At 43.3% G+C, this 288,358-nt stretch overlaps 6 protein-coding genes across 11 annotated transcripts; 2 read left to right on the top strand and 4 right to left on the bottom strand.

Moving 5' to 3' along the window:
• Positions 1-6,814: 6,814 nt before the first annotated feature.
• svild (supervillin d) lies at positions 6,815-115,665 on the bottom strand. 4 transcript variants are annotated; one of them, XM_029629662.2, is made up of 30 exons: positions 115,248-115,665; positions 82,425-82,964; positions 73,830-73,864; positions 66,631-66,695; positions 64,789-64,910; positions 51,890-51,995; positions 48,415-48,723; positions 47,688-47,935; positions 47,235-47,364; positions 36,262-36,409; positions 35,976-36,059; positions 35,436-35,522; positions 34,806-34,989; positions 29,762-29,934; positions 28,566-28,721; positions 28,083-28,219; positions 24,373-24,520; positions 23,850-23,995; positions 23,599-23,774; positions 22,864-22,993; positions 22,004-22,316; positions 15,447-15,601; positions 15,143-15,248; positions 12,110-12,317; positions 11,760-11,893; positions 9,559-9,714; positions 9,262-9,405; positions 8,864-8,976; positions 8,375-8,530; positions 6,815-7,251 (listed from the first exon to the last, which is right to left on the bottom strand). In XM_029629662.2, exons 2-30 carry the CDS (start codon positions 82,784-82,786, stop codon positions 7,165-7,167), a joined length of 4,518 nt encoding a protein of 1,505 aa, XP_029485522.1. In that variant the 5' UTR covers positions 82,787-82,964; positions 115,248-115,665; the 3' UTR covers positions 6,815-7,164. The 4 variants fall into 4 exon arrangements, with proteins under 4 accessions (XP_029485522.1, XP_029485521.1, XP_064864108.1 ...); XM_029629661.2 differs by having other exon boundaries at positions 51,881-51,995; positions 115,248-115,664; XM_065008036.1 differs by lacking the exon at positions 115,248-115,665 and adding an exon at positions 107,157-107,179 and having other exon boundaries at positions 51,881-51,995.
• Positions 115,666-128,294: 12,629 nt separating this feature from the next.
• Positions 128,295-132,032, top strand: LOC135564021 (sperm axonemal maintenance protein CFAP97D1-like). Its single transcript, XM_065008415.1, has 6 exons — positions 128,295-128,475; positions 128,720-128,790; positions 129,043-129,164; positions 129,730-129,853; positions 131,673-131,741; positions 132,015-132,032. Exons 1-6 carry the CDS (start codon positions 128,295-128,297, stop codon positions 132,030-132,032), a joined length of 585 nt encoding a protein of 194 aa, XP_064864487.1.
• A 55-nt stretch (positions 132,033-132,087) lies between these two features.
• nmt1b (N-myristoyltransferase 1b) lies at positions 132,088-137,620 on the bottom strand. The gene is made up of 12 exons (XM_029629660.2): positions 137,535-137,620; positions 137,162-137,273; positions 136,721-136,865; positions 136,393-136,514; positions 135,990-136,081; positions 135,726-135,842; positions 135,285-135,455; positions 134,992-135,106; positions 134,643-134,813; positions 133,208-133,375; positions 132,830-132,967; positions 132,088-132,528 (listed from the first exon to the last, which is right to left on the bottom strand). Exons 1-12 carry the CDS (start codon positions 137,552-137,554, stop codon positions 132,508-132,510), a joined length of 1,392 nt encoding a protein of 463 aa, XP_029485520.1. The 5' UTR covers positions 137,555-137,620; the 3' UTR covers positions 132,088-132,507.
• A 9,783-nt stretch (positions 137,621-147,403) lies between these two features.
• Positions 147,404-208,006, bottom strand: plcd3b (phospholipase C, delta 3b). 2 transcript variants are annotated; one of them, XM_029629657.2, is made up of 15 exons: positions 207,912-208,006; positions 187,876-188,043; positions 173,281-173,509; positions 170,422-170,551; positions 169,242-169,467; positions 168,579-168,780; positions 168,208-168,352; positions 167,651-167,803; positions 164,624-164,764; positions 164,282-164,435; positions 158,470-158,586; positions 157,312-157,490; positions 156,932-157,067; positions 150,346-150,495; positions 147,404-150,250 (listed from the first exon to the last, which is right to left on the bottom strand). In XM_029629657.2, exons 2-15 carry the CDS (start codon positions 188,012-188,014, stop codon positions 149,976-149,978), a joined length of 2,376 nt encoding a protein of 791 aa, XP_029485517.1. In that variant the 5' UTR covers positions 188,015-188,043; positions 207,912-208,006; the 3' UTR covers positions 147,404-149,975. The 2 variants fall into 2 exon arrangements, with proteins under 2 accessions (XP_029485517.1, XP_029485514.1); XM_029629654.2 differs by lacking the exon at positions 207,912-208,006 and adding an exon at positions 205,410-205,779.
• A 26-nt stretch (positions 208,007-208,032) lies between these two features.
• Positions 208,033-219,919, top strand: acbd4 (acyl-CoA binding domain containing 4). 2 transcript variants are annotated; one of them, XM_029629659.2, is made up of 10 exons: positions 208,033-208,162; positions 208,427-208,547; positions 209,013-209,097; positions 209,915-210,035; positions 210,187-210,447; positions 210,724-210,851; positions 210,992-211,202; positions 211,520-211,740; positions 215,966-216,025; positions 219,152-219,919. In XM_029629659.2, exons 1-10 carry the CDS (start codon positions 208,033-208,035, stop codon positions 219,281-219,283), a joined length of 1,470 nt encoding a protein of 489 aa, XP_029485519.1. In that variant the 3' UTR covers positions 219,284-219,919. The 2 variants fall into 2 exon arrangements, with proteins under 2 accessions (XP_029485519.1, XP_029485518.1); XM_029629658.2 differs by having other exon boundaries at positions 210,694-210,851.
• A 347-nt stretch (positions 219,920-220,266) lies between these two features.
• LOC115106679 (rho GTPase-activating protein 23-like) lies at positions 220,267-286,071 on the bottom strand. Its single transcript, XM_029629650.2, is given in 25 exon segments — positions 220,267-223,169; positions 224,933-224,964; positions 226,085-226,184; positions 227,670-227,714; positions 228,511-228,636; positions 228,914-229,003; positions 229,218-229,291; positions 229,429-229,507; positions 232,383-232,535; positions 232,970-233,076; positions 233,351-233,457; positions 234,089-234,150; positions 234,517-234,831; positions 235,447-235,584; positions 235,743-235,782; positions 235,906-236,014; positions 236,412-236,606; positions 237,579-238,205; positions 238,454-238,949; positions 238,952-239,419; positions 239,991-240,051; positions 240,179-240,350; positions 240,449-240,479; positions 241,523-241,714; positions 285,648-286,071. Coding segments are annotated over 25 exon segments (4,821 nt in total). The 5' UTR covers positions 285,657-286,071; the 3' UTR covers positions 220,267-222,176.
• Between the last annotated feature and the right edge of the window lie 2,287 nt (positions 286,072-288,358).

Genomic DNA, 288,358 nt, shown 5'->3' with positions numbered 1-288,358 from the left:
TCATCTCTGAAGTTGGACAATCGACAAGGGCGAGAGGGTCTCAGGTGATTTTTTTGGAGAGTGAACTGTGTAGCGCGAAATATTTGACACATCTCTTTAGTGAAAAGAGACTAAGTCTCAACAAGCCTGCTAAAAATGAAAGATAAAAAGGAAACAGAGTAAACTTCAGTAGTTACAGTATATACGCTAAAAGTAGGTGTAACGAAGGTGGTTCGTCAACATCACTCATGTGATTAGTAACCTTCCTTGTGAGCCAAGGATCATATTTGCTCTCAGAGCTAACGCCCAGTACACAGGGCTTTAGTGCAGAGGTCGAACATAGTCTTCGAACACAGAACGACCTGCGTTCAATACCCGGTTGGTGTACTAAGCACTGACACTACGTATTGCTTTATCAACAGATACCTTTATCCTAATCAAATTAATTAATCATAAATGAACTATTTCTTATAAAACCTTCATTATCAGTATTATGTCTCTTGTAGCCTACAGCTCCATTACTGGTTTCCTGGACCCGGATTAAACCTTGTGCTGGTCAAAAATCACATTAGATCTCATTTTAACAATGCTATTTATTCCAGGACTAGGCTTGTGGGTCCGGTAAAACCAGCCCATCCCCATCATGTTATTACTCCAAGTTAATTGGAGTCTTATTAACAGCACTGTTTCCCAGCTGGTCTGCAGCAGCGTTGTGTGGCGGCCTGGTCTCGGTCTGTCTGACACCTGTGCCAACAAGCTGCTGCATGGTCCATGTGATTAATACTCCCAGGACAGAGATAATAAATAAATAAACTAACACAGCCCGCTGTTCCAGGAAGCCATCGCTGGCTGAGGCCATCTGCTGTGGAAGGGACTTCACATCTGTGTGTGTGTGTGTGTGTGTGAGGGAGAGAGAGAGGAGGACAAGTGTGTGTGTGTAAACAAATTCAGAAGCAGAGGTTGTGTTTGCATCAGGGACCATGATTATACCCATGATACTACCAGCTAGGTATTGGGTATCTAAAATAGCAGATATTATTACAGCCATTACACTATGTACAGTATGAGTCAGGTAGGACACAGTGAAAATCCATCATGCAATTTTGGACATGGTAATGTGTTACCTTTGAACTCCACTGATGGTAAATGGATAGACCCTAGAAACTATTCTCCTAATAAAAAAATTGCACCCACCTTGGGGGTAGTCGATTCAGCAAGGCCGTGTTGCTTAAGCCTTAGATAATTAACAGCCATATTTGTTAGTATTATCATCATCACCATATGCTTCTGCTCAAAAATGTGTTGATTTAAAATGCAATGCTTGAATTTCTAATGAATCCCCATAACCTGGGGAAAGACTGTACACTTATCTGCTTAATAAGTCAACACTGCCACCTGGTGTTTAAAGAAAACATTACATGTTGAAAATGCATTTTTAGCCTGGAATCCAGAGTTAGCAGTTTGGATTCCAGGCTATCAAAAAAAAAGTAAACTGAAGGTGCCAGATTGTTTGTGCTTTCCCCTTCACCTATATGCCATTGTACAGTATATGAAATGTTGTTATTGAATGTACATTTTAAACTAAACACCTTATCCAACTTGCCTATATCATTGACATCCAACACAGACAAACAAACAGTGTATTCTATATTGTAACATGTTGCGTTGGTTAAAAAGGGCACATTTAGTACTATCCATTTGTGCATACAGTTGTAGCTATGAAGGCAGCTTAATACTGTGCCTAGTGAAAGTCTACACACACCTTGTAGTTTTCACATTCTGCTGCCTTGAAATGAAATCTAAAAAGGAAATATATTTTTGTCCTACTTGTTTATATGTGTATGTGAATAACTCACGTTGGAGAGTTTGGTGAAGTTCAAACATAATCCTTTACTCGGGTATAAACATGTTACAGGTCACAACATCTTAATCAGACACTCATAATGCACCAGTTTATATATCCCAGATAGGTGCCCCACTAGTGCCATCTCTGGGTTGGCATTATGCCCATGATCTACTGGGTTGGCATTATGCCCAACACTACTGATCTACACAACATACTCCACGTTTTCCAAGTGAAAGAAAAATGACAGAAAATGCTCATTCATAAAAACAAAGATGTCTTGATTGTGTGTCTTCACACCTCAGAGTTTAGTCATGGCGGAAGCACCTAACGGCAGCAATTACAGCTGTGCATCATTTTTAATAATGTTCTACCAACTTTGCACAACTCTTAGGGAAACATGCAGTGCCTTCAGAAAGGTCACAACTCCGGACTTTATCCACATTTTGTTTGTGTAACTGACCTACACACAATAATAGGCCATAAGGTCAAAGTGGAATTTTGTTTTTAGATTTTTTTTCTTAATTTAAAAAAAAATGAATTTGTAAAGTTGAAATGTATTGAGTAAGTAGGCAACCCCGTTAAGGCAAGCTTAAATAAATACAGGAGTAAAAATGTGCTTAACAAGTCACAAATTGCATGGACTCACTCTGCGTGCAATAATAGTGGTTAACGTGATTTTTTTTGAATGACTACACCATCTCTGTACCACAAACGCATACAAGATAAATGTAAGGTCCCTCAGTTGAGAAGTGAATATCAAAATACAGATTCAACCAAAGGCAAGGGGGAGGGGGGGTTTCCAATGCCTCGCAAAGATGGAGTTACTTACCAAGGTGATATTGAATATTCCCGAGTGGCTTGGCAAGCCTTGAAAATGGCTGTCTAGCAATGATCGGTCAGCAGGGTAGCCTAGTGGTTAGAGCGTTGGACTAGTAACCGAAAGGTTGCAAGTTCAAATCCCCAAGCTGACAAGGTACAAATCTGTCATTCTGCCCCTGAACAGGCAGTTATTCCACTAGGCCGTCATTGAAAATAAGAATTTGTTCTGGTTAAATAAAGGTTAAAAAAATGAAACAACTTGACAGAGCTTGAAGAATTAAAAAAAAAATATTGTACAATTCAGGTATGCAAAGCTCTTAGAGACTTACAGCTGTAATTGCTGCCAAAGGTGATTCTAACATATATTAACTCAGGGGGTTAATTTTTCTTCCACTTTGACCAGTATTGTGTGGATCTTTGACCAAAAAGGACAATAAAAAAAGTCCAGGGTGAGAATCATTTCTGAAGGCAGTTTTGATGTCTAAATTGCTCAAGCTCAATATTCAAACCTTGCGACAGTCAAGCAGATTTAAGTCAGGACTGAGACTGGACCACTCAGCACCTCTTGGAAAGGTTCAACAGTGTTGGTGCACCACTGACACGCATAGAGTATAAATGCACACACACACACAGCTTAGGTATTCAGAAGACTGAGGCAGGTTTTCCTCTTACTTTTTACCTGGGCTTCGCTCCTTTCATATTGATCTTGACAAATTCCCTCATCTCTGCTAGTGACAAGCATACCCATTACATGATGCTGCCACCCCAATACTTGAAAATAGAGAATTTCACTCGGTGATGTGTTGAATTGGACCCATACCATAAGGTTTTAATTGAAGCAAAACAATGAATCTTTGCCATGTTGTACTGCAGTATTACTTAAAGCTGGAATCCGTAGCTATGAAACTGCCACGTAGGTTTACAATATTACAACGACAAAAGTTACTTCAAACCAAGAACACAATTGCACATCATTGCACCCGCGATAGAACAGAAGAGTATGTACTGCGATTTGTTTTTTACCAAGATGCTGTATACTCCTCGGTTCATAAACAAATCAAAAACGATAAATGGAGCCTGGGGCGACCAGTGGCACTGTTTCACCTACTGTAATGCAGATTCAAGCTTTAACGGCCTCGATTTTTTAAACACAGGGTTCCTTCTTTTCACTTCATCATACATGCCAGTAATGTGGAGTGAATGTAATGTTGTTGATCCATGCACTGTTCTCTCAGCTCAGCCATTGAATTCTGCGGCCATTTTAAAACAATCTTAAACCCCATAGTGATGTCCCTGAGCAGTTTCCATTCTCTCTCACATCACAGTTAGGATTGACAGCCAGAATGTTGCAGTGTCTGGGTCAGTGGCGGTAGGTGCAATTTTGATTAGGGAGGACAATTATTAAAATAAATGTTTTATGAGCATGGCCTTATTTCTATTACAGCATATTGGATGACTGTTATTCATATTCCATTCACCCAGCTTAATGTAACATCGAAAGTTTTAGGCTACATGATATTCAAATCTGCCCTATACCCATCATGAGGATGCTAAAAACCTAGCCTCGATCAGACCAGCAGCATCACAGCGTTTTGGAACACCAGAAGTTTACTGAACAAAACTATCAATGGAACATGTAAAGTGTTAGTATCATGAGCTGAAATAAAAGATCCCAGAAATGTTCCATTAGCACAAAAAGCTTATTTCTCTCAAATTCTGCACACACATTTGTTTACATTCCTGTTAGTGAGCATTTCTCCTTTGTCAAGATAATCCATCCACCTGACAGTTGTGGCATATCAAGAAGCTGATTAAAGAGCATGATCATTACACAGGTGCACCTTGTGCTGGGGACAACAAAAGGCCACTAAAATGTGCAGTTTTGTCACAACACAATGCCACAGATGTGTCCATTTGAGGGAGCATACAGTTGGCATGCTATCTGCAGAAATGTCCACCAGAGCTGTTGCCAGATACTTTTATGTTAATTTCTCTACCATAAGCCACCTGCAACGTTGTTTTAGAGAATTTGGCAGTACTTCCAACCAAGCCTCACAAACGCAGACCATGTATAACCATGCCAGCCTAGGACTTCCACATCCGGCTTCTTCACCTGCGGGATCGTCTGAGACCAGCCACCTGGACAGCTGATACAACCGTGGGTTTGCACAACCGAAAAATGTCTGCACAAACTGTCAGAAACCGTCTCAGGGAAGCTCATCTGGGTGCTCGTGGCCTTCACCAGGGACTTGTCTGACTGCAGTTTGGCATCATAACATACTTCAGTTGTCAAATGCTCAGCTTCAATGGCCACAGCAATGCTGGAGAAGTGTGTCTTCACTGATGAATCCCGGTTTTGTGAACAGAGCGCCCCATGGTGGGGCTATGGTATGGGCAGGCATACTGTAAGCTACTGACAACGAACACGATTGCATTTTATCATCTATGGCAATTAGAATGCATAGAGATACCGTGACGAGATCCTGACAACACTCAATGGTATATTCAGTGGCTTAGAATCATTTCTAAACCTCCCCTGATCTATGCCTGTCCAAAAATGTATCCCAGACATGCTTTTAAAGCTCATTGGGTGTGGCTCGGAGGTTGAATCACTGTTTGACATTCATTATCCAATTGAGGGACCTTACAGAGACAGGGAAAGTTGTTCTTAAATCAGGAAAACCACAACTTTTGCATGGACCTCATTCAACAATGTGTGATTTTGTATGAAGATAATTTCCAAATAAACGTATTTAGATGTGCCACATCAAGGGGTGTGAATAAAAATGGAAAAAAATGGAAAAATTCAAATGAAATTTCTCTTGGAAAATGGGGGAGTATGTTGTGTAGATCAGTGAGAAAAAATACTTATTGAATATTTTGGGGGGATTTCAGTTTCAGGGCGCAAAATGTGAAAACTGTGCAAGGGTTTGTAGGCTTTCACTTGGCACTGTAACTCTTACTCATCCACCACACACTCCAAGAAATTCATAGTGAAGAGGTACAATACAGTCAGAGGTTTGGTCCTAGAGAAGCAGTCACACCATTGGCAAACACATGCAGTCGCTCCAAAGATTTGGGTCCAGTTTCCCGGACAGAGATTAACCGTTGTGCTGGACCAAAAATAATTTGAGATTCTCAATTGAAAGAGGTTTTTAGTACAGAACTGTCCAGGAAACCGGCTCTTAGGGTGTAACTGTATTCATAACACTTAAAACCCCACAAAAAATCTAGCACCCGTTTATTTTTTTTAACCGTTTAGTATTAACCAATTTTTAATTTAATCTTTAATTATTTTACCTTTATTTAACTAACAAATTCTTATTTTCAATGACGGCCTAGGAACAGTGGGTTAACTGCCTGTTCAGGGGCAGAATGACAGATTTGTACCTTGTCAGCTCGGGGATTTGAACTCGCAACCTTCCGGTTACTAGTCCAACGCTCTAACCAATAGGCTACCCTGCCACCCCTTATACGGGTTAGTCTCAATGAGATAAAATCACTTTTGCAAGAGAGACCTGAAAGCTCAAGGGGCGGTTTCCCGGACACAGATTAAGCCTTGTCCTGGACTAAAAATCTATCTCAATGGAGAATCTCCATTAAATGCTTTTTAGTCCAGGATTAGGCTTGATCTGTTGGAGAAACCACCACAAAGAGACTTATTGTTTCAACTGCAGATTGAACAGTTAACAAAGATGCACCCCACTAGTGTTTTGGTAAAAAGCTGAGGGATGGGGCTGAAGAAATGTAACCACTCTCAAATTCATAGACAAAGCTATGGACCATGATATCAAAATGATAGTTTAAAACATGGTTTGAGGCGATAAAGTGTTTGTTGACATTTATGTTGTTTACAAACATTAGGTAAAACAAGCTTATATTTTGGGTTGTAATGGGGTATGACAGTTGAACAAAGCTAATGAGGCATTCGTAAATGATAGTCTTAATGAATCAATGGGTATATATAAAAACATTATGTATGTGGCAACTGCAGATTGCCTCTAACTTAGAATGGCTAATGAGTATTTCTTCTCTAAAAACTGGTGGCAACTTTTAGGTGATGGTTCAGTTTATGAATGACCCTCGAGTGTTTTTGTTGATCACAGCCATTCAACACAACAGACACAAAGACAATCTCCCACTCTTGACAGAATTGACAATGCTAGAGTACACATGTAAGAACAGACATTTATAATACATATTTATAATTCAGGGGCATATATAGTTCACTATAATTAACAATAACCTGGCTGCCAAAAGGTAACACTTGCATATACTGTATATATTTGGCTACAATATATTGCTTTGTAGGAAAGGTCTATAAAATTGGCATTTTTAAAAAGAGGTTACCGTTTTAAAACAGATACAAGTCTGTACATGTGTTTTGTTCTTTCGGTTTACATGAAAAAAACAACATGATTTCCCCCAGAATACAAAACAGTATGAAAAAGGTGCCATATGGACTTTAAAATGTCCTCTTGTTTTTTGGTTTGTTTACAACAACAAAAAAGGAAAACTTTTTAAAAAAGACCCTTGCTTTTCTTCAGGTTCTTCTGTTTCCAGTTTGGCAGGGCGTTGAATTCGGTGCGAGTCATCTCCAAGACCCTCTGTAACAGACATTCATAGGAAAATAGAATAAGTGTGATAGCAGTCATATTCATCACCATTATGTCGCAGCAGTTTATTTTTTCCCTCGGTACCAGACAAAGCACTCCGGTAATATGAATAAATGGGTGTCATTTTCGCTAACAACCCAATTGGGTTCTCTAAACAGCTCTCGAGTCATGGAGTGCACTCAGAATTATGACAAATTATACACAGATGACAATGTGCATGTTCGAGATTGATGTGTGTATGTGGTTAAATGTAAGTTGAAAAACAGTTTCCCTATAGATAATTTATTCATAGATTAAATATCATTTATAATTTGTTTTGTTAAACGGAACAGCCTTAATTAATTGAAGCATGGACTCTACAATGTGTCAAAAGCGGTCCACAGCGATGCTGGCCCATGTTGGCTCAAATGATTCCCAGTTGTGTCAAGTTGGCTGGGTGGTGGACAATTCCCTATACCCATTGGGAAGTGTGAAAAACCCAGCAGCGTTACAGTTCTTGACACAAACCGGTGCACCTGGCACCTACTACCATACCCCATTCAAAGACACTTAAATGTTCAGCCTTGCCCATTCACCCTCTGAATGGCACACAATCCATGTCTCAATTATCTCCAGGCTTATACATCCTTGCTTAACCGGTCTCTTCCCCTGCATCCACACTGATTGAAGTGGATATAACAAGTGACATCAATAAGGGATCATAGCTTTCACCTGGTCAGTCTACGGTATGTCATGGAAAGAGCAGGTGTCCTAAATGTTTTGTATATTCAGTGCAGAGTCTAACCACTCGGCTTACCTCAATCCCGTTCACTCTCAAAATGTATCAATACAACTTTTATGTGTTAAATTAACCAATATTTCAAAACAATAAAACCTTGCTCCAATTGTAAAGCCATATGTACTGTTAATCTAAGTATAAATGATGTCTTTCCTTTTAGATTTTTTGTGTGTTCTTTTACGCCCTGTTGGATGGTTGTACATAGTCTTTTAATGTTGTAAATGTGTCGATGAAAGATTTATTTTAATTTTTTAAATATATCAATACAACTTTTACACTCTGCTAAATAGTTTCAGTTCCACCTAGCCCCCGTCTGGTTCCAGGAAGTCCCTGTACCTGGAAGTCCTGGTCTGAAAGGTAGATCTCCAGGCGGAGGGGGTCCACTCCTTCTGGTAGAGGCTTGGCCGTCAGCTCCTCCACAGAGTATTGGTTCTTACTCAGCCAGTTCAGGGCGTCCTGCACCAGGGTCACCTTGTTGCGTGCCCCCTCCGCCTACACACACACACACAAGATAGTCAGCAACAGCCTATCATACTCAGAATTAAAAGGAAAAACACAACATGCTACATTAGGGGAAGGCACCACCCTAACCCCTCCCCTGTCAAAGTACAACAGTGTTCACAATTTGGGCTGTACAATATGTACTGTACGGCAAACATGGAGGCTTATGACATTTTTGTTGTTGTTAATACAATCTCTTTTCAGGTTACCAGTGTAACATTAATCCACCACCAGATTCCCACCCACCCTCACAATCAACTACATTATTGCTGACTAGAAGGGTATTATTGTATTAGTAGGGGAGTAGGGCAATCAGTCTCTTGCCTGGGTGGTGATGTTGGGATCTCTCTCCCAGTAGGGGAAGATGTTGGTGAAGGTCAGCGGTTCAGAGCCCGCTAGGACCAGGTAGGCCTGAGGGGGGCGGCGAGAGTTCTTCTCTGAAATACGACAGCACAACATTATCAATAGTCAACTCAACTACCGCAACCTTCATATACATACAACATTATCAAAAGTAACCTACAATACTATATCATATTCACTACATCTACTTAAACATATGAATACACAAAACCTTAACAGCACTGTGTCAATATAGCCTCTGCTGAATCTAATACATCTAATAATGATCATAAGATTTAACTGTCTCCTTTTCCTTTCTCTTAGACTTCTGTTTACCTCTCCGTCAACGTCTTCCCTCTCTCTCGTGACCTCTGACTGACCTTTGCAGTACTGCAGCACCGTCTCCATGGCACACTTCTTCTGGTTCTCCCAGCGGATCTTGGCTGAGCCTGTACACTCTCCGTCGTCGGGCTGCCGGCCCTGCCACAGGTACACCTCCATACGGTTATCTAGCATGAAGAGGCCTGGAGGGAGAGAGAGTAAGGGAGGTGGAGGGAGTTAAATGACAGAGAGGTGTAGAAAGGAGAGAGGACGTATGCATGCATGAAATATTGTGGACAGAAACATAATGAGTAAGAAGAGCGCGAGAGATGGAGCTATCCATCTGGGGTCTGTACCTGGCTGTGGCACAGAGTATAGATTCTCCTGGAGGAAGGGCATGGCCATGACGGCCCCAGTCACACGGGCCGGGCTCAGCAGTTCCTCCCCTTCAAATACTCCCGAGCTGGCGCTCAGACAGAACAGTCGCGGGGTGAAGTTGTATTTCCCTGGATCTGGACCAAACACCACCACACAGGTGAAAAACAACCACATCAACACAGGTGACTGAGGTAAGCTGGATGTGAAGCTAGTGCAGGACAATAGCAGCATATAATTATCTGGCAGATGGTAATATCTAAAGTGACATAGTGAATACATATAGTCAGTTTAGCGCGCGTTACGCTAAGGAGCGCGCGTTACGCTAAGGGAGCGCGCGTTACGCTAAGGAGCGCGCGTTACGCTAAGGAGCGCGCGTTACGCTAAGGAGCGCGCGTTACGCTAAGGAGCGCGCGTTACGGTAAGGAGCGCGCGTTACGGTAAGGAGCGCGCGTTACGGTAAGGAGCGCGCGTTACGGTAAGGAGCGCGAGTTACGGTAAGGAGCGCGAGTTACGGTAAGGAGCGCGAGTTACGGTAAGGAGCGCGCGTTACGGTAAGGCGCGCGCGTTACGGTAACGCGCGATTTGAGGAGTCAGTTTGCTATGGTATTGGAGTCTGTGTTTTGGTAAGGAGCCTGTGCAAGTGCATTCGGAAAGTATTCAGAACCACAGACCTTTTCAATATTTTTGTTCCACAGACCTTTTCAAAATTGATTAAATGCATTTTTGTCCTCTTCAATCTCCACACAATAGCCCATAATGACAAAGCAAAACAGGCTTTTAGATTTTTTTGCAAATGTATTCAAAATAAAAAACAGAAATACCTTTACATAAGTATTGAGACCCTTTGCTATGAGACTCAAAATTGAGATCAAGTGCATCCTGTTTCTACAACTTGATTGGAGTCCACCTGTGGTAAAAATCAATTGATTGGACATGATTTGGAAAGGCACACACCTGTCTATATAAGGTCCCACAGTTGACAGTGCATGTCAGAGCAAAGACATGAGGTCAAAGGAATTGTCCGTAGAACTTCGAGACAGGATCTTGTCGAGGCACAGATCTGGGGAAGGGTAACAAAAACGTTCTGCAGCATTGAAGGTCCCTAAGAACACAGTGGCCTCCATCATTCTTAAATGGCCACCTGGCCAAACTGAACAATTGAGGGAGAAGGGCCTTGGTCAGGGAGGTGACCAAGAACACAATGGTCACTGACAGAGCTTCAGAGTTCCACATTGGAGATGGGAGAACCTTCCAGAAGGACAACCATCTCTACCAGACGGATGCCACTCCTCAGTAAAAGGCACATGACAGCCTGCTTGGAGTTTGCCCTCAAGGCACCTGAAGGACAGACCATGAGAAAAATGATTCTCTGGTCTGATGAAACCAAGATTGGACTCTTTGGCCTGAATGCCAAGCATCATGTCTGGAGGAAACCTAGCACCATCCCTACGGTGAATCATGGTGGTGGCAGCATCATGCTGTGGGGATGTTTTTCAGCAGCAGGGACTGGGAGACTAGTCAGGATCGAGGGGAAGATGAACGGATCAAAATACAGAGAGATCCTTGATGAAAACCTGCTCCAGAACGCTCAGTACCTCAGACTGGGGCGAAGTTTCACCTTCCAACAGGACGATGACCCTAAGCACACAGCCAAGACAACGCAGGAGTGGCTTTGGGACAAGTCTCAATGTCCTCGAGAGGCCCAGCCAGAGCCCGGACTTGAACTCGATCGAACATCTCTGATGAGACCTGAAAATAGCTGTGCAGCGACACTCCCCATTCATTGACAGAGCTTGAGAGGATCTGCAGAGAAGAATGGATGAAACTCCCCAAATACAGGTGTGCCAAGCTTATAGCATCATACCCAATAAGACTTGAGGCTGTAATCGCTGCTAAAGGTGCTTCAACAAAGTACTGAGTAAAAGGTCTGAATACTTATGTAAATGTAAAATTTCATTTTTTTATTTTTAAGAAAGAAACCTGTTTTTGCTTTGTCATTATGGGGTATTGTGTGTAGATTGATGTGGATTTTATTTTTTAAATACATTTTAGAATAAGGCTGTAACGGAACTAAATGTGGAAAATGTCAAGGGGTCTGAATGCATTGTATGTTACAGTATAGTCAGAATGCGATATGATAAGGAGTGTGAAAATGTTACTGTAAGAAGTGGTATGGTACCTTGGAGCATGCAGTCGTATGCCTTCCTGTCCTGCTGTCCCAGAGCATTCCTGAACCCAACTGGCTCCGTGCCTTCCTCTACCTCCTCCACCTTCAGACTGCTGTTACTGTTCAGGCCCAGCTCAGAAGGATGCCTGGTAGACACACACACACACACACACACGTTAACAAACACATGAACTTGTATACATAAACTAAACAAACGGCACACCAAACTAGTCAGAGCCTAAACTAGTCAGAGCCTGAAAACAAATGTGATTGCTTTACATTTGGTCAGAGCTGAAAAGTTGCTACGTTAAAATAAAGCAGACTGCAGACGCTCCCATAAACAAACGGTATAGGATACTCACCTCTGCTTGAGCCTTTCCACAGCCTTGGCACCCACCTCCCTGGCGCTGGCGTGGGACTTACATCCGTGCCACAGGTAGAGCTGTCCCTGGTGGGCATCCAGCAGAACCAGGGTGGCACGGGAACGCAGGCTGGCACAGCAACACTCCACCTCCACCAGGGAAGCCTCCACCGTGGCTTCCCCGCGCACACAGTACAGATGCCAGCCGCCTGGACAGGGAGACGCACGGACAAATTCAAGTAGGCGCACAAGAGCTCAGTGGCACAAAACAGACAGACAACGTGTGGTAAACACAAGCACTGTGTTTTAATGCACTCAAGGCATCTGTTCTAGTAGTGCTAAGTGACTAATAAAAAAAGTGATCGCCCAGCTACTAGCTATATCCCTCCTTCAGATTTAGTTTTTAAAGAGCCTTCGAGATGACCTTTGGAGTAATGAAAAGAGTGCTATATATTGAAAAGACAGTATAAATGTAATACATTCCTGACATTTAATCCTTGTACAAATTCCCTGTTTGAGGTCAGTTAGGATCACCACTTTATGTTAAGAATGTGAAATGTGAGAATAATAGTAGAGCGAGTGATTTATTTCAGCTTTCATTTCTTTCATCACATTCCCAGTGGGACAGAAGTTTACATACACTAAACTAGTATTTGGTAGCATTGCCTTTAAATTGTTTAACTTGGGTCAAACATGTCTGGTAGCCTTCCACAAGCTTCCCAGACAGAGCTGGTGTAACGGAGTCAGGTTTATAGGCCTCCTTGCTCGCACACGCCTTTTTAGTTTTGCCCACACATTCTCTATGGGATTGAGGTCAGGGCTTTGTGATGGCCAATCCAATACCTTGACATTGTTGTCCTTAAGCCATTTTGCCACAAGTTTGGAAGTGTGCTTGGGGTTATTGTCCATTTGGAAGACCCAGTTGCGACCAAGTTTCAACTTCCTGACTGATGTCTTGAGATGTTGCTTCAATATATCCACATAAGTTTCCTTTCCTCATGATGCCATCTATTTTGTGAAGTGCACCAGTCTCTCCTGGAGCAAAGCACCCCCACAACATGATGCTGCCACCCCCGTGCGTCACGGTAGGGATGGTGTTCTTCGGCTTGCAAGCCTCCCCTTTTTTCCTCCAAACATAACGATGGTCATTATATCCGCACAGTTCCATTTATGTTTCATCAGACCAGAGGGACATTTCTAAAAAAAAAAAGATCCTTGTCCTCATGTGCAGTTGCAAACCGTAGTCTGGCTTTTTTTATGGCGGGTTTTGGAGCAGTGGCTTCTTCCTTGATGAGTGACCTTTCAGGTTATATGTCGATTTAGGACTCGTTTTACTGTGGATAATAGAAAGGCTTGTACCGGTTTCCTCCAGAAAATTCACAAGGTCCTTTGCTGTTGTTCTGGGATTGATTTGTACTTTTCGCACCGAAGTACATTCATCTCTAGGAGACAGAACATGTCTCCTTCCTGAGCGGTACAATGGCTGCGTGGTCCCATGGTGTTTATACTTGCATACTATTGTTTGCACAGATGAATGTGGTACCTTCAGGTGTTTGGAAATTGCTCCCAACGATGAACCAGACTTCTGGAGGTCTACAATTTTTTTCCAGAGGTCTAGGCCGGTTTCTTTTGATTTTCCCATGATGTCAAGCAAAGCGGCATTGAGGTTAAAGGTAAGCCTTGAAATAAATCCACAGGTACACCTCCAATTGACAGAAATTATGTCAATTAGCATATCAGAAGCCTCTAAAGCCATGACATCATTTTCTGGAATTTTCCAAGCTGTTTAAAGGCACAGTCAACTTAGTGTATGTAAACTTCTGACCCACTGTACATTTATTTGTGTGTTTGTCTGTAAACAATTGTTGGAAAAATCACTTGTGTCAAGCACAAAGTAGATGGTTCTAACCGACTTGCCAAAACTATAATTTGTTAGCAAGAAATTTGTGGAGTGGTGACTGGAAATGATGCTGTTACATTGATGGAAGCCACAAACTATCTGCAATATTAAAGCTGATCTACACAGTAAAAAGATGTCAAATTAAATTGTCCATCACAACAGTCTCCCACTGAGCTTTGTCGATAACAGCAGTTAAATTCAGGGCAGCGTTGTTGTTGAGAGCTGTAGCAACACGTTTGCAGTTGTCCATTCCTATTATCTTAAAAAAAAAACATTTGCGGTAGACTACTGTTCAGGGAAGACCCCATTATGTTACAGACAGTAGCCTGTGGCATGGCCAATCAGAACACATCATCCGGCATGACCAGCCCTGCCATTATGTCAGCCAATCAAGGCTAGCCAGGAAGAATAATGTGTTTCTCTGCGAGAACAACTATGCTTGTAATTAACATTAACATTTACAGATAGCCTATGAGTTTGTTATTAAGGCACATGAAACATTTTGCTATGTGTTACGTAGCCTAGTGGATTATTTCGCTCTTCACTCGCGGGGCAAGGCTACCCCCGACCAAAAGCCCGTGAGTTGTCTGATAAATCAATCGGATTTAGTCCCACTGAATCTTTGTCTGTATTTGGTTAATTAATCTCTGGCTGGGCAAATACGTGGAGGTGAATATTATCTATTTGTTTGCTCATCACTTATCAGAAACATTTAGCGTGCTATAACGTAGCCTAAATCAAGTGTAGCCTATTATGTAGCTATTAGGTAACTCCAAAAGCCCGTGGAGGTTTTGAAATATGAACACGAGACTCACCTTAGCCTACTAGGTGTAGGATCTGCCATAAGAAGTAGGTTGGTAATATAAGTCATATCATAGGGGTCAAATCTTTTGAACTGTTTTGGCTACAAACAAGCTGTCGTAATGGTATAACCATGATGGCAACAAATATGCGCTCGCTTTCTTCTCTCCAAAACAACAGGTGAGTGAAGACTAATCATTACAACAATTATTACCAGGGAAATTTGTTTTCTAGGTGCACTGGTGCTACCAAATGAAAATATGCAGGTCGCACAGCAAAATATTGAAGCATGTATGCGAACGAAATGGTCAGACTTTAGAGCTCTGCATATACCTGTGTTGTTGACGCCATCATCTTCTCTGCTACCCTTTTGGATGACCAGGCCTCCCTGGAAGAGCTGCAGGAAACATGGAGGCTCCTTGCCCTGTGCCACCAACACCTAACCACCAGTAAGAAAGACAGACCCCATTGTAACACAACGGATTCAATCAATCAAGGTCCTGTTGAACAGCAAATACATACATACAATCAAGTGCGCTAGATTAGGGCTGGAGCGAGAGCCTGCAGGAGGGTAACTTTCCTGGGTAATAGTTAGGCATCCCTGCACAAGTGACACTTTTGGGTGCTGTGGACTAACCTGTGCCCCCCTGTGGTTCCCCAGCTCGACGGTCATCAGTGCGGAGGTGCCCTTGCCACTGACGCTGGAGTGACGGCCCTGCCAGAAGAAACAGGCGCTGCGCTCCCGACCTGGACCCCCACTACTCAGCTCCCCCGGCTTCTGCCTCTTACCCACTGGAGGACAAATAATTAAACAAACAAACATACAAGTTACAACATCAATGGTGTAATGTAATATTTGTCGGGTTAAGACGGGTAATATATACTAAGCTATCTGTATGTATTATGCAAAGGCAGCAGCTACTCTTCACGGGGTCCGGAAAAATTAATACATTTTAAATACATTCATTACAGAATTCCCAACACACTAAGTGTGTGTCCTCAGGCCCATACTCCACTACCACATATCTACAACACAAAGTCCATATGTAAGTGTGTGTATAGTGCGTATGTTATCATGTGTGTGTATGCATGTGGCTGTGCCTATGTTTGTCTTAAATCTGATTCTACTGCTTGCATCAGTTACCTGATGTGGAATAGAGTTCGATGTAATCATGGCTCTATGTAGAACTGTGCGCCTCCCATTGTCTGTTATGGACTTGGGGACTGTGAAGAGACCTCTGGTGGCATGTCTTGTGGGGTATGCATGGGTGTCTGAGCTGTGTGCTAGTTGTTTAAACAGACAGCTCAGTGCTTTCAACCTCTCACAAATACAAGTAGTGGTGAAGTCAATCCCTTCTCTACTTTGAGACAGGAGAGATTAACATGCATATTATTAATATGTTTGCTCTCTGTGTTCATCCAAGGGCCAGCCGTGCTGCCCTTTTCTGAGCCAATTGCAATTTTCTTAAGTCCCTCTTTGTGGCACCTGAACACACGACTGAACATTAGTCCAGGTGTGATAAAACTAGAGCCTGTAGGACCTGCCTTGTTGATAGTGCTGTTAACCTGTCTGGGAACGTGGTTCCGCTAGATACATTTCTCAAACATACAAGTAAGTAATAGGCACCATTTTATAGATACAATTCTCATTAATCCAGCCACAGTGTCTGATTTAAAAAAAGATTTACAGCGAATGCGCCACAAATTATTATGTTAGGTCACCACCAAGTCACAGAAAAACCCAGCAATTTTTCAAGCCAAAGAGAGGAGTCACAAAAAGCACAAATCAATATAAAATTAATCACTAACCTTAAATGATCTTCATCAGATGACACTCATAGGACTTCATGTTACACAATACATGTATGTTTGTTCGATAAAGTGAATATTTATATCCAAAAATCTAATTTTACATTGGCGTGTTATGTTCAGTAGTTCCAAAACATGCAGTGATTTTGCAGAGAGCCACATCAATTCACAGAAATACTCATTATAAACGTTGATGAAAATTCAAGTGTTATGCATGGAACTTTAGATAAACTTGTCCTTAATGCAACCGCTGTGTCAGATATAAAAAAAACTTTACGGAAAAAGCATAATCTGAGTACGGCGCTTTTTTAAATTATTTTATGTTTGTTTATATAATTATTATTATAATTTATTTTTGTTACGTTCGTCTGATACTGTCACTTTGTCCTATCGTTGTCTAATATCTTTTCACTTTTGTTTTGAATGTTCTTAAGCTCCTGTGGCGGGATTAGATCAGCGGAAATTTTAGAGCGCCACCTATAGTTTTTGATAAAACTCAAACTTTCATTAAAACACACATGCAAGGTACTGAATTAAAGCTACACTCGTTGTGAATCTAGCCACCAAGTCAGATTTGTAAAATGCTTTTTGGCGAAAGCATGAGAAGCTATTATCTGATAACATGCACCCCCCAGAATACCAGACCTTCACCTAAACAACAGATTTTGCGGTAGCCGGCGCTACCCAAAACGCAGAAATAAAATATAAAACATTCATTACCTTTGACGAGCTTCTTTCTTGGCACTCCTATATATCCCATAAACATCACAATTGGGTCTTTTTCCCCGATTAAATCAGTCATTGTATATGCAAAATGTCATTTTCTGAAGACCGGTCTGAGCCAGGAATACTCCCTTTTACAAGACGCAACGTCACTTTTTAAAATTACAAAAGTTGCCTATAAACTTTTACAAATCACTTCAAACTACTTTTCTAAACCAACTTTAGGTATTAACAAACGTTAATAATCTATAAAATTGATCACGGGGCGATCTGTATTCGATAGCAGCAAGTCTTGAAATCATCGTCCATGTTTTCCATTTCACAACATCCTGGGGCGAGCTCCAAGAAAGGAAGTGCCCTGACGTCATCTAACCAAGGATAAAGCAGGGAAAAAATGCCAGTACTGGCGACATCGTGTGGAAGCTGTAGGAATTGTACTGAATGCCTCGTTTTCTGTCTGTCGCCTTAGACAATACATTGACTGGCAGATGACTTTTTTGGGGGGGGTTTTGGTGAACAGTTTTTCGAGGACTTTTTACTCCTAAACACGTTATGTTATAGCCACAGATACGATTTAACCAGTTTTAGAGACTTCAGAGTGTTTTCTATACACACATACTTATCATATGCATATACTATATTCCTGGCATGAGTAGCAGGACTTTGAAATGTTGTGCGATTTTTTACAAAAAGCTGCGAAAATTCGCAGCCTCCCTAACAGGTTAATTGGAAAATGCAAAAAAAAATAAAAAAAATATATATATATATATAAAAAAAAGAATGCACTCCCCGGAATCCCACAATAAATGTTTGATTTGTTCGATAAAGTTCATCATTTATGTCCATATACCTCCTTTTGTAGGGGGTTTGGTAAACAAAGGATTAAAATTCCAAAAAGTTATATTACTGGTCGTAGAAACATATCAAACTATGTATAGAATCAATCTTTAGGATGTTATCATAAATTTTCAATAATGTTCCAACCAGAGATTTCCATTGTCTGTAGAAAAACAATGGAACGAGAGCTACCTCTCATGTGAATGCTCCTGACTGAGATAGAGGCTGCTGGCAGACCTCTGACTCATTCCCCTCTCATTCAGTCCCCCTTCATAGTAGAAGCCTCAAACAAGTTTCTAAAGATGGTTGGCATCTAGTGGAAGCCTTAGGAAGTGCAACATAACCAATATCCCACTGTAACTTCAATAGGGGCTGAGTTTAAAAACTACAAACCTCAGACTTCCCACTTCCTGTTTGGATTTTGTCTCAGGTTTTTGCCTGCCATATGAGTTCTGTTATACTCACAGACATCATTCAAACAGTTTTAGAAACTTCAGAGTGTTTTCTATCCAATACTACTAATAATATGCATATATTAGCATCTGGGATCGAGTAGGAGGCAGTTTACTCTGGGCACGCTTTTCATCCAAAAGTGAAAATGCTGCCCGCTATCCCAAAGAAGTTAAGAAGGTAGAGAAGTGCTTTATTATGAACAGTTTTCTCCCCATCTTAGCTACTGTTGTATCAATATGTTTTGACCATGAGACAGTTTTACAATCCAGGGTTACTCCAAGCAGTTTAGTCACCTCAACTTGCTCAATTTCCACATTATTTATTACAATACTTAGTTGAGGTTTAGGGTTTAGTGAATGATTTGTCCAAAATATAATGCTTATATTTAGGACAAACATTCCTTTCCACCCATTCTGTAACTATACAACTGTTGCTGTAGTAGCTTTTTTCCCAAAATGTAATTGAATGAATAAGCTTTGGTGCTATCATTCTTTGTCATTTATCTTTGTTTCATTGTGTTGTTTCTTCTTCATTTAATTCAGTTTAGTCACATGATTTCTCAATTTGAGGTAAGTTTGCCAATCAGTTGTGCAGCCAGACTTATTTGCCATTCTTTTTGCCTCACCCCTCTCAACCATACCATTAAAAAAATCCTCGTCAATCCACAGGGATTTAACAGTTTTTAAAGTAATTTAGCTTATTAGTAACTGGCATAAGTAATTTCATAAATGTGTCAAGTGCTATGTCTGTTTACTCCTCATTACACACTCTTTACATGAACAACATAGGAATCACTACAAACCTTATTGTATGACTTCTTATACACTATATTAGGCCCAGCCTTTGACACTTTGGTTTTCCTAGATATGGCTATGATACTGTGATCACTACATCCAATTGATCTGGATACTGCCGTCAAGCACATTTCTGCAGCATTAGTAAAGATGTGATCAATACATGTTGATGATTTCATTCCTGTGCTATTTGTAACTATCCCTGGAAGGTTGACTGATAACCTGGACCAGGTTGCTGGCACTGGTTACAGTTTGAAGCTTTTTCTTGAGTGGGCAGCTTGATGAAAGCCAGTCAATATTCAAATCACCCAAATAATAGACCTCTGTTGATATCACATACATTATCAAGCATTTCACACGTTATCCAGATACTGACTGTTAGCCCTTGGTGGTCTATAGCAGCTTCCCATAAGAACGGGCTTTAGGTGAGGCAGATGAACCTGTAACCATATTAATTCAACAGTATTTAACATGAGATCCTCTATAATCTTTACAGGAATGTGGTTCTGAATATAAACAGCAACACCTCCACCACTGGCATTTCTGTATTTCCTATAAATGTTATAACCCTGCATTGCTACCACTGTAACAAAGGTATTGTCTAAGTGAGTTTGAGATAGAATATGAATGTCATCTGTTACTAGCAAGTTATTATTTTCATGAACCTTGTTTTCTTAAGCTGCATATGTTAATGTGGGCTATTTTGAGCACTTTTCATGGATGTTTGTTTTCATTGGGAAGCTTTGCAGAACTAGACATTCTCATGTTATTTATGTTCGTGCAGGGTGAACTGCACACAGTAGACTTCCTACTAGGGCACAATGCCTCAGTGCTAACAGCATAAATCGGGTTCGATAGACATGATTTCTGCATACAATAGCTGTTGGATCAGCAGAGGCATTCGGGGCAGTTAGAGAGACATCAATTAAGTTACTTACATTATGTCTACCAATGTCCTTGGTATAATATATATTTGTTAAAGCATTATGTTGACTCAGGAACACAATGGTAGGGATTAACTGAGCTGAGCTTGGGTCATTGATTGATAAGTCATTGTCTCAACGCAGCCTTATAATGTTGTGAAAGGGTCCAGGAACCCAAATTATTTGGGTGGATCCCATCCTCTTTATAAAATGTGTTTGGTTTCCAAAAGGTATCAACATTGTCAACAAGTTACACCCATTAAGCTGCAAAAATCACATAGCCAGTTGTGAGGAGAAATAATCCTGTTCAATGCCACAATTCAGAGAGGGAACCGGGCCGGATATGATGGGTATTTTATTAGTGTCAAGCAGAGAGTCAATCAACTCTGAAATCCAGTTTCAACTTTTCAGAGCTGCACTTCGTAATATCATTAAAATACAAATGGACTACGATATAATCAATGTCCATGTCCTGCCGTAGTACATTCGGGTGCAGATTAGTAATGTCATTTACTCATGCTCCGGCATAGGACATAGTTCCTGGTGCAAAAACAGTCACATTTCTTACCATGGAGCTGCCCAAAATCACGGCCGGCGAGAAGGACGCCCACTCCCACAATTCACAAGATGGCGCAGGCCTCTGACAGATGGAGAAGCCCAGCACGATCCAGAGCAAGGGCGGACACTCGCCGACGTCAAAATCGTAGGGGAAGGATAGGAGTAGGCACAGCGGCCGCAGACACAGGTACCCCCAGTGACTAAGATGCAAGGAAGATCAGGCTCCAGGGCCTCTCGCTGGGAGTGTAGGCTGCTTTGCGGCATGCCACTGTCTTCGGCTTCCACGGCTCGTGACACGCGACCATCATTGATTGCCATGCGCCATCTTGCTTCGACTCAGCTATCAGATGGGGGAGGAGAGGTAGGAAAGGGCTCCCCTGGCGAACGAACTCCGAGCAACACCGGCCAGTCGGATATAACGACAAACGACAAGACGGAAATACATCCAACATGCGCAAGCGGTAAACATTCCACTCTGCGTTTCCCCCAGTTTCTTATGTAGGCTGGCTACCTGCGTGATCAAGGAAGCCACCTCGAGCCTATAATCCTTGGAAAGCAAACGATTGCCACATTGGAACTGAGTGATCCAGTTTGTCCTGAAACAAAGTAGTAAATACAGCTCCTACAGCGCTGGTTAATTTCCTTCTCCAGACAAAGAGGGCTCCATTGGAAAACCCATCTGGGACTAACTTCGTTAGCTGAATGGCTGACGTTAGCTATATTCAGCTCATGAGATATTATTGTTCAAGAACCGACGGGTACACATATATGGCAAAAACATCTGTATCTATCACTGTGTATTTAATCCTGGTAAAGCATTGATCAAAACTTTGATGGGATCCAACTAATTGTTTTTGAAATATTCAAGATACAATACCAGTGAGCTGGAGTTTCTCAATAGTCTTTTCCTCCATGCGTCTGGAACTATGAACAACTACAGCGTGCAAAAATATCCCTCTTCTCAACAACCCGCTGTACAACTTCTACCCCCATAGAGATACAATACGTTACATCTAATAGCGTGACTCACCCACAGTGGCCCTTCACCCAGCACCTTTAGTAGATTTTTATGACGTTCGTATGACAACATTACTCACCCACAGTGGTGACCGAGTACTTCCAGCGGATCACGTAGGTGTCTCCTTCGTGCAGCTGGCCCAAGCTCGCCGCCACCAGCTCCTCCTCCTCAAACTCCCGGATATGCCAGGCGTCCACTGCCACTGTGGCGAGCTCCGCCTGGCGTCCGTCCTCCGTTCGGACCATCCCGTAGCCACGCTGAACGTCTACGCCCTCCAGGAGGCTACGTACGGGGCCACCCACACTGTCCAGCAGGGCCTTGGCGTCGCACGGTTTTAAGACGTCGGGCTTGGCCGCCTCAAGGGGCGAGCGGAGGGTAGAGTGCACAGGGCTCTGGAGGGGGAGAAAGAGAGAGGGGGAAATGGGTATGAGAGAGGAGGAAATGGGTGTTCGTTTTTTCTTTCTTCTTTCCACAAAAGGGACCGTATACTGTATGGCTAAGTATGTGATTATGCCTCATAACATGACGACCCAATGTGACAAAAGGGCCTGAAAAGGGCGGATTCTATTAATCTATTATTTTTAATACTGTAATGAGAAAAAAAAGAGAATAAAAGGTAATTGCATCCCCATAATAGAACGCTTTTCATTTGCTACACAGACATTCTTCTCCCTGTCTCCTCATCTGCACTGATCTGAAAAGAACTGACGAGGTGAAAGACAGCCTAACGATGAGCATGCACCATATTGCTTTCACCCGTCTTTCCCAACCCATTGCTTTCTTTCTGGGGTTTTAGGCTCGGTTTCTGTGTAAGCACTATGTGACAACTGCTGATGTAAAGAGGACTTAATAATTATTATGTTTTTGATTTTGATTGAGGACAGTTGTTTAAGCAATTGAGATAAAGCCCATGCCCCCCCCCCCCCCCCCGATCCATACCTTGGCCTCATCCATGGCAGACTCCTCTTTCCTCTCGGCCCAGTCCAGGAACTTCTCTCTGAACAGAGCCGTCTCGTTGTGCTCCGACAGACGGCCGAACAGAGCCCAGCTGGGACGTCCCTCACCCTGCCTACACACAAAACACATACACACAAACATTGAGAAAACGACACCAACAAAAACACTCACAGTGCGGTGCATCTAAAGTAGTGATGGGGGAAGAAAATGGATACAAATACATAACGCAATATTATTTGATGATATTACAACGAAACTTTGACATGTCTCTCTGTAGCAGACAAGAGCAACATGTTTGGAATATCGAATCGCAACACATATAAAATCCTGAATAGCAATAGATATATTGGCACCTAAGTATTGTGATAATATTGTATCATCGTTAGGCCCCTGGCAATTCCCAGCCCTAATCTAAAGTGTCTTCGCCCCATTGACACAGACTTCAACATTTGCAAATACTTATCACTGCTAAACAGATGCTAGACACATGCTGCCATACTCTAGTGTAGACAGTCCTTTGCCTCTGCATATTCGGGGTAGTGGCACTCAGTTCAAATGAGAGCACTGGTCCTTCAAACACTAGCCCTTCAAGCAACTCCAAATGTTTTTGTGGCATGACCCGGCAAAGACCTTTAAAATTTTCCTGTGGTCATCAAAAACTGAGCGATGTGATTGGACAGCGTGTATAAAAGGGCAGGCTAAGAGCTTGCAACTCACTCAGGGACATCAGTATTGGTTGAACAGGCGTCCAGGGGATTGACCCTGCAGCTGCTGTAGTCGTAAGAACCGCTCCACAGCTGCCTCCCTAATTGGACAGCCACCTTTCTGTCACCAAGGGGGACGTCCTTCCCCGTCCACACGTACACCTCACTGCCAAAGTCAAACACTAACACCTAGAGAGAGGGGGAATCAGGAAAGTCAGACACACACACATACAAACGCACACGCACTTTCACATACGGGTATACCTCTTTAGAGTTGAGCAGGGTGACACTGGGGATGGAGGCCCAGGCCTCTTTGTGGGGCACCAGTTTGCCCTCCTGCAGCCCGTAGACCCCATTAGAGTCTAACACACCACTTTCATACAGCTCATCCTCCTCCGGCTCCCCTGCACCTGCACACAAATGGACATGGAAATGGACATAAGTGTGTGTGTGTTGAGAGGGGGAGGTGGTATTTTGGGTGTTGGAAGGTGGTGTGTGTGATGAGGTGTATTAGATATGGTCATCTAATGTGTGTTTGTGTGTGGTCTGTGTTCAAGTGTGCACCTGGGATATGTTTACGACCTGGTCCACCGTGTGTGTGTACAAGAATGTGTTTATGCGAGTACGCACATTTATTTATTGTTGTAAGTGTACACTGTGTGTATGTGTGTGTGTGAGAGAGAGAGAGAGAGACTGCGTGTGTGCACATCTACTGGTGTGTGTGTACAATTTATAAGCACACTGTATGTGTGTGTATATGTGTGCATGCAAACAAGCACGTATGTACCTCTGTAGTCGGTCTTGCCCCCCAGTAGGTCCCAGAACTCCTTAGCCCATTTGTTGTCAGTGTTGATGCCCTCCTCCAGCACAGTCACCTGGGAGGCCTTACAACCAAGGTCCCTCTTAGCCTGCACGAACGATGCCATCTCTGAGGCCTAGGGATACAGGACAGGCCAAAGAACTTAGACCATGGTCGTATTCATTCGGGCAAGTGACATAAAACTTTTTTTCAATTCATTATTTGTATTTCGACGAACTTCCTGACGTGACTGAAACTGATTACTTTCGGATAAACAGAAGTGTCTGGGGGATTAGGATTTCTGGATGAGGAAGGAGAGAGGCTAGTGTGGAGCTGAACAGTAACACATTTCAGAATGAATGTTGACATTGTATCACATGGTGGCCACAGAGCAAATACATACAACTGTTGAAACATTAGACTTCAACTGATCTACTTAACTCTAGAACTGGCAGCCATGTAATACTGAATGCATCCAAATGGAACCTTTGGTTTCTATGTGCCCCGGTGCCTCTTTTGACATTACTTTTAAACTCTAGGCGGTAGCTCTAGGCTAGAACTCATCCAACATTCTCTAGAACCTTGGCATGTGGCAACCAAGCCCCCCCCCCCCCCCCCAAAGTGACATTCTACTCGGAAACAGAGCAGAACTAGCTGTGAAACGACATTACTCTTTAAATATTTATCCTAAAACCTAAAACTTCAGCTGAATTTTGATTCTTGATGGATCACCATTACAATCATGGAAAAGTACTGCCTTCAGAGGAGTGTAGCGCCCTCCGGGCAGTGGAAGGACTGCTATGTGAAGGGGGAAATTCTTTCCCTCAGGAAATGCAGTGTGAGAAGGTGGAGAGCTGCTCCTCTTCCTCCCCATCCTCCTTCGCCCAGGATGGTGTCTCTGTCCTAGTCACCCTCTACGGTTGCCACCAGAAGCAGAACTGGGACCTCCAGGCTCCACCAGGACATACCGCAGTTCCTCCCAACTGAGGAGCAGCAGCAGTGTGGAGAGGGTGAAGTCAACTCCACAGTTGAGCCGCTGGTCTGCCAGGTCAAAGTACACCGGCGACTGAAACAGGCTAGTCCCCGCCGCCACAACTGTGAGGAGCTCTGGTGCCCTACCTTCTCCAGCACCCAGCTGGTAGACGCTACGCTCCCCAGATAGACGTGAACATCAGCTTGGAACCAGAGCGTCAGCAGTCTCAGAGGAAGAGGGCCAGGCACTGAACTGAACAACTGCTTTTATTCTTTAAAAATCGAATTCAGATATTTTTTACACATTCCAATTTTCAAAATAAATATTTTTAAACTATACTATTTTGGGCTGGTCTTCCTTACCATCATATTTAGACAATAAAATGCAGATATATTTAAAAAATAGAATATATTTTTTAAAACAAACAGTTCATAAAGTATAACAGTTCCTTATCATCTGTTCATTTGAGAACATGTTGAGAGGTCAGACAGTGTTAGTGAATGATAGTCCTGTAGAATAGCGGGTTGAGAGTGATGGATGGAAAGGTGGAAGGAATGTAATGGGAGAATGCTCAGCCCATGTCCCTGTGAGTAGATCTGAAAGGATCAGATAACAGTAGACCCGTTCCAGGAGAATGTCGTGTGGAGTACATCCTGTTTGAAGTACACTAGACCAACATAGCTACAGTGGTGTAGCAGGGGTCAAAGCTGAGTGCTGAAAAACCCTGGAAGACAATGAGTGAAATTAGTGCTATGGTGCTCATTTGAATTTCCTAGATTTTTCGGGCTAAGGATCAGTCCAACATGTTCACCTAAAACATTGTTTTTGTGTTTAATTATAGACGGAGGCTGCGGTTCCAAAGGTACCCCCCCCCATTCTGGCCGTCAGGACACCCACGGAGCAAAAAATAAATACTGAATCTTCCCCCAGAGCAAAACAGCTGTATCACGTTCCGCACGTGTGTTTCTTTACCTCAGCTTGACGCACAGTTTTGCCGTCATCCTCCCTTCACATTTCTCACTGTCAATTGTGAATGAAAAGTCATGTTTTACGATGAACCATCAATGCCAATCATCTGATCTCAATCAGTTTAATGGGAATATGCATTTAGATCTTCCTGTGTTACGTACAGTGTTGTTTCGAAGTACAGTGTTTTGAATGATGTACAGTGACTGAATTTTTGAGCAGATGGAGTTAAACTGAAGCATACCTGTGTGTTGTTTCAATCAAAACACATTTTGCCTAGTGGCGCACGCTGTTGAGTTTCCGCCTAGAAGGCCAGTATCCCAGAGTCGCATCTTCACTGTTGACGTTGAAACTGGTGTTTTGCGGGTACTATTTAATGAAGCTGCCAGTTGAGGACCTGTGAGGTGTCTGTTTCTTAAACTAGACACTCTAATGTACTTGTCCTCTTGCTTAATTGTGCACCGGGGCCTCCCACTCCTCTTTCTATTCTGGTTAGAGCCAGTATGCACTGTTCTGTGAAGGGAGTAGTACACAGTGTTGTACAAGATCTTCAGTTTCATGGCAAGTTCTCGCATGGAATAGCCTTCATTTCTCAGAACAAGAATAGAATGAGTTTCAGAAGAAAGTACTTTGTTTCTGACCATTTTGAGCCTGTTATTGAACACACAAATGCTGATGCTCCAGATACTCAACTAGTCTAAAGAAGGCTTTTTGGACAGTTTTATTGCTTCTTAAACAGCACAACAGTGTGCTAACATAATAGCAAAAGGATTTTCCAATGATCAATTAGCCTTTTTAAATGATAAACTTGGATTAGCTTACACAACGTGCCATTGGAACACAGGAGTGCTGGTTGCTGATAATGGGCCTCTTTACGCCTATGTAGATATTCCATTAACAATCTGCCGTTTCCAACTACAATAGTCATTTATAACATTAACAATGTCTACACTATATTTCTGATCAATTTGATGTCATTTTAAATGGACAAAAATGTGGATATTTCGAAGTGACCCCAAACTTTTAAACGTAACTGTACGTTGGGCGATTAGGCCTGGCTCGCAGTCGGCGTTCCAATTCATCCCGAAGTTATTAGATGGGGTTGAGGTTAGAGCTCTGTGCAAGCCAGGCAAGTTCTTCCACATCGATCTCGACAAAACATTTCTGTATGGATCTTGCTTTGTGCATGGGGGCATTGTCATGCTGAAACAGGAAAGGGCCTTCCCCAAACTGTTGCCACAGAGTCCAATGGCAGCAAACTTTACACCACTCCAGCCGACGCTTGGCATTGCACGTGGTGATCTTAGGCTTGTGTGTGACTGCTCAGTTCTTGTGCTGACGTTGTTTCCAGAGGCAGTTTAGAACTCTGTAGTGAGTGTTTCAACCGAGGACAGACTATTTTTTAGCGCTACACACATCAGCACTCGGCGGTCTCGTTGTGTGAGCTTGTGTGGCCTACCACTTCATGGCTGAGCTGTTGTTGCTGCTAGACATTTCCACTTCAGCACTTACAGTTGACTAGGGCAGTTCTAACATGGCAGAAATTTGACCAACTAACTAGTTGGAAAGGTGGCATCTTATGACAGTGCCACGTTGAAAGTCACTGAGCTCTTCAGTAAGGCCATTCTACTGCTAATGTTTGTCTATGGAGATTGCATGGCTGTGTGCTCGATTTTATACACCTGTCAGCAACAGGTGTGGCTGGAATAGCCGAAGCTGATGTCCACATACTTTTGTAAATATAGTGCATGTCTAGTACCTTGGCTTTCTCGATGACGTTGGCAAACTCTCCGCTCCACATGAAGCAGTGTTTGGGGGTGATGAGCAGGAAGCAGTCGCCACTGTTCAGGGAATGGGCAGCGGGCTCCACCAGACGCACCTGCACGTGCCTCCGACCTGCAGACCACACCCAGACAGACCCCCTTTAGAAACCAGACAGTCACTTACTCCAACCAGTCATTCCTATGCTTATGGAAGTTTAGTTAAGGAACAACCCTGACAGAATTTCCGAAAAATATATGCTACTGTGCACTCCCTGGAGATGAAGTGGATGGGTGAAGCAAAGTTTGAAATCTGTGCCACTGTTGTATTGTTCAAGAGTACTGGTAATGAACAAAAAAAATTGTCAAATGTATTTACAATGAAGAATCATTGTAAATAAAGCACTATACAGAGAATATGGTGCAATTTCTGAACAGAAAAAGGGTGTTCCTGACCTCATGACCTTTGCCCTCTGACTGACCTTTGATGCGGATGAGCATGAGCTTGTTGAAGGGCAGCGTGCTGTTGTTGGTCACCACCTCAGTGGACTTGGTGCTGCGCAGGTTGACCTTGCGGAAGTTCTCCTTGCTAGCCAGGCCGGCCAGAGCTGCGTCCGCCAGGTTGGAATGCTTGGCCACTGTGGATGACAAGAGACAAAATGGAGGTTAGTAGGCCATTATTGTACTTGGACAATGTGGACGTGAGCTGAAACGGGGGTGGGTAGCAATCCAAAATGGAGGTTAGCAGCGACTCATCGACACCCCCACCCGCAGCCTCTAATCCTCTGACTCCATGAGGGAACGTGCATTCAGCTATGTCACCCTCACTCTCTGGAAAATAATAAAATAAAATAATGGCAGGGGACTTATAATCAATCATGTCAGCTAAATGAACAAGCCTACAGCCTATGTCATGGGAGCGTAGCCAGATAACATAGGCCAATAGTAGGCAAACTCATTCTGTTCTTCAGATCATGTTTCTCTAGACCGGACTAAAATAAATAATGGATTTATTGTGATGGTGTATATTAAATTATTTTCCTCCTGCATAAGGTAAATGCAGACTGTGATCAAGAACAGTGATCAAGAACAGTGTAGTGACAGAATATAATAAAATAGAATAGCACTTCCTTAGCCACCTGGGGATTCACCTTTTAGAAAACGATCCATTTACAACTTGTTAAGCGGATAATTATCTTTGAAATCTGCGTTGCATGGGCCTCCTGCGTGGTGCAGCGGTCTAATGCACTACATCACAGTGCATGGTTCGATCCCAGGCTGTGACGAATCCGGCCGTGACCTGGAGACCCATGAGGCGGCACGCAATTGGCCCAGCGTCGTCCGGGTTCGGGGATGGTTTGGCCGGCCGGGATGTCCTTATCCCATCGCGCTCTAGCGACTCCTGTGGCGGGCCGAGAACATGCATACTAACGTCGGTCTCCAGTTGTACGGCGTTTCCTCCGACACATTGGTGCGGCTGGCTTCCGGGTTAAGCGAGCCGTGTGCCAAGCAACAAGGTTCTCGATCTTCGCCTCTCCTGAGTTCGTACGGGAGTTGCAGCGATGGGACAAGACTAACTACCGACTGGATATCACAAATTTTGGGGGAAAAAGGGGTTAAAAAGTAAAAAATAAACAAACCACCTTGCATTACAGAACACATTATAGGGATGGCTTACTCCTCTCCACTTGGATCCTCTTGGTTTCCACGGTAGCTATATTGAGTCTCTGTTCCGTGTAGACCTGGCGGATGTCGTTGCGGGCCGCCAGGGCACGGAGGGGGTTGCGTGAGCCCTGGTTATTCCGAGTAGGACGCATAGCACGCTTGTGCTCCGTCACTGCCGACGTCAACCTAGAATCATACGCAGAAGACGGGGAGGTTAGAAGGAGAGATGTACACCTTGAGATCATTTACAAATGCAAAAGGTAATTTAAAAACAAAAACACTTTGTTAAGTGAGAATAGGCATTGGTCTGAAGCCAAAAAATAAAGGAAATTCACATGAACACCACAATGCCGATTCCACCCATGCTCTTCCAAGGTTTTCCAACACACAGCTCTGACCTGCTACAGTAGCTATGTTGGTATAGTACTTCAAACTGTGTGTAGGCAGGTTGCTTAGGATTCAAACCTTCTCAAACAACATAAATCATACTTTTTTGGAGGTGCTTCCACAATAATGTGATTGTACGACATTCAAGGTAAAGTATTGGAATCTTCACCCACCACAGTAAGACGCTATCCCATTACGTTACCTTTTCATGCTTTATAAATTAAATGAAGGCAAACTTTGCTCTTATTCTTACAAGACCATCAGGCTTGATTGAGACGATTTGTCTTGTAGTAATGTGGTGCATGCCTGTATTTTCTTAAGCTTTAAAAAACAACATAATAACATACTTTTTTGTCAGTACGTGCCCAACATAACAGGTGGTGGTGTGTTAGCATGTCTGCATTCATGATTTTTGTAACTGTTAACTTACCTGTGTAATATTGAATTATGCTCACAAGCACTTGTTTCAAAACACGATCCTGTTTTATCAATTGCTGTTCTGACTAATGGCGGGTTCATTACCTCTGTCAAAATAATATGTAGTTGTTTGTACTTATTTCTTTCTGCAATAAATATGGCGACCCAAGAATAATACACATTTGTGAATTTCATTTATTTTTCGGCATCAGACCAATGCCCATTATCACATAAAACATTGTTTTTTTTTTCAATTTAATTTCTATGTTTTTTTTTACACCGGAAGATGATTATGCTAAATTATTATACATTATAAATAAGCAATAAGGCCTGAGGAGGTGTGGTATATGGACAATATACCACAGCTAAGAGATGTTCAACATTCCAACCTTGTCTAGCATCATCTACTCTAAATAATGGCATTATTCCATTGTTTGACTCACTTTTAAATGGGGTACTTTTATTATGAAGGCGAACTGCAAATTCCACTATTGTGGCTAATCCTTACTGTGGCTAGCATCACACAGGTGTGCACGGCAGAGTTGAAAAATATCCAACACATGGTTGTTAGTATGGCCCTGTTGATCAGCACACGTAGATTAAAATGCCAAAAAGACAGGAGGACTATGGAGTCAACAGATCAATATATAAGCGAAAATATTGGTCGGAAACGGTACCAGAATCATACAGGTCCCCTAAACAGAGGACTTCACGGCTAAGAGGTTTAATGAAAGAATAAGAATGGTCGAAATATCTCCTCCAGAAGGTGAACCTGCAATGTTCTAATCCACAGGCAGGAACTCAAACCATTACTTTCCAAATCCTGTTCTTAAAAAGTTGACTTTGACAGACTGTCTGGAAGCATTCATTCCAAAATGATTTTGTTCATACACTCAGTAGTGATTGCACATTTATTTATCTTGCTCGGTGAAAATATAATAGTCTAAAACAGTTGATTTGTTGAAAACAGACTCAATTGATCAAGTAGAAAGCATTTCCTTTTCTTTTGACTGTATGCTGCTGGCTGGCTGTGCTGCAGCCTGATCTCATAGCATTTCGTATGATTATGTACAGTACCAGTCAAAAGCTTGGTAACACCTACTCATTCAAGGGTTTTTCTTTATTTGAGTATTTTCTACATTGTAGAATTATAGTGAAGACATCCAAACTATGAAATGTAGCAAAAATTGGATAAAAGTAGAGACTCAGAGCTACAAAATGGCATATCATACACTACAGTTCAGGAACAATGGGAAAGTAATTTTGCTTTGAAAGTTGATAAACTTGTAAACTCACTTTGAGAAAATGGCCTTTGAATATTTTGCTACTACTATTGGAGAGCCCTTCTTTGTCTACACCCATTCAGCATCATTCACACCCTCTTAAGCTTTAGCCCCACCCATCTCTTTAAGGGTTGATCCGAATGTACTAACAGCAGCAGTCAAGCACCCAAGCTAACTTGCTAGCTACTTCCAGTCATCTACTGTGAGTGAGAGAGAACAGCTCACTGAACATTACTCGCCCTAGCAGAGCTGGTTAGGCTGTTATGTTATCCAGAGTGTGCTGTCAGATGGTCCGTTCCAAATTTAGAGCATCCACCGGACGTTCTGACCGATGAGTTTACTGACACCGGCCATATTCAACAGGTGTTAAGTGTTTGAAAATGAATCAGTTATTCTGCCCTCTCTGGCACACTCAGTGCTCTGAAATCGGAGTAGATGGCCAGACTGAATTTAGGAACGCACCCGAAATGGTTACTTGCATAGTGGAGTCTTTTGATAAGACATGTAGCAACTCATGACGTTATTTCCCTGCATGAATCTGCAGGTAGCTAACCAACCAGATTCAATGTTAGCTAGCTAAAATTAGGCTATAGCTAGCCAAGCATATGGCTCTTTCTGTCAAAATTAGAAACATGTCATATCCGAAAATGTAGCTAGCTAGACTATCTTAACCGCATAAATCATTCATGGTTGGAGGCGTCTCCTGTCGGATGCCATGGTTGTCCGGATGTTTTCTCCATCTCCTTAGCTATCATATACTTGAATTCCACTGATTTCAAAATATGTTAGCATTGTCTATAAATGCTACAAAAAGGTAGCACATTGTTGTTTCTTATGTGCATGTGAGAGCGATAAATTATACATTTTATAAAAACTGTTGCACCTACAAATTTAGTAAATCCCCCATTTAAAAAAAAAAGACCGAAAGTCACTTTATGGACGCTATAGTCTCGTTTTAATCCGACGTCTAGAATTTGAGCTAGGTAGGCGCAATAAATAGTTTTAAAAATCAATTGCTAACAACCCAGTATCTGGTTCTCGGTAACGGCTGGACAATCATGACGTGTTGCGCGGAGCGTGTTGTGTACCTCCAATCAAGTTGATTTACACATTTTCATCAAGATTGGTGTCATATTGGCTTAGATATGATGGTGGGGATTTTTTTATTTAACATTGAGCGTCAATCAATGCCTATCGCCCCCACAATGATCAAGTTAACTGGTACAGTACATCTCATAAAGTACATTGGTATGGAAGATTCTGTAGTCATGCTCGTACTGTAGGAATAAATAAAGAAGAGCAATTTGCCTAAATGAATATGGGGAAAAAAGACAACTAAAAACTACTATCTATACTTTTTTTAAATGTTAAAACAGTGTTTCCAAATCTCACCTCAAGTACCAACTACTCTAGTCGATAAGCAAACTCAACGAATCAAATTGACCAGTGGAATTCCCTGACTTATTCTCCCACTGAGAACTAAACTAAGCAAAAAAGCAAACGTCCTCTCACTGTCAACTGCATTTATTTTAAGCAAACTTAACATGTGTAAATATTTGTATGAACATAACAATATTCAACAACTGAGACATAAACTGAACAAGTTCAACAGACATGTAAACTAACCGAAATTGAAGAATGTGTCCCTGAACAAAGGGGGGGTCAAGATAAAAAGTAACAGTCAATCTGGTGGCCACACCAGATACTAAGTACTGCAGTGCATCTTCTCCTCATGGACTGCAACAGGTTTGCCTCATTCTTGCTGTGAGATGTTACCCCACTCTTCCACAGGATCCAACAGGTCCCAGACGTGCTCAATAGGATCCGGGCTCTTCGCTGGCTTTGGCAGAACACTGACATTCCGGTCTTGCAGGAAATCACGCACAGAACGAGCAGTATGGCTGGTGGCATTGTCATGCTGGAGGGTCATGTCAGGATGAGCCTGCAGGAAGGGTACCACATGAGGGAGGAGGATGTCTTCCCTGTAATGCACGGCGTTGAGATCACCTGCAATGACAACAAGCTCAGTCCGATGATGCTGTGACACACCGCCCCAGACCATGATGAACCCTCCACCTCCAAATCGATCCCGCTCCAGAGTACAGGCCTCGGTGTAACGCTCATTCCTTCGACAATAAACGCAAATCCTACCATCACCCCTGGTGAGACAAAACCTTGACTCGTCAGTGAAGAGCACGTTTTGCCAGTCCTGTCTGGTTCAGCGTCGGTGGGTTTGTGCCCATAGGAGACATTGTTGCCGGTGATGTCTGGTGAGGACCTGCCTTACGACAAGCCTACAAGCCCTCAGTCCAGCCTCTCTCAAACCTATTGCGGATAGTCTGAGCACCGATGGAGGGATTGTGCATTCAGGCAGTTGTTGTTGCCATCCTGTACCTGTCCCGCAGGTTTTGATGTTCAGATGTACCGATCCTGTGCAGGTGTTGTTACACGTGGTCTGCCACTGCGAGGACAATCAGCTGTCCGTCCTGTCTCCCTGTAGCACTGTCTTAGGCGTCTCACAATACGGACATTGCAATTTATTGCCCTGGCCACATATACAGTCCCCATGCCTCCTTGCAGCATGCCTAAGGCACGTTCACGATGATGAGCAGGGACCCTGGGCATCTTTCTTTTGGTGTTTTTTTTTTAATAGTCAGTAGAAAGGCCTCTTTAGTGTCCTAAGTTGTCATAACTGTGACTTAATTGCCTACCGTCTGTAAGCTGTTAGTGTCATAATGACCGTTCCACAGGTGCGCATGTTCATTAATTGTTTATGGTTCATTGAACAAGCATGGGAAACACTGTTTAAACCCTTGACAATGAAGACCTGTTAAGTTACATTTTTATGAATTATCTTTGAAAGACAGGGTTCTGAAAAAGGGATGTTTCCTTTTCTGCTGAGTTTATATTCAACAGGACCGATTCCAATACAGTTTGTAGATTGCTACATTGACACAGACTGAACCGTACTTTGGCGTGTCGGCTTGAAGGTCGCTGAATTCCTCCTCGGTCAATGCAGTAACGACAGCACCTCGGGCGGTGGGCGACACAGGCTTGTAAAAGCGGCCAAACGTCTCCTCATCATCCAGGGTCATGACCTCCTTCTCCGTCTCGGCAGTCACCTCGATGGTGGAAGTCCGGCTGTGCCCCAGCCCTGCCAAGAAACAGAAAGCAGGAAATGAGAACTTTCAGGATTCAACCAGTTTGACTGAACTCTTACTACTGCAGATCAAAAGGCCACCACTGTCTAGTTTTCTACAAAACCCCATGTGTAGGACTACCCATTATCGCACTATAGCCCTGCAAGCCAATGTGTCAGAGAAGTATCAACGTCAAGAAACTCAACAAGCGATTCCAGTTACTTTCTGTAACTCTGAGTGTGAGGAAAATTCAGACAGAAGTCAATTGGAGAGAGAAACGTTCTTATTTATTGGCAATTGCGTGTTGAGTCTGTCGATTTTCAAGCTTTTATGGCACAAAGGGTGTCATGACAAAAAGTGTGCCTATGGAGAAACTTGATAGTGGCTTTATTTTTAAAAGATGTCATAACAAAAAGTGTGGCCACGGTGAAACCTAATAGTGTCAGTGTGTGGGATTTACCTTTACTGTGGAGCTTGTCCAGGAAGGACTCTAGCTTGTCCAGCCTCTTGTCCCCTTCCACCTTGACACCAGTCGGAGTGGAGATTTCTTCTCAGCAAAAGAGATGACGACATATAGGCGGCCATTTTGACAACAGGTCACTTGATGTATGGTTAGTTTCCTGACTTTAGAATTCTAGGAAAATGGCACTTGAATAGCACTTTTTACAAATACATGTCATGGGGCAACTAACTATGGACCTAAACCCCAAATAGCAAGCAGAGGCTTAAATGGATAGTGTAAGATTTTGGCAATTAAGCCCTTAAGCATGCTATGCTTCTAGTCGACTTCCAGTCATTGCGCTAACGCTAGATAGCATAGGCACGAGAAACTAATACGAGTTCATCGGACTCTGGGTAGGTAGAAAAGGGGCTTAATTGCCAAAATGTCACACTATCCCTTTAAGTGCCTCCAAACAATCTGACTGAAAATGTCAAAATGTTTAGACTACTAGTCTGATTATGCAGTCCATTTAATCATCAAAAGGAGAACATAGTATACCTTCATGTGGCTTGACTGGCGTGGCGCTGGACTTCTTAATGTGGGAAATGGGAGACTCCTCTTTACCAGTCTCGGACACAAGACCTGATGGGAAAGAACACTGGGGTCATACTGACGTCAAAGTGGACTTGTGCAATTTATATGAAGTGTGAGTATATACTCTAAATATAGGATTTCCAAGTTGCATTTTCTAAGCCCACTCCACATACAATAGGATTAGCCCATATAAAACAGCATGCGCGTGTGGAACGATAGGTGTGGTAAAAGGGGGGTGTCTGACGCAGACCTCTCTTGGCCATGCGCCCGGCCACGGTGAACTGGGTGGAATCGTTGGCGGCGCCCCGCCCCCTGCTCTTCCATGCCTCCTCCTTCTCCTGTAGGATCTTCATCCTGTCCGCCAGGGACATCTTGGTCTCCACGTCCGCACTGGACTTCTGATGGGGGAAGGGAGAGGAAGGAGAAAGGGATGGAGAGGGGGAGACAGGTTAGAAATAGGCAAATGAGTGAGTAGCACACGGGGATGTGTGAAACCTATTCCTCAGCCTGAAGTGTCCCAACTTGTGTCAGCAAAAAGCTAGCTTTTCGGCGTGGCGCAGACTGGTAAGACGATTCAGGAAGACGGTCACGTGTGCTGGCAAGGCAGGGGTCCTGAGTTCGCGACAGGTACAGGCCAAATCGGGAGGGAGTGGCACTCGCTAAACAAGCAGCGTGACGTCCTTTACAAATGCATGTGTTGACAGGTCGTACATAGAATTTTGGGAGAATATTGGGCTACTTCTACAGCTGAATGTTGGAGACAAAGAGTGTGGAAGAGAGATGCAGAGAGAGCAAGAGAGAGTCAGACACACAGAGAGTGGAACAGAGCACAAACATATTGGAACATTTCCCAAACTACATTGGTCTTCAGGAAACTTATGAGCTACACTACCAACAGAGAACCCCACTTCTCCCCTCGGAAGCAAAACAAATGTATACTCATGAATTTTGCTTCATTGCCATTGCTGTTTCTGCACCTAAATTTCATCATTAAAATGAATTACTGTGGAATTTACCAGGCACAAGTCCCACGAGCTGTTGCACAGTAATTCATGATATTAAATATCCGTGATGCATTTTATGGCCTTGGCTTGATTTCCAATGGCTGAGTACAGTACAATGGTGTGTGTGTGTGTGTGTGTGTGAGCTGTGAGACAAAATAACAAAACCCCTTTCGGGAGACTGCATGGTTTCAAAATGCCAATTGTTATCCACTCATTAGAAAATAACGATGTGATAATATTTAATCTCGCTAATTTACTCTGGTGAAAGTTAAAACGCTAATTGTGAAAATTGTGAAACGTAAAACAGGCTACAAATGATTGAATGAACGTCGAGGGAATGTTGCCTAGCGCCACGCGGAGAATGGAATCAATCACATGTTAAACATACATACAGTAGATCAAAAGGACTCCTCCTAGAACCACCTGGCCTGTCAAAGTCTGCATTAGTTTTTGTTCAGCTGAAAACTAGGAAGCAACTAAGCCTGCTGACTCACTGATACATTCAACAATAGAGTACCAACCTAAACACAGGGACGGCATCCCAGATTAAGCCTAATCCTGGACTAAAAAGCATTTTCAAATGGAGATTTCCCATTTGAGCATGTTGTTTAGTCCAGTACAAGCTAAATGTGTCCAGAAAACTGGAGTAAGGTAGATATGTTCCTGTTCCCAAGAAAGCTAAGGTAACTGAGCTAAACGACTACCGCCCCGTAGCACTCACTTCCGTCATCATGAAGTGCTTTGAGAGACTAGTCAAGGACCATATCACCTCCACCCTACCTGACACCCTAGACCCACTCCAATTTGCTTACCGCCCAAATAGGTCCACAGACGATGCAATCTCAACCACACTGCACACTGCCCTAACCCACCTGGACAAGAGGAATACCTATGTGAGAATGCTGTTCATCGACTACAGCTCGGCATTCAACACCATAGTACCCTCCAAGCTCGTCATCAAGCTCGAGACCCTGGGTCTCGACCCCGCCCTGTGCAACTGGGTACTGGACTTCCTGACGGGCCGCCCCAGGTGGTGAGGGTAGGCAACAACATCTCCTCCCCGCTGATCCTCAACACGGGGCCCCACAAGGGTGCGTTCTGAGCCCTCTCCTGTACTCCTTGTTCACCCACGACTGCGTGGCCACGCACGCCTCCAACTCAATCATCAAGTTTGCGGACGACACAACAGTGGTAGGCTTGATTACCAACAACGACGAGACGGCCTACAGGGAGGAGGTGAGGGCCCTCGGAGTGTGGTGTCAGGAAAATAACCTCACACTCAACGTCAACAAAACTAAGGAGATGATTGTGGACTTCAGGAAACAGCAGAGGGAACACCCCCTATCCACATCGATGGAACAGTAGTGGAGAGGGTAGCAAGTTTTAAGTTCCTCGGCATACACATCACAGACAAACTGAATTGGTCCACTCACACTGACAGCGTCGTGAAGAAGGCGCAGCAGCGCCTCTTCAACCTCAGGAGGCTGAAGAAATTCGGCTTGTCACCAAAAGCACTCACGAACTTCTACAGATGCACAATCGAGAGCATCCTGGCGGGCTGTATCACCGCCTGGTACGGCAACTGCTCCGCCCTCAACCGTAAGGCTCTCCAGAGGGTAGTGAGGTCTGCACAACGCATCACCGGGGCAAACTACCTGCCCTCCAGGACACCTACACCACCCGATGTTACAGGAAGGCCATAAAGATCATCAAGGACATCAACCACCGAACCACTGCCTGTTCACCCCGCTATCATCCAGAAGGCGAGGTCAGTACAGGTGCATCAAAGCTGGGACCGAGAGACTGAAAAACAGCTTCTATCTCAAGGCCATCAGACTGTTAAACAGCCACCACTAACATTGAGTGGCTGCTGCCAACACACTGTCATTGACACTGACCCAACTCCAGCCACTTTAATAATGGGAATTGATGGGAAATGATGTAAATATATCACTAGCCACTTTAAACAATGCTACCTTATATAATGTTACTTACCCTACATTATTCATCTCATATGCATACTGTACTCTACATCATCGACTGCATCCTTATGTAATACATGTATCACTAGCCACTTTAACTATGCCACTTTGTTTACTTTGTCTACATACTCATCTCATATGTATATACTGTACTCGATACCATCTACTGTATGCTGCTCTGTACCATCACTCACTCATATATCCTTATGTACATATTCTTTATCCCCTTACACTGTGTATAAGACAGTAGTTTTAGAATTGTTAGTTAGATTACTTGTTGGTTATCACTGCATTGTCGGAACTAGAAGCACAAGCATTTCGCTACACTCGCATTAACATCTGCTAACCATGTGTATGTGACAAATAAAATTTGATTTGATTTGATTTGATTTATGTAATGTATTTTGTCCCAATCGAGATTATGGAGAAAGTTGATATTATATAGAAATATACCAAGATATATAGACATTGAATTAGTCAAAAGGAACTGAATTACGAGAAATATAAACAGAATGACTAAAACAGTTCAGCTTTAGCTGACAACTAAAATGTCTAAATGGAGACATAAAAGAGAAGGTTTCAAGCCCCAAAGCTCCATATTAAATCACTTCCCCACACTTGACACACCCACACCTGAACATATTTGAAAGTCTTGGGTCAAAACATGGATAGGCATTTTGAAGGAAAGGTTTGGTTGATTCCAAAAACATATTTTTTTTATAAAAGATTGCCATTTCCATTATTACTTTAGAGAAGAAAAATGACCGTCATGGATATTACAGGGCCTTGAAGATTTCTTGATGAAAATCTATCATAACACATTTGTTGTCATTCGGAATGTTTACACAAAAAAAATGTCAGCAGAAGACATAGTACCTTAGGATTGCATAAATAGAGGTAGCCTGAATACTATACAAGGCCAGGCACCACACAGTTACAGATCAAGTTATACACACATACACAGTTGAAGTCGGAAGTTTACATACACCTTAGCCAAATACATTTAAACTCAGTTTTTCACAATTCCTAACATATAATCACAGTAAATATTCCCTGTCTTGAGGTCAGGGCTTTGTGACGGCCATTCCAATACCTTGACTCTGTTGTCCTTAAGCCATTTTGCCACAACTTTGGAAGTATGCTTGGGGTCATTGTCCATTTGGAAGAACCACAAAGTACATTCATAGTTCCAATCCTGATTTGTTGGTCATTACTGAGACGTGGTTAAATAAGAGTGTTTTGAACACTGATGTTAACCTTTCTGCTTATAAAATTTTTCGGCAAGACAGATCTTCCAAAGGTGGTGGAGTGGCAATGTTTACCAAGGAACACCTTCAGTGCTCGGTTGTCTCCACCAAGTCTGTCCTCAAAGAATTTGATTTGCTGGTTTTACACATTAAACTTTCAAATAACTCTTTGTTAACTCTTGCTGGGTGTTATCGGCCACCATCAGCACCGGCCTGTGCCCTAAATGTCCTAAGCGCTCTCCTGGCCCCTTACACTAGGTCTGAATTTGTCCTGCTACGTGAGACCTAAACTGGGGCATGCTTAAACCACCTGACCAAGTCCTAAAGCAATGGGACTCCCTAAATCTGTCGGATTATTACCAATCCCACAAGGTAGGACTCCAAACACCCAGAAAAGGCTACTCTCCTTGATGTTATCCTTACAAATAATCCTGATAGGTATCAGTCTGGTGTTTCTGTAATGACCTTCGTGATCACTGTTTGACAGCTGGTGTTTGTAATGGCAGCTCAGTGAAACGACCTGTCCTGATTTGTCATAGACACTTAAAAAAAAACTTTCATGAGCAAGCCAGCCTTCATGACCTGGCCCCTGTACATTGGTATAGAATCAGCTTAATCCCCTCTGTCAAAGACGATTGGACCTTCTTTTTGATATTTTCAGAGGTATCGTTAACAAATACGCACCCATAAAGAAAATTAGAAATAAAAACAGGTTCATCCCCTGGTTAAACCGTGATCTGGCAGAGTTACTCCACTTCAAGAATTCCATTTGGAAAATCGCTCGGCACAAGCATACTCAGGCTGACTGGCTCTCATTCAGGAAAATTAAAAATAAGTGCACTCAGGCTATCTGGAAGGCCAAAGTTAGTTACTTTAAGGAGCAGTTCTCCCTCTGTGGGTCTAAACCCAAGAATTTCTGGAAAACGGTTAAAGACCTGGAGAATAAACCCTCCTCCTCACAGCTGCCCATGTCCCTTAATGTTGATGATGTGGTTGTTACTGACAAGGAGCACATGGCTGAGCTCTTTAATCACCACTTCATTAAGTCAGGATTCCTATTTAACCTCCATGCCTCCTTGTCTGCCCAACATTTCCTAATCTCCCACCCCTTCTAAAGCGACTATCCCCAATGCTCCTCCCTCTTATTCCCCTTCCCAGCTACAAAGTTTCACACTGAGTCCAAGGTGCTAGAGCTCTTTAAACTTAGATGGCTAATACAGCCTGAAACCAGTGCTGGTGTAGGCCAAGATCATAAAAGCAAATCAGAATGGAGAAATACCCATTGAAATCACATGTGTGTTGCCACCCTAGAAATGGTATAATTCAAAGACTTACTGTCAACATACCTCCAAAAGTTAAACAAATCTTGTGAAATGTTATTTTGGCCATATCGCCCAACCCTACACACACACAACCAAATAATAGTGAAGACATCAAAACTATGAAATAACACGTATGGAATCATGTAGTAACCAAAAAAAAAGTGTTAGACAAAACAAAATATATAATAGATTCTTCAAAGTAGCCACCCTTTGCCTTGATGACAGCTTTGCATACTTGTGGCATTCTCTCAACCAGCACTCCGTCACTCTCCTTTGTTAAATAGCCCTTACACAGCCTGGAGGTGTGTTGGGTCATTGTACTATTGAAAAACCAATGATAGTCGCACTAAGTGCAAACCAGATGGGATGGCGTAATGCTGCAGAATGCTGTGGTAGCCATGCTGGTTAAAGTAGCCACTTGAATTCTAAATACATCACTGAAAGTGTCACCAGCAAAGCACCCCCACACCACCTCCTCCATGCATCACGGTGGGAACCACACATGCGGAGATCATCCATGAATCTATTCTGCATCTCACAAAGACACGATTGGTACCAAAAAATCTCCAATTTGGTCTCATCAGACCAAACAATAGATATCCACCAGTCTAATGTCCATTACTCGTGTTTCCTAGCCCAAGCAAGTCTCTTCTTATAATTGGTGTCATTTAGTAGTGGTTTCTATGCAGCAATTCGACCATGAAGGCCTGATTCACAGTCTCCTCTGAACAGTTGATGTCGAGATGTGTGTTACTTGAGCTCTGTGAAGCATTTATTTGGGCAGCAATTTCTAAGGCTGGTAACTCTAATGAACTTATCCTCTGCAGCAGAAGTGACTATGGGTCTTCCTTTCCTACGGCAGTCCTCATGAGAGCCAGCTTCATCAAATCAAAGTTTATTTATCACGTTCGCCGAATACAACAGGTGTAGACCTTACAGTGAAATGCTTACTTATAGGCTCTAACTAATAGTGCAAAAAAGGTACTAGGTGAACAATAGGCAAGTAAAGAAATAAAAACCGTAAAAAGACAGTGACAAATAACAGTAGCATAGCGCTTGATGGTTTTCGCAACTGCACTTGAAGAAACTTTCAAAGTTCTTGAGATTTTCCAGGTTGACTGACATTCATGTCAACTAGGGCTATCGTCTGTATACCAACCCTACCTTGTCACAACACAACTGATTAGCTCAAACGCATTGAGGAAATAAATTACACAAATTAACTTTTAACAAGGCACACCTGTTAATTGAAATGCATTACCGTTGACTACCTCATGAAGCTGGTTGAGAGAATGCCAAGATTGTGCAAAGCTGTCATCAAGGCAAAGGGTGGCTACTTTGAAGAATCTCAAATATATTTTGATTTGTTTTTTTTGCTTACTACATGATTCCATATGTGTTATTTCATAGTTTTGATGTCTTCACTATTATTCTACAATGTAGAAAGTTATTTTTTAAAATAAAGAAAAAACCCTGGAATGAGTAAGTGTGTCCAAACTTTTGACTGGTACTGTACATACAAGCTTGCGCACACACTAGGTGTACACACACACACGCAAACACAAGCACGTGCCCACACAGACTCCTAGTAACTCACCTGATTACTACTGACTTGTCAGTGTGTACGGTTGACAGAACAGGCAGGGTATCATACAGAGATGAGGAAAGGGTCTTGGGGTGGAAGCAGGGGAGGAAGAGAGCAGAGAAGGGGGTGGGTCATCCTTAATATCCGGCGAGACCACAGCTGGAGTGGGAGGAAATTGGGTTTTGAGACCGTGCAGAGAAGCAACAGGAGTCATTCCCAACCTATGAGGGAATGCCGGAAGAGCGAGGGGAAAAGAGAGAGGGAGGTGAAAAGGTGGACCTATTCAGTGAGAAGAGGGGGATACATAATTAGATGGTGCCCATCCTTCCCATTTGGGGTTAAGGCCTGTAGGCTTTGGTAACACTTTAGTAAGCCTGCAGGTATAATGCTTAATAAACTTGTTATAAGTACGTACGTATGTCTTTATAAAATCGCATAATAAGACTTATAATATTCTAAGTCCCTATGTATCAGCATTTCGTCAGGATCAGTATGAGATAAGAGGCTGTGCATGCTCATGACAAAGTTATAATGCATAATAATGCATAATACCTGTAGGCTTTAAGTAGATGGTTACCCAGGTTCTCCTAACGAATATAGCAGAATCTACAAAACAGATGCATTCTAAGACAGACTCGACCCTTTCCCCTCGCAGACCGAGCATATGGCTCTCGTCTTTCATCTCCACAGACGAGACTGTTTCTGTTATTTTGATTCAGAGGAACAAACATCCAAGCAATCCCAAGTCCGGGCAGGTGGGAGTGTGTTGGGTTGCACACATCGCTGTGGTGAGCTCACTGTTATGGCACTGGAGGCAGCACTGTGAGTACTAAATGTCATTACATGTATTTTTTCCACTCTAAGGATGTTATAGATGGGTTACCTGACGTCGTCACGAAAACGATGCACTCACTTCAAAGGGGCAGAAGCTGTGTGTTATGATTCTAGATGGCCAGCTAGCAACAATGACAAACAAACTGCCATTTGGTGAATAGAAAGTGGGTTGTTTCAATTTGTTTGATCTTGTTCATGATTCCATGTCTATGCTAATATGGCTACAATTTGCTAGCTAGCTAAACTAACGCTGTAACGTTATTTGAGAGACAAGTGCTCAATGTGCAAATATATTTATGTTTTCAATAAAAATTGGAGACAAAATATAGTTGACATGTTATCAACAATCTAAGCCAACCCCATCTGTTTTGCCCCATAGTTGTGCACGCATCTGTTTGGTTGCTAAACAACCAATCCGTCTAACATTATAGCCTAGTCGACAGATGTCAGGCAGACCTCCAGCTACTGGCGAGAGGGGAAACTTGTACAGGTTTACTTCAGGTTGGGGGAGGTGAGAATGAATTTCATAGGCTTTGTGGTCTTTGTGATGTAAAAAAAAAAAAAGGATAAAAGTATTCGCCAGTGTTTCTCCTAGCTAAATTATTTTCCAGGCGGGGCACCGCAAAGCGACCATAAAATGATCCAGGTCCACTTTAAAGTAACATTTCAATGTAACCAATTTAGGTCCAATTATTTCAGGTAGAGGGGATCATAACAAGTCTGGAGTACCCATCTTATCTACACAAAAGTATTCGGGAACACTGAATATTTCAAAGCTCTGGTCAAGTATGACCCCAGCAACAAGTCACATTGGAATTCAAGATGAGAACTAGCATTTTCGCTACAAAAGATTACTCCACTGAATGACAGTAGAACTTTGCATGTCGAGTACACTAACAAGTGACAGACACATACAAATCAGTGTCACTCATACACTCCAAAAAATGTTTTTTTCAATAGCCTTTAAAAAATTAGAAATGAAAAATTAACACCAGAGTGGAAAATGTTGCGCTAGCAGGAAACATCTGTAGCTTGTGAGAGAAGGTGGCGGTGGTGTATGTTCCATGCCCCATTCTCCTGATGACGGCGAAAGAGAAACAACATCTGTTCCGGCTCGGTTCCCACAGCGACTCAGAGGACAGTTCCTGTTTTTCCTAAATGTGTGCCTGGAAAACTAAAGGTGCTACCTCGAGTTTAAAAAAAATTTGCATCTGGAACTATGATTTTCACCATTATATTCACCCAAGATGAGGGACACAACTTGTGTGCTGGTGAAGTATTTCATTGTTTTGAATCAACTTTATTGATTGAATAGATTTCATTTCCCCCTCCTAGCTCTGTTGCACCTCACCCCCACTCAATAGTTTTGTTTTTATTGATTTCAATTGACAGTTTTCATGCATTCAGCGTCAAATTTGGTATCAAAATGATAAATGGATACCAATGGAAGCCAAACTCTTTCAGGCGGGGGGCAATAGCTAAACTATAGTAGGGGAAACACTGGCACCCTCCAGACCTCCACATTCTCATATCAGGGGCACCACCAAACCAGAGCCATAAATACACAACTAGTCAAACTATCCTCCATGTTGGCACCAAATTCTAATTGGCATGCTTACCTCTTACTTGTGGTGTCAACATGGTCCCCATTCACATTCCTAACCTTGGCTCTGGTGGGAGATAGCCTCCTTATAAACTTGTGCTCCCTCTCTCTCTGCAATGCTGACAGCTGCAGCATGATGGGTTCCAGTCCAATTCATAAGTAATGACCTCAGATGGATTAAAGGAAGAAATCCACAGGCATATTTGGAAGCTTTGCATACTTCTTTCCTGGGACGTTTCTGAGCTGTCAGTGAATGCCTCCGATGCACTTTTTAGGTTAACTGTGGATTTATCCACAAATTACAGACATAAATTGAATAAATAGTCCGGTCTCCCTTGGGAAATAGGTCTTCTGACCTCAATGGAACTACATGGTTAAATAAAGTTGACATAAAAATAGTAAAGGGACCGTCTGTATAAAGGAAGATTACATCATTTCTGGAGCCCAATTGAATGTTTCTGGGATTTGTGTTGAGAATGCTTTGGCTCCCGGTGAACACTTGAGATGGGATTTTCAGGCTAAGAGTGTATTTATAGGGAAGATGACAGCTACTCTCAGATGGAAGCTTCACCATAACCAGTAAACCCTTTGAGGTTTGTCTCACGTTGAAGCCTAGAAAGATGTTCCATCCATATGAATAAAGATTACATCATTTCTAGTGTCCTATTGAAATGTTCTGGCGATTTGTGAAGAGTTCCACAAATGCGTGCCAAAAAACGTTATATAAATGAGTAACATGATGATGCATTCAGAGTTGGAAAACAAAAAGGAGAGGGAAAGCACATGATATGTTGAGTGAGGTAGAGACAGAGATAGATTAAGTAAGGGAGTTTGGCGTGAGTGAAAGAGAGAGATGGAAAAAGAGTATGAATGAGAGAGAGGAAGGAGAGACTGAGCATGTGTTTTTGTATATTTTATATGAGCAGGAAATTACACTTTTGTTTGTGTGTGAGAGAGCAAGAGAGTATATGTGTGTAGCACAGAAAATTACAGAGAGAACTTTAATTTCTTATTTCTATTAGTGAGAGACAGGGAGAGGGTCTGTGTGTGTGTGTGTGTGTGTGTGTGTGTGTGTGAGTGAATGTACGTGTAGGACAGAAAAAGAAAAAGACAAATAAAGGGAGAAACAGGAAGTAGACCAGCTCGCAGGAGGAGAGGAGAGCCACAGGAAACACCCTGTACTGCGTGGTATTTTATTTTTTACGAGTGCGTCTTTCTCTGGGAGGCTGCATGGCTAGGCCCTGGATTTGGCCTCATCGCCCAACCACTCCCAAATCTCCCCCCCCTCCCCCTTTTCCTTCCCCTCCCTTCAATAGCCACACTCACCCTTTCCTCAACCTCCCCCCACCCTACTACACTCTCGTTGTCTTCCTCCTCTTCCCCACCCTACTCTTCTTAGCACAACACACAGGAAGGCAAACTGAATCAGCACATTTCCACCACAAAACCCAGGCCGAGTCAGTCTTTACAGACAGGTCACATTTCCTGGGTCGTGATCACTACCAGAGGCCCAGGCTTCAGAGGCCTCCAGTCCTTAACCTTGTCAGACCCAGAGTTTCTCCAACCCTCCAAAGCCTAAATCCAGCCTCATTCCTCACAAACAGCTCCAGTACCCTGTATAGAGTGACTCAGAGGCCCAGACTTACCTTCTTCTTCCAGGCATCTCCAGAGTCCTGGAGCTGGTTGAAACGGTCAGCCAGGGACTTTTGCACCAGATCCTTGGGCTTCTTCAGCTTGGCCTTCCACTCCTCCTCACCACTGCTCAATTCAGCTAGCCTGGGAGAAGGAGAGGAGGGCAGTCAATGTAGGCCTTACTAGCAAAGAAAAATCACATGTAATGTATAGGCTATTTTTTAAACAGAGTAACACACAAAGTGTGAAGGACCACATCTGAATCGCAATATATCTTCTTTATACAATATCATAGAACATGCATCTTACAGTATGTTTATACAAAAGACACTGTAGAGGTAGAAATGCTGTAAATCTCCATGTACGAAGTGCGCAGATCTGTATCAGTCATTTGTTTTATGATAGGTAGGCGATGTCTACAAAACGAAAACGCTTGTGTGCATGCGTTTGAATTTCCCCTGCTGCACCTCTCTTTCAGGGATGACCCCACACTGCTGTCCAGACTGCTATCCACATCCTGATCCTCCCCATCTTCCGTGTCCAACGACGACATCTTCTCCATCTCTTCCTCCCCCAGGCTCTCGTCTGGAGATGGGGTCCGGCTCTGAAGGTCCTCCGCTGAACTACTGCTACCACCACGCCCACTGCCCCTCTGCATCCGGGGGGTACTGAAACTCCCTCCGTCGGGGCTATCGTCCACTATCGTCTCATCTTCCTGAAATAACAATAATTATTGATTGGGCTGATCGCTCGTTAAATCATCAACACATGCTATAAAAAAAAAAAATCACCCCGCACAGCTGATCTCAATTGCAACCATTATCCGCCACCGGATTGCAGCTCTATAAAGCGGATGTCGGGGTCATCTTTTAGTCCTGATTGAAACCAACATTTCTCAAGACGATTTCGCCCTCTGGTGGGTATTATCATCGGAACAATTTGCTCTAGCAATTTGAACCGACTATGGGCAATTTATCTATTATACAGTCATTCAACTGAAAGAAAGTATTTCACATATTCCAGATGCTCATAGTGGGAAACTAGTGTGGACACTATATTGCATAGGGCCAATTTCCCAGGTACAGATTGAGTCCAGTCCTAGACTAAAACACATGTTCAATGGAGATTATATAGAGATGTGTATACATTCAGATCCTCAAACTGTTTCACATACTAAGAAGTGAGAAAACACACCTCATCCTCCTCTTCCTCCACCTCCTCTGTTTTCTCCTCATCGCTCTCGGGGTGGCTCAGGGTTACGCTGGTTTGTCGGACCACCCCGGTGGTGGGGGTGCTTTCAGGGGTTCCTCCCTCACTGTAGTCCGACTCGACACTAGTGGAACGACTCTTTTTGAGGATGCCCTTGATGCCGCTGCGGGTGCCCGAGTCTTGGCGCTGCAGCAAGACAGGCTGGGAGGGTATAGGGGACTTGTCCTCTTCGTCCTTGCTTCCGGGGTATGGTGTTTGGTCGGAGAGGGGTAGGGGGGAACTGGAGGACGAGAGCTGGACGGGGGGAGGGAGGAACAAGGGAATTATTGAATTATGAATCAGAAAACCTAACTGAAATTACAACATCTAGAGTGTACAATAGTTAGCTACATTTTTTTTTACAAAGTGGGATTCAAATAGATTTTTTTGTCAAGGATCTATACAAAATAAAATGTCAAAGCTGAAGAAAAATGTTAACTTCATTTTTATTGAAAATAAAACATTTATATAATCTTGCTTAGATCATTACTCAACCACCTGAGTCAATACATGTTAGAATCACCTTTGGCAGCGATTACAGCTGTCAGTCTTTCTCAGAGCTTTGAACACCTGGATTGTACAATATTTGCCCATTATTCTTTTTTTTTTTTAATTCCTCAAGCTCTGTCAAGTTGGTTGTTGCCATAGATTTTCAATCCAATTTAAGTCCAAACTAACTAGGCCACTCTGGAACATTCAATGTCGTCTTCGTAAGAAACTCCAGCGTATGTTTGGCCTTGTGTTTTAGGTTACTGTCCTGCTGAAAGGTGAATTTATCTTCCAGTGTCACCAGTAGACACAAGGTTTTCCTCTAGGATTTTGCCTGTTCTTAGGTCTATTCCATTTCTTTTTATCCTAAAAATCTTCCTACCCACTTGGCACAGATATCAATTCAATGTCTATTCCACGTTGGTTCAACTTAATTTTGTTGAAATGACATAGAAATAATGTTGATTCAACCAGTTTGTGCCCAGTGGGTAATCCTTGCCGAGGACAAGCATACCCATAACATGATGCATGCAATATGAAGAGTGGTACTCAGTGAAGTGTTGGATTTGCCCCAAACGTAATACTTTGTATTCTGGACAAAAAAAGTCATTTATTTGCCCATTTCTTTTGCAGTATTACTTTAGTGCCTTATTGCAAACAGGATGCATGTTTTAGAATATTAGTATTGTATTCAGGCTTCCTTCTTTTCACTTTGTCATTTAAGTTAGTATTCTGAAGTACTACAATGTTGTTGATCCATCCTCAGTTCTCCTATCACAGCCGTTAAACTGTAACGTTTTAAAATCACTATTGGCCTCATGGCAAAATACCTGAGTGGTTTCCTTCCTTTGTGGCAACTGAGTTAGGAAGTACGCCTGTATCTTTGTAGTGACTGGGTGTATTGATACACCATCCAAAGGGACATCCAATGTCAGTTTTTTGTTACCCGTCTACCAATAGGTGCCCTTCTTTGCTCTCTGCACTTCTTTGAATCTGTGCTTGAAATTCACGGCTCGACCTCTCAGATAATTCTGAGTTTAGTAGAGAGATGGGGTAGTCATTCAAAAACATGTTAAACACTATTATTGCACACAGAGTGAGTCCATGCAACTTATGTGATTTGTTAAGAAAATGTTTACACCTGAACTTAAGGATTGCCATAACAAAGGGGTAGAATACTTGTGACAAGACATTAGCATTAAATGTTTTATTAATTTGTCATACATTTTCCTAAAAACATCTTTCCAATTTGACTTTATGGGGGTATCTTGATTTAATCCATTTTAGAATAAGGCTGTAATGTAACAAAATGTAGAAAAATTAAAGGGGTCTGAATACTTATGGCATCAGGGATCTCTCTGTACTTTGCTCCATTTATCTTTGCCTCGATCCTGACTAGTTTCCTTCAGACTTGACGTTTGTCATTCAGGCCAAAGAGTTCAATCTTTGTTTTATCAGACTTTTTTCTCATGGTCAAAGTCCTTTAGGTGCCTTTTGGCAAACTCCAAGCAGGCTGTCGTGTGCCTTTTTACTGAGGAGTGGCTTCCGTCTGGCCTCTCTACCATGAAGGCCTTATTTGTAGAGTGCTGCATAGATGTTTGTCCTTCTGGAAGGTTCTCCCATCTCCACAGAGGAAATCCAGAGCTCTGTCAGAGTGACCATTGGCTTCTTGGTCACCTCCTTGACCAAGGCCGTTCTCCCCTGATTTCTCAGTTTGGCCGGGCGGCCAGCTCTAGAAAGAGAGTCTTGGTGGTTCCAAACTTATTCCACTTAAGAATGAAGGCCACTGTGTTCTTGGGGACCTTCAATGCTGCAGACATTTTTTTGGTACCGTTCTCCAGATCTGTTCCTCGACACAATCCTGTCTCGGAGCTCTACTGACAATTTCTTCGACCTCATGGCTTGGTTTTTGCTGTGACATGCACTGTCAACTGTGGAACCTTACATAGACAAAATCATGTCCAATCAATTGATTTTACCGCAGGTGGACTCCAATCAAGTTGTAGAAACATCTGAAGGATGATCAATGGAAACAGGACGCACCTGAAGCACAATTCCGTGTCTCAAATCAAAGGGTCTGAATATTTATGTAAATAAGGTATGTTTTTTATATTTTTATAAATTTGCAAAAACTTTTTTCGCTTTGTCAGTATAGGGTAGTGTGTGTAGATTTGTGAGGATAAAAAAAATACATTTTAGAATAAGGCTGTAACTTAACAAAATGTGGAAAAAGTCAAGGGGTCTGAATACTTTCCAAAGGCATCGTATATATATTTATATACACAAAATTAAGTATGGATTTCACATGGCTGGGCAGGGGGGAGCCAGGCCCAGCCAATGAGAATTAGGTTTTTCCCCACAAAAGGGCATTAGACAGAAACACTAATTTAGTATTGCTTTCTTTAGTACTATAGCTACTATTCTTTAATATGAATCACTTAGCTTTGGCAACACTGACCTTGTCCTTTATGCCAATTAAAGCATTTTGAATTCAACAGAGAGCGAGATGGGACGAGGAAAAGGAAGTGAAGAAAGGAGGTGGAGAGAAATAAGGAGAGGGGGAATAGAGGAGAGTAGTCAAAGGTAGTAATGAACAAAAAGGGGAAAGAATTGCAACAACGATAAAGGTTAACTACAGTGTAACGTTTTTCAATACATCTTCAAAACCAGACTCCATTGCTAATAAACTTACCCTGGCCTGTAGCTACCATTCACAAGACCTGTATTTTTAGCATGAACACGCTCAATCCATCTTTGTATCACACAACTCAACCCTGAAATACACACAAACCAATTCTCACGCATACCCCACAGACTGATCAAGAACACTCATCCCAATTTTAACACACATCCTCATGCATACACCCATACACTGCTCTTATAGTAGAACACACTATCACCCAGATCTTTTAAACAGACTCACCCTCTTCACCTCAAACTCAGTGACCGGTTGTGTGTGGGAGCGCTCCCCTTTCGACCTGCGCTTGTCTGTAGCCTCCTGCATCTCTGAGCCTTTAGACTCTTCCTCCTTGGGAGGGCTGCAGAAAAAGACAGAGCGAGAGACAAAGGAAGAGAGCGAGCGAGATAGGGAGGGAGAGAAAGTGTAGGGAGAGAGATAATGATGGACAGAGAAAATACAATTGAGGATGGCATTGATAGACGTTGGCTACCAGGACTTTTATTACTGGCACCAACTATCTCCTTTATTATGACACCTTGGCTGGCTGATTATCATGGGCACTAAATGTACCTTGCCTTCTGATTTGATAGTGGCACTGGCCTCATTCAGGGCTTCTGATAACAGAATCTATGTAAAATATTATCAGTGAGTGAGTGCGTATGTGTCAACAATTCCAACGTATATTCATTAAAATGTGTATTCAATTCAATGAAAAACCTGTTAAAAAATAACTCCTAGCACCATAAATGTGGGCAGAACAGTGTTCTATGTCTATACAGTGCATTCGGGAAAATTATTCAGACCCCTTAACTTTTTCAACATTTTGTTACATTACAGACTTATTCTAAAATTGATTTTAAAAGTTTTTTATTTTTTTTAATGTAATCTACACACAATACCCAAATGACAATGCAATATTTTTTTTTTGAATAAATATCTTCCATAAGTATTCAGACCATTTGCTATGAGACACGAAATTGTGTCCAAGACAGGATTATGTCGAGGCACAGATCTGGGGAAGGGCACCAAAAAAAATGACTAAAGCATTGAAGGTCCCCAAGAACACAGTGGCCTCTATCATTATTAAATGGAAGAAGTTTGGAACAACCAAGACTCTTCCTAGAGCTGGCCGCCAGGCCAAACTAAGCAATCGGGGGAGAAGGGCCTTGGTCAGGAGGTGACCAAGAACCTGATAGTTACTCTAACAGAGCTCCAGAGTTCCTCTGTGGAGATTGTAAAATTTTCCAGAAGGTAGAGCGCCCAGACAGAAGCCACTCCTCAGTAAGAGACACGACAGCCGGCTTGGAGTTTGCCAAAAGGCACCTGAAGACTCTCAGACCATGAGAAACAAGATTCCCTGGTCTGATGAAACCAAGATATAACTGTGAGGTTCTGCATTGGAGATGACCCGATACCAACGGTGTCTGAGCAACCCATCAAGAGCCTGGGTAGATGGTACAACAAAAGCCTCCGGGATAAAGTTCAAGTGCAGCAAGTAAGGCAGGACATCGCCGACGGTCTTGAGAACATCAACAAGACCCTACTGTCTGGGAAGCTCAAGCCTTGATGCCTGAGTAACATCGGCCTCTATGGCAAAGGGGTCCTTGAACTACCTCTTGCAAGTCTAACGGAGGAGTAAAAGTGCTCTAAAGTAAGACTTCACATGACATTGAAGGACTCCAAAGACCAGACCATTAGCAAGGCTGCACCTCCCCTACAAACTGGACAGAAATGGACATCATCCAAGGCTGCGCGGGAAGCAACATCAGCCCTGAGACACCAAGACATTGTGGGGAATATCCAGCATGGAAGAGGAGGCTTTGGCCTGGCAGCAAGCAAACCAACATTCCATAAGGCAACAACATCTGAAAGCAGGAAGCTGGTGGTCGAGGAGGTGCGCAGACAGGAGGAGACTGCAAGAAGTGCAAAGGCTGTCTCTCTTGCTAAACAAGGGCAATGGACACGGTGGGAAGGCCTGGAGAGGAGAAAGATCAACTGGAGGCAAGCAACATCAGCTTCATCATAAGAGCTGTTTATGATGTGCTTCCATCACCAAAAAACCTACATCAATGGTATGGCGAGGATTCAACCTGCCCCCCCTGCCCAGCTCCAGCGACTCTCAGGCATATAATGACAGGTTGCAAGACCAGCCTCTCACAAGGCCGCTACACCTGGAGGCACAATCAGGTCCTCAAGAGCTTGGCTGCAGCACTTGAGACCAAGAGGAGTGCAACCAATTCATTACCTCCAAAAACAAGCAATCCCGTCAAAACAACAACATTCATCCGGGAGGGACAGAAAAGGCCCAAGCATCCTCCTACGAAGCCAGAAACTGGACACCTAGCCATGGCCCGGGACTGGAAGATGCTTGTCGATATTGGCCAGCAACTCATTTTTCCACCTGAGATTGCTTCTACCAACCTTAGGCCAGACATGGTACTCTGGTCCCCTTCCCGAAAGGCTGTGTACATCATAGAGCTCACAGTCCCGTGGGAAAACTCTGTTGAAGAGGCCTACGAGCGTAAGAAACTGCGTTACACAGAGTTGGCAGCAGACACAACTCAGCGTGGCTGGAATACAAAAGTCTGGCCAGTTGAAATGGGATGCAGAGGATTCGTGGCTTCTTCCACCATCAGGTTGCTGAAAGAACTTGGAATCCATGGACAGGCTCTGCGGCAGACCGTCAGAGCAGTTTCTCAATCAGCTGAAAGAGGCAGCCAGTGGATCTGGATCAAACGGAAGGACCCTTGCTGGGCTATAACTTCATGACCCCCCACCTGAGAACCCAATTCAGATCCCTCCAACTTGAGGAGGGCATATGAGGTATGCGGTCAGCTGTAGGGCTGGCTCAGGGAAGAGGACGCCCCTGCCTTGCATAGTCCCATGGGACATCTTAATTGGGCATGGGACACAAGCTAAGGCTTGATCACCCTTTAGCTGGCCACCTTTGATGAGGGTGTTTAGTGATTAAAGGCCGAAACACCCACTGATTCGAAGGCACACTACTGAGGATGTGTCCCAAAATTGACATCTTAACCCAGTCTAATAAATAAACCTCCCATGCCACTGTCAACATCACGGCAAATCTCATGTGTGTGCATTCCATCTATTGGCACAATGGACAGTTTTTAACATCTCGTCCCGTGTTTTATGATTCTTTGGCCTGAATGACAAGTCTGAATGACAAGTCTGAATGACAAGGAAACCTGGCACCATCCCTACAATGAAGCATGGTGCTGGCAGCATCATGCTGTGAGGATGTTTTTTAGAGGCAGGGACTGGGAGACTAGTCAGGATCGAAGGAAATATAATTGAACATCTGATCTGCAGAGAAGAATGGAAGAAACTCTCCAAATACAGGTGTGCCAAGTTTGTTGCATCATACCCAAGAAGACTCAAGGTTGAAGTCGCTGCCAAAGGTGCTTCAAAAAAGTACTGAGTGGTGTGAATACTTATGTAAATGTCATTATTTTTTATAAACTGTCAAAAATGTATAAAAACCTTTTTGTCATTATGGGGTATTGTGTGTAGATTAATGAGGAAACAAACAATTTAAGAAATTGTATAATAAAGCTGTAATGTAACAAAATGTGGGGGAAAAGTCAAGGGGTCTGAATTACTTTAAGAATGCACTGTAACCTGAAAGTAAATGAAACAAGGTTGTGTGTGGAATTTATAAAGGAATGAATATTGACACATTCCTGACAGCTATAATATTAGTGGCTGGTCTCAGAATGAAACTGAAGACAATCAGTAGAACTGGTCAAATTCCAAAAGGGTAGAGGGGAAGGTACGCGTTGACATCACACACACACACAGTGGACATGACCTAGTGGTAGACACCTGCAGCCAGATAACACTGCAGCTGATTATAGAGACACCATGCATGCACCAAGGTTATTATAGTTTGTGTTTTCACATTCTTTTTATTGCTATTAGTTTTAAGATTTTTATTTGTAATTCAGTTTATTTTCAGAACCACTTTACACATGTTGTATTTATTTTAAGTTTTATATTATATTATTTAGTTTCAGTTTCTGTGTTAAGGACTGAATGTAGCTTATGCGTGGGAGGCTAGGAACAATTTACCTGTTGTATAGTTTTTTGGGACGTCACTTCTTGCCAGCGATGAATAAGGTGATGGGTCAGATAATAGGTTAGATTTAAAGATAGACTCAGAACTGGGAAATGTTCTGCTTCCTGGAATTGTGTACATATCCTTGCGACATGGGTGAAACATCGTGGCGGATGAATGGCACGACAATTGGCCTCAGGATCTCATCACGGTATCTCTGTGCATTCAAATTGCCATCAAGAAAATGAAATTGTGTTCGTTGTCCGTAGCTTATGCCTGCCCATACCATAACCTCACCATGGGGCACTCTGTTCACAACGTTGACATCAGCAAACCACTCGCCCACACGACCCCATTCACGTGGTCTGCCATCTGCCCCGTACAGTTGATACTGGGATTCCTCTGTGAAGAGCACACTTCTCCAGCGTGCCCGTGGCCATCAAAGGAGAGCATTTGGCAACTGAAGTCGTTTACGACGCATAGCTACAGTCAGGTCTAGACCCTAGTGAGGACGACGAGCACGGAGATAAGCTTCCCGAGATGGTTTCTGAAAGTTTGTGCAGAAATGGAGTACTTCTCCTGTCCTATCCTATCCGGTGTCCTGTGTGAATTTAAGTATGCTCTCTCTAATTCTCTCTTTCTCTCTCTCTGAGGACCTGAGCCCTAGGACCATGCATCAAGACTACCTGACATGATGACTCCTTGCTGTTCCCAGTCCACCTGGCCGTGCTGCTGCTCCAGTTTCAACTGTTCTGCCTGTGATTATTATTATTTGACCATGCTGGCCATTTATGAACATTTGAACATCTTGGCCATGTTCTGTTATAATCTCCACCCGGCACAGCCAGAAGAGGACTGGCCTCTTTCCTCTCTAGGTTTCGGCCTTTCTAGGGAGTGCTTCTACACCTGCATTGCTTGCTGTTTGGGGTTTTAGGCTGGGTTTCTGTACAACACTTTGAGATATCAGCTGATGTACGAAGGGACTATATAAATAAATTTGATTTGATTTGGGAAATCGCATGAGCATTCAATATTTTGAGGAGCGAGGGGAATGTGACAGAATTTAAAATTATAAATTAAAGACAGTACAGTAAACATTGGCATTGTAGCTACATTGTACATCTACAGTGATTTGACCGGTGGGTGAAAGACTAAATGAGTTGACTATGTCGTGCTTTGTGAGTATATATTTCTCAGTAGATAATTACACAGCACTCGCTGTATTTGTCGGCTGTTGGCATACGCGGTCCAAATTTCAAGCCATGTTTGTAGCTACCGAGGCAAATACAATGAAGCAGAATGACGGCTGCCATTTGGTCAGAATGCAGATGAATTGGAATCGCTTTGGAAATTATATATATATATATATTGGGAATTTATTATTTTTAAGGAATCATGTCTTTTTTGTGTGAAATTTATGTATTTAATTTTATAACTGTAGTTACTTTCGAAAAAAAAGAAAGAAAAAAATGAAACACACCCGAAACTAAACAAATTAGAATCTTGGCCTCCAACACTAACTGAAGTAAAATAAATACCATGGTAAATTGAGCTAGATAAATCAGCCTTTTATAACAGACTGACCAGAAAAATTCAAATTACATGATCTTGAATTGATTCTGAATGGTCAAAAAATATGACTATATAAATCATAAGGGAATAAGGTCAACTACAGCCCAATAAAAATGGTAAAACGGTCAATTTGGCTACATCTACACTTGCAGCCCAATTCTGATTATGGGCAAAAGAGCTGATGTGATTGGAAAAAGCATCAGTATTGGGCTGCCTGAGTAAATGCTACCATAGGGACTAGAAGTCGACCGATTATGATTTTTCAACACCGATGCCGATTATTGGAGGCCCAAAAAAGCCGATACCGATTAATCGGCCGTTTTTTAAAAAATAGTGACAATTACAACAATACTGGATGAACACTTATTGTAACTTAATATAATAAATTGATTTTATTGATGTAGTCTCAAGTACATAATGAAGCGTTCAATTTGGTTTAAATAATGCAAAAACAAAGTGTTGGAGAAGAAAGTAAAAGTGCAATATGTGCTATGTAAGAAAGCTAACGTTTCAGTTCCTTGCTCAGAACATGAGAACATATGAAAGCTGGTGGTTCCTTTTAACATGGGTCTTCAATATTCCCAGGTAAGAAGTTTTAGGCTGTAGTTATTATAGGACTTTTTCCCTCTATACCATTTCTATTTCATTAACCTTTGACTATTGGATGTTCTTATAGGCACTTTAGTATTGCAGTATAGCTTCCGTCCCTCTCCTCGCTCCTCCTTGGGCTCAAACCAGCAACACAACGACAACAGCCACCATAGAAGCAGCGTTACCCATGCAAAGCAAGGGGAACAACTACTAGAAGGCTCAGAGCAAGTGACGTTTGAAACGCTATGACCGCGCGCTAACAAGCTAGCCATTTCACTTCGGTTACACCAGCCTCATCTCGGGAGTTGATAGGCTTGAAGTCATAAACAGGCAATGCTTGACGCACAACGAAGAGCTGCTGGCAAAACGCACGAAAGTGCTGTTTGAATGAATATTTATGCGCCTGCTTCTGCCTACCATCGCTGAGTCAGATACTTAGATACTTGTATGCTCAGTCAGATTATATGCAACGCAGGACACGCTAGATAATATCTAGTAATATCATCAACCATGTGAAGTTAACTAGTGATTATGATTGATTGTTTTTTTATAAGATAAGTTTAATGCTAGCTAGCAACTTACCTTGGCTTACTGCATTCGCGTAACAGGCAGGTTGTGGAGTGCAACGAGAGAGAGGCAGGTCGTTATTGCGCTGGACTAGTTAACTATAAGGTTGCAAGATTGGATCCCCCGAGCTGACAAGGTGAAAATCTGTCATTCTGCCCCTGGACAAGGCAGTTAACCCACCGTTCTTAGGCCGTCATTGAGAAAAAGAATGTGTTCTTCACTGACTTGCCTAGTTAAATAAAGGTATATAAAAATCTAAATAAAATCCAAATCGGCGCCCAAAAAATACCGATTTCCGATTGTTATGAAAACTTGAAATCGTCCCTAATTAATCAGCCATTCCGATTAATAGGTCGACCTCTAATAGGGACCCATGTTGTAGCCCACATGGGTTTGTCCATGTCTGGCCCAAAAGGTTAACCCAACTAGGTCCCAGTTAAGATGTCCATTTAGTCTGGATATGAAATGTTGCACTAGATCAGTAGCCTAAATACTTTGTTTTATTTCCACAGCTACCTATGAACAAACCCGGGTCTAACTTTTAAAAAAGCAGAGGAAACTTCTGATCCGCAGACAAGACTCCGACACGGATGAAGAAGAGTCAGGACCTGACAGTGGTAACACGGTGACAACTTCATTGCTGACATGCACATTTTTGGGATTGTATAAATTGTGAGGAAACCAATGTGCACATTGGTAATTTTATTTAACTATACCTGTATTCAGAGTTCCTGCATTGTATTTGATTTGAGCATGTGCTAAAATAAAAATTTATTTTATAAAGAACTGCTTTTGTCATCTCTTAAGAAAGCTTGCTCGGGCAACAACATCTGCGTCGTGCATGGAGACAGTTTCGTCCCAGGTGGACAGCACAATTGAATTTTTTATTTTTTAAATGGTACAGCCTACTTATTGCCCATACAGGTCACAATACACATCCATTTGGGTAAACACCTGGGACCCATGTAGGTAAGTGTGATAGCCCATTTCTCTAGGTCCCTGTTGGGTTTCCCTAATGGGGCCCATATGGAAATGTTGGCTGCAACATGGGACCAACAGTTTACATGTTTAATTTTTTTTGTTCAGTCTGTGTGTACGTATGTACAGTTGAAGTCGGAAGTTTACATACACTTAGGTTGGAGTCAATGAAACTCGTTTTTCAACCACTCCACAAATGTCTTGTTAACAAACTATAGTTTTGGCAAGTCGGTTAGGACATCTACATTGTGCATGAGACAAGTCATTTTTTTCACAATGGTTTACAGATTATTTCACTGTATCACAATTCCAGTGGGTCAGAAGTTGACATACACTAATTTGACTGTGCCTTTAAACAGCTTGGAAAATTCCAGAAAATGATGTCATAGCTTTAGAAGCTTCTGATAGGCTAATTGACATCATTTGAGTCAATTGGGGGTGTACCTGTGGATGTACTTCAAGGCCTACCTTCAAACTCAGTGCCTCTTTGCTTGACATCATGGGGAAATCAAAAGAACTCAGCCAAGACCTCAGATAAAAAATATTGTAGACCTCCACAAGTCTGGTTCATCCTTGGGAGCAATTTCTGAAGGTACCACGGTCATCTGTACAAACAATAGTATGCAAGAATAAACACCATGTGACCACACAGCCACCCTACCGCTCACAAAGGAGACACGTTCTGTCTTGTAGAGATGAACGTACTGTGATGTGAAAAGTGCAAATCAATCCCAGAACAACAGCAAGTAACCTTGTGAAGATACTGGAGGAAACAGTTACAAAAGTATCTATATCCACAGTAAAACGAGTCCTATATCAACATAACCTGAAAGGCCGCTCAGCAAGGAAGAAGCCACTGCTCCAAAACCACCATAAAAAAGCCTGCACATGGGGACAAAGATGATTTTGATTTTGGAGAAATATCCTCTGGTCTGATGAAACAAAAATAGAACTGTTCAGCCATAATGACCATCGTTATGTTTGGAGGAAAAAGGGAGAAGCTTGCAAGCCGAAGAACACCATCCCAACCCTGAAGCACGGGGGTAGCAGCATCATGTTGTGGGGTGCTTTGCTGCAGGATAGACTGCAGGATAGACTGGTGCACTTCACAAAATAGATGGCCTCATGAGGAAGAAAATGATGCAGATATATTGAACCAACATCTCAAGACATCAGTCAGGGAAGTTAAAGTTTGGTTGCAAATGGGTCTTCCAAATGGACAATAACCCCAAGCATACTTCCAAAGTTGTGGCAAAATGGCTTAGGGACAACAAAGTCAAGGTATTGGAGTGGCCATTACAAAGCCCTGACCTCAATCCTACAGAAAATCTGTGGGCAGAACTGAAAAAGCGTGTGCGAGCAAGGAGGCCTACAAACCTACACCAGCTCTGTCAGGAGGAATGGGCCACAATTCACCCAAATTATTGTGGGAAGCTTGTGGATGGCTACCCGAAACATTTGACCCAAGCTAAACAATTTAAAGGCAATGCTACCAAATACTAATTGAGTGTATGTAAAATTCTGACCCACTGGGAATGTGATGAAAGAAATAAAAGCTGAAATAAATCATTCTCTACTATTATTCTGACATTTCACATTCATAAAATAAAGTGGTGATCCTAACTGACCTAAGACAATGAATTTTAACTTGGATTAAATGCAAAAATGCAAAAACGGAGTTTAAATGCATTTGGCTATGGTGTATGTAAACTTCCGACTTCAACTGTATGTATGTATATATGTATTAGAGGTCGACTGATTAATCGAAATGGCCGATTAATTAGGGCCAAAGTTTTCATAACAATTTTTTAAATAACTTTATTTAACTAGGCAAGTCAGTTAAGAACACATTCTTATTTTCAATGGCGGCCTAGCAACAGTGGGTTAACTGCCTTGTTCAGGGGCAGAACAGATTTTCACCTTGTCAGCTCGGAGGATCCAATCTTGCAACCGTACAGTTAATTAGTCCAACGCTCTAACCACCTGCCTCTCATTGCACTCCACGAGGAGACTGCCTGTTACGCGAATGCAGTAGAAGCCAAGGTAAGTTGCTAGCTAGCATTAAACTTATCTTATAAAAAACAATTAATCATAATCACAAGTTATAACTACACATGGTTGATGATATTACTCGTTTATCTCGCATGTCAATCGTTGGATGACTGTACCTAACCATAAACACCAATGCCTTTCTTAAAATCAATTCACAGAAGTTTATATTTTTAAACCTGCATATTTAGCTAAAAGAAATCCAGGTTAGCAGGCAATATTAACCAGGTGAAATTGTGTCATTGCGTTCATTGTACGCAGAGTCAGGGTATATGCAACAGTTTGGGCAGCCTGAGAAAACTAATTTGCCAGAATTTTACTTAATTATGACATAACATTGAAGGTTGTGCAATGTAACAAGAATATTTAGACTCAAATCAAATCTTATTTGTCACATACACATGGTTAGCAGATGTTAATGCCACCCGTTAGATAAAATACCGAACGGTTCCGTATTTCACTGAAATAACCGTTTTGTTTTCGAAATGATAGTTTCCGGATTCGACCATATTAATGACCAAAGGCTCGTATTTCTGTGTGTTATGTTATAATTAAGTCTATGATTTGATAGAACAGTCTGACTGAGTGGTGGTAGGCAGTAGCAGGCTCGTAAGCATTCATTCTAACAGCACTTTTGTGCGTTTTGCCAGCAGCTCTTTGCAAGCACAGCGCTGTTTATGACTTCAAGCCTATCAGCCTAATGGCGGGTGTGCGCAAATAGCGTTTCAAACGTCACTCGCTCTGAGACAGGGAGTAGTTATTCCCCTTGCTCTGCAAGGGCCGCGGCTTTTATGGAGCGATGTGTAACGCTGCTTCGAGTGTGGTTATTGTCGATGTGTTCCTGGTTCGAGCCCAGGTAGGGGCGAGGAGAGGGACGGAAGCTATACTGTTACACTGGCAATACTAGTTCCTATAAGAACATCCAATAGTCAAAGGTATATGAAATACAAATGGTAGAGAGAGAAATAGTCCTATAAATACCATATTAACTACAACCTAAAACCTCTTACCTTGTTAAAAGGAATGTTAAAAGGAACCACCAGCTTTCATATGTTCTCATGTTCTGAGCAAGGAACTGAAACACTTTGATTTTGCATTATTTAAACCACATTGAACACGTTTCATTACTTATTTGAGGCTAAATAGCTTTTTATTGATGTATTATATTAAGTTAAAATAAGTGTTCATTCAGTATTGTTGTAATTGTCATTATTACAAAAACATTTAAAAAATAAAAAATTGCAGTTTATCGTCCGATTAATCTGTATCGGCCCTTTTGGTCCTCCAATAATCTGTATCTGTTTTGGCGTTGAAAAATCACAATCGGTCGACCTCTAATATGTATACACACACCTCTTTATCTATGGTTCTGAACTATTCTCAAAGACGAACACACACCACCACTACACTAGTGTGTTTTCCTGTATGTGGTGCAGGGCCTACAGCCTCAGAGCTCAATACAATATATTATAAAAGATAACCAACTCCCGCATAACCAAATGCACATACATAAAGTAGATGAGTATGAGCACCCACAGACACACAAAGTGTTTGCATCTATATACATGTTAGGTACCATTATCTGCATCTATATATCTGTTAGGGACCATTATCTGCTACCACTACAATAGTCTGTGAAACTGGCCTGATGAATGCTGAGTTGCACTGATCAAAAAGCCCTTTGAAATGCTATGCAAGTTCGTCTGGAACTCTGGTTATAAAACAGGGTCCGGATGCACCAATTGGGTGTAAAAAAACATGGTCTTAAATGCAAGGTCGGGCGCAGCTACGTCAGAATTTACACCTGTTGCACCAGCTAAGTCCGCCGTAAGCAATGCGCATTCATGAGATTCGGTGCTTCATAATGATGGTTGCTAGGCTGTTACCATCTTTACGTCAGTTCTAAACTTTGCGAGGTATGTCCCATCACTCCGCAAAGCCCACCACTATGCGTGCACGTTTTCTTAACCACAACTGGATGGATCAATCAATAATTATTGTGGGAATAAATACAACTGAATGACAAATATTGGAATAAAGGACACTAATGCCATTGAAGGCATTTGTCATATGGTTGCTTACTGAAACTCCCAAAGCCATCAAACCGTTTTAAAGCAAAAGCCGTGTGGGATAAAACTAATATTTCAGCACCGTTATGATTGGGACATCATTATCACGATGCTTTGAGATAATTGTGGGGACTCAGATTTTTGTTTTCACATAATCTCCATTTGGATATTTGGTTACAATTAGACTGGGACAGTGTTAGCCAAATTGAGTTGAGTGTTAATGGTGATAATAATCTTTAGTCTAGTTTGCTCGTCTAACAGTGTTATCAGAACATTTTGAAAGCCTGTTATGTAGCCTACGATAACCTAGTATAACAGGCGGATTACTTTGCTTTTCACTCGCGTAGTAGCCGAGGCTATATCCCGAATATATCCGAAAAAGGCAAATAAGTGGAGGTGGCAGCTCATCTAGTAGTTTGCTAATATCTAATTAGACACATTTAGCATGCAATAATGTAGCATAAATCAAGTGTATTATTTTGCTAAAAGCACACGGAGGTCGTGAAATATGACCACAAGACTCGCATGCTTTTGAAAATATAGATTGCTATTATTTTCTGTGCATATCATAAAATAACATAGTCCCAATTTAACACCCTACGCCTGCTCCCTACTAGGCGTATGATCTGTCCCAGGCGTAGCTCATAGAAGGGCTTACACCCAGGTGGTGCCACAGGTATCATTTGTAGATCCGGTTTAGGGCACATTTTGTCGGACGTAGAGTTTACTAACCACTTACAATCGGCACCAGGTGCACTAGCCTGGCCGCTATGACAAATACACAGAGACAGACCACAGTAGCCATGCTGATGGGTAGCAGACTGTTGTATCTATGGTAATGAGAGCATGGCTGTACTTGGTGCACTATCCACTTGGGATGTGGGTGACTTGGATTGATGTTAAACTTTGGGAGGAGTGAGGAGTTGAAGTGACCGGTTCAAGTACCTGCCACCCACAAAAAAAATACACAAAGGAAAACACACACACAACACAGAAACGTACACCACCACCGTGTGATACAACTTATCTGACAGGCTGACTGTACTGTGTATTTATCTGTGCTGACTCACTACACTAGCAGACTAGTGACATGTTGCTCCCACGCACCAGGAAACACTTAAATAATAACTGTGTGTGTGCGCTCATGTTTATGTTTTGAGTCCATAATCCAGTGTATAATCATTCAAATTTGTAGACAATCCCATGACCTTATAAATATAATACAATGATATCTCCTCGACGCCGCCTACCTGCCTGCCTCCACCATCTCCTTGCTTGTGATTGGCTGGGTGTGCGCTCGGCTGTTGTTGTTGGCATGGCGACCACTCCCCTCTGTTGTCAGGGGAGACGACTCTTCAGTCTTCTCCAGCCCCTGGTGGAAAAGGGATTTATGAGTATTTCCCACATTAGACAGCGTCCCCGGGGGTTTCAGGGTGAGGTTTCCCATAGATAAAGGTCTAGGATCAGCTTCCCCTCCCCTAATTTGAACCTCAACCATTAGTAAGGGAAAATGCGAATCTGACCCAAATCAGCGTCTAGGGGCAGCTTCACCCTACTCCAACCCTGGGGAGGCGACATTGTGGTTTTACTGTCCCCAAAGTTCCTCTGTCCAGTGTCTGTGTTCTTTTGCCCATCTTTAATCTTTTATTGGCTAGTCTGAGATATGGCTTTTTTCCACAACTCTGCCACACACAGTGGCACCATTCACAAACTCGATGAGGAGGAGAAAAGAGATTGACGAGGAGGGAGGAGAGATGTGTCTCTCGAGAGTAGTGTTTCTCAGCCAGCCAGTGCTGGACTGGAGCCCTCAATATAAATAAACAAAGAGAACACCCAGGGAACAGGACAACAAGTGAGTCCAGACCTACAGCAGAGCAGATGTCGATGAGAACCATACTATCTAAGGTGTACAATGTGTACGTCTCTATCTATTTGGTGCCTGGGTTGTATTAATTAGGCACCAAAGAAATAAAAACAAATGGATGAACAGAGGGGGACAACCCAAAATTGAAAAATGTTACCATGGGACCTTATGAATATGATCCTGAATACATCTCTTTATCTATAGTTCTGAACTATTCTCAAAGATGTACACACCACGTGTGTTTTCCTGTATGTGGTGCAGGGCCTACAGCCTCAGAGCTCAATTCAATGTATTATAAAAGATAACCAACTCCCGCGTAAACAAAACGCACATTCATGGAGTACATGAGTATGAGCACCCACAAACACACACCAAGTGGGTGCATCTCTTTCTTGAAACACTGTCATTTGCTACCATCTGGGTCCACTTGGCCAATCCCTGGCACTCTAAGGCCAATTTTAGAACCACAACAGCACCGCTTCCTTCTTTTAGGCCTACGACTACACAATCCCCTCATGGAAGGCCAACAGCCTGGGAAAAGTCAGTTACTCTGTTACTGTGCTTTTCTGTCATTTGGTTTAAAAATGTGTGCACGTGCACAAAAAAAGGTGGGCAGTACCGGGATATTTTTTTAATATACACTACCGTTCAAAAAAAGTTTGTGGTCACGTAGAAATTTCCTTGATTCTTGAAAGTTTATCATTTTAAAAGGCTAACTGATCATTAGAAAACTCTTTTGCAATTATGTTGGCACAGCTTAAAACTGTTTCTAAGTGACTCCAAACTTTTGAATGGTAGTGTACATATGGCCTTGAGTATGCCTGAGTACACAGGCTTTTTTTTCCTTTCCAAATCTTGGCTAGGTTTGTACTCCAATCTCCAAGGGAGTGGAGGAGCCAAGTCTGACTCCAGGTGCGGGTCAGTCTGCATACTCTACAGGACAACTCAATTATAGAGGATATTTTGGAGTAATCAGCTTTGGGGGATATGGGACTAGGCCAGATGTATGGAGCAAGAAAGAGGAATTGAGATTGAGATTTGAGGATTGTTGGAATGGGGCCTAGGTAATACACACGCAACATAACTGCAAGATACTCATACTTGTGTACTGTAGCCATATTCATAATTGCAGCTGACAAACACCCATACAAGTATGCACAAATACATGGCTGTACACAAAGGCATATGTGCACATAAACACACAGGTACACACACGCACAGAGTATACCTTAATCAAAGACATGTCGGCAGCCATGTTCATCTTGGCTCCGTCATCAGTCTTTCTGTCAGTTACTGTCAAAAAAACACACATTAGCACACGTGTATGTGATTTGATTTAAACATTGGTCAAAAATCACACATAAGCACAAATTCACAGGTTCACATCAGAATGTTTTTCTTTCATTATTGTGGAGGATATGAGCGACCCATCAGTCACCTCAGGTCTTGGATTAAGTCTGTGTGTGTTTTGTTTCTAAAACAGCTGTTGCTGTAACGGTGTTTACAGGGTTGGTTGGTTGGTGTGAGGCCCACTTGCACACAGAAGGACAGCTCATTCACGTGCGCACACATGCAGTCACACACACACACAGAGCGAAAGAGAAAGACAAAGACACCTACTTCCTCCCACCCACAGATACACGCACTAATCCTACCATAGCTGGCCTGAACACTCTGTACTCTGTCTGGGAGGGAAAAGTACTGTACATTCACCACCTGCTCTGTAAAGTGATAAGGGCCTTTCCCAGGAGCAAAAAACGTCAGAAAAGGGCCTGGGAATTCTGAGGATATCCCATCAGTTTCAGTTTTACAGACATGTGCCTCTGAGATGGCAGTCATCCCAATACTTATGGAAATTCGCCTGATGTTGCAAGAATGTTCCCAGAACACATTTGATATGTTCTTCAAAAGGTTCCCAGAATGTTTCATTAGGTTGTGGGAACAGTCTGGTCGGAACATTGCTGGACAAAACAAAATATATGTTCCTAAAACATAAAAACTGTCCAGAGAAATCCTGTTTTTGCTTTGTCATTATGGGGTACTATCTGTAGATGGATTAAATTGATGAGGGGGGAAAAACTATTTTAAAATGAGACCGTAAAGTAACAAAATGTGGAAAAAGTCAAGGGGTCTGAACACTTTCCCGAATGCACGGTACATCCTGTCATATCCCGACAATGTTCCCACAGCCTAAAGAAATGTTTTAGGAACTTTTAAATAATATACATTGCATTCTGAAAGTATTCAGATCCCTTGACTGTTTCCACATTTTGTTAGTTAGGTTACATCTTTATTCTAAAATGTATTAAATTGTTGTTGTTTTTTCAATTTACACACAATACCCCATAATGACAAAGCAAAAACATTTTTGGCAATGTATTAAAAATGTAAAACAGTTATGACATTTACATAAGTATTCAGACCCTTTAACTCAGTATTTTGAAGCACCTTTGGCAGCGATTACAGCCTTGTGTCTTCTTGGGTATGACGCTACAAACTTGGCACACCTGTATTTGGAAAGTTTCTCCCATTCTTCACTGCAGATCCTCTCAAGCTCTGTCAGGTTTGATGGGGAGCATCGCTGCAAAGCTATTTTCAGGTATCTCCAGAGAAGTTCGATAGGGGTCAAGTCCAGGCTCTGTCTGGGCAACTCAAGGACATTCAGAGACTTGTCCTGAAGCCTCTACCTCCTTGTCTTGGCTGTTTTCTAAGGGTTGTTGTCCTGGTGGAAGATGAACCTTCACCCCAGTCTGAGGTCCCGAGTGCTCTGGAGCAGATTTTCATCAAGGATCTCTACTTTGCTCCATTCATCTTTATCTCTATCCTGACTCGTCTCCCAGACCCTGCCGTTGAAAAACATCCCGACTGCATGATACTGCCACCACAGGCTTTAACATAGAGATGGAGGCAAGTTTCCTCCAGATGTGACGCTTGGCATTCAGGCCAAAAAGTTAAATCTTGGTTTCATCAGACCAGAGAATCTTGTTTCTCATGGTCTGAGAGTCCTTTAAGTACCTTTTGGCAAACTCCAAATGGGCTGTCATGTGCCTTTTACTGAGCAGTGGCCTCCATCTGGCCTCTCTACCATAAATGCCTGATTGGTGGAGTGCTGCAGAGCTGGTTGTCCTTCTAGAGAATTCTCCCTTCTCCACAGAAGAACTCTGGAGCTATGTCAGAGTGACCGTCGTGTTCTTTGCTACCTCCCTGACCAAGGCTCTTCTCCCCCGAATGCTCATTTTGGCCGGGCGGCCAGCTCTAGGAAGAGCATTGGTGGTTCCAAACTTTTCATTTAAGAATTATGAAGAAACAGCTCAAAGATATATCAATGGAAACAGGATGCATCTGAGCTCAATTTCAAGTCTCATAGCAAAGGGTTTGAATACTTATGTAAATAAGGCATCAGTCTTTTTTTTTTTATTCTAAAAACCTGTTTTCGATTTTGTCATTATGGGGTATTGTGTGTAGATGAGGAAAGAAATGTATTTAATACATTTTAGAACAAGACTAATGTACCAAAATGTGGAAAAAGTCAAAGGTCTGAATACTTTTCAAATGCACTGTAGAACAATTTATTCTTAATAGTTTTGGGGGTTTTAAATATTGAACTTTTTTTCGGGTAACTTTGGAACTACTCAGAATGCACTATATCGACTGTCATTAAGAGAACCTACTCTGCTACAGAGTTCATATGCTATCTTAATAGCTAGCACGAGCTGGCTAACTTTAGTCACTAGCCATGCTAGCATGTAATTACATTCCAGACCGAGTGTTGGTGGTGGTGAGCTACAATCCACCAATCACAAAGAAATGTGATGTAAACACGCTATCGTATTACCAATCAGCGTGTATTCCCCACACGTGAGGCATCCTGCATGTTCAACAGGCAGGCTCTTTGTGCCTTCTTGCCTCAGGCTCACAAAATGAGAAAAATCCTCCCTACCTGCTTTAATTGTTTAGTACCTCATTTTTTAAATATTTGTTTTGTCAACTTTGCTTCTCTGGTAGCTCTGAATTAGGCTACCAGAGATTTATTTGTATTACTTTTAAAACATTGGCTTAGTGTTAGATGACTGACATTGGACTCTGCTGTTGTGTGATCACATCCACCTGCCTGAAGCTTTCCTCTGATCGCCGACTTGTTGACTGTCTCCCTAGTCTACTGTGCACTCTGCCGCTTCTGGAGTATTGCTCCTGGAATCTACTTTGGATTTCCCCCGCTATATAGATATCGGATTATCTGCCACACTGATTCTTCCTCATCCCTCTGAAGGGCCTCGCTCCCCTGGCTCTCGCTTAGCAACTTCAGCCACTCTTGCCATAGGTTGGGCCCCAAGCATCAATGTGTAAGTCTCTGCTCTCTCTTTGCTTTTGATCTGCTGGTGTCGTTTAAATTGTGCTCTGTGGGTTCCTGCCTGTGCTAGTTTCGAGTTGTTAATCGTGTTGAGCTCTGGCTTGCAACTTATGCTGACCTTGGTGGTTGGCTAGCTAGGCTAGTTAGCTAGCTGGCTATCTTAGATAAACTGCATATAATATTATTAAATAACTGGTTAGATGGCGTTTCAGATTACTTTAATGTGGCTCAATTCCCTATTAAATCTCTAAATTAGCTAGCTACTGTAGGTGTTGATAGCCACTGGCTGACTCATACAGTGCAAATGTAGTAGACTTCGGAATTCAGATCGGTTCTGATCAGCTTTATTTATACAATTTAACAGGGAGGTATAACTTTGAATTGGGACTTTTGATGTGTATACAAATGTAAATCCATATGTTACATGTGGTTACGTTTTTGCTGCCTTCACTTTAATTGAAGCCATAAGGTCAGAACACAGCAGATACAAATGCGGTAATTAGAAATAACCTGATTAATTACCATTTTAAAAGCTTCTATTGTTTAGAATAGAACATTGTAGCATAACAGTTTAAACTGGGGAAATCAATTTCCCCTATGCTGGATGGTGGTGGTATCACCCAACACGCCCTTCCATTTCAGGATTATAGATCGTGCCAATTAGCAGCACACCGGCCACCATGCTGCAGACAGGGAACCAGAAAAAAGCTGCAAAAACTAAAATGGTAAAACATAGAAATAATTGTTAGATTTTAATGTTAGAAATATAAATCTAAGAGAGTGCACTCAACTTAGAATTAATATATGCAACAACTTTTAAAAAAATGTGTCTGATTTTTAAAAATGAAAACCATGCATTGGTCATGAAACGTTTGGTGCAAATGAATGTTAAAGTGCAAAGGAAAGGAATATTTAGCTGTGCGGCTACATGTGGCCGTTACATTGACGTAATCCAAAATCCACCGGAGTCGGCTGTTCAAAACTACTTCTGACACAAGTCAGCAAAGACCCTTTACACACACACACACAAGGAAGTTGAGCTTCACTCTAGTTATGCTCAGTGGGGGTTTTGCGTTTTGACTTCAAGCCAGAAACCATTTTGAGAGTCTGAGTAGAGTGCTGATCTAGGATCAATTTTGCCTTGATCATAATAAATAAGATATACAGACATGGGGAAACTGATCCCAGATCATCACTGCTACTCTAAGATACTGTTTGACTCAAGTCCAAACCTCATCACTTCATCCTAGACCTTTCACAGAGATCAAAATAAACACAAAAGCCTGGAAAAGCCTTGGCAAAATGTCCACCTCTGAAGATTAGCAATTGTTCCGTAAGTGATTCCCATTCATCATGAAACAGCTTGTATCCCTCAGGGAAATACAGGGAGCCAATTGGAAAGCGGGGATGGCTAGAGGGGCCAATGGATCCAGCAGCGCTGATGTGAATATTACCCAGCATCTCTTGGGACGCTCCAGAATTGAACTCTGTGGTTGGAATTCACACATTAATTCAAAATGTCACCTGGTTCTCTTATTTTCAAGGGGTTAGACAACTTTGAAGTAAGTGAAATGTACAGTACCAGTAAACAGCTGAGACACCTACTAATTCAAGGGTTTTTCTTTATTTGTACTATGTTATACATTGTAGAATAATAGTGAAGACAAAACTATGAAATAACACATATGGAATCATGTAGTAACCAAAAAAAAGTGTTAAGCGTTAAACAAATATTTGATTTGAGATTTTTCAAAGTAGCCACCTTTTGCCTTGACAGCTTTGCACACTCTTGGCATTCTCTCAACCACTTCATGAGGTAGTCACCTGGAATGTATTTCAATTACCAGGTGTGCCTTGTTAAAAGTTAATTTAATTGTTTTCTTTCTTAACGCATTTGAGCCAATCAGTTGTGTTGTGACAAGGTAGGGGTGGTATACAGAAGATAGCCCTCTTTGGTAAATGACCAAGTCCATATTATGGAAAGAACATCTCAAATAAGAAAAGAGAAACGCCAGTCCATTACATTCAGACATGAAGGTCAGTCAATCCGGAGAAGTTTCTTCAAGTGCAGTCACAAAAACCATCAAACGCTATGATGAAACTGGCTCTCATGAGGACAGCCACAGGAAAGAAAGCTCTACCTCTAATGAACTTATCCTCTGCAGCAGTCACCAGCCTCAGAAACTGCAGCCCAAATAAATGCTTCAGAGTTCAAGTAACAGACACATCTCAACATCAACTGTTCAGAAGAGATGCATGAATCAGGCCTTCATGGTCGAATTGCTGCAAAGAAACCACTACTAAAAGGACATCAATAAGACGAAGATACTTGCTTGGGCCAAGAAACACGAGCAATGGACATTAAACAGGTGGAAATCTGTCCTTTGGTCTGATGAGTCCAAATTTTAGATTTTTGGTTCCAGCCGCCGTGTCTTTGTGAGACACAGAGTAGGTGAACGGATGATCTCCGCATGTGTGGTTCCCGCTGTGAAGCACAGAGAAGGTATGATGGTGTGGGGGTGCTTTGCTGGTGACACTGTCTGATTTATTTAGAATTCAAGGCACACTTAACCAGCATGGCTACCACAGCATTGTGTAGCGATACGCCAGCCCATCTGGTTTGTGCCTAGTGGGACTATTATTTATTTTTCAACAGGACAATGATCCAAAATACACCTCCAGGCTGTGTAAGGGCTATTTGACCAAGAAGGAGAGTGGTGGAGTGCTGCATCAGATGACCTGGCAGCCAACAAGCAGGCAACAAGTGCTCAGAATATGTGGGAACTCCTTCAATACGGTTTGAAAAGCATTCCAGCTGAAGCTGCTTGAGAGAATGCCAAGTGTGCAAAAATGGCATCAAGGCAAAGGGTGGCTACTTTGAAGAATCTAAAATATATTTTGTTTAACACTTTTGGTTACTAAATGCATGCGTGTTATTTCATAGTTTTGATTTCTTCACTATTATTCTACAATGTAGAAAACAGTAAAAATAAAGAAAAACCCTTGAATGAGTAGGTGTGTCCAGACTTTGGACTGGTACTGTATGTGCTGAGCCAGCATTCTTCGTAGTTCGACCAGCCTTTTCCATTTGAGAGAGTTAAACTCTGCCACACTTGCCAGTGGAACAGTTTCACGGGTGGGGAACTCCATACTATCTATGACGGGACACCGAATCTGATCCCCCCACTCCTCTTCCTCCAATAGAAAACTCCAAAAGCAAAACGGAGGCTTTGCCAACTCTGCATATACACACTAAATTGACGAGCTTACTTTTCTCAGTCTCCTCTCCTTCTGAAACTTTTCGTATCATCAGTTCGATGCCTCCTTTCTCCTCCCTTGTTTTCTTCTGCTTCTTCCTCGGTCTCTTTTGTATTTATTTCACTGCTTTGTTTCACCAATGTTTAACCGAAGTGGGCGGTTGCGAGTCAGGAAGCGAAGAAGTGATCCATGGTCGAACTCCACAATTTTCCCTCTCTCAAGCTCTCCGTGTCGGAACAAGCACTGGGATTGCTGCAGCATTAAAGAGCTTTTTGCCACTTTCCCTTCAGGTCCTGAACATTTCTCCATCTCACACGCAGTCATGCACGCACACTTGATTTATACACAGTAGCACTTAAGTCACCCACAATCTCCCTCTGTTTCTCATTCACACACAAATACAAACAGAATACTCTCTCCTTCTTACACACTCAGTCCCTCTCAAACGCGCGCGCACACACACGGACGCAAGCACAAGCAACGCACACACGGCCTCACCCTGTGCCACCACTTCTGCTTTTGATGCTAAAAATGAACCCCTGAGGTGGGATGGCCAGCTTTCAAACATTGCCTGAACTGAAAAGGCTCTGGGCCGAAATCGCCCCTTTTCATTCTGCTCCGAAGAGCGACATTAGCCCTATCAATGCCCTCTTATCCCGACAGCTATAGCACCTGTGTATCTGTTTAATGTACTGTGCACTCTGTAGCCTCCTTTCTTTAACATTGAAATGTATAGAGAGTACAAAGGAGGTGGAAAGAAAAAAACTTTCTTCCTTGTACAATGGTGCCTTTGAGGCCTGTAAAAGCAGAGTTCTTACCTTCTGGCTCCTCGGCGTCCCCAGCTTCCAAAAGGCTGTTAAAAGAGAGAAAAAGAGCGAGAGAAGAAAAATGTGGTCACACACTGAGATATGTGGCAAGGGGACAAACGATGACATGGTTTCACCTGCTAACACACAGGCATGCCAGGGTTTCCATCAGCCAGTTTTTATTCCCCTTTTTGTGGAATAGTTTCATATCAATAATGTTTTTGTTTCTCAAAATCTAGAAGTTAAAATTCTAATAATGTGAGATAACCAGCCTGAAAATAAAATCGTCAGCGAATGGACTCTCCAAGGTGTTCAGTGGGGATGCTAGTCCATGTTGACTCCAATGTTTCCCACAGTTGTGTCAAGTTGGCTGGATGTCCTTTGGGTGGTGGACCATTCTTGATAAACATGGGAAACTGTGGAGCGTGAAAAACTCAGCAGCGTTGCAGTTATTGACACAAACCAGTGCACCTGGCACCTACAACCATAGCCCTTTCCAAGGCACTTAAATCTCATCTTGCACATTCACTCTCTGGATGGCACACAAGCACAATCCATGTCTCAGAGCTTAAAAATCCTCCTTTAACCAGTCTCCTCCCCTTCATTTACACTTGATTGAAGTGACATCAGTAAGGGATGGTGGCTTTCACCTGGATTCACCTGGTCAGTCTATGTCATGGAAAGAGCAGCATGTGTCCTTAATGTTTTGTACACTCAGTGTATGTAAATGGTGAATAAAACAATGAATGTGCAAGAATTGGCGAGAGAGAGCTGAGCCTAAATCCTTGCCACACACCCCTCCCCTTCTTGTCTCAACATTCTAAATTATACCCAAGACATTATCTTCACACATATTTAAGATGCTTTTCAACTGACAGCCGCAACTCAATAGTCAGCTAGGCCTTCCCAAATAGACAAAGGCCTATGAGCACAGCTATTTATTTTTAAAGAAGCTAATGATCCTCGATTCCTCTGGCTAAGTCATGCATTCTGGTGAAGTATTTTGAATTACTTTACTCATTTCTGTACAGACAGGAGGAATTATTTAACTATGGCACCCAAATAATAAATGTACTTCCCTATTGGACCCATCACTTTTCCATTTCTCTCCTGTTCTATTGGCTTTCATCTCAACTTTCTTGTCCAGATGCCAAAGGGGCAATCCTTGTCATATTAGCAACCCAGGTTTCTAGGTTTCTAACAGAGATGTTCATATCGGTCACATATGGAACCGCTAGCATGTGCACTGTTTAGAATGGTGTTTTCCCGCTAATTGCATTTTGGCAAATGTTTGAAAATGACGTTTTATTTGGCTGCTTCGTTAAATTAGTTGCATGTTCTGTTAAGATGAATTACCACAATCTAAATGTGATTTCAGTCATTCTGAGGACCGTGGGTGGATGCTGGGGCTGTCCCAGGCTAAAAAAAATCTTGGTCGACCAAAAGTTGCCAGAGATCGAGAGAACTAGAAAAAAGGAAAAAAATGGAACCTGACCCAACTAGCCTCCTCCTGTCGGCTTTTGCAGATTCTGCCATTACTCTCCTGAAGTTTCCGAGGAATCTGCAACATTTCTCATGTGGAATGCCAATTTATCTGATCATTTCTACCGATCTGCGTGCCAGTTATGGTTTTCATGTGCAAATTTTCATTTCATTTAAATGTTTAATAAGGTCTTTATATCTCAAAATAATGACTAATAGTTGACTAATTGGGGTCAGCCCTAGTGAACGCCCTAATGGATTATGCACCCAATGCATATGGGTCTGATAAATGGCTGGTAAATTGAAGTCTTACCAGTCACATTGTCTGGCACCATATTTTCCTAATGGAAACCCTGAGGCACGTACAGGTACAGGCACACACACAAAGGATCACATAAGGTCATAAAGAAATTTTGATAACTTTCCCAAAATCACAAGGTTTTTCCAGCAATCCCATGAAGGAATAAGCATGGAAGGTAATCCTCCAACTGGAATTTTGCAAGCCTACATCCACGCGATATCATAAATCTGAGAACTGTTAGAAGGCTACTTACCGTCGCCTCAATTTTCAATTCAACATTAATACACAGATGTTAGAAAGACTGCTCACATTGTGTATCCATGCACACCTACAGCCACATCACTACCCATAATAACAGCGAAGCTGAACCATTTGAAGACAGATGTTCATCTATAAGTAATGGCCTTTAAATATGGATGGAAAGCAGCTGATGTGGGGACGGATGATGATGTAACACAAGGAAGGAGCTGATTTTAACACAAAAAGAGCCTGGAGGGGAAAGCTGGGTAATGGGGAAAAGGGCACAGTGGAATAGAGGGTGATGCTGAGCCACAAAATGGTACACTGCAACAACAACTAGGCTGGTATCTAAGTAAATTGACCACAGCAAGGAAAGCTTTTTTCACTAAAACTAACTGATTTAGCAACTGGTTGCATGCCCTTGCACACAGCTATGCTATATGTTATGCGTCTCTACACTTGAGCTCGGTACAGTGGACTAGTGGCTCTTCCTTGAACCCTACCATTGACTCGCTGTGACGTCGCTGGCGGTCACCGGCTGAGTCCGAAAACGACCGCTAGCCATGCGGCTCCCTTCAGACACCCCCCTTAGCAACCGGAGGGGTCGGCGACGCGCGGTTGACCCCGCCCCTGGCTTGACTGGCGGGTGAAGGGGAGGGGCCACGACATGCAGCATGTCCATGCTAGAGTCCAAACAGAGAAGAACAAGAAGAAAAAGGAGAAGAAAAAAATAAAGAATGACAGATTGAAAGATGAGGGGAAGTAGGAAAAAAATGTGAAGAAAAACAGACAGCCAGAGTGAACCAAAGAAGTCATAAATCAAACACTTATTTCAGTGTTTCCCCAACTCTGGTCCTCAAGTAACCCCAACAGCAGGCAGCAGGTGAGCATGTCCAGGGATACAAACAAAATGTGTGCTGTCGGGGGTACTCAAACACTTGTCTCTAAGGATCACGGAGAGATTGTGATGCTCTCAGCTACCAGACAGACACCATCTTCGATAACCGTCAGAAAGCCTGATTGATAATTGTGTTAGTACAAAAGGGCCTAGTGCATGGCTCTCCAACCCTGTTCCTGGAGAACGTACAAGACAGTAGCTCTCCGGGAACAGGGTTGGAGAGCCCTGGCCTAGAGTGAATGAAAAGGGGAGGGGGGCGTCTTTAGATAACGAAATGGAATGCAAATTGGATAATGTTCAATAATTCATTATTGCCCTGAACATGCATGAAAGGTCAATTTTATTCCGGATGGGTTTTACTAGTGAGGATCCAGCAGTACCCAATGATTTTTGAAAATTAGGCTAATTCGTGACTGAGCATGCTGTGTATTATCTCAGGGGGGTCAATGGACAATACTACTGAGCCCGTTTTCAAAAATATTCTCAAGATTAGTCAAATCAGGCCCTCCCTGTTCATTATAATCTGAAAGGCAAAATTGATTCAGCAAACACAAACCCTGTGAAAATGGGCCCAGATCTTTGAGGTTACTAGATCCTCTTCTTCCACTGCTTCAGGAAGTCCCAAAGAGGTGACCTGCCTGCTACTTTGCAGATAGTTTTGTCTTGTCAACATATTAGGCCTACAGACATAAATAATGACATACTTGGGATGTGCATCTTTCCATTTCAAGACAATTCAATAGGCATCTAGATACATGAGCTCCGATAAGATACATGAGCTCCGATAAGATACAGGAACGATACGTTTTAGTTTGAAAAGATTTGGTGATAACATGTTGCATAAACACATTCATTTTACATTATAAATTCAAATCTGCTGAGCCTCTGAGCTTTCACAAAGAGTTTCAGTGTGTGTGTAATATATATATAAATGATGTACTATGTAGGTACCTGAGCTGAGCCATAAGGGAAACTAGGCATCTACCATCCCACTAACCACTAGATTATGGGGTAAAAATGTATCCTGTTTTCTATCCCCCCACTTTGGTTCTGAAATCGTCATCACCCACTAATCATGTTTAAGCTAGTAATGTACCAATATGTATTGTTAACGAATTAGCTATGACATAGCCAATTAATATTTATAGCACAACTTTGGATTTCACCACATTTCCTTCACAAATTAGTTATCATTTCCAGTGTACCACATTTGTTTTGTCTTTGTATGCCTCTATTTTGTGGAAAAAGTCACTTTTCCTTTATCTGAATAATTATTCTCTATGACCAATTATTTTAAATGGATTCATTGGCAGATCTTATTTTTGCCACAAGGGGCATTGTGCCGATTTCTAGGGTGCTTTTGGCAACAGTGCAGCCTCACAGGCAATATATATGGCAAAAAAAGTATGTATTTGCACGCCTGAAGCTCTTGCAAGAAAATTGGCAGTTCTCAACTGTTAGCAGTCTTTTACTGGCGGTACGAATGTTTGATTGCCATCATTTTGAATGTCATCATACAGTTCGGCCTATTATTACATTTATGTTATATTTAACAAACAAAACATTGAAATAGCGTTATGTAAGGTAAAGTAAAAATCCAAACCTGTCCATGCATCAATAAAGTAAAATACGGTTTACCGCCAAGCCTGGAGGCCAGTGTCTTTGGTTAATCTGGAATTGAATCACTCCCAACTCCACAATTACTGGTGTTTACTACAAGCACGGCATGGGTTTACACAGCACAAAACAACACTTGGCCGAGGAAGAGAGGTTTGACCACCCACCCCACTAGGCTATACCAGACAACAAAAATATTGGTAGACCGAGAGTCATCCGTTCTTTCGACCAATCGATTAGTAAAAAAATGTAAACATGTATTTTTCCTTATATAGACACAACCTGTTTGAATAAAGTCAACTATATGTAGGCTACTGAGCTTGTCTGATGCTTTAAGCACTGCAAATAAAAATGAAGACACAGAAATGACTAAAGAGGGAGCCAAAGATCAATATAGCCTAACCAGTAGAAGAAAAAACCTGTTCCCGATCTCCACCTCCCGCAAACATTGCAGCCCGCAGGTGGAAAATATGCTTATAAAAATAAATATCCTATAAATCAAGGCAAAGAAACTGAAACATTGTATCAACTATTAACTCGTGCTAGCAGACTTGCAACAATGTATAAAAAAATTCAGGGCCCTCAGAGTTTCACACCGCAGTGAGCTCCTGACAGATAGACACAGCTGTAGGCTATTTGCACAAGGGATAAGTAAATCAGGTATTTTTTGACGTCAGAGCATGAGTTTTTCCCCCTTTCATTCCGAGCGGTTATCTAAAGGGAGAGAGATGGAAATATTTTTTCACATAGGCTACACTGAGGAACTATTGTCATTCTCAATAGATGTAAAAAAAAAACACGAAAAAAAACAGATTGTTTTCTTGATATTTGAGGCAAAGAAAAAAGCTCCACAGTGATGGTGAGTTAAGACAATCAGAAATAGTATCAGATCCCCAAATGGGCACATTTATAAGTCTACATTTGCACGCAGGCCAGGTAGACTAGGCCTACTTCTATGTGTAAATCAGGTACGTGGCATTACTCAAGATTGACAGGAGTGCGCCAAACAAAAGACAATTAATAAATTGACAACTGGTAAATGGAATGAATTCAACCAAAACTTTCTCACAACTGTATCCTAGGTTGTGCGCTCCCGCAAACAACATGTCCACTCCTACAATGACAACGGTAAGACTGTAATAATAATATATTGAAGGCATTAACAGAAATGACCATAACCAAACAAGCATTATAGATTAGAAAGTATGGGAATTAAGGGTAGGCTAAATGTACTACTGGTGATACTAGTGTACCATCCCCGCTTCCGGATTAGTCCTCTCAGACAGGCGTGAATAAGACTCATATGAATAAGTCTCGTATGGCATACATTTCTGTTTATATTGCCACTGAAAAAAAAAAAATTGGTCCACCAACAGCCTATCGACCAGTCGACTAAATGTGGTCAGCCCTACCACCTACACAAAAATAAAGCACGGTCCGTCTTTCACCTTCTACTCCAGAACAGAGAAGATAACTAATGGCTTCCTTTAAACCATTCCACTTTTAGACAACCACAGTCAGAGGGTTCAGTGAATGTGTGCAAACCAGCCTGACCCTAACATCTGAGCATACCTGAACAACAACAACATACCTGCCTTACTTAACACCCGCATACAAAAACAACAATGTTACGGTGTCGCACTGGAATATGTTCCGGATTTCTTCCAATGGCATTGAGTACACCACATCAGTCACTGGCTTTAACAACAAGTGCATTGAGGATGTTGTCCCCAAAGTGACTGTACGTACATACCCCAACCAAAAGCCATGGATTACAGGCAACATTAGCACTGAGCTAAATGGTAGATCTGCCGATTTCAAGGAGCGGGACTCTAACCCTCTAAACGAAACATCAAACAGGCAAAGCGTCAACACAGGACTAAGATAGAGTCATAATACACTGGCTCCGACACTCATCTGATGTGTCAGGGAATGCAAACTATTGCAGACTACGAAAAGGGAAGCACAGCCGAGAGCTGCCCAGCTGCCCAATTTGCATACCGCACCAACAGATCCACAGATGATGTAATCTCTATTGCACTACACACTCCCCTTTCACACCTGGACAAAAGGAACACCTATGTGAATTTTTTTTATTGAATACAGCTCAGCATTCAACACCATAGTGCCCTCAAAGCTCATCACTAAGCGACAGTATCCTTGACTTCCTGACGGGCCGCCCCCAGGTGGTAAGGGTAAGTAACAACACATCCACCACGCTGATCCTCAACACGGGTGCCCCTCAGGAGTGCATGCTCAGTCCCCTCCTGTACTCCCTGTTCACACATGTCTGCACGGCAAGGCACGACTCTAACACCATCATCAAGTTTGCCGATGATCACCGACAACGATGAGACAGCCTATAGGGAGGAGGTCAGAGACCTGACCATGTGGGGCAAGGACAACAACCTCTCCTTCAACGTGATCAAGACAAAGGAGATGATCGTAGACTACAGGAAAAGGAGAACCGAGCACGCCCCTATTCTCGTCGACGGGGCTGTAGTGGAGCAGGTTGAGAGCTTCAAGTTCCACATCACCAACAAACTAGCATGGTCCAAGCACACTAAGACACCAGGCGGTGTCAGAGGAAGGCCCTAAAAATTGTCAGACTCCAGCCACTCTAGTCATAGACTGTAATCTGCTACCGCACAGCAAGCAGTACTGGAGCGCCAAGTCTAGGTCCAAGAGGCTTCTCAACAGCTTCTACCTCCAAACCATAAGACTCCTGAACAGCTAATCAAATGGCAACCCAGACTGTTTGCATTGCACCCCCTCTTCTACGCTGCTGCTACTCTCTGTTATTATCTATGCAGTCACTTTAACTCTACCTACATGTACATATTGCCCCCGCACATTAACTCTGTACCGGTACACCCTGTATATAACCCCGCTATTGTTATTTTACTGCTGCTCTTTAATTATGTTATTCTTAGCTCTTACTAATTATTTTTTTGGGGGGAGGGGAGAATTTCTTAACTGCATTGTTGGTTAAGGGCTTGAAAGTAAGCATTTCACTGTAGTATTCGGCACATGTGACAAGTAAAATTTGATTTGATTCAACAGCACGGGCCACAAAGAGACTTGGAGATTAGGTCAGAATGTGCGCTAAGACTTTTAAGCGACCCGCAAGCGCGACAACACCCTCAAGCTTAATATCTCCGCATAACTACACTTTGACTGCATGTGAAGAAACACGTAAAATGCCACAGGTCTTCCGGGAGGGCATTGCAACATAATACAATGAGTGCATGCCTTTCCTAATCAACATGTAGTAAGGAGACGATAAGATCTGACGAGCAGTCAGTCAGACTTATCTAGTTCAATAAGGAGAGGGCTGAAAGCTTTGGCACAAACTACGGTGCGTGTTCTAACTCATTCAAATTCAACCCCGTACTCTCACTCATTCTCTCCTCTTTCAGTCTGTCCATCTCCCCCTCCTCTGCTACACTCATCCCCTCAAGCTGCTTGTCAGGAGCCAACAGGCTTATGCACACTAGGCAGAATATTTGGGATGATTACAGGGAAAAGATCCCAAATGGAGGAAAGGACATGTTTTGCTTCATCCATGTGCAGACATCGAGGACAATGTTGGCAGCGAATGAGTTTTGCTCCCAAATCTCCACTCCCTATGCAGCATTTCCATGTTTTTTTTATTCTCGAAAAGGCTAAAACATTACCATTCCGATGAATAGCTGTAAATTGAACCATAACAAGAAGCTAAGATGTCATAACATGCAGCAAAACATGTCTCAGCAAAAGCATTTGGCATATGTGCCATTTCCCAACTGACGGAATTTGTCCATCTCTGGACATTCCAGAATGGTTCCCTCCAAAAAGGAGTGATATGATAGCAGCATGACTAACCTATCCTGATCTATTATAAGGAGGGGTGTATGGTGATGAACCACTGACATTGGCAGCTTTCCCCTTAGATTAGTCTCCAGACAGGGTGCCCCAAAGGCCCCTATAGCAACGTCCAAACCTCTGGCAGAACAACTGTCAATTGAAACCAGGCGGGTGGAGGCTGCAATAGAGCCAGGAGTGGACAAGGGGAATTGACTGGACTCACCTGTGATTAGAGTTAATCCTCTTGGTGGCAGCAGGCTTTGAGGGGGCAGCTGTATCCAGTTGGGCCTCCTCATCGCCCCCGGTCTCCTGGGAGGACTCGCTGTCAGACTCTTCGCGGTCTTCCATCCTACTCCTGGAGGCCCGGCTAGATAACGTCTGCTCGGACTTGGAGCTTCTGTCCTCCGGCTTCTCTTTCTCAGAAGTCTCACCAGCTTTCCTTTCCCTCCTGGTGTATTTAGAGCTGACTTCCTCAGTGTTTCCGTAACGCTCCGCCAGCTCTCTCCTCCTCTCGGCTTTGTAGCGGGCGATGCGCTCAGCCTTGGTCTCCAAGGCAGAGTTCTGGATGGTGTCTACGGCATCCATTTTGTTGTGCCTCCTTTTAAGTCCTCTCGCTTCACTCAATATCCGGGGGTTTGAGGAGCCTCCTCTCCACTGGACACCAGGAGTCACAAGAGGAGTCACAAGAGTTGTTCAGACGTTGATGGTTTTGCAGTTGGTCTTCCCTCGAAGGATGATGGACCACGTCATTAAAATCATCTCACTGTTGAAACAAATCAAGAAAGACAACGTTTGTATTGCAACAAGCGAAAAGGCTATGTGAGACTTCCAAACACTTAACAAAATCACCAGGACTGGGCCATTAAGATATATACAGTCTCTGCAAGGGTGCAATGGGAACTGGATGTAACTGCCTGGATAAACAAGAGCCCAACCCTGCCTAGCTCAACCCCAGCTAATGAACCCCCGGTGAGAGTGAAGTCAGCCAACTCAGCTCAAAGACAATACAGGCCCCACAGCAGACTGCCGCACCGAGACTCTCACATAACCTCTCAAGGATATTTAATCCCCTCACATAGAGGAAAAGGGAGAGGGAGAGAGAGAGGAGAGAGAATCAGAAAAAGAGTGGGAAAACAGCGGTCCAACAGAAATTCTCAATCTACAGTTTCTCAACATTCAGTTAACTGGAGGCAAATATCCTTGCTTAATCTGGACTTGAATGGCATCCAACGCTACAAATCATTCCATGTTTACTACGGCAAGCACTGCACAGGCTTACAAAAACAGCAAAAGCCACTTGGCTTAAGAGACGTTCCACAATTACGGACGCAAATAAACTCACACCAGTAAAAATCCACACAACCAAGTGAACCATCGGCATGCCCAGAACACTATACACAAAGCACAAAAACACCCCAGGAGCTGGAGAGAAAGTAATGGGTATGTGGAGGTATGTTTATATAAGTGGGGGCAGGGACTGGGGGTTAACGTAACGCTCTGGGATCCCTACAGTAAAGGGGCAAGGGGTAATTTAGCACATCTGGGATTGCACATTCAATAGCGCTTAGTCAGGGGGGTAATAGAGAGAGGGGGAGAGTAGAGAGGCAAGGACTCTACAGGAGAGAAGAAAGAGGGGGAAGAAAGTGTGGGGGTAGGGTTGTGCAAGAGGGGAAGGGGGAGTCAGAAGAAAGTAGTTGGGATGAGAGAGGAGAAGAGAAAGGGAGAGGGGTTGCAGAAGGGAGAAGGTGGTGGATAGAAGGGGGAAAACAGGAGAGGTGGGTGTCAGGCTGTAGAATATTGGAAAATCGATAGTTACATATTGGGATATTATTTTTGACAATATACCGTATTGACAATATCACAATATCATTTTTGCACTAGAACTCCAAAACCAAAACTCTAGTTTTAAATAGGGAGTCTATTTGTTCTCAGAACTTTTATTTCCAAGACTAATAAAAACGTTGTTTTTTGCATGGCTCTCTTGTCCCTCTGCAGCAGACATGCTGTATGTTGAGCAACATGTTGGAACATCGAATCACAATACATATATAGAATAATGAGTATCATGAGAATCGCAACACATATCGTATCATCACCTAGGTACCGTGATAATATCATACTGCGAGGTCCCTGGCAATTCCTTGCACTACTAGAGTAAATTAGCTCAGTCTTGGGAGGACCATTTCTGTAATGGTGACAGGGGTTCATAAATCTCCCAATATACACCAACCACCAGCAGAGCCAAATAGTGGACCAAGAAATTACACACACACCCTTCACTAAAAAAATAAGACTGGGAAATATTACTCAACAAATCTGTGTGTGTGTGTGAGCAAGCATGTGTGTGTCTAACTTCACCTTGACCTCACCCTCCTCCACCTATCAAACTGTTGTTGGAACAATGTGGACCACAATACCTCCACTGGAACAGCTTGAAGACATCAGCCGAACAAACCCATACTGTGAAAATCTGCTGGATGAAAACTAAACTATTAGCTGACCTTGTGTAGGATTTGCTGCCAGGTTCTAGCTACAAAGAGACATTCACTACAACCAGCCATTCAGTGACCTACAGTGCCTTCAGAAAAGTGATTGACACCCCTTTACTTATTCCACATATTGTTGTGTTACGGCCTGAATTCAGAATGAATTATAGATTCTCTCACCAATCTACACACAATACCCCATAATGAAAAAGTGAGAACATGTTTTCACATGACAGAAGACCTGGAGTTTGGAAAAAGGCACGTGAAGGACTCCGAGCATAAGGGAAAAATATGTGGTCTGATGGGACAAAAATGTTACTCTTTGGCCTAAATGCAAAGCACTATACCTGGAGAAAACCAGGCACAGCTCATCTAACGCCATCCCTACTGTGAAGCATGGTGGTGGCAGCATGATGCTATGATGATGCTTTTCAGCAGCAGGAACAAGGAGACTGGTATTGATAGAGGGAACAATGAATGGAACCAAATACAGACAAATCCTTGACGAGAACCTGCTTCAGAGTGCAAACGACCTTCGACCGGGGTGAAGATTTAGGTTCCAACAGGACAATGACCCCAAATATACAGCCAAAGCAACGCTGGAATGGTTTCAAAACAAGAATACGAAAGTCCTTGAGTGGCCCAGCCAAATCTAAGACTTGAATCCCATTGAAAATCTGCGGAAAGACTTAGTGTTCACTACCGCTCCCCATCTAACTTAACAGAGCTTGAGAAACTCTGCAAGGAAGAATGGGAGAACATTCCTAAATACAGATGTGCAAAGCTGATCCACACACACCCAAGACTACTCAAAGCTGTAACCACTGCCAAAGACGCTTCAACAAAGTATTGACTCTGGTGTGAATACTCATTTAAATTTGACATATTTCTATATTTAAAATCTTTAACAAATTTGCTAAAAACATGTTCTCACTGTCATTATGAGGTATTGTGTGTAGATGTGTGGGGGAAAATGCATACATTTTGATTTCATGCTGTAACAAAATGTGAAATTAGTCAAGGGGTATGAATACTTTATGAAGGCACTGTCGCATAATAAAAGCGAAATCAATTTGAAGCAGTGCACCTTCCCCTCCCTGCTCAATGTTTCATTCTAGCCTGTGATGATGTAAGGACAAGCGGAATCCCTGGGGTTATTTGGCTTTATGAGTTTACAAACTTGCTCCAACTTTTGATGGAATATTCAGAAACAAAATAGGGTTTTCTTGATCATAAAGAAAGCTCTACTTCAGAGGTCGCTAACCGGTCGATTACCATACAAAAATACAAACCCTGCCTACCTGGCAGACCGGGAGATTTGTGGCTAAATCGAGTGCGCTTACTGTGCATAGCTCCAATCACCGTGCCATTAGCTTCCATGACCCCAGCCACAGCAAAGTTTGGTACTAGCCTACGCGAGATTGTATAACCATGACCAGAGAGAGATGGTCAAAGAATACGGCAAATATCTGCGGTGTTTATGAGTGAGTTATTATTCAGGACTGTCAACACTGTTTTTAATTCAACACTATTGCAAAACATAAAAACACGCTTCTCCCTACTTCCACTGGCGCTGCAGCTGCAATTAATGAGTAGCCAAGTGTATTGATAGCCCTGTATTTTTATTACCATTATTAGCAGCTCGTCATGTCCATTTTAATATCAAGGAATATTTCACTTTATCTGGTCAAAGGAACCATGTGAATTTGTGCATGAGGCAGATGTGGATGAGGTACAACTCGAATTCAAAGTTCACAGTTGTCTTGAAAGCACCATGAATATCAGATGCAGGTTCCATCAGTCGAGCAAAAATAAAGTATTATTTGAATCAGCTGTGCCTCACAAGCACGACATCAACTTACCCATTTTGTTATCAAAGCTCAAGTTTGGAAATATACTATTGCCTGAGAATAATAATATTGGCAGCCCAGAACAGGCATATAGCCAATATGCTGTGATCATGTATTAGTCCTGCTGCACAAACCTCATTCCTATAGAACTGTTTTTATTAGGTTAATGTTAAAATGTTAAAGTCCTGATTTATTTATGTGTTTATTTATTTTTTAAATCAGAGCGGTAGATCTCCGCTTGCTTTTTGACTGCAAAAGGGATCTTGACTCAGAAAAGGTTGGTGACCACTGCTCTTCTTGGTGCTGGGCCAGTTCGAGCACTGTATTACGGAGTCTCCTTTGTTTGAGCACCAGATAAAAATCAGTTAGCCTGCTAATTCATCTCGCTTCATAACTCACTACCCTGGGATTCTCCCCGACCGGAGTTGAGTAGATGGTCTCTGGGGCATCGAAAACTCATGCCGCCATTGATTTCTAACTCATCCAATATCAATCCCAAACATAGGCTTATAAATCTCCTAATGAAGGCAACATTTCCCTTGAGGTTTCAATGTTGATTTCGGGCCTCTGAATAGGCTGACGTAATTCACAAAGTCATCCCAGAGTCCACTCTGTATTACACTCTCATTACCTATAAAAGGAGTTTTGAATAACACACTAAAGCTTGATCGTGCAGATCGAAAACAAAGAGCCTGCTTTGTTTGGAAGCCGACTTTGTTATTTCAACCGAACAAGGAGAAGAAAAATCAAAGTCGTGAGTCATACTGAAGATATTATCACCCCTATTAGGGAACAGTGAACTCAACCAAAGACATGCAAAACATTTTTTATTTTAATTACCCTATACCTTATGGTAATTCAAAAAATAAGTTGCACCATGGCTGGAGAGCATGTAGGAACATGCAAAGCTAAAAGGCACAGAGAAGCTCTCTCAATAAGCCAGTGTCTGAGAGACACTAGTAATGTCCCTGTAAAATAACAGATGTTAGGCTGATTAAAGAAGAAAAACTCAAAATAGAACAGACCTCATCTATTTCCATGAAGTAGAAGTAATGGCTGCGCAAACCACATATCTTTGTTTTGTGGTTTTGTTGAGTGACAACAGTCAATGTGTCCGAAGAGATAAAACCCCAAAACATGGCGTTTCTATGTATTGCAAAAGAAGATAGTATTCTATTTATTTTTTATTCTAAACAACACCATCATTTAGGCTTGTCCAGATTGGATGTGTAAATATGGCTCTACCATGCCATGTAAACCAAGTACACATCCAGTGTTTGACAGCATGAGTGAGCTCTGACATGTCCTTGCCCCAGGGGAGAGGTTGTGGGCCTTGAGAAAAACCTCTGTCTCAACAATGGCCAAGTGAGTCATATCCTCTTTCATAAAAGCACAATTAAATGGCAGCATTGTATTCATCATAAGCTAGGCAACTCTCCAAAACCCTCGGTCTTGTGGGGTGTCGGGTGATGAGGGGGCACTGGTTTTAAGTGGGTTCAAAAGGGCAGATTTCCCCTCAAATTGAAACTTCAATCCATGATCATCATAATGTTTTCTTTTTTTTCTTTCCCCGAGTTAGCATGCAGCTTTCCCCATCACTCGCAAATCTCAGCAGTTATAAGAGTCCACCGTTTTGACCTTGTGGGAGATCTGTCGACATGCCCTTGAGCAGGGTGTTGATCCTGGTTACTTCTGTATGAGAGTCTGTTAGATGAGTAATGTGATGTAGTTGTTGAGTTGCTTCACTGCAAGTATATTGTACGCTTTAAACATTCAACAAAACATTTATTATTATTATTATTTTTAGAGTCCATCCACTTATGGAGCCCGTATGCCACATGGGGGTAGACACTACTACAGCCCAGTGGATTAAATACCCTTAACTCTGAGGGAAGACACTTTCCCCATGATCTTTTACGATGACATCCCATCCTAAAGTTAATCTACGGTCGCCTTAGCCTTTTGACCTGTAACAAATCCAACAGGTCAGATGATTCACATAGGGAAAAAATATGGAGTTGAGAACTCAATAGCCTGTGCTCTAAATAGGCTTTAAAATCAGAGTCATTGAAAATACAGTTCTTGGTCACATACACATGGTTAGCAGATGTTAATGTGAGTGTAGCAAAATGCTTGTGCTTCTAGTTCCAACAGTGCAGCAATATCTAACAAGTAATCTAACAATTCCCCAACAACTACCTAATACACACAAATCTAAAGGGGTGAATGAGAATATGTACATATAAGTATATGGCCGAGTGATGGCCAAGCGGCATAGGCAAGGTGCAGTAGATGGTATAAAATACAGTATGTACATGTGATATGAGTAATGTAAGATATGTAAACATTATTAAAGTGGCATTAATTAAAGTGGCATTGTTTAATGTGACTAGTGATCCATTTATTAAAGTGTCCAGCGATTGGGTCTCAGTGTAGGCAGCAGCCTCACTGAGTTAGTGATGGCTATTTAACAGACCGATGACCTTGAGATAGAAGCTGTTTTTTAATCTCTCGGTCCCAGCTTTGATGCACCTGTACTGATCTCGCCTTCTGGATGATAGCGGGTTGAACAGGCAGTGGCTCGGCTGGTTGTTGTCCTTGATGATCTTTTTGGCCTTCCTGTGACATCGGGGGCTGTAGGTGTCATGGAGGGCAGGTAGTTTGCCCCCGGTGATGCGTTGTGCAGACCTGCTGTTGCGCCTTCACCACAGTCTGTGTGGGTGGACCATTTCAGTTTTTCTGTGATGTGTACGCAGAGAAACTTAAAACCTCCCACCTTCTCCACTGCTGTCCCTTCGATGTGGATGGGGGGGGTGCTCCCTCTGCTGTTTCCTGAAGTCCACGATCATCTCCATTGTTTTGTTGACGATGAGTGAGAGGTTGTTTTCCTGACACCACACTCCGAGAGCCCTCACCTCCTCCCTGTAGGCGGTCTTGTTGGTTGTTGGTAATCAAACCCACTACTGTTGTGTCGTCTGCAAACTTGATGATTGAGTTGAAAGCGTGCATGGCCACCCAGTCAACGGGGAACAGGGAGTACAGGAGAGGGCTGAGCACACACCCTTGTGGGGCCCCAGTGTGTAGGATCAGCGAAGTAGAGAAGTTGTTTCTGACCTTCACCACCTGGGGGCGGCCCATCAGAAAGTCAAGGACCCAGTTGCATAGGGAGGGGTTGAGACCCAGGGCCTCCAGCTTGATGGGTACTATGGTGTTGAATGCTGAGCCGTTGTCAATGAACAGCATTCTTACATAGGTATTCTTTTTGTCCAGATGGGTTAGGGCAGTGTGCAGTGTGATGGCGATTGCTTCATCTGTGGACCTGTTGGGGCCGAATGAAAACTGAAGTGGGTCTAGGGTGGCGGTGATATGATCCTTGACTAGCCTCTCAAAGCACTTCATGATGACAGAAGTAGTCATTTAGTTCAGTTATCTTTTGCCTTCTTGGGTACAGGAACAATGGTAGCCATCTTGAAGCATGTGGGGACAACAGACTAGGAGTGATAGGGAGTGATTAAATATGTCTGTAAACACACCAGCAAGCTGTACATGCTCTGAGGACGCGGCTAGGGATGCAGTCTGGGCCAGCAGCCTTGCGAGGGTTAACAAGTTTAAATGTTCTACTTTTGTAGTCCGTGATTTCCTGTAGACCCTGCCACATACGTCTCATGTATGAGCCGATGAATTGCGACTCCACCTCATCCCTGTACTGGCATTTCGCTTGTTTGATTGCCTTGCGGAGCGAATAATTACACTGTTTATATACAGCCATATATCCAAACCTCTTTCTATGGTTAAATGCGGTGGATCGCGCTTTCAGTTTTATGCAAAATACCACCATCCATCCACGGTTTCTGATTAGGGTAGGTTTTAAATGGTCACAGTGGGTACGACGTCTACAATGCATTTATTTATACAACGCACTCACAGAGTCAGCGTATAGGTCAATATTGTCCTCGGAGGCTGATCTGAACATATTCCAGTCTGCGTGATCAAAACTTGAACGTACATGAGGTTCAAATAAAGTGCAGTCAATCAGTGGTGTAAAGTACATAAGTAAAAATACTTGAAAGTATTACTTAAGTAGTTTTTTGGGATACCTGTACTTTACTATTTATATTTTTGACAACTGTTACTTTACCACATTCCTTAAAAAAATGTTTCAGTACTTTTTACTCCATACATTTTCCCTGACTCACAAAAGTACTCGATACATTTTGAATACTTAGCAGGACAGGAAAATAATTCACACACTGATCAATAAAACATCCCTGGTCATCCCAACTGCCTCTGATCTGGCGGACTCACCAAACACATGCTTCGTTTGGAAATGATGTCTGAATGTTGGAGCATGCCACTAGCTATCCGTAAATACATTTTAAAAAACAAGAAAATGGTGACGTCTGGTTTGCTTATTATAAGGAATTTGAAATGAATGATACTTTTGATACTTAAGTATATTTGATCAATAACATTTACTTTTGATACTAATACTTTTAGACTTTTACACAAGTAGGATTTTACTGAGTGACTCACTTTCACTTATGTCATTTATATTAAGGTATCTTTACTTTTAGTAGTACGACAATTGGGTACTTTTTCCACCACTGCTGTCAATGCACCCTTCCCTGGTTTGAAAGTTTACAAAGCAGATACAGAGTTCATAGTTCACCGTGTACATTAATAGGTGCAGGTGATAGTGGGACTGTCGACATGAGTGTGTGTGTGTGTGTGTGTGTGTGTGTGTAAGGGGGTGGGGGCAAAAAGGGACAGGATCAGGCTACTTTAGTGACTGGTCTTCGAGGTTAAGGACCATAGCAGTGTGCAACGTTAAGGGGGGTGGGGGTGGTTTGGCCAATGGTGCGGTTTTAGAGGCTATCCTCTTTGCTGGAGACATTTGATTGTTTTAAATCTGGTTTCCTGCAATTCTACACATTTTGCTATGGCTTATGCCTTATTCTTATGCCATCTCAGTGACTCAAACATTTTAACAAAATAGGGACCTCATGCCATGACATGGGGGGGGCAGCTATGATTTAGCAGCGGCGATGATTTAGCAACTATGCTATTCATGATAATCACAGCTGGTTTACCGATTACAACAGCCGAGTGTTGTAAGAAATGTCTCACCAGCTACTCATGCAACAGCACCATTTCATACAACAAGAACCGTAGAAGAGAGGGGGGTCACAACACGACAGGATCCCATTTCCTAGTCCACCTCACAGCTCACTGGTGTCAATATCTAAACGTGTGCAGAACGGGCCATCTTTGGAAAAACATACCACACATGGGACCTTGGAGGTTAGCTGCATTTATGAACAAGTTCATGTGTTCATTCTTTATAGTCTGGGACAAGGCCCAGGCATAAAAACTGCCTCTGGGGCCAAACCACTGACCTGTAGTCCATTAGTCTTCAGATTTTTTAGGAACTCGCATGTCCACACAAGAACATGGGGCAGGAATGCAGCCACCACCCTTGGATCAATTTGGGAGCAAGGGAAAAACTGCTTTGGCTGCATGCATTTCTGACCGTATGCATGTGATAGTCACACTCTTGAAATGAGTTCAAAGGAATATCTCTTCAAAAAGGCACAATTCTGGTTGTACACAAGCTCTTGTCAGTTCATCTATCAAATGATTATCAGTTAGTTGCACTACCCCTTTAAAATCTACCACAGAAACCACAGCTACTGCAAGACATCAGTCTCTAAATGACAGGAATCGCAGCACCAATGTTATGAACACTGGCCCTAAATGCTGATTCACTTTAAGTGTCTGGTAACACCTTTTTAACAAGACACTCAATTACCATGTTAGGCTAATGACCAAGTGCAGTTCATAACAAACACTCAATTGACAATTAATTGGTTTAAAGTGAAGCAAATGCACTAACATGTAAGTAAACACTTTTGTTTAAAACAGATGCAAAGCCCAATGCTTTGGAAAGTCTGGAATATCTGTTGAGTGAAAATGCTTTGCAGTTATAAATCTGAGGAAGAGCTCCTAAGCTTAGTAGTTATAGCCTAATTAGTGTCCAATCATGTCTTTAGCCATATTCATTCCATGTAATTTTAGCAAGCCAAGCCATGACACCCACCACCCACAATCATTTCAGTGGTTAGAAAGATATAAGATTCCTGGCATTCCTGAAACATTTTGTTGAAATGTAATTTGATGTAGGAGAGAGCAGCAGTAACTGCGGCATCTGGTACTTTCGGACTAAATTTATGGTAAATAATGTATGTGGCTGCAATGACAAATTTCTCTGAACCGGGGAAGACTGCATAGTATGAAGAAGCAATACTCCAAACTGCATATTCCTACTACTTGTCAGACAGAGAACTGATACTGTATACTGGTTGATGGGGTGGGATTGGCATAGGGTGTGGGGAGTATGTGGGTGGCTTTTGGCCATGTTATTGGATTACCCATGTCTTACTCATTGGTAGGAAGACGTTTGGTCCAAAACGAATGTTGTATACTATATTTCATGAATAGTATCTGAATCCTATAAATTAGGCAAGGTCAAATTGGGTGCAATCATATTTGGGGACCTTATTCAATTTTTCTTATTCAATTCAGTCTGGTATGAGAACAGTAGCCCTATCTGCAAAAGCAGGGTGTTTGCAGGAAGCTGAGTATCTTGGATATTGATCTGTGACTTAAAATCTTTGGTGTGACTTACTATCATATGGGCATACTAATGTATAGGGGCAGGCCGAGCTGATGACCTCATTTCAAGATGGCTGCTCCATACATTAAGGTTAGCGTTGTGAACCATTAACGAAATAAACAGGGAATATGTCGAAACACACCGAAAGACGGGACTCCACAGATCATGAGAATGTCTTAATTGTCTGCCTGTGAGCTACCGTTATTGATCACCAGCCCCGAGAGTCAACTTGTTTATTTTACACAACGTTTTCAGCAAACATCTTACAAGGTAAGCTTTGATTTGATCTGTATTTGAGCTATAGCTACATGGGGCGGGGGGGGGGGGGGATTACATGAATCCTTACGTTGGTAGGAACACATCTAGCCTATTGCCAATGTTATTTGATGATGTATCATTTAAATGGCAACATCGAAAACCCACTGAGTCTTCGTCGACCTGGCCAAGGCTTTTGACTCTGTCAATCACTGTATTCTTATCGGCAGACTCAACAGCCTTGGTTTCTCAAATGACTGCCTCGCCTGGTTCACCAACTACATCTCAGAAAGAGTTCAGTGTGTCAAATCGGAGGGCCTGTTGTCCAGACCTCTGGCAGTCTCTATGGGGGTACCACAGGGTTCAATTCTCAGGCCTACTCTTTTCTCAATACATATCAACGATGTCGCTCTTGCTGCGGATGATTCCCTGATCCACCTCTATGCAGACGTCACCATTCTGTATACATCTGGCCATTCTTTGGAAACTGTTAACAAACCTCTAAATGAGCTTCAATGCCATATAACACTTCCGTGGCCTCTTAAACACTATTAAACGCTAGGAAAACTAAATGCATGCTTTTCAACCGTTCGCTGCCCGCACCCGCCCGCCCGACTAGCATCACTACTCTGGACAGTTCTGACTTAGAATATGTGGACAACTACAAATATCTAGGTGTCTGGTTAGACTGTAAACTCTCCTTCCAGACTCATATTAAACATCTCCAATCCAAAATCAAATCTAGAATCAGCTTACTATTTCGCAACAAAGCCTCCTTCACTCACGCCGCCAAACATACCCTTGTAAAATTGACTATCCTACAGATCCTACAGGCACGGTCATTTACAAAATAGCCTCCAACACTCTACTCAGAAAATGTGATTGCAGTGTATCACAGTGCCATCCACCGTTTTGTCACCAAAGCCCCATATAGCACCCACCACTGCGACCTGTATGCTCTTGTCGGCTGGCCCTCGCTACATATTAGTCGACAGACCCACTGGCTCCAGGTCATCTACAAGTCTTTGCTAGGTAAAGCGCTTTACAGCTCACGACAACAACACCCACCCGTAGCACACACTCCAGCAGGTATATCTCACTGGTTATCTCCAAAGCCAACACCTCTTTTGGCTGCCTTTCCTTCCAGTTCTCTGCTGCCAATGACTGGAATGAATTGCAAAAATCGAGACTTATATTTCCCTCACTAACTTTAAACATCAGCTTTCAGAGCAGCTAACCGATCGCTGCAGCTGTACATAGCCCATCTGTAAATAGCCCATTCAATCTACCTACCTCATCCCCATATTATTTTTATTTACTTCTTCTGCTCTTTTGCACACCAGTATTTCTACTTACACATCCTCCTCTGCACCTCTATCACTCCAGTGTTAATTTTCTAAATTGTAATTACTTCGCTACTATGGCCTATTTATTTCCTTACATCCTCATGCTTTACGCACTGTAGGCATCCATTACACAGGGGATTGGCTACTATGTCACCTTGACAGGTTTGTAGCCAATGAGATAAGCATTCCAGGGATAAACAGTTGATCTGGGTGGGACAAAACAACACCTAGAACCTTTAATGTGTAATGCAAACTATTGCTACCTGACTCAGAGACGAGATGCACCGAGCAGGCTACATTACATCGTAAACAAATTTCATCGCATAATCATAAAACATGGCTTCTTATTGGGGAGAAAAAGTTAAACTAAGAATATCAAACAGGAAGCTAAAAAGGCAGCAGCTATGAATAAATATACCAACATAGAACCTTTGAATAAAATACTGGTTGGACTCGGATGAGGGGAGCAATTTGGACAATGAGTGTGTTACCTCGGCCGACAAAGATTGCTTTCTAGAAGGATTGGAACCACTTTTAGACCTGTAAGTAAAATTATTTTCATGAATTTACTGTATGTATTTCGTGTTTAACAATTTGTCTGCTTTTTGTGCTTTGGATTTAGTTTACATAGGCCTATGTAACAAGTAATTTCAATGTTACATAATTCCAAAGTAATTATTTTCTGTTTTTCATATCAGTTCACGGTTTGCTGTTCTAAGTTTTATCCTAGTAACTTTGGAGAGGCCACTAAACTCTCATGGCCATTGTTTACTATATTGTGTTAGTGTTTCGATTGGGAGTGTGTGCTTCACACCTACGTGAGTCACTGTAGAGATAGGGTTTAGACTTGGTATTTTTACTTTACAGTAATGTCGTTTTGTAAATTTAGTCAACTGTAATTCCGTGTGTCTTACAGAGGATTTGGATGACGACATTTGGGAGCCACTCCTCCCCAGCAAGTGCCCCCGCCGGTCAAGGTCTTCACCCCCAACTGCCTATGTCAATCATCCCATCGGATGGTTCTACATCCACTTTTGATAGACATCTTGAAAAAGAAAATAGGACAAATGGTGCCACAAGCCCCTAAAAAAAATCAGTTTCCCCACGACCAAGCTAAAGGTCATGACAAAGACAGCGGAGAGGGGGACCATACATTGGATCAGGACTAACAAGCTGCTTTTTGTGAAATGGAAGGACACTAGGGAAGTAACCATGCTCACCATACAGCATAAGGCATTCAACAAACATGTCTCAAGGAGGGTGGAAAAGGAAGAATGTCCCCATTCCTGTGAAGGACTACAATGCCAGCATGGGGGGTGTCGACCTGGTAATAGCCTCCACAAGACCAGGAAGTTTGTGGACAATGCTACAGTAAATGTTTTCATTCTCCACAAGCAGATGGCCAAAGCAATAAGGTTGGCCTTCCGAGAGCAGCTGGTTTTTGGAAATTGTTGAATTGGGGGCTCAAAGCAACCTTGCAACCACTACAACCCCCCCCCCCCCACACTCCACATTCAAGGTGAGTGCAACTATCCAACACACATGCCAAAAGGAACAACTGCAAGCATTGCACAAAACACAGGTTGGGGGTGGGGGAGTTAAATGCCAGATCTTCTGTCCGAAATGCCAGTTCGCTTTCCGTTTCCTGGCAGAGAGGGACTGCTTCAAAAGACTGCACTTCACTGTAGCTTGTGCATGTCGTGATAATCTAATCATCTGCACCTGGGATGTAAAGTGAACACCATTGGTAAATAGTTCTGTTTATTTCTATTTTTTGTGTAAACAAAAAAATAGTATGTAAACAAGTTGGTGTATGATAAGACATTTTATAATTCTGTATGTATATCTGTTGCTTTAATATTGTTTTTGTAAACAGTTCATTTGCATGTGGGACGAATAGATTGGATATGCCTTGGCTAAACGTTCAAGCACTTTGAAGAGGTTGAGAAAACACTTGGATATCCCCTGTATGTCCCCCCGACACCACCACAAGAAATGTCGTTTTATAGTTCAATCATTTTTAGGCACATCCACTGTGCAAAACAATTACCACATTCGGGAAACTTTGGAGAGGTTGAAATGACACTTAAATGTACCCTGGATACTCCATAACACCCATGTTTGAGTGAGACTGATAAAAAATTGTTTTCATACTGAACAAATTGCATTTAGGGATTGCAAATATGTAATAGTACTGGAATTATCAAATTTACAGACATATGCCACTTTGGAGAGGTTTAGGGACACTTGGAAATGTCCCGTAACCACACCTGACACAACTTACTAAAACATCTGCCCATTTCTAGTTGTTAGGTCTATCAATTCCATTTTTCTGATGTCGTTTGCATGTTGTGGAAGCCATCTGATGCGTTTCCAGGTCTGGGCATCAATAATTCACTTATAACTTGTCAATGAAAGATGACTTTCAAAATAAATCCAAAATAGGTATTTTGTGTGTGCTTGGTCTTATGTATTCTGAACTACGCAACTTCTATCTACGTAATATTCTAACAATCGGAGATGGTGGGTGTCGAAAATGTCTTTCTTGTGCCTTTTGAAGTGGAACGACCCCATAGAGACATTCAAGCATCAGCTTCCTTCCCTTTTGCACCCTGGGAAGAGCCAGTTAAACAAATTGCCAGCTCCTGACATTCACATTCTTCCTGAGGGAGGAGGGTGGAAACTTTTGTCCACAGTGAGAAAACCAGGTGCCAGTGTTCAGCTGCTGAAGACAGCAAGCAAACAGGCAAGTCTCCGTTATAAAAGTCTCTCACTCGTGGCAAGTCAAAGCGATTTGCCATCAAGTGCAAGCACCCACGGAGAGGAGAATAAAATGAGTGAGAGAAATAGGGTATGCCACTGAGATATTACAGTATCTTAGGAAAAATATAGCCTTACCTTTTCCTGTAGGCTACACTATGCCTCTAGTTGTAAATAATGTTTTTAAGAAAAGGGTGTTAAGCTAAGACCGGTAGACGCACATCTCCGGACAGCAGCAAAAGTGGGTGAGTTTCCTGTCCCGTTTCTAGCAGTGTGCGATTCCAGACGGGTCATGTGACCAGGCAGCGAGGAGACGAAGCTCAGTATGGGTCATCAGCCCGTAATCCAATAACGCTATCTGACATCTACATGTGCTAAGCAGCAGCTTAGGCCAAAACTATTTAACCAACCACAGGCGAAAAACGCCATAGGGGAGGGGCCATGGTGCCATGCATTTCCACCCCATACCGTAATAGACCGCATACTGGAAAACCAATGTGTTTCCCATTACATTACAAAGCCATAGAGGCTGATGCTCATCGTATGGCAGTTTAAGGGCCCAGAGTGCCATCATCTGCAAAACGAGGGCTTGATTACAATTGCAGATACTTTTAACACTAGTATCCACTCCTCCAAGACGTTATTCTGCTAATAAAGAGCTTTAAAAGGGAACGCTGACAGCTTGGGCGGGTTTTGCATGGCAGGCCCCTTTATTGATGTGACTCATCCCTTCCTTGTGCTTTAGTTGGTGGGAATGGAGAGGGGAAGGGAGGGGGGGGGCTGGGGAAGGGGGTGTTGTGGGGGCAGATTTTCTGTTTTGTGAGGCATGAGTCACTAGGGTGCCAAGAGGCCCTTGTCTGGTGATACTGGGGTGAGGAGGTTGAAAGGGGAGCGCAGGACGGGGTAAAAACAAGGTCTGAGGCAAATCCGTCAAACAGACACACACACACACACTCCTCCCCAGCCAGATCCCTTTAACCCACACAGTCCCACTGACTGTAACCAGCCACCCACTGTCTGCTGTTGACATAACAACCAAGCCTAGTCATGCCCCTCATCTCCATTTTGCCTTTATAACTGTAAAGTTATGTATATTTGAACTGACTGGGTTCTGTTTTATTTACTGATACAGTGAAAGCTTGTAGCTACGCTGAAAAAAGTGGGTTGCTTCCTTTAATTCCTCAGGAGTGCATTTGAGAGACAATGGCTATTGTTTCCCAAATACACACTGTGGTAATGTGGTTTACACACAACACACCCAATGGAAAAGCACTGTTAAATTCTATTCCTCGATTTGTGCTCTGGTTTCTTAGTGATCCCCTTTGTCCCAGTCTTCCGGCTTTCTGTTTGCCTTAAACGTGAAGGAAATGAATTGAAAACACACAAAAAGATGGACCAATATCTGCACAGCAGCACATAGACACTGTGCTGTAGACAAGGGTAGAAAGTACCACACAGAAGTACGCAATACAGTCCATTACGACACACAGACGTCCTGCTGGCCTACAGAGCCTTCAGAAAGTATTCATTACACTTTGTGTTACAACCTGCATTCAAAACGTATTAAATATATATTTTTACTCACCCATCTACACACAATATCCCATAATGACAAAGTGAAGACATGTTTAAAGAATGTTTCCAAATGTATTGAAAATGAAATACAGAAATCTAACTAACAAAAGTATTCACACCACTGAGTCAATACTTTGTAGAAGCACCTTTAGGCGCAATTGCAGCTGTGAGTCTTTCTGGGTAAGTCTCTAAGAGCATCCCAAACCTGGATTGTGCAACATTGTCCCATTATTCTATTCAAAATCCTTCAAGCTCTGTCAAATTGGTTGTTGATCATTGCTCGACAACCATTTTCAGGTCTTTAAGTCAAAACTGTAACTCAGCTAATCAGGACCCCTCGCGGTCTTCTTGGTAACCAACTTGTGTAGATTTGGCCTTGGTTTTAGATTATTGTCCTGCTGAAAAGGTGACATCTCCAAGTGTCTGGTGGAAAGTAGACAACCAGGGTTTCCTCTAGAATTTTGTCTGTTCTTATGGAATTATTTTATTCCGTACAAGCTTCCTTCTTTTCACTCTGTCAATTAAATTAGTATTGTGGAGTGACTACAATGTTGCTGATCCAACCCTCAGTTTTCTCCGATCATAGCAATTCAACTTGTTTTACATCCACCACTGGCCTTACGGTGAAATCCCTGAGGGGTTTCCTCCCTCTCCGGCAACGGCGTTAGGAAGGACACCTGTATTGTTGCAGTGACTGGGTGTATTGATACACCAACCAAAGTGTAATTAGTAACTTCACCATGCTCCAACGGATATTCAACGTCTGCTTTACCAATAGGGGCCCCTACTTTGAGAGAACACGCATTTCAAAACCTCCCTGGTCTTTGTGGTTGAATATGTGTTTGAAATTCACTGCTCAACTGAGGGGCCTTACAGATAATTGTGGAGTACAGAGATGAGGTAGTCATTCAAATCATATTAAAACAGTAGTGCAACTTATGCTACTTGTTACGCAGATTTTTAATCCTGAACTTATTTGCCATAACATATGGGGTTATTTTTTAGTTGTAAAAATGTCTAAAAACATAATTCCACTTTGGCATTATGGGGTATTGGATGAAGGCCAGTGACAAAAACTAAATTTGATACATTTTAAATGAAGGCTGTAACACAACAAAATGTGGAACAAGTCCAGGGTTATGAATACTTTCTGAAGCCACTGTATTATCATCAGAGAGGAAGGGTGGTGTGTGTTTGTGTCCATTATCAGACTGGCAGATCAGGAATTCCCCGTAACCGGCGCTCAGACAAACTCCTACCATGCGTGGCGTGCCCAGCTGGACTGCTCTCAAAGGGCTACTGCAGCCAGAGTAGACACACAGGAAGTCCTTATGAGAGCAATGTAGTATCTTACTACCACACGTCCGCACCCTTCATCAAATAAACACCCTTTGTAAAAAAAAAAAATTGCACTGGGTTACCTTGGCTTGAGTAGCCTTCAATGACTTCTATAAACCCTGGATTGCTGATGCTGTGTACTGGCAAATGACAGACTTTGAAACCACCGGTCAGCCATATTGGCACTCCCCAGAAAGAGCAGTCCTCCATAATAGTGAAAGGAATTCTACAGTGTCTCAATTAGATATTAAAAGGGACAAAATTACATGTATTTAACTAAATTTGTTGTAGTGGAGACAGTAATATTAGAACTTTCAAAAAAGTATACTTTAAAGAAAATATCTTAATAAAATTAAGTTCAGCTCACATATTAAAACAAATATGCTTTAGGGTGTCTAATATAATAAATGTGGCAAAAACAAATGTAGACATTATTAATAAAATGTATTTCTATAGGTTCCAAAATATATGTATATTTTTTACAATGGTGGGGGGGTGCCAAGATGGAGGTGTGGTGGCTTCAAAACAGAGCCCTGTCAGTCATCTACTGTACATATACATCTTTGGTAGCCTTCAACACTAAAATTTACAAACTAACTGACTCCTTACTCCAGTATGTTTTAAAATTGTCAATCTATAAAAATTTAAAATGATATACAATGCACTTCTTTAGCTCAGTGATATTGTTGATAAAACAATTATATAAGCAGTCTCCTGGTAGTGTTTCCCAAGAGCACCCCTGGGGGAAACTGCATTGCATTTTGGAAAAACTGACCGACTAAATTGGAAAGGTGGTTACTCTAGGATATCAACAACAACAAAAAAGAGACAACATTAAACACCGTCTCAGGTTAGATATAGGCGAATGTCACTTATCAGCCTCAGTCTGGCCTACTGTAGAGGACAAAGACATCCAGACAGAGATGGAGAGAGAGGAAAGGAAGGAAGAAAGGAGGCGGATAGTGAGGGAGGGGGGGGGGCACAGCGAGGTGGAATGATTCATCCAGCCTATCCAACTCATGGGGTCTCGGGGCATCCACCAGACACCATCTGGACTGCTGGAATTCTAACGAGGGGTCGCCGTTAGGGGGTCTGCTGTACAGGCAGAGGGGGATGGGTTAGCAAATCCCAGAGATACAGTACATCAGATTTGAACCCTTCTGGACAACACAACAAAATCAGCTAGCCTACTTTGTACTTGATAGCCTACTTTGCAGTGGATGGGTTAGGGCCCAGAGATACAGTCGAACAAACTGAACCTTTATGGGACCAGGACTAACAGTTGACTTTTACAAAAATCAACCACGGCTCAACTACATGCTAAAGGAAGGAATTACCAGATGTGGGATTAACAGTTAATTCCCATTGAAACACAACTAAATCAGATATAGCCTACTTGCTAAATATGAACTGTAGAAACTGGAAACATACGTAGGCTGATGCAGGAGTTTCTCTTGTAATGTGAGATTTCCTGAATGGAAATAAAAGGGTCTATCATTTGCATCGCCACCAGAGCTACGTCAGCGTTTGTGCCCTCTTATGAAAAGTTTGATGATGATCATCGGTTGGCTGGATAATGACCCAAGTATGAATGAGAGGCCAATTAGATGAAGTGGACATTCTGTCCATTCGACTACAATGTTTTTCAAGTGTCATGTATGGACTGCAGTACTTCAACAGAGAACAATCCAGAGACCCAAACAAGGCTTTTACTATGACTCCATATGCAGTCAGACATTAGTCTTAGTGTCGCTTGTTGTATCGGAAATGCTGTCCAGATATATACACTTCAAATCATAGTTGGACTGATTGTCAACATATGTTCAATGTCACTGTGTCATCAATTACTGAATTCACACACTTCATATAGAACTAAATCACAGGCCAAATTAGCTTATCTTCTTTTTGAGAGTGGCCGCTTTACAAACTACTAGCGAGATTTACAAATATGTCTTAGAGGAGATTAGCCTCCTGGCTAACCCAAGCACCCTTCCCCTGGGAGTTCCTATTGCTCATATTGTCACATCCCCTCCACTCACTGTAAATATTTACAGAGTGAAACTGCCTGCCGAGACGGCCATTATGCCCCCACCCCTTGACTGCTGAGGATAAAGGATGGGTCGGGGGATTTGTTTAAAAAAGGTCGCAGTTTGGCCATTTTTTTTTTTAATTGCAGTTGAACAATATACAATGTATTCCTATGTAATATATCAAGGCATTTAAATTAAGCTTTGGGCTCATTTAAGCCCCTCACAATCCAGGAAATTATCAGTTGCATATGATTTCTCAAACATTTTCAAGGTGCCTACTGACTACTGAATATCCAGTGGGCACTTGTTTCTGAACTATCAAGAAATGCAGGCTTAACCAGGGTTATTGATTTTGACTGTTCCTGGACTGTACAGTCAAGTACAAGTGTCGTTCGGAATAAAAAATGATTCTGATCTTCCTGTGGCCCATCCACAACTTTAAATGTATTGCATGTACAATATAGTATGCATTTATAACATGCAGTGTATTCGGAAAGTTCTCAGACCCCTTGACTTTGACATTTTAGTATCATTCTAAAATGGATACAATAATTTTTTCCCCCTCAATCTACACACAATACCCCACAACGACAAAGCAAAAACAGAAAATGTGCTAATTTATAAAAAAATTTTTAAAGGAAATATCACTTTTTCTCCTGAGCGCTCAGGACCTCCGCTCCCCAGTCTAAGGTTTGCCTTCCAACATGACGACGACCATAAGCACACAGCCAAGACATAGCAGGGGGGGCTTTGGGACAAGTCTCAATGTCCTTGAGTGGCCCAGCCAAAGCCTGGACTTGAACCCCATCGGACATCTCTAGAGACCTGAAAAAAGCTGTGCAGCGACGCTCCCCATTCAACCTGACAGAGCTTGAGAGGATCTGCAGAGAATAATGGGAGAAACTCCCCAAATATATGTGTGCCAAGCTAGTAGCATCATACCCAAGAAGAGTCGAGACTGTAATAGCTGCCAAAGGTGCTTCAAAGTACTGAGTAAAGGGTCTGAATACTTACGTAAAATGTCAGTGTTTTTATTTAATACATTTGCAAACATTTCTAAAACCTGTTTTTACTTTGTCATTGTGGGGTATTGTGTGTAGATTGATGGGGGGGGAACAATTTAATCAATTTTAGAATAAGGCTGTATTGTAACAAAATGTGAAAAACATCAACAGGTCTGAATACATTGAACAAAAATATAAACGAAACATGTAAAGCGTTGGTCCATGTTTCATGAGCTGAAATAAAAGATGCCAGAATTGTTTCATATGCACAAAATCTTATGTCTCAAATGTTGTTCACCAATTTGATTGCATCCCTGTTAGTGAACATTTCGCCTTGGCCAATATAATCCATCCACCTGACAGGTGTGGCATATCAAGAAGCTGATTAAACAGCATGATCATTACACAGGTGCACCTTGAGCTGGGGACAAAAGGCCACTAAAATGTGCAGTTGTCAAAACACAACGCCACAGATATCTCAAGTTGAGGGAGTGTGCAATTGTCATGCTGACTGCAGGAATGTCCACCAGTTGTTGCCAGAGAATTGAATGTTCATTTCTCTACCACAAGCCGCCTCCAATGCCATTTTAGAGTATTTGGCAATACGTCCAACCGGCCTCAAACACAGACCATGTATAACCACTCCAGGACCGTCACATTCGGCTTCTTCACCTGCAGGATCGTGACCCAGACAGTTGATGATACGGAGTAGTATATCGGTCTGTAATAAAGCCTGATTGACTGGGCCTGGCTCCTCGGTGGGTGAGCCTAGGTCACAAGTAGAAGGGCCGACATCCTCCCAGGCACACTCACGGCTGCGCCCTTGCCCAGTTATGTGAAATCCATAGATTAGGGCCTAATGAATTTATTCCAATTAACTGTTCCTTACATTAACTTTAACTCCGTAAAATCTTTGAAATTGTTGCATGCTGCACTTATATTTTTGTTCAGTATATAGTTACTAGCTATTCATCCTTGACGTCATACTTGCATTAAGTGCAATACATCACTGCGTCATCTGCATTAATGTAGGTACACTAATAGCCCTTGAGCCTGATGGCAATGGACCAAAGCCAGCCAATGTTTATGTCAGGTGTCATTAGGGTTGCACATTTTGGGGAATATTCAGAGGTGAAAATTTTGTGGAAATGTATTTGAATTACTGGAAATATACACAAATTAATATTAATACCATACAAAATGTAATGTTTTTTGCATTGGTTATTTACAATATCATATGGAGACAGAACAATTGTTACAAATTGAACATGAATAAAATGAGTTGACTCTTCACATGGGATGATTCCACTGAACACCAAAAGAAAGGGAATATTGAATGATCCCCAAGGATCCATCGCATCTCCCAAAAACATTTAACATACATCTGTAAAATGATAGTCTAGGAAGTAAAGCTTTGGTTGTCTTCCTCCCAGGCTTCCATGTCTTCTCCCTTCTCCCTCAATGTCCACCTCTTGAACATCAGACTCTGAGGACTCATCTTCACTGTCACTTTCCAACCTTGTTGAGGATGGCTCACTGTCAGGCTCAAAAAGCCACAAACTTGCCTGGATGGCCACCAATTTTTCAACCCTTGTATTGGTCAGCCTGTTGCGTGCTTTGGTGTGTGTGTGTGTTCCCAAACAAGGACCAGTTGCACTCGGAGGTGGCTGATGTTAGTGGGCTTAGGAGGATGGAGGCAACAGGGGAAAGAGCCTCAGATCCACAAAGTCCCTTCCACCAGGTGGCTGATGAGATAAGTTGGCATGACTGCCATATTGCATCTCCATCCCAAAGCCCTTGCTTGGAAGTGTACTTTGCCAGACTGCCAAGAACCTTGCCTTCATCCAGGTCAAGGTGGCGAGACACAATAGTGATGACACCATAGGCCTTGTTGATCTCTGCACCAGACAGGATGCTCTTGCCAGCATACTTGGGGTCCAACACGTATGCTACAGCATGTATGGGCTTCAGGCAGAAGTTGTCCCACTTTTTTATGCATTTCAGAACTGCAGTTTCCAATCCGTGGAGCAACAGTAAAGTGGGCAGGGCCGTACGGATTTCTCTTACTTCTGCAAGAGTCTGAACATCAGACAGGATGGCATTGTCTCCCTCAATCCGTGCAATGGCTACTGCTATAGGTTTCAGGAATTTCAGGCTGCTTACCACTCTCTCCCAAAATACATCATCCAGGTGGATCCTCTTGATGGGGCTGTCCATATTGGCAGACTGTGATATGGCCATTTCTTGGATAGACTCCTTCCCCTCCAGGAGACTGTCAAACATGATGACGACACCGCCCCAACGGGTGTTACTGGGCAGCTTCAATGTGGTGCTCTTATTCTTCTCACTTTACTTGGTGAGGCAGATTGCAGCTTTAACTTGATGACCGTTCACAAACCGAACCATTTCCTTGGCCCTCTTGTAAAGTGTATCCATTGTTTTCAGTGCCATGTCGGCCTTGAGGAGCAGATTCAATGCATGAGCAGCACAGCCAATGGGTGTGATGTGAGGGTAGGACTCCTCCACTTTAGACCAAGCAGCCTTCATGTTTGCAGCATTGTCTGTCACCAGTGCAAATACCTTCTGTGGTCCAAGGTCATTGATGACTGCCTTCATCTGCAATGTAGAGACCGGTGTGTCTGTTGTCCCTTGTGTCTATGCTCTTGTAGAATACTGGTTGAGGTGTGGAGATGTAGTTAATTATTCCTTTCCCACAAACATTTGACCACCCATCAGAGATGATTGCAATACAGTCGGCTTTCTCTATGATTTGCTAGACCTTCACTTGAACTCTACATCCAACAAATGAGTAGAACAAGGATGTCTGGTTTGGGTGAATGCTGGGCGAAGAACATTCTGAAATCTCTTCCAATGCACATTGCCTGTGAGCAGAGGTTAACCCTGTTGCATACACAGCTCAAGCAAGACATTCGTCAGCATTTCTCTGACGACATTCCTCAATTGAGTCCATGAGCTGTTGCTAGAGATAACAGGCTGACTACACTGCTCGCGTCGCAAAATAATTGTATTGTGCGCGCCAACGAGCGTCTGCATTGCCAAGCGTTAAAATAGAAGTCAGTTCTATTTGTGACGCAGATCACACTGCAAGTCCTGCCTCTCCCATCTCCTCATTGGTTTATAGAAGCAGATACCAACATGCCATCTCCTCATTTGTTATATGTGACTGAAAGACAAACCAAGTCAGTGGCGGTAATGCACCTAATTTTTGAAAGTTGCCAATCACAATATAAAGTCAAGAGAAGAAAAAGCCTGTAAGGAGAAGAGATGACTAGAAACGATTCGGTTGACCGTTATGGTGTAGATTCATTGGTGGGGTAGAGGACATTGTGCATTTCAGGTAAAATAACTCAATGTTTATATCCCAGGACAAATTAGCTAGCAACCGCAAGCTAGCTAAATAGGACAAATTAGCTAGCAAGTGAAAGCCAGCTAGCTAAATTGCCATAAATGTTTAATGCTTTTCGACCTGTCCCCAAATTAATATAATTGGTTCAGAGTTTGTTTTGATATTTTTCGTGATCACGTTTGGTGTGGGGGGACAAAATACATTTATGCACGATGGTGCACGCGCGCAGCCGGTTTGGGTTCGTGTAAGGTGTCTGATTCATCATTTTCACCTGGAATAGAAGTCAGAGGTTGCTTGTTGTGAGCTCTGGGGGAACTTTATGCACTTGGCCAGATGATTCTGCATCTTTGTTGCATTCTTCACATGTTATTTGGCACAGTATTTGCAAATGTACACAGATTTTCCTTCTACATTAGCTGCAGTGAAATGTCTCCAGACATCAGATAGTGGCATTTTCCTGTTAAAGATTAGAAAAATTGTTTAAATTACTATTATTATTTTTTATATTTTTATATTCCACACACAGATAAATAGTTAAGCAGTTAGATTAAACAACTCCTTTGTAAGATAAATGTTTTACAATTAAAGAAGTATGGAAACAGGTGAATTAACACTCATTTAGCAGGCTCAAGCAAGCTAAAACCCACATGGTAGAAAACACCAACTAGCAGAAATTGTTACTAAGTTGTAAATGATTAAAACACACTATGCTGTAGACTACGATTTACTAGTTGACAACAACAACAAAAAATCATGCATGTCATATAAAATATATTCACCCCACCCAATATTGTAATCAAAACTTACCAGAAAGCATGTAGTCATTGTCTCAGACAGTGTAGTAATGTGGGCTCAATAGCATCTCATTAGAGTGCAAGATATTCAGAATCAGCTGTACATGTGATGGAAGTATTCACTGTGCATGCAGAGGGTTGCAATTCCATTACATTGGGGATAATTTAATCAAAATATGCCACAAGACCTAGAATTGCCTTGTGTATGCCACAAAAAAGGTCCACTTATAAGCTAACTTTTTTTAAGCAAAATTCCCCAAATTCCAGGGCATAATTTACCATGGAAATTTTCCAACACTTTGCAAATTGTTCAGACCCCTTTGCAACCATATGTGTCATACAATGTTAATGAAGGATATGAGTGGATGAGGTTAAACAGGTTTAATCTCAGGCAGTTGCACCAAATGAGGTGTTAACTTCATCTAGTGTCCTAACAAAAAACAAAACAAAATTAACATTGTCTGTCAGGGACCGGAATGTTAGCAGTGTCAATAGCAATATGGCTTGAGCAACAAGTCAACCCCATTGCAAAGTGAGAGCTGTCAACATCAAACAAATTCAAATTCCCCTTATCTTAGCGGAGCGCTTCAGGTGTGCCAAACCAAGCTTTATCCAACATAGGGCTCACCAGCCACCCTCATCCACCTCATCCGCTCTCCTCTTCATTCCCCCCTTTGTTGAGTGACAGATACCTGCATACGCAACCCAACACCACCCAGGACCACAGTCACACGTTCAGCTGAGTGATGATGACACTTACCACTTAACTGCCAAACAATGGAGTCAATGTCACCTTGTTTGGAGTCTTCAATACATTTACATGGTCAAAATAAAAGGATGGGTAAAACAGAGAAACAAAGTCAAAGAAAACGAGTGCCGCTCCCTGCTTGGAAATGTTCCACTGTTTTAGCTAGAATGTTCTCTCTGGGGCAAGAAGACCTTGTATGCGCATGTAGTAGGTCATTATGAAAAACAGTTTTTTTTCTCTTTTTTTTACCCAATCACAATGTGGCATATCAAGACAACCATCAACATTCTTCTCCCCTTCTTGCTTAACTCCAGCCGATGGTTGGGTATGATATGGCCGGAAGGCCTGTTGTGACATAGCTAGTACTGTCAGATGTGTCTACTTTATCCATGATAAAAATGAATCTGCCTCAAACACCATTATGTCCACAGTGTAGCTACAAAACTACCAACAGTCAGAGTAAAAATAAGAATTGTAGTAGCAGTGTGATAAAGGCAGTTTAGTAAGAGAACAATTTGCAGATATGTGCAGCACGTCATTGCTCCCCCTCTCGCTCGGCTGTGTGTGATTCTTACTAGCCGTCACTCAAATGCCGAGGGGCTGGATCTCATCGGCTAGAACTCAAATTTCTAGGGTGCTGGCCTATGTGGGGGAGATGTAGGTAAAATGGCACAGCACCTCTTCCATAAAACAGTTGCTTTCAAATTTTGGATTATGTGGCTAATTGAGGTGAGAGTAATTCAGCTCAGATTATGCACGTATGAACTATACACAAATACATCCAGCCCAAAGCAGTGCATGCCTTTAACTACAGTATCATGATGACATTACACACAAGTGCTTGACAGAAATTTACTGCACAAAACCAGCCTAACTCCTGCACACATATTGTGCACAGTACTCTCACACACACACTACACTTACTTGTACCTTGTTTCATACAGTTTGCATGGAGCTGCTATATGGACAGATAATGCCTTGATTGCAAAATAATATTTTGCCAACTAAGCTCATGCCGCACTCAAACATTCACTCCTATGCCAAAATGGCTGCCTTATGTTACATCTTACTACGACAGTATGAAACAACTAGGCCTACAGCACATTCTTGTTCTGTTTTATCTTGCTTCTTTAACTTTGATTTCACAGGTGTGTTTAAGAACACTTCCCTGCTTGCTCGTTCGCAGCCATTGTTTGCAGAGATTTTGTCTCTGCCTTGCTTAAGGAGAACCCAGGCTGTCCAAGACTCAAGTATATGCTCTGTCAACCAAAACACTTAGGGTAGTTTTCTGGGCACACCGCCAAGGCCAATACAGTGGGTGAAACAAGAATAGAGTTAGCTTTTATGACGTTGAGCTCATTCAGTGTATGGGCTCCATTCAACAGTGCGGTACATGAATGACATTCACATTCAATGGAGCTCTCGTCTAGCAGCTGTTTTAGAAGAGTTGGCACTTGACTGTATTGATACAAAAGCAGAATACATGGAATAGTGGCGTGAGAAGTTAAGACCAATTGGCCACATACTAATGATGTGTTATTCAGTTGGAATATTTTGTTGATTGCAGTTGCAGAAACTTTGACAATATTGTGAAATATTACTTACTCAATGCATTGAGTATCTGATAGATTGACTGTTTGGGGTGTAGAAAACACTGAACAAGATCTACACCTTCACAGTAGGGTACCTGATCTAGTCTTACTAGCATGGGAACTAAACAAAGAAGGAAGCCACAAGGACTCGCATATCTCCAGACTATGTAAATATGTAACAACATTAAGCACAGGCGAAATTGCCAAGGGGGATGGGGGGGGGGGGCATGTTAGCATATTAACACTTCAAAAGCAAAATGGCAGAATGTTTAGAATTGCATGAAATGAGTTTTAAAAACATTACACAAGTGTCAGTCTTTATCCATGGTACATATATAGGGACTGGGCATAAGGTAACTAACTATAATATAACTCAGTCTTCATCTTTTGTGTGTTCTTGTTCTAAATGTAAATAAATATGCATGTGTGCATCATAATACAACTCAACTGTGTCTTCATAATATTTGCCTTGAAATACCTCCATTAGTGATTAGTGACTTATCCTTCCACTTATACTGTGTTTTCAAAATATCCCTCCATATAACCCTCAAGAAAAGGCATAAGTCATGTCAAACTGGATGTGTCACTGCAACCTTAAAAGGTCCTAAATGAAGTCACGATTGCCCTTGATTATAAGCAATGTTGTGCTGCTATTTTTATTGACTTTAGCCAAAGCTTTTGATATGGTAGACCGGGTATTCCCAAACTGGGGAAGTGGTACGCAATTAAAAATGTGAAGAACAATTAATTTTTTGTAATTCACATTTTCAAACAGTACATTTATATTTTCCAACGTGGCTATACATTTGGGTGAGGTTTTTTTTCTCGGCTGAGTAGCCTCGGTTTAATTGTATTTTTGGCAGTGAAACATCTAGTGTCCAGTGAAAAAACAACAATGTCAAATACGGATAGCCTAGTCAAATAATTAACATCCAATCACATTAACCATTACACTCTCACGGGAAACCTCCACTCTTGCGAAGACATTTAGAAATGAAACATGACCATTTGAAAAATAAGTCATGGGAGTTTGAGCCAGAATAAAGATGTCTTACTACTCGAAAGTCATGTATAGCAACAGATACCAATAATAAGAAGGGGTTAGAAACATCTTATATAGTGAGCTACCAAGTAGCTAGGACAGGCAAGCCCCATTCTATTGTGGAGGACTTCATTCTTCCTGCTGCCGCAGATAAGGCTGGGACAATGCTGGGGGAGAAGGCCAAAAACTATACAGACAATGACTTCATCAAACAACACTGTTTCACGATGCATCAGTGACATGGCAGGAGATGTTTTGAAACAATTACTGCTTTGCATACAAGCTGGTGAATTATGTGCGTTACAGCTGGATGAGTCAACAGACGTGGCGGGTCTGGCACAAGCTCCTGGTATATGCCCGTTACATTTATGGGGGGATCAATTAAGGAAGACATGTTGTCCTGGTTTGCAGAAGAGGATGAGAGGAGAGTTTTAAAGTACTGGACAGCTTTGTGACATCAAATGGACTTTGATGGTCAAAATGTGTTGGTATCTGTATTGATGGCGCAAAAGCCATGACTGGGAGACATAGTGGAGTGGTAACACGAGTGCAAGCAGTTGCTCCCAACGCCACTTGGGTACACTGCAGCATCCACCGAGAGGCTCTTACTGCCAAGGGAATACCCAACAGCTGGAAAGACGTTTTGGACACTACCGCGAAAAATGGTTAAAGCAAGGCCCCTGAACTCTTGTGTATTTTCTGCATTATGCAATACAGGCAGCGACCATGTAACACTTTTATAACATACCAGCACAGAAGTATTGACACGTTTTAAAAAAAATGGAGACGAGCTTAAAGTTTTACTGACCATAATTTTCAATTGTCTGACCGCTTGCATGATGACGAGTTCCTCACACAATGCTTTTGCTCGCCTGAATTATCTGAATCTAGGATTACAAGGACTCTCCGCAACTATATTCAATGTCCGGGACAAAATTGAGGCTATGATTAAGAAGTTGTAGCTCTTCTCTGTCTGCATTAACAAGGACAACACACAGGTCTTTCCATCATTGTATGATTTGTGTGTGCAAATGAATTCAAGCTTATGGACAATGTCAAATGTGATATGGTGAAGCACCTGAGTGAGCTGGGTGCTCAATTACGCAGGTACTTTCCCGAAACTGACGACACAAACAACTTGATTCTTTATCCATTTCATGCCCTGCCTCCAGTCCACTTACTGATATCTGAACAAGAGAGCCTCATCGAAATTGAAACAAGTGGTTCTGTGAAAATCTAATTTAATCAGAAGCCACTGACAGATTTCTGGATAGAGCGGTGCTCAGAGTTTCTTGCCTTGGCAAATCACGCTGTCAAGACACTGATGCCCTTTGCAACCACGTACCTATGTGAGAGTGGATTCTCGGCACTCACTAGCAAGAAACTAAACACAGGCACAGACTGTGTGTGGAAAATTATTTAAGACAAACCCTCTCCAATACAACCCAACATTCTAGAGTTATGTGCATCCTTTCAAGCACACCCTTCTCATTAACCTGTGGTGAGTTAGTCACAATTTTTGATGAACAAATAAGGTTCTATATGTAAGATGGCTAAATAAAGAGCAAAATGATTTATTATTATTATTGCCCTGGTCCTATAAGAGCTCTTTGTCACTTCCCACGAGCTGAGTTGCGACAAAAACTCACACTCATTCTTATGTTTAAATGTATTGTATAGTGTGTGCGCGGAAGGCTTACAATGATGGCAAAAAACAACATTTGAGAGTGCGCTGACCCTGGTGCTAGAGGGGTTACGCAGCTGGAGGTTGAATGTTTGAAGGGGTACAAGACTATAAAAAGTTTGGGAACCACTGCGGTAGACCATTCCATTAGTGGGCCGGCTAAGTAATGGTGTCTCTGAGGGGTCTTTGGCCTGGTTTGCTAACTACCTCTTTCAAAGAGTGCAGTGTATAAAGTCCGAACATCTGCCATCTCAGCCACTGCCTGTCACCAAGGGAGTACCCCTTGGCTCAAGCTTAAGCAGTAGGAAGTTCTCTCATCCATATGCAGATATGCAGATGATAGTCTTACACTCAGAGCTTGCCCCTCCCCGGATTTTGTGTTAAACGCTCTACAACAAAGCTTTCTTAGTGTCCAACAAGCTTTCTCTGCCCTTAACCTTGTTCTGAACACCTCCAAAACAATGTGGTTTGGTACGAAGAATGCCCCTCTCCCCACCGGTGTGATTACTACCTCTGAGGGTTTAGAGCTTGGGGTAGTGACCTCACAAGTACTTGGGAATATGGCTAGACGGTACACTGTCCTTCTCTCAGCACATATCAAAGCTGCAGGCTAAGGTTAAATCTAGACTTGATTGCCTCTACAACAGCTGCCTAACTAACCATGATTCAGATGACCACCCTACCCATAAGGAGATGTAATTTATAGGTCGGCAGGTAACATCGTACCCAAACCGGTCGAGTGCAAATTGATTTTGTCCCCCCACAACAAACGCGATCACGACACACAGGTTGAAATATCAAAACAAACTCAAAACCAATTATATTAATTAGGGGACAGGTCAAAAAGCATTAAACATTTATGGCAATTTAGCTAGCTAGCTTGCAGTTCTAGCTAATTTGTCCTATTTAGCTAGCTTGCTGTTGCTAGCTAATTTGTCCTGGGATATAAATGTTGAGTTATTTTACCTGAAATGCACAAGGTCCTCTACGCTGCCAATTAATCCACACATAAAACTGTCAACCGAATCATTTCTAGTCATCGCACCTCCTTCCAGGCTTTTTCTTCTTTGGACTTTATATGGCGATTGGCATCTAATAGTATTACCATGATAACGACCGACCTCAGTTCGTCTTTCAATCACCCACGTGGGTATAACCAATGAGGAGATACCCATGTGGGTGTCTGCTTCTATAAACCAATGAGGAGATGGGAGAGGCAGGAGAGGTAACTTCTATTTTAGCACGCGACGCGAGTGGTGTGGTCAGCATGTAAGGGTGCTTTCGGGCGGCTAGATGTTCTCTACCATTCTGCCATCAGATTTGCCACCAATGCTCCTTATAGGACACATCACTGCACTCTATACTACTGTAAACTGGTCATCTCTGTATACCCGTCACAAGAGCCACTGGTTGATGCTTATTTATTGCTCACTACCCCCATCTGAGATACCTCCTGCAGCCCTCATCATCCACATACAACACCCGTTCTGCCAGTAACATTATGTTAAAAGGTCCCCAAAGCACACACATCCCTGAGTCGCTCCTCTTTTCAATTTGCTGCAGCTAGAGACTGGAACGAGCTGAAAAAAACTAAAAACTAAAACCGTACAGTTTTATCCCCATCTCTTCATTCAAAGACTCAGTCATGCACACTCTTACTGAGTTGTGACTGCTTCGTGTGGTGCATTGTTGTCTCTACCTTCTTGCCCTTTGTGCGGTTGTCTGTGCCCAATGTTTGTACCATGTTTTGTGATTGTACCATGTTGCTGTCATGTTGTGTTTTTATGTGTTGCTGCCATGCTGTTGTTGTCTTAGGTCTCTCATCATGATGTGTGTTTGTCCTATATTTTTAATCCCAGCCCCTATCCTCACAGTAGGCCTTCTGCCTTCTGGTAGGTCGTAAATGTAAATAAGAATTTGTTCTTAACTGACTTGCCTAGTTAAGTAAAGGTTAATTAATGTTTTTTCTAAACTGTAGAATTGTAGGAAATTCGTTATAAACTGTATTTTATTTTTTTAATTAGGGGGGAGTACCCCTGGACCCGGTCTACTGTTCATCCCTCCCACCATCTACACCACAATTTTGCCCTTAACATCAAAGTCTGAGTGAGCAGTTGATCTTTGAACGTAACACAAAATACACACACCCACCTATGTATACAGATCAGCTAAGTAGACTCCAGCAGTAGACCTACTTCTCCGACTAAATCTATGCAGACAAGTTGTCTTTCAGGCAATTGAATGACATCTTTCAATATCACAGAACAGTTACTAGAACATAACTGGCAACATTAAGAAACACTCAATTACAGTGCAGTGTTTGTAGTGATGTAATTTGGTGACGTGTGTTTTTGATAGGAAAATGGCAAATGTAATTATAGAAAAATGGTTTACAAACGAAGGAAAATGACTAACTGGCGTGAAATGTGTATATATTCATTCATGAAACGCGCGCGTAACTTCAAAACAGATCAATTGCTACATAATATCTAGCCTACATACCTGTTTTTCAAATGGAGAACAGCCAACGGAAGGATTGGCTATCGTCAACAAACCACATTCCCCTTCTGCTGCAGTTTGTTGAACCAGTTACCAGACGGCCAGGTGGGTTTTCTTTCGATTTTAATTCACGAAAGGATTTAAACTTCCAAGTCCACTGAAACTGTAGCTAGAGCGAATGAAAATGCCGTTTTGTCCAACAGCGGGAGGCAACAGGCTTCAACTGTTGTTAAATAAATCCTACTACGATATATCCTACAGTTAGGATACTGTAGTTAGTGACTTTCCCACGGTAACTTGGAAGTGGCGATGAGAAACTCCAAATACACAACCACATCGGGTGCTAAAAGCCTACCCAGTGCCCTACGATTTTGAAGTGTGGTGTGTATTTTACATTTACTTTCCAATAGCTTCAAAACTTGAAAGCCCGCCCACTCCTGCTGTTCGCGGACAAGACACTACAGCTTCTACTTCTTCTTCTATGGTATATTGGCGATCGCACAATTTTATGTGCATCCTGCCATCTACTGTGCGGGATGGAAACAGGATTCCCAAAAATGGAACAAAATACACACAAAAAAAACTACCAAAGCAATAAATAAATAAACGAACCTGGGAGGGAACCTCCACTACCATATCTTCACTAGCATCACTTGTTTTCTCAATTATTTTAATTGCCTCCGCATAGGAGATCAATTTTTAATTGATCGCTCTAACTTTTGCCACCTCAATGTCCTTCACCCTGACAGGGCACTCCAGGAGCTCAGGATCATGATTCCCACCACAATTGCAATACTGGCGTCCTTCTACGCGCCGTTCTTCAATATACTCTGTCAGTCTACACACACTTGAAACTTGGCTAAATCCTTTACAATTCTTAAACTGCAATGGTTTGGGGACGAAAGCTCTTACAGAATATCTTACATAACCAAGCTTTACATGCGTAGGTATTTGCTCTTTATCAAAAAAACGACAGAACTGACAGACTTTCTTATTTTTCTCCATTCACCCAACGGGTCAGACGCAGGGCACTAACTACACCAGGAATTTTCTTCAGGTATTCAACCTGAACACCTGTCGTCACTCCTGAGATGACTCCTTTGGCGGGTGCTCTACTCCCAAGTTCAAAACACAAAACTTCTGTTGTTCGGATTCTTTTGAAGCTCACTGCAATCTTCCTTTGTTCTTCAGAAATACAATTAATCCTAATAAGACTACTCCTGGTCACTCTGAGAGACTCCACTTTTCCCAGTGCATACTTCACCATTTTCAACACCTCAAACGGGTTTCCCACATATGCATCCTTACTCAACAAACACATCCCAACAATAAGAGATTCATTATCATCCATACACGCATCCTCCACTCCAACGTTAGACCATTTCCTTTTTTTGTTCCAGTTTTTGCTACTACTGTTGTCCATTCAGAACATTCGTCTTCACCAACTTTGCTCGACGCGCTGCTTGATTCGAACTCAGCATCCACTTCTGCCATAGAAATTCTCTATGATGCAACTTCAAGTTGAGTCGGTTGAAAGAGGCCAATTAAGTCAGAATATTGCATCAAAGAGGGCTTGCTAGCCTATCAAGTATGCTTATGTGATTTCGTGTAACATGATGCACCCGTCCTGTCTTTTGTCAACCTTTATACTCTCCCTTTATATTCTGTGGACAGATGAAACTACAGTTGAGTTGTTTGGAAGGAACACACAACACTATGTGTGGAGAGAAAAAGGCACCGCACACCAACATCAAAACCTCGTCCCAACTGTAAAGTATGGTGGAGGGGAGCATCATGGTTTGGAGCTGCTTTGCTGCCTCAGGGCCTGGACAGCTTGCTATCATCAACAGTAAAATTAATTCCCAAGTTTATCAAGACATTTTGCAGGAGAATGTTAGGCTGTGTCCGCTAATTGAAGCTCGACAGAAGTTGGGTGATGCAACAGGACAACGACCCAAAACACAAAAGTAGATCAACAACAAAATGGCTTCAACAGATGAAAATATGCCTTCTGGAGTGGCCCAATCAGAGTCCTGACCTCAACCCGATTGAGATGCTGTGGCATGACTTCAAGAGAGCAGTTCACACCAGACATCCCAAGAATTATCCTGAACTGAAACAGTTTTGTAAAGAAAATGGTCCAAAATTCCTCCTGACCGTTGTGCAGGTCTGATCCGCAACTACAGAACATGTTTGGTTGAGGTTATTGCTGTCAAAGGAGGGTCAACCAGATATTAAATACAAGGGTTCACATACTTTTCCCACCCTGCATTGTGAATGTTTACACAGTGTGTTCAATAAAGACATGAAAACGTATAATTGTTCGTGTGTTATTAGTTTAAGCAGACTGTTTGTCTAATGTTGTCAGGGGTGGAATCAGAGGGGTGCCTGGGGTTGCACTGGACATCCCTGATATCTGATTGGCCACGCCAAAATTGAATTTGCTACTGGCAGTTTGATGCTGATTGACATCTCATTTCACCTCTTGTTGAAATAAGCGTTTATTTTGACATTTTGCAGCACATTTTTTACGTTTTTCTTTCTCTGACGAGGAGGTGTAGTAAGGATCGGACCAAAATGCAGCGTGGTAATTTTGATACATGTTTAATAAAGAAAGAACACGAACAATACAAAACGTACCGCGAAAACCTAAACAGCCTAATCTGGTGCAAACTAACACAGAGACAGGAACAATCACCCACGAAACACTCAAAGAATATGGCTGCCTAAATATGGTTCCCAATCAGAGACAACGATAAACACCTGCCTCTGATTGAGAACCACTTCAGGCAACCATAGACTTTTCTAGATAACCCCACTATACCACAATCCCAATACCTACAAAAAACGCCAAGACAAAACACACCACATGATTAACCCATGTCACACCCTGGCCTGACCAAATTAATAAAGAAAACACAATATACTAAGACCAGGGCGTGACAGAACCCCCCCATAGGGGAGGGTCCGGGTGAGTGTCTGTCCATGGTGGTGGCTCCGGCGCGGGACGTGGACCCCACTCCAACAAAGTCTTAGTCCACCTGCATCGCGTCCTTTGATTGGCGACCCTCGCCGCCGACCTTGGCCTAGTAACCCTCACCAAGGACCCCACTGGACTGAGGGGCAGCTCGGGACTGAGGGGTAGCTCGGGACTGAGGGGAAGCTCGGGACTGAGGGGAAGCTCGGGACTGAGGGGAAGCTCAGCACTGAGGGGAAGCTCAGTACTGAGAGGAAGCTCAGCACTGAGAGGAAGCTCAGGCAGGTAGTTGGATCTGGCAGATCCTGGCTGGCTGGTGGTTCTGGCAGATCCTGGCTGACTGGCGGTTCCGGCAGATCTTGGCTGACTGGTGGATCCTGGCTGAATGGTGGATCCTGGCTGAATGGCGGATCCTGGCTGACTGGCGGATCTGGAAGGTTCTGGCTGACTGGCGGATCCTGGCTGACTGGCGGATCTGGAAGATCCTGGCTGACTGGCGGCTCTGGCTGCTCCATGCAGACTGGCAGCTCTGGCTGCTCCATGCAGACTGGCAGCTCTGGCTGCTCCATGCAGACTGGCAGCTCTGGCTGCTCCATGCAGACTGGCAGCTCTGGCTGCTCCATGCAGACTGGCAGCTCTGGCTGCTCCATGCAGACTGGCAGCTCTGGCTGCTTCATGCAGACTGGCAGCTCTGGGCTGCTCCATGCAGACTGGCAGCTCTGGCAGCGCTGAACAGGCGGGAGACTCCGGCAGCGCAGTAGAGGAGGAAGGCTCTGGCAGCGCTAAACAAGCAGGAGACTCCGGCAGCGCAGAACAGGCGGGAGACTCCGGCAGCGCTGTAAAGGAGGAAGGCTCCGGCAGCGCTGTAGAGGAGGAAGGCTCCGGCAGCGCTGGACAGTCAGGAGACTCCGACAGCGCTGTAGAGGAGGAAGGCTCTGGCAGCGCTGGACAGGCGAGGCGCACTGTAGGCCTGATGCGGGGTGCTGGCACTGGTGGTACTGGGCCGAGGACACGCACAGGAAGCCTGGTGCGGGGAGCTGCCACCGGAGGGCTGGTGTGTGGAGGTGGTACTGGATAGACCGGACCGTGCAGGCGCACTGGAGCTCTTGAGCACCGAGCCTGCCCAACCTTACCTGGCTCGATGCCCACTCTAGCCCGGCCGATACGAGGAGCTGGTATGTACCGCACCGGGCTATGCACCCGCACTGGAGACAACGTGTGCTCCACAGCATAACATGGTGCCTGCCCGGTCTCTCTAGCCCCCCGGTAAGCACAGGAAATTTGCGCAGGTCTCCTACCTGGCGTAGCCATACTCCCTGTGAGCCCCCCCATACATTTTTGGGGCTGACTCTCGGGCTTCCATCCGCGTCGCCGTGCTGCCTCCTCATACCAGCGCCTCTCCGCTTTCGCCGACTCCAGCTCTTCTTTGGGGGCGGCGATATTCTCCAGGCTGTGCCCAGGGTCCTTTTTTCCCGTCCAAAACGCCAAGACAAAACACACCACATAATTAACCCATGTCACACCCTGGCCTGACCAAATTAATAAAGAAAACACGAAATACTAAGACCAGGGCGTGACAACATTTATCAAAATTGAGGATGAGGACTGGAGAACATTAACGTTGGTTGCGAGTTACAGAAGAATAAGAATAAGAAGAACATGCAGAAGAAGGAGAATATTTCCACAGCTCCACAAGCTCTTTTCGCGATTGGCGAAAGCATCATATTTGAAGGAAGTTTTAAGGTTTAGCATCGGTTTAGGTTTCCTGAACAACTTTTACAAAAGTTGAGTCGCTGTGTAAGTTAACGTTAGACCTTTGGCTCTGTTAACAGACAGTTAATCAGATAGCCTAACATTATGTTTACATCTGTGCTAGTAATACACGCATATAATGTGCAGTGTCGTAAGTTAGAGTATACGAATGTTTAGCTAATGTGGGGTAATTGTAGACTACAGCTGTCAGTATTCAGCTATTGGGAATCCATTAATGTTAACTCAGTTAGATACTCGTACTTGAACTAAAAACTAACAATTGTTATTATCAATATGTTAACGTTACTCAAAATATTACCACAATTTGCAGATAGCCTGTTTGCTATCGTAAAGGTGTACGGAATTATAGCTAGCTAAGTTACTTACTGCAGAGTAGGGCTAGCCATCAACTAACGAGTAACTCAGGCTGGTAGTTGATTTTAAGGTACAGTTATGATAATGGGGATTTGTAGGTAATATTGAGATTGGACTAAAATGTGGGTAATTGGATCCTTAGATGTAACCATGTACTGTCTTATTTTTGCATGGGGTCAATTAAGCATGAAAAGAAAGGGAGAGATATCAGACTTCTTTTTGAAGAAGCACAAACGGGCAGATCAGGTGCAAACAGAGCCCAGGCCTTGCATCACCACTGGACCTCAGAGCAGCTCCCTACCGAGGCTAGTCAGAGTCAGTGTGGTCAGACTTCACAAGGACCCAGTCTACCACTACCAGGTCAGAGCATCTACCAGTTAAGAATTGACGTTTAGCTTCAGCTTGTAATAGATGATTTTGTCAGATTAAGACTCACTTTAAAATGTTGGTTGTTGATTCATGTGTGTTCTTGTTTTGATGGCTGTGGCATTTTTTATTGTGATTATGCACTAATGGTTCTTGTGTTATTTTAATGTAGTATATGTATCAAGGGATGACACCGAGACCTCTGGCTCTGAGCGCGACAGTGAGCCAGAGCTGCCAGGAGATGTCATCGAGCCCCTCCCAACTGCATCAAGCACCCAAAAGGACATGTGTAGAGATATGACACATTATTTAACGTGTATTTAAGACATTTCAAGATCCAGAGAAGAGAGTCCTGTACAGACGTGTTTGAAAACATTTCCCAGGACTTTCAACTTTCAACTGCCAACGCTGAGCCCCACCGGGCCTTCACAACTGGACTACCGACGTTATCTACCCGAGGGAGTTATCCGGCTTGCTCCGCTAATCGTTAGCTGTCTTAACGGCTGCTATCTGAATAGACAATCGGACAATTTATTTATTTTTATTTAATTTTCTTTTTTCTTGGGCCTCTATAACTATATCTATCAGGGTTTTTTTGCGAATTGGATTGATCCCCCTACCACACGGAACCCCACTAATCCTACCGACGGAAAGGCACGAGGTGGCTAAAAACAGACCTCCATCCTATGCTAGCTTGCTACCGATGGCCCGGCTAGCTGTCTGAATCGCCGTGACCCTAACCAACCTCACTACTCACTGGACCCTTTTGATCACTCGACTAACCATGCCTCTCCTTAATGTCAATATGCCTTGTCCATTGCTGTTCTGGTTAGTGTTTATTGGCTTATTTCACTGTAGAGCCTCTAGTCCTGCTCACTATACCTTATCCAACCTATTTGTTCCACCACCCACACATGCGATGACATCTCCTGGTTTCAATGATGTTTCTAGAGACAATATCTCTCTCATCATCACTCAAAACCTAGGTTTACCTCCACTGTATTCACATCCTACCATACCATTGACTGTACATTATACCTTGAAGCTATTTTATCGCCCCCAGAAACCTCCTTTTACTCTCTGTTCCAGACGTTCTAGACGACCAATTCTTATTGCTTTTAGCCGTACCCTTATCCTACTCCTCCTCTGTTCCTCTGGCAATGTAGAGGTGAATCCAGGCCCTGCAGTGCCTAGCTCCACTCCTATTCCTCAGGCGCTCTCTTTTGATGACTTCTGTATCCGTAATAGCCTTGGTTTCATGCATGTTAACATTAGAAGCCTCCTCCCTAAGTTTGTTTTATTCACTGCTTTAGCACACTCTGCCAACCCGGATGTTCTAGCTGTGTCTGAATCCTGGCTTAGGAAGACCACCAAAAATTCTGAAATGTTCATCCCAAACTACATTTTCAGACAAGATAGAACTGCCAAAGGGGGTGGTGTTGCAATCTGCTGCAAAGATAGCCTGCAGAGTTCTGTCCTACTATCCAGGTCTGTACCCAAACAATTTGAACTTCTACTTTTAAAAATCCACCTCTCTAAAAACAAGTCTCTCACCGTTGCCGCCTGCTATAGACCACCCTCTGCCTCCAGCTGTGCTCTGGACACCATATGTGAACTGATTGCTCCCCATCTATCTTCAGAGCTCGTGCTGCTAGGCGACCTAAACTGGAACATGCTTAACACCCCAGCCATCCTACCATCTAAGCTTGATGGTAAAACTGACCATCCTACCAATCCTCGACTTCGGCGATGTCATTTACAAAATAGCCTCCAATACCCTACTCAACAAATTGGATGCTGTCTATCACAGTGCAATCCGTTTTGTCACCAAAGCCCCATATACTACCCACCATTGCGACCTGTACGCTCTCGTTGGCTGGCCCTCGCTTCATACTCGTCGCCAAACCACTGGCTCCATGTCATCTACAAGACCCTGCTAGGTAAAGTCCCCCCTTATCTCAGCTCGCTGGTCACCATAGCATCACCCACCTGTAGCACCCGCTCCAGCAGATATATCTCTGGTCACCCCCAAAACCAATTCTTTCTTTGGCCGCCTCTCCATCCAGTTCTCTGCTGCCAATGACTGGAACGAACTACAAAAATCTCTGAAACTGGAAACTGGAATCTCCCTCACTAGCTTTAAGCACCAACTGTCAGAGCAGCTCACAGATTACTGCACCTGTACATAGCCCACCTATAATTTAACCCAAACAACTACCTCTTTCCCTACTGTATTTATTTTATTTATTTATTTATTTTGCTCCTTTGCACCCCATTATTTTTATTTCTACTTTGCACATTCTTCCACTGCAAATCTACCATTCCAGTGTTTTACTTGCTATATTGTATTTACTTTGCCACCATGGCCTTTTTTTGCCTTTACCTCCCTTATCTCACCTCATTTGCTCACATCGTATATAGACTTGTTTATACTGTATTATTGACTGTATGTTTGTTTTACTCCATGTGTAATCCTGTGTTGTTGTATGTGTCGAACTGCTTTGCTTTATCTTGGCCAGGTCGCAATTGTAAATGAGAACTTGTTCTCAACTTGCCTACCTGGTTAAATAAAGGTGAAATCAAATAAAAACAGCTCCTGGTGGGAGGATAATTCATGGCTTGAATATTCTGTAAATCAAGATTCAACTTATTGTTTCGCCTGTAGGCATTTTTCTCTGCCCAATACACCTGAATCTACCTTCACATCACAGTCAGGTTTTGGAAAAAGGTGCTGTTTAAAGATTCTGGGTTTAAGCTCCATTCGAAGGCAGAGCATCATATCAATGCTATATGTATGCTTGGAATCAGCATAAAAGGGCTATTGACAGCAACTCATCAATGTTAGATGTCATAAATGAGGACCAGAAAAAGAAAGTGGGGGAAAACTGTACTTACATTAAAACAATTACAGATGTGCTCCTATTCAATGCCACTCAAAATATAGAGCAGAGAGGTCATCTAGAGTCTGATGACTCTCACAACAAGGGTCATTTCTTAGAAGAAATAGCAAAGCATGACCCTCTCATAGAGAAAAGGATGCATGCATGTGGCAATGCTAAGTACACAAGCCACCAAATCCAGAACAAAGTTCTTGAGGGTTTAGCTGAGATGGTACAAAGGGAAATCATAAGAGAAGTAAAAGAAAATGACGTTTTTAGTGTAATTGCAGATGAAACCAAAGATTTAAAGAAAAAATAACAAATGTCTTTAGTTGTGAGTGTCACGCCCTGACCGTAGAGATCCTTTTATTCTCTATGTTTGTTTGGTCAGGGTGTGAATCGGGTGGGAAAGTCTATGCTTTCTGGTTCTTTGTTTTTGGCCGGGTATGATTCTCAATCAGGGACAGCTGTCTATCGTTGTCTCTGATTGGGAATCATACTTAGGCAGCCTTTTTTCTTCTTCTCATTTGTGGGTTGTTGTCTTTGATAGTGGCATGTATAGCCTTACAGAGCTTCACGGTCATTTGTTGTTTAATGATTTGTTAACAGTTTTGTTGGAGACATTTCAAATAAAAGAATGAACGCTTACCACACTGCACCTTGGTCCGGTCATTTCCTTGACGATGAATGTGACAGTGAGCTACTATTACAACGGGGCCATCCACAAAAGTGTTTTACACTTTCAGTCAGCTGAAAGCTTAGATGCAGTAGGTCTCACAAAAATGAAAATTGATTGCCTTGAAAAACATGGTCTGGGCTACAGAAATAATCTTGTGGGGCAAGGCTATGGCGGTGCATCTGTCATGAGCGGAAAGCATTCTGGTGTGTCTGCACGGATTAAAAACAGAGAAAGATTTGCATTTTATGTGCACATTGTTTGAATTTGGTTCTTGTCGATGCTGTAAAATCAGTGCCTGAGGCAGTTCCCTTTTTTGCTCTCCTGCATAAGCTTCATAACTTTGTATCTGGCTCGTGCGTTCATCTCAAGTGGCTTGGAGTTCAGAAAGAGCTGTATCCACAGCAGCATTCCAGGGAACTACAGAGACTTACAGATGTAAGGTGGGCATGCAGATACATGGAATGCCGTAATCTGAGGGACAGGCTTCCAGCAGTTCTGAGAGTGCTACAGGATATCACACTTAAAAATAGTGGTGATAGATCAGTGGAGGCAAGCGGCTTTCTTTCTCGGATAGATTTACAATTCATAGGACTTTTGGTTACCTTTTGTAATGTGCTTGGTGATGCCAAATGTCTTTCTGCATGCTCCAATCAAGCTCTCTTGACCTAGCAAAGGCTGTGGATCTAGTAGGCGCCCTTACAGACACATTACAAGACTACAGAAGTGAGGGTTACTTTGGAGAACTATGGAAGGAGGTTGAAGAGATTGCAGAGCACTGCAAAATAAGTGTACAAACAGTGTGTAAAAGACAGCCTAAAACAAGCTTAAGATTTCACGACTCATTGATAATGAGCACTATAGGACATTGAAATAGTGACCAAAGTGATGGTGAGTTTCCAAAGAGCTATCTTTTATCAGGTGCTTGACAGTCTCACAGCTGAGCTGCAGAGGCGTTTTTCAAAGAAGAATTGCGAGATAATGGGGGTCCAGTCTCTCAACCCAAAGAGTACAGCATTCTTGAATGGGGAGCCTCTGTTTGCCTTTGCTCAGACCATTGAGTCAGAATTAGAGGACCTCAAACACGAGGTTCATCAAACCAAGCAGCTTTTGTGATAGGAGAGAGAAAAGTGGAAGAGACAGACCGTCTACTCTCCTTGACTTTGTTGTGTTTCTAGAACCTTATATATATATATATATATATTTAAATAAATATCACCTTTATTTAACCAGGTAGGCAAGTTGAGAACAAGTTCTCATTTACAACTGTGACCTGGCCAAGATAGAGCAAAGCAGTGCGAAACAAACAACACAGAGTTACACATGGGATAAACAAACGAACAGTCAATAACACAATAGAAAAGTCTATATACAGTGTGTGCAAATGTAGTAAGATTATGGAGGTAAGTCAATAAATAGGCCACAGTGGCGAAATAATTACAATTTCGCAATCAAACACTGGAGTGATAGATGTGCAGAAGATGAATGTGCAAGTAGAGATACTGGGGTGCAAAGGAGCAAAAAAATATATAACAATATGGTGATGAGGAAAGAGGTCTTCCATGAGCTATTTCGACTTTGTTCAATTTCTGTTGTTACACCAGTCAGCAGAGCTTCTTGCGAGAAAAGCTTCTCAGCTTTAAAACGGATTAAAACCCCCCTTTGGACAACAATGGTTGATGACAGGTTAAGTCACCTCGGAATTCTCAGTGTTGCGTCAAGGAGGGCACGCTCCCTCAACATGGATGAGTTTGTGAAACATTTTGCCAGTTCTCACCAGAACCGCAGAATTGTGCTGTTTTAAATCGCCCTAGGATAATTTGGCACTTAGGCCGTCCCTTTGGTCATGATTAAAACCTGCACTGTGTAATAGCTAGTACACTGACATTCTAAAATGATACATCCAAAGGGTATCAGGTCACACAGATTTAATTTGGTCTTGATTTGGCCAATTCCAAAACCTTCCGTTGCTATTACTTAACATGATATATATGATCATAAATTTGATACTGTAAATTTGTAATATTGATGGGCACCAAAATTATTTATGTTTTTTTAAGTCCATTTCTGCTTGATACCTGGTATGTCAAATTGCAGTGTTTTCTTGTTGTAAATAAACTATGCAATTTATGTAATCTCCTTGGTGCTTGAGCTTTATTTTCTGCTGTTCTGAGGTCGAGACACTGACTATTCATAGTATGTTAAAGAATTCTAGTGAAGTAACCCTTGGACCACACTATCTGCCACATTGATGAACTCCTGGTTAAGTGAATTATCACTTCTACCTCTAATCAGCAATCATAGGATTCATTCATGCTCCTTAGATGCCAGGTTAGGATTACACACACATCTTCTGTCATAGTCTATGGACCCCCTGAAGTAGCCTTGGCCACCCCATGTATAAAACTCTAGTTGCGCCACTGATTGTTGTGACCTAGATGATCAGATCAAATCTTATGACCAATGTATGCAGAAATCCAGGTATTTCCAAAGGATTCACATACTTGTTCTTGCCACTGTAAGTAATGTTGAAGGCAAAACAAAAAATAATCTGTTTTTATTCGAAAACATTTTTTTCAAGAAATTATAAATAGTTTGACAACCTTGTTTGTGAGCTTTTAAATTATATAAAACTCAACTGTTTTTCTTTTCCACTGATGAAGACATGGATGTGTCATGGCATGGTTTGGTTTTTTGAAAAAATATGAGAAAAAATAAGAAACCCGCACACTGCTCTTGATGGGATCTCTGCACTTTAACCCCTGCGGGATGGTTGAGCTAATGTAGGCTAATGCGGTTAGCATGAGGTTGTAAATAAGTAACAAGAACATTTCCCAGGACATTGACATATCTGATATTGGCAGAAAGCTTAAATTCTTGTTAATCTAACTGCACTGTCCAATTTACAGTAGCTATTACAGTGAAAGAATACCATGCTATTGTTTGAGGAGTGTGCACAGTTTTGAATATGAAAAGTTATTTAATAAACAAATTAGGCACATTTGGGCAGTCTTGACAAAATTTTGAACATAAATGCAATGGTTCATTAGATCAGTCTAAAACTTTGCACATACACTGATGTCATCTAGTGGCCAATATCGGAATTGCACATGAGCTGAAATAATACATTACGACCTTTTTCTTGCATTTCAAAGATTATGGTACAAAAAAATACCCCCAAAACGGTTGTTTTTGTCTTTATATTATCTTTTATCAGATCTAATGTGTTCTATTCTCCTACATTCCTTTAACATTTCCACAAACTATAAAGTGTTTCATTTCAAATGGTCCCAAGAAAATGCATATCCTTGCTTCAGGGCCTGAGCTACAGGCAGTTAGAATTGGGTATGTCATTTTAGGCGGAAATTGAAAAAAAGGGGCCACAACTTTAAGAGGTTTAATAAGCTTTACATATCAACCTCAAGGCCTTAGTCAGAGCTGATGGTGTGGTATGCAAAATAGATGAACTTTGAGCACCTCTATCTCCTGAATGTTTTGGCATTCAGGTCCAAAAAGTCACTTTCTGACCACTTCTTCCATGAATCATGAGCAAACATTTATGAAAAAGTGATTGAATTCATATGTATTTGCCCTATAAGGCTGTTCCACGATGTAATTGTATCACATTACCCGTCTGAAAGCGACACCCTATTTCGATGTATGTGCGTGTTTATTTGGGTTGTGCGTAAAGGTATTAGGCTGATGAACATTTGGAGAACAACTCCAAATATTCGTCTACCAGAAGTAAAACAAATTGTACGCAAACCAATGAAGGCAGCCCCTCACGCATTTGTGATTTAGAGGGGTTGGGTTAAATGCGAAAGACACATTTCAGTTGAAGGCATTCAGTTGTACAATTGACTAGGTATCACCTTCTCCCTTTCCAATCGGAATTTCAGCGCAAAAATATGAAGCCTTTGCGCGCGCCTGTGGTCGCAATGTAGTGTGTCATAATAGCGCAAAAGTGGAATGTTTGGTCAACGGGTTCCAAATGAAGATTCTGATACATTTGAATATCAATGTTGATGCTGTTTAAGCTGACGATTGTTTATTTTCGAGTGGACTGGTGCTATCTAAATATCGCAATGAACAGAGCAGATTATTTGGCTTTCCCAGCCATTGTTGGGACCACTGGACAATACAATAACTTGAGAAAAATGTGGGATGGCCAACACTACAAATACCACATGGACAGAATGCAGAAGAGTAAGGCTAATTTGATGAATATGCTAGGACACATCTTCATCACAAATGTGTTTTAACCTCAAATGTGTTTTAAACATAAGCAGTTGAGTGCATTGTGATTTAGGCAGCCAATATCACACCTGTAGTAGTGTCATATAAAAACATTGTTATTTCAAGAAAACCAGTATCCCCATATTTTTCTAAATCTGTCACGTGAATTTATTTTCATTCAATATTGTTACTAACATATGTCAATGTCTTACAGCTAAACAAATGGTTGACAACAAAGCCCCCAGCACATATCTGCATTGTCATCTAAAGATGAAAAAGATTCAGGTAGGGTGGCACTGGTACCTTTAGAACCAGTCTACTATGTTCTATTCTATGTGATTCTATTCTATTGTGTTCAAGGGTCGGTTTCCCCAAAAACATAAAGATCCTCTTTAGCGCTAAGATCATGGTAAGCAATTGACGAACATTGATCTTAAAGCTAAATATCTTTGTTCTTTCGGAAACTCACCCCTATTTGGATAGCCAAATAGGGGTGAGTATAATGATGGTAGAGGAAACACTGAATGTCCCTGTCAGATGGAGCAGGAGCGTCTGATGGAGCTGGAGAGGGACAACCGCTTGCTGGTGTCCAGGATCGCCCGCACCATGGGCACCAAAGGAGGCCTGGACAACTGGAACAAGTACCAGCCCAAACCCAGGTGGGAACACGTCACATTAGGCTACTTATGTCCCCATTATGAATGGGAATCATATCTTTCCGAGCCATATCTATGTATACCAACACCAGGGTTCCACTATTCTTTATTAACTTGAACATAGCCTGAGATTTGCGAATGCAAGAATATTCACTGACGTCATGACATGAATATTGTTGAATGTGATGAAACGAGGGATTTCCATCATGAAAGTTATTCGAATGGATTGCCTTCTTGATAGTGATTGATTAGATACTTAGCTGTGAGTTTGGTTTTCATACGTGGTTGGCATGAGAATGCCCCTTTCTCAAACTGTGTTCTGGGAAACAGTTAATATAAAGTTAAAAGATAGTTAGTAAACTGTAAAGGGTTATAAACTGTATTAGATGTTAGATTTTAAGGTAACACCTATTCAAGACAGTGCATGCTCATGTAAGCTTCCCATTTGTTTCCAGTGTTTTCATACTTAATAAACGTTTAGTACAGGATTATAAACCCTCTTACATGTTGTATTCTATGGTTACAGAGACAATGTAATCTCATGTACGTTTCCCCATTGCGTGTCCAGTGTGAGCGCAGACCTAAGGAACAGGGAGCTGGTGAAGATTTCTCTGGAGAACCAGGCCATTCTAAAGAAGATCAACATGACTAAGTCAGTCTACGACCACAGGACATGGCTGGGCGACTTCAAAGTGTGTGTGTGTGTGTGTGTGTGTGTGTGTGTGTGTGTGTGTGTGTGTGTGTGTGTGTGTGTGTGACAGAGGGAGAGAGAGAGAATGAGATAGAAAGACTGCAGTACAAAATAAATATCTCACAATACTGGTAGTGTTTGTGTGAATGTACACTACCGGTCAAAGGTTTTAGAACACTGACTCATTGAAGAGTTTTTCTTTATTTTTACTGTTTTCTACATTGTAGAATAATAGTGAAGACATCACAACTATGAAATCACACAAATGGAATCATGTAGTAATCAAAAAAGTGTTAAATAAATCCAAATATAAGTTATATTTGAAATTCTTCAAATAGCCACCCTTTGCCTTGATGGCAGCTTTGCACACTCTTGGCATTCTCTCAACCAGCTTCACCTGGAATGCTTTTCCAACAGTCTTGAAGGAGTTCCCACATATGCTGAGCACTTGTTGGCTGCTTTTCCTTCACTCTGCGGTCCGACTCATCCCAAACCATGTCAATTTGGTTGAGGTCAAGTGATTGTGGAGGCCAGGTCATCTGATGTAGCACTCTATCACTCTCCTTCTTTGTAGAATAGCCCTTACACAGCCTGGAGGTGTGTTGGGTCATTGTCCTGTTGAAAAACAAATGATAGTCCCACTAAGCCCAAACCAGATGGCATGGTGTATCACTGCAGAATGCTGTGGTAACCATGCTGGTTAAGTGTGCCTTGAATTCTAAATAAATCACAGACAGTGTCACCAGCAAAGCACCCCCACACCATAACACATCCTCCTCCATGCATTACTGTGGGAAATACACATGCAGAGATCATCCGTTCACCCACAGCGCATCTCACAAAGACACGGCGGTTAGAACCAAAAATCTAAAATTTGGACTCCAGACCAAAGGACACATTTCCACTGGTCTAATGTCCATGTCTCGTGTTTCTTGGCCCAAGCAAATCTCTTCTTATTATTGGTGTCCTTTAGTAGTGGTTGCTTTGCAACAATTCGACCATGAAGGCATGATTCACGCAGTCTCCTCTGAACAGTTGATGTTGAGATGTGTTTGTTACTTTGAACTCTGTGAAGCATTTATTTGGGCTGCAATTTCTGAGGCTGGTAACTCTAATGAACTTATCCTCTGCAGCAGAGGTAACTCTGGGTCTTCCATTCCTGTGGCGGTCCTCAAGAGAGCCAGTTTCATCATAGCGCTTGATGGTTTTTGTGACTGCATTTGAAGAAACTTTCAAAGTTCTTGAAGTTTTCCGTATTTCCGTATGTAGGTTCATGTCTTAAAGTAATGATGGTCTGTCATTTCTCTTTGCTTATTTGAGCTGTTCTTACCATAATATGGACTAGGTCTTTTACCAAAAAGGGCTATCTTCTGTATACCCCCCTACCTTGTCACCACACAACTGATTGGCTGAAACGCATTAAGAAGGAAAGAAATTCCACAAATTAGCTTTTAACAAGGCACACCTGTTAATTGAAATGCATTCCAGGTGACTACCTCATGAAGCTGGTTGAGAGAATGCCAAGAGTGTGCAAAGCTGTCATCAAGGTAAATAGTGACTATTTGAAGAATCTCAAATATAAAATATATTTAGATAAGTCTAACACTTTTTTGGTTACAACACGATTCCATATGTGTTATTTCACAGTTGTGATGTCTTCATTATTATGGTACAATGTAGAAAATAGTAAAAATAAAGAAAAACCCTTGAATGAGTCAGTGTTCTAAAACTTTTGACCTGTAGTGTATGGAGTTGCCAACTTGCCAACACAGCTTAGTCCGAAATGACAATGAAACCCTCATCTCAGTGATCTTTCCTAGGTCACAAGAGGTTATGTGAACAGACTGTTGAAGTACCCTGAACAGCCCATACCGCCAAAGCAGCACAAGGTTAGTAGCACTCTTACTACTTTCCATAGCAGCAAATGGATACCTTAGACGTTCAAGAGAGAGTTGTTTCTCATTGATATCCTGTTTAGCCATGGAATGTTCCATAAGAGCAAGATAGAAACTAACCTGCAAAAGCTGGTTGGAAGGACATTATCACAACCAGCTTTGCCCATTGGGAACGTCTTTGGGATTGTTGCAAATACATGTTTGAAGTCTTAGACATTTCTGTTTCCTAAGTTCTTACATGCTCTTCACCCCCCCCCCCCCCCCCAGATGCTGAACTTGGTCTAGAATCACAACCACAATCAAAATGTAGTCATTTTGCCACATACTTGTAAGACTTCAATACATTTAACTCATGGAAACTTTATTCAGTTTTGTGTCACTTCCATCATTTTGTGTTTATTGTGTGTTTAAGATAACACTGTTTGTCATTGCCTGCTGTATTCATCTGGGTTGGTTAGTATCATGGCCCTCTTATCTGTGCCCGAGCCATCAGTTAAGGCCTCAGAACAAATAGTAGTGCAGGTCAAAGTTCAAACTTAAATAGACGGCTCAGATGTTTTTGCTGGTTGATTGGTCCAGTGTTTCCCCCAGCACTACACAGCTGATTCAAATAACTAACTCATCATCAAGCTTTGATTATTTTAATCAGCTGTGTAGGGCTAGGGAAAAAACTAAATGTGCACCCAGGGGGGGGCCCCAGGACCGAGTTTGGGAAACACTGGATTGGTCCACCGTCTTCACCTATCAGTGGTCATGGACATCACAGCACCACCAAGCCAACCTGTCAAAATAATAAATAATTATTGCTAATTTATTTTGCACAGTACAAACTCTATGGATTACACCTCTCAATCCATATAGCTTTTAAAATATTTTTTGTAAACACAATTTTCTTTCCAGTTGGGATTGCCGGTACGTACCATCATCATTGTCATCAACATAATTACAATCCATTTATACACAATGTATATGTAGCAAGTGAGTTATGGTAAGGTAAGACTTTCCAAATGACCTCTAGAAGTAAGGATTTTAAGAGTCAGCTTAAGAGGTAGGTTCATAACAGATACTGCAGTGATAGTTACCATTTTCAGGCCTATAGTGGGACATCTCCAATTGTACAGGTAGTAGTGTAGGCTCTTGTCCCCGATGCCAAACTTGAGCTTCTCCAGGAAAGAAGTGTTCTCCATCAGATCCAGAACAGTGAAGATGTCAAAGCCTTTCTGTATCACAGAGAAAGAGAGTTGACAGAAAGAGAAAGAGCATTTAGCCAAGGGGATTGATACACACACACACACACACACGCGATTTGATTTGTGGCAAACTACGTAAACGTAAACTACTTGGCCCTCACACAGTCATAGCTATAGCTTTGACGCCCACACACACACACACACACACACACACACACTCACAGGTTTACCCACACACATAAACGTTGGCCCCCAGACACACACACTCACAGATTTTGCCAGGAACAGAGTATCCTCCATGAGGTCAGGCAGTGGAGTGAAGGAGGAGACACAGTAGAGGGAATGGGCTGCCTTCAGCCCCTTGTGTACCGGATGGTTCAACACCCTGGACACCATGGTGTAGAAACTCACAAAGTCTGTCAGCACACCAGCAGAGCTCTGTGCCAGGGAAACAGGGTGGTGTTCATTGGAGAAGAAAAGGGACTGAAACATGGAAGGACTACCTGCACTTAATAAGAATAAGGGAAAACTGAAAACTAGCTGTAATTGGCAGATAGTTTGGGAGCTCTTTTTCTTATTGGTCTATTAGCTAATTTACCACCTGGCAGGCCAACACTTTTTTTGTCTTTTCAAACATCTCTTATACTAGAAGGGCATTATCATAATGTTCTATTATTCCAACGTCATAGTGTGGAAATATGTATAAAACACAGGTAAATCACGTTTTTGACTCCACTGGGTCTTTTAGTAAACTCTGTTGGTAGTAGGATTTGAAGCTCAACTGACGGCAATAATAAACAACATTTCTGATATGGCGTATGTGGCATCGAATTTAGTCAGAAGAATGTATTCTCGTGTCAAATTGACTACAAAGTGTAAATCATTTTGTTCATAAATTCAATCTCATCCAAAACTACGTTTTGTAAGTTAGTTCGTCATGACTTACTTGAGTCATGAACGGTTAGGTTTTGATTTCGACAATGCTCACTTGCCCACTAACGCATGATACACAGCTGTGGTGATTGCCTCTATCCATTCCTACCACAGAACACACAGACAGTGACACTGACTTGCCCATCAGTGCAGCGGATCTGACTTCGTTTACATAAGACAACATTTATTTACTTGAGAAATACTGCACCAAACACCAGATGTAAAATTGGGCCACTAAAAACCTCCTCCTCTGCAAAAAAACATTCTAAATTAATTACAGATTTCTTGAGTTATCTTAGACTCATTCGGGCTATTTTGACGATGTAATACTGGCTTTGTTCCCATGGTGTCTCATGGGGGGACAAACATCAGTAACTGCCCCATCGAACCACACCCCCAAGACTGATATCTTGTTTTTCTTAATGAGCCACAGAGAAACGCACGCAGAATCGGTGCGTTCAGTCACTCTTTAAAGCTGTGATCCATAGCGGTGAAATTGCCACGTCGCTTTGCGATATTACAGCAGCAAAAGGGTTATTTCAAACAACAAACACCGTCCCCCCCCCCCAACATGCGGTAGAACAACAAATATATTTTTATTTACCACAATGCTGGATTATATTTTTCCTCAAAACAAAAACATTAACAAATGTGCCTGGGGCGGCCATTGGCACTGTTTAGCCTATTGTGGTTGTCAGCTTTAAGGGACTGCCAAAGCCCGGAGAACAATAATAATTTGCCTAACTGACTAAGGTATTGGAAGGACACCAACCTCCACCACGTAGGTGTCAATCACATTCTCCCGTGGTAACAACCAGTGCTCCACTTCCTCCTGAGACAGGACGGGGGCCAGGTGGTACTTCTTGAGGTACCCCTGAAGGAGCATGTGTACCCCTTTCACATCACCCCTTGTCATGGGCCGCAAACCTGCTGTTTTGGGAGCCTGACAGAACGGGAAAGAGAGAGAAAGGGCAGGATTGGGGTCAATTCCAGTTTTCAGTATCAAGCCACTGTACACACAGGATGAGATTGTGATTGCAGTGTATTGCAGTGTATTTAAGTGGGTCTGGTAGTAGTTGCATTGTGTTGGCCACAGGGGGGGGCACCAGCCACACACTAACTTCAAGCAGGCGGTTGAGCTTGAGCGCTCGTTGGACGGTCATGTTGCCCCTCAGGCTGGAGATGGGGAAATTCACCTCGATCAGCTTGCGTGGGTTCAGAGGGCGGTGCCAGTACCTGCCAACATGTACACACAGGATGGAAATGGGCGTAAACAGGAGAAGAGAAACAAATAGATAACTAAGTTGTGTGTTCAGAAAGTCTGTCTAGAGTGAAGTCTGTCTATATACTGTCTATATATTGTGTGTGTGTCTGAGTGTGTGTCTACATTTGTGTATGTGTATGTAGCACCCACCTGCAGGTAGCTACAGGTTTGGGCAGTACCCCGCTGGCAGTGTAGACGGCCTGGTAGACTCCCTGCAGGTTGACCCGTCTGGTGACTTCTCTGATGAGCACCGGGGTCATTTGTTTGGAGCGCAGCTTCTTGTGGACGCACAGGAAGTGGACCTGCGCCATCCTCTTCTCCCTAGGGAACCCATTCATTGTGAGGAACACATTTGGTCACGACACCCAGGTTTTACTTGGGCTTCTAGCAAGAAGCTTACGATATAATGCTTTGTTTACTACGGTATTATTATACTGCATGCAATAATGAACATTTTATAGCCTGGGTGCCAGACTGTTTCTGTATTCAACAGTGCTACTACATTGTTTCACTCAATAGTTGCACCACACAGAGATTTTGTATCCGTCAAAAACGGATGGCCATCCATATGGATGGCTTCTTTTGACTCACGTGTCATATATGCGGATGTTAGTGGGCACGGCAGCGATGAAGCCCACTAGTTTCTGATTGCCGTTCACCTTTACCCCACAATGCCACTGGGGCAACCAACCTGGGGGGCACAGGGCCCTGGAGGAGAGAGAGAGAGAGATACATTTAAAAAATCAACACAATTAACTACCCACCTACTTGAGTTGCAGTGGATAGTTAGATAGTTAGTTGGATTATCTACAGACCAAAACAAAGATACATTCAGATGCTGTAAACTTCACTCACCACAGCAGATACTCAGGGGAGAAGTCAAACCTGGAGGTGTTGTCATCCTCTTCCATATAGTTCTCATTCAGCAGAGCACACAGCTCCCTCAGCTGGGGAGGGACGGGAGAGAAGGGTAGCCAGAGTGGGAGAGTGTTTTCGTTTGATTAATCGATTGAATCCAATTGAATCAAATCCAATGTTTACTATTAACATACGGTTAGCTTTACTTTGACTTTGACTTCGATTCGTTTTTGGAATATTGTTGTATCTTTACATTCGTGCCGATAGAGTTTTAATTGAAATATGAATTGGAGAGAGAGAGAGAGCCATAACATGCAAACACGCTCACAAACAAAAGAGTGACAGCATCCAACAACAGCTAAGGCCTCAGTAAGGAAGGAAGGGGAGAAGTGTCACTCACCACAGCAGGGTCCCCCAGATCCAGGGGGGCCCAGCTGAACCCCTGTGGTAGACTGTAAGGCTCCTCACGAACACTGACCTTATCCACCTCAATAGGACCATGGGTCGTGGCATTGTCGTCACCTGGAGTGTGACAGAGAGAGAGAGAGAGAGAGAAAGAGAGAGAATATGAGAACGAGAGCGAGAGAGACGGATAAAGGGATAAATAAAGGGTTCTGGATAGCATTGCTGGTTTACATTGGCTTGTTATTTTAATCTCTTAGCTTTTACTCTGTCTTGAATCAACCATGTACCCTACAACAAGTTTGGGTACCATACAAGTACCATACCTAGTTTGGGGACAGGTTGGGTGTCCCAGAAGGGGTAGGGGCGTCTGCTGGCCTCCTCCAGGGTCCTCGGGAGGCCCTTGCCCAGGGAGAAGAGGTGCAGGGCCCTCTGGATCTCCTGCTGCTTTTCCTCCGGGAGAGCATCCAGCTGGGGAGAAACACACAGTGTTGATCACTCTAGGCACTGATACAGGGTCAGATGTTATTTTCGTCCAAATGGTTATGGTTAGAATAGTGGTAGGGTGATCTGATTGTAGATCCGATTTTATGAGAGCATTTGTGGGAGGCCTCAACTTGCTGTTTTTCAGAGTACTCTCTTTCTCATATTTAAGGATCACAACTTATACAGTTAATAGATAGTCACACACACACACACACACACACACACACACACACACACACACACACACACACACACACACACACACACACACACACACACACCATAGCAAACAGGTCTTTGGGTCCATCAAGTTTCCAGGCATCCTCCTTACTCTTCTTCTGCTTATTCCTTTTTTTCAGACCTCCACTATTTTCTTCCCCCGGGTTCTTTTCACTAAAATAAAAATGATAACAATAGGATACTAATGATTCATTTACATGCAGGGACACAATTTAAACATTGACACTTTGAAGTCAGATGTATTGCACCGTCATGCTTTAGCTTGCGACATCCCTATCAGTATTGCCTACTGTAATAATAACCGTACTATTTTACTGTAAATAGTAGTAACACCCAACAACACATGCAGGATTAATGTCACAGGGAAATTTCAAAAGTACATCAAACGTAAAATAGGTTACTTGATTAACTTACGGAAGGTTTGAATCAGTCATTGTAGAGCGGAGAGAGAGAGAGACCACAATACTGAATATGTGTGGCACTTGTGGTTTTGTCTCTTATCTTTAGAGACAGTTAGGGGAGGACAGTGACCGCCTTAGTCCCCCACCCCCATCTCTACTCCGCCCAGGCTGCCCCATACATATCTTACTTAAAACAATGTTTGGACTCCAATAACATGCCTGGGACTACAGTAGATGTGGCTAGAAGTGGCTGAACGGGGCTATTTGTTTGTCAGTGGTAATTACACTGAACAAACATATAAACGCAACATGCAAAAATGTCAGACATATAAGGAAATCATTCAATTGAAATAAATGATTTAGGCCCTAATCTATGGATTTCACGTGACTGGGAATACAGGTTGGTCACAGATACCTTAAAAAAGGTAGGGGCGTGGATTTAAAAAAAAATGTCAGTATCTGGTGTGACCACCATTTGCCTCCTATACAGCGACACATCTCATTCGCATAGAGTTGATCAGGCTGTTGATTGTGGCCTGTTAAATTTTATTTGACCTTTATTCAACTAGGCAAGTCAGTTAAAGAACAAATTCTTATTTTCAATGATGGCCTAGGAACAGTGGGTTAACTGCCTGTTTAGGAGCAGAACGACAGATTTGTACCTTGTCAGCTCGGGGATATGAACTTACAACCTTTCGGTTACTAGTCCAATGCTCTAACCACTAGGCTACCCTGCCACCCCAATGTTGTCCACTCCTCTTCAATGGCTGTACCAAGTTACTGGATGTTAGCGGGAACTAGAACACGCTGTCGTACGTGTCTCTTCCTTGTTAGTTTTCTTGTTTAAAGTGTTTTAAAGTTGCAATCCACCTCAATCAACCAAGTGTTTAGTGGTATTACATCAGATAGCTAATAATGAGGCAAATAGCAGTACTTTGGCTGTTAGTTTTAATACGTTTTTTGGTGAAACGTACCAAACAAGCTGTGGTGGAAAAAGTAACCAATTGTCATACTTGAGTAAAAAATATAGATACCTTAATAGAAAGTTACTCAAGTAAAAGTGAAAGTTGATCAGTAAAATACTACTTGAGTAAAGGTGTAAAAGTATTTGGCTTTAAATATACTTAAGTATCAAAAGTAAATGTAATTGCAAAAAAATACTAAAGTATCAAAAGTGAAAGTATAAATGATTTAAAATTCCTACTATTTAGCAAATCAGACGGCACAATTGTCTTGTTTTTTACATTTTCGGATAGCCAGGGTCACACTCCAGACATTATTTACAAGAGATGCATTTGTGTTCCATCAGACCAGAGGCAGTAGGGATGACCACTGCTTGATAAGTGTGTGAATTTGACTATTTTCCTGTCCTGTCATTCCAAATGTAATGAGTACTTTTGGTTGTCAGGGAAAATGTATGGAGTAAAAAGTACAATATTTGCTTTAGGAATGTAGTAAAGTAAAAGTTGTCAAAAATAGAAATAGTAAAGTACAGACATCCCAAAAAACTACTTAAGTAGTACTTTAAACTTCAAAGTATTTTGACTTTACACCACTGGATACAGCGAGCTGCAACCGCAGATGTCATAATCTCCGACCCTTTGCTGAACGTTTACACTACAATGGAATACCACAACCAACATACTGATTGGCAGTAGAGGAAGAATCCAGAAACTGATTTTTTTTTAAACAACCCTTCAGAACACCTCTTCCATCTATTATGCATGGCAATGTACAAAGCATAAGGAATAAGACTGAGGAGCTACGGGCCTGTATTCAATACCTCTCAGAGTACCTGCCTGATCTGTCTATCGGAGAACTGGCTTACGGAACAGGATCCCGACTCCGTTGTGGGGTTGGATGGCTACACAATCGTTAGAATGGACTGAAACATCAACTCCGGTAAGAGAAAAGGTGCAGAAGTTGTGCATTCATCAATGAGAAAAATTGCAATCCTGCCCATATTACAACTAAGCACCAGGTCTGTACTAAAGACATTCAACTACGGCCTTACTACCTGCCATGGGAATTAAATCAGGTCAGACAATTAATTGTTTACACTGCCCCCTCCGGCACCCAAATAGCTGCCGACTTGATCCATGACCTTGTATCCCAGGCTAAAACAGAGTCACCCGTAGCGGTAAAGCTGACCATGGGAGACGTTAACATGTGCAGTCTATCTGGACATTTACCATCATACCAGCAATGTGTTACATGTCCTACCCGAAATGAAGCCTATCTGGACCTCTGTTATGGTAACATCGCAGGTGTGCATTCTTCCAAGGCACTACCCGATCTCAGGGATTCGGATCTTCATAACATGGTTCAGCTCATCCCAGTCTACAAACCACGACTGCAGCGAAAGAAGGCTAAAAAGGTGGAGATTAAAAGCTGAAAAGCTACTCAAGCCCTCCAGGACTGTTTAGAGTCCACTGACTGGGCGGCCTTGAGAGACAGAGCCCATGAGCTGGAGGAGGCAGCGGACACTGTCTCTGAGTACATCCGTTTCTGTGAAGATCCTCGTTATTCTGAAAAATTAATCCTAGGTCATTTGGGAGCTCCTCAACCAGAAAAAACAAGTCTTTAAATCAGGTGGCAGTAAAGAGGGAAGGAAAAAGAGACTCAAAAGCAAAATCAAGGAGTGCAAGGCAACATACAAAGACAAATTAGAAAACCTTTTTTAGGACAATGACAGTAGGAAAGCCTGGCACGGGCTACAAACCATCACAGGCTACAAACAAGAGGTATTGTATGACTGATGAAAATGGCTAATTATTTGAACAGTTTCTATTGTAGGTTTCTATGTGTGATTTTACATCGCAGCAGAAAGTGGCCCTGGACAGTATAGACAGCATACCAGCTGTTGATATACAGATCTCTGTGAACGATGTCAAGCAATACTTTCAACGTGTCTACTCACGAAAATGATATGGTCCAGACGGCGTCAGCAGCCAGGCACTTCAGGCATGCGCAGACCAGCTCGCATTACCATTTCAGATCCTGTTCCAGCTGTGACTGGACAGTGGGATAATTCCAGATGTGTGGAATAAGTCGCTGAATGTCCCAGTACCTAAAAACAACAGGCCAAAAGAAAATAATGATTTACGCCCTGTACCTATGAAATGGTCTTGAAAAAGAATTCCAAAACAAATTCTCCGTGGTCTTTCATCTCAACTAGAGCCAAACATATTCGCCTACTTTGCCTCCAGGGGTGTTGATGATGCGTTACTGGTCAAGTTGAACAATCTATACGAACACTTAGAACAGGCAGCTAGCCTAGTGAAAATGTTATTCATTGACTTCAGTAGCGCGTTTAACACCATCCAACCCTACTTAATGGTGTATAAGCTGGTGAATTTGGGGGTCAACTCTCTACTGATCAAGTGGAGTAATAGTTTCCTTGTGAACCGTACTCAACAAGTAAAGTTTAACTCCGCCATCTCTACATCTAGAACGGTGAATACGGGAGCCCCACAAGGTTGTGTACTTTCACCGATACTGTGCACACTGTACACAAACGATTGTCAAGCCTCTGAAAATTATTTAAATACGCAGATGACACCGCTATTGTGGGTTTCTCCACCAAGACCAAGCCTCCTTCAAGGTTTAGAAAGAGGAACTGCACAATTCATGCAGTGGTGCGCAGATAACTTTCTTGAAATGAACGGTAAGAAAACAAAAGATATGGACATTCATTTTAGAAGGAACAAAACTGCACTACCCTCTATGAAGATCAATGGGGAATCAGTCGACCACATATAAATACCTGGGAATCAAAATAGACAATAAACTGAAATTCAGTGACTGTGCCTTTGCAAAGACAAAGAAATTGCAACAGAGAATATATTTTTAAGCAAACTGAACCATTTTAATGTCGACTACCATATCCTACAAATGTTCTATAAATCTGTGGGCTGTACTTTGGTCTGATATGCATGTTTGGAAACATGCAAAACCAAGTCAAGCTTCGATCAAGAATCAGCCACCAACCTGTTCACAAACTCATCCACCAAAAACTTGAAAGCATTTTACAGGACAGTACTCATACCCTTCACTTAAGACTCAGTCACAGCAGCAACCGGACAAGGGGAAAGAGACTTATTCAAAGGAAGATCAAAACAGATAGATATGGGGACTTTTATTCCAACAGCCATTAGGCTGTACAATAGATCGTCTGTTTGTCCCTTGAGTATACAGGATATTGCACTGTTCCTGTTAATGAATAGGCTCCAGCACTTTCAATTAGTTTCTGTGTTTTCATGTTTTATGTCTTTTTAAACACATTACCAAATGAATTGCCCCCTGGTGGAATAATAAAGTTGATCTGAATCTGATCCAGAGCATCCCAAACATACTCAATTGGTGAAATGTCTGGTAAGTATGCAGGCCATGAAAGAACTGTGACATTTTCAGGTTTCAGGAATTGTGTACACATCCTTGTGACATGGGGCTGTGCATGATCATGCTGAAACATTAAGTGATGCCGGTGGATGAATGGCACGTCAATGGGCCTCAGGATCTCGTCACGATATCTCTGTGCATTCAAATTGCCGTCAATAAAATGCAATTCTGTTCATTGTCCATAGCTTATGCATGCCCATACCATAACCCCACCAACACCATGGGGCACTCTGTTAACAACATTGACATCAGCAAACTGCTTGCCCACACGATGCCATACACATTGTCTGCCTTCTGCCTTCAGTTGAAACCGGGATTCTTCGGTGAAGAGAACACTTCTCCAGCATGCCAGTGGCCATCGAAGGTGAGCATTTGCCCACTGAAGTCGGCTACGACGCCGAACTCCAGTCAGGTTTCTGGGACCTTTTATTTCAGTTCATGATATATGGGACCAACACTTTACATGTTGCGTTTATATTTTTGTTCATTGTAATTACGAAGCAACATTCTGAAACTTAGTTCGAAACCGAATGACCTTGATTTGACTCCTCTTTCGTATTTTGTCTTCCCTCACATTTCTACATGAACAAGTATAGATTTAGCTAGAACATTATTTTCCCTGAGGGAATTTCACTTGTTGTGTATGAAGTTCATACCTAGGCCTACATATGAACAATATAGAGCAATCTGAATGACATGAATGAACTAAGATGGAGCCGATAGAGATGGCAGTCCTCGCTTCTAGTAAACTGCAGTATTTTGTTTTTTTATGTATTATTTCTTACATTGTTAGCCCAGAAAACCTTAAGTGTTATTACATACAGCTGGGAAGAACTATTGGATATCAGAGAAACATCAACTTAACAGCACAACCAGGACTATGACCAGAAATACAACTTTTCCAATGCGGATCCCAGGGCATTTGAACTGATTCCAGAGGCCGACCCAAAACAACGCTGCCGGAGCAGAGGGTGCCGGAGCGGTCTTCTAGTGAGGCTTCGGATGCGCGCACACCACCCAGTCCATAGTTAACAAAGTCGACAAAATCAGGGCAAACGTTGCTATCCATAGAGATATCCGGGATTGTAACATATTGTTTCACGGAAACATGGCTAGCATGGGACATGTTGTCGGAGTCAGTACCATCCATCATTCCTTCAATTCTGACCAGTTTCCCAGTCCCTGCCGATGAAAAATATCCCCACAGCATGCTGCCACCACCATGCTTCACTGTGGGGATGGTGTTCTCGGGGTGATGAGAGGTGTTGGCTTTGTGCCAGACAGACATGGCATTTTCCTTGATGGCCAAAAAGCTCCATTTTAGTCTCATCAGGCCAGAGTAACTTCTTCCATATGTTTGGGGAGTCTCCCACATGCCTTTTGGCGAACACCAAACGTATTTGCTTATTTTTTTCTTTAAGCATTGGCTTTTTTCTGGCCACTCTTCCTTAAAGACTAGCTTTAAGTGTACGCCTTAAAGTGGTCATATGCACAAATACTCCCATCTTCACTGTGGAGCTTTGCAGCTCCTTCAAGGTTATCTTTGGTAACTTTGTTGCCTCTCTGATTAATGCCCTCCTTGCCTGGTCCGTGAGTTTTGGTGGGCGGCCTTCTCTTGGCAGGTTTGTTGTGGTGCCATATTCTTTCCATTTTTTAATAAAGGATTTAATGGTGCTCCGTGGGATGTTCCAAGTTTCCGATATTTTTTTATAACCCAAACCTGATCTATACTTCTCCACAACTTTGTCCCTGACCTGTTTGGAGAGCCCCTTGGTCTTCATGGTGCCGCTTGCTTAGTGGTGTTGCAGACTCTGGGGCCTTTCAGAACAGGTGACACTTAGATTGCACACAGGTGGACTTTTTTAAATAATTATGTGACTTCTGAAGGTAATTGGTTGCACCAGAACTTATTTAGGGGCTTCATAGCAAAGGGTGGGAATACATATGCACGCACCACTTTTCAGGATTTTATTTTTTCTAATCTTTTGAAACAAGTCATTTTTTCCATTTCACTTCACCAATTTGGACTATTTTGTGTATGTCCATTATATAAAATCCAAATAAAAATCTATTTAAATGACACCAAGGGGGGTGAATACTTTTGCAATGTATCTTGCATTACTTATCTCATATACACAGTTGAAGACAGAAGTTTACATACACCTTAGCCAAATATATTTAAACTCAGTTTTTCACAATTCCTGACATTTAATCCAAGTAAAAATTCCATGTTTTAGGTCAGTTAGGATCACCACTTTATTTTAAGAATGTGAAATGTCAAAATAATCTCAAGGTATTGGTTTGGCTTTTTGATGGCCACTCCAATACCTCGACTTTGTTGTCCTTAAGCCATTTTGCCACAACTTTGGAAGTATGCTATTTTGGAAGTATGCTAAGTATGCTATTTTGTGAAGTGCACCAGTCTCTCCTGCAGCAAAGCACCCCCACAACATGATGCTGCCACCCCCGTGCTTCACGGTTGGGTTGGTGTTCTTCGGCTTGCAAGCCCGTCCCCTTTTTCCTCCAAACATAACGAGGGTCATTATGGCCAAACAGTTCTATTTTTGTTTCATCAGACCAGGACATTTCTCCAAAAAGTACAATCTTTGTCCCCATGTGCAGTGGCAAACCGTAGTCTGGCTTTTTTATGGCGGTTTAGGAGCAGTGGCTTCTTCCTTGCTGAGCGGCCTTTATGTCGATATAGGACTTGTTTTACTGTGGATATAGATACTTTTGTACCTGTTTCCTCCAGCATCTTCACAAGGTCCTTTGCTGTTGTTCTGGGATTGATTTGCATTTTACGCACCAAAGTACGTTCATCTCTAGGAGACAGAATTGCGTCTCCTTTCTGAGCGGTATGACGGCTGTGTGGTCCCATGGGGTTTATACTTGCGTACTATTGTTTGTACAAATGAACGTGGTACCTTCAGGCATTTGGAAATTGCTGCCAAGGATGACTTGTGGGGGTCTACAATTATTTTTCTGAGGTCTTGGCTGATTTCTTTTGATTTTCCCATGATGTCAAGCAAAGAGGCACTGCGTTTGAAGGTAGGCCTTGAAATACATCCACAGGTACACCTCCAATTGACTCAAATGATGTCAATCAGCCTATCAGCAGCTTCTAAATCCATGACATAATTTTCTGGAATTTTCCAAGCTGTTATAGGCACAGTCAAATTAGTGTATGTCAACTTCTGATCCACTGGAATTGTGATACAGTGAATTATAAGTGAAATAATCAGTCTGTAAACAATTGTTGGAAAAATGACTTGTGTCATGCACAAAGTAGATGTCCTAACCGACTTGCCAAAACTATAGTTTGTTAACAAGACATTTGTGGAGTGGTTGAAAAACAAGTTTTAATGACTCCAGCCTAAGTGTTTGTAAACTTCTGACTTCAACTGTATATACTGTGTCCACACTATCTATTCTACACTATCTATTGCATCTTAGCTGCTGTCACTCCTCATCCATATATTTTATATTTATATATTCTTATCCCATTCCTTTTCTAGATTGTGTGTATTAGGTTTTGTTGTGGAATTGTTAGATATTACCTGTTAGATACTGCTGCACTGTCAGATCTAGAGGCATAAGCATTTCACTACACTCACAATAACATCTGCTAACCATGTGTATGTGACCAATAAAATGTGATTTGATTTGAATGAGGCAGCCACGGTCAGCTTATCAGCAGTGTGACTTTACAGCATAACCTGTTGGGTAGAGACAAGAGTAGCACATGCAGTACACTCAGTGACGTCTCTAGCCCGTGTAGGGGCCAAAGCAAGATTAGGTATAGGCCCCAAAAAGGCCCTTCTGCATATCGGGAGGGGGGGGGGGGGGCTCTGCATATCAGGGACCCCAGAGCACTGCTGACATGGGCTAATTGAGTGACTGTCAGTGACTGACATAACAAGTGGAAAACTGCTGATGCACAAACACATTTCTAAATTGCACCTTGTGTATTCCACTTTTGTGCCATATGTGTCACCTTAACTGGAGAGGACGGGCCGTGGCACTGGCTGGAGGGGAATCAGTGGAATGGTATCACATACATCGAACACATATGGTTTCCATGTGTTGATGCCATTTCATTTACTCTGTTCCAGCCATTAATATGAGCCGTCCTCCCTTCAGCAGCCTCCACTGCTCTCAACAGTTGAGTTGAGATGCTGACTGAGTTCCTTTTTGGAGCTCTGGGGCCACCTAGCAGCCGTGAGGCCCTACGCACAGCTCATAGTCTGCGTATAAGCAGAGGTGGCACTGAGTGCACTAGTATAGCCGCATCTGCTTTTCAAGAACATCTGCAGTAACCTACAATGCCTTTTACAGCATCACTACAAAATGCCGCTGTTGTTCATTTTAAATGGTAATGCATACCGGTGTATGAGGAATAAGATCCTGTATCTAATATGCTATTATCAAATCGTCGTTTTTATACGAAACATTCATGTGTTGGAAATTCTTTGCATAGTCAACTTATACACAGCACTGACACACACACTTACCCCACCAGACATGTCACCAGGGGTCTTTTAAGAGTCCCCAAATCGAGAACAAATTCAATAAAACGTATAGTATTATATAGAGCCATTATTGCATGGAACTCATAAGGTGAAAGCACCAATTTGTAAGTCGCTCTGGATAAGAGCGTCTGCTAAATGACTTAAATGTAATGTAAATGAACTCCCTTCCATCAAAGATTGCTCAAAAAACAAATAAAGCAACACCTCTCGCCTATTTGGCCTAGATAGTGTGTGTGTACTGATACATATGTAGGCCACATTTGAAATGTTTTACATTGATGTAGTTCTGTCTTTGAGCTGTTTTTGTCTATTAATGTTCTGTATTATTTAATGTTTCATGTCTTGTGTGGACCCCAGGAAGAGTAGCTGCTGCTGTCGCAGCAGCTAATGGGGATCCTAATAAAATACCATTGGCAAGTATGTCCACACTTTGTAGGATACATTACACCACTTTTCGTTTATTTATTTTTGTTTTTAATTGATTCAGTTATTACAGCCAGATATAAATACTGTAAACATTGCATTAACGCAAATTCTTTTAACTCAAACTTTTTTATCAGTATATTTTAGTTGTTGTTGCATAGTACCAGATTCTGACAGTGTTGTGAATCCAACATGCCCCCGGGGTGAAGTTTTCCCTTGGTACAGATCTAGGATCTGCTTCCCCTCCCCCAATCCTAACCTTAACCATTCGTGAGGGAAATGCAAAACTGACACAAGAGCATCTGGGTCACCCGGACTACACCATCCAACATCCTGGTCAGTGTACCAGTCGAGTCACATGACGTAAATAAATCTTCTATGATAGGAAACCTTAAATAAGCAGAATTCAATAACCGCAAGTGTTAAAGTTAAGAAATGAAAGTTCTGAAATGTACAAGAGTAAAAAACACTATGAAAGAGGTCATTAAAAAGAACAACCTACAATAAACATACACATTGCAGCAGGAAGTAGGGGTGCTGAGGGTGCTGTAGCACCCCCTGAATTTTGGGGGGGGCAAAAGTCGTGCACTGGGCCTTTAATAATCCTATATAACAGACCTGTATTACATGCAGAAACGCTGATAATGGAAGATGGATGACAGTTTTTAAAAAGATATGCCATACAATACAGAAGAATGAAAGAGAAATGGCATTTAGAAGTGTACTTTGGACAGCAACCTGTCATATAATAGAACTGAATAGAGCAAAAAATACAATAGAACTAAAGGATAAACCTAACATACGTAACACATGTGTACTGTAATTTCCCAGTCAGTTTTGTGAATTGAACCCTGTTAACCCCTCCCCCCTCCTCATTATCATCATCATCCAATATCTACTCCATCTCCTCCAGTAACATTTTTGTTTTAAATCACATTTTGTTTGAACACTTAGGTCCATGTTGTTGATACAATATGTCTGGTATTCGAAACCTGAAAGTGTCCTTGAGTTAAAACAATACTTTTCATTGCCCTGGAAAATCACTGTACAAAATAAATAAGCTATAGCCAAAATATGTGCAATAAATACCATATATAATAGCGTGACATGGATGTTTGTATTTTGCACAACAATTACAATATGCATTTTTCTCCTTATCTTTGCCACAGAAGGACATTTTCACAACTTTTACACAAACATCACATCTCTCTTTGAATCCATACAATACCATTGAGGAGTAGACCAGTATGTATGTATAAAGCATCTCAGAGTGCTGATCCTAGGACCAGGTCCCCTCTGTCCATAACATCGTATTCATTAGGATCTAAAAGACAAGACTGATCATAGATCAGCATTCCTACTCTGAGACACAATGTAAACTATTACAAAAACATATTCCTTAAAAAGCATTCTAAAATGGATGTTATTGGTTTACATTACAGCAAATATGTATAAAAATTGTCTATCAAATCATTCTACAACCAAACTAATCTGGGTAATAAACAAGAATATTGATGTTAAAACCCTTCTTTCAAAGATGACATGATATACATTATGGACAATAGATAATGTATTTAAAATAATTGAAATCACTTTAAAACATTTAAAAAGGCTAGAGTCTCAAACTAACCCCACTTCTTGTCCCAAGTTGAAGATTGTCATCTTTTAGTTTCAATAACATCTTTTTACAGTATACCTGGCTGTCTCAATACTCCAAAATGACTTACTTTTCTCCTTTCCTTTAACCTTTTCCTTCATCTCCTTTCCTTAATCACTGATAGGTGGATGGACTCAAATCAATGGCACTCGTGTGAGTTTCCGACTTTCCTTAGCTAACGAGGCTATTTCTCTCCACAACCCAGACGCACAGCTGCCAGAGAGTAACAACTCTAAAAACAATCTTCTGTGCTTGAACAAATTAGATTTGTCAAGCGATGCACTTTGCTGTTCATCAAGTGCCACGGTCTGAGTCGTCAGAAAAATTCTAAAGTTCCACATTAGCTACAAGGCTTTCAGGAAAGGTACACTTCATTGGACATGTCCAGCCTGAACGGCCATCATGGACATAAGGACACAGGATAAGAAACTACTTCCAACTATTGAGACACAGCCTATTGAACTTGAACATCACTTGAACAGTGATATCATAAAACAAAAACTTGAAAACATCATGGACCTGGTTACTTGTTATACATTTTTTTTCTTAGACCCATCTGAAATGCTACAAACATATTGTAAATATATTTCATATCTTCAAAACGTGCTACAAAAAGGCAACAAGATCTACTATAGTGCATATTCTAGTATTGCTACGATAACTATATCTATCTACAACAACTAGATAACTAAAGTATAATATGAAAATGATAAATATAAAATCGAACTTCTATTATGGTTACATCTCTAAAGATGCCTCGGCTCGGAAAACTGATAAGTCCTTTGATGAACTTTAGCCATAAATCAGGCCAGAATTGAATCCAGGGACGGTATAGAGTAACCTTCTCTGTAAGGAACAAATACGTTACACCCTGTAAGAATGTGATTCTTTAAAAATACTGGTGAATAATCATTTCTTAAAACAGTCCTTTTAATATGCTTCAAATATGCAAAGTTCTGTTTGGACGGTTTACCTGCTCAACAATGGTTGTCGAGGGATGTCCCATCGACCCAATACCCTGGCTGGCTATTGGTTGGTAACTCTTTTTGTGTTTGGTCCAATCATCACACAAAAGAGGCAGCCAGAGATCCTGGTCCAGTTGTCTCACAGAATACTGGAGATCGAAGTTCATTACTTTCATTACTATAGATATGCTGTTAAATAATGAATGGTATACAGTAGGACAGCCACACTGTTGATGATATAGACCGTCTCCACTTGGGCCCACTACTTAGATCACTCAAGTTGGGAGGAACCAAGAACAGTGGTTAGTTGTCATGTTCTCTTTAAAAAATAATACTGTGAGTGAAGCAGAGGCAGAATTAACAAAATTCAAATGGGAATGGACTACAACCATGTTTACTACACCATAAAAAAAAATGAGTAGAGGACAGAATGAGTTTCATCTTAACCCTGGGTTACTTGGTGGAGCATGGGGAGAGACTTAATGCTTCTTGGCTGGCGATTTGGCTTGGGACGTGGTTGGAGATATGGCTGGCGATTTGGCTTGGGACGTGGTTGGAGATATGGCTGGCGATTTGGCTTGGGACGTGGTTGGAGATATGGCTGGTGATGTGGCTACGATCTTGGTTGAGGACGGAGATTTGGCTGAGGCCTTGGAGGGGCTACTGTGGCAGGGGGTGACTTTAACATGGATGAACAGAGAAGTGGGTGACAGGCTGGAACCATCGACCTTCAGCAGGTGGACATGACGGTAACCTGGGGGTGAGAAGGCAGAGGTGAAAGGTCAGAAAAACAGATTTATTGGCTCTAGTCTAAACAGTAAGATATGTTATTTTGACACACACACACACCTGTGCGGAGGCTGGTGAAGGGCAGGGTGAACTGTCCCAGGAAGTCGTTTCTGGAGGTGAAGTCGTGGTCCTCCACCATGAAGCGCACCAGAGCCAGCTCAGGGACATGCAGAGTGAAGTTGAAGGTACAGTCCCACCGAGGGTTAAACCCTGACAAACCATAGGAAAGGGGAAGAATTTTTTTCATGTATCTTCTATTCATACTTCAGGTTTGGGCTCAATTCTATTTCAATTGGAATTTCAGTTTATTCAGTCAATTGAAATGTAGTTGATAACGTAGGTTCAATCAGTAAGGCTGGCCTGAATGGATAGCTCACTCTACTTCTTTCAGTAAGCACAATACAATTCACACTGCTTCCTCTTCTACTGCATGTGCATAGCGGGAATGTCCATGTAACTGACAAAATAAAGGAAACACCAAAATAGGGCATTGGGCCTCCACGAGCCAGAACAGCTTCAATGCACCTTGGCATAGGTTCTACAAGTGCCTGGAACTCTATTGGGAAGGATGCAACACCATTCTTCCATGATAAATTCCATAATTTGGCGTTTTGTTGATGGTGGTGGAAAACACTGTCTCAGGCGCCGCTCTAGAATCTCACATAAGTGTTTATTTGAGTTGAGATCTGGTGGCTGAGACGGCCATGGCATATGGTGTACATTTCTTTCATGCTCATCAAACGATTCAGTGACCATTCGTGCCCTGTGGATGGGGGCATTGTCATCCTATTGGGGCATAGCCATGGTAACCAAAGTAATGTCCAAAATAATGCCCTACCTAGCATTTTATAAATTACCCTAAGCATGATGGGATTTTAATTGCTTAAATAACTCAGGAACCACACCTGTGTGGAAGCACCTGCTTTCAATATACTTTGTTTCCCTCATTTACTCAAGTGTTTCCATTATTTTGGCAGTTACCTGTATACACTGAGTGTACAAAATATTAGGGACACCTTCCTAATATTGAGTTGCACCCCGTTCCCCTCAGCCTCAATTCATTGGGGCATGGATTCTACAAGTTGACGAAAGCATTCCACAGGGATGCTGGCCCATGTTGACCCCAATGCTTCCCACAGTTGTGTCAAGTTGGCTGGATATCCTTTGGGTGGTGGACCATTCTTGATGCACACGGGAAACTGTTAGGCGTGGAAAACCCAGCATCTATGCAGTTCTTGACACTCAAACCGGTGTGCCTGGAACCTACTACCATACCCCGTTCAAAGGCACTTAAATCTTCTGTCTTGCCCATTCACCCTCTGAATGGCACACATACACAATCCATGTCTCAATTATCTTAAGGATTAATTAAAAATCCTTCTTTAACATGCCCCCTCCCCTTCATCTACACTGAATCATAGCGATCTATGTCATGAAAATAGTTAGTGTTTACAAACACTATTATCATCGGCATAGTCTCTACTCTCCTCTCCTCATCAGCATGTCATTCCTCCTCTTTTCTATTAGCCACGTGCAGAATGTCATTGAACTATTTACCTTATAGCATATGAGCACGGAACAATAATTGCACATTCCTCACGCTTGCTGTTTAATCTATGGGCACACTCTTGCAATTATCACCTTCTCTCTCTCAACCAATGTGCATAAATCTTGGGGGCATAAATCTTGGGATGTATTTATATGTCAAACTTGCCCATGTTCTCTTACAGTTCATAGGAGGAACTCCTTACTCCCAGAAATGATCAAAATAATTAGATTTTTGTGTTGTTTTTTTGTTAGGACAAACAAATAAATTGATTAATAAAATTTGCTAAATGAAAACTTTGCTGTTCTACAGGTGGTGTCGGGGCAAGTAAAGAGAAATGGAGCAGGACCTAGGGCTGTTACGATGAACGTATTACCGCCACACTGGCGGTCACGAGCCATGATGGCAGTCAAATTCCACGAGACCATTTAGTCACGGTAATTAGGCTTCTTTAAGCTCTGATGCTGCTGATGGTCATTAAGTAGCCTACCAAACTTGCTAACTGGCTGGTACTCATCCCAGAATAACAGCAAATGACCTTGTGCTGGAGAAAACAGGTACAAAATTATCTACAGTCGTGGCCAAAAGTTTTGAGAATGACACAAATATTAATTTCCACAAAGTTTGCTGCTTCAGTTTCTTTAGATATTTTTGTCAGATGTTACTATGGAATACTGAAGTATAATTACAAGCATTTCATAAGAGTCAAAGGCTTTTATGGACAATTACATGAAGTTGATGCAAAGAGTCAATATTTGCAGTGTTGACCCTTCTTTTTCAAGACCTCTGCAATCCGCCCTAGCATAGTCAATTAACTTCTGGGCCACATCCTGACTGATGGCAGCCCATTCTTGCATAATCAATGCTTGGAGTTAGTCAGAATTTGTGGGTTTTTGTTTGTCCACCCGCCTCTTATCATTTTAATTCATGGCTGTGTTCTTAGGCAAAATTGTGAGTGAGCCCACTCCTTTGGCTGAGAAGCAACTCCACACAGGATGCTTTACTGTTGGCATGACACAGGACTGATGGTAGCGCACACCTTGTCTTCTCCGGACAAGCTTTTTTCCGGATGCCCCAAACAATCGGAAAGCGGATTCATCAGAGAAAATGACTTTACCCCAGTTCTCAGCAGTCCAATCCTTGTACCTTTTGTAGAATATCAGTCTGTCCCTGATGTTTTTCCTGGAGATAAGTGGCTTCTTTGCTGCCCTTCTTGACACCAGGCCATCCTCCAAAAGTCTTTGCCTCACTGTGTGTGCAGATACACTCACACCTGCCTGCTGCCATTCCTGAGCAAGCTCTGTACTTGTGGTGCCCCGATCCCGCAGCTGAATCAACTTTAGGAGACGATCCTGGCGCTTGCTGGACTTTCTTGGGCGCCCTGAAGCTTTCTTCACAACAATTGAACCGCTCTCCTTGAAGTTCTTGATGATCCGATAAATGGTTGATTTAGGTGCAATCTTACTGGCAGCAATATCCTTGCCTGTGAAGCACTTTTTTGTGCAAAGCAATGATGACGGCATGAAGCCCTGACCTCAATCCTATAGAACATTTGTGGGCAGAACTGAAAAAGCGTGTGCGAGCAAGGAGGCCTACAAACCTGACTCAGTTACACGAGCTCTGTCAGGAGGAATGAGCAAAAATTCCCCCTGTTCTCCACTCATTACCTGTATTAACTGCACCTGTTTGAACTCGTTACCTGTATATAAGACACCTGTCCACACACTCAATCAAACAGACTCCAACCTCTTCACAATGGCCAAGACTAGAGAGCTGTGTAAGGACATCAGGGTTCAATTGTAGACCTGCACAAGGCTGGGATGGGCTACAGGACAATAGGCAAGCAGCTTGGTGAGAAGGCAACAACTGTTGGCGCAATTATTAGAAAATGGAAGAAGTTCAAGATGACGGTCAATCACCCTCGGTCTGGGGCTCCATGCAAGATCTCACCTCATGGGGCATCAATGATCATGAGGGAGGTGAGGGATCAGCCCAGAACTACACGGCAGGACCTGGTCAATGACCTGAAGAGAGCTGGGACCACAGTCTCAAAGAAAACCATTAGTAACACACTACGCTGTCATGGATTAAAATCCTGCAGTGCACGCAAGGTCCCCCTGCTGAAGTCAGCGGATGTCCAGGCCCGTCTGAAGTTTGCCAATTACCATCTGGATGATCCAGAGGAGGAATGGGAAAAGGTCATGTGGTCTGATGAGACAAAAATAGAGCTTTTTGGTCTAAACTCCACTCGCCGTGTTTGGAGGAAGAAGAAGGATGAGTACAACCCCAAGAACACCATCCCAACCGTGAAGCATGGAGGTGGAAACATCATTCTTTGGGGATGCTTTTCTGCAAAGGGGACAGGACAACTGCACCGTATTGAGGGGAAGATGGATGGAGCCATATATCGCGAGATCTTGGCCTACAACCTCCTTCCCTCAGTAAGAGCATTGAATATGGGTCGTGGCTGGTTCTTCCAGCATGATAACGACCCGAAACACACAGCCAGGGCAACTAAGGAGTGTCTCCGTAAGAAGCATCTCAAGGTCCTGGAGTGGCCTAGCCAGTCTCCAGAACTGAACCCAATAGAAAATCTTTGTAGGGAGCTGAAAGTCCGTATTGCCCAGCGACTGCCCCGAAACCTGAATCAAATCAAATCAAATGTATTTATATAGCCCTTTGTACATCAGCTGATATCTCAAAGTGCTGTACAGAAACCCAGCCTAAAACCCCAAACAGCAAGCAATGCAGGTGTAGAAGCAAGGATCTGGAGAAGGTCTGTATGGAGGAGTGGGGCAAAATCCCTGCTGCAGTGTGTGCAAACCTGGTCAAGAACTACAGGAAATGTATGATCTCTGTAATTGCAAACAAAGGTTTCTGTACCAAATATGAAGTTCTGCTTTTCTGATGTATCAAATACTTATGTCATGCAATAAAATGCAAATTAATTACTTAAAATCATACAATGTGATTTTCTGGATTTTTGTTTTAGATTTCGTCTCTCACAGTTGAAGTGTACCTATGATAAAAATTACAGACCTCTACATGCTTTGTAAGTGGGAAAACCTGCAAAATCGGCAGTGTATCAAATACTTGTTCTCCCCACTGTATATTATTTCATATATGTAAAGACAAGATTAAATCAAGAATAGACTGATGACAATATTATCCTGTCACTTGTGAATGATATATTATCACTTGTGAATGATGCCCAGCTTAAGGCAAGAAACCGAAATGCCTTTTTCAAATCATAGTCGCACACCTCATGTAGCCTAGCCATAGACCTACACTACTGTTCAAAAGTTTGGGGTCACTTAGAAATGTCCTTGTTTTTGAAAGAAAATCAAAAAAATTTGTCCATTAAAATAGCATCAAAGTGATCAGAAATACAGTGTAGACATTGTTAATGTCGTAAATGACTATTGTAGCTGGAAACGGCACATTTTTGTTATGGAATATCTACCTAGGCGTACAGATGCCCATTATCAGCAACCATCACTCCTGTGTTCCAATTGCACGCTGTGTTAGCTAATCCAAGTTTATTTTAAAAGGCTAATTGATCATTAGAAAACCCTTTTGCAATTATGTTAGCACAGCTGAAAACTGTTGTTCTCATTAAAGAAGAAATAAAAACTGGCCTTCTGTAGACTAGCTGAGTACCTGAAGCATCAGCATTTGTGGGTTCAATTATAGGCTCAAAATGGCCAGAAACAAAACTTTCTTCTGAAACTCGTCAGTCTATTTTTGTTCTGAGAAATTAAGGCTATTTCGTGCGAGGAACTGAAAACTCGTACAACGTTGTCTACTACTCCCTTCACAGAACAGTGCAAACTGGCTCTAACCAGAATAGAAAGAGTAGGAGGCCCCGGTGCACAACTGAGAAAGAAGACAAGTACATTAGAGTGTCTAGTTTGAGAAACAGACGCCTCACAAGTCCTCAACTGAACTTCATTAAATAGTACCCGCAAAACACCAGTCTCGATGTCAACAGTGAAGAGGCGATTCCGGGACACTGGCCTTCTAGGCAAAGTACAGAGAGATCCTTGATGAAAACCTGCTCCAGAGCGCTCAGGACCTCAGACTGGGGCAAAGGTTCACCTTCCAACAGGACAATGACCCTAAGCACACAGCCAAGGCAATGCAGGAGTGGCCCCAGGACAAGTCTCTGAATGTCCTTGAGCGACCCAGCCAGATCCCGGACATGAACCTGATCGAACATCTCTGAAGAGAACATCTCTGAAGAGAACATCTCTGAAGCTTCCTCTTTCCTGCTCCTTCCACCCTTCCTGACAGAACTTCAGAGGATCTGCACAGAAGAATGGGAGAAACTCCCCAAATACAGGGGTGCCAATGTTGTAGAGTCAAAGGTGCTTCAGCAAAGTACTGAGTAAAGGGGTCTGAATACTTATGTAAATGTAATATTTCAGTTTTATTTTTAATACATTTGAATTTTTTTTCTAAAACCCCGTTGTTGCTTTGTCATTAGGGGGTATTGTGTGTAGATTGATCCATTTTAGAATAAGGCTGTAACGTAACAAAATTCAGTGGTGTAAAGTACTTAAGACTACTTTGAAGTACTACTTAAGTCGTTTTGGGGGGTATATGTACTTTGATTTACTATTTATATTTTTTAGCAACTTTTACTTCACTACTATCCTAAAGAACATTATGTAATTTTTCCTCCATACATTTTCCTGACACCCAAAAGTACTCGTTACATTTTGACAGGAAAATGGTCCAACTCACACACAACATCTCTGGTCCTCCCTAATGCCTCTGATCTGGCAGATTCATTAAACACAAATGCTTAGTTTGTAAATGTTGTCTGAGTGTTGGAGTGTACCTGGTTTGTTTAATATAAGGAATTTAAAATGATTTATACTTTTACTTTTGATACTTAAGTACATTTAAAACCAAATACTTTTAGACTTTTACTCAAGTAGTATTTTATTGGGTGAGTTGTACTTTTACTTGAGTAATTTTCTCTGAAGGTATCTTTACTATTACTCAAGTATGACAATTGAGTACTTTTTCCAACACTGAAAAAATGTAGAAAAAGTCAAGGGGTCTGAATACTTTCCAAATGCACTGTATATTTACCATTGTTGTCAACGCGGGGGGACATCTTCTTGTTGTTGTCGATGGGAACGCCATGGGTCTCCACCCACACCTGAGGGTCCACGATGGAGCTGGGTTTATCCCACTCTGGCTTGGGAAGCTGCTGGGCCGAAATCACCTGCATATGGGATTGGTTATAATGGGATTGGGGAAAAACAGGAATGGGACAAACGGGATTGTGAGAAATAGCATTAGAGAAAAGTGAGGCATTGATTTTAATTCTATACATTGCATTTATTTTTTGCGAGTCTGAACTTGTTACCTTCTCAATGGCCTCTTGGCAGATTGACAAAGTTGTATAGAACTGAGTTAAATTGGATTGATTTGGGGGGCTGTCGGGGCATCCAGGAACGCCCACTTACCCGTATGGTGAGGAGGGTGGGGTCGTGTCCGGGTCCTCCCCCCGTGTTCTCGGGGTTGAAGTTGCAGTCAGGGCGGGTCAGAAAGGAGGGCTTGAGGACGTATCCGCAAAGGCCGTTGGGTAAAAAGCGTCCCCGGTTCAAGTCCATCTCTTCCCCTGCCGTCTGGAAGTTCAGCGCCACTGGAGAAACACATATTTCAGTTACTAACTGTGAATTAGTGTGTTGATTTAAAGCCTAGACATTAGCCAGATCATCTGCCTGCCACAAAGAGTATTTTAGCGCATTACAGGACATACTGTAGGTTATTACTCGATAATCACTGTGGTTTAGAGTTACAGTGTATTGTGCTTTATTTATCTGTCTAAGTAATGAGAGAATTTATGTTATCCATTAGAGTGTAATAGAATGCTGGAATATTGCTCTTGTTGGGATCTTGTTTTTCAGAGTAAATAACTCACGGATACTAGAGAAGCTTTAACCAAGTTGAATTCTTCCCAAAGGTTCTGTACAGCTGTAATCAGACAGCAAAACATTTCTCTCCATTGGTTATATACATCCTACTTAAGACACTCCCACTCTCCAATCCTTCTTATGGCTTAACAGGAAAAGAGTAACAAGATCCCAAACCCTTATTACTCCCTTTAGGTGACCTGTCCTCACCTCCTGACCTCAACCCCTCCTTCATCTAATCCACAGATGTCCATCTGTCTTTCCTGTATCAACACGGTGCTCTGCTCCCGTCCCCCAACACATTCCAAAACTTTCCACAGCTACCTGTCCTTCTACAGAGACATAAAACCCAGTCTCTTTCATTTCCTGTCATTCATTTCCAATCTCAATGATCAATGTTTAGCCGATTCCAACACTCTGTAATGGAGTGTATGGCACTGACCAGTGTCGCAACACACACTCTCCAACACAATCCGGAATTCACAAATACTATCAAATCTGGCAACCAACATTGGCCTCTCACTGAGGAACAGGGTACCTGGTAAACACTGTTTCACAGTTCTGAGACGGGCCATACTAACCATATTTCCTGAAAACACGCTATGAAAGTAGATACGTTACATTTTGCTGTTTGTGGCGTTCTACTTTCATAGCGTACTGTAGGGAACATAATCTGGCAACTTCAGAGAGTGGTTACAATGTTCTGACCAATCTGGCAACCGCCGTTCCACATATCCTGGGGGTCGTAGTTGGAGGACTGCAGGCGTTGTCCTGAGGGATATATTCTGCTCAACTGATGGCTGTTGTGACGGACAAAATGCTTCCCTGCAGGAGGGGGAGAAAGAAGGAGGGCAAGGGTAGTTAAAACACTGGCAAAAGGGAAAAACAGAGAAGCCTATGTGGTGAACAAGGTTGTGTTCATTAGGGCAGGAAGGCTCCAGGTAGACCCTTCATGTTTCAATCTGTTTTCTTCCATTTGGTGCATAATGAACACAGCCCAGGTGGCTTGTCTTCCCAATAGGGAATCAACAGGGCCTGCAGAAAAATAGCCTAGTGTACATATGAATTATTATTATTATTTATTGGACTTAATTGGACCCAAAGGGCTTTAAATTGTAAGGGGGAAGCTCATCTCATCCACCACCAATGTTTAGCACCCACTTGGATGATGCACGGCAACCAATTTGCCCCAGACCACACATCAACTATCAGGTGCAGAGGTGAGGAGTGATATATGCCAATTAGGAATGAGGAGGATAATTAGGTGGCCTGGTTGGGCAATTAGCCAGGTCACCAGGGTTAACACCTTACAATAAGTGCCATGCAATTTTTAATAACCACAGAGAGTCAGGACACCCATTTAACGTCCCATCTGAAAGACGCCAAACTACTCAAGGCGATGTCCCCACCACTGCCCTGAGATGCCCCACTGCCCTGGGGCATCTCTGTATATATCAATGATGTTGCTCTTGCTGCGGGCGATTCCCTGATCCACCTCTACGCAGACGACACCATTCTGTATACTTCTGGCCCTTCCTTGGACACTGTGCTATCTAACCTCCAAACGAGCTTCAATGCCATACAACACTCCTTCCGTGGCCTCCAACTGCTCTTAAACGCTAGTAAAACCAAATGCATGCTTTTCAACCGTTCGCTGCCTGCACCCGCACGCCCGACTAGCATCACCACCCTAGATGGTTCCGACCTAGAATATGTGGACATCTGTAAGTACCTAGGAGTCTGGCTAGACTGTAAACTCTCCTTCCAGACTCATCAAACATCTCCAATCTAAAATCAAATCTAGAGTCGGCTTTCTATTCCGCAACAAAGCCTCCTTCACTCACGCCGCCAAACTTACCCTAGTAAAACTGACTATCCTACCGATCCTCGACTTCGGCAATGTCATCTACAAAATAGCTTCCAATACTCTACTCAGCAAACTGGATGCCGTTTATCACAGTGCCATGCGTTTTTTTACTAAAGCACCTTATACCACCCACCACTGCGACCTGTATGCTCTAGTCGGCTGGTCCTCGCTACATATTCGTCGCCAGACCCACTGGCTCCAGGTCATCTACAAGTCCATGCTAGGTAAAGCTCCGCCTTATCTCAGTTCACTGGTCACGATGGCAACACCCACCCGTAGCACGCGCTCCAGCAGGTGTATCTCACTGACCATCCCTAAAGCCAACACCTCATTTGGCCGCCTTTCCTTCCAGTTCTCTGCTGCCTGTGACTGGAACGAATTGCAAAAATCGCTGAAGTTGGAGACTTTTATCTCCCTCACCAACTTTAAACATCTGCTATCTGAGCAGCTAACCGATCGCTGCAGCTGTACATAGTCCATCGGTAAATAGCCCACCCAATTTACCTACCTCATCCCCATACTGTTTTTATTTATTTACTTTTCTGCTCTTTTGCACACCAGTATCTCTACCTGCACATGACCATTTGATCATTTATCACTCCAGTGTTAATCTGCTAAATTGTAATTATTTGCCTACCTCCTCATGCCTTTTGCACACAATGTATATAGACTCTTTTTTTCTTTTTTCTACTGTGTTATTGACTTGTTTATTGTTTACTCCATGTGTAACTTTGTGTTGTTGTCTGTTCACACTGCTATGCTTTATCTTGGCCAGGTCGCAGTTGTAAATGAGAACTTGTTCTCAACTAGCCTACCTGGTTAAATAAAGGTGAAATAAATCAAATAAAAACATTGGGATCTCCTTATACCAGGGGGAAGAGTGCCCCCTACTGGCCCTCCAACACATTTACATTTAAGTCATTTAGCAGACGCTCTTATCCAGAGCGACTTACAAATTGGTGCATTCACCTTATGACATCCAGTGGAACAGTAGTGCATCTAAATCTTTTAAGGGGGGTGAGAGGGATTACTTTATCCTATCCTAGGTATTCCTTAAAGAGGTGGGGTTTCAGGTGTCTCCGGAAGGTGGTGATTGACTCCGCTGTCCTGGCGTCGTGAGGGAGTTTGTTCCACCATTGGGGGGCCAGAGCAGCGAACAGTTTTGACTGGGCTGAGCGGGAACTGTACTTCCTCAGTGGTAGGGAGGCGAGCAGGCCAGAGGTGGATGAACGCAGTGCCCTTGTTTGGGTGTAGGGCCTGATCAGAGCCTGGAGGTACTGAGGTGCCGTTCCCCTCACTGCTCCGTAGGCAAGCACCATGGTCTTGTAGCGGATGCGAGCTTCAACTGGAAGCCAGTGGAGAGAGCGGAGGAGCGGGGTGACGTGAGAGAACTTGGGAAGGTTGAACACCAGACGGGCTGCGGCGTTCTGGATGAGTTGTAGGGGTTTAATGGCACAGGCAGGGAGCCCAGCCAACAGCGAGTTGCAGTAATCCAGACGGGAGATGACAAGTGCCTGGATTAGGACCTGCGCCGCTTCCTGTGTGAGGCAGGGTCGTACTCTGCGGATGTTGTAGAGCATGAACCTACAGGAACGGGCCACCGCCTTGATGTTAGTTGAGAACGACAGGGTGTTGTCCAGGATCACGCCAAGGTTCTTAGCGCTCTGGGAGGAGGACACGATGGAGTTGTCAACCGTGATGGCGAGATCATGGAACGGGCAGTCCTTCCCCGGGAGGAAGAGCAGCTCCGTCTTGCCGAGGTTCAGCTTGAGGTGGTGATCCGTCATCCACACTGATATGTCTGCCAGACATGCAGAGATGCGATTCGCCACCTGGTCATCAGAGGGGGGAAAGGAGAAGATTAATTGTGTGTCGTCTGCATAGCAATGATAGGAGAGACCATGTGAGGTTATGACAGAGCCAAGTGACTTGGTGTATAGCGAGAATAGGAGAGGGCCTAGAACAGAGCCCTGGGGGACACCAGTGGTGAGAGCGCGTGGTGAGGAGACGGATTCTCGCCACGCCACCTGGTAGGAGCGACCTGTCAGGTAGTACGCAATCCAAGCGTGGGCCGCGCCGGAGATGCCCAACTCGGAGAGGGTGGAGAGGAGGATCTGATGGTTCACAGTATCGAAGGCAGCCGATAGGTCTAGAAGGATGAGAGCAGAGGAGAGAGAGTTAGCTTTAGCAGTGCGGAGCGCCTCCGTGATACAGAGAAGAGCAGTCTCAGTTGAATGACTAGTCTTGAAACCTGACTGATTTGGATCAAGAAGGTCATTCTGAGAGAGATAGCGGGAGAGCTGGCCAAGGACGGCACGTTCAAGAGTTTTGGAGAGAAAAGAAAGAAGGGATACTGGTCTGTAGTTGTTGACATCGGAGGGATCGAGTGTAGGTTTTTTCAGAAGGGGTGCAACTCTCGCTCTCTTGAAGACGGAAGGGACGTAGCCAGCGGTCAGGGATGAGTTGATGAGCGAGGTGAGGTAAGGGAGAAGGTCTCCGGAAATGGTCTGGAGAAGAGAGGAGGGGATAGGGTCAAGCGGGCAGGTTGTTGGGCGGCCGGCCGTCACAAGGCGAGATTTCATCTGGAGAGAGGGGGAGAAAGAGGTCAGAGCACAGGGTAGGGCAGTGTGAGCAGAACCAGCGGTGTCGTTTGACTTAGCAAACGAGGATCGGATGTCGTCGACCTTCTTTTCAAAATGGTTGACGAAGTCATCTGCAGAGAGGGAGGAGGGGGGGGGAAGGAGGATTCAGGAGGGAGGAGAAGGTTGCAAAGAGCTTCCTAGGGTTAGAGGCAGATGCTTGGAATTTAGAGTGGTAGAAAGTGGCTTTAGCAGCAGAGAGAGAAGAGGAAAATGTAGAGAGGAGGGAGTGAAAGGATGTCAGGTCCGCAGGGAGGCGAGTTTTCCTCCATTTCCGCTCGGCTGCCCGGAGCCCTGTTCGGTGAGCTCGCAATGAGTCGTTGAGCCACGGAGCGGGAGGGGAGGACCGAGCCGGCCTGGAGGATAGGGGACATAGAGAGTCAAAGGATGCAGAAAGGGAGGAGAGGAGGGTTGAGGAGGCAGAATCAGGAGATAGGTTGGAGAAGGTTTGAGCAGAGGGAAGAGATGATAGGATGGAAGAGGAGAGAGTAGCGGGGGGGAGAGAGAGCGAAGGTTGGGACGGCGCGATACCATCCAGTAGGGGCAGTGTGGGAAGTGTTGGATGAGAGCGAGAGGGAGAAGGATACAAGGTAGTGGTCGGAGACTTGGAGGAGTTGCAATGAGGTTAGTGGAAGAACAGCATCTAGTAAAGATGAGGTCGAGCGTATTTCCTGCCTTGTGAGTAGGGGGAAGGTGAGAGGGTGAGGTCAAAGAGGAGAGGAGTGGAAAGAAGGAGGCAGAGAGGAATGAGTCAAAGGTAGACGTGGGGAGGTTAAAGTCGCCCAGAACTGTGAGAGGTGAGCCGTCCTCAGGAAAGGAGCTTATCAAGGCATCAAGCTCATTGATGAACTCTCCGAGGAACCTGGAGGGCGATAAATGATAAGGATGTTAAGCTTGAAAGGGCTGGTAACTGTGACAGCATGGAATTCAAAGGAGGCGATAGACAGATGGGTAAGGGAAAAGAGAATGACCACTTGGGAGAGATGAGGATCCCGGTGCCACCACCCGCTGACCAGAAGCTCTCGGGGTGTGCGAGAACACGTGGGCAGACGAAGAGAGAGCAGTAGGAGTAGCAGTGTTGTCTGTGGTGATCCATGTTTCCGTCAGTGCCAAGAAGTCGAGGGACTGGAGGGAGGCATAGGCTGAGATGAACTCTGCCTTGTTGGCCGCAGATCGGCAGTTCCAGAGGCTACCGGAGACCTGGAACTCCACGTGGGTCGTGCGCGCTGGGACCACCAGATTAGGGTGGCCGCGGCCACGCGGTGTGGAGCGTTTGTATGGTCTGTGCAGAGAGGAGAGAACAGGGATAGACAGACACATAGTTGACAGGCTACACAAGAGGCTACGCTAATGCAAAGGAGATTGGAATGACAAGTGGACTACACGTCTCGAGTGTTCAGAAAGTTAAGCTTACGTAGCAAGAATCTTATTGACTAAAATGATTAAAATGATACAGTACTGCTGAAGTAGGCTAGCTGGCAGAGGCTGCGTTGTTGACTATGTAGGCTAGCTGGCAGTGTCTGCGTTGTTGACATTACACTAATCAAGTCGTTCCGTTGAGTGTAATGGTTTCTACTGTGCTACTGTGCTGCTATTCGGGGCTAGCTGGCTAGCTAGCAGTGTTGATTTACGTTACGTTACACCACTTTCAGCAGCATCTGCTCTCCTATCCAGGGACTGACCAGGACCGACCCTCTAGGCTTCAGAGGCAAGCCAACGGTGGGATGCAGGGTGGTATGCTGCTGGCGCGCGTGGGTGTGTGCACATGTGGGTCCGTGTGTATGTGTTTTCATACAATGCTAACTAACAGAGTAGCCTGTTGATGTAATTGGCTAAGTGTGTAGAGTAGACTAATTGTACTCTTGAGCTTTTACTGAACAATTATCTTTCGGGAGCTATTAGGTTACTCTGTTAATTAGCATTGTATGTAAACACACACACACACACACACACACACGTAAGCAAACACACACACACAAAAAGCCCCCCCCACACAAACACACACTCTACATACCTGATTCTTTGACGTGTTTGAGGGCTTCGCTCTCGGAGAAGGAGGACATCTCTGTAGGGGGTTTCTTTGCTGCCTGGTCAAAGCCTTTAAAGGGAACACTGCGTGTGTACACCACCAGGTCTGACAGCTCTGGACTCAGCTTAGAGACACCCGGCTAAGGAGGTGTACACACACAGACACACACACACACACACACACACACACAGGGTGGGGAAGAGAGAGTAGGAAGCAAAGAGTGAAAGGAAAGGCAAAGTTACTAGTACTACATGAGATCAGCAAATAAGTGGATTCAGCAAGAAAGACAGACAAAAGACACACACACACACACACACACACACACACCTTCTTCTCCTCCTTCTTTTTGCTCTCTGCATGGCTACACTCACACTCCTCCGAGGAGCTGAGGTCTGAAGAACTGGAGGAGCTCTCCAGCTCCACCACTCTCTCCTTCTTCCCCTTCACCAGGATCTTCCCTTTCAGCGCCTACATACACACATGTAAAAACAGATGGATAAAACACACACACTTCGGCTATTCATGAACGCACATACGTATAGGCAGGTACAAGTGCACACACACACACACACACACACACACACACACACACACACACCCTAGTTTGTGTCAGACCCACAATCTGGAGGCCAAGCACTGCAAGCCAGTGTACGTGGCCTAGACTACCAAATATCAGCGCCACCAGCTTGCACCTACACCCAAGGCTGTCCAAGCGTGCCACGTGGGGCTGTTATTTAAGAAGCTTTGTCGCCAAAGGCCTGCTCCACGTAGCCGTCAAATGAGCAATCCACTTCCAAAATGGGCACCTCCCTCTGCCCTCCCCCCACAACAACAACATCTGGCGTATTTGGCACACAGGAAAACACATCATCATGTACATCAAGCCAGCTTCCTCTTACACAATAATGTTTATGGATGTGTGCTGTTGGTGAGACTACCTGTCTCACTTTACTGGCTATCAGGTATTTTCTACAATGTAGAAAATAGTAAAAATAAATAAAAACCCTGGAATGAGTAGGTGTGTCCAAACTTTGGACAGGAACTGAATATGATATGGGTATTATTTGAACTGGCTAGCCAGCTAACTTAACGTTAGCTCCCTAGCTAACAAGCTTCAAACTAACCAAAACATTGTTTAGAAAGTTGCTTTTAGTTGCCTGGTTTGATAAATTGACATATACCAAACAAATTTCTAAACGGATGGGTTTATTGGGGTTAAAATACACCAGTTATGCTATTTTGGACCACTAAAGGCTGGTTTATACTAAGCCTATCGACAAGTCTATAAACAGTTGTCGCAGTGACATCATGAACATTCTATTGTCGACTGACATCGAACTTGTCGTTGTCATTATGAGAAAGTATAAACACAAAAACGACAGGCTGAAAGACATCAGCAGCCCAATAGAATGTTCATGATGTCACTGCGACAACTGTTTATAGATATGTTGACAGACTTAGTATAAACCAACCTTTAGTCTTGAAATCTTTGTTTGTTTAGTACACTACCGTACTCACTCTGTTTAGCACATGGCCTCACATGTGACTCCTTAAAGAGATGGGCGGGACCAAGGCTTAAGAGTTCTGACTTAGAATACGTGGACAACTACAAATACTTAGGTGTCTGGTTAACTGTAAACTCTCCTTCCAGACCCATTTCAAACATCTCCAATCTAAAGTTAAATCTAGAATTGGCTTCCTATTTCCCAACAAAGCATCCTTCACTCATGCTGCCAAACATACCCTTGTAAAACTGACCATCCTACCAATCCTCGACTTTGGCGATGTCATTTACAAAATAGCCTCCAATACCCTACTCAACAAATTGGATGCAGTCTATCACAGTGCAATCCGTTTTGTCACCAAAGCCCCATATACTACCCACCATTGCGACCTGTACGCTCTCGTTGGCTGGCCCTCGCTTCATACTCGTCGCCAAACCCACTGGCTCCATGTCATCTACAAGACCCTGCTAGGTAAAGTCCCCCCTTATCTCAGCTCGCTGGTCACCATAGCATCTCCCACCTGTAGCACACGCTCCAGCAGGTATATCTCTCTAGTCACCCCCAAAACCAATTCTTTCTTTGGCCGCCTCTCCTTCCAGTTCTCTGCTGCCAATGACTGGAACGAACTACAAAAATCTCTGAAACTGGAAACACTTATCTCCCTCACTAGCTTTAAGCACCAACTGTCAGAGCAGCTCACAGATTACTGCACATGTACATAGCCCACCTATAATTTAGCCCAAACAACTACCTCTTTCCCTACTGTATTTCATTTATTTATTTTGCTCCTTTGCACCCCATTATTTTTATTTCTACTTTGCACATTCTTCCATTGCAAATCTACCATTCCAGTGTTTTACTTGCTATATTGTATTTACTTTGCCACCATGGCCTTTTTTTGCCTTTACCTCCCTTATCTCACCTCATTTGCTCACATCGTATATAGACTTGTTTATACTGTATTATTGACTGTATGTTTGTTTTACTCCATGTGTAACTCTATGTCGTTGTATGTGTCGAACTGCTTTGCTTTATCTTGGCCAGGTCGCAATTGTAAATGAGAACTTGTTCTCAACTTGCCTACCTGGTTAAATAAAGGTGAAATAAAGATAAAAAATTAAAAGAGGGTGTGAACGATGCTGAATGAATGTAAACAAAGAAGAGTTCTCCAGTAGGTGTACCAAAATATTCAAGGGCCATTTTCTCAAATGCCCGGTAAATTGAAATGTTGCCAGTCAAATGTCCTGCGCCACATTTTCCCAACGGAAAACCTGACACACACACACTCCTGATGTTGTAAGAAAGGAATGGCAGATGGGCCCACCCAAGCCATAGCAGAGTTCAATATTGCTATTATTCAATAAGCCATTGTTTACAAACGCTAGCTTTTCAATTGTGGACGACAATTGCTAAATCTCAAAAACAGGAAGTGGTGAGGAATTTGAATCTGAAATGAACTTCAAGTTAATCCTCACTAGTGACTAAGAGCCAATGAGTGAGCAGCTATTTTAAGAATGAATAATTAAATTCCATTCAAAGTAGTCTTTCTAAGGAGCAGAGCAGAGAGGAGTGTGTGTGTCTGTTCTTGGCTGGAAGGAGGAGAGACAGAGACTAAGAGAGAGAGAGAGATGAAGAGATATTCTGGCAAATTTATTACGATATTTGTGTGGAAGAAAACACATCACTGTTTATGGCTGTAATGACAGCGATTGGGTGTCGAGCTTTGAACCCATCCTTTTTTGAGAGATTGCGAGTCAAAAAGTTTGAGAACCACTGCATTATAGAATTGTAGCAGTGTGGTGTAGTGTAGAATAGGAATGTATAGTAGTAGCATAGTAGTAGTCCCCACCTCTGGTGAGGGCAGGCTCTGGAGCTGCTGTTCATTGAGGGGCTTGGTGAGCAGCTTGTCCCCCAGGATGGAGCGCAGGTGTCGGGCCATGACCGCCTGCTGCTCCACACTGCAGTGGTTCTCAAGGGACAGGATTAGAGGGTACGGAGACGCCTGGAAGATGAGACGGCAACGGAAGAGAAGAAGGTGGAGGGGAGGGAAAGAGGGTCGAAAGTTATTACACCTTAATTCGGAACAGATATTTTTGGTGCCAGAGTTTGGGCTAGTGGTAGTGTTGCCGACTCTCAACCACGCATCACCCTTGGCGATGGATCGAATTCTGTCTGGGACACTCTCCTATCTGTCTAACCTAACCCTCTATATACATATATAGAGAGAGAGGAAAAAAAAGACAAATGTAATATTTGTTTCTGTCTATACCTAAACATATACCAGTAGCTAGTAATCTTCCAAACTAGTCTAAACTAGTCTAATGTGGGGGGTTAAAAATGACAAAATACAATACACAGTCATTAAAATGAATGGCATTGGACTGCTAATGGAGTATTGGAGCTTACTTTGAAGGCGTACTCGGCGATGGTCTCGATGACTTCTGTGAAGGGCACTTTGGAGGTGAGTGTGTGACCGTGGTAGATGACCGGCTCCCCTTTGTCCCCATCCCAACAGTCTAACTCCACACAGCGACAGCCTTGGTTCAGAGCCCTGGGACAGAGGAAACACACGTTAACGCACACACACGTTACCATACATGCGATGTTAACACAAACACACACAGTATACACACACATACTTAAAACACATGTATAGAGTGTGTTTTGTGGTGCTCAATATAAGGTGATGTGGTGTTTGTGTGTTTATGTGTGTACGTCTATGCCTGTGAATGTGTGAGTGCATGCACGCATACATTTCCATACATGTGTGTGTTCACCTGATATAAGACTCCGTGCTGCTGTAGCCAGTAACCTGGTCACTGGTGAGGTAGGTGTTGTGTGAGGAGGAGATGAAGTAGTGGGCCAGAGATCTGGTCATGTCCTGGTACACCCGGGCGTGGTCCGGGTCAAACACATTGTTCTCCTTGGACAGCATGTACATGGTGAAACCATTGGGCGTCATGTACCCATTCTTCTGGGCTGTGCAGGGTATAGGCACATGGTTGATATTGGAGTGATAGAAAAAAAACATACCAAAATATACATCGATTTGCTTGTGTTAATGTACAGTAGGTACAACAATTATTTAATTTGGATACATTTTGGGGACAATAAGGTGAGCTGAAGGTATAAATAGTATGGAGGAAGTGAGAAAAGGCCTATCTAATCTAAAAAGACCCTACCTCCCTTAACTTTTGGCCATACAGGTAGCTTAGCACTTAGTGTACCTTAGCGCGTAACTTAGCACTTAGCGTAGTGTAGCACTTAGCATAGTGTAGCAATTAGCATAGTGTAGCAATTAGCATAGTGTAGCACTAGCGTAGCTTAGAACTTAGAGTAGTGTAGCACTTAGCATAGCTAAAATAACATTTTAGCTTCACTTAATGCTAACTAAGTAGCACTGAGTATTGCTTAGCACAACCATTAGCATGTAAGCGTACCCCACTCATTGAGCTCGTAGGTGAGGATCAGACTCTGAGCGTGGATCAGCGAGGAGTCCTCTCCCTGGTCTTTCAGGAAGTCCTTCAGGTCCACGGTGGAGAGCACACAGCCGTTAGCCGAGTAGCGGCTAAAAACGGCGTCCAGGTCTGGCCGCCGCAACAGCTCCCTACAGAACACCTCGATTTCCCCGTGGTCCAGACGACCGTCACACGACCGGTCACACTTCTGATGGGAGGAGGGCGGGAATATTTCCAAAGGAATCAAGTCAATGGATGAACATGATCGAAGTTATTGTTTCAAGGCAAGCTAATAAAATAGTCCCCTGGTCACAGTCATCATTTTCAATGTCATTTTAATGAGTCAATTGGACCTGAATTAATTGACTCAAAAAAGATCAAACAAGCCATGGGATTGAATTTGGAACTACAGCTGAAACGTTACTGAAATACAACTGACTCCAACCATAGATGAACTTTTTCAAAGTCTTGCCCTCTGAGTATGATATATCAGTTGCGGACATACAGTATAATTTGAAATGAGCTATTTCCGGACGACAGGACAGAAACAAATATATGAGAAGTAAGGACAATGCAGTGTGATGCTAATCTATATCCTGTCACGTTCTGACCTTTATTTCCTTTGTTTTGTATTTATTTAGTATGGTCAGGGCGTGAGTTGGGTGGGCAGTCTATGTTTGTTTTTCTATGATTTAGGTATTTCTATGTTTCGGCCTAGTATGGTTCTCTGAATCAGAGGCAGGTGTCATTAGTTGTTTCTGATTGAGAATCATACTTAGGTAGCCTGGGTTGCACTGTTTGTTTGTGGGTGATTGTCTATGTTGATGGCTTGTTTCAGCGCAGCTCGCATTAGCTTCACGGTTGTTATTTTGTTTACTGTTTTTGTATAGTGTTTCAGTGTTCAGTTCTTTCTTTAATTAAACATTCAACATGAACACATATCACGCTGCATTTTGGTCCTCCGATCCTTCTCGCCTCTCCTCTTCAGATGAAGAGGAGGACGACCGTGACATATCCAATGTTTCCCCTACCATAGGCTAGGTCGGGCTCCCCCCTTTCTAAAAGAGTTTGGCATCTTTGGCAATTTTGGTACCAGTGAGCTTGGGTGTTGCTATAGGGCTGGAAATGAATCTAGGGGAAATAATGTCTATGGTCTGCTCACCTTAAAGAGGTTGCGCGCATACTCTTCATTTAGGTCGATGTTGATCATGGTGAGCAGCCCCTGGACCTCCTCGTAGCTCAGCTTCTCGTCATGGTTCAGGTCGGCCCGTTTCAGATAGCCACGGATCCAGGTGACCACACGCAGTCAAGAACAACAGTGGACAGATTAAACTATAGCACCCTCTCCTCATGACAGTCAAAAGGGTTGCTTTGGATCATCCAAGGATGTACTGCACATCAGTGGGTGGTGAATGGAGGGAGTTCAGACCAATATGTCAAGTGCTTTATTACGCAATAATGGGCATGACGCCTCTGAAAACATACTGTATATCCACGTCGTTACCATTATCATCATCATCTAGGGTCTCTCTCTCTCGCTCGCTCTCTCTATATATATATATAAACTCAGCAAAAAAATAAACGTCCCTTTTTCAGGACCCTGTCTTTCAAGGTTAATTCGTAAAAATCCAAATAACTTCACAGATCTTCATTGTAGAGGGTTTAAACACTGTTTCCCATGCTTGTTCAATGAACCATAAACAAGTAATGAACATGCACCTGTGGAATGGTCGTTAAGACACTAACAAGTAACAAGTAATTAAGGTCACAGTTATGAAAACTTAGGACACTAAAGTTTCCTTTCTACTGACTCTGAAAAACACCAAAAGAAAGATGCCCAGGGTCCCTGCTCATCTGCGTGAACGTGCCTTAGGCATGCTGCAAGGAGGCATGAGGACTGCAGATGTGGCCAGGGCAATAAATTGTAATGTTTGTACTGTGAGACTCCTAATACAACGCTACAGGGAGATGGGACGAACAGCTGATCATCCTCGCAGTAACAGACCACATATAACAACACAGGATCGGTACATCCGAACATCACACCTGCGGGACAGGTACAGGATGGCAACAACAACTGCCTGAGTTACACCAGGAACAAACAATCCCTCCATCAGTGCTCAGACTGTCCGCAATAGGCTGAGAGAGGCTGGACTGAGGACTTGTAGGCCTGTTGTAAGGCAGGTCCTCACCAGACATCACCGGCAACAATGTTGCATATGGGCACAAACCCACCGTCGCTGGACCAGACAATACTGGGAAAAAGTGCTCTTCACTGATGAGTCGCGGATTTGTCTCACCAGGGGTGATGGTCGGATTCGCGTTTATCGTCAAAGGAATGAGCGTTACACCGAGGCCTGTACTCTGGAGCGGGATCGATTTGTAGGTGGAGGGTCCGTAATGGTCTGAGGCGGTGTGTCACAGCATCATCAGCCTGAGCTTGTTGTCATTGCAGGCAATCTCAACGCTGTGCGTTACAGGGAAGACATCCTCCTCCCTCATGTGGTACCCTTCCTGCAGGCTCATCCTGACATGACCCTCCAGCATGCCACCAGCCATACAGGTCGTTCTGTGCATGATTTCCTGCAAGACAGGAATGTCAGTGTTCTGCCATGGTCAGCGAAGAGCCCGGATCTCAATCCCATTGAGCACGTCCGACCTGTTGGGTCACCCTCCGACCTGTTGGGGCTAGGGCCATTTCCCCCAGAAATGTCTTGCAGGTGCCTTGGTGGAAGAATGGGGTAACATCTCACGGCAAGAACTGGCAAATATGGTGCAGTCCACGAGGAGGAGATGCACTGCAGTACTTAATGCAGCTGGTGGCCAAACCAGATACTGACTGTTACTTTTGATTTTGACCCCCCCTTTGTTTAGGGTCACATTATTCCATTTCTGTTAGTTACATGACTGTGGAACTTGTTCAGTTTATGTCTCAGTTGTTGAATCTTGTTATGTTCATACAAATATTTACACATGTCAAGTTTGCTGAAATTAAACACAGTTGACAGTGAGAGGATGTTACCTTTTTTGCTGAGTTTACATAAATATATATATACACACAAGACCGTTCAAAAGATTGGGGTCACTTAGAAATGTCCTTGTTTTTGAAAGAAAGCACATTTTTTTGTCCTTTAAAATAACATCAAATTGATCACAAATACAATGTCGACATTATTCATGTTGTAAATGACTATTGTAGCTGGAAACGGCAGATTTTTTTATGGAATAGTTTATCATTTTAAAAGGCTAATTGATCATTAGAAAACACTTTTGCAATTATGTTAGCAGAGCTGAAAACTGTTGTCCTGATTAAAGAAGCAACCAAACTGGCCTTCTTTAGACTAGTTGAGTATCTGGAGCATCGGCATTCGTGGGTTCGATTACAGGCTCAAAATGACTAGAAACAAAGAACTTGCTTCTGAAACTCGTCAGTCTATTCTTTTTCTGAGAAATTAAGGCTATTCCATGTGAGAAATTGCCAAGAAACTGAAGATCTCGTACAACGCTGTGTACTACTCCCTTCACAGAACAGCGCAAACTGGCTCAAACCAGAATAGAAAAAGGAGTGGGAGGCCCCGGTGCACAACTGAGCAAGAGGACAAGTACATTAGAGTGTCTAGTTTGAGAAACAGACACCTCACAAGTCCTCAACTGGCAGCGTCATTAAATAGTACCAGCAAAATACCAGTCTCAACGTCAACAGTGAAGAGACGACTCCGGGATGCTGGCCTTCTAGGCAGAGTTCTGTCCAGTATCTGTGTTCTTTTGCCCATCTTAATCTTTTCTTTTTATTGGCCAGTCTGAGATATGTCTTTTTCTTTGCAACTCTGCCTAGAAGGCCAGCATCCCGGAGTCGCCTCTTCGCTGCTGACGTTGAGACTGGTGTTTTGCGGGTACTATTTAATGAAGCTGCCAGTTGAGGCCCATGACCACACCCACCACCTCAACCTAATTTTGATCCAGAAAAAACCCTGTCATCATCATCACCATTTTCATCGTCACCATCAATCATAAAGGATATTTGTCCAGTTTTTCCTTCTGGGTCATGTTCTCCACCCTCTCCTGGAGGGTCCTGATGCCCCTTGCCCAGCGCTGGGCCTCCTCGTCAGTGTGGCACCGCAGGTCCAGACTCTTCCTGGCCCCCTTGAACACCACAGTGAGACACTGGCCCTCGGGAATTGAGCCCGTCAGCTGTCGCAAGGTCTCCGACTGCAAGCCCTCGCGTACACACTCCACGTCCGTGACCGAGACTGAGAGAGGGAGGGGGGGGGGGGGGGGGGGGGACAAATTAAATTACACCTGTGTGGCTCATTTGGTAGAGCATGGGGCTTGCAATGCCAGGGTTGTGGGTTCAATTCCCATGGGGGACCAGTATGAAGATGTATGCACTCACTACTGACCTTAAGTTGCTCTGGTTAAGAGAGTCTGCTAAATTAAGAAAGCACATTAGGCAAATAGCTGAATTAGCAAACAAGCAATTAGTAATCACACACAGTAGAGTGCTATAGGTGTGAATCTCCTGACAGGTCTTCAGGGCACTGCTATCTTTTCTCTTAGTGTGTGTGATTAGGTGGCATCGTTCTGAGAGCAGTATCTGGACAGCTTCCAAGCACACTATAGACTCTTGGTACACACTGACACACACTACTGAGCCCCTCTCTTCTTCACAAAGGTCTTCATACACATCTCCATTTCAACAAATCGGTTCAAGGAGATTTCCATTCACTGCTCTGTCCATTGTAGCCTGTAAGTCTCTACTGTTTCGTGGGGTGGAAGTTATGCAACAAATATTGGGATTTTACCAGCTAAATACAAGCTACAATTATTTAACTTTGTTTGTCTTTGTCGGTGAGCTGTCATTTTGGTGAAGGTAGGTTTGGCTTCTGGATGGGCAATAATGTGGGTGTACACACACACACACACACACAAACGCAAACAGGGAGGCCTAAAAATAGGACAGAGGTGTTTGCAGACACTACTGTATTTCAACATGTTTGCTTGACCACCTCTTTTCCGCAAATGGATAGTGTGTGTGTGTGTGCATGTGTGTTTCCTTAGGTAATCACACACAGTGCAATAAACTGTCTAAAATAAGCCATATTCATATTTCCCATTCATCTGTGAGGCTAGCTAATATTATTTGTCTATCTCTACTTCTCACTGAAAACATTGGAGACATTAATGGTTGCCCACTGCCCAGTTGCCAGGGCTACCAAAATGGACCAAATAAGTGATTTAGCAACCAACTTGGTTACCCAGCTTGGCAACCACTTTCAAAATAAGTGTCGGGCCCTGGTAGAGACTCTATAAGCACACATTATCTGCGCTCTCTACCACGGGAGTGCAGGGCTCTGGTGGAGAGCAAGCAAGAACTGAATAGGAAAGTAGTAGGGTGGTATGCTCACATCCATAAAAACACTTGTCCCAGGTGCTGGATTAGAGAGGATAATGTAGAAAAAGACATCTGCACACTGGTACTATGCTCCCAAAGTGTAATTTAGTAGGATAACGTTTTAGTGAAAACATTGTCCTGGCAAAGACCAAGGTTGGGGTCGCAACGTTATCCTAATAAATTACACTTTTGGAGCATATAACAGGGTGTATTTATTTTGTGTTCTACAGAACTGCAGAGGGATCTGTATGCTTCATTCATTGACTGAGACACTAGGGAAGAATCCTAACGTTAGATTGGTGTGGGGAACTCACATTTTTCATGAAAATCTCACATTGACAAGCATGATTCCTGTAAAAGTCCAAGTGATTTGTGCTGAACTGAATTCTCAAACTAGGTTCTGCCCATAGCTATTACAGAGTAAACATGTCTAGTCTTTGATGGTGAGTAAAGAGAAAGGTTGGTTTTAATGATAGGCCTTTTAGGCTTCTTCAGAGCTAGAGATGGGCGGGCACACACCCTGCTATTGGTGGTTAAAGGAGAGGACCCTACTACACACACGTAGATAAGCACACAGATTCCCATATTCATGCCCACACACGCAGCTTGGGTTGGGGCGGTATACGATAATACCGTTTAATGGGCTATTTTGAAATACAGCAGGTATGATGTCCAATATCGTTGACACAATTTCTTTAAATGTCCAATGCAGCCAGTTTTATCTCAATATCAAATCATTTCTGGGTAACAGTTAAGTACCTTACTGTGATTGTTTTCAATTAAAATGGTCAAAAAGAAACAAAAATAACTTCTTAGCAAAGAACAATTTCTCAAGCAAGAATTTTGCTAGGATTGTCTGGGAGTGGTCTAAGTGGGGAGGGGAAAACTGAAAACTAGCTGTTATTGGCAGAGAGGTTTGGAACTCTTTCCTATTGGTACAGTAACTCATTTCCCACCTGGTTATGTCACCAGGCAGGCCAAAACGCCATCCCACCAAAACAGGCTGAAATATAAGGCGGTCTTTTCAAATAGATCTCACACTAACTAAAGGGCATCATGATTTTCACAATTTTACAGTATTATTCCAACCACACCTCAAAGTGTGGAAAACACAGAAAATCAAGTTTTTGACTGCACTGGGCCTTTAAAACTTTTTAACCAGCCCTACTGGTTAATGAAATAGGGCTGAGATTCATCCATCTTGTTTGTGCATTATGCATGTTTGACCAATGAAGCACATGTCTGGTCCTGGTTTGTTATCAAACAGCACAACTGCCAATCTAATCTGTCGATCAGCTGCTACCTCATGCCTTTATCTTTGTCTGAGCTTGGACTTTGAGAGGGCGGAACATATGTTTTATAAGCCTATATGAATAAGCACTGATGAATCATTATCCATTAAATAGTAAACTATTTTCAAAGGCTTCAAAGGCATCACATCCTTTTGTTTGACTATTTTCATTTCATTTTTCTATTAGATTCATGAAACAAATATATGATTTGATATACCATTCCTTTAGAAATTCTAACTTTGGTAACTATGGTAATGTTTTTTGGTAATAATACATAATTATTTGAAATCACTGAAATATTTGCAGTGTGGCCTTAAGAATCCGTTCCCTTTGTGTAAACACAGATGGTGTAAAAAAAATGTTGCCTTCAATTGGGACCCACTGGGCACAGACGTCAATTCAACGTCCATTCCACATTGGTTCAAACAACGTTGATTCAACCAGTGTGTGCCCAGTGGCAGGACACTCCCACTGGGCACACAATAATTCCCCTCACCGTCCTTTCAGTTTACATTAAGTCCCGTTAATTTGGCTGCTCAGCATATCTTAGTTATCCCTCACCAATATATATATATATGTGTATATTTAAAAAATTGTCCTTTGAGCCGGATTTAGTGACCAACAGTTTTTTACACGGTCCGTCATTTCTCAGGATTTAGCGACCAATAGTTTTTACATGGTCCTTCGAGCCGGATTCTGATCGGCTATAGTTTCAGATGTTGAAGTACCCAGAAGTGAAGTTGTTTCCGCGACCCAGGATGCAGACGAATTATCCTGCATCCCCAAGACCTATGAGGATGCTGTCACCACCCACCTCAGTCCACACCGCCACACGAAGCCGCCATGCATCTGAGGAAGATGAGTTGCGAGGCCCTTACACACCTCTTTCATCTAAGAGACTACCAGACCTGCTCCAGGCCTCCTCAATGGTCAGGGAATGACCCCACCCTCACCAGTTGGGATCTGATGAGGGAATATGAGTACCTGCGTCATGAGCAGCAAGAGATCAGGAAGATAGTCCCCACGACCTGAGTCACCGCCGCGGGAGTACCAGGACCGCCGCTACTCTCCTGACCACCACTGCTCTAGGCCTCCCTGCCTAGAGCCATCATCACCACCATGGGAACACCATCATTCCTACACCACTGAGAGACACTACTCCAGGCCTGAGTGTTCGCCACCTCCATGGGACCATTGGGACCTCTACTACGTCCCAAGGTGGCCTAGCTACAAATCTTTATCGCGCTTTGGCGCTGGATTCTTCACCCACTCCTTGGATGGAGCCACAGCCTGCAGCTACTGAAGAAGTACAGACCAGACGTTGGGGCCTCTCCAGTCACAGCCTGGTGGAACTTGACAGTCCCAGGCCTGGAGTCCCTGCTGGCCCACCTGCTACCAGCGTGATAGTTCCTGCTACCTCCAGACCTCACCTCAGGGGACCTGCCAGACATTACCCCGGGTGACCCACCAGAAGTCACCCCTGATGTCTCCCCTGACCTAGTTGACCAGTTCCCTTCCTTCCCGGTAGAGTTAGACTTCCCTGCCCACCCGGTAGGGTTATAGTTAAAGTTTCGGGGCTACCTGGCAGGTGTAAAGTGTCCAGGCTTTGAGTGTCCTGCCCCTCAAGTAGGTCCAGTGGAGCCTGCCTCTATGGTAGGTGTAGAGTTCCCTTCCTTGTTGGTAGGGTTACAGTTAGCTTTCTTCCCGGTAGGGTCAGGTTTAGAGTTCCCTGCCTTCCCAGTAGGCCAATATGTCCTGACCTTCAAGTGGGTCTAGTGTATCCTGCCCTGCTCAGATCGCTCTCCCCTACCTTAGTTGGTAGGCAGTTGCCTATCCCACCAGGTTTAGAGCCTCCTGCCTTACTAGGTCCCAAGTTCGTTGTACTAGGCTCGCAGTCTCCAGACATAGTCAGCCCACAGCTCCTTAGCCCACCAGGCTTAGAACCTTCTGCCCTGCTAAGCCACAAGTTACCTGTGCTAGGTTTTCAGTCCTCAGCCCTCGTCTGCCCTAGTCCCTAGCACTAGGTCATTGGTCTCCAGCTGCACTAGGTCTGTTGTCTCCAGCATTTGTCAAGTCCCTAGCCCAGGTGGGTCATCAGGCTCCTGCCCTGCTAGGGTCAAAAGGTACCAGTTTCTCTAGTAGTCTCAGAGCTCTACTATTCTCCAAGTCCAGCATCAGTTTTGCTGGCTGGTCCAGAGTCATTCTCCCTGTCAGAACCAGAGTCGTTCTCCCTATCAAGTTCAGACTCGTTCTCCTTGTCAGGTTCAGAGTCGTTCTCTCTGTCAGGTTCAGAGTCGTTCTCCCAGTCAGGTTCAGAGTCGTTCTTCCTGTCAGGTCCAGAGTAGGTTTCCCTGTCAGGTCCAGAGTTGATTTCCCTGTCAGGTAGAGTTGGTTTCCCTATCAGGTCCAGGTGAAGTTAGACTGTTTGCAGCCCTCAGCCTGCACCCAGTCGCCTTTTTAGCGCTAGGCTATATGTTCCCTGCTTGGCTAGGTTTGCAGCCTCCCACCATGCCTGGCTTGCAGTCCTCAGATTTGAGCTATTTGTTCCAAGTCCCCTGCCCTGCTAGGCCCTCAGCTCCCTGACCTGGGTGAACCACCGTTCCATGACCCGGGGGGCCTGTTGTCTTTAGTTCTGGGGGGCTACCCACCCCCTGCCTTGGATGACCCTCAACCCTTCCCATGTGGGAGGCCACCTGACCTTATCTCTGGGGCCCAGCCAGCCCCTGCCTCCAGATCCCTGATGATCCTCGCCCAGGGATCCCCACATGCTCGACCATGGGAGTCATCGCTTTCAGCAGTGTGAAAGAGTCATCAGCCTCAACTGCAGCCAGTGAGCTGCTAACGACAGTTGTGGCTGTTATGCCACATTTCTCTGCCGCAGTAGGCTTCAGCCGTGGCCAGCCTCTGGCATTGCACTCAGCATCTAAGAATGGGGCCCAGCTTCCCGGCAGCAGCTGATTTAGAGGACTGTCTCTGCGTATCTGTGTACCTCCCTCGCGGGGCGGTCCCTAAGCCCTGCCTATCCTGCCGGGTAGGATTAGGCCCGCCAGGAAAAAGCTTCCACTCGAGGACTGTGGCTTTTCAGACTCTTTGGCCCTTTAAATACTGTGGCCCACATTAGAAACTTTACCATTTAGGTTAGAGGCCTTTTCGTGGATGTTAATATTTCCATAAGAAATATTGGGGTAGCTGTAAAAAAAAGGCCATCCTGCTCCTCTCCCCTCTAACTAACTTCCCCTCACAGTCCCTTCAGTTTCCCTTAAGTACAATTAGTTTGATAACTAAGGTAGGCTAAGCAGCCAATCACCCATCATAGCCCTGCCATTCCCAACCAATCAGAGCGCTTGAGAAGGCGCATCTGGACACTGCACCCACCCACTCAGGTCTGAGTGTTGTCATCGTCATAAGAGAGAAGACGCATGTTACGAATGTCTGAATGTTGTGCGTGCATCGAAAAGTAAGTTGCAGGGGATTTTATAGGGGGTTTTACATGCTGTGTAATTGTAATGCACGCTGAGAGTCGGGAAGCAAGTTCAGGGAGTGAATACATTTAATTAATAAATGAACAAAACAAGAAACACAAACAGCACACCGACATGAAACAGGAACAATGATGACTGGGGAAGAAACCAAAAAGAGTGACATATAAATGGCAGGTAATTAAGGAGGTGATTCCAGGTGAGTGTCATAATGCGCTGTTGCGCGTAACGACGGTGACAGGTGTGTGCCATAACGAGCAGCCTGGTGACGTAGAGGAAGGAGAGAACACGTGACAGTACCCCCTCCCCAACGCATGGCTCCAGCCACAGGATGCCATCTAAAATTACGATCCCGGGGATCAGGATCGGACTAGTCACCTCTGCTGAGGTGTGGGAAACCCGTCGATCCAGCTGAGGCGCAGGAGCATGGCGACCTAGAGCGCCGGAGAGAGAGCATACATGACAGTACCCCCTCCCCGGCGTGTTCGGCTCCAGCCGAAAGGACGCCAACCACAGGGACAATCCGGGGATCAGGAGTGGACCGGTCTCCTCCGCTGAGGCGCAGAAACCCGACGAACCGGCTGAGGCGTGAGAGCCTGATGAGCCGGCTGAGACCTCCCCAGTTGCCTCGGTCGAGACACGGGAACCTGTTCACGGAGGCCTGGGAGCCTATCGAGCCCGCTGAGGCATGGGAGCCTATCGAGCCCGCTGAGGCATGGGAGCCTATCGAGCCCGCTGAGGCATGGGAGCCTATCGAGCCCGCTGAGGCATGGGAGCCTATCGAGCCCGCTGAGGCATGGGAGCCTATCGAAACCGCTGAGGTATGGCAGCCTATCGAGCCCGCTGAGGCAGGGGAACCTATCGAGCCCGCTGAGGTATGGCAGCCTATCGAAACCGCTGAGGCATGGGAGCCTATCGAGCCCGCTGAGGCATGGGAGCCTATCGAAACCGCTGAGGTATGGCAGCCTATCGAAACCGCTGAGGCATGGGAGCCTATCGAGCCCGCTGAGGCATGGGAGCCTATCGAAACCGCTGAGGTATGGCAGCCTATCGAGCCCGCTGAGGCATGGGAGCCTATCGAGCCCGCTGAGGCATGGGAGCCTATCGAGCCCGCTGAGGCATGGGAGCCTATCGAGCCCGCTGAGGCATGGGAGCCTATCGAGCCCGCTGAGGCATGGGAGCCTATCGAGCCCGCTGAGGCATGGGAGCCTATCGAGCCCGCTGAGGCATGGGAGCCTATCGAAACCGCTGAGGTATGGCAGCCTGTCGAGCCAGCTGAGGCAGGGGAACCCATCGAACCCACCGAGGCATGGGAATCCGACAAACCGTCGGAGGCCTCCCAGGTAGGTTTTGACACCCGGACACGAAATCCAAAACAAACAAAAAACCACTCCCTGATGCTTCCCTTTGGTGAGTCGTAATTCTGTAACGATGTATGCTGAGAGTCGGGAAGCAAGTTCAGGGAGTGTATACATTTAATTAATAAATTAACAAAATAAGAAACACAAACAGTGCATCGACATGAAACAGGAACAATGACGACTGGGGAAGAAACCAAAGGGAATGTCATATAAAGGGCAGGTCATCAAAGAGGTGATGGAGTCCAGGTTAGTGGCATAATGCGCTGTTGTGCGTAACGATGGTGACAGGAGTGCGCCATTACGAGCAGCCTGGTGACCTAGAGGCCGGAGAGGGAGCACACGTGAATTTGCATACCGCCCTAACAGATACACAGATGATCTCTATTGCAGTCCACACTGCCCTTTCCCACCTGGACAAAAGGAACACCTATGTGAGAATGCTATTCATTGACTACAGCTCAGCGTTCAACACCATTGTGCCCTCAAAGCTCATCACTAAGCTAAGGACCCTGGGACTAAACTCCTCCCACTGCAACTGGATCCTGGACTTCCTGACGGGCCACCCCCAGGTGGTAAGGGTAGGTAACAACACATCCGCCACGCTAATCCTCAACACAGGGGCCACTCAGGGGTGCGTGCTCAGTCCCCTCCTGTACTCCCTGTTCAATCGGTACTGCACGGCCAGGCACGACACCAACACCATCATTAAGTGTGCCGATGACACAACAGTGGTAGGCCTGATCACCGAAAAAACAACGAGACAGCCTATAGGGAGGAGGTCAGAGACCTGGCCGTGTGCCAGGACAACAACCTCTCCCTCAACGTGATCAAGACAAGCACACCCCCATTCTCATCGACGGGGCTGTAGTGAAGCAGGTTAAGAGCTTCAAGTTCCTTGGTGTCCACATCACCAACAAACTAACATGGTCCAAGCACACCAAAACAGTTGTGAAGAGGGCACGACAAAACCTATTCCCCCTCGGTACCCCCTTTATATAGCCTCGCTATTGTTATTTTCATGCTGCTCTTTAATTATTTGTAACTAATTATTTGAAATGTTTTCCTTTTTTAAAACTGCATTGTTGTTAGGGCTTTCAAGTAAGTATTTCACTGTAAGGTCTACACCTGTTGTATTCGGCGCATGTGACAAATAACATTTGATGTGATTTGTTCAAGTATAGACGCAGCCTTCCTTATGACGTATATTGTTTTTCAAGGGCTGATTTTAGAAGAACCAGGAGAGTAGAAAAGTATGTTAATAGGCTGATAATCAAACATATGATAAGAAGGACAAAAGCATGGGTAGAGTATAGTATTTGTTCAGCCTTTGTTTGATTTAACTTTTTTGTTACGTGACAACTTTACTCCATTAAATCAAGAAGATGAAATGTAGAGGTTGTAATGAAGTGTTCACCATATACTCATGTCAACGTTCTTCTCATCTTTTTAAGAATGCAACTATATTGTTCTGTTTTTGTTCATGTGAGATATACAGTAACAATCTGTTTTTTTTCATGTGAGATATACAGTATCAATCTGTTTTTGTATACTTTTCTTGATGAACATGTCTTCTATTCCTTTATTTTAAAGTGTGAAAAGCTACAGAATCAGATTGCATTGATTTAATGTGTCAGGTAGCCTAGTGGTTAGAGCGTTGGGCCAGTAACTGAAAGGTTGCTGGATCAAATCCCTGAGCAGACAAAGTAAAAATCTGTCATTCTGCCCCTGAACAAGGCAGTTAACCCACTGTTCCCCGGGGGGCCTCATTATAAATAAGAATTTGTTCTTAACTGACTTGACTAGTTAAATCTAAAAAATATATATATAATACTGTGTTAATCAAAACTATATATCTAAGTATAGTCCTCACATTGTTATTGCACTGTCAAAATATTGTCATTTGAAGATTTCAAACACTTAAACTGCTTTGTAGCTATTTATGTGCTAAGATTGAAGCTGAATGATTTCTGTAAGAATGATGACATACAAACTGTCTTTCTTTATTTACAAAATGCATTAGTAACTGCTATATCTATTTATTTGTATTTTATATATTTTACAATCTCTCCTACAGTAAGCTCATCTACACTGAAATGAGGCGCAGGATTAAGTTTAAAGGTATAACTGCCTTCTAGCTTCCGGGTTGGAGCGAGCCGGTCGCATCCGCGCTTCGGTCTCCTTCGGTCTGCAGGTTGTATAACTTTTTCATTACATTTCATTACATTTCATTATAGTACAACGGTCTGATTTGTCTAATCTTAGCAATTTCTTCTTAGCTAGCTACATAGCCGTCGTTGTATCAAAGATAATTGCGTAATTATCGTATTTCGTCGTCCTCCTATCTGCCCAACACGTTCACCGTCTACCGTAGCACTGTAGTAACTATCACACTCAACTGAACGACTTGATTAGTGTAGTGTTAGCTAGCTACATAGTTGTCTTTGCTGTCTTCGTATCCAAGATAATTGTGTAGTTTAGAGTGTGGAGTCTTAGAGTGATAATTGCGTTATTATCGTATTTCGTCGTCCTCCTATCTGCCTAGCAGCTAGCCAGCTAGCATACGTTCACCGGCTACCGTAGCACTGTAGTAACTATCACACTCAACTGAACGACTTGATTAGTGTAGTATTAGCTAGCTACATAGTTGTCTTTGCTGTCTTCGTATCCAAGATAATTGTGTAGTTTAGAGTGTGTAGTCTTAGAGTGATTATCTTAATTTACCGAGGTTAGCTAGCCAGCTATTTTGTCGTCCTTAACGTAGGAGACACTCCTAGCTAGCCAACAGCCAGCCAACGTCTACTGAATAGAACTTTCGCATTCGGTCGCATTCCGCTTCGCTCCACAGGTAGTATCACATTTTCATTTCATTTCATTACAGTCCCAACGGTGTGATTTGTTTGATCGTAGCTAGCTACATAGCTAGCTACATAGCCGTCTTTGTTTCAAAGATAATTGAGTAGTCTAGAGCGATTTTCTAGGTTAGCTAGCCAGCTATTGTCGTTCTCCTAACGCAACGTAACGTAACCAACACTGCTAGCTAGCCAGCTAGCCCCCGAATAGCAGCATTGTAGAAACTTCACACTCAACGGAACGACTTGATTAGGGTAGTGTCAACAACGCAGCTAGCCTACCTCAGCAGTACTGTATCATTTTAATCATTTTAGTCAATTAGATTCTAGCTACGTAAGCTTAACTTTCTGAACATTCGAGACGTGTAGTCCACTTGTCATTCCAATCTCCTCTGCATTAGCGTAGCCTCTTCTCTAGCCTGTCAACTATGTGTCTGTCTATCCCTGTTCTCTCCTCTCTGCACAGACCATACAAATGCTCCACACCGCATGGCCGCGGCCACCCTAATCTGGTGGTCCCAGCGCGCACGACCCACGTGGAGTTCCAGGTCTCCGGTAGCCTCTGGAACTGCCGATCTGCGGCCAACAAGGCAGAGTTCATCTCAGCCTATGCCTCCCTCCAGTCCCTCGACTTCTTGGCACTGACGGAAACATGGATCACCACAGACAACACCGCTACTCCTACTGCTCTCTCTTCGTCCGCCCACGTGCTCTCGCACACCCGAGAGCTTCTGGTCAGCGGGGTGGTGGCACCGGGATCCTCATCTCTCCCAAGTGGTCATTCTCTCTTTCTCCCCTTACCCATCTGTCTATCGCCTCCTTTGAATTCCATGCTGTCACAGTTACCAGCCCTTTCAAGCTTAACATCCTTATCATTTATCGCCCTCCAGGTTCCCTCGGAGAGTTCATCAATGAGCTTGATGCCTTGATAAGCTCCTTTCCTGAGGACGGCTCACCTCTCACAGTTCTGGGCGACTTTAACCTCCCCACGTCTACCTTTGACTCATTCCTCTCTGCCTCCTTCTTTCCACTCCTCTCCTCTTTTGACCTCACCCTCTCACCTTCCCCCCTACTCACAAGGCAGGCAATACGCTCGACCTCATCTTTACTAGATGCTGTTCTTCCACTAACCTCATTGCAACTCCCCTCCAAGTCTCCGACCACTACCTTGTATCCTTTTCCCTCTCGCTCTCATCCAACACTTCCCACACTGCCCCTACTCGGATGGTATCGCGCCGTCCCAACCTTCGCTCTCTCTCCCCCGCTACTCTCTCCTCTTCCATCCTATCATCTCTTCCCTCTGCTCAAACCTTCTCCAACCTATCTCCTGATTCTGCCTCCTCAACCCTCCTCTCCTCCCTTTCTGCATCCTTTGACTCTCTATGTCCCCTATCCTCCAGGCCGGCTCGGTCCTCCCCTCCCGCTCCGTGGCTCGACGACTCATTGCGAGCTCACAGAACAGGGCTCCGGGCAGCCGAGCGGAAATGGAGGAAAACTCGCCTCCCTGCGGACCTGGCATCCTTTCACTCCCTCCTCTCTACATTTTCCTCCTCTGTCTCTGCTGCTAAAGCCACTTTCTACCACTCTAAATTCCAAGCATCTGCCTCTAACCCTAGGAAGCTCTTTGCCACCTTCTCCTCCCTCTTGAATCCTCCTCCCCCCTCCTCCCTCTCTGCAGATGACTTCCTCAACCATTTTGAAAAGAAGGTCGACGACATCCGATCCTCGTTTGCTAAGTCAAACGACACCGCTGGTTCTGCTCACACTGCCCTACCCTGTGCTCTGACCTCTTTCTCCCCTCTCTCTCCAGATGACATCTCGCGTCTTGTGACGGCCGGCCGCCCAACAACCTGCCCGCTTGACCCTATCCCCTCCTCTCTTCTCCAGACCATCTCCGGTGACCTTCTCCCTTACCTCACCTCGCTCATCAACTCATCCCTGACCGCTGGCTACGTCCCTCCCGTCTTCAAGAGAGCGAGAGTTGCACCCCTTCTGAAAAAACCTACACTCGATCCCTCCGATGTCAACAACTACAGACCAGTATCCCTTCTTTCTTTTCTCTCCAAAACTCTTGAACGTGCCGTCCTTGGCCAGATCTCCCGCTATCTCTCTCAGAATGACCTTCTTGATCCAAATCAGTCAGGTTTCAAGACTAGTCATTCAACTGAGACTGCTCTTCTCTGTATCACGGAGGCCCTCCGCACTGCTAAAGCTAACTCTCTCTCCTCTGCTCTCATCCTTCTAGACCTATCGGCTGCCTTCGATACTGTGAACCATCAGATCCTCCTCTCCACCCTCTCCGAGTTGGGCATCTCCGGCGCGGCCCACGCTTGGATTGCGTCCTACCTGACAGGTCGCTCCTACCAGGTGGCATGGCGAGAATCTGTCTCCTCACCACGCGCTCTCACCACTGGTGTCCCCCAGGGCTCTGTTCTAGGCCCTCTCCTATTCTCGCTATACACCAAGTCACTTGGCTCTGTCATAACCTCACATGGTCTCTCCTATCATTGCTATGCAGACGACACACAATTAATCTTCTCCTTTCCCCCCTCTGATGACCAGGTGGCGAATCGCATCTCTGCATGTCTGGCAGACATATCAGTGTGGATGACGGATCACCACCTCAAGCTGAACCTCGGCAAGACGGAGCTGCTCTTCCTCCCGGGTAAGGACTGCCCGTTCCATGATCTCGCCATCACGGTTGACAACTCCATCGTGTCCTCCTCCCAGAGCGCTAAGAACCTTGGCGTGATCCTGGACAACACCCTGTCGTTCTCAACTAACATCAAGGCGGTGGCCCGTTCCTGTAGGTTCATGCTCTACAACATCCGCAGAGTACGACCCTGCCTCACACAGGAAGCGGCGCAGGTCCTAATCCAGGCACTTGTCATCTCCCGTCTGGATTACTGCAACTCGCGGTTGGCTGGGCTCCCTGCCTGTGCCATTAAACCCCTACAACTCATCCAGAACGCCGCAGCCCGTCTGGTGTTCAACCTTCCCAAGTTCTCTCACGTCACCCCGCTCCTCCGCTCTCTCCACTGGCTTCCAGTTGAAGCTCGCATCCGCTACAAGACCATGGTGCTTGCCTACGGAGCTGTGAGGGGAACGGCACCTCAGTACCTCCAGGCTCTGATCAGGCCCTACACCCAAACAAGGGCACTGCGTTCATCCACCTCTGGCCTGCTCGCCTCCCTACCACTGAGGAAGTATAGTTCCCACTCAGCCCAGTCAAAACTGTTCGCTGCTCTGGCCCCCCAATGGTGGAACAAACTCCCTCACGACGCCAGGACAGCGGAGTCAATCACCACCTTCCGGAGACACCTGAAACCCCACCTCTTTAAGGTATACCTAGGATAGGATAAAGTAATCCTTCTCACCCCCCTTAAAAGACCTAGATGCACTATTGTAAAGTGGCTGTTCCACTGGATGTCATAAGGTGAAAGCACCAATTTGTAAGTCGCTCTGGATAAGAGCGTCTGCTAAATGACTTAAATGTAAAAATGTAATGTATAATTGACAAAAATGATGCACACACACACACACACACACACACACACACACACACACGTTTGGCCACATCACAAACTAAATCTACTATTACAGCAATTGAAGGGCATGTTTCTAAGTTGAGCGTGGTACCCCATGATTGTGTTGTATGGTAACTATATGGGACAAACCACAGTCGAAGGAAACTCCTACCACCATATCATATCCTTTAATTTGACGTGTTTCAACTTAAACAAGGATAGGTTGAAAATACATCACTACTTTAATGACTGGTGTTTGTGTGTGTGTGTGTGTTTGTGTGTGTGTGTGTGTGTGTGTGTGCCTGTCTGCCTGTATGAGTACATACAGTTAACCCCGCATCCCAAAGCAGGGCGTTAACACAGCCCATATAAGGGGTTTTGTTTACATGTGTTTCACCTTACAAGCCCATATGCCAAGTCTGTGATTAACTGCAACTCAACCAAAGGCCCTCCAATCAGTGCTCATAAAAAGCATGAACTGTCTCCCTGAAATATCTAGTTCTTCTGCCTTACAATTTCCAATACAAGGTATGGAATTAGGCCTACTTGTCTTATACCAGTGTTATTAAAAGTGGAAAAAGCTAAGTTATGTAATAACCTGATAACAATCTAGTAAGTACATTATGTTATAGAGTAGGCTTACATTCAATGATATTGATGCTCTGTTTTTGGGGAATGGATTGGGGATGCACGTACACACAGACACACACACTCACAGGACTGCTGGGCCTTGGAGCGGCTGGAGAACTTGTCGGACTCGCACCACACGGTGACTCCATCGTCCAGCAGCTTCAGCGTACGTCTCCTCTGCCAGCGTGGGGAGCGTACCTTCACCATGCTGGAGCCTTTCAGCATCACCTTCACGTCCTCATCTTCCTCTACACCTGGACACGGAGACAGAGAGATTTAGAGAGACAGGGAGAGACAGAGAGAGAAGAGAGAGAGAAATACAATAAGTAAGACAGACAGAGATGGGGCATGGGAAGGAAGAGGGAAAGGGGGAGAGAGATGGAGAGGAGTGGAGGGAGAGAGGGGAAGAGCAAAAAGAGAGAGAGGTAGAGATAAAGGTGAAGGAAAGGGATGGTGAGAATGGGGAGCAAAATAAAAATGGTGCGACAGGAAGAGGGGCATAACAAGGGAAAGAGAGAAAGATAGAAACAGAAAGAGTCAGCACAGGATAACGAGAAGCAATGTTACCAGCTAAGTGCTTCAAGTTAATAGCCATTTGAAATCTATACCGGACGATTTATGGTTGCACATACAGATGTGGGATCTTAATTTGACCACTCTGTTGTCGGAGAATTTTCCTGCACTGCAGGAAATTCAAATGAGCATTGTGATTTACATAAATTCACTGAAAACCTGCAGTTCTCTTTCTCTCTGTGGGGGGGGGGGGCAGTCGAGTCAGTTGGACCAAGGACTGCTAGGCTATCAAAATCATCCTCTCGGAGTTGGGCCAAAACACTGTATCTGCTTTAGTTTTTGTGAAGAAGGAGCTAGATTTCACATTTTGGGTTTATTTATTTATTCTGAACACATTTATGTTTGTTGGCATTGTCAATTCTTGTATTTAATTTTTTTTTTTTTAATCTTAATTTTAAACTTGCTAGCTGGACAGGCCAACAACGCTGCCCAGGACTAAACAGTAAACCAATCAGAATCTGTGTACCATCTCTTCTAATCACGTCTGCCAATCACGTTCTCCGTAGCTAAGGGAGTAAACACAGCTGGTGACAGCTCGAGAGCGATCTCCTTTTTAGACTATTTTAGTTATAGAAACGCGATACCACCAATACATTTTAAATGTGCAACCAGAAGGAAAAAAACTCTGGAACACCTTTACTCCACACACAGAGACACATACAAAGCTCTCCCTTGCCCTCCATATGGCAAATCTGACCATAATTCTATCCTCCTGATTCCTGCTTACAAGCAAAAATGTAAACAGGAAACACCAGTGACTATGTCAACAAAAAAAGTGGTCAGATGAAGCAGATGCTAAGCTACAGGACTCTTTTGCTAGCACAGACTGGAATATGTTCCGGGATTCCTCAATGCCATTGAGGAGTACACCACATCAGTCATTGTCTTCATCAATAGGTGCACCGATGATGTCGTCCCCACAGTACATACCCCAACCAGAAGCCATGGATTACAGGCAACATCCGCACTGAGCTAAAGGGTAGAGCTGCCGATTTCAAGGAGCGGGACTCTAAACCGGAAGCTTATAAGAAATCCCACTATGCCCTCCGACGAACCATCAAAAGGGCAAAGCGTCAATGTAGGACTAAGATCGAATCGTACTACACCGGCTCTGACACTAGTCGGATGTGGCAGGGCTTGCAAACCATTACAGATTACAAAGGGAAGCACAGCCGAGAGCTGCCCAGTGACAAGAGCCTACCAGACAAGCTAAACTACTTCTATGCTTGCTTCGAGGGAAAAAACACTGAAATATGCATGAGAACACGAGCTGTTCCGGAAGACGCTCTCTGCAGCCGATGTGAGTAAGATCTTTAAACAGGTCAAAATTCACAAGGCCGTAGTGCCAGATGGATTACCAGGATGTATACTGCGAGCATGCGCTGACCAACTGGCAACTGTCTTAACTGACATTTGAAAGGCTGGTCATGACTCACATCAACACCATTATCCCAAAAACCCTAGACCCACTCCAATTTGCATACCGTCCCAACAGATCCACAGGAACACCTATGTGAGAATGCTATTCATTGACTACAGCTCAGTGTTCAAAACCATTGTGCCCTCAAAGCTCATCACCAAGCTAAGGACCCTGGGACTAAACACCTCCCTCTGCAACTGGATGCTGGAATTCCTGACGGGCCGCCCCCAGGTGGTAAGGGTAGGTAACAACACATCCGCCACGCTGATCCTCAACACAGGGGCCCCTCAGGGGTGCGTGCTCAGTCCCATTCTGTACTCCCTGTTCAATCATGACTGCACGGCCAGGCACGACTCCAACACCATCATTAAGTTTGCCGATGACACAACAGTGGTAGGCTTGATCACCGAAAAAGACAAGACAGCCTATAGGGAGGAGGTCAGAGACCTGGCCATGTGGTGCCAGGACAACAACCTCTCCCTCAACGTGATCAAGACAAAGGATTGTGGACAACAGGAAAAAGAAGGTCCGAGCACGCCCCTATTCTCATCGACGGGGCAGCAGTGGAGCAGTTTGAGAGCTTCCAGTTCCTTGGTGTCCACATCACCAAAAACTAACATGGTCCAAGCACACCAAGACAGTCGTGAAGAGACACGACAAAAAAGGCACGACACAACCTACTCCACCGCGGGAGACCTAAAAGATTTGTCATGGGTCCTCCGATCCTCAAAAGGTTCTACAGCTGCACCATCGAGAGCATGGTTGCATCACTGCCTGGTATGGCAACTGCTCGGCCTCCGACCGCAAGGCACTACAGAGGGTAGTGCGAACGGCCCAGTATATCACTGGGGCCAAGCTTCCTGACATCCAGGACCTCTATACCAGGCGGTGTCAGAGGAAGGCCCTAAAAATTGTCAAAGACTCCAGCCACCCTAGTCATAGACTGTTCTCTCTGCTACCGCACAGCAAGCGGTACCGGAGCGCCAAGTCTAGGTCCAAGAGGCTTCTAAACAGCTTCTACCCCCAAGACATAAGACTCCTGAACACCTAATCAAATGGCTACCCAGACTATTTGCATTGCCCCCCTCTTTTACACCGCTGCTACTCTCTGTTGTTATCATCTATGCATAGTCACTTTAATAACTCTACCTTCGCACATTGACTCTGTACCAGTATACAGTATACCCTGTATATAGTCTCGCTATTGTTATTTTACAGCTGCTCTTTAATTACTTGTTACTTTTATTTCTTATTGTTATCCATTTTTTCTAAACTGCATTGTTGGTTAGACGCTCGTAAGTAAGCATTTCACTGTAAGGTCTACACCTGTTGTATATGGCGCATGTGATTTGAAATTTGATTTGATTTGACATGCTGTAAAATGACTCTCAACTTAGAACGCAGCAACATTGGTAATGTAACTAGCTAGCTGGTTAGCTACAACAAGTAGACCTGTTGCTAGCTCGCATGAGATAGCTTTATCACTAGCATGTCATTTCGGGACAGGGAGCTTAAGCTATCAGTCTATTACAAATAATAATTTAAGAAGGCAAAAATCTTTCGGACAAGTCGTGTAAAGCTAACACAGTACTGTCATCAAGGCAGGACCCATTAATTTAAATACTGACACATAAGAAATGCCACATTATCCATGGCAACAGTTGGAGTAGGATGATTACAGAGAACTCTGCCTCTATCCGTAGTAGCTTCCTTATGTTGGCATTATTAAAACTGCCAGGATGTTCGTTTCTAGCTCACAAACTACAATCCTTTGCTATGATGATTTTTAAAATGCATTATTGTCTGTCACTTTTGTCTCCTGTGATCTATTCAGCTCTCCATGTGTCTCTGCTACCAGAGAAATTAACCAAATGCTATTCACCATCCTACTGCAGTTACTGTAAGTGGTGTGTGACTGGCTGCAGGGAAGTCAGGCGCAGGAGAGCAGAACTGGGTAATAACCGGAGCAGTTTAATGTGCAAAACCAACGGCACCCAGAACAACAAAATATGGGTACAAAATAACCCATTGCAAACCAGTCAGAGTGCACAAACACTTTACAACAAACAATTTCACACACAGACATGGGGGGAACAGAGGGTTATATACACGACAAGTAAAGAGGGAATGTAAAACCAGGTGTGTGGGAAAACAAGACAAAACAAATGGAAAATAAAAGGTGGATCGGCGATGGGATAGAAGAGCGGTGACGTCGACCGCCGAACGCCGCCCGAACAAGGAGAGGAACCGACTTCGGCGGAAGTCGTGACAGAAACAGCCCTGCCTTCCCTAATTAGACCACATATGCACGTACCTGTTGTCTTTTCTTTGTGGGTTTTTGTCTTAGTCTAGTGCATCCTAGAGTTGAAGAACACCAACTACAGATACAAGGGCTTGTCTGAGCATCTCAAATACTACATTCAATACACAATTAGTGCAATGAGTTGACAAACAGATTATGTTTTTACTATTGTAACATGCAGTAATGAGAATTCTATTGTCTCCGTCAGGAGCCTGGGCTTTTGCCTTAGATGGTAGAGCTCTGGTCTGTGGACCGCAGGATTGCATTCCACTAAGGCACTTCTCTTTCTCTACATTTGTCAGCTAACTTGGTGACGAGGGTGTGATCCTTTCGAGACGCTTATGGGACCTAGGCAAGTGAATGACCCAAGAGAGAAGGGAGAATACAGAAGCATACGTTGATGACAGTTCACTCTGACGTTTTGTGCTAGATTTTGTACCCAAACCTAAAGTTTTGCATTTATGCCAAAAAGTTTATTTGTTTGCCATAGTTCTCTTACAGTATTGCTGAATGGGCTTGTTGCAAACAAGAAGGATTGTTTGGGATATCACAGGCTTCCTTCTTTCCTCTTTGTCATACAGGCCAGTAATGTGTAGTTAATGCAATGTTGCTGATCCATTCAGTTTTTCTCTCAGGTCATGCAATGAACTACGTGGCAGTTTTAAATCACCTTTGGCCCCACAGTGATATCCCTGAGCAGTTTCCAGTCTCTCCCGCAGCTCAGTTAGGAAGGATGACCAGATTCTTACAGTGCCATGGTGATATTATACACCCTCCACAGCATAACATCATACTTGACCATAAACAAAGGGATATTCACTGTATTGGAATGATTTCAAAATGTATCCCTGACATGTTTCTAAAGCACTTTGGTGACTTTGAGGTTGAATCTTTGTTTGAAATTCACTAACCAGCTGAGGGACCTTACATATACAGAGGAAGTTTTTTTTAAATTCTGAGAACTATTACTTTTGCACACAGATGGCCCCAATTCAACTAGGCTAATTGTGTGATTTTTCATGAAAATATTTGCTCCTGAATGTATTTAGATGTGCCACAGCAAGGAGTATGACGACCTACTTCAATCAATAAATCTTTGAGTTTTATTTTTTATAAATTTAGAAAATGTATATAATTTTTCTTCCACTTTGAAAGTGTGTATTATGTTATTTAGACCAGTAGGGGAAAATTCTCATTTCATATGTTGTTTCATTTCATCGTTGTTCATTTGAGTTTAATTTAAGGCTGCAGAATGTGAAAATTGAGCAGGGGTGTGAAGAATTTCACTAGACACTGTATGTCTGCCTACGACCAAATTAATTGGATTCTGCTCAATATTCCAATCCTGACCGAAGATCTGATGCTTGTCTGACTTGACTGATCCATAAGAAAATAAAGAAAACTGCATAAAAAGAGAAAATGATCTAAAACCTTCTCTCCATACACTTACAGTTCATGTTTTGGTTCAAAGTTCAGTCAGTCTGTGTAGCTTTTTAGAGTCACGACAGCTAGGTTAGGCTTAGCCTACATGTACTGTCTCTGAGTCACAATGAACACAATTTTTATTTATTTATTTTATTTGACCTTTATTTAACCAGGCAAGTCAGTTAAGAACAAATTCTTATTTTCAATGACGGCCTAGGAACAGTGGGTTAACTGCCTGTTCAAGGGCAGAACGACAGATTTGTACCTTGTCAGCTCAGGGGTTTGAACTTGCAACCGTCCGGTTACTAGTCCAACGCTCTAACCACTAGGCTACCCTGCCACCCCACAACCAACAGATCATATTGCATACACCATAATGCTGTACACAAATGTAGGCTTTTTTCATGAATGCCTCAGGCTACTAAGCTATATGCATCCTCTCCTTTTACAGCACACACACACACACACACACACACACACACACACATGCTCACACACACTAACAGCCAACAGTCACAGCTGAGACATTTGTGACCCGATTCAAAAAAAAAAAAAAATTGGGATCAAAATGCGTTTTTTGGGGGCAGAAATGCCTTCTCGAACATGTGAACTTTCAAGTGCCTTCATAACAAACTTTTATGCCATCTGTAAATACGAATAAAGTTGTTAAATTACGAGCCTAGTTGGTTTAGCCAATGAAAAAGTAAGGAACCTTCCCGCTAGCCATGATTGGCTGAGATAATGAGTGGGCTAGACTTGCCGAGAGATGAGTTTCAGATTGGTCTGCAGTGTAGCATCTTGTCAATAAAATGAGCTGCTCATTATGCGTAGATAATCCTTACTACTGCAGTTTTTTCCATGACACCCAAAAGGTCTCGTTACATTTTCACAGGACAATTGTCCAATTCACACACTTATCAAGAGAACATCCCCAATGCATCTGATCTGGCAGACTCACTAAACACAAATGCTTTGTTTGTAAATTATGTCTGAGTGTTGGAGTGTGCCCCTGGCTATCGTCAAAAAAAAAAAATGTAGAAAATATTTGTGCCGTTTGGTTTAATATAAGGAATTTGAAATTATTTATACAATAACAATTTCGTACTTTTTCCACCACTAGATGTGGCTGGGGGTTCTAGCATTTATTTCACATGACCCATCAATTTAGACAAGTGTGTCTGGGTAAGAGTCATCTAATATTTATGAAATATTTTTTATCTGGACAGTTTGTTTACCTGGAATTTTGTCTTATTGTAAGCTACTTTTAGTCTGAATCTTTACTGCACTACTCACTGTTTAGCACATGACCTCATGTGAATCCTTAAAGAGATGGGTGGAGCTAGCTTAAGAGGGTGTGAACAATGCTGAATGGGTGTAGACAAAGGAGAGCTCTCCAGTAGCTACCAAAACATTCAAAGGCCCTTTTCTCAAAAGTGAGTTTACAAGTGTATCAACTTTCAAAGCATAATTACTTTCCTATTGTTCGTCAAAAATGATGCGTATGACATACCATTTTGTAGCTCTGAGTCTCTACATTTATCCAATGTATAAAAAAAAATTAAAAATCAAATTTTGCTACGTAAGACCGAATCCAGGTGGTGAGTCACATTTCAAAACAATCTATTTTGTCCACTATCTTATTTATGGAATGTATGTGCACTGTGTACATACCTAGCCCCCCTTACAAAAAAACATACCTAGCCCACCTGTATACAGTGCATTCGGGAAGTATTCAGACCCCTTCACTTTTTTCCACATTTTGTTACGTTACAGCCTTATTCTGAAATAGATTCTTGTTTTTTTCCCCTCATCAATCTCCAAACAATAACCCATAATGACAAATCAAAAACTGTGTTTTAGAAACATTTTGCATATGTATTTTTTTATTTTAAAAAATGAAGCTCTACTCAGTACTTTGTTGAAGCACCTTGGGCAGTGATTACAGCCTCGAGTCTTCTTGGGTATTCTTGGGTACAAGCTTGGCACATCAGTATTTTGGGAGTTTCTCCCATTCTTCTCTGTAGATCCTCTCAAGTTCTGTCAGGTTGGATGGGGAGCGTAGCGGCACAGCTATTTTCAGGTCTCTCCAGAGATGTTAGATTGGGTTTCATGTCCAGACTCAAGGACATTCAGAGACTTGTCCCAAAGCCACTCCTGCATTGTCCTCGCTGTGTGCTTAGGGTTGTTGTCCTGTTGGAATGTGAACCTTTGACTCAGTCTGAGGTCCTGAGCGCTCTGGAGCAGGTTTTCCTCAAGGATCTCTCTGTACTTTGCTCTGTTCATCTTTCCCTCTATCCTGACTAGTCTCCCAGTTCCTGCCACAGCATGATGCTGCCACCACCATGCTTCACCATAGGAATGGCATTGGCCAGGTGATGAGCGGTGCCTGGTTTCCTCCAGACGTGACGCTTGGCATTCAGGCCAAAGAGTTCAATCTTGGTTTCCTCAGACCAGAGAATCTTGTTTCTCATGGTCTGAGAGTTCTTTAGGTGCAAACTCCAAGAGGGCTGTCATGTGCCTTTTACTGAGGAGTGGAGGAGTGGCTTCTCTCTGGCAACTCTACCATAAAGGCCTGATTGGTGGAGTGCTGCAGAGATGTTTGTCCTTCTGGAAGGTTCTCCCATCTCCACAAAGGAACTCTGGGGCTCTGTCAGACTGACCATCGGGTTCTTGGTCACCTCCCTGACTGAGGCCCTTCTCAGTTTGGCCGGACGGCAAGATCTAGGAAGAGTCTTGGTGGTTCCAACCTTCTTCCATTTAAGAATAATGGAGGCCACTGTGTTCTTGGGGACCTTCAATACGGCAGAAATGTTTTTAATACCCTTCTTTCGCAGATCTGGGCCTTGACACAATCCTGTCTCGGAGCTCTATGGACAAGTCCTTCGACCTCATAGCTTGGTTTTTGCTCTGACATGCACTGTAAACTGTCGGACCTTCTATAGACATGTGTGTGCCTTTCCAAATAATGTCCAATCAATTGAATTTACCACAGGTGGATTCCAAGTTGTAGAAACAGCTCAGGGATGATCAATGGAAACAGGAGGCACCTAAACTCAATTTCGAGTCTCATAGCAAATGGTCTGAATACTTACGTAAATAAAGTATGTCTGTTTTTTATTTTTAATACATTTGCAAAAGTTCTAAAAACCTGTTTTTGCTTTGTCATTATGGGGTATTGTCTGTAAATTGATGAGGGAAAACATTTATTTGATCGATTTTAGAATAAGCCTGTAACGTAACAAGGGGTCTGAATACCTTCCGAATGCACTGTAGGTATGTTTTATGCTACTATCAGAGGACAAGCCTGGAATGAGGAATGTTGTACATGGGTCATTTCACCAATTTGGTGGCTTTTGAGAAGAGTAACTTTGTAAATAAAACAACTTTTGATTTCACCTAATTTTAACATTCTGTCATAAAGAGCACATGTTCAACTTCATAAAAAACATGTTTTCCAATCTCAAGAGGTTAAATTCAAAAATGACTATTGTAAGTGCCTATTAAGTGCCAAATAAAGTAACACGGTTGACCGTAACACGGTTGACCGTAACAGGATTGACCCTAACAGGGTTGACGACTTCTTAAATCAGCCATCAATTCCCTTGTGACAGGGGGAATGGAAGCTTGTGGTGTGCAGAAGGGAGTAGCAATTGAATGCAAGCTTCACAAAAAAATGAAATTGTTAAAACATTTTTTTGACTGTCTTTTTATGGGTAACAGGGTTGACATGTTATGCTAGACACGCTCAGTTTTCCACCATCAAAACACCAGAAAAGACTCATACTCCGACCCTCTCGTGCTCCAATTTGCATGCTGGGAGCACGGTAGCATGCATTTTGAGAAACAGACATCCGTCTTTGCAATGTCCACTGCTCCTGCTACAGAGTCATCACAGGCTATCCCACATGGCCAGAATCAACAGCTAAAACAGGAGTGCACTGTACATACTAGACCAGGGCTTGGTCCATAGACTAACAAAGCAGTCTTGGTACTCCTTCACCACACACAACACCCAAACAGACTGGCTTCCTTCCACGCTATGGAGGAGTAAGCAAGGCAATGAGAATTACATTGAAGCAAATTCTACTGGGGTGTTAAGATGTAATTTTTTATATGGGGGAGATGGAGCATTTGGATATTGCTCACCGATTGGTCTACAACATTCTCACAGAAATAGTGAAATCAGACCATTTTCGCCGTTGACTGACAAACTGTAGATTAGGCCTATTTCTGGCATGTACTCAAAGCATGCGCGGACCAACTGGCAAGTGTCTTCACTGACATTTTCAACCTCTCCCTGAGTCTGTAATACCTACACTACCGTTCAAACGTTTGGGGTCATTTAGAAACGTCCTTGTTTTTGAAAGAAAAGCACATTTTTTGTCCATTAAAATAACATCAAAGTGATCAGAAATACAGTGTAAACATTGTTAATGTTCTACCGTTCAAGCGTTTGGGGTCATTTAGAAACGTCCTTGTTTTTGAAAGAAAAGCACATTTTTTGTCCATTAAAATAACATCAAAGTGATCAGAAATACAGTGTAAACATTGTTAATGTTGTAAATGACTATTGTAGCTGGAAACGGAAGATTTTTTAGTGGAATACCTACCTAGGCGTACAGAGGCCCATTATCAGCCACCATCACTCCTGTGTTCCAATGGCACGTTGTGTTAGCTAACCCAAGTTTATCATTTTAAAAGGCTAATTGATCATTAGAAAACCCTTTTGCAATTATGTTAGTACAGCTGAAAACTGTTGTTCTGATTAAAGAAGCAATACAACTGGCCTTCTTTAGACTAGTTGAGTATCTGGAACATCGGCATTTGTGGGTTCGATTACAGGCTCAAAATGGCCAGAAACAAAGCACTTTCTTCTGAAACTCATCAGTCTATTCTTGTTTTGAGAACTGAAGGCTATTCCATGCGAGAAATTGTCAAGAAACTGAAGATCTCATACAATGCTACTCCCTTCACAAAACAGCGCAAACTGGATCTAACCAGAATAGAAAGAGGAGTGGGAGGCCCGGTGCACAACTGAGCAAGAGGACAAGTACATTAAAGTGTCTAGTTTGAGAAACTGACTCCTCACAAGTCCTCAACTGGCAGCTTCATTAAATAGTACCCGCAAAACACCAGTTTCAACGTCAACAGTGAAGAGGCGACTCCGGGGTGCTGGCCTTCTAAGCAGAGTTCCTCTGTCCAGTGTCTGTGTTCTTTTGCCCATCGTAATCTTTTATTTTTTAACTCTGTCTAGAAGGCCAGTATCCCGGAAGTCGCCTCTTCATTGTTGACGTTGAGACTGGTTAAATCGACTACAATCAGTGTAGATGAAGGGGAGGAGACAGGTTAAAAAATTATTTTTAAGCCTTGAGACAATTGAGACATGGATTTGTGTGACATGCTGAATGGGCAAGACAAAAGATTTAAGTACCTTTGAACGGGGTATGGTAGTAGGTTCCAAGCGCACCAGTTTGTGTCAAGAACTGCAACACTGCTGGGTTTTCCACGCCTAACAGTTTCCCGTGTGTTTCGAGAATGGTCCACCACCCAAAGGACATCCAGCCAACTTGACACAACTGTGGAAAGCATTGGAGTCAACATGGGCCAGCATCCCTGTGGAACGCTTTCAACACCTTGTAGTCCAAGCCCCGACGAATTAAGGCTGTTCTGAGGGCAAATGTTCTGAATGTTTTGTACACTCAGTGCATATGCACATGCCCACCCATGTACATGCTCACTGACATGAAACCTTGCCATTCTTACAATCGTTAGCTTACAATTATACTTATACCACCAGGATATTTATAATGTAGTGTGCAATATAGAAATGGCATACATAAGAAAAATTGCATTTGAATGAATCTATGATTGCTGAGAAGAAGATCAACATAGCTACTGCATGTGACCTCAGGATAATTAGACAGACAGACTAGACTGTATGTTGCCGTCGCTCCGTGTCTCTCCCACAGAACAATTCTAAGCACCTTAAACCCTGCTTAACCATTTAAAAAAAGACACACACACGATCACGCATGCAGACAGACAGATAGACACACACACACACACACACACGGGTAAGAATTACACCCTTTCAGCAATGATACAACTGTAAGACTCACGGCGGTAAATTGCTCGATGTACAGTTGTACCACCATGACCTTGGGTCAGTGTGAACTAGTAAAGCTACAGTTTCCTTAGCCAGAGATAGATGTGTTCTGACTTCCTCTGTACAGCAGAAGCTCTCTCCCTGAAAAGCATCATGCAGTGTTCCCCTCTCTATGTCCTAAACGTCCCGCTGGTTCCTACTTGTTCCCAGTCTCTTATTAATGCATGTCCTCTGGTGGGCAGGGAAGGGAGGAGATTATCATTTCAAATGGGGTCAGCTTTGAAGACTTGTGGGGGCCCCCTCCACGAGCACACACACACATGCATATGCACATACACACGCAGACACAAGCTTGAATGAATGAATGAACACTCACACGTACATACAGCACACGGACACACACACACCAGACACACATCAAATAGCGTAAACCCCCTTTCACACAAACCCCTACGGGGCCCTGTATGAGTCCAATACTTTACCAGAATAGTGAAAGGACAAATCCAATGCTATATCAGCCTTTCTGTAATTAACTGACTGCCTGGATTATGCCAGGCAGTAAATTATGGATTATGGATTATGCCAGGCAGTCAATTAATTACAGAAAGGCCGATATAACATTGGACAATCCACCTGCTTTGACATGATGACAATCCACCTGCTTTGAAATGATATTTCACATAGTCAAATAAAATAATTTGATGAAGTCAAACCAAATCCTACTGGTGGAGACCTTGAAAGGAACCAGAATGTAGACAGGGAGATACAGGCATATCGTAGCAGTAGTAGTTATCTGGGGTAGGCAGGATGGTGGAAGTTTTACCTTCAAAAAAGGCTGATGTAGCCCTGGAGCCATGTGCAATACCCTACGTTGGTAAGTACCTTTACTGCCAATGGTAAGCACCCACACAACCAGGGTTGTGTTCATCCAGGCTGCATCACATCTGGCCGTGATTGGGAGTCCCATAGGGCGGCGCACAATTGGCCCAGCGTTGTCTGGGTTTGGCCCGGGGTAGGCCGTCATTGTAAAAAAAAGTTTGTTCTTAACTGACTTGCCTAGTTAAATAAAGGTTCAATTGAAATTCATTAGGCACCAAATGTCAGAAAACAGACTGAAACAGGGAGAGGGACTCCCTAGAGTTGTCCAATAAGAAACGCTCATCTTTCAAATCAGCAAAGCAATTTAAAACATTTTTAATTGTGTGTCCTAATGAACATGACCCAGGGCTCAACAGAGGATTGTGGACACTGGACAGCATAGTAGTACAGCATCTGCTTCAACTTATTTATTGTTAACTTGCCAAATCAGCAACATTGTTGAATGACACTTTTTCCACTTTAGCAGACACCCTTATCCAGAGTAACTTACGGGAGCAATTAGTGTTAAGTGCCTTGCTCAAGGGCACATCGACTGATTTTTCACCTAGTCGGCTCGTGGATTCAAACCATCGACCTTTCGATTACTGGCCCAACGCTCTTGACTGCTAGGCTACCTGCCGCCCAGGCTTATACATTAGGAAGGAACTGAATAGATTTCTGTTAGAAATGACCACGGAAAAGTAACTTGGCTAATTTGGGGGACAGTTCCACCACCTACAAATTTGATCTAAATGTAACCCTTGCCCACAACCACCATTGTTTGACAATGGTGGGCTAGTTGGCACTGCCTTTACAGGGCACAGGAAGAGAATTTCCATTCATGCCCATCTGAACCAAGGCACCCAGGGTGTGGTTTTGGGCACCTATAGGGTGGGGTTGACCATGGCAGACAGACCTCCCACTCTGTCCCTGGCTACCCAGGGAATACAGTAGTACCATAGCTATAGAGTTGCGTTAGGAAAACTGCCGAAGGACCACCCATTATAAATAGCCTGTATCCCACATTATGCCGACGCCACAAATGTTAACCTACTTGCAAATCTGCCACATGAACTGCATGATTATTTTCTGACATGAAGTATGGGGTTGAAAACTGAGAGATCCCTGAAAGCAATGTTAAGTCATTACAAGTACAAGTGCAGCTGTTTGCAATTTGCCTAGTGATTTCAAGATAACGTTGGTTATTTACTTTAATACAAATGTGACAGTTTTGTGAAAGGATGCACCCACAAGCAGGGGCGTCATGAACCCATTATTTTAGAGGGGGAACGAAGTACGTGAGGATGGATGGGGGTGGTTTAAGAATTTTTTCAGACACCTGAAACAGCTTTTTCCTGCTGCCTAGAGCCATAATCATTATGCCTAATTCTATGTAAAAAAAAATATATAAGTATATTTTTCTGTATAGGTTATCTAAGCATACCTCTTGTCATGTAAGCGTCTGTCAAACCAAAGACGTTATAACAAGAGATAGTTTACTCGACTGACTTATGGTGCTTTCAAGACAACTGGGAACTCTGAAAAAGACTAGGTCAAACTATGACGTCAGTGATCTAAAGGTAGGAAAGTCAGAGCTCTAGAAAGAGGTCTGAGTTCCCGAGTTGGAATTCCGAGCTGGATGACGAAAAAAAATAAAAAATCCCATTCGGAGCTTGTTTTTTCCCCCGAGTTCCCAGTTGTCTTGAACGCACTGAAGTCGGAGATTTCCAAGTTCCCAGTTGTTTTGAACACGGCATCAGATTGTAACGTTGGTACCTGGGGCGGCAGGTTGGGCCAGTAACCGAAAGGTTGCTGGATCGAATCCCCGAGCTGACAAGGTGAAAATCTGTCATTCTGCCCCTGAGCAAGGCAGTTAAACCACTGTTCCCTGGGCACCATGGATGTCGATTAAGGCAGCCCCTCGCACCTCTCAGATTCAGAGGGGTTGGGTTTAATGCGGAAGACACATTTCAGTTGAAGGCATTCAGTTGTACAACTGACTAGGTATCCCCCTTTCCCTACCTCAGGTTTGCCAGCTCAGAGACCCCTTTCCATTACATTTAACATTTACATTTAAGTCATTTAGCAGACGCTCTTATCCAGAGCGACTTACAGGGTTTTATTTTTATTTAGCGTATAAACTTCTCCTGTGTTTGCCCCCCATTTATTGATAAATCCCCCATCATAGTAATACTTCCTGCATCATATCCCCCCACGATACCTTTCCCCATTTCTACAACCCTTGGAATTAAAACCCCCCAATAATGAAATTAACCCCCCTAAAATAGTTTTATCCCTGTTTAGCTTTCACGCTACAGTTAGGCTAGGCAGTAGGCTTGTATTTGGTGTGATGATCTGTGAGTTCATTTTATTTGCTTTGTGAAAAAAGGTAAATGACTTGTATACATTGTAACAAGTACATGGAAGATTTGTAATATGCTGAAAAGTGGCTAAACTAAGTTCATATTTTTCAGGCAATGGGCGCAGCCATCTTTGGCTTTGTTTATTTGCGTCTCATAATGAATGGAATTCTGGGACAAGGGAGTTAATCACCAAGTCAAACATAAACTTGGCTGCCATCATGAAGAATTTAGCTGCTGTTAGCTTAGCTGACACGCATCTCTTTTCTAAACAATATTATATTTCTCCCTTTCTCCAGAGGTGTGGTTCATTGTAAACAAGTCTAGAGCTGTTAGGTCGCTAACTTATGTTAAGTTTTTTTGTCAGCGCAACCTGTTATTTAGGCTGGTTTATGGATTGAGTTTAGCTGTGGATGTGTTCCGTGTGATGATTGGATGATGAAGTTTGCATTTATCTTTTACAAAAAAAGGTGAAATTGAGGAATAAAGTTGTGAAGACCTTTATTTCCCATCAGTGTGAAACATTTTTTAGATGCTTTTCAGACAACAATGCTGTTGCATCATACTTTCTGTTGCTATTGCTCCAATCACATATTTGTGATCATACGCTGTAGAGATCACGCAACAATGATCACAAATACGTGATTGTACGCATTAAAGGGTTAACTAAAAAAGGATATTATGTCGTGATCTTGCAATAGCCCTCTGGCTTTAAATATAATGTAGTCATAAGTATAAAGCTTGTATGGATTTCAACCCCAACAACACATGTTCATGTCATCGTTACCAAACAACTGCATAACAGTTCAAAAGACTGACTACCACCACCGATTTCTGTATGCTAGCTATGCTAAACAGCTTCTACAAACAGGAGTTAGCATTAGCAGTCTCTTCTAACCCTGAAAAGAGACAACTTCTACATATATTGCAACAAAAACAGCCAAATATATCCAAATAGGACTTATTGTGGACCAGTTAAATTACATAAATCATAACGGATTTGACAAATATCCACTTTGTTAGATAAGATTTGTTGAATGTGCGCCAATCTGGTCAATGCAACGTCTGTTTTCCACTGATTCATTTTGGTCAGGGAGACATTGGAATGGCAGGTGAGGCCTAATCCTGATTTTACTTATGCAGGAAAATAAAAGTAAGGCATGTGTTATACCAGCAATTATGTAATATAATTATTGTCAACCTAAAATAAGGTCATATTATAAATACAGTTTATATCAATTTCCTGTATAAATAGCCTCTAAAATATAGGAAAACAGAATGTCTTAAATTGTGTTTTCTTGTAAAGCAGTGTGCTATTATATGATACAATATTAGTACTGGTTGCATTTAGAACTCGTCTAAGTCCTATCAACTGATTCCAGCCAGTGTATGGCGGAGGATTGACTGCATTGTTTGAATGGATTGTTGGCATACAGTTAATTTGATAAATTAATGATTTAATCATTCCTCTAAAACTGTCTGGCTAGGTAACAAACATACAGTGCAGATAAATTCTTCAAATTCATAATTTTACGGTTGACCAACTTCCTGACCAAAATGGCTGCCCTTCATCCCATCATAATTAGGTGCATGTCCATTCTAGTATTCTAATTCCTAATTCTATTGTCACAACCATAAACTGTCAACTCTATCTGGGTGACAGATTAAGACAGAAAATGACTTTTTGCTCAAATATGTTACATTTAATTAGGTTTTACAATCATAAAGCAACTGAGGAGAAAACAAAATTGCTACTGTGTATAACAATTGAATCAAGATGTTCGTTTTTTTCCCAACTCCGTAAAACATTAACTCCATCCGATTTGTGTGTAAAGTCAACTCTGTCAGAGTGCTGAACGTTCTAATTGAATGGTTATGTTTTTATTGGGGATTTTGTATATTTGAAATATATTTCTGTTTTGAGTAACACCCTTATTTACACAATTTAAAATACAGAACGTCTTTCAAGAACCCCTTAATTATAGCCCTAATATGTAAATTACGCGTGTGGACCACAAGAGGTCAATTACCATGTAATAAATGCCGATAACGTTCTAATCATGAATGTTACACTGATCAATTATTATTGGTTTGATTACTGATTCTTCCTCATTTTCGGGTGCGTTGAGAATACATAGCCTACTGGAAGCCCATCAATGTAACGTTAATCTCAGAACAGTGTATATTGCAGATCCATTTTTTAAATCAACGTCTTCTCCCTTCTGTAATTTCAGGAATATAATATGACCTGTTCTGTAGCCTACTGTATTGTTATTTGTGAAATAGTATGCACGAATTGTGGACACCGTAGAAATGTGTGTGTCAGTTATTAATGGTTAGCCAGCTAAAGAAATGATTGAACTAACGTTACAACACAACACCCCCCAAAAAACGCGTGGCTCCAAGCATGTATGGGAGGCAGGGATGGGATAGAGATAAGCTATGTTGTTTGTGAGAATACAGACATAACGGTCCTGCCAGCCTACTACATGAAAAGACCTGGGCTATGAACCGGTTTACCAGATATACATGTCTTTCACATTGAGATAGCTAACGTTAATTCGCCAAATGCTTACCTAGATGTTTAAGAGGGTCGATAGTCTTTGATTCGGACGTCCCGGCTCCATTCTTCACGGGTTTCTTGCCGTTGCCTAGCATGATCAAAGACGCTGCCGCTTTGAGCTCTCCCTCTTTCTGGTTATCCCTAGCTAACGTTAGTTAGTTAGCTAGCTATATACGCCTATTGTTTAACGGGTTCGGCTTTTCTTTCGCCGAAAGATTATAGCACAGTTTACTGTGTTTGACTTTAGACTGCATCAAGTTCTTGCTAGAACATGTAGGCTAGTTCGTAACTGAGCTAGCTAGCTTTCTCCAAGACTGCAGCGCCTCATGATTTTATTCCTTTGGAGCAAAAGCGAGACTGAACAGCCAGCCCATCTTTGATTATGTCATGCCACGGATTGGAGGCAAACTGGGGTGTAATCATTAGTCTAAACCGTTGCAACGTTTTGCAACGCCAAACGAGGGTTTCTATTGGAAATATTCGGGTATGTCCCTCCCCGTTTCGTTCCGTTTGCTTCCGTTTAAGAAACGTTTTGCAACAGATTTGGCGTAATGAATAGGCACCTGAACAAGCGCACGAGAACGTTAACTGATTATTATATCCTGAGATCAGATGCTAACTATGCCAATGCATCTTGAATTCACATTTATTAAAATAAACGACAAAGAAAAAACAATATTTAACAGTAAAATCTATCTGTAATAAGGAAACTATTGAAATTATAGGCTCTGTTGCCCTTGTGCTTGAATACCTCCTGGAAAAATATGTTTTTAGTATGCATGGGTTAGATTGTCACAGTCAGAAAATCTTGAAGAACTGTGTCAAAACATTAACCTTTTTACTTTGGCTTTTCAAACCACACCCTGTGACATGCACAGTGGAGGGCTTGTTCATATAATGAACAAACATATAAACGCAACATGTAACAATTTCAATGATTTTACTGAGTTACAGTTCATGTAAAGAAACCAGTCAATTGATATAAATTAATTAGGCCCTAATCAATGGTTTTCACATGACTGGGCAGGGGCATAGCCATGGGTGGTCCTGGGAGCTCATGGGCCCACCCACTGGGAAGCCAGGCCCAGCCAATCAGAATGAGTTTTTCCCAACTAAAGGGCTTTATTACAGACAGAAATACTCCTCAATTTCATTAAATTATCTGGCAACAGCTCTGGTGGACATTCCTGCAGGCAGCATGCCAATTGCATGCTCCCTCAAAACTTGTTACATCTGTGTTATTGTGTTGTGTGAGAAAACTGCACATTTTAGAGTGGCCTTTTATTGTCCCCAGCACAAGGTGTGCCTGTGTAATGATCATGTTATTTAATCACCTTCTTGATATGCCATACCTGTCAGGTGGATGGGTTACCTTGGCAGCAGGTAGCCCAGTGGTTAGAGTGTTGGACTCGTAACCGAAAGGTTGCAAGATAGAATGCCTGAGCTGACAAGGTAAAAATCTGTCGCTCTGCCCTTGAACAAGGCAGTTAACCCACTGTTCCTAAGCCGTCATTGAAAATAAGATTTTGTTCTTAACTGACTTGCCTAGTTAAATAAAGGTTTTTTAAAAAGAGAGAATGCTCACTAACAGGGATGAGCAATACATTTTAGAGAAATAAGCCTTTTGTGAGTATGGAACATTTCTGGGATCTTTTTGTTTCAGCTCATCAAACATGGGACCAACACTTTACATGTTGCGTTTATAGTATTGTTCAGTATAGGTTAGAATGGATAGGCGTAATCCTGGAAAAATATTGCCCCCTAGCCCTGGCTAGATAGAAATTGCAGTTGTAGACACATTAATTAATTTTTTAGAGCATGTGATTTTTTGGCAATAGAAGCACTCGTTTGTGCCACTGACCTATACGTGCTTATATATATATATATATATATATATATATATAGGGCTACCTTCATTTACAGTTTTCTGACAAATACATGTATATGACAATAGCCCTTCTAAATACTGTAAAATAATAATAGCTTGCTAAAATTGACAAAAAAAATGGTGCTGCAACGTATTATTGTATTTGCTTATATAGTGTGCACTGTGCATGAAAATTATTAACACTGAACCAATCAAGAAATGTATTTATTATTTTACACCGACAGGCACATCGCGCAAATCATTTTGGAGAGGGCGTGGCCACATGTTGTCATGTGACCCAACACGGAAGACCACTCTGCAACTGTACGAAGTAAAGGATTTTGAAGGTCTCGACAAACAACTTTATTAATTCGTTTAACTCAAATAATACACTTATCATCTGCAACATTAGCTTTGCATATCTGTAATTTGGGTGTTTGAATGTTCTTGAAAACCTGCCATCTCATATTTGTCAACAACGTTTTTACAAGCGTGTTCGGTGCTGCTCTGATTTGAGCAGAGATTCGGAGGCACAAACTAGAAAAGGCAAGTGGACTAACCGGTCGGTACTCAATCTTGTTGGCGACTCAATACATATCAATGTTGTTTGTTACTGTGTTTGAATCAGCAGCAGGTTTGCTAACTTACCATATCAGTCGTTATGTCATCGAATTATGTGCCTTTCCAGCTCGTTTCAGTCCTATTGATTCGTCGTTGGTTTGAGTTGGCGAAGGACATCGTAGCAGTCCCTTGTCGCTGTCCCGGTTGGATGCCACAGGGCTGTGCCCTCATAGAGAGACGGCAGTTTGCAATGCCAGTTCCGGTTATGGCAGAGTCGGTGGACCACCAGAAACGCTTCCAGGCCGCTGTCGACGTCATTCAAAACCTTCCCAAAAGTGGTGGGCGACTAGTATACAGGGACATAACCTATATCTATTTAATACCTGTGATATCATATAGTAGAATTGGCAGTGTATAGGCATATAATTAGTTGTTGTGTTTTGTAAACAAAGCTCAATTTGAGTGCTTAGCTGAAAGCTCATTAGGCCCAACCAGTGATTTTATTGATCAGCTACTCAGCTACTCTTTTGCACAAGGCTTACCTCCATCTAGGTCAACCAAAGTGTAATAGACACTGTATAACAACTGAGTAACTCTTGCAGGTGCCTACCGGCCCCCCTATGAAGTGATGCTGCGGTTCTACTGCCTGTACAAGCAGGCGGTGTGTGGACCCTGCACAGTGTCTCGACCAGGCTTCTGGGACCCAGTAGGTCGCTATAAATGGTGAGTGTGTGTCTGCACAAGTGGATATGAGAGGCTGTATATGTGTGTCTGCGTGGGTGAATGTACATATTTAGTAGGTGACAATGTAGGAGTGTAATCTGATCCAAGATCTGTGGTTAGGGACAACTTCTACCTTGAGCCAAACTAGTTGAGTGTTTCAGTTGGCAGGCGCCTCCACACCAGGCGTGGTTTTGGCTCATTAACGTTTGAACTGGCACGACAACTGCTGACACTTGTCACAATCCCTTACTATTCACTGTTACTTCTCAAGTGCATGTGTGCTGCTGTTGTACAGCATGGAGTTATTCCCCCTCTTAACGGTGATTGTTCCTTACCAAACTAACACCTCACTCGTAGTCCATTGGGTGGTGCTCTTTTTCAAATGATATACTAACGGTGGTACGAAGATGATACAGAGAGATGTTCGCTAGAGAACACTGTTTTGGTGTCGTTTTGTGTCCATAGGGATGCCTGGAGCCGATTAGGGGAGATGAGCAGTGAGAGTGCCATGGCGGCGTACGTGGATGAGATGAAGAAAGTGGCACAAGAGGTACAGCTGAGAAGTCCTACTCCTTCATGCACATCCAAATAAACATATGTGCTTCTCTACCTTTTCTTTTATACCAGGAACAGCTAACATTAAAGCTAGCACTCTAGAACCGTCTAAATCAGTGCCGGCTAACCGTCAGAGGGACTGGTCAGCAACATACCAGGGGCCAGTGTTGGTCCGTGGGCCATCATATTGTATGTGTTTAGACTGAATGTAGACAGCGTTTTGACGTTGCCACGAGCATCACCTCAGATATTGAGATGATCAATGCAAGACTGACCTCACACGGTCGCACAGAGTCTCTGCGCATGTGCATGGGTGCGCTTCACGCTGCTACAACGTAGTAGCTACGGGACCAAAACTGCAAAGAAGTTTAGCCCCGCGCTTCAACACTCTTAAGTTGTTGTAGAAATCGACACGAAATTGCTGTTTACCGCGTGCATCGCCGAGTCTACTTTTGAATATAAACATGCACACCACAACCACCCTGTATCTTCTTTTGGGGAGGGGAATAAAAGCCTTGGGGCCCGTAATCACAAAACATCTCAAAGTATGATTGTTGATCTCTAGGATCATGTCACCCCCCCCCCGTCCCGTCCCGTCAATGTAATCATATTCATTATGATCTATCGAAAAGAGAACATGTATTGTAGTTGAGCAGTCCTGCCTGATCTGAGATATGAACCCTAAACCCTGTTTAGTTAACCAATTCCTCCTGCATACTGTACATCATATAACAATGAATTGTTATCTTATAGCATTAAACATGCAATTACATAAAGAGCCCCAACTGAGAGAAATAATGTCTCCTGTGTAGGTGATTGACACAATGCCCATCAATGAGAAGACTGCATCACTGTTCCACCACTTTGAGCCCCTTTACGTGGTCATCCACGACATGCCCCGGCCACCAGACAAGCTGCTGCATCTGAGAGAAGGTCAGTGGAACCTGGACTTTAGACCACGATCTGAATTGTTGGTGTTGAAAGAAAACATTCCCTGCATGTTATCTGAGCCTCCGTCATATAAGGTCACAATATGCTCAAATGGACTTTGAATTACTGTGTGTGTGTGCGTGTGCTTGCGTAGACTTTAAGGGCATTGACAAGGCAGCCAGTCCAATGGAGGTTGAACAAGAGAGGGAGGCCCAAGACGAACGTGTCCCAGATAAGGACCCTGCACTAGATGAAGAGCCTGCCCTGGAGCAGGTGCCTGTCCCAGGAGAAGAACCCGTCAAAGAGGAGGTACCGACTCTGGGAGAGGTGGCCCTCGCAGAGAAGGTGCCCGTCCCAGAAGAGGTGCCCAGTCAGACACAACAACAACCAGTCACCTTCACCAGTGAACTTCAGGGTAAGAGTCATGCTCACCTCTCTCTGTTTCAAGAAACTAAATCCTGCCAGGCTGGAGGGTAGCTACAGTATGTGCACACCCAGGAAAGAAAATACTGTCACTCCATAGAACCCATACCAGATGGATGGATGGATGGATAGGCAAATGGATATTTACCCACTTGTAGCTAACTTGATGCATTTTCTATTCAACACAACTGACTTTCTCCTAACTATACTGTTGATATGTCTCACAATGGTTACACAGGGCCAAATGTACAAGGCTTCCTCTTTCCAGAGCCTGTTCCTGAGCTTGGTCTGTCTGAGGCCATGGGGTCGTCTGAGGTGTTGTTGTTGACCAGCGACTCAGAGAGTGAGATCTTCGTTGACTCTGTGGATTCTGTGGAAAAGCTGGTCAATATCAAGGTACCGTAGGGCCTGAAATAATGGGACTTTACAAGAATGCGAGTTTAATCTAAGTTGTTGTTTTCTGGGTCCTTTATAAGTGGATCCAAATGAAGGACCGTATTCTGTATGTATGTGTGTGTGTGTTTGTTTATACACAGGTTGTCCCCAAGTCAAACGGCCTCCATCATAACGGCCATGCTTACTCGGAGCCCTCCTCAGTCCAAGCCAATCACACAGAGACGGTCTGCCAGGCAACGCAGGTGGGGGCAGGGCAAGGTGGAGAGGGGGCGGGGGATGGAGGGGGACCGCCCATGAGGAGGAGTCGGGATGCAGGAAGAGACGGGATGAGGGACCACGGATGGAGAGAACGTAAGTTAAAGCTCTTTCTCTCATTTTCCTAAAATATCTGTCCTTTCCTGGCCTTTTCTCCTTCATTGCACTGATCTAAAAAAAGAGCGGAACAGGTGAAAGCCAGCTTAATAGTGAGTCCACCATATTATTTTCATTTTTCAAGTATTTTTCAATCTGTGCAGATGAAGGGGAGGTGAGATACAGAATTCTATGTAATTGTGTTAGAGCCAGAGAGAGTGTGTGAATGAACGTGTGTGTGTGTGTTTGCAAGTATTCCTGTTGTGTGTGACGTGCATGTGGCATATATGCCAATTACACATATGCACTATGCCTAGGTGGTGTTCCCCAGGGCAGCCCCAGGCGGGCGGGGAGAGAGGCCCTGGGGGCAGGGGGAGGGGCTGGCCGAGGAGGAGGAGACGGCTCAGAAGGAGGGGCTGAGAGGCTGCAGGACATCCAGGTGCAGCAGCAGATCCTGCTGGCCCTACGGAGGCTCAGGGAGGACATGCAGAGCGTCATGGAGAGACTGGAGGCAGTGGAGAGACTAGCCGCAGCACAGGTAGGTATGATTTGATGTATCCATAGAGTTGAATAGAGAGCATGGAGATGAAACATTTTAGTAATTTAGCAGATACTTTTATCCAGAGTGATTTACAGTTAGTGCATTCATCTTAAAGAGGAATTGAAACACCCCTAAATTACCAATTTCTTGCAATTATTATTCATAGTAAGGCATAAAGATTCGTGAAGGAAAGACGTTTTAACTAGAGGTTTAGTACAATGTACTTCTTAATGGACCTAAACTGGCTAATCATTTATATTTATTTTTTCTTGGTCCTGTGCATTTCTAAATCAAACAAAAACACGTGTGAGCATCCTCAAAAATGTTCTTATTATTTTAGAAGCAATAGTGAATTGTGCAAGGCTGCCAATATATTAGAGTGCAACTATAGCCTAGCTTTTCCTGGAACTTCACAAGAGTAGAGGATGAGCTAAAAGTCAAGTGGAGGTGTGTAAATGCGCAGGACAATAGTGAAGACTAGAGATCATGTACCTATACTGAACAAAAATATAAACGCAACAATTTCAAAGAGTTACAGTTCCTATAAGGAAATCAGTCAATTCATTAGACCCTAATCTATGGATTTCACATGAATGGGAATGCAGATATGTATCTGTTGGTTACAGATACCTTTAAAAAAAAGAAAGTAGGTGTGGATCAGAACCAGTCAGTATCTGGTGTGACCACCATTTGCCTCATGCAGCGCGACATCTCCTTTGCATAGAGTTGATCAGGCTGTTAATTGTGGAATGTTGTCCTACTACTTTTCAATGGCTGTGCGAAGTTACTGGATATTGGCGGGAACTGGAACACGCTGTCGTACACGTTGATCCAGAGCATTCCAAACATGCTCAATGGGTGACGTCTGCTGAGTATGAAGGGGCCATGGAAGAACAGATATTTTCAGCTTCCAGGAATTGTGTACAGATCCTTGCGACATGGGGCCGTGTATTATCATGCTGAAACATGAGGTGATGGCGGGGGATGAATGGCGCGACAATGGGCCTCAGGATCTGGTCACGGTATTTTTGTGCGTAAAAAAATGCCATAGATAAAATGCAATTGTGTTCATTGTCTGTAGCTTATGCCTGCCCATACCATACCATAACCCAACCGCTACCACGGGGCTCTCTATTCACAATGTTGACAACAGCAAACTGCTCGCCCACACGACGCCATACACGTGGTCTGCGGTTGTGAGGCCAGTTGAAAGTACTGCCAAATTCTCTAAAACCACATTGGAGGCAGCTTATTGTAGAGAAATTGAAATGTTATTCTCTGGCAACAGCTCTGGTGGACATTCCTGCAGTCAGCATGACTATTGCACAATTCCTCAAAATTGAAGGCATCTGTGACATTGTACTGTCTGACAAAACTGCACATTTTAGATTAGCCTTTTATTGTCCCCAACACAAGATACTACTGTGTAATGACATTGCTGTTTAATCACCTTCTTGATATGACACACCTGTCAGATTGATGGATTATCTTGGCAAAAGAGAAATGCTTAGTGTAGTTAGAAGCTCATTCTTAACCTTAATTTCTTGGCTAAATAGTATTATTGCAATATTATTATTATTGCGTGTCATTTCTATGTTCCAAATGGTTGTCTATTTCATCTTCACACTATATCGCACTTGCTGTACTACTCTCACTTTCATACTATTCCCCCTTCAAACTCTCCCCAGCAATGTATTTGATATTATGCCTTTGCATTATCATATATATATATATATATATATATATATATATATATATATATATTATATATACTGCTCAAAAAAATAAAGGGAACACTAAAATAACACATCCTAGATCTGAATGAATTAAATATTCTTATTAAATACTTTTTTCTTTACATAGTTGAATGTGCTGCAAACAAAATCACACAAATTATCAATGGAAATCAACTTTATCAACCCACGGAGGTCTGGATTTGGAGTCACACTCAAAATTAAAGTGGAAAACCACACTACAGGCTGATCCAACTTTGATGTAATGTCCTTAAAACAAGTCAAAATGAGTCTCAGTAGTGTGTGTGGCCTCCACGTGCCTGTATGACCTCCCTACAACGCCTGGGCATGCTCCTGATGAGGTGGCGGATGGTTTCCTGAGGGATCTCCTCCCAGACCTGGACTAAAGCATCTGCCAACTCCTGGACAGTCTGTGGTGCAACAGTCTGTGGTGGATGGAGCGAGACATGATGTCCCAGATGTGCTCAATTGGATTCAGGTCTGGGGAATGGGCGGGCCAGTCCATAGCATCAATGCCTTCCTCTTGCAGGAACTGCTGACACACTCCAGCCACATGAGGTCTAGCATTGTCTTGCATTAGGAGGAACCCAGGGCCAACCGCACCAGCATATGGTCTCACAAGGGGTCTGAGGATCTCATCTCGGTACCTAATGGCAGTCAGGCTACCTCTGGTGAGCACATGGAGGGCTGTGCGGCCCCCCAAAGAAATGCCACCCAACACCATGGCTGACCCACTGCCAAACCGGTCATGCTGGAGGATGTTGCAGGCAGCAGAATGTTCTCCAAGGCGTCTCCAGACTCTGTCACGTCTGTCACATGTGCTCAGTGTGAACCTGCTTTCATCTGAATAGCACAGGGCGCCAGTGGCGAATTTACCAATCTTGGTGTTCTCTGGCAAATGCCAAACGTCCTGCACGGTGTTTGGCTGTAAGCACAACCCCCACCTGTGGACATCGGGCCCTCATACCACCCTCATGGAGTCTGTTTCTGACCGTTTGAGCAGACACATGCACATTTGTGGCCTGCTGGAGATCGTTTTGCAGGGCTCTGGCAGTGCTCCTCCTGCTCCTCCTTGCACAAAGGTGGAGGTAGCGGTCCTGCTGCTGGGTTGTTGCCCTCCTACGGCCTCCTCCACGTCTCCTGATGTACTGGCCTGTCTCCTGGTAGCGCCTCCATGCTCTGGACACTACGCTGACAGACACAGCAAACCTTCTTGCCACAGCTCGCATTGATGTTCCATCCTGGATGAGCTGCACTACCTGAGCCACTTGTGTGGGTTGTAGACTCCGTCTCATGCTACCACTAGAGTGAAAGCACCGCCAGCATTCAAAAGTGACCAAAACATCAGCCAGGAAGCATAGGAACTGAGAAGTGGTCTGTGGTCACCACCTGCAGAACCACTCCTTTATTGGGGGTGTCTTTCTAATTGCCTATCATTTCCACCTGTTGTCTATTCCATTTGCACAACAGCATGTGAAATTTATTGTCAATTAGTGTTTCTTCCTATGTGGACAGTTTGATTTCACAGAAGTGTGATTGACTTGGAGTTACATTGTGTTTAAGTGTTCCCTTTATTTTTTTGAGCAGTGTATATTATTATTATTATTTTTTAAATTTTATTCATTTATTTATTTCTGATATTTTGCTAGTTCTTTTTAAAACAGAATACAGGCTAACTGGACCTACTGCAGCGAATTTGTCATTTGAGATGACGGGGACACAGCCCTTACCCCCGAGGTGCCTTATTGCTATTATAACTGGTTACCAATGTAATTGGAGCAGTAAAAATAAGTTGTCGTACCTGTGGTATACGGTCTGATATACCATGGTTGTCAGCCAATCAGGACTCGAACCACACAGTTTATAATCCAAAATATAGCCTAATGCATCTACCCACAGGCCTGGCCTGTATAGTCAAACTTTTGCATCGGCTATGGGTCTAGGCTACTGTTTACAATTTACACGGTGCAGATAGGCACATTTGCAGGCCAGTCGTATGGCATATTTTGTCAGGATGTATTAGCGTTAGTCATCGGAAATATGGGCTTCTCCTGATATACTGAGAATGCGCTGCCTGTTTTGGATCATCATTCTCCCATGTTGTCCTATAATTAATGTGGCCATCAGTATGCTTGAAGATATGGAGACCTGAACACTGTTGAAAAATAGGAATAAATCCAAAACTGAGGCTTAAATGCAAAAATAGAGCTGTTTTATTGGGGGCAATATGCTCACAGGCCCAGTTATTCAGGTAAAGCTTACCGCGTGCGCTGCCGCCCTCCATCCACAGGCAAGATGGTAGTAACTAGTTACTTCACCAACTGTAGCTACTGTACTTTAACATTTTCTTTCTTATACGTTCTAGACCTTGGTCAAATACAAATGTATTCAAATGTATGTTGAATACCTTCATATATTTAAAGGTATTGGAGTATATTTGTGTATTCACCAATGTATCCCACCACCAGGCCCAGAATTCAGACTGGAGACCATGTCTTCAGTGTGCTGCCTCAGCTGCCCAATCAGAGGTAAGAGTGTGGGGTTATCTGAAAATTCAATGTGCATCTATTTATCGCTGTCTTACTAGCTTTTGGCAATATGCTCATTGTGGTTTGTACAGCTACAGTAGCGTGGTCACAAACTCAGGTCCTGGAGAGCTACTGTAAAGGGTGTGCAGGGTTTTCCCCCCAGGCCCAGCACTGTTTGTAACTTATTTTGTACATAATGTTGCTGCTACCATTTCTTATGACCGAAAAGATATTCTGGAAATCAGAACAGTGATTACTCACCTTGAACTGTACGAAGAATTTATCTTTAATGAGTCGGACAAGAGGGATTTACTCCAGACACCTGAACAGACCCTCATCCCCGTTATTCGCAGGAGAACGAGACGGAAAAGATATCGCGGAAGGAGATCAGATCCGCCGACGAGTGACTAATCTGCCGTCGCCATCGATACTATTGGCCAACGTACAATCACTGGATAATAAATTGGACAAACTAAAAGCACGTATATCCTACCAACAGGACATTAAAAACTGCAATATCTTATGTTTCATTGAGTCGTGGCTGAACGACGACATGAATAACATATAGCTGGCGGGTTATACACTGTATCGGCAGGATAGAACAGCAGCCTCTGGTTAGACAAGGGGAGGCGGTCTATGTATATTTTTAAACAACAGCTGGTGCACGATATATAAGGAAGTCTCGAGGTTTTGCTCGCCTGATGTAGAGTACCTCATGATAAGCTGTAGACCATACTATCTACCTACAGTTTATCTGTATTTTTTTTGTACCTGTCAACATACCACCACAGACCGATGCTAGCACTAAGGCCGCACCCATTGAGCTGTATACCGCCATAGGCAAACAGGAAAACGCTCATCCAAAGGCAGCGTGCCTAGAGTGGCCAGGGACTTTAAAGAAGGGAAACTTAAACCCGTTTGACCAAATTTCTACCAGCATGTTAAATGTGCAACCAGAGGGAAAAAACTCTCGACCACTTTACTCCACACACAGAGGCACTTTCAAACCTCTCCCTCACCCTCCATTTGGCAAATCTGACCATAATTCCATCCTGTTTCCTGCTTACAAGCAAAATTTAAAGCACCAGTCTAAAAAAAAAGTGGTCAGATGAAGCAGACGCTATGCTACAGGACTGTTTTGCTAGCACAGACTAGAATATGTTCCGGGATTCTTCCGATGGCTTCATCAATAAGTGCATCGATGACGTCGTCCCCACAGTGACTGTACGTACATACTAGGGATGCACGATATATCGGTGAGCATATCGGAATCGGACGATACTAGCTAATAATGTCGGTATCGGCCCGATGTCTAGTTTAACACTGATGTGCAAAACCAACGTCAAAGCTGACGTGCATACCTATATAATGTGAATACAGCGCTACACAGAATAAAGACAGAAAAATACTAAGCACACATTTCCAACAACTAAACAACTCATTTGAAAGAGTAAGAACATTTCAGGAAGACAACTCAAAGGCGAAATCCATTAACGCCAAGATAATGGAATTCATTGCCCCTGACAATCAACCGTCCTCTGTCGTGGATGATGTTGGCTTTCACCGACTGGTCGAGCCCCGGTACACACTATTTTAAGATGTTACCCCACTGGAGTTACACAGTATTGTTGAAACACACATCTTTGAGCTATGTGCTATGGGCATCGCAGCTATTAGCTTCACGGCTGACATTTGGACCACCGATGTCAGCCCCGTGAGCATGCTGAGTCTGACAGCACAGTGGGCCGACGAGGATTTCGTACTGAGGAAAGCCGTATTGCATGCTCAAGAATGTGCTGGTTCTCATACCGCTGCTGCCATTTCAATGGCATTTGAGAACATGTTTGAAACTTGGAAACATGAACACACTCCTAGCACCATTCAAACAACTGACTTGAGAAATAAGCTAATCAACTGCATCTGCAGCAGACATTATACCCCCTTGAAACACCTTCTCAACAAAACTGCTGACACAGACTGTGGGGTTAACTTACAAAAGTACTCAAAGCTGTGAACAAGTAATTTGGTGGTATTCTCTCTGAGCCTCTTCACTGTGTCACCACCATGCTCGATGCTAGGTACAAGGACCGCTACTTCGATGCAGACAAAAAACTGAGTTTACGTAAAATGTTACATACACAGCTGGACAAGGTGGAAACGGACACAGTGACAGTGCGCACTGGGGAAGACAAACAGAGCTGAAACTGGTTGAGAATTAAATGAATGAACAACGAAACAGCACAGCAAGTAAGTGAAAGAAATAGGTTTGGGGACATATGGAAATGGCAACAAAATAACGTTTTGGTGTGTGTGTGTAACCTTAATTTAACTAAGCAAGTCAGTTAAGAACAAATTCTTATTTACAATGACGGCCAAACCCGGATGAGCGCACTATTTAACTGTATCAGAATGCTTAAAAGGTTAACCGAAAGTTATCGGTATCGTTTTTTTGGCAAGGAAAATATTGGATATTGGTATCGGACAAAAATGTCATATCGGTGCATCCCTAGTACACACCCCAGCCAGAAGCCATGGATTACAGGCAACATCCACACTGAGCTAAAGGGTAGGGCTACCACTTTCAAGGAGCGGGACTCTAACCCGGAAGCTTGTAAAAAATCTCATTATGTCCTCCAACGAACCATCAACCGTGTCAATACAGGACTGATTGAATCATACTACACCGGCTCTGAAGCTCGTCGGATGTGGCAGGGCTTGCAAACTATTGCAGACTACAAAGTGACACGAGCCTACCAGACTAGCTAAATTACTTCTATGCTCGCTTTGAGACTAGTGACACTGAACATGCATGAGAGCATCAGCTGTTCCGGACGACTGTGATCACGCTCTCCGCAGCCGATGTATCTTAACTGCATTGTTGGTTTAGGGCTTGTACGTAAACATTTCATTCTAAGGTCTATCTATACCTGTTGTATTCGGGCGCATGTGACAAATACAATTTGATTTGAACACACTTGGTTCAACTAACCAAGACAGATTGGGCATGTTAATACTTGGTTGGAACAAAAGCCGACACATCCTCTACATCAGTTATGAATTCATTCCTATTAGAATATTGTACATTTTAAGGTTTGTCACCCTAAATGTCCCATATGTTCTTCTCAGGAGGAGAGTTGGTGGCCGTTCCCTGAAGTATCAGGACGGACGATGCTGCTTCTGCTGCTGTGGCCCCTGGTGGCTCAGGGCATAGTCTTTCTACTGCGGAAGGGCCAAAAGAAGGCCCGTATCTCTACTTGAAGCCAACAGACCACAAAGTAGTCCCATATCCCCCCTTAGGAATCCATTGGAGGAAGAAGTATTTCTTTTTTATTTCAATAGGACTCTATGGGACAACGGAGGTCGTTAGCAGATCTGTTTTTGGTGTCTTGCAAACTCCTATGGTCATTGGTGTGACAATGACCATAGGAGACAGCACAAACATATATGGGACAATGGAGGTTGTGTATTTCCACATGAATCCACTGGAAGAAGTTGTTGGCAGTCCTATAGGACATTATTGGAGGAGAAAGTCTCTCACTCTCTTCAGTACTGTTATGTACATTGCTCAAGTATTGGGAGAAACATGAACATGTTTAAATGAAAAATGTATCACATGCTGTGCTGTTCTTTTAACCTTCAGGTTGAAGGACCTGGTCCCGTATTCACAAAGAGTACTGACATAAGATCAGTTTGCCTTTTAGATCATAGTGGAAGGAGGTCATCATAATGATTTGAGATCAGACGCTGCTATTCTTGAGACGCTTTTTGAATACGGGACCCTGATCCACTTGTGTTCCTTGTCCCCTCAATAACACTAATAAATCATGATTTAATTTATAGCTATTTCATCTTAAATCACAGAATTGTTTTCAAATAAATAATTGGGATGAATAAGCACTTTTCCCAGATTATATTTGATCCAATGATTTCAGTGGGACCACAGAATTGGAAATGAGTGCACTGGCAATTGCTCCAGAATGCACACAAGAGATAGACAATGTTCAGTTGATATGTAAGGAGAAATTATTCTACTTAGTCACCAATGGTTGAAAGATAATAATTTTTCAAGCTATTGTTATATGAACAGCCTTGGTTGTGTGAATGATTTCAAATAAATATGGTCGGAAAAAATTTTTATGGTCGGACTCATTTTGAAAATAGAAAGACACTTTCTAACTGCAGGTGTTTTTGACATTGCCTAATGGAAGAGTCTTTGACCAAAGAATGAATAAAGTCACCTGCAAATTTCAAAACAAATAATTTAATATATTATGTATAATATATACACAGGTTAACTTAACAAGCTTTGTACAACTGTTACAAAATTGGTCCACGCACAATCACCCACGGACATACAGTACATGCACATGGGCACACACAGACAGACAGGGACAGATTGAGTCGTATAGCTATGGAAGAGACCATGGAGTGGGTAGCTAGGAGGACATTGGTTGGCAGTGCAGTTTGGTTAATCTTCATCTCCACGTTGGTTTTCAGACCCAGTTTATAACTATGGTTCATAATGATCAGTACATGAAAGAAGAAACAGGAAAAATATCTAAAATGCAAAATGAAAACCTTAAAACAGTTAAGACTCCAGGGTTCTTTAGATCATGGGAGAAATTTTTCGGAGGAGGACCGAGGTATCTCCAAACCACCACTTCATCAACTGCTCAAAATGAAAATGCTGTCTCTGTAATACTGATAACAACCGGAGCAACTCTTGGCATGTGTAAGTGCTTCTCAACTCTTTTTATCATGCCTTTCTTGGCTTCCCAGTATCGATATGATTGAATGGCCCCAATCGTCAAAATGAGTTTGGCATGACTTAAATTAGCTGCCAATAGACACCTTTTTCCTGCAATGGAGGACTGAAGAGGTCTGGCTCCTCCACATGCACAGGCAGATACAATAGGCTTGTGTTAAAACACGTAGGCTTTGCATATGTAAGATCCCCCATATTTGGAACATGCGTTCTCATATTCAATTGTCCAAGGAAGCTTTGGCACAGTGGCCCACATGGGTTTAGAGTTCCAGAGGAGTAAAACGTAGTCCAATGCATGTATTTTGCCCTGAGGGATCCATGTAGTTCCCTGTTGATCCACAGTGGGGCTTTGAAAGAGCTTAGTAAAGGGCAGGGAGGGCAGTACTAGTCTATGGAGAAGATGCTAACAAGTTAACTAGATGCTAACACATTGCCTAAGCTGGTCCTTAAATAACATTTGCCACTATTGTGCCATCCCAAACCATAAAACTGGAAAGAGAACCAAACTTGTACAGCTGGGACAGCATAATAGTATGAAAAAGTGGGTGCTGTTGGGGTTTAAAGTCGATAGCGTAGGCTTATGCTGGGATTCAAAACAATTTCAGGGTATAGGCATTGCGGCTTTTAAAGGCAATTTTCCTGCGTTCCCGGAGATCCCATTCATGGTAAACGCTGCATATGTCAGTTTATTATAATTTTTTACCCCTTTTTTCTCCCTAATTTTTGTGGAATCCAATTGGTAATTACAGTCTTGTCCCATCGCTGCAACTCCCATATGGACTCGGGAGAGGTGAAGGTCGAGAGCCATGCGTCCTCCGAAACACAACCCAGCCAAGCCGCACTGCTTCTTGACACAATGCCCACTTTACCCGGAAGCCAGCCGCACCAATGTGTTGGAGGAAACACTGTACACCTGGCAACCGTGTCAGCATACACTGCACCCGTCCCACCACAGGAATCGCTAAAGCACGATGAGACAAGAACATCCCTGCCGGCCACATCCTCCCCTAACCCGGACGAAGCAGGGCCAATTGTGCGCTTCCACATTGCTCTCCCAGTCGCATCCGGCTGCAACAGAGCCTGTACTCAAACCAGGATCTCTAGTGGCACAACTAGCACTGCGATGCAGGGCCTTAGACCACTGCGCTACTCGGGAGGCCCTGGAAGCTGCCTTTAAAGGCTTCAATGCCTATAACCCGCAATCGGATTAAATCCCGGCCTTAGACTATGACCCTTGAGACTGCTTATGTATGGCATTACGCTTTGAACCTGTCGATACTCGCAATGGAGAGTGTGTTTGTGTAATATGTGTGTAAAGGGCAGTACTTTCGAGTGGGCATCTACAATGAATCACTAACTGAACACTATGAAGTTTCCTTAGTGAAGTTAGACCACAACCGTGTGGCGGCGCCAGGCTTTCCGCTTGTCTTGAGGCTCCAGGGCCGACCTCCGCTTGACAACAGTAGAACCAAGGGAGCCCTGATCTGTCCATGAAGGGGAAAAGGAGGAGGAAGGGAGAGGGGGAGAGAAAGAGACTGGAGATGGGGCTAGAGCAGAGGCTAGGCGTGAACTCCTTTGAACTTTGAGGGATGCGACAACACACGCCTGAGGAACACCAACTGAACTGCTGCGGTGACGTTGCACTTCTGTTGTGGCTCTTACCACCTTCACCCTATCTCCCCGTCTCCCAACTCCCCCCTCGCCCTCCCCCTTACCCATCACCATATCCAAATTCATTGACTGGGGCCTTGCCCTTCCTCCCCTTGTCTTCCTATATTGCACTGGCAGTGGCTGCTGTTCCAACTGGGGCTGTTGTGTTTTCTGGGTGTTATAAGGTTGGATAGAGCCGGGCTGTCTGGAGGGGGAGAGCCAGGAGGGGACAGCGGAGCGTCCTCGGGCCAGGCCGGGGAGCTTCGAATGTGGGGAGACTGAGGGCTCTACTGGGGGGCTAGGGCTGGTGGTGGTGGGTTGGTAGTGTGTGTAGAGGAAGCTGTTAGGATGAGGTTTGGGGGATGCCACCCCTTTATCTTTTGCCCATGCACTCCCTTCTTTTTTCCCTTCTCCCTCCTTCTCTCTTCCTCTGTCAGACTGCTGTTTTGCCTCTATCCTCTTTCTACACTCCTCTTCTCCCTTTTCCTCCACTTCCTCAGTTCCATTAGGGGCGCATCCTTTTCCAACCCCTTCCTCCTCATCTTCCTTGGCTCCTCCCCCGACCCCGTAGTGGCTGGCTTTGATTGGCTCATGTTCGGAGTCTTCGTCGGTGCTGCTGCTCAGGGGGCGAGAGATGGGGCGTATCTTGCGTTTCCGGGTGACTACGGAGATGATTGACAATGGGAGGAAGTCCCTGGCACTCAGGTCCTTCTTGGAACCCCATGTGCACTAAAACACAGATCCAGGATCAGTCAGAGGTTCAGTGGTTACTATGGCTTATGCTCTGTACAATGGAACCAGTGAAATAGTCCCAGAAGTGCAAACCCGGGCTAAAACGCATTTAACCCAGGTCTGGATGACAATTACAGTGCATTCGTAAAGTATTCAGATCCCTTGACTTTTTCCATATTTTGTTATGTTACAGCCTTATTCTAAACACACAATACCCCATAATGACAAATCAAAAACTGGTTTTTAGATTTTTTTGTGCAAAAAACTGAAATGTCACATTTACATAAGTATTAAGACCCTTTACTCAGTACTTTGTTGAAGCACCTTTGGCAATGAGTACAGCCTCAAATCTTCTTGGGTATGACACTACAAGCTTGGCACACCTGAATTTGGGGAGTTTCTCCCATTCTTCTCTGCAGATCTTCTCAAGCTCTGTCAGGTTGGATGGGGTGCGTTGCTGCACGGCTATTTTCAGGTCTCTAGAGATGTTTGATCGGGTTCAAGTCTGGGCTCTGGCTGGGCCACTCAAGGACATTCAGAGACTTGTCCTGAAGCCACTCCTGCATTGTCTTGGCTGTGTGCTTAGTGTCGTTGTCCTGTTGGAAGGTGAACCTTCGCCACAGTCTGAGGTCCTAAGTGCTCTGGAGCAGGTTTTCATCAAGGATCTCTCTGTACTCTGCTCCTTTCATCTTTCCCTTGATCCTGACTAGTCTCCCAGTCTCTGCCGCTCGAAAACATCCCCACAGCATGATGCTGCCACCACCATGCTTCATCGTAGGGATGGTGCCAGGTTTCCTCCAGACCTGACGCTTTGCATTCAGGCCAAAGACTTCAATCTTAGTTTCATCATACCCGAGAATCTTGTTTCTCATGGTCTGAAAGTCCTTTAGGTGCCTTTTGGGAAACTCCAAGCTGGCTCTCGTGCCTTTTACTGAGGAGTGGCTTCCATCTGGCCACTCTACCATAAAGGCCTGATTGGTGGAGTGTTGTAGAGATGGTTGTCCTTCTGGAAAGTTTTTCCATCTCCACAGAGGAACTCTGGAGCTCTGTCAGAATGACCATCAGGTTCTTGGTCACCTGCCTGACCAAGGCCCTTGTCCCGTTTTGGCTGGGCGGCCTATTCTAGGAAGAGTCTTGGTGGTTCCAAACTTCTTCCATTTAAGAATAATGGAGACCACTGTGTTCTTGGGGACCTTCGATGCTACAGAAATGTTTTGGTATCCTTCCCCAGATCTGTGCCTCAACACAATCCTGTCTCGGAGGTCTACAAGGCAATTCCTTCGACCTCATGGCTTGGGTTTTGCTCTGACATGCACTGTCAACTGTGGGACCTTATATAGACAGGTGTGTGTCTTTCCAAATCATGTCCAATCAATTGAATGTACCACAGGTGGACTCCAATTAAGTTGTAGAAACATCTCAAGGATGATCAATGGAAACAGGATGCACCTGAGCTCAATTTCTGCATAGCATTTTGTGACATCGGCTGATCTAAAAATGGGTTTATAAATACATTTGATTGAATTTCGAGTTCCATAGCAAATACTTAAGGTATCCGTTTGTATTGTTTTTATATAAATTTGCTAAGATTTCTAAAAACTTGTTTTCGCTTTGTCATTATGGGGTATTGTGTGTAGATTGATAAGTGAAAAAACATATTTAATCAATTTTAGAATAAGACTATAACCTAACAAAATGTGGAAAAAGTCTTCTTGAATGCACTGTATTTCAAATTATGTTCAGAGTAATGCATTGCTTACCTTATCCTTAGTTGAGTCGCTGGTGGTGGAATCTGAATAAGATGAAGGTTAGGGTCACGTAAGTGAAGTAGCATGGCGGTCTTGGGCAGTCACAGCACATTAGATATCCCAGCACAATATTCATGACATCACTCCCAGAGAGAGAAATGGAGATATAGATATATGTGGATAGACTTTCAAACCAAGGTTACACGAACAGAATGTCACAGACACATACACTCTCTCACATACGAGGTACGCACACACACACTACGTTGGAGGTAGAGTCCTGCTCCTACCGAAGAGGTTGATCCACAGGCTCAGCTAGGAGGATATGGGGGCAGAAAGGTCCAGAAAGAGAGAGAAAGTGGGAAACACAGTAAGTATACAGTAGGCCTACACAGGCTGAAACCAAGCCAAACATAGTAGGATAGTAAAGCACAGCCAGAGACTGCAAATGCCAAGAGAAAAGAGCAAAGTCCACTGAATTTCAGAGACGACATCTTCATTGAAATGCATGGTGTGAAACGAGTTAATTGTTGTTTTAGGGAATGTTACAGTAAGGGAACTGTATAAAAGATCATGCTCAAATTAAGTCCCCAACCCAGTGTTAGGTGCTCCGCATTAGTGGTGGATGAGCTGAGGTGAGTTCTGCAATCCTCCTCCATACAATGTAAAGCATTTAGAACATAAAAATGCAGAAAAACAGACTTACAGAATTAAATAATTATATTTCTATAGACACACAGGAGAGGAGCTCTTCTTTGGTTATAGTTGTATCCTATGAGGTGTTCTTTAATCATGGGACGAAATACTATAGAACAAACAGAAGTTCATGCGGGACAGTGAGCAATGCTGAGAAGCCTTTGTGCAAAAACTGTCCAGAAGTAATCAAGGCAATCTCATGTAGTGGAAAAATTCCAATGCCTTTCTTTTTCACGACTTATGCATAGCAAGAGTAACAATTAAAAAATTATAAAAAATGCATGGACAAGTTGCGGCTACAAAGGCCAATGTGACACAATCAGAGTGACAAAAACATTTCACTAAATGAGAGTGCCTTGATTACTTCTGGACATTAGTTTAGCAAAAAGGCTTTTTCTGCATTTTTCACTATCTAGCATCAACTTCTGTTTGTTCTAATTCTATTTCTATGATTTCATGTCCCCTCACCTGAAGCCTCACTTCCAGGCAGCCCTGTTCTCCCGATATTGGAGAGCAGGTGATCGATGTTGGGGACCGGTTGCATATCCCTCTTAATATCCACAGGTGCCTGCAGAAACACAGCAACACAGACATTCAAGTGAAAAAGACAGGAAGAAAGACATGACCACAGACATAACAACATCCGTAAAGACTGATTTAACAGATAGACAGATGAATATATGGACAGACACAACAACACAGACAGATATAGTTCCGTGGTTGCCATGGAACCGAGATAAAGAGTTGTACTTTTTTTTGACTAGATAGAGAGTTGTAAATGTGTTTTTGACAGCACTTTTTGTTTTTACATACAGTACCAATCAAAAGTTTGGACACACCTCCTCATTCAAAGGTTTTGCTTTATTTTTACTATTTTCTACATTGTAGAATAATAATGAAGACATCAAAACTATAACACATATGGAATCATGTAGTAACCAAAAAAGTGTTAAACAAATCAAAATATATTTTATATTTGAGAGTCTTCTAGGCATTCTCTCAACCAGCTTCACCTGGAATGCTTTTCCAACCGTCTTGAAGGAGTTCCCACATATGCTGAGCACTTGTTGGCTGCTTTTCCTTCACTCTGCTGTCCTACTCATCCCAAACCATCTCAATTGGGTTGAGGTCAGGTGATTGTGGCAACCAGACCATCTGATGAAGCACTCCATCACTCTCCTTCTTGGAGAGTGATGGAGAGTGACGTTGTCTCTGGCCTAACATACCTCTAACAACACCTAAGCCAATATATCCTCCAAACACCGGCTTCTAGGGCATTATCACTTAAATATCGATTCAACGGTGTCATAAGACCGGCAAGTCAGCAAGTTTGGTCAAGATAACCCATAGTCTAGCTAGCTAGCTTTTGTTTTTATTTTAAACTGGAGGTGGGACAGGCTTGGACATCACAGAGGCTTTTTGTAGTTTTGAGTTGATCTCTCACTCCAAGGTTGGATTATCCCAATAACTGAAGTGTAATGAGCCTCTGGCGCCCTAGCAAAATCAGATGCCGGCTTTACCAGAGTGGGTGTTACATGTTGTTTAATGAGTATTATCCCACAGAGTCTGCAGAGAAGCTGGGGATGGCAAGGGCAGGCTTGATGATCCGGACCTGTCATACTAACTCCCCCCCCTGGATGTGACCACTGATTTCCCCCACTCAAGCCTGTTTCAGGGCATCCGAGGAGCTAAGAAAAGAGTGGTGGAGGAAAGTGCTGAGAGTGGATAGTGAAGTGGATACTCTTGTAGGCTTTTTCCTATGTGCAGCCCACCGGAGTTGGTAGGGTGCACATAGTTGGATGAGACCTGGACAAGCCAGCCGCTGTTGAAGACCATTGTCCGGGCCAAGACCTACATGTACTTTTGTTATTAAGCGTCTTTGAGATTACCTGTACAATGAAAAGCGCTATATAAAATAAATATATTATTATTATTATTATTATAAACCGTAAACAGACGGACGGATACAGTAAGGCCGATAAAGAAGACCACATTATTAATAAATACTTTTTCTTTAGGTTGTCGTTATGGAATTTCTTGCTCATTCACATACCTTTTCATCCTTATCCACCTCTCCATCACTGAAGAACCAGTCGTGCTGAAAAATAAAGGAAAAAGGAGTGTCATTACAATGTAACACTGTAACAATAGGGCGCCAGGTAGCCAAGAGCGTTGGGCCAGTAACCGAAAAGTCGCTGGTTCAAAACCCCAAGCGGAGTAAGTGAAAAATCTGTCGATGTTCCCTTCGTCTGCATAATGTGGGATACAGGCTATTTATAATGGTTGGTCCTCCTAACGCAGCTCTATAGCTATGGTACTACTGTATTCCCTGGGTAGCCAGGGACAGAGTGGGAGGTCTGTCTGCCATGGTCAACCCCACCCTATAGGTGCCCAAAACCACACCCTGAGTGCCTTGGTTCAGATGGGCATGAATGGAGATTCTCCTCCTGTACCCTGTAAAGGCAGTGCCAACTAGCCCACCATTGTGGGAAAGGGTTACATTTAGATTAAATTTGTAGGTGGTAGAACTATCCCCCAAATTAGCCAAGTTACTTTTCCGTGGTCATTTCTAACAGAAATCTATTCAGTTCCTTCCTAATGTATAAGCCTGGGCGGCAGGTAGCCTAGCGGTCAAGAGTGTTGGGCCAGTAATCGAAAGGTTGATGGTTTGAATCCTCGAGTCGACTAGGTGAAAAATCAGTCGATGTGCCCTTGAGAGCAAGGCACTTAACCCTAATTGCTCCGGTAAGTCGCTCTTGATACGAGTGTCTGCTAAATGACTAAAAATACAAATGTACAAAATCACTAATAGGAGACCCTTGGAATGATGCCTGGGTCTGATGATCACTAGCTGACCACTGAGTAATCAGATGGTGAACGACTGCAGTTCTTACATGCAGGATGAGCGTCTCGATGATCTTGTAGCGGTCGGGCATGTGGGTGACCATGTCGGTCATGTTGTCCTCTGAGGTACGCACCAGAGTGGGACCAAACACTAGAGCCAGGTTCCTGGGCTCCATCTAGAGAGAGGGAATAATGAGGGAAAGTGAATAGTGTGTGGGGGGGGACAGAATGATTTAAGGACGAAGAGAGAAAAAGTAACATGTTGAGGAAGAGGGAAGAGATGCCGACAGGTGCACTAGTAAGGATATAAAAAGAGTGAGCGAGAAAACAAAAAATATACAGATGACAAGAAGAGGGGTAAGGGAGATATACAGTGTTATAATTGTAAAGTCAACTAATGTAGATATGAAGAAATTACCATATTGAAAGAGCAGACCAGAGACCAGTTCTTACCTTGTTCTTGTCGGCGTGATCCGCCACTGTCTTCAGATGACAGACCAGGAACTTTAGAGTGTGGTGATAGTGGTCTGGAAGATCATGGATCTTAGAGAGAGAGAGAGAGAGAAAGAAGGGGGCGGTGAAGAATATATAAAAGGAGGGAGAATAGAGAGATGGATGCAGATGGATGCAGGGAGAAAGAGAGACAGGAATAGAGGGACGGAGTGACAGATAATGGAGACAGAACGAGAGAGAGGGGTCAAATAATGTAAGCCCAAATTAAAGTATATACTTTAGTATATACTTTTCAGCCACATACCAGTTTCTTCATGCTCTTCAGCCTGTTCCCTGAGTCCTCTAGCCGGTTGGCATCAATAAAGTCATTATACTTGTCTGCAGACAGAAGGTGTAGTGAGTAGGGGTAAAACACACACTAGCACACACACACACACACACACACAGAGAACAAACACAGTCATCAAAGCAGTCATACAGTCACACATGCACACACGTATTAAGTTTGGACTCACCATCAGTGAACAGGGGTTCTGGGAGTTTCCTAAAGAAGGACTTGAGGAGACTGCTGATCACATTCAGGTCCTGCCACCTCTGTGGACGCGAGAAGAACAAGTCTTATAGTTTTCCTGTCTTTTTTCTTTACCTGTCAATCAACCTGTCATTCTGTGCTCTTGAACTCGTCTCAACACGTGTAAATTAAATCTTCAAAATTAAGTCCTTGTATGTTGGTGACCTCCACCAAAACATCACAGAGGCAGACATAATTGACATGTTTAGTGAGGCTGGACCCCAAAAAGTTTGTTTCACATACACAACAAGCATCAATGGATAGATGTAATAATAATAAATCATAATAATTTATTACCTTTCTATAGCGCTTTTCATAATCTGAAAGCGCTTCAAAAGCAAAACAAAAAAAGCAATACATCATTGCGGCAGGGTAGCCTAGTGGTTAGAGCGTTGGGCTAGTGGTTAGAGCGTTGGGCTAGTAACCGGAAGGTTGCAAGTTCAAATCCCCGAGCTGACAAGGTACAGCTCTGTCGTAACCGGCCGCGACCGGGAGGTCCGTGGGGCGACGGACAATTGGCCTAGCGTTGGGGAGGGTTTGGTAGGGTCCGGTAGGGATATCCTTGTCTCATCACGCACCAGCGACTCCTGTGGCGGGCAGGGCGCAGTGCGCGCTAACCAAGGTTGCCAGGTGCACGGTGTTTCCGTGGAGCTACTAAACAATTGGATACCACGAAATTGGGGAGAAAAAAAGGGGTAAAATTCAAAAATACATATAAAAAAATGCACCTTTTTTTATAATCGCATTTGTGGTCACTTTTGAGAATTGTGTTTTCCCACTAATTAATTGCACTTTTGAAAATTCGTGCTTATAGCTTATTGCCGAGTGCACATTGCTGCGCTTTATAGCCTATTGCAGTGTGAGCATTGCTGAAAAATGTTGAACATTCGTGCTTATAGCCTATTGCCGAGTGCACATTGCTGCGCTTTATAGCCTGCAGTGTGAGCATTACTGCGCTTATATGTGGAGAAATAGCCTAATAGCTTATCAACATTTTAAGCTAAACTTTCTGATCATTGCTTTTAAAATGTTTTTGATGCGAGTGGTAGTATTAATTTGGGATCTATTGCATCCCACAACTGTCCCAGACTGTGTTTGGAATATTTATTTCTCGCACAGTAGGACAAGTTGACCAATATAATAGCTCAAATGTTGTACAATGGGGGATAGTAGATTGACATATGCTAGTGCTTTTGCTGTTTGTTAGGCCTACTCATCTTGTTGGCTGACGAAAATAAAGTGTGGACAGTTCTTCTAACATCTTCAGTATGCGCCTCGAAATTCGATAAGAAAGACACACGGAGTTGTGTCCCCAATGTGTCTGTCTTCACTTGTAGCCTACTTTGTAGCTGAGATGCCTCCACAAGGTGAGATGAGAGGTGATTCAAAACACGCAGCCGGGAGAAAGGAATTATAAATATAATATTCAGCCAAAGGGCCCCAACGGCCACAAGCCACAAAAGGCATGGATTGTCAAATTGTGAATGAGAGACTGATGAAGTGTGTACGGCCTGCGCAAAAAAAACAAAGTAATTATTGATCAGCCATATGGCATAGCCAGATCTGGGCCTAAGGACAACTCAGAGTATGCTATTCTGTTCTTCTGAAATAGACAACATTTTCTTCATATCATGTTTCTTTAGAACTGTCTAAAATAAATAATGGATTTATTGTAATGGTGCAGGCTATATTCAATGGATTTACTAGACTTTTTAAAAGTAGATGTTTCAAAAGGTTGGCATGTAGGCTATGGAAGCCAGGAGATGCTAAATGTTTATGTTAATTAATGGTCAATTACTTAACATAACTGCCAGTGAGACCGGCAGTTATTTGCTTGACAGTCACCGGCTGATTTTATGACCGCCACAGCCCTTGCCCAGACCAATTTAGCTGCTTACTACTTCAGCAAACAACTGGTTCAGCTGATTCCCAGCCCTCACTGGGTGACCCAGGTGTCTGACATAATGCCCGCTCAGTGGATGGCCACCCAGGCCTTGGGCCAGCGATCACGTGCTGCCACTGCAGACGCAGCCACAGCCATGAGCAAGCCTCAGTGATAGAATCAAACAGCACCATAAAGTGTACTAGCAAGCAGTATGCTCATCATTCATCTGAGTGTGATTATACAATCTCTCTGCTCTTATCATGTCTGCACAGTTTGATTGTTGATGTCTAGTAATTCCTTTAGAGGAAGCACACAGCAAGCTTATCTTTCATTACAAATGTGACTGAAGCAAGCTTTGTTGTCCTTGTAAGTCATTTTATATCCCCCCTTTCAGGGACATAACATACGCAGCTGGCGACAGAGTAACTAAACACATACTGCCCACGACTGTCCATTCGAGTCTAGGAGCCAAACCAGGCTAAAGCCGAACAGAAATCTGTCCAAACACTGGAGCTTGAAGCCAACAGAGTATCCTGGAGACTTCCTTCACCGAAGAAGAAATGATTTTACACTGAAAAGTACAAAACTTGGGGAACACTGCTGTGCAAACCCCCCTTTGGCTCCCTCTAAATGGAATTATATATTAATATAAAAGTACTTCTTAATTTGTTTTATTCATGATTGACTCTGCCATGTCTAAATAAGGTTAGACCTTGATGATAAAACTACTAAGTTCATTTTAGAAAATAGTCTGGAAAAATAGGAATATTCTAAGTTTCCTTAGCCGTTTAATGTCCTCATGTCACATATTATATCTAATTTTGACTGAATTTCTCACTCTCTCCCCCTCTCTTTTTTATCTCTTACTCTGTCAGCCTTTCTCGGTATCACAAACACACCTATAATCCACCTCCTTCTTACTCCCTCAGTCTCTCTTTCTAGTATGTTGTAACACACACACACACACACACACACACACACACACACACACACACACACACACACACACACACCTCCTCAGTAATGTTGATCTCCAGGCCCCTGTTGAGCTGCTCCTGCAGGTTGGACACCATGGCATTGTTGCCCGGCACCCTGTAGACACCAGTGTACTCCAGACCCATGCTCTCCACCAGCCCACAGCACAGCTCCACAATCAGAGGGACAAACTGGGGGAGGGGGGAGAAAGAGAGAGTAGATGGAGGGGGAAAGAGAGAGAGCGAGAGAAAAAAACAAAGAGAAAGATTAAAGGGGTAGAGGAGGATTAGATCGAGGGGAGAGATGGAGACAGGAGTGTCAGAGAGAAGGATGTTAGTAATGAATACATTTCTATTTCATAGACAAATGAGAGGCAGAGCAAGAGAGCAAGAAAGGGATAGCAACACATTGCCAGATAATATGACAAAAGTAGCAATGGATAATGGCTGCATGGATAATGCATTATTGCGCTTTTCAGTTGGTCTTGAGATGTTTGCATGTCATGGGGTAACACACCCCATTCCCCGATAATGTGAGACACTGAGAACACATTGAGAAGAAGGAAGAGCGATAGGGAATATGTAAATGGTGATCGAGGAACAGAGTAGATCGACAACCGACAAACCTTGTTGTTAACAGCAGGTTGACAGTCCTCAAGTCGCACTCCAAACACCTTGGGGCCTGTCTTCTTTGCTTTCTTCATGATGATACCCCATGGACCCTTGCTCTCATCTAAAACAGACAGACAGATAAACAGAAAGAGAACACAGACAATTTACAAAGCAGCCCTTAAGTACAGCAAACTCCTGAAAAAATGCAATGGCTTGGTACTGTCCTAAAATCATGCACTAAGCCAACATTTTGTAGCTGAAAATGAAAAACAGTGTTTCTTATTGGACAAGTCCAGGTAGTCCCTCCAGGTTTCAGTCCGTTTTCTTCCGTTTGGTGCCTAATGAACCTTTACGCCATGCTTGTGCCATGGGACTGTGGCATGTGTGTCACTCACCCTTGCTGGAGGAGCGGTTCATGAAAGCGTTGTCTGTCTTGGCCAGGAGGAAGGGGGGCATCATGCGATGGGCCCTGGGAGAGGTGTCTGGCTTATTGCCTGTTGTACTGGATGGAGACAAAGAGAGGGCTGGAATATTGTATGTGTCACGCCCTGATCTGTTTCACCGGTCCTTGTGCTTGTCTCCACCCCCTCCAGGAGTCACCCATCTTCCCCACTTATCCTCTGGGTATTTATATCTGTGTTTTCTGTCTGTCTGTGCCAGTTTGTCTTGTTTACCAGCGTTTGTCCTGTCAGTTCCTGTCTATTCCCAGCCTCTCTTTTTCTCATCCTCTTGATTTTTGACCATTGCCTGTCCTGACCATGTACCCGCCCGCCTGGCCACTCTGCCTGTCCCTGAGCCTACCTGCACCTTTGCTCCTACTCTGGATTATCGACCTCTGCCTGCCTTGACCTGTCATTTGCCTGCCCCTGTTGTTACAATAAACATGGTTACTTCTGCACTTGGGTCTTACCTTGATACCTGATAGTATGGGCATTTAGAAGAAAAACAAAAGGCCCATGAACATAACGACAAATGTAATGATGGCAAGATTTACTCTAGCGTTTGTGCCAAGAACCAAAAGGGAAAAATAAAGGTTGTAAGAGTGCATTGATATTTGGGAAAAGTAGTTTACATGGATTTAGTGTGTAAAACGCTTAGAATTAAGTGAGTGTGGTTAGGGGTGCATAGCTTACGTTTGTTTCCTGTAGTCATTGAGCTTCTTGCTGATGAGCGCTTGTCTGGAAAAACCCAGCTCCTGAAACACAAGCAAAAGACAGTTTTGTATATTATGTTGATTACATGTTATGTTAACATTTTTTTTTTTAAAGCTATTCTGCCTAGTTCTGTTCCCCCCCTCATCTAAGAGAATTTAGTTTCTATTGGTTTCAATTGTCAATTTGATGCCAGATGACCTGAATGTTGCTTTGGGGGCCCTACACTTGGGGAAAGACTGGAGAGTGGGCCCTCCACAGAACTTAACAGAACAAAGTATAAGTATTATACTGTATCACTATGATGCACTATTTTAAAACTTTTTTTTTTTTTAAACTTTATTTAACTAGACAAGTCAGTTAAATGAAGCACTCTTCCTCAGTTTAATATAATCTTTGTTTCCACCTACCTCGTTGTCTGTCTTGCTGTTCTCTCTGATGACCCGGATCCAGCCCAGCATGTCATCTCTGTCCTCCGCCTGCAACAGGTACTCACAGAAGTCCTGAGTGGTCAGCCTCAGAGTGTGCTTACGCTTGGTTTCGCTATAGGCAATGTCAATCAGGCAGCCGCGGATGCTGATTGGAGGGTGCTCGTCCTCCCCGTGGCCAGGTCCCGCCCCCGCCCCGTGGAGGACCGCCTCCCGCTTGTCTTTGTAGAGCAAAAGGCAGTGGGAGCGCAGCACGGAGAAGACGTGCTTCCACGGACGCATGCCACCGCCCACCTTCTGTGGTTGGTGGAGAGAGAGGGAGAGAGAGATGATATTTCTTTCAGTTTTTTTCTGTGAGCTCAATATTCTACATAGTTTAGCGCAGAGAACGTGGTATTTAAGTACAATGACCATAAACCATTGCGCGCCTATTTGTCCGGTCTGTGTGTGTTTCTTTTACGCCTGCTACATTAGGTTAGTGTGGGGCAGACACGGAGAGAGAGAAGAGACAGAAGAATGCGTGATCTGGAGGAATAGAGAGCAGCTGCTTCGCTAGGTACAGTATCTCTACCTGAAAATACATGATCTAAGTGGTTGATAGTTGGTATTTAGCCTTATTTACTTTGAAGAACTACTAAAATAGTGATTTTGTCGGACCGCATAGGCAGCAGCTCTATACAGATGAGATGATGACTTGGAAATGAAATAATAAAGTAATCAAATAAAACAAATGTAATATTCACAACTGAAATATTTTATTACGGTAAAGTAATGTGAATAAATTACGCTTAATAAGTGATAAGCAGTAATGGGCAGTCACTACCATCATGGGACTTTTAATTGAATGCATTGAATGGGAATCAATTGTTTGGTCCCCACAAGGATAGCAAAACAAAAGTGTGTGTGTATTACTTTTCCCTTCTCCGTGAGGATCTGTTTGTAGTGAAGCCAGCCGTCCTTGCGTACGTCACTGAAGGTGATGGTCCCCAGCTCGGAGGTGGAGTGACGTTTCGACCGCGCCTCCTCTGCAGCACGTAGACTCTCCAGAGACTGGAATACACAGCCAATCATACCACACAACCACAGCTCAGAGCCAATCAGATCACAAAATCAAGTACAGTTCTCATGTGATTGGTCCAAAGCTGACGCAGACAAAATAAAATATAATGATAAAATAAAAGATGAAACAGCGAAGAGATAATACTCACCCCATCAGTGAAAAAGCTCTTGACCCTTTTTGGTAGTCTCCTGTGGAAAGATATTTGAGAATGTTGCACGACTGACCGCACAGAAAAACAAGATATATTCATATCTCCTGACCTTTTTGTCCTCTGCATATATATTCTTCAGACAACAAGGGGCCAAACTTACGAGAAGACACGGCCTTCCTCCCGGAAGGTGTTGAGGCCCTCGTCACATGACTTGGAGCGCTCCGTGGTAATGGCCAGCAGGTAGGAGGAACGGCGGCTTTTGATACTGCCTTCTCAGAAAGAAAGAAAAGAGAGGGACATGGTGAGAGAGAGATGAATCAGTAGGGAGGGAATTGAAGGCATGCAAAAAGAACACAGTGACGTGAGATAGCTCAAAATGGGAAGGCATTCTAGACATGTCAGAGAGAAGCAAACACAGAACACATTGAGCCTGGAGATAGAGGTGGATGGGGGGGCAGTTGAAGGGGGTTTGAGGTTTAAGTACAATCTTCCTTGTTTTGACATGTGCACCTGTTTTTGCACTTACCCTGTATCGACTGACTGGGGATATCGACAACAGTCGGTGTAGAAGTGAAAAAAGGTCTACATGCCAAAACGTGGGAAATCGCTCTAAAGGAAGTGATGGCGGTATGGTGAGGAGAGGTGAGGCGAATTGGGGACACTCACTGCTGTCCTGGGAGCGGAGTTTGACGAGGGGGGAGGTAGAGGAGGAGAGGGTGACAGGGGAGACAGTAGTGGAACTAGAGGTGAGGGCACAGGGCAAAGAGGACACAAGAGGGCACGGGGCACTGGAGGAGGACACCACGGAGCAGGCGGGCACGTGGCGGGCACGTAGGTCAGCGCTAGGGCTGATGGGGTCATCTGTGAGGGGTCAGGGGTTAGAGGTCAGAGGTTAGGAGTCATCGAGGAAGACGGTCATAATAGGAATAAGTATTATTTCCTATGTAAAATAGCATATTTCTACGGGAGAGTCAAAATGTACTAGTGAGTTCCACCACTGGATAGACAGAGTCATGTTACAGACACACACCCCAGGGACATACATAGGTGTTACTACACAAGCACATTGAAGGTAATACGTGTGTGAAAATCTATATTTCTCTGGACACGGAAGACGTACACACATACACTGCACTAAAAGTTTCAAGTTACAAAGACATTTACTCAGTTATACACATATAACATATAACTTATGTACAGTATATGTGTATACACTGAGCGTACAAAACATTAAGAACACTTGCTCTTTCCATGATATAGACTGACCAGGTGAATTCAGGTGAAAGCTATGGTCCCTTATTGAAGTCACCTGTTAAATCCACTTCAATCAGTGTAGATGAAGGGGAGGAGACAGGTTAAAGAATCATTTTTAAGCCTTGAGACAACTGAGGCATGGATTGTGTATGTGTGCCATTCAGAGGGTAGGGCAAGGCAAAACATGTAATTGCCTTTGAACAGGGTATGGTAATAGGTGCCAGGCGCACCGGTTTGTGTCAAGAACTGCACCGCTGCTGGGTTTTTCACGCTCAACAGTTTCATCCAGCCAACATGACACAACTGTGGGAAGCATTTGTCCATGCCCTGACGAATTGAGTCTGTTCTGAGGGCAAAAGGGGGGAGTGCAACTCAATATTAGGAAGGTGTTCCTAATGTTCGGTATGCTCAGTGTACATCACAGTTGGCGTTATCATTGAAGTCTCAGTGAAAAGCATTGAAGAAAATTGGAATTGAACCCTGGTATAAATGTATAATTCCCTCCCCCCAACTATTCATAAAGAAAGGGAAGGGAGGAAGGTGGAAATTGGAGAGTAGGGTGGGGTACTAACTACTAACCTATAAAGGGAATGGAGGCCAGGGAGTCGGGTGTGCTGTGGTGGGGTTGCAGGCTACCGTTGGGCCTCCTTAGACTGTCCCCCATTCTGGTACCCCCAGAGACGGGCGAGGGTGTCCCTGCAGTGGGGTTGTTTGGGGAGGGAAGCAGCCCGACGGGGGGCTCGGCCGAATCCACTGGGAGGGCGTAGAGGGGGTGACGGAGGGCCTGCACGGGGGTCCGACGCCCCATAGGGGGCTTCTGCCTCAGCACCACCTCCTGGCCCAAAGGGAGAGGAGACACCGTCTTCCTCGACTCCCCCCTATCCTCCCCCAGCACTCTCTCATCCTCCGACGAAGAAGGGATGACGGCCGGGGTGGAGGAAGGACGAGGAACTACCACCCCCCCTCCTATCCAGCCTCCCTCGCAGTCTGAGGGGCTGGTTTTGGCACTGGGTGCCCAGTTGAGGTGGGGTCCGATGTAGGTGGGTTCTCTGAAGGAGTGGGCTTGTTGGAGGAGGTGGCTGGCTTTGCGGCAGAAGGAGGGGCTGTAGCTCTTGTAACCCACCAGCTCCTCTTCCTCCAACCTCCTGCTCTGGGGCTCAGCCACCTGCTGCTGCTGGGTCTGCCGACCAACGGAGGGGGCTGTGGCTGTGGGGAAAAGGTAGACATAATATAGGCAGAGTTCAGCAGGAGAAGTACTGGCTAAATGCCAATTCCTTGCCCTCCTCCTAAAAGCGTGCACTTGCTTAAACCCCCTCATGGATTTTAAGGCATGCTAGAGTGGTGTATGTTGTATGTTAAATCCACAAGGGGAGTGAGTAAGTGTACACTTTAGGGAGATGTCTGTCTTCCTGCCTATCTATCCATCTAAATATCTCTATGTATGTGGAGCTTACCCAGTGTGGCTGCAGTTGTGGCTGTAACCGTGTGGTGGTTTCCCAAGTCCTTGTCCTGCTCCTTGGCACCCTGCGACGGCCAGGCGGGGGCTCTCTCGCAGTGCGGCGACACCAGCGCAGCCGCCTGGGCTAGCGTCTCCTGTGAGCGCCCGTAGTTGCGTTCGTACGATGCGTACGCCGCCAGCAGGCTTTCGGAGCACGAACGGCTCCCTGGCCCGGACACTCCCCCCCAGCCTCCCAGCCAATAGGAATCGTGGGAGGCGGCTGCTGCCTGGTGGTGGAGCATCAGAGTTTCTTGGGAAACGCCGTGGTCTCTGTGAGCGATGGAGGACATAGAGTTAGACCCAGGACCTCCAGCGCCACCAGGCCCCAGCGCTAAGCCCAACCCCAGCTCGGCTAACCGATCCTGGGATATGCTCCGGTGTCGAGGGGACATGCGCTCGGCCGCCTCTGCCTGGCTGTAGTACCAGTCCGACAGCGCCTGGTGGCACATGGCGCGTCGCTGTGGGCACGCGTAGCTGGTAAACTTCCCTTCCGGGCGGGCATGTGGGGCAGGGTTGCAGAGGCGATGGCGGCGTTGTGGTTGGCAAAGTGGAAATCCAGTGCGCTGACGGCCGACGACGAGCGCCCGCGGTTCTGCCCCAAAGATGGCAGCCAATCTCCCTCTTGTCCTGCCGAGGAGCCAAAATGGCCTCCGCCATCCTCCTCGTTTTCTCCCGGACCCCTGGGCCTGCCGGAGGTCTGAGTTACGTTAACCGCGGCAGAGCGGTTGTCCAAGGGGGCTGCCTGGTTAACAGGGCTGGGGCGGCAGTGCCAGTTGTCCAGGGGGCTTTGGTGGTTGGGTGGCAGAGGGGCCGTGGAAGTGGGCTTGGCACGGGGGTAGCAGAGTGGGGGAGGGTCGGGGATATGCTGCGCCCCTCCCGTGTATGGCTCATTTCCTCTCAGGTAGGCATCCTGAGAGTACGCCTGTATGGGAGGGAAGAGGAGAGTGGGCGCATGAGAGATAGAAAAAATGAAGAGATAGAAAGGAGCTGGAGAGGGAGGCAAGGGATCGAAAAGAGTAGAAAGCAGGTGCGAAGTAGTATTTCACACAAAATCAACACATTCCGTTTGGTAGTCTAACGCGTTCCGTGGCACGTGACATGATTTGACAACCTGTTTCCAATACATTTGAAATGTATTTCGGAACTAAAAATCCACTACAAACTAGCTTGTCAGGTGTTTGTGAAAGCAAAGGCGGGTGGAATGTATTGTTTTATTATTATTATAATTTTTTTTTTTTTACATATTACAATTCAATTTGTGTTACAATGAAAACGTCTTGTTGTGTAATTATTGTATATCCAGTAGGGATAGTTCAGCACTGGAATTATATGAAATGTTTGTAATTGTCTATACATTACTTCTAACTCAATATTCTTCACCAAACCAAATTGCTTTGTGATTGTGAGGTGTATTTTTATTGGGTAATGATTATAAATAATTTGATGTGTGGGAAGGAGGAGAGGAGAGAAAGAAACAGAAATCTCATACTCACACTTACCAACTGCAACACATCCTCATCTTTTGGCATGATGCAGAGCTCCAGAACATTCTCGCTGGAAGAGGGATAGAGGAGAGATAGTAAAATAATGGGCCATTGTGTAAAGTTATGTAACAAGTATTATATAATGTGTCATATCACATGTGTGTAGGTGCCTGCGTGTGCGTGCGTGTGTGTCTCACCTGTTCTGGATCAACGCGATCACCTGAGAGTAGGTCTTCCCTAATACACTTTCCCCATTCACCTTTACCAGTCTGTCCCCTGTACACAGGCCAGCTTGGTGGGCGGGGCTTTTCTCCCTCACACTCTTTACAAAGATGGTGTCCATGGGCTCCAGACGACCCCTTTGACAACCTGGGACACACAAACGTGGCATATATTCGTTAAACATTTTTAAACTTGTAAACAACGCACACCAAAGGACTGTATAACGACACATGGAAAACCCTCACCTTTTCCATTGCCGTTTCCATTCTCCTCGTCCTGCAGAGAAAGGAGAGGAAGACAAGTGAGACACCTAGAAAACTAGTAAACAGAGACCAAGCAGACCAGTTGTTTTGTGGCTCTACCACAAGGAGATGCTATCTCCCCCAGGCAGTCAGAGCGATGAGCAGTTGGTGTGGCTACAAACGCATTAACGCACACCTAAACGGGCCTCATCATAGCAACACACAGAAATGGATTGACAGTGACAAAAACACTCATGAGCCAGCATATGCTCACATGGTTTACCTCAATTTATCACACATACACACACACACAGTTCATCTCTCTCTGACACACACACACACACAATAACCCACTCCCTACTCCACCCTCACACACACACACACACACACACACACACACACACACACACACACACACACACACAGGCCCCAGCTGACTGGGCAGTTTAGGTCTGGCCGGCTGGCTGACTGAGCTCATTCCAGTCAGACAGACAATGACCTGGGCTTTACAGCCACATAATAGAGACCTAGATACCCTGGAGTAGGAACCAGTGATACTACCACCTTTCTCATACTCTACTCCTCTTCTATTTACCTTCTCATCTCCTGTTCTGCTTGCCCTCTCCTCTCTCTGGCCCCCTCTCCTCTCTGGCCCCCTCTCCTCTCCTTCTTCTCATCTTCTGTTTAACATATTCTTTCCTCTCTCTCTTCTCCTCCTTTCCTCTTTTACCCCATTTGCCTCTTTTATTTACTTCTCTGTTCCTCTCTTCTCTCCCCTCCCTGTAGGTCAGTGGTCCCCAACCCTGGTCCTAGGGAGCTACAGGATGTGTGGGCTTTTCCTCCACTGGTTGGTGACCATTAGTCAGGACACCTCCATAAGTGTGAAAACGGTTAGGGTAACACACACACACACACACACACCTGTAATTCTGTGACTTCATGACCCCTCTTAATTTGGTCATGAGACACAATTAACCTCTACACGACTGGAGGTTAGCAGATCAGCATAAGCTTGGTAGGGAAATCTGTAAAATGAACGTAATGCATTCCATCGTGGGGGCTATGAACCATTGTTACCTTGAGGTTATTGTGGAGGGAGGACTCTGGCGGGTACACAATGAAGTGGCGCAGCGTGAAGCCGAAGCCCTGGGAGTTCTTCTGCAGGAGCACCGTACGAGGGCCCTGCCACGCCACGCCCTCAACCTCGCCCGACGACAGCGACCGAGTGTTCTCATTGGATGACAGGGCGCCATCATTCCGCCCTTTAGCCTATGAGGGACACAGATGAGGAGGATTTAAGAAAAGGGGTCAAAGTCAATATTAGCTATTCAATTCATTAGTACCACTTTCTAAATGTATGAGTGATTTCAATATGTCAATGTAAGTTAGGTAAAGTGAGCTGAGGGTGTAAGTGTAAACTGTGAATTAGGTCAGTGAGTCCAAACATATCCTCCATGTCAGTGAGAAATGCATTGCTTAAGTGTGAAACGTCAGAGGCTTCTATTAGCGATAATAGCTATATACCACACAGGTTTGGGACCAGGCTAGGGAGACTTTTTTTTAAACTCCACCCAGAATTCTGGAATTCCACCAATGCCTTTCTCTCTCTCAGGAATAATATCTATTTTAACGACCCACCTCTCCCATAATCACCTGCAACACAATGGAGGGGTAAAAATACATGTTGGAGCGGGTATTTATGTCTAACAATTATGGAACAACAGGACTCGATCATGACACACACACACGTTAGGCACGCATGAACATGCACTCATGTGCGCAAACACACATACACCCACACACACACTGTCACGCCCTGACCTTAGAGATCCCTACTATTCTCTATGTTTGGTTAGGTCAGGGTGTGACTCGGGTGGGAAAGTCTATGTTTTCTATTTCTTTTTTTGTGGTTCCCAATCAGAGGCAGCTGTCTATCGTTGGATCTGATTGGGGATCATATACAAGTTGTCATTTTCCTTTTGGGTTTTGTGGGACCTTGTTTTCTGTGTAGTGTCTGTACCTGACAGAACTGTGCGCTTTCGTTTTCACTTTGGTTATTTTGTTTGAGTGTTAAAAACAAAACAAAAATCATGAACACTTTCCACACTGCGCTTTGGTCCACTCCTTTCGACGAGAGTCGTTACACACACCTAAAGAAAAATAAGACTCACGCATCTTTGTGTGTTTGGAGTCTTTGTGTCTGTAACACCTTGGGGATACACTGGTGGTCCATATACATTTTTCTTAGGCGGGATTCAGTATCTAACAGCAACATATTCTATTGAAAACAGTTTTAATATGTAGAAACAGAGATTGGCAGGGGGATACATACCTTCACCCTGCTTAGGCCTAAGTAATATTAGGAAAAAGCTCCTGGTGAGGGCACCATACAGCAGACTTAGCTTTTTAGTGTATCTTTTTAGTGTATATAGCTTTTTAGTGTGTATCTTTTTAGTGTCTATCTTTTTAGTGTATCTTTTTAGTGTCTAGCTTTTTAGTGTCTAGCTAGGGTCTTTATCTTATCACACAACCTCTCCTGATAGCCTTCGGCCCTCTTCCTTCTTCATCCCACCCTGCCCTTGACTTCCTATACTCCCTCCTGCCTTCTTTCTCCACTCCCCCGCCTCCCACTTCCCCACAAACTCACAAGGCCAGGCCACACTGCACCGCACCACAACAACAGGAAGTGGAGAGCCTTGAACAGGAAGTGAGGCATGGTGCCTGAGCTAACTGGCCCATTTGGGGATTCAGGGAATCCTTCGCCTCTAAGAATAGAGTGGCTAGGGAGGGGACTCTCTGTATGTGTGTGTGTGTGTGTGTGTGTGTGTGTGTGTGTGTGTGTGTGGCAGGGAGGGGACTGTGTGTGTGTGTGTGTGTGTGTGTGTGTGTGTGTGTGTGTGTGTGTGTGTGTGTGTGGGTGGCAGGGAGGGGACTGTGTGTGTGTGTGCGTGTGTGTGTGTGTGTGTGGGTGGCAGGGAGGGGGACTCTCTTTCCGATGGGGGCTCCAGTTCCATTGCAACACCCCTCCCTTTATACCCAGCGCAACATTGTGACTAGCATTCAGCATTCAAGCATCTGGAATTCCGGGATCCACATTGACAGGTTGAATTATTCTGTTGACTTCCCATCTGTAATAGCCCCTTATGAAATGCTGTGTGTTGTTTTGCAAGGAAGTGGAAATATGATGTAGTGGTATAGGACTGTGAAGGAAAGCTAAGACAAAGGCTGGATGCTTGGAAGGATAGAAATCACATTCTCAGTAAGGAGTCTTAGAATAGACTCATAACACTAATATTAAGAAACTATGTAGTGTACACACACGCGCACACAAACACACGCAGGCAGGCACACACACACACACACACACACACACACACACACACACACACACACACATACCGTGCATTCACGTCCACACGAACAGGGATGCCCCTAAGCATGGACTCATCATACGTAGATTGATAATGGAGATGGCATAGATGTTGTTTTTCGAAAACACCATGGACACCATGGAGTATGTGTGTGTGTACGTATGTCTGTGCATGTGTATGTGCGTGTGTGTGTATGTATGTGTGTGTGAGCGAGCGAGGTTACACACTGGCAGGTTAGTGTTTTTTTGTCATGAATATTGTTCTAGAGGCAGCTCTGCAGAGTGGTCACTAGCTGGCATAGCCACAAAGTCATAAAATCTGATTTTAAACCTAACCCTAACTCTAACCTTAACCCCACTGCTAACCCTAATGCCTAACCCTGACCTTAAATGATGACCAAAAATCTTCATTCATTTTAACAATATAGCCAATTTTGACTTTGCAGCTAGCCCATCTAGCAGAAATCGCTCAGTTCTGCCTCAAGGACAAGACTCATCCCAAAAAACATCAACCTGCTACATACTGAGCATGACATGTGTCAGAATCCCTCATGGCCTTTCATTCCTACACCTGCTATTTCACATGCAAGTGCATGAAAACACACACACACTGGGGTGTGAGATGCCAGCAGCACAACTTGCACAAGCATACACACACACACTCTCATATACACTCCCTAATATATACCAGAGCATGCACACGCACACTCACAGGGGCATGCCAATGCCACAGTCTCCTTTACACACTGTCCTGAATTCTCCCACCTCTATCAATAACTGAACCATAAGATTAGCTGCTTGTCAACGAAGGGCTACGTGACGTGTAACTATGACGTCACTTCCCCTATAGGCTGTGAGGTCAAACTCGAGTTTGACTTTGTTTGTCAAATTGTTTTGCACGCACACACGAGCGAAACCAGCAAATGAATGCATCTGCACACACACACACACGTCTCACACACACACACACACCACACACACACACACATTTCCTTTTAACATGTGTTAATGCCCCTGATTGTCAATTACTCAGGCAAGGCTTTTTGATGATCACAGATTTTTGCTACATCTTTGACGCATAAGAGAACAACACATTCTAACCTACACGCCCACACGTGCTCACATACACAGACACCCTGCCGATGCGTCACTCGAGCAGAACAGATGACACTCCAACCTGCACCCATCATACACTCACATATATGTACCACACACACGCGCGCGCGTGTGCCGATGTAGAAATATGTACAGTGCCGGGTGACGAAAGCATTGCTCCGATCTCCTTCCCCTCCGTTAGTCAACAGGCCCCCACTGCGCTTCCATTACATAAGACATACAGTAGGCAGGAGTGACACAGCCCCCCCACCCCCAACACACTCTCATTTACTCTCTAGCCTTTATCAAGCCTCTACATTATACATGACCCTTTCTAAAATAGCACATGTCCAATTCTGCATTGGTGTAGGTGCTTAGTAAATCCAATGACAATCAGCAGATGGAGAGATGACGGATCCTCCGACTAATACAGCCTTTTGCTACAGGCCAGCGTGGAGTACCCACTGGTAAGGCGCTGAACTTCTTTCACTACTGAAAATGGCTGTCATCCTAAAATTAAGCAATAAGCCACTGTGTCACTTAGCCTTACCACGGCTAAGGGCTGTTCTTAGGCACGACGTAGTGCCTGGATGCAGCCCTTAGCCGTGGTATATTGACCATATACCACAACCCCCAGAGGTGCCTTATTGCTATTATAAACTGGTTACCAACGTCATTCGAACAGTAAAAATGACTTTTTTTTTTTATCATACCCGTGGTATATGGTCTGACCTGTCAATCAGCATTCAGGGCTCGAACCACCCTGTTTATAATTGGAATTGGAACATCTCTCTGGAATTAGAACATCTCTGGCTGTCTCTCTGGAATTAAATGGTTTCTTTTGTCATATTGCGTAACAATCCTTGAACATCAACCAGACAAACACCCAACAACCCGATATCCAAAGACACATCTACGTCACGGCCTTTCTATGTTTCTATCTTTCTATGTTGAGTTGAGCACGCCAGATTAGGAGATTTCCCAGCAGAGTCTCTCTTTCTTACCCAGGACAAGCGAAGGTGTGGCAAAACCCTCCGGGGCACCCTTCGTCTGGGTCGCGGAGAGGAGCGGGGTGGGGTGGAGGGTCGGGGAGAGGCACGGGGTGGAGTGGTGGTATCATGTAGGGTAATGCTTCGTAACACCGCCAACCAGATACAGCGAGGTTCCGGGTCACTACAGTCCACCCCTACTGAGCACTGGAAACACCACTCCTGCCCTGAGGGAGCTGGGACCTCCACTCTCAACATCACACACACGCACCACACACACACACACGAGTGTTTGCTACAGCCCCACACAGGACGGGACACGTACGACGCCGCTGTTACCCCGCAACCGCCGGACGTTTTCACCTAGACACGCTGCGCACGCACTCTCGGCCAGACATGGGGGTCAAGAGTCAATGGTGACCAACGGAACCCAACCACTTAGTGTCTATCAAATCAAGACGTCAACAAAATCTTCATATTGATGAATGAATCCAGGTCTAGGTGAATATATTTGTATTCCTCAAAGTGGGTTTGGGTTCTGGTTCGGTTTGTCTGTCAAAATGCATCATGGTCCTGTTGGTCACTAGTTCTGTTTCTGGAGAAGTAGGTGAAGCAGCTTGGATGGCAGGCCTGAGATCAGTGGAGACAGTAAAAAGAAAGGGCCTTCGCCAGGCACAAGTCGACTAGCTCTTCATCAGAGTTGGTCCTAGATCATTAATATTCTTGATCTGTGTAGAGCTACTGGTGTCCTCACTTCTATCCAGGACCAGATTATGATTTCATCCTCTCCTCTAGATGAGTTGTCCCGCGTTTGCATTCTACATGTGGCTAGACTAGTAGCTGGTAACCTCTTGTCCTTTCTCAGTATATAGACAGATTCAGACTCACGCTGCCACACTTCCTTGTTCACTGACCGGAAATCGAGGTTCAGAAGTCCTTTTTACTGGTATAGAAGCCATTAGGGTGGCGTACAGGTGTGAAAACCAGTAGCTGGATCTAGTCCTCTTCACTGGATCAGAATGAGTTTTAGTCCCATGTTTTTTTATTGTAGCTGGTAACAGTAGCTCTTTTCTCTCATGCTGGATATAGTGCAGTATTGGCAGTGGCTGGCTCTCTGTCTTTATTGCTATCTAAAGTATATTCCTCTCCTCTTTTCTCTACCCAGGCTCTGCCTGCCTGCCTGCCTGCCTCCCTCTCTCTCTCTCTCTGGCTCCCTGTAGGCTCGCTTGTGCTCCACGCAACGCTAGTCCACTCTGTCAACCCCACTCACTCACTCACTCTCTATCTCTCTCTCTCCCACTCTCTCACTCTTTCTCTCTCCGCCTCTCTTTCACATTCCTCCCATCCCTCCACTGGCCAGTCCAGCAAGGCAGTTGAGCAGTGAGCAGCACAGAGCATGTTCTCTCTGTGTGTGTGTTTCTCTCTCTCTCTTTCATGTCTCGCTTTCTCTCTTATGTGTGTCTCCCTGTCTCCTCTTTTTATGCTCAGAACCTGGCCGCCGCAGCTGACAGTAGAGTACACACTAACATTAAAAAGGCTGTGTGTGTGTGTCTGTGTCTGTGTGTGTGTGTGTGTGTGTGTGTGTGTGTGTGTGTGGGTGTGTGTGTGTGAAAAACCGAGTCCCAGCCTTTTAAAACAAAACTAGCAGCAGCAATGTATTGCAGTGTATTTAAAGCTTTTTGCTTTGACACCTGTGAGCCAGAGCATTGTAAAAATAGAGAGAGAGAGAGAGAGAGAGAGAGAGAGAGAGAGAGAGAATAGGGAGAAAGAGAGAGAAAGAGTGAGAGAGACAGAGAGAGAAATGAAAAGAGACAAAAAAAGATAGATTGACCAAGACAGGCATGCAGACTCCCCTGGCTGGAAATGACACCCATCGCTCCTCTCCTCCCCTCTTCACAATCTCCTTAGAAAACTCAACCCGGAAAAATGGGAGCGCCAACTCAGTGGTAGGATAAAAAAGAAAAGGCATTTCCCTATCTGCCTCACTGTATCGCTCTCCCCTATGGCTCGCCTGCTTTTCTGTGTGTTCTTGTATGTCAGTGTCTGTCCAGACTCCATAGCATTGGACCTTGGGGCTACTGTTAGTAAGGGCAACCACTTACACTCCATCCAGAGGGCTAAATGTGTGTGAATCATGAGTCAGAGGACACAGAAGTCATTATGACGGAGCTAAGATGAATGGAATTGAAGGATGGGGGAGGAATGGGAAATGGCTATTTAAGGCCTAGCGGCCTTGTAAGCATGTCACCAAACACTGATACACACATTGATCTAGCTTAATAGATTGTAGTTCTATCAATAGAGCAATTACTAGCTGGTACGAAAAATGCCACGTGATTTAAAAAGCTGCAAATACCGCATGCACACTCGCACACACACATACACACACTTTCTTTTCCCTTTCTCAGGTTTGGCTGGTAATAACCATGAGAGGCAACCAAATAGCCCATGAGGAGCGATCCATCCCTATCTGAAAGGGGGTGGCCATCATTAACATGTCATTGATACTAATACTGTCAGCACAGACGGCAAAGTAGTCCCCTCCTCTTCTAGTAATGGGGCAACCCCTGGCATAGTGCAAAACTAAAATACTGAAACAAAGCTCACAAAAGCTATTGGTTTAACAATGGTTCAAAAAAGAGAGAGCGACATTGCATTTTTTTTTTTTAGGTGTAAGATGGATCAAAAGTAAGTCAATAATGAACTTTCCACCGTGATAAAATAATAGGAAAAACAGAGGATTGGCTGTTTAAATTGGGCAAGGACAGCAGCACCCCTCTAATCTATCCCTCACATGCGTCCCCAGTCCGAACCTATTTTTGACCGTCAAAAGTGGTGCAATATAGGCCTACAGGGAATATGGTGCCATTGATTGGGACACACCCAATATCTCTCTCCAGCTCTCTCTGCCTCTCATTGGATACTTCTATGTTTATACACCCCCCCCCCCACTCTCTCTCATGTCTCCTCGTTTTAGGCTCATTACCCTGCAGCTCCTTTGACCTTGCTCTCTCTCTCTCTCAGTCTTTCTATTCCATCTCATCTTTCGCTCTCATTATCCACAGTCTCCACACAACTTCAACCCTCCTCTTGACTTCTTATATAACCAGAGGGAAGATGTTGCAGGGATGAAGGGAGTGACAAACAGAACGAGTTGTTTAGACAGAGACAGAGTGTAGACAGAGAACGCACACACACACACACACACACACACACGGATGGACGGACACATTCTACTTATGCTAAAAATGTTTATTCTATTCTACTGAGCCATTTACTTGATGTCCGTATTCTTGTCTTTTATTATTTCTTGTTGTTTGCGTTGTCGAGAAGGAGCGTGCGAGGTAGCATTTCGTCGGACGGTGTATACCGTGTGTATCCTGCACACACCACGAATAAAACTTGAAAACACACAAATGCAAAACAGACACACAATACACACAATGTTCGACATGATTATCAGCTGTTCTTGTTTAAAGCCACTAGTGGGCAGCACTGGCACGCAAAAGATCACGCTGACTCGATAACCGTCTCAATTCAACAGCTGGACCTAACTGTAACGTACACCATTGATTATTGAAACGCGAGAGTATGTCTAAAATAGACAGACTATTTGTTCACACACATCGAGGAGACAACAGAGATAGTATTGATAACCCCTGTTGGCTAAAATGGGCTAATATCAATAGTATGCATTAAAGGATTATTCTTTTGAGTATGAATGAGAACAAAAAAGGAGGCGCGCACACACACACACACACACACAAAATCAACCCTCGATGGCAGGAAAAGCCTCCTAATTAATTGACCTATTTTTTTATCAACTGTGTAATTGTTCCAAGCTAAAAAGAAAATGAAATAATACAGCTACACATTTCCAAGCGTCGTGGTTCTTCTCTGGGTTCTCTTTTTATCTTTCCACGTGGCCGCAGCTGTAGTCAGTAAGGAACTAGTCCCAAACCAGGCCAAGTAACCATGGACACTGCAAAACGTCTCCCCTTTAATGGCATAACTAGCCCCATAGCACTGACCCGACCACACACACACACAGACCGACACAGACACACACACACACGTGCACGCACACACAAACTAAGAAACAAACACATTGATTCACACACGCACACACACCCATTGATTATGAGCATGGGGAATGCAGTGACGATTTTAGCATGTAAATGGTGGGGCAAACTTAAGCTATTTTTTTTTAGATGCACACCAGCAAAGCCACTACACAACACTGGACAATACATTAATTGCACTATAACGGTGACAAATGGTGCCCACAAACTGTTAGGGCCTAGATAAATCTTTCCTGACAGCGGAGCTTTCCTTCCAGCACCATGGAGTGAATCCTTACCACTGCTACACCTGGCTATCAGCGGAGCCTTGTCTGGCAGCGAAACTGTTCATTCAGCCTCACTTACTGCCTTTTTAAAAAACATAGCTGATATGGCTGACTCGCTTAAATAAATATGGTTTCTACTGACTCCTTGTGGATTTGTGTACCTTGCATTCTCCTTCAATAATAACGAACGCCAACATGAGTTGTGACTTTTGAACCATACACAAACACTACTACATTCATGTTCAGTAAATTCATGTTTGTTCTTATATCATTAACACTTAGCTCTAAGTATAAGCAAGTGCAAGCAAACTAGCTGTGACGAGGTAGCCCTATTCGTTCAGCACTTTCATTTTAAGTATTTTATTATGTGGTCTAAAAATAAATTAAAATACAATCACGAGCATCCACTTTTAAAGACATTATGCAAACAAAACAACCCTCGCAATATCAACTGGAATTACATGGGTCTATTACTAAACTTTTTGTTGAAAACAAATATGATGGTTACAGACCCAACAACATTATATAGTTTCCCCTCCTTGTGGAGAAAATCACATGAGCTAATTATAATACACAATGTAAGGGGAACAATTAAGTAATTCCAACATTGCCTAAAATGATGAATGAGATAGACTTATATAAGCAATATAACAACTGAGATGTACAAACTATGGCATAGGGGAACGATGAGCGGATAAGACGCAAGCCGAAATGTCGATTAAGACATTAATAAGCGAGCTAAGACAGACGTAGTCGATATACCTATTTGTTCAGCACTTATGAAATGAACAGCGACAGAATTCAGAACACGCTCTTACCTTATTTGCCCTGCACGCCAAATCAGAACCATATGATAAATAACGAGGGCATATAAACTGACAATGAAATCTTTTACAATATCCGATGATGACATTTCTCTAAAACAGGCTATAGGCTACGTGTGCACTATGTGCACCACCAAGTCAGAACAGTAGGCGAAGTTCTGGGGGGGAGAGGGACCAAAGTCTTAGCGTGAGACACATGGGCTACTATCTGCCTACTACACCGCATACACTTAGTATTACTTAGCTACAGTATACATATCTCCCTGGCATATTGCTTCATTTATTCAGCAGCATACAATACCTATTTTTGGACTCAGTTGTTGTGATGTGCTCACTTGAACAGGAATGTGGTGCGGAGGTTCTTCTTGTGGGCAAACTTTGTCATCAAAGTCTGACATTCTCTGGATGAATTCATGCTGGATTGGCAGCATGGGCAATGTATTCAACCTTTTCTGGCCCATGGTGCTGAATGTTTATCCTTTTAAGTTTAGAAAAGAGATCCTTTCAGGCAGATGTTTTAAATCCTTAAATCCAGACTTGGACCACACACCCTCTCCACCGAATAGCAGGCACGGGGAAGCAAAATAGTTATTGCTTTGCGACGCTCGCAGTTAGCCACCAATTCCTTCCAGACCACTCATTGTTGAATTTGCGATTTCTGTTTTATCTATAATTTCTCTTCAGCTTTATTAACTCAATACTTACATTTTTGTATTGTTTGGAAACTGATATGTCTATTTCATATCTTTTTTTTGCTAAACAGGTGGGCTCAGCAATAAACATTTCTGTCACGCCTGCTCCAGCTCTCCCTCTCGAGCGCCAGACTGCCTATCATTACGCACACCTGTCCCCTTCGTTACACGCACCAGCGCCTCTTTGTACCCACCTGAACTCTATCATTATTTGATTGCCTTCCCTTTATCTGTCTGTTCCTCACATTATTCCCTGTGTCAGCATTGATGTCGTTACTTTGTCCCGTCCAGACGCTGTTCCTGACCTGTTTTATGTCCGTAGATTATTACATGTTCTCCCTGTACCTGCTTCCTGTCTCCAGCGTCGATCCTTACAGTTTCACAGTTCTATTGTGCCTTATGTTTTATGTACTCTATTCATCTATTCCTTTCTGAACACACAGTAACTGGCGCCTATGCCTTGAAAATCTGGCACGCGTGCTATATTCTCTTGAAAACAGGCTGCCATTTGAGCACCCATGACCGTACCACTGATTCCTTCAAACATAGGTAGAAATCCCCTGCTCGTCTGCCGCCCCTGTGTCCAGCACCACACAACTACCCAAACTATTACCACCCAGAGTGGCGAATGGGTTAACTACAGCACTCTCTTGTGAGAGGAAGACTGGGGTGATTGACTGTGTCTGAACTGGACAGAGGCGGCTATGTAATGGAGTTCAGTTCCACTCTGACGGTAGGCTCTTATTAATTTTGAATGTGACAGATAGAAATTAATGGAACGTATCCATTCTACATGACTGAGAGTGATGCACAGACATGAGTGATGTCTGTTCTACAACCACTTTCTAGCTGAACATTCTGTAACATTTCAGCACTCTTGAATGAGCCCGATCATGAACCCTAGAAACAGATTGAACCCCAGTATCCCCACGCTGGCCATACCTGTACGTGTTCAACAGTTTCCAGACAAACTGTCCCCATCATGGCCGGAACTAACAAAGCACATTGTTAATGGCAAATCAGGACCTTTCATCACGGGCCCAAACAAAGACGCCCTATTGTAGCCAAACTAGCTGTTCTGAGATCAGCATGTCAAGCAGGTTCACAGTGGACACCATGTCTCCAGCATGGGCCATGATTCACCACATACACCCCCCCCCCTTACAAAGCCCACAGCAGTGGCCTGACCAACTGACCAAGGCATCTGTACCAGCCATTGTTCTCCATAGACACTGGGCCTTGTGTGGTAGCCAGCGGGGGAAACGCACTTGGTTTGGGGATACATAGCATTGCATTTCAAAGGACTTACAGCAGGAAGGAAACAACAGGGAAGAGCACCATCTTAAAATCAGGGCTGTGTTCATTAGGCACCTACCAGAAGACAGCAGACTCAAACAGGGAAATCAAATCATGTTGGTCACATGTGCAGAATACAAAGGGTGTAGACGAGCCCTCCCCAACGATGCAGAGTAAGAAATAAAAAAATTAAAACACAAGGAATAAAATAAACAAAAATAGAGCAATATATAGGGAGTCCCAGTATCAGATCAATATGCAGGGGTATGAGGTATTTTAGGTAGATACAGTATGTAGATGAAGGCAGGGTAAAGTGACTAGTCATCAGGATAAATAAAACAGCGTAGGAGCAGCATATGATGAGTGTAAAAGTGTGTGTGTGTGCGCGTGTGTAATGTGTGTTTGTGTCGGTATGTGTGTGTGTGTGTGTGTGTGTGTGTGTGTGTTTGTGTTGTCAGTATGCGCATGCAGTGTATGTGAATGTGTTGGGGGTTTTGTGTGAGAGTATCAGTGTGTATATACACTACAGTAAGCTCCAGTATTGGGACGGTGACTTTTGGAGCTCACTGTAGTGTGTATACTGTATATAGTCTTGTGAGTGTGCATAGAGTCAGTCCAAGATACGGTCAATGCAGATAGTCGGGGTAAACATGAATGAACTATTTAGCAGTCTTATGGCTATTTAGCAGTCTTATGGCTTGGGTGTAGAGTCTGTTGGTCTGAGAGCCGATGCTACCGTTTGCCGGACGGTAGCAGAGCGAACAGTCTATGGCTTGGGTGGCTGGAGTCTTTGGCAATTTTTCGGGCCTTCCTCTGACACCGCCTGATATAGACATCCTGGATGGCAGGGAACTCGGACCCAGAGATGTACTGGGCTATCCGCACCACCCTCTGTAGCACTTTGCGGTCGAGGGTGGTGCATTTGCCATACCAAGTGGTAATGCAGCCAGTCAGGATGCTCTCGATGGTGCAGCTGTAGAAGTTTTTGATGATTTGAGGGCCCATGACTAATCTTTTTAGCCTCCTGGGGGGAAGAGGCACTGTCGTACCCTTTTCATGACTGTGCGGGTCTGTGTGGGCCATGTTAAGTTCTTATGTGGACATCGATGTGGATGTGGATGGGGCCATGCTCTCCCCTCTTTCTCCTGTAGCCCACGATCAGCTCCTTGGGAGGGACAACTTGAACTTTTGAAACAGTTTCTGTTGCGTGCCCTAATAAACACGACCCAGGCATGTACATGCATGTTCTTGCATGGTATCGTAGGTTCTTTGTGGTATATAGGGACAGCACAGCTTCAAAGTGAACCTATGATGACGGTAGTTAACAACCGTATGGACAAGTTTGAAATTCCAAGCAGGACAACGCCTCAGTGCACAATGTGTAAAAAGAATTGCCATTATCCCTTTGGATAGGGATATTCACATTGGCGTTATGACAAGCCTTGCGGGGGCAGAAAGTCTATTGTTTTGAATTTAGTTAGGGTCCGTTACTTTGTGGCGCACTGATATGGCAGGCTTGAAGCCGGACGGAGTGTTGCTTGAACCGTTCAAAATAAGCATGTCTATTTTAAGACGGCCTTCTCTGCCACAGTGTCAGAAGTGATGATATATAGCCAATCAGGGTTTGGATAAGAGCCATTTGATTGGATACAATTTGAGAGATTCTGATATGCAGTTACAAAAGTCAATGGCTGCAAACTCTGCTTTGAAGACAATCGGAATGCAGCTTAGGATGACTGGTGCTTTGCCTATATCATAGTTTCCTGTGCTAAGACTTTATCAAAGATGTAGGCCAAACCTTTCTTCGATTAAAGTCTTTGTTGGTCTGCTGTGTTAAAACCTAGGCATTAGCTCGGCAAGCTAACACAAATCTTCAGATTTCATGCAAAGCTACTCGAGTGTGGTTCACTGACTGAACGCCCTCCGTTGCACATGCGCTCTGTTGTGTTGACAGCAAGGTATGAAGAGAATGGAGGAATGGGGGGACGGAAGGAGGGATGACGCTGGTTTCCCTGGAGAGGCAAAGGGGGTGTCAGGTGAGGATTCACAGTGGCTGGGGGGGGGGGGGGGTAATGGGGGTCATGCCAAGGCACGCAATCCCTAATGCTCAGGGCAGCAGCTGGGCATCCAGATGGGGCAGACACCACAGAGAGCATTCTGGATTAAAGGGGGAGGCACATCCACCCCCCTAACCCCCACCCTATGCACTACTCACTCGCTGGGAGCAGGGGGCTTTGTTGACTGCACCTGATGCCCGTGCCCACCGCTGCCCCTCCCTTTTATCTTTGTCTCTTTCATGTTTTTCACTCTGCCGTTATTATCGCTTTATATCGAGCTCCCCACGCTCGCTAGCACTTTCTCTGGAAGTTTCTCGCGCTTTGTTTTCCTATTTTTTATTGGGTCTTTCTTTTCTCTCTTCATTCCATTGCTACACAGTAATCGCCATCCCGCTTCCATTGACACATTCCTGTGCAGCCCACCTGCTGGAGGAATAATGAGCCAGTGTTTGTTCTAACACACACACACACACACACATAGATATGTGCACGCACACACTCACACGAAAGGACACACACACACGTACACACACACACACGTGTACGTACACTCAGTCGCACTTAAGCATAGACACAGACACACACTCCTTTCCCAGTCCCTCTGGGTGGAAACCCCAGCTCTTACCTCAGGCCTGGGATAGCCATTAAGCCATTTATTAGGTACAGAGCACCAGCTCTATGCCCAACCTTTCAACTTTGCCCCATACACGCACGCGCACACACACACACATCGCATCGACCCACCTCGTTCCCTTCCATCTCTCCCTGCCCCTGTCCTGTTCCCAGCTCAACAGAGGCTCATTGTCATGTCTGCATTTCAGAGCAAGACTCGGCCTGTCCCAGGGTGCCTCCCACCCCCTTTCTATACAGTAAAGCCCCATTCCATTTCTCCCTCTCGGCAAAAACAACACACAACAATAATCACTCCCATTTGGGGTCAACGCAATTGCTCCCTGTCACTCATTATGGTTGCCCCTCCACCAACACTTCCACTCCACCGGACATACACAATCCCGACCAAAAGTATGTGGACACCTGCTCGTCGAACAACTCATTCCAAAATCATGCACATTAATATGGAGTTGGTCCCCTTTGCTGCTATAACAGACTCTTCTGGGAAGGCTTTCCACTAAATATTGGAACATTGCTGCGGGAACTTGCTTCCATTCAGCCACAAGAGCATTAGTGAGGTCGGGCACTGATGTTCGGCTTGGCTCGCAGTTGGTGTTCCAATTCATCCCAAAAGTGTTCGAAGGAGTTGAGGTCAGGGCTATGCGCAGGCCAGACAAGTTCTTCCACATCGATCTCAACAAAACATTTCTGTATGGACCTCGCTTTCTGCACAGGGGAATTGTCATGCTGAAACAGGAAAGGGCCTTCCCCAAACTGTTGCCACAAAGTTGGAATCACAGAATCGTCTAGAATGTCATTGTATGCTGTAGTGTTAAGATTTCCCTTCACTGTTACTAAGGGGCCTAGCCCGAACAATGAAAACAGCCCCAGACCATTATTCCTCATCCACCAAACTTTACAGTTGCCACTGTGCATTTGGGCAGGTAGCGTTCTCCTGGCATCCTCCAAACCCAGATTTGTCCGTCAGTCTGCCAGATGGTGAAGGTGGCATCCTATGATGGTGCCACGTTGAAAGTCACTGAGCGCTTCAGGAAGGCCATCCTACTGCCAATGTTTGTCTATGGAGAGTGCATGGCTGTCCACAAATTTGAAGGCACACTGTTGTATATACATATACTTTGTATATACAGTGATTTCGGAAAGTATTCAGACCCCTTGACATTTTCCACATTCTGTTACGTTACAGCCTTATTCTAAAATTGATTTTTAAAATTATCATTCTCATCGATATACATACAATACTCCATAGTAGCAAAGCAAAAGCTGTTTTTTAGAAATGCTTGCTAATTTATGAAAAATCAAAAACTGAAATATCACATTTATATAAGTATTCAGACCCTTTACACAGTACTTTGTTGAAGCACCTTTGGCAGCTATTACATCCTCAAGTCTTATTGGGTATTACGCTACAAGCTTGGCACACCTGTGTTTGGGGAGTTTCTCCGATTCTTCTCTGTAGATCCTCTCAAGCTCTGTCAGGTTGGATGGGTAGCGTCGTTGAACAGCTATTTTCAGGTCTCTCCAGAGATGTTTGATCCGGTTCAAGTCTGGACTCTGGCTGGGCCACTGAAGGACATTCAGAGAATTGTCCCGAAGCCACTCCTTCGGTCTCTTGGCTGTGTGTTTAGGGTCGTTGTCCTGTTGGAAGGTGAACCTTCGTCCCAGTCTGAGGTCCTGAGTGGTCTGGAGCAGGTTTTCATCAACAATCTCTCTCTACTTTGCTCCATTCATCTTTCCCTCGATCCTGACAAGTCTCCCAGTCTCTGCCTCTGAAAAACATCCCCACAGCATGATGCCACCATGCTTCACCGTAGGGATGGTGCCACGTTTCCTCTAGAGTCTCTTGGTGCCTTTTAGCAAACTCCAAGCAGGCTGTCATATGCCTTTCACTGAGGAGTGGCTTCCGTCTGGCCACTCTACCATAAAGGCCTGATTGGTGGAATGTTGCAGAGATGGTTGTCCTTCTGGAAGATTCTCCCATCTCCACAGAGGAACTCTGGAGCTCTGTCAGAATGACCATCAGGTTCTTGGTCACCTGCCTGACCAAGGCCCTTCTCCCCCATTACTCAGTTTGGCCGGACTGCCAGCTCTAGGAAGAGTCTCCGTGGTTCCAAACTTCTTCCATTTAAGAATGATGGAGGCCACTGTGTTCTTGGGGACCTTCAATGCCCCAGATCTGTGACTCGACACAATCCTGTCTCAGAGCTCTGCGGACAATGGTTGTTTGCTGTAAAACGTGTGTTTTTGCTTTGTCATTATGGGGTATTGTGTGTAGATTGACGAGGAAAACATTTTAGAATAAGGTTGTAACATAACAATATGTGGAAAATGTCAAGGAGTCTGAATACTTTCCGAATGCACTGTATAGTGTACATACCAACAGTTTGATAGGGGGAGATGGTGGTGAGACGAAGCAGCATTAGATAGTGGGAGAAGGTGGTGAGCAGCTTGAAATGTGTTACCTTAGAACTGGGTGGTAATGGCAGTATGATCCATATGTTTCTGCTGAAGACAGCTTGTCTTGTTACAGTTGTCTTGTCAAACTATGCAAAGATGCTGATGTTGAGGGTAGAAACAGTCATGTATTTACCCACTGCAAATTGGTGAACTTTGAGTGTTACCCTGAGCTTGTCCAAATGACACAGAACCAAATGTACCTTAACCCCAAACAAATACCCCTCCCTTCCAGCCTGACCGGCTTCACAGAGAAAGCAAGGGCATTTCCCATGTGTCTGACCAGGACCTGGCTTATCTACTTTACCACAGGAACCTGTATTGGCAGGCATACCACTCTGTCACTCACTGTAACACAAAGGTAAACATTACAACTGGAGTGCAAATGGCCATTCAGGATCGTGTTTATTAGGGCACACTGTAGCAAAAAGGTTTAAAACATTATAGAACAGAAAACTAATATGAGTGCTTCTTATTTATTGGTATTATAATTTTTTGGGGTATTTTACCCCCTTTTTTATCGTCTCATCGCTGCAACCTCCCAAAGTCGAGTCATGCGTCCTCCGAAACATGACCCGCCAAACCACGCTTCTTAACACCCGCCCGCTTAACCCTGATGCCAGCTGCACCAATGTGTCAGAGGAAACAATATTCAACTGAAGACCTAGGTCAGCATGCAGGTGCCCGGCCCCCGACAAGGAGTTGCTAGCGATGAGCAAAGTAAAGCCTCCCCGGCCAAACCCGGACGACACTGGGCCAATTGTGCGCCACCTTACTGCGATGCAGTGCCTTAGACCGCTGCGCCACTCCATAAGCCCCATATGAGTGCTTCTTATTGGAAAAGTTCATATAGTATTAGCCCGTTTCATTCATTTTGGTACCGTGTTGTGCCAAGTGAACACGACCCAGATCATTATTAAACCAGATGTCGGCTTAAGGTTCCGTTGCTATGGGAAACACTAGTGAATCTTCTGAAAAGGGTGCATAGAGGCTTCTAACATAGGTCATTGCAATTAATCAATCAACCAATCAATCAATAGAACTAGGCCTGACTACATTAGCACTCACTGGCACAGTCACATATCATGAGACACGATCCAAGTCTGTTTGGTTTGTCCATTAGCCGTACATTGTAGAATAATAGTGGAGACATCAAAACTACGAAATAACACATGGAATCACGTAGTAACCAAAAAAGTGTTAAAGAAATCAAAATACATTTTATATGTTAGATTCTTCAAAGTAGACACACTAATGGCAGCTTTGCACACTCTTTGCATTCTCTCAACCAGCTTCACGTGGAATGCTTTTCCAACAGTCTTGATGGAGTTTCCACATATGCTGAGTACTTGTTAGCTGCTTTTCCTTCACTCTGCGGTCCAACATCTCAAACCATCTCAAATCGGGTTGAGGTCAGGTGATTGTGGAGGCCAGGTCATCTGATGCAACACTCCATCACTCTCCTTCTTGGCCAAATAGCCCTTACACAGCCTGGAGGTGTGTTGGGTCATTGTCCTGTTGAAAAACAAATGATAGTCCCACTAAGCGCAAACCAGATGGGATGGTGTATCGCATCAGAATGCTGTGGTAGCCATGCTGGATAAGTGTGCCATGAATTCTTAGTAAATCACCGACAGTGTCACCAGCAAAGCACACCCAACACCATCACACTTCCTCATCCATGTGGCATGGTGGGAACCACACAAGCGGAGATCATCCGTTTGCCTACTCTGCGTCTCACAATGACACGGTTTTTGGAACCAAAAATCTCCAATTTGGACTCATCAGACCAAACGACAGATTTCCACCGGTCTAATGCCCATTGCTTGTGTTTCTTGGCCCAACAAGTCTCTTCTTCTTATTGGTGTCCTTTTAGTAGTGGTTTCTTTGCAGCAATTTGACCATCAAGGCCTGATTCACGAAGTCTCCTCTGAACAGTTGATGTTACTTGAACTCTGTGAAAAACATTTATTTGGGCTGCAATTTCTGAGGCTGGTAACTCTAACGAACTTATTCTCTGCAGCAGAGGTAACTCTGGGTCTTCCTTTCCTGTGGCGGTCCTCATGAGAGCCAGTTTCATCATTGCCCTTGATGGTTTCAAAGACTGCACTTGAAGAAACTTTTCCTCGATTGACTGACCTTCATGTCTTAAAGTAATGATGGACTGTCGTTTCTCTTTGCTTATTGAAGCTGTTCTTGACAAAATATGGACTTGGTCTCTTACCAAATAGGGCTATCTTCTGTATACCAACCCTACCTTGTCACAAGACAACTGATTGGCTCAACGCATTAAGGAAAGAAATTCCACAAATGAACTTTTAACAAGGCACACCTGTTAATTGAAATGCATTCCAGGTGACTACCTCATGAAGCTGGTTGAGAGAATGCCAAGAGTGTGCAATGCTGTCATCAAGGCAAAGGGTGGCTACTTTGAAGAATCTCAAATATAAAATACAGTTGAAGTCAGAAGTTTACATACACCTTAGCCAAATACATTTAAACTCAGTTTTTCACAATTCCTGACATTTAATCCCAGTACAAATTCCCTGTTTTAGGTCAGTTAGGATCACCACTTTATTTTAAGAATGTGAAATGTCAGAATAGTTGAGAGAATTATTTATTTCAGCTTTTATTTCTTTCATCGTATTCCCAGTGGGTCAGAAGTTTACATACACTCAATTAGTATTTGGTAGCATTTCCTTTAAATTGTTGAACTTGGGTCAAACGTTTCAGGTAGCCTTCCACAAACTTCCCACAATAAGTTGGGTGAATTTTGTCCCATTCCTCCTGACAGAGCTGGTGTAATGGAGTCAGGTTTGTAAGCCCTCCTTGCTCGCACATGCTTTTTCAGTTCTGCCCGCAATTCTTCTATGAGAGTGAGGTCTGGGCTTTGTGATGGCCTCTCTAATACCTTGACTTTGTTGTACCTGCTTCCTCCAGCATCTTCACAAGGTTGTGAAGAGGGTCCTTTGCTGTTGTTCTGGGATTGATTTGCACTTTTCACACCAAAGTACGTTAACCTCTAGGAGACAGAACACGCCTCCTTCCTGAGAGGTATAACGGCTGCGTGGTCCCATGGTGTTTATATTTGTACACTATTGTTTGTACAGATGAAGGTGGTACCTTCAGGCGTTTGGAAACTGCTCCCAAGGATGAACCAGACATGTGGAGGTATACAAAATATTTTCCTGGGGTCTTGGCTGATTTCTTTTGATTTTCCCATAATGTCAAGCAAAAAGGCACTGAGTTTGAAGGTAGGCCTTGAAATACACCCACAGGTACACCTCCAATTGACTCAAATGATGTCAATTAGCCTATCAGAAGCTTCTAAAGTGATGACATCATTTTTCTGGAATTTTCCAAGCTGTTTAAAGGCACAGTTAACTTAGTGTATGTAAACTTCTGACCCATATGGAATTGTGATACAGTGAATTATAAATTAAATAATCTGTCTGTAACAATTGTTTGAAAAATGACTTGTGTCATGCACAAAGTAGATGTCCTAACCGACTTGCCAAAACTATAATTTGTTAACAAGAAATTTGTGGAGTGGTTGAAAAACGAGTTTTAATGACTCCAACCTAAGTGTATGTAAACTTTCGACTCCAACTTTATATTTTGATTTGTTTAACACTTTTTTTGTTACTAAATTATTTCATATGTGCTATTTCATCATTTTGATGTCTTCACTATTATTCTACAATGTGGAAAATAGTACAAATAAAGAAAAACCCTTGAATGAGTAGGTGTGTCCAAACTTTTGACTGGTACTGTATATAGCATATCCATATGATGCAACACATTTTTTTCATTTGTTAGGTGCATTTCTACTTAAGTTTGAGCCGAAACAATTGGACTAAGTATCTGCCTGAAAGGTTGTATAGCCCAAAGTAGAGTCTATATGCCTTGGAGAAATGCTACTGTTTACCCATGTGACTACACCAGGCCGAAGCAACCACGGCGGCACAAACTAATTGCCCTTTTACTTTAGAGCTTTCAGCAAATGCTTGAAGGCTTGATACTGGACATATAAGGCAAGAGGAATCTGCTTGACTGAGCACACATAATCCGATGGGGGAATTTGGAAGAAAGTTAGATAACGGAAGACATTTGGAAGTTTGAGAAGTTGAATCAATGAACTTCCGGAAACAAAATTGTCACATGTTGGTGCTTGAAATTTGGAATGGTAAACACAACACATGTAGCCTAAACTGAAGGTCAAACAAGCTATAAGTCAATGTGAACTACAAATAAAACTATAAATAGTTTATTTTGACTTCATTTACTGTTATCTGAATAACCTCCGTTGCAGTGCAACTGGTTAAACGTGGCCATCAGTTTGCCCGACAACATGTATGGCAACTTGAAGACAATGAGTCGTTTGCCAGTCTATATGTCTCTCCAGCAGTTAGAGCATGGGATAACCCAGATTCCTGAAACAATGTAGCCCAAATGAACAACATATTTTCCCAACCCTCTACATTGTAACAGTGAGGAAAGTGTAACGGCTACAATGTGCCTTCTGTCTACAGGGCTGCACCTGTGGGCTGACATATGGAAATTGATGCATTCTAACCCAATTTCATATTGTCTCACTCCCACATCCACCCACCCTTACTTATATTCTGATGGGGGTGCATATAAGGCTCAAACATGTCCAGTAGTGCATTCATGGACCATGGTGGAAAATCAGGTTGAGGTTTCCTTACAGTAGTTTATAACAGAATAATAAAGCATGTATTGTAGTGAAAAGCTCCCGGGGACGCCATTACAGTAATGAAAAAGCTTTTAGGTAGTAGCATGAAATCAAGTTGACAACACCACTTGAATTATTTACAAACGCATTCGCCGTTTTGTCATATAACTTAAGAGTGCATACCTAAAATAATGTGGCCCCTATTTTTTTTATTCGAACAAGCGGACGTTGCACATCTTTTATTTACTAATATATGTGAACATTGTGTTAATATCAAATAGTCGCACAACATCATATGTGATAATAGTTTGACACGTCCAGTGTATAGACTATTGTGTGGTGCAGAAGATTGCAAAACAACATTACTGACAGTACAAGCTAAAGGCAGGCAGCCTTTGCATTACGTTTTTAGACTGATAGAAAGTGTAGCCTATACAACAAACGGTGTAGTGCACTGTAGCCTACATTACATTAGTACACAATGAGTACACCCCCCCGCGGAGAAGCTTACAATAAGAGCACAAACGTTTGCTCCCTGGAAAAATATTTAGCCTACCAGATATTTAGGTCCCGTGTGGCTCAGTTGGTAGAGCATGGCGGTTCCCACAGGAGACCAGTCCGAAAAAGTAGGAAAAATGTATGCTACTGTAAATCGCTCTGGATAAAGAGCGGCTGCTAAATGACAACCAACAACAAAATGTACCAAGAGAAAGACGAACTACTTTTTTTTCAATCAAATAATAGTTACAGTAAGTCAATCGCAATTGAAAGAAGTAACTTCTCAACGGCAAGTGCACTTACTTCGTTTCCAGAGCGAGGTGGAATTCCAACCAGGCAAAAGGTAACTCCATTCATTGGGCAGCTCGGAGCGTTTCTGCCTCAAAAGTTGTCACGGTGTTGTTGTAAACAAAAACAAAAAAACAAATACTTGTAAACTATTTTACTGTCGACATTATGCCGACTCTATCACACAGGTAGGCTTTGCTCTCCCTCCCTGTAGTGTGGATAGGTAGAAATGTCCCCTCCCTCGGGTTTTGATTCTTTCGACGTCAATCTCCCATTTCGGTGTTACCGCGTTCCCACATACGCGCGAGCGACGCGCAAACTCGAACGCAACCAAGGTCCCGCCCCGCCCCTCGTGGTTATGGGCGTGGCCTAAACAGCAGCCAATGCGTTTTAGTAACGAATGGGCTGTACGGCTAAAATGAACGCGTTGCCGCGTTGGAGGTAGCGATCTCTACAATCAAGGGAGTGGCAATTAGTTGTCATGGTGCGGCAGCTGCAGTGATCTCTCCTTCTCCGAATATTGGATTAGAAAAAGTGGATTTTCGATTCGTGTGGCTATTAGCGATGATTGTATGAGATTATTCCTCGGGTTCCTGAGTGGCGCAGCGGTATAAAGCACTGCATCTCTAGTACTAGACGCGTCATTACAGACACCGCGATTTGATTCCAGGCTGTGTCACAACTGTCCGTAATTGGGAGTCCCATAGGGCGGCGCACAATTAGCCCAACGTCGTCCGGGTTTGACCGGTGTAGGCCATCATTGTAAATAAGAATTCGTTCTTAACTGACTTACTTTTTTTGATGCAATTAGAGCAAAAAGTACAAAGAGCAAATAGTTAAATTTGTAACAGTGCTCATGTTCTCATCTCTCCCCATACCATGCACATATAACAGAAACCCTAACAAAAATAGTTCAAGATATGGCAATAACTATAAGAGTAATTTATGGTGGAACGATAGTTAGTGCGCTTGTCAGTGGCAGGAATTTTATTTGTGGTGCTGGTGTGTGTGTTTTTTGCACGAGTCAGAAAAATCTTGTTATTGTCATAGAAATGTCTGTGCCACTGTTTGGTATCTACAATGTGTTGCATTGTCTGTGTTAACGTTTTATGTTCTGCTTGTCTAAACTGCGATTTGCATCTTGTTTGTCTGCCATATAGACCTATTTAATCCAGGCTGAATCACATCCGGCCGTGATTGGGAGTCCCATAGTGCGGCGCACAATTGGCACAGCGTCGTCCGGGGTAGGCCGTCTTTGTAAATAAGAATTTGTTCTTAATTGAGTTGCCTAGTTAAATAAAAGGTTAACTAAAACAATTCGATACTGTGACTTGTGTTTGCACATACTGTATGTTTTCTATAGCTCTCTCTGTGTGTCTATGGAGCGCTGTGCTAGGCATCTGTGGGAGAATCATCACGCCCGGAGCAAGAGTGTGTGTGCTGCACGTGGTCGCTGGAGCGAGACACACTCCAATGCTGATGTTAGCCGACATTCCCCTCAGGCCAGAGAATGGAGCATGCGTGGAGACAGTTGTCCCCCCCCCCCCCCCACACACACACACACACTGTGAGTCATTATGTAATAGCGTTGCATGAAAACATAAAGGAGACAGAGGAAAGAAGAGGAGAATAATAGAGTATGTAATCTACATGTTCACTCTGATGCACAAGCACACACATATATGTCCCTAGAGTGACCACTAAAGCCTAGTATCCACTTGTTTTTGACCTAAGCCAAGCTATATTGAAATTGCTCATGAGCATCCTGATGAAAATGCAGTCCAGTCCTTTTAGGGATTTTAGGATCTGCTTCTCATCTTCTCATCCTATGAATACTATAACCCAGATTTAACATCAGACTGCCCTTCTATCAACTGGTTATGGCTTGTCCCAAATGGCATCCTATCCACTATATGGGCCGGGGTCAAAATAAGTGCACTATGTAGGGCAGGGGTGCTCAACTCTTACCCTACGAGGTCCAGAGCCTGCTAGTTTTTTCTTCTACATGATAATTAATTGCACCCACCTGGCGTCGGTAGGTCAATATTAGTCCCCGATTAGAGGGCAACAATGAAAAAACACAGTGGAACTGGCTTCGAGGTCCAGAGTTGAGTTTGAAGGATATATGGAATAGCGTGCCATTTGGGACACAACGTACATCACAATGTGAATTGGAACAGTCATATTTCATGTTTAGTAGATGGTAGAATCGCTTAACGCGGTTACGTAACTGTTGCCCTACCTTCCTGGGCTACGTGTAGTATGTCATGGATGGAGAGGAGATGGGGGTTATTGTGCTCCTGCCTGTCTGGAAGCTCGTATCATAGGAAGCCAGGTTGTCTGCCCCACGTAGAACACTGAGAAAGGCTTTAATTAATAATAATTGATTATAGCTCTTTTCTACCGAGGAACTCAAAGCACTTTACATAGTAAGGGGAAAACTCACCTCCACCACCAATGTGCAGCTTCCACCTGGGTGATGCACAGCAACCATTTTTGTGCCAGAACATTCACCACACATCAGCTGATATATGCCAATTAGGAATAAGAGGGATGATGGAATGGGGAATTTAGGCATGACACCAGGGTTAACACCTCTACTCTTACAATAAGTGCCATGTGATTTTAATTGACCACAGAGAGTCAGGACACCCGTTTAAAGTCCCATCTGAAAGACGGTGGTATGCTGCTGGCTTACCTCTGAAGCTAAGCAGGGTCGGCTGCTTTAGTGCTGAGGATTTAGAACATAGGCTACCACAGTGCACAACCTTTCCCTGAAGAATTCAAAAGTTAGTGTAGGCTATAGGAAAAGAGGGCATTCCTTGGCCCCCATTGTCCCCCAGAGACCCGTGAATGGTATGTCATCCTCCCATGAAAATATACAGGTTGTTTGGACCGACAGATCACTTTCACTCACAGATAAGTCCACAGGGCCAGTGAATGTGTAAGAGCCAGTGTAGCAGATGTGTATCCAGTCAAGATAAAATAGACACAGACAGCGCAAATCAACATGCCTGTATCATTTTCCCCTCTGATTCCTTTTTTTTAGCTCAAATCTATCCTCTTAATATGCCGCCGATATTGTTTCAAGATGCACTCCCTCATCGAGATATGCTCCCCATGTACAAAAATAGTGGTTTTATGCTAGATTTGCAAGATGGGTTCAGTCTTTTTATATGTAGTGCTATATTAAACCAAGAGAGGGCAGGAGTATACAGACACACAACCACACATCACCAATTTTTCAATGATCAGTGGGAAAATAACTCTCTCTACCTACCACAATGAGCACACACATAGGTCAAATATGATCTATCCAAGCCAAAAAATAAGCACCTATTAGCTAAACAAACAACAAGCAATGTCTCTTAAAATGCTATAACTAGCATCTGCATTTTTATAATATAAAAGATAATGATTTTTTTTCTGTTACTTCATCTGAAAATGTCATACGATTAACCAGGTTCCCATTCAACCATTTAATGCGGATTAATTAACTGACACAAGAGAGAAGTCACGACCGGGCTGATGGAAACAGGAAATGCAGGTATGATTTTATAAATGTCGAGAGACAGTTTGTTTGTTAGACATGATGGGATATTTTTGTGTTGGTTAAATTAATTATAAGAGAAATGTCAGTGCACAAATCTTTATATAATAACCATCATATCGAAGTCCATTTGGGCGTCACACCATGTTGCATGGTCCTCCCACTACGATTTGGGAAAGCCTGCAGTTAATTAGGCTACACATTGAAAAAGCAGGGGCTCAACTTTGGTTTAAGAAATGAGGGGGACATTATTATAATTAATTTTTTTGTCAGATAAACACTCCAAACAGCCTACCCACCCGCTCGGAGGCATCCGCATGCTCCTAAAGCACACCGTTGCATCGTTCATATCACAATACAATGATAAAACTGTGTGTGGGGGGAGGGGGTGGAAGTTGCACCCCTGGAAATAAGCAATGATGAACTACACAGGGTTGGGAAAGTGCACGGTTATGACTTTAATGCTCCTTTCCAATAAATATTGAGAGTTTTATTCCGGTGAAATGATGATGATGCCGTTTGACAAATAAAATAATTCGCTCTTATCCATAATAATCTCATCATGTAGGTAGCCTAACCGTACCGTATTTGCGAGCTGTTGGCTAGAGTGCACATACTAAGACCAGAGTGGGCACATTTGCTATGTAAACGCAACACTTTTTGTGACAAAACCATCAGTAGAGTTGAAATGGAATGTAAAATCCATTTAAATTGTATTTTTTATTTGGTACATGGGAATTTAACCTCAAAAGTTATTTTTATGTGCACTACGTCATCACACACTGCCTTTTAATCCTCAAGAAATCAGTAAAACAGAAACATCTCTGGTGGGAAAATGCGCATATTGGTTCATGCAGATTTGAGAATATTCGCATTAAAAACCTTCGCCATTTGAATGGGAACCTGTGACTGTTTGGGGTTTTTCTTTTTGTTTTCTTTTTATATCACATTTGTGTTATATTTATTATGCATCGCTCTGTTGCCAATTGTTGTGTGCTGCTTCAGAAACCTTTGTTTCGATTAAGTAAATCATCTAGATGAATTACTGGGTGGCTTCCATCAGTGGCCTATAGATTAGGGTCACTGACTATAAACCCTCAAACAAAGGGGTGCATCAGGGGTGGAAGTAACGAATTACAAATACTCTCGTTACTTGAATTTAGTCGTTTTTCTGATTACTTGTTGGGTGAATTCAGAATAAGTGGGACGCTTTTTGCATTTTGCATTTCCCCCTTCTGTTACCTCTTCTGACATCTATCCAACATATTAGCCCAGCACATAATAGATTTCTGAAATCCTCAAGATGTTTTTACAATCCATAATAGAAGTGATTCAAAAAAAATACTAGATACCTTAATAGAAAATGACTCAAGTAAAAGTGAAAGTCACCTAGTAAAATACTACTTGAGTAAAAATCTAAAAGTATTAGGTTTTAAATATACTTAAAGATGCACTATGTAGAAATTGCTCCGCCATTTCCTGGTTGCTAAAATTCTAAAAGTTTGCCTAATTTCAGTTTATGTGACAAAACAAGCAAGTATAGTGTAGAGAATCATTGTACCATCTAAACAGCTGTGAGATACAGTATATTTTCCCGAAAACCAAAAATACTGTATTTTCAGCTGTTGGAAGCTGCAGTACAAAACCGAAAGTAAAAGAGGCAAAAACGAAACTTAAGAACGGGAAGCATAGAAAAAGCCACATAGAATATCTACCACTTCTTAGACTTGCTTTCAATGAGAATGACAGCTCTATAACACATCTTTCTATGTGAATTTGGTCGGGGTCTCCCAAAAAGTGACATATGGCAGACATCCCATTTTTAAAGACGGTTATTTCCATTGTTAGAGCGGCCACTAGGTTGGGCCACTAGAGTATCTGCTCAATATAATGGATAATCTGTGATATTACTCAAATGTAGACTTGCTTACTTACTACATCTCGACCGCTACATCCGGAGGTAGCGCCGGACAGTTGCCCCCCCTTGAAGCATGGTAGTATGAACAGAATTGTCTCATTGCGTCAACACTCCTGTATAAATGGTATAGGCAGAGCAATGTTATTTTTTAAATGTATAGACATTTTTCCTAATATTTGAGGCATGTTTTATTGAGTTTTTACCCGAAATTTCAGTAACAGTCTGTTCCATTTTGAAATGGTCGTAGTAGCTGTCGGCTGCACTGAGCCACATAAAACTATTGGAAGCTCAACCCCCACCACCAAAAACATGTCAAATGTAGATCATACAATCATTTTTTTATTTGTAACATTGTGTTGTCATTTCAGAGGTGGCACCACAGGTCCCAGAGTGGTGGTGGGGAAATAGTTTTCCTGGGGCCCCTGATACGGTGTAAACATTTTTTTTAATATAGACTATGATGGAACAAGATCATTTTTCTAATCAGGTTTTATGTTTTATTTTTCAAAACAGGGTTGCATCATGTAGGCCTTTGCATCTGCAATGAAAAAGATACTCATACAGTATGTCATGACTATTGTGGTGATTGAATAATTCTAGTCAATAATATTGTAATTAATAGGTCTAGGTAGCACCTAGCCACACCTGAAGTATGGCTAGGCTGAGAACAACACATTCTGAGAACCTTGTGTTTCTTAGGACAACCACGCTCTCACTTAGCTATATGCTTATTTTTCATACAACCTTCCCAAAACATTCTGGGAATGGTGCAGGATAGTTGCTTGACTTTGGAACATTCTCAGCTCCTTTAAGGAATAAAATAACGCTGTTTTCTTGGCATTTCATTACTTTAACAGACCGTTTCCTAAAAGTTGAATAAATGGTTCCATTTATGTACGTTCCTCCAACTGGTTTGACATTGGGAATGTTCTCAAAAAGTTCAGAGAACAGTGGGAATTTCAATACTTTCTCCAGTGGGAATTTCAATACTTTAACGTAACGTTTCCAACAGGTTTCAAAGACAGAGGACGAGGCCCGAGCAACAGAGGCAGCATTCATCTGATGAAGATGATTTCTCCTCATCGCTGATGCCCAGAAGGTCACAAGGCACAGGGTGGCTGGATGGGTACGTTGCCTGTGTGTCAGACAAGATGAACTTGCTTCATTCCTTTCCATACATAAATAAGCGGTCCCTCAAACTGAACACAGGCCTGCCTGCCGCCCGTGAACGTCTTTTATTTTATAGCTTTGTTGGACTGTTCTTCACTGCAAGGCGAGCCAGTATGGGCTTGATTCACTTTGGAAATCAGCGCCGGCTGAAACTGAACAGCAAGTTCAGAGAGAAAGTGAAAGCATTAGAACAAAAGTCATTTGTTTTTGCGCGAGGAACACTACATAACCTAATGTACTCTAATGCAACATATGTAGCCCTTTCTCTATGTCAGGGGGGTTTGCTCGATACATTTTTATTTCCAGGATGTTCTGTTGTTGCCTCCAGAGCTCATTTGACATCAAATCCTTTAGGTCTGTTCACTGTGTAATTCATCAGTACATTTTAAGAGATTTTGGATTTTGGATTTATTTTTCAAATGTGAGTAATATTGACAAATCCTTCCTGTTTTGTATACAGACGTGCCTTGTACTCAAACAATAAATTAAATGAGTTCATACTGTACATGAATTTCCTCTGCTCCTTTTTACATTTACTGCATGGAAAAGATCTGGTGTAACAACATTCCGGTAATCTTAGAGAAATTAGCTATAAGGTCAATGTTTTTGTTTTTTTAAGTAATGAAATTAATTTTACTCTTGAGTACTTTTCAAATTAGCTACTTTTTACTTTTACTTGAGTCGTTTTTGAGACCAGTAGTTTTACTGCTACTTGAGTAGAATTTCATTTAAAGTAACAGTCCCTCTTACTCGAGTAGGATATTTCAGTACTTTTTCCACCCCTGCAAAGCATTCATTTTGGCATATCACACCTCCCTCCAAATATGTGTATCCAGGAAACACTGGCAGAGAGGTATTATCATTATCCGTAACACCCATCTGCCCTACAAAAAAAGTAAGCCTACAGATTTAGTCTATATTCCGCTGTGCTAGAAAGTGATGAGGTAAAAATGAAGGGGATAGAAGCCAAAGCCAGGGAGGGGGGGGGGACTCCCCTGGGACAGGATGTGTGTGTGTGTGTCTGCGTGCCATAGACACTAATCTGGCCTTGTCCTGATGGGTTTCACCTCCGCCCCATGAGGTACCAACGCCACCCTCCCCCACACATCCCTCCAATCATCATGTACCCTGTGATCTTTTGAACACCCCCTTCCCCGATCGGATTAGATTACCCAACCCTACATCCGATTTTTACCCATAAGGAGGTTTACAAAAATATCTGACCCTGGATCTATGGTTAGGGGAGACTTCAACAAGCCTGTCCTTACCTCAACCCCCAAAACACGTTTCTTTCCTCCACAAGCAACCATCACACCACCACAATCGTCACAATGCAATGCGATGATATTATATGTAACATTACACATTCAATTACAAACAGCACGACCAAAAATGAAAGACCACAGCCATATATAGTATTTACATGGCTCTGGGACAGATGAAAGAGCAATAAAAAAGAATGAACGAAAGAAAGAAAGAAGGACAAAAAAGACAGCTGAAAACATTAAGTTCCAGATAGGCGTTAGGGCACAAACATCTGCCCTGGGAGGACAGACAGGGGGTGTCCATCTGTCTATTTACAGGCTAGAGAGATTTCCCTAAATACCTAATCCACCTAATCCTTTCATCATGGGTATGGAGAGAGCATGTAGCGACAAGGTCTGTCCACATGGGGGAGCCAAACGAACCCTAGCTGGCTGCCAGTGAGTGGATGAGTTTGGTAAAGTGATGAGTATTTCCATTGTGATTTGTTTGCTACTAAACTCAGAAAGAAAAGAAACATCCTCTCACTGTCAATTTAACATGTATAAATATTTGTATGAACATATCAAGATTCAACAACTGAGACATGAACTGAACAAGTTCCACAGACATGTGACTAACAGAAATTTAATAATGTGTCCCTGAACAAAGGGCGGGGGGGGGGGTCAAAAGCAACAGTCAGTATCTGGTGTGGCCACCAGATGGAGGGTCATGTCAGGGTGAGCCTGCAGGAAGGGTACCACACGAGGGAGGAGGATGTCGTCCCTGTAACACACAGCGTTGAGATTGCCTGCAATGACAACAAGCTCAGTCCAATGATGCTGTGACACACCGTCCCAGACCATGACGGACCCTCCACCTCCAAATCGATCCCGCTCCAGAGTACAGGCCTCGGTGTAACGCTCATTCCTTCGACGATAAACGCAAATCCGACCATCACCCATGGTGAGACAAAACCGCGACTCGTCAGTGAAGAGCACTTTTTGCCATTCCTGTCTGGTCCAGGTTTGGCCCATAGGCGACGTTGTTGCCGGTCATGTCTGGTGAGGACCTGCCTTAAAATAGGCCTACAAGACCTCAGTCCAGCCTCATCAGTCTGAGCACTGATGGAGGGATTGTTCGTTCCTGGTGTAACTCGGGCAGTTGTTGTTGCCATCCTGTACTTGTCCCGCAGGTGTGATGTTCGGATGTACCGATCCTGTGCAGGTGTTGTTACACGTGGTCTGCCACTGCGAGGATGATCAGCTGTCCGTCCCGTCTCCCTGTAGCGCTGTTTTAGGCGTCTCACAGTACGGACATTGTAATTTATTGCCCTGGCCACATCTGTAGTCCTCATGCCTCCTTGCAGGAAGCCTAAGGCACGTTCACGCAGATGAGCAGGGACCTGGGCATCTTTCTTTTGGTGTTTTTCAGAGTCAGTAGAAAGACCTCTTTAGTAGTGTCCTAAGTTTTCATAACTGTGACCTTAATTGCCTACTGTCTGTAAGCTGTAAGTGTCTTAACGACAGGTGCATGTTCATTAATTGTTTATGGTTCATTGATCAAGCATGGGAAACAGTGATTACACCCTTTACAATGAAGTTATTTGGATTTTTACAAATGATCTTTGATAGACAGGGTCCTGAACACCGGACGTTTCTTTTTTTTGCTGAGTTTACATGTGTGTACACAAGCACACATGCATGCTTGTGGGCACACACGCACACACACAGATGAGCACTTCATCTCATTTACACCTCGGTTTAGCAAACACACTAATCAAAAGTGACCCATTGCATAAACATAGCAAACACTTTGTGCAAACCAAGGGAAATGAACAACTCTGTGTATACCATTTAGGCATCGCTTTACAAAAATGTCCAAAGACTATCCACACTAACTCTATGCCAATCCACAATTCTCTACCCACTCAGACACAACCTACGCTGCTGCTAAAATGATTATTGATTAGATTTATTACTCCATTACGATGCTGTCCATTGATTATTGATTGCCATTACCATTAGTATTTATATCGATTTCTCCAGCAACTGGTCACTTTTTCTCCTGTTTACACATATATATTAGCTTTAGTATATTGCCATAACTATTTATATACAGTGCCTTTGTTACATTACAGACGAATTCTAAAATTGATTTTTTTTAAACAATTCCTCAGCAATCCTCACACAATACCCTATAATGACAAAGCAAAAACTGTATTTTAAAAAATTTTGCTAAATGATTACACATAATATACAGAAATACCTTATTTACATAAGTATTCAGCCCCTTTACTATGAGACTCGAAATTGAGCTCAGGTGCATCCTGTTTCTATTGATCATCCTTGAGATGTTTCTACAACTAGATTGGAGTCCACCTGTGGTAAATTCAATTGATTGGACATGATTTGGAAAGGCACACACCTGTTCATTTAAAGTCCCACAGTTGACAGTGAGTGTTAGAGCAAAAAACAAGTAATGAGGACAAATGAATTATTTGTAGGGCTCCGAGACAGGATTGTGTCGAGGCACAGATCTAGGGAAGGCTACATAAACATTTCTGCAGTATTGAAGGTCCCCAAGAACACAGTGGCCTCCATCATTCTTAAATGGAAGATGTTTGGAACCGCCAAGACTCTTCCTAGAGCTGGCCGCCATGCCAACTGAGCAATCGGGGGACAAGGGCCTTGGTCAGGGAGGTGACCAAGAACCCAATGGTCACTCTGACAACACTCCAGAGTTCCTCTGTGGAGATGGGAGAACCTTCCAGAAGGACATCCATCTCTGCAGCACTCCACCAATCAGGCCTTTATGGTAGAATGGCACGGCGGAAGCCACTCTTCAGTAATAGACACATGACAGCCCGCTTGGAGTTTGCTAAAATGCACCTAAAGACTCTCAGACCATGAGAAACAAGATTCTCTGGTCTGATGAAACCAAGATTGAACTCTTTGGCCTAAATGCCAAGAGTCCCATCTGGAGGAAATCTGGCACCATCCCTACAGTTAAGCGTGGTGGCAGCGTCGTGCTGTGGGGATGTTTATCAGCGGCAGGAACTGGGAGACTAGTCAGGATCGAGGCAAAGATGAACGGAGCAAAGTAGAGAGAGATCCTTAATAAAAACCTGCTCCAGAGCACTCAGGACCTCAGACTGGGGCGAAGGGTCACCTTCTAACAGGACATTGACCTAAAGCACACATCGAAGACAATGCAGGAGTGGCTTTGGGACAAGTCTGTGAATGTCCTTGAGTGGCCCGGCCAGAGCCTGGACTTGAACCCGATCGAACATCTCTGGAGAGTCCTGAAAATAGCTGTGCAGCAACGCTCCCCATCCAACCTGACAGAACTTGAGAGCATCTGCAGAGAAGAACGGGAGAAACTCCGCAAATACAGGTGTGCCTAACTTGTAGCGTCATACCTAAGAAGAATCGATGCTGTAATCGCTGCCAAAGGTGCTTCACCAAGTACTGAATAAAGGTTCTGAATAATTATGTAAACGTGATATTTCATTTTAAAATGTTGAATAAATTAGAAAACATTTCTAAAAACCTGTTTTTTCTTTGTCATTATGGGATATTGATTGATGAGGGGGGGAAAAAATATTGAATCCATTTTAGAACAAGGCTGTAACTTAACAAAATGTGGAAAAAGTCAAGGGCTCTGAATACTTTCCGTAGGCTCTGTATTCCTGCTACCAGTCACTTTTCTGCCCTGTTTACATGTATATTCTATTACTAGTCACTTTTCTGCCCTGTTTACATGTATATTCTATTACCAGTCACTTTTCTGCCTTGTTTACATGTATATTCTATTACCAGTCACTTTTCTGCCCTGTTTACATGTATATTCTATTACTAGTCACTTTTCTGCCCTGTTTACATGTATATTCTATTACCAGTCACTTTTCTGCCTTGTTTACATGTATATTCTATTACCAGTCACTTTTCTGCCCTGTTTACATGTATATTCTATTACCAGTCACTTTTCTGCCTTGTTTACATGTATATTCTATTACCAGTCACTTTTATGTATAAACTCACCGTAACCACTCCAGTACCCCTGCACATTTAATAAGGTACAGGCACTGAATAGTATATACTTTCATTCTTGCGTATCTTTAACTCACATCGTCGTTCTTGTGTGTTTTTTAAATGTTTTATTATATTATTATTATCACTGCATTGTTGGGAAAGAATTTAACTGTACTGTTTTACAGCTGTCGTATCCTGTGTACATTGCGAATAAACTTTGAAACTCGAAACTCATTTAAATGGAGATGTGTCTCAACCCTGTAAAACAGAATGGATTTGGACCTAACTCCCAACTCGAAACTATGACAGAGATGTAAAACTACATGAGACTGATCTAAAGTGAGTGTCCTATAAAGTACTGGTGCTCTGGGAAGCTGTAATGATTGAATCAGCAAATCAACTATGACTGTACCAGGACAGACCGTCCCCGGGAGGAAAGAAGAGACATGACTTTTGTTATGTGAATGTGAGCGTAAATAAAGATTTGTTTTCTCCTCAAATTCAAATTGCATTAGGTTACATTGTATGGAAGTGTGTGTACACACAGAGTTCTCAAAACATTAGGAACACCTTCCTAATATTGAGTTGCACCCCCTTTTGCTCTCAGAACAGCCTTAATTCGCCGGGCATGGACTCTAACAGGTATCGAAAGCGTTCCACAGGGATGCTGGCCAATGTTGAATCCAATGCTTCCCACAGTTGTGTCAAGTTGCCTGGTAGTGGATCTCCACTCCAAATATCTTTTTCCATCTCATCCCACAGATGTTCGATTGGATTGAGATCTGGTGACTGGACATGCCACTGCAGTCAGCTGAATCCACTGTCAAGTCCGTAGAACCATTCCTGGACTATCCTGGCCTGTGTGGCATGGGGCATTACCGTGCTGAACAAAATCCATTTGCAGATACACTGCTGCCAGTAAGGGATGTACCTGATTGGCAATGATGTTCATACCTGTATATCCTGTGGCATTCAAACGTTTCACCACTTTTATCAAGGGGTCGAATGTGTGCCATGAAAACACACCCCGCGCCACCACCACCAGCTTGCAATGTTGACACGCGGCATGATGGATTGCATGTACTCATGTGGTTTTCTCCAAACAACAGGAACCGGGGATTCATCAGACCAGGCAATGTAATTCCAATTCTCCAGCGTCCAATGTTTTCGTTCCTTAGCCCACTGCCACCACAGTTATTTGTTTTCTGCTGAAAGTAGTGGAACTCTGTAAGGTTGTCGACTGCCATACCCCATTTGTGTCAAGGTACGACGAGTTGTGCATTCTTTTATGGGTCTTTGGCCACCAAAGTTGTACTGGACTGTCAGTTGACCAAGTGTAGCCCGTCAGTTGCTCTGCACAATTCGTGTCCTCTTTCATCAATGAACCGTTTTCGACCACTGGCTTGCCGTCGGCTGTCTGTCCTTTGAGTGGTGGACCATTCTTGATACACAAGGGAAACTGTTGAGCATGAAAAACCCAGCAGCATTGCAGTTCTTGACACACTCAAACCAATGTGCCTGGCACCTACTGACATACCACGTCCAAAGGCACTTAAATATTTTGCCTTGCCCATTCACCCTCTGAATGGCACACATACACAATCCATGTCTCAATTACCATAAGGCTTAAAAATCCTCCTTTAACCGGTCTCCTCCCCTTCATCTACACTGATTGAAGTGGATTTAACAGGTGACATCAATAAGGGATCATAGCTTTCACCTGGATTTACCTGGTCAGGCTATGGTCATGGAAAGAGCATGTTTTGTACACTCACTGTATGTTAGGGTAGAGTGTTGACAAGCAAGTCAGCACTACTTTGAATCGCTGTCTTAGGCAGCCCTTCTCTCTTTTCTCCCCCCATGTACTGTATTGTCCTGTGTACAGTAATTCATTAGCAAAGCAGCCTATGACCAGAAAAGCCTTATCATGTCTACCAGTCTCTCTTTCTGCTTGTGTGTGTGTGTGTGTGTGTGTGTGTGTTTGTGTGTGTGTGTGTGTGTGTGTGTGTGACCATAGTCTGTCTGTTAATCCTTACAGAGAACAGACCTACATTCTGTTACACAACATTAATCCTCTCTGAGCTTAGGCCCACCCCTCACACTGCTATACACACACACACACACACACACACACGCACGCACGCACGCACGCAAACACACACACACACACACACACACACACACACACACACAGACACAAAATAACACTGCTATCAATATCTCTCTAAAAAATGCAGGATATACTTCTTGTTTTTTACCCTGCTGTCTGCATTCAAATTATGGCAAAACTAGGTAACAAAAGAGCAGTTACATGTTATATGTACAGTTGAAGTCGCAAGTTTACATAAACCTCAGCCAAATACATTTAAACTCCGTTTTTCACAATTCCTGACATTTAATCAGAGTAAAAATTCCCTGTCTTAGGTCAGTTAGGACCACCAATTTATTTTAAGAATGTGAAAAGTCAGAATAATAGTAGAGAGAATGATTTATTTCAGCTTTTATTTCTTTCATCGCATTCCCAGTGGGTTAGAAGTTTACATACACTCAATTTGGTAGCATTGCTTTAAATTCTTTAACTTGGGTCAAATGTTTCGGGTAGCCATCCACAAGCTCCCCACAATAAGTTTTGTGAATTTTGGCCAATTCCTCCTGACAGAGCTGGTGTAACTGAGTCAGGTTTTTTGGCCTCCTTGCTTGCACATGCTTTTTCAGTTCTGCAAACAAATGTTCTATTGGATTGAGGTCAGGGCTTTGTGATGGCCACTCCAATATCTTGACTTTGTTGTTCTTAAGCCATTTTGCCACAACTTTGGAAGTATGCTTGGGGTCATTGTCCATTTGGAAGACCCATTTGCGAAAAAGCTTTAACTTCCTGACTGATGTCTTGAGATGTTGCTTCAATATATCCACATAATTTTCCTACCTCATGATGCCATCTATTTTGTGAAGTGCACCAGTCCCTCCTGCAGCAAAGCACCCCCACAACATGCTGCTGCCACCCCCATGCTTCACGGTTGGGATGGTATTCTTCGGCTTGCAAGCATCCCCCTTTTTCCTCCAAACATAACGATGGTCATTATGGCCAAACAGTTCTATTTTTGTTTCATCAAACCAGAGGACATTTCTCCAAAAAGTATGATCTTTGTCCCCATGTGCAGTTGCAAACCGTAGTCTGGCTTTTTTATGGAGGTAATGGAGCAGTGGCTCCTTCCTTGCTGAGCGGCCTTTCAGGTTATGTCGATATAGGACTCGTTTTACTGTGGATATAGATACTTTTGTACCTGTTTCCACAAGCATCTTCACAGGGTCCTTTGCTGTTGTTCTGGGATTGATTTGCACTTTTCACACCAAAGTACGTTCATCTTTAGGAGACAGAACGTGTTTCCTTCCTGAGCGGTACGACGGCTGTGTGGTCCCATGGTGTTTATACTTGCGTACTATTATTTGTAAAGATGAATGTGGTGCCTTCCGGCGTTTGGAAATTGCTCCCAAGGATGAACCAGATCTGTGGAGGTCTACAATTTTTTTTCTCAGGTCTTGGCTGATTTATTTTTATTTTCCCATGATGTCAAGCAAAGGGGCACTAAGTTTGAAGGTAGCCCTTGAAATACATCCACAGGTACACCGCCAATTGACTCAAATTATGTCAATTAGCCTATCAGACGCTTCTAAAGCCATGACATAATTTTCTGGAATTTTCCAAGCTGTTTAAAGGCACAGTCAACTTAGTGTATGTAAACTTCTGACCCACTGGAATTGTAATACAGTGAATTATAAGTTAAATAATCTGTCTGTAAACAATTTTTGGAAAAATGACTTGTGTCATGCACAAAGTAGATGTCCCTAACCGACTTGCCAAAACTATAGTTTGTTAACAAGAAATTTGTGGAGTGAAAAACAAGTTTTAATGACTCCAACCTAAGTGTATGTAAACGTCCAACTTCAACTGTATATATAGTTTCCCCCTTGGAGGACCAGCCCTTTTTGTGTGCATTTTGTTGTTTAAATTGAACCAGGACACTGATGACTTGCAGCTAGGGTGGGGAATCGACAGCACTCGTTAATCTGAAGATAGGGTACGGTTGACCCCTTAACATGTGTGGTCAAATACTTCTCTTCAGAACGGCTCCCTGCTCATGCATGTTTTCCTCTACCCTTCTGTCGCCAGACCATGGGATCCAAAGAAACACATGACACATTTTGAAGAGCATAGGGCATAAATACACAAGACCCATCTTTTTGTGTTGAAACAATACTGTGTTCTGTTTTCTGTTTTCAAATACTGTCGTCAAATGTAAATCACAATTTGTACACAACTGTGAATTCAGAGGATGATGTGACAAAACAAGCAACGTATAGTTTAGAGAATCATTCTGCCGTCTAAACTGCTGTGAAGTATATTTTCAATAACAAAAAAAGATTGTATTTTCAGCTTTTTAAAAAGCTGGTGTAAAGTGAAGTGAAAGATACCAAAACTCAACTTAAGAACGGGAAGCATTGAAATAGTGCAGACGGAACAGACCGTGCGCTTCTTAGACTTGCTTTCAATAAAAACGACAGATCTATAACGCATATTTCGATGTGAATTTGGTCGAGTCGCCCCAAAAAGTTACATATTGCAGCTTTCAAAATGGAGCATGAAATAAGGAGACTGCCCCTAGGTGTAGTACACTCATTGACCATGCTGTTTGTTGTTCTCTATTCAAAAACAGACGGAGAGGACCCTCAGGGAGGCACACACTCTGGAAGAGAGCCCATTATCTGGTGGACACACACAGTATACACACACACACACACACACACAGTATATACACACACAAAAACATACACGGTATACACACACATGCCAGGCAAATACTCGCACATTTACATCCACACTCACGTTACATCCACAACCACGCACGTGAGATATTTATAGCGCTGATGAAGTTCAATGTACTGGAGTGCTAGACAGGACACACACACACACACACACACATGGAGACACTAATGGACACACGGATGGATAGATGGATGGACAGACGAATAGACGGACAGTCAAACACACTACGCACACAACATTCGCGCAGGCAGTGTTTCGTTTATTAGGATCCCCATTAGCGACTGCACCCACGGGGTCCACATAAAACATAGAAATACAGGACAAAGTATAGAACAGTTATAAACAAGAACAACATAAGACATTACATTGCATTCAAAATAAAACACGTATAATAATTATATTAAGCTACATGAAAGACACCAAGAGACAACAAAAATACTATTTACACGCCATTCATATATATACATGATTATTTGTTATAAACAGTACAGTTCAAATAAAGTGTGAATAAGAACTTGTTCTTAACCGACTTGCCTAGTTAAATAAAAATAGATTTTAAGAAAGAGGAGAGGCGCTGCGATACAATATGTTGTTGTTTTTTCTAACAGTTTTTTTTAAGCTAAACTTGCGTTTTGCCCGAGAACGTCAACTCTGGTAGGACACAAACATATTACCGGTCACATATTCAGAATTACTCGCCCGCAATCGGACATTCACAAATACCCTCACCCAAACTCCTAATCACACTCATGGGGTGACACAAAACAGATGCTACTCCATAACGTCAACATCAACTGCTGCGGGGCACAGCACTCTGATGATGTCACAACCCCCAAGGGAGCCGCGACCTGATGTCATAATCCCCCAATGCTGTAAACAAGCAGCATCGCGCCCGTTAACAGCACCAGGTCAAACTCAGTTTAGACCGGGACTGAGTTAATCGGGTCGTGTCTCAATTGGCACCCTTTTCCTTACATGGTGCACCTCTAGGGCTCTGGTCAGAAGTAGTGCACTATTTAGGGAATAGGGTGCCATTTGGGACACATATTTGGTAAATGAGGTGAATGTATCTTATCTCTTTCAATACAGTACCTACCTACTGTACACATTTCATAGCATCTAGTCAGAAAGACAGAATTGGAAAACGATTAAGGGGCATTTAATTAACTGAATAGGGTGCTTTTACACAACACCAGCTCCAAAAACAGAGTCACGGGTTGAGAGGGAGTGACGTTTAAAAAAAAGGGGGTGTGGATGTTTGTGTGTGTGTGTCTGCCTGCCAGTGCCTATATGTGCATGTGTCTATTTGAGAGAGAGTGTGTATGCACATTTGTGTGTGTGTGTGTGTGTGTGTGTGTGTGTGTGTGTGTGTGTGTGTGTGTGTGTGTGTGTGTGTGTGTGTGTCAGGGGATATTCCTTCTCATACTCACCTAGAGTCAAAAGGGATAACGAAGATAACTCATATTACATTCATTACATAATTCCCATTCCATCAGTGAGAGAGGAGAGAGAGAGTGAGAGAGAGAGAGAGAGCGCGAGAGAGATATCTGCTTTGAGAGGGGCATCATATAACACACACACACACACACATTCCACACACACACACACACACACACACACACACACACACACACACACACACACACACACACACACACACACACACACACACCCGTCTCCCTGGACATTCTACTTAGAGAAAGAGACAGGTATTTCTAACCTACTATCCAGATCTCTATAGACCGTTAAAGGACCAAGAATCTAAATTTATCCAGTGACTTTCATTCCTCCATCCCATCCTCCCTAACAAGCCCTCCCTTCATTCCATTTCAGTCACACTCTTGGTCTGTCTGTCACTTTCTTTCTTTCTTTCCTTCTCCTCTTTCTCTCTGCAGTTCAGTCACTGTCTAATATCGTCCCTATCTTCCCTCCCTCCCTCCAGTCCAGTCCTACACTCTTGATCTGTCCATCATTTTCTCCGTCTCTGACTCTTCCCCCTTTCTGCCTGTCTTCCCCCTCTCTCCTCTTCTGTTGAGTACTGATAACACTCCCTTCCACTGTCTGGCCTTAGATTGCAGTGAGGAAGTAGGAATTGCCTGCAGTGTATTTGTGTTGCAGTTTATGTTTATGTTTATGTATATCATTTCTAAGTAGCTATGTCAATGATTTACAAACCATCAATACATGTTTTTTTCTCACGCGCCCGTACACACACACACACACAGTCCCCAACCCTCAGCTATCCACATCCCCATTCTCCTATCCTCGAAAAAGTAACTCCAGGCTGGGTTCACTATACCGGATAAGTAATGGGTCATGTATTGGAGATGCACAACAGTCACTTTTCTTCAAACTCCTCCACAGAGCCCATTAGTTCATATGAGTGGTCAGCGCAGGAGGATATGAGAGGAGATAACAGCAGACGAGAGGAGGCATAAGGCTTTTAGACTGAGTGGACCGGGGATGGGGCCACTGTAACCCACACACACGCACTTAGTCACACACAGACGGACAGACACACGCATACACACACATACACACAGACACGTGCTCTCTCTCTTTCTCTCTCTCTCTCACTCACTCACCCATACACTCACGCATGAGCGCACACACACACACACACACAAAGAGTAACCTCTTTCTCTCACTGATGATAATTTTAAAAAACAATAATAATAATAATACAAAGAACAAAATCAACTATAATAGCACATTTTAAAAAATTAAAAAAACCTCTCTCTCTCACACACACACATGGATAATGGTAGTGGAGGAACTCTCCAAATGCAGATTTGAATTTACAACAAATAAGGTACCGTAAATATACAGCTCTCATTTGTGCTTGTTAGTCTGTCTTTTTGTTTGTTTGTTTCTTTTCTGTCTTCCTTTCTTTTTTTGTTAGTAGGCTATGTAGGGGAGACCAGGTTGTCACACTTTTTAACTCTTGTGTGTATTTCTCAGCACCAGTGAATCTTACAAGATTACAACATTATTAGGATAAAGACCAAGGTCTTGGGTTGAAATGGGGGCCCTTTTTTTAATCCTCATATCATATTTCAAAATAGAGTATAAGCCACCAAACACACTCTGTCCACTTGTGACAACCAGCCCGATCGCGGGGTTGGTTGTCACACAGTAAGGGGTTGGTTGTCACACAGTATGGGGTTGGTTGTCACACAGTAAGGGGTTGGTACACAGTAAGGGGTTGGTTGTCACACAGTATGGGGTTGGTTGTCACACCGTATGGGGTTGGTTGTCACACCGTATGGGGTTGGTTGTCACACAGTAAGGGGTTGGTTGTCACACAGTATGGGGTTGGTTGTCACACAGTATGGGGTTGGTTGTCACACAGTATGGGGTTGGTTTTCACACAGTATGGGGTAGGTTGTCACACAGTATGGGGTTGGTTGTCACACAGTAAGGGGTTGGTTGTCACACAGTATGGGGTTGGTTGTCACACCGTATGGGGTTGGTTGTCACACAGTATGCGGTTGGTTGTCACACAGTATGGGGTTGGTTGTCACACAGTATGGGGTTGGTTGTCACGAAGTTTGCTAGTAACCTATTCCTTTTGTAACAGGAAATTAAGCAATATATCGTTTTAGAAACAGCAAAGCCTTCCTTTGATAGAACGATATTCCTTCCCATAATTCTGCATTTTATGCCTTGATAATAACATATGACATGTTGAGTAAATGTGTGCGTATGTTTGTATGCTGGCAGTGGCATACTGTTGAATACCGAACAATATGGTTACAATGGGTTGGATTGTGAAAAGGGCATTTCCAAGTAAAAGGCCACATGAGCACTAACATAGGAACACATCAAATGTGGTGTCAAATGAAAGCTAAGAGTCTAGGCTATATATATATATATATATATATATATATATATATATAGGTGCAATTGGAACATTGGCACACAGGAGTGATAGTTTCTGATAATGGGCCTCTGTACGCCTATGTAGATATTCCATAAAAGAAATCAGCTGTTTCCAGCTACAATAGTCATTTACAACATCAACAATGTCTACACTGTATTTTGATCAATTTGATGTTATTTTAATAGACGAAGAAATGTCAATTTCTAAGTGACCCCAAACTTTCAAACGGTAGAGTACAGTCGTTTTTTAAATTAAGGCAAATGTAAATGTTTTACATATTTCCATCCATCCAGCAAAGGCTTTTGATTTTTGGTCAAACAGACGTTAAAGGGGTCTTAGGAAAAAAAGTAGAATACAGTTCAGTACAATAAAATACAGCATAGTACAGTAGACTAGAGTTCAGTGCAGTACAGCACACTAGAGTAGAGTACGGTATAATTTACTGTATTGTATTGAGCAAACATGTTCATCAGAGTAAAAGCATTCAGCCGTCCAAAGCCCAGCCAAGAACAGGACATCCTGGAGTCCATGCCTCTCTTACAATGCGGCTTCGAAAGACAATGCATCTCACTCCCTGAGTACATGGTTTCTCCATTAAGTCTCACAGAATATTCCTTTACACTATGACACAATTATCCACCCCTCCCACACACAGACAGACAGACACGCACACAAACACACACACACACGCATCCACCAGTGGAAGCTGGTGGAGGGAGAAACAATGAGCCCGTCCTTCCCATTTCTCCACCAGGCTCCACTGCCACACACATTGAACACACACACACACACACACACACACACACACACACACACACACTGTCTCTCTATCTCTAAGAAAGTACACTGTCTCTCTTTCACACAAACTTCTTTGACTACTAAGAATAAAGTGCTCTCCCTCTCTCACACAGACACATACACACGTGCTATGAATACAAAGTCTTGCTTCAGCAGTTTTTCTAAAAATACACAGCTACTCTCTTTCTCCAACAAGAATGATGCCTCTCCCTCATACATTCAAGCCCAGAATGCACGCTGTTCCACTTCAATGTATTTCTCTCACACTGTGTGTGGCTCTCCTACCAGCTAAATATTATACTCCAAACATGCACACACACACACACACTGTTGCTCTGTGACTGAGTGCCCAGAGGCTATCGTGGGAACTAACATGAATATTGATGATAGAGCTGGTGTGTGTGTGACATAATGAGTGTATGTAGTGATGTGTGGAGATAAATGTGGGCATTTGCATCCAAGCTGTACTTTGTGTGTAAACCGCATGCAGGTATTTATTTCTGTGAGTACTGTGCGTGTGTGTGTGACATCCCTCTCTTTACCTGGGCCATGTCTTCAGCAAGACTCCAGCTGGCTCCTAGTCCATAGCATGGCACTGAATCGCCGGAATTCTCTTCCTCAAACACACTCCTCCAGCACGAAGCAGACGCCACGATACACCCTCGCACACACACTCCACCGTCCCGCCGTGACTAGCATGATCCCTTGTTCCCCCCTCCCCTCCTCCCTTTCCTGTGACAGCAAAGCCACCAACGTCCACTGAATAGCTCGTTCTTCGATGTAGTAGATCTATCTAGTCCTCTTCTCTCTTCTATCACTCCTTCCTTCACTCTCTCTCAAAAGGAATGTGTGTATATTCCTTGTCTCTTTTCTCCACGCCCGACAGAGAATAAGGACCGTGACTATTTTCCTCTCCACACTCTTTTCAACCTCTCGCTCTGTCGTTGAGCTGGGCTCACAGACCGATCCCCCTGTGCCTCTCCTCTCTCTCAACTCAGCCGCTCCTCCTCCTTCCCATTTCTCCCCTCCCCCTTCCTCTCTCCCTCACTGTACACCAATGACTGTACACACGCACAGAATTAGAGCTTGAGAGAGCGAAAGAGGATCAGAGGGATAGTAAAGGAGGCAACCATGTGACCTAGTAGAGTTGTGTAGTAGGATTCTACCTACCAGCTGTCAGGCTCATTCCTCCGTAGGCAGACTGGTTGCTTCATCCTTCTCCATTGACAGCAGCCCTGTGTCTCTATAGAGTACCACAGTATGAGTCATAATACCCATAAAACCTAGCGGTCAAACTGGGAAATTGTTCCAATCATTTTTCCACCGTTCATTTCCCCATAGGGGATTTGAGAAAACCTTCAAATAAGGGCTGTGTTTCGTGTCGGCTTGCCCTGGCGTGACATTTGATAACCATGTAAATCTCTCTAGGACAAGGTGACTTTAATCAATATATTGGCCTGTTTTACCCACTACAAATGGAATGCTAATTAGCTGCAAATGTGACTATCATAAAGAATTACAAAGAATTACATGATGATCTGGACGAGACTGCTGAATCGAGACAAAGGTAATAATCTGGATTAACTGTCTCATGTTAGCTAAATGTAGTAATGACGAAATTGGAAACATTTCTTTAAATGGACAATTCTGTGAACTGTCTTGTGCAGGTTTTAAATTGACACAATACCTGTTAGCAAACGTGTCAGCTAGAGATGACGTGCAGGAGCCTGCAGGGATTTGTGGTTTTGCACATTGTCTACTTTGATGCTAATTATTGTTTTTGAATCTGAGAGTAAATAGAGCCAAATATATTGATAAAAGTCACCTTGTCCATGAGAGATTTACATGGTTATCAAAATGTCCCGCCAGGGTAAGACTAAACTAAACACAGCCCTTATTTGAAGTGTTTCTAAAATCCCCAATGGGAAAAATTATTGGTGTAAAAAATATTGGAACCATTTCCCTGTTTGACTGCTAGGTTTTATGGGTATTATGACACCTCCACTGTGGGGCTCTATTATAGCACTATTGGCTGACATGTCTTCTGCCTTGAAAGCAGGGGATCTTTTAATTTGCAGTCTTAATTCACAATGTGAGTTTAAATTGTGAACATAGGGCTATTGATATGCAGATGTGCGTTTGTATCTTGTTTGTCACCGTGGTTGAGAAATTGTGGGCTAGCTCATGTGTAATAACATGTTAAGGAAATACATTGTAACATTCCTAACAGCAGGTATTGGAGAGAATTACACACACACACACACACACACACACACACACACACACACACACACACACACACACTCCATGGTTTAGGAATCAGGAAAAGGACATCCTCCGGTGTTTCCTTCAAGCTGTATGTGGGGAAACTCCCAGTCGTCAACAACAGGGACAGGAACTGGGCGCACTGCAAATCATGTTCACCCTCATTTTAAAGCTGCAGTCTGGAATGAGAAAGACATGGACTTTTTAACCACATTTAAAGCTGTACATAGTTTGTTTACAATTTCATATGTTGGGTTATGATGGGAGTAATGCAGCTGTACTAAACTAGATTTTTGGCTTTACAGTAAATGATTTGTTTCATTCAATATCCTGTTGTCATTATAGCACACTGATTAAGCTTGACTAAGATTATGCATCCGCTGATCAAATGCACATTTTGTAGATTTAATAGTTAGTTAGTTGGTATTCTAATTCTTCACAGATTTGGTCATTATAAAGTGGTAAATCGCGCCATCTTGTGTGCAGTTTACTCAATTGACACTACTGTAATCTGACCCTGACAAATTGGATGGGAGAAAGAAATCTGTTTGCGTCCGAAACAGTGGATGGGGGTAACAAAATCGACGTGCATGACCAGAAAACCTAATTTCTCAATTGTTTAAAAATACTAAATAACTGTGTACACCATTTCTGAAAAGAATGCGTACATATGCAAATATTGAGATGTATAAACTTTGCGTATGCCATGCATGTGCTTGTTTCCGTTACACATCAGACCTGTCCTAAACCTGTTCATATTGTGAACGAGCATTATAACTCGTATCCGCCTACAAAAACGCCCATTGTTTCACCTTATATAGTGACAACAACTCCCTTATTTACTGTTTTATTTGGAGTTGATGGAAGTAGGCTACTAAATCCTAAAAGAAAAGGTAATGGTACATTTGATCAATCGTTTTGGTAGAATGTATTTTTGCATGGGCTTTCCCCAAATCTAATATGCTGCACTGCCAGTGAATTCTGAAAC

The sequence above is a fragment of the Oncorhynchus nerka genome, linkage group LG23 (genome assembly GCF_034236695.1).
Source record: "Oncorhynchus nerka isolate Pitt River linkage group LG23, Oner_Uvic_2.0, whole genome shotgun sequence".
Taxonomy (NCBI): Eukaryota; Metazoa; Chordata; class Actinopteri; order Salmoniformes; family Salmonidae; genus Oncorhynchus; species Oncorhynchus nerka.
The sequence above is the reverse complement of the archived record's forward strand: the minus strand, read 5'-3'. Positions and strand labels throughout refer to the sequence as shown.

What these genes read in the sequence shown, in the direction of transcription:
- svild (XM_029629661.2), bottom strand. Translation starts at nt 82,786, where the DNA reads ATGGATGCCGTAGACACCATCCAGAACTCTGCCTTGGAGACCAAGGCT. An exon ending in GGACAAGCTCCACAGTAAAG is followed by an intron (nt 34,990 to 35,435) that starts GTAAATCCCACA and finishes GTTTCTTGGCAG; the next exon opens with GGCTGGGGCACAGCCGGACT. An exon ending in CATGCTCATCCGCATCAAAG is followed by an intron (nt 28,220 to 28,565) that starts GTCAGTCAGAGG and finishes TGTGGTCTGCAG; the next exon opens with GTCGGAGGCACGTGCAGGTG.
- LOC135564021 (XM_065008415.1), top strand. Translation starts at nt 128,295, where the DNA reads ATGCTGTTTAAGCTGACGATTGTTTATTTTCGAGTGGACTGGTGCTAT. An exon ending in CATGGACAGAATGCAGAAGA is followed by an intron (nt 128,476 to 128,719) that starts GTAAGGCTAATT and finishes AATGTCTTACAG; the next exon opens with CTAAACAAATGGTTGACAAC. An exon ending in CATGGCTGGGCGACTTCAAA is followed by an intron (nt 129,854 to 131,672) that starts GTGTGTGTGTGT and finishes GATCTTTCCTAG; the next exon opens with GTCACAAGAGGTTATGTGAA.
- nmt1b (XM_029629660.2), bottom strand. Translation starts at nt 137,554, where the DNA reads ATGACTGATTCAAACCTTCC. An exon ending in ATCTGGGGGACCCTGCTGTG is followed by an intron (nt 136,082 to 136,392) that starts GTGAGTGACACT and finishes GTCCCTCCCCAG; the next exon opens with CTGAGGGAGCTGTGTGCTCT. An exon ending in CCACTATAGGCCTGAAAATG is followed by an intron (nt 132,529 to 132,829) that starts GTAACTATCACT and finishes TTATTTTGACAG; the next exon opens with GTTGGCTTGGTGGTGCTGTG.
- plcd3b (XM_029629654.2), bottom strand. Translation starts at nt 205,491, where the DNA reads ATGCTAGGCAACGGCAAGAAACCCGTGAAGAATGGAGCCGGGACGTCC. An exon ending in ATGCGCGCAACCTCTTTAAG is followed by an intron (nt 169,468 to 170,421) that starts GTGAGCAGACCA and finishes TCCTCCCATCAG; the next exon opens with AAGTGTGACCGGTCGTGTGA. An exon ending in CCACCCTCCTCACCATACGG is followed by an intron (nt 157,068 to 157,311) that starts GTAAGTGGGCGT and finishes TCCCATATGCAG; the next exon opens with GTGATTTCGGCCCAGCAGCT.
- acbd4 (XM_029629658.2), top strand. Translation starts at nt 208,033, where the DNA reads ATGCCACAGGGCTGTGCCCTCATAGAGAGACGGCAGTTTGCAATGCCA. An exon ending in TGAAGAAAGTGGCACAAGAG is followed by an intron (nt 209,098 to 209,914) that starts GTACAGCTGAGA and finishes TCTCCTGTGTAG; the next exon opens with GTGATTGACACAATGCCCAT. An exon ending in GCTGCTGCATCTGAGAGAAG is followed by an intron (nt 210,036 to 210,186) that starts GTCAGTGGAACC and finishes GTGCTTGCGTAG; the next exon opens with ACTTTAAGGGCATTGACAAG.